The sequence below is a fragment of the Cinclus cinclus genome, chromosome 18 (genome assembly GCF_963662255.1).
Source record: "Cinclus cinclus chromosome 18, bCinCin1.1, whole genome shotgun sequence".
NCBI lineage: Eukaryota > Metazoa > Chordata > Aves > Passeriformes > Cinclidae > Cinclus > Cinclus cinclus.
In genome coordinates, this window is record NC_085063.1 from 12,373,703 (window position 1) to 12,662,060 (window position 288,358).

At 41.3% G+C, this 288,358-nt stretch overlaps 6 protein-coding genes across 8 annotated transcripts; 2 read left to right on the forward strand and 4 right to left on the reverse strand.

Annotated features, from left to right (window-relative positions):
- The first annotated feature begins 42,689 nt into the window (after positions 1-42,689).
- On the forward strand, positions 42,690-59,350 carry APCDD1L (APC down-regulated 1 like). The gene is made up of 5 exons (XM_062504968.1): positions 42,690-42,776; positions 43,303-43,951; positions 54,888-54,999; positions 55,691-56,249; positions 58,586-59,350. Exons 1-5 carry the CDS (start codon positions 42,690-42,692, stop codon positions 59,348-59,350), a joined length of 2,172 nt encoding a protein of 723 aa, XP_062360952.1.
- A 6,608-nt stretch (positions 59,351-65,958) lies between these two features.
- On the reverse strand, positions 65,959-98,794 carry VAPB (VAMP associated protein B and C). The gene is made up of 6 exons (XM_062504816.1): positions 98,649-98,794; positions 82,918-83,070; positions 75,464-75,567; positions 73,236-73,316; positions 71,863-72,039; positions 65,959-69,710 (listed from the first exon to the last, which is right to left on the reverse strand). Exons 1-6 carry the CDS (start codon positions 98,704-98,706, stop codon positions 69,552-69,554), a joined length of 732 nt encoding a protein of 243 aa, XP_062360800.1. The 5' UTR covers positions 98,707-98,794; the 3' UTR covers positions 65,959-69,551.
- Positions 98,795-102,699: 3,905 nt separating this feature from the next.
- On the reverse strand, positions 102,700-121,799 carry RAB22A (RAB22A, member RAS oncogene family). 2 transcript variants are annotated; one of them, XM_062504775.1, is made up of 8 exons: positions 121,693-121,799; positions 119,814-119,893; positions 116,303-116,384; positions 112,317-112,388; positions 112,085-112,191; positions 110,167-110,276; positions 108,706-108,836; positions 102,700-106,985 (listed from the first exon to the last, which is right to left on the reverse strand). In XM_062504775.1, exons 1-7 carry the CDS (start codon positions 121,726-121,728, stop codon positions 108,739-108,741), a joined length of 585 nt encoding a protein of 194 aa, XP_062360759.1. In that variant the 5' UTR covers positions 121,729-121,799; the 3' UTR covers positions 102,700-106,985; positions 108,706-108,738. The 2 variants fall into 2 exon arrangements, with proteins under 2 accessions (XP_062360759.1, XP_062360757.1); XM_062504773.1 differs by having other exon boundaries at positions 102,700-108,836.
- A 384-nt stretch (positions 121,800-122,183) lies between these two features.
- LOC134051549 (serine/threonine-protein phosphatase 4 regulatory subunit 1-like) lies at positions 122,184-146,577 on the forward strand. The gene is made up of 20 exons (XM_062505352.1): positions 122,184-122,211; positions 125,942-125,990; positions 126,659-126,791; positions 127,103-127,209; positions 127,780-127,922; positions 128,452-128,598; positions 130,206-130,313; positions 131,464-131,529; positions 132,110-132,268; positions 132,686-132,879; positions 133,223-133,656; positions 134,346-134,578; positions 135,133-135,225; positions 135,712-135,897; positions 136,175-136,336; positions 136,921-137,021; positions 138,116-138,236; positions 138,701-138,835; positions 139,539-139,680; positions 140,407-146,577. The coding sequence occupies exons 3-20, from the start codon at positions 126,694-126,696 to the stop codon at positions 140,559-140,561; spliced, it is 2,784 nt and encodes a 927-aa protein (XP_062361336.1). The 5' UTR covers positions 122,184-122,211; positions 125,942-125,990; positions 126,659-126,693; the 3' UTR covers positions 140,562-146,577.
- Positions 146,578-155,026: 8,449 nt separating this feature from the next.
- On the reverse strand, positions 155,027-160,032 carry CIMIP1 (ciliary microtubule inner protein 1). 2 transcript variants are annotated; one of them, XM_062505015.1, is made up of 4 exons: positions 158,807-160,032; positions 158,275-158,356; positions 157,447-157,545; positions 155,027-155,629 (listed from the first exon to the last, which is right to left on the reverse strand). In XM_062505015.1, the coding sequence occupies exons 1-4, from the start codon at positions 158,842-158,844 to the stop codon at positions 155,498-155,500; spliced, it is 351 nt and encodes a 116-aa protein (XP_062360999.1). In that variant the 5' UTR covers positions 158,845-160,032; the 3' UTR covers positions 155,027-155,497. The 2 variants fall into 2 exon arrangements, with proteins under 2 accessions (XP_062360999.1, XP_062360998.1); XM_062505014.1 differs by lacking the exon at positions 155,027-155,629 and having other exon boundaries at positions 156,989-157,545.
- Positions 160,033-251,853: 91,821 nt separating this feature from the next.
- On the reverse strand, positions 251,854-252,210 carry LOC134051296 (keratin-associated protein 21-1-like). The gene has a single exon (XM_062504969.1). It carries the CDS (start codon positions 252,208-252,210, stop codon positions 251,854-251,856), a length of 357 nt encoding a protein of 118 aa, XP_062360953.1.
- Between the last annotated feature and the right edge of the window lie 36,148 nt (positions 252,211-288,358).

Here is a 288,358-nt window from a genome sequence, read left to right on the forward strand (position 1 = left end):
GCTTTATTTAGTTTTCTTTTTTCTCAGATGTGGCACTGTTCATCAAAATCTTTGAAAATGTCAAATCAATTTTAGCTGCAAACACATAGATTAATATAAGCCTCACTGTACCTCGCACTCAGCATATTCCTTCCTGAATGATCCATTAGCAGACTCTGCCCTGGGTATCAGTTACTGAGTGTAAATATCTGAAACAAAAGCTGCTTAACAATGTTCAGAATCTCCTCTCAAGAAGGAAGGATAGGAAATGATCAAAGAGAGCAGAAAACTAGAGAGGAAATTGCAATTACACAATCTGAAGTTAAGTGTTTCCTATGGAAAAGAATGTGCTGCCTTTAATCATGAAAGATGAAATTCCCATTAACTGTTCTCTGTCACCCACATTACGGTGCCACAAAGGTCCCATCCAGCACAGCCACCACAGGGGGACACTTCCAGCTGCATTGATCAGGATCCATTGGCACCATCCATGTCCTTCAAGAAAGGATTCTCCAGCTGGACTGAGCCACCAGAGCATCTCCCTGGAGCAGTCAGGCTCACATGGGCAGCTGATTTATATGAGCTGGTTCTACCCTGGCTGAGAGGGTGGCATGGCCACAGCAGCTCTGTGGCACTCTAGGGCCACAGATACAGTGTTGGGCAATGCCATGGACCAGTCAGGATGATTTATGCTCAACCATGTTTGGAGAAACAAATGCATGTATCAGATAAAACCATATTTATCTCTTTTTTCCCCCCCTCTTTTTATTCTAAAGTGCTGGAGGGGTTTTCCAGCAATAGATAAAATCATTTTCACAAAACTGAAATGCAAAATTTGTTCCAGAGCTTGTTAGGTCCTGAAATCTGTAGGTGGGGTTGGGAAAATGGCATTCCCAGCTCTTGGCCAACAACAAAGCTATTAGAGCCTTGATAAATGTTATCCAGTGCTGCTGTTTATGCCATATTCCCAACAGCAAATGCAAGCATCTTCAGGATCCAACAGGCTCCCAAGGATAAGCCCAGCAATTCAACTAAAAATAAATATAATTAACCCATAAAAAGAAAAATGTCTGTAAGATTATCATCCTTGCAGCTGGTTGGAATGTGCTTGGGAAATATTTTTGTAGCTAGTTGCAAATCAAATATGTTTTACATGGAGACAGTGCTGCCAAAATAACACAAAATAGATTTATTAAATAAAAGATGTAAATGGAAAAAAGATAAAATAAAAAAATGGAAGAAACTTTTTCACATGTTTAGACAAGCTGCTCATAAATATTCTTTCCTTCTGTTGGAATCACCAAGCTGGTTTCTGGCCTAAGGTTATGTTTTGTAACCTGTCAGACTGCAACCTGCAAGAGTGGATAGCAAACATCAGATGAGGGATCCAAGGGATTTACTCATTTTTAATGGACAATCCTTCATTCTTATGATGTTTTAATCATTCATGACCTTTATCATAATCTGTCCCCTCCTAAAATTTCCATTGCTGGGAACTTGTTATGATTAACTATCAGATATATTGAATAAACAGTCTAAATCATGTTGTCTTGTCTCTGTTACATGTTGAGGCTTTCCAATCAGGACAGTAATGAGCATCACACAGAGAATATTGTATCACCTCACCTAGTCTCTTAAACAACTGATCTTGGAGAATCAGTAGTAATGGATTTACAGCATTTCTGAAAAGTGAAAATGTTTTCATGAACAGATCATCTAACATTGTCTGAAGAGTGATATATTAATAATTTCATATAACACACACAAATAACTTCAAAAGAAAATGAGTCAGTGCTCAAATTGTGAAGGATAGAGCCTTGTGGCAGAGCCTCTAATCTTCTTAAAGATTCCTTTCTGACTGCCACGAGATGCTGTCTGGACACACTCTCACTGATGTGCCCAGCAGATCAGCTCCTGTCTCTCCAGAACTAATTAATTCTCAAGACTTTCAGCAAAGGGAATGCTGGCTCTGAGCACCTCTTAGGAGCTATCAAACCCCTCACAGATCAGGGCTTGTTAGCAGGACCTGTAATTAGTGCTCCTATTGATGCATTTGTTACACTACCCCCTCAAAAGCTTCCAGTGTTTACCTGCCAGATAAATTTCCCAGTGCCTGGTATATTGAATTCTTCACTTCCTAAGAGTGCAGGGATGTGGGGAAGTGAACACATAAGGCAAGGTTTGATTGCACGAAACTGCCAAAGAAAAAACAAACTATTGTCAAGTTTGCTGGGCAGCTGAATGGGAATCTGAGAGGGAATTAATTAAAAATCATGTCACATACACCTCGTGCAGAGCCACAACTGGCAATTGGCTTTGCTGGAACTAAAAGGCTGAGCCCAAACTTTTTTGGAAAACTCCCTAAGGCCATTTCATTTACAAAAAGACCAAGCTTTTGAGAGCATATAATTATCCTTCATCCCTGCCATCTTATCCTGCATTAAATTTAATTGCTCACAAAACTTGGCAACATTCTCAAAACCATTTAAAGAAATGAAGTGGTTCTGTCATTTTTTAGTACTCTTGATATGAAGCTGTTTCAACTTTCACTCTGTGGAAGTGACAAGAACCTCTGCCTCCTCCCCTTCCCCCAAAATATACATTCTTCCTCAGAGCACTGAGCTCAGACGGAACAGATGGGCTAAAAATAGTTGATTTTGGCCAAGACTATCAAAAGTCATCAGTGATTTTCAATGCCTCTATTTTTAGAGGTGAGTGCTGACCACTTACTGGAAATCACATTCCTTCAAGCTTGCAGAGCTGGGCACCCAAGTCTTGCTCTGTTATTTCCAAAGTAACAGGCCATGAGCATCAGGGCTGTGATGGAATCACCACCCTGTGCCTTGTTCTGTTACCCCAGCCCAGGTGAAGCTCCTCAGTGTTGCTGTGCACAGGGCTGACCCATTGAGCCCCCGATCACCGAGCCCCTGACCCAGCAGTGCTGTTCACTGTGAATGCACCCAATGCCATTGGAATTCACTACCAGTTGGTCTAGTCAAACCTGTCACCTACAAATGAAATTCCTAAAAATATGAACCAAAGGATGTCTCCATGGCACTTCCTATCCTTGTCCAGTCTTTGCTGCTGGCACCTGTACTAGCTCTTCCAATCTTACATGAAAACCTGTTTTGATATTTACCTGCCTAGAATATAAAGGCACTTTTTTAAACAGTTCATGAAAAGGACAAGACATTTAAATATATTTCAAAGATAAAAGATGAACACTCCCTACTTATAAATGCAGAGTGCAAAAATTATGTCAGCACAGTAGGAGATGGGGTGGAAATTCTGAGCTCACTGAGTGAATATCTTTTAACATTGGCCTTTTATCTACAGGTCTCTTTTCAACTGTGAAATGCTGTTAATCCATCATGAAGTCTTGTCATGTGCCTGCTGATGATATGTCTTGTTGTTCTTCAAATGAAAACAAATTAATTTGGGTTTGGGGTGGTAGGGGAAATTCCTGATGATCAAGTAAAAATACACTAAAAGCACATGGGACAATTAAAACCCATAATTAGGTTTGTAAGAGAAGTATTTTCAAACATTCTGAGCACCTACAGCTTCTGTTGTCTGCAGTGTTATGTGCTGAACTCCACTGGACCCAGCACGGCACTGCATTAAATAAATGTCACATTCTATGTACAGTGTGAAAGAGAATTATCTGTGAAGCAAAGGTCAATGAAGTCAGTTTTTCTGCTCTGTTTATTGGCCATAAACATCTCGAGAGAGAATGTGAGCATCTCCAAACACGGGGTTAAAATGTTAATATAGTCCCTTATCACTTTATAAACGATCTGTATCCTGACACGGGAAGTGAGCTTCAGCCCCAGATGAATTATGAATGAGTGACTCCCTAATATAAATAAAAGCAGGAGGATGGGCTCTGTCGAGCAGTCTGAGCACAAGAGCTGGAAATAGGAGCCAGGGATTTATCTCAGCTTTGGAGAGTGAGATGCTTTGGAGTCTGGTCCAAAGCTCTGGTAATTAAGTGGGAGTCATTCCAGCCCTATCAGAGGACTTTATCACTCTTTATTAGGGCTACCACATGTCCACTTTTTTTCTTACATTTGTCTTCTTTTTCTGCCCCCAAGATCTTTTCCACTAGGTCTCTGAAAGGTGCAGCTGACATCCAGGTGTCCCCAAACCTTGAAGTGCATGTGTGTGTGTGTGTGTGTGTGTGTGTGTGTGTGTGTGTGTGGCAGAAGGACCTGTGCTGGGAAGGCTGATGATGGGGGAAAATAAAATGAGGAAGGAAAAAGGCAGCCGGGGGGATTAGTGAGAAAAGAAGATTTCTTTGGCATAGGAGGCTCTGGGATGCAAAGAGGGATATAGGGTGGGGGTCCTGGGGTCACTGCCTTGTCATTTAACCCTTAATTGGGACTTTGAGGGTGGATTCCCACAGACTTGTCCAAGCTGTCATGTCAACTTCTGTGCCCTGTGTGCTGCCAGTGCCTGCCTGGGCTGGGGGAGAGGGTGGCTGTATTTGTGGCCTTGGAAATGTCACAAACTTCCCTGCTTCAATGCCCCTCCTGCATGGCAGGGTGAGTGCCACAGTCACTTTCTAGTCTAGTGAGCTTCAGATCCTGTCTGTGAAGGTTTATGGAGGGAGCCATCCTCAGTTATTAAACTGATCCTTTGGAACAATGGAATAAATGTCTGAAGCCTTAAATTTGAGGAAAAAGTTGTGGGAATAAAATAGATTAATGAAATGATATTTGGAAGTGAAGGTCTTTCTTTTCACAGCAGTGCAGGTGGCTGAGGCAGTGATGGTTCATGTCCAGCCCCTCCTGCTCCTCAGGATGTCTGGCTGGGGTGGAACATGTCCACTGCACAGTGGGAGATGCCCAGGTAAGCCTTAGGTAGCTTCACCTGGTTCTGGATTCACCCCAGCTGGCTCACAGCCACTTCTCCCACTCTGTGCCACCAGATGTGTCTCTCCTCTCCTGCACTTTGAGCCTCAGACAAGACATCCTATGACTTCATCCCTCCTCAAGGATTTCCACAGTGTCCTGGTTGCAGCTGAACTCCAAATGCACACATGTCTGGAGCTGGGGCTATTCTTTCCTCCGAAAAATTTTTCAGACCTCACACCTCTACAGCTAAACAAATGTAATCCAAGCATCAGATCATAAAATTTTGGAAAAAAATTATTTGAACTGCTGGCATGGTTTCTAGTAGTGCACTGGGGGCAGCTCTCCTTTCATGTGTCCCCTGAGGCAAGTAAAGCATTTCACTCCTGGTAACTGAGCTGTAACTGTAGGTCTCAAGCAGCCCATGTTCCACATTACAATGTGAGAAACCTGAGGGCTTTTGCTTTTTGTGCAGGAGATTATCAAAGCACCTTTAAAAGGAGCCAGATTTCCTGCCTCACCTTTCCTCTCCCCTTGCTCCCACATTCACTCCTTGAGAAACAAAAAGGTGTCAAACTTTCTTCCACACGTCCAAACGAGCCACACTGCCCGGGCAAGTGGGGAGCAAAGACTTTGGCCTCTTGAAGGCTCTTTGCTGGCAGCTCACAGGCAGGCAGCAGCTCTCTGGTACAGTCACAGTAATACAGGGATGAAGACAGCTGATAATCACAGGCACACAAGTTTATTTCCCTAACCTGCTTACACTCCATCTCTACCAAATCCAATGTGCTGCAGCAAACAAGTCCCTTCATGTTTTAGGGGAAAGAAAGTGATTTTGAAATTCACTGTTCTGCTTTTTTCCTCTGTAGTCCAGACTCGGCTTTAGAGGAGTAAAAGCCCAGGGAAGTCAGGATAACACATACAGGGCTGATCCTCACTCTTCACCCAGGTATCCCAATTACACGAACAGTTATTAATTAACTGTGGGAAACTGTTTATTAAAAGCAAACTTTTGCCTTGTCCTTGCAAATCACCTTGGGAGTTTCAGATGTGCTAGGACAGGTGGAGAGGGAGTGCTGGTGCCAGGGGGCTGGAGAAGGTGGTGGGTACGAATGTGGGTCACCAAAGGGCCACCACACCACTCAAATGCCAGGGATAAGTGAAACACCAACAATTACCTCTTGTGAAATGGGCGGGGGTCAAGATTTACTTTGTTTTGCAAAGGAATGAAAATGAAAATTCCCTGTGTTGGGGTTCTTTTCCCCCAGAAAAAAAATAAGGTGATTGATTAATTCTGGATGAATGCCTGAGGCACCAGGGTAGAGCATCCATCTCTCATGGTGCAGAAACCAGTGATTTGTCTGCTCCTTCACCAAATGGTTGGTGAAAGACTTTGCACTATTCCAAAAAAAAGACTTGAAAATAACTTTCCACAGTGCAGGTGAGGGGCTTGGACACCACATACTCTCTTAGATGATGAGGGCAGGAGAGACAGAAGGGGGTGTGCTCCTCCTCTGCCTTCTCGCTCAGCAGTTTCACACCTTGTCTGGAGTTAAATTTAGTAGAACAAATACATTTGCACAGAAAACCTTGGTTCTAATTAACTGCCATTTTCCAACAACACAAACCCCAATTCACTGAAAAATTCCTGGTGACACGGCTAGAACTGCCACTGATTTGGGGGTGCTTCTGACACAAGGCAGGATCAGCCTCAGCAGTGGAAGGATAAATAATCAATTTTCACATGCTGGAGGAGAAAAACTGAAATCTTTTGATGTGAAAAAGCACCTGAACAATCAAATGCTGACATTCATAGCTCTGGAAAATTCGACTGAGAGTGGGCACTGAGCTTGAAGGAGCAAAGAGAGGTCACACATATTTTTTTGTGGGAAGACAGTGGCTGCACCTGCCAGCTCATCCTAAGAACTCTGCTGAGGAGGAAGGAAGAAGCTTAAGGATATGCCAGTTCTTTTCTGTGAGGTGGCTCTGTGCCCACTGCAATTATGGAAGGAGGAAAACAGCAGTTTTGTGAATAAAGCTGGCAGCTGCCCAACACAGCCTGAAGAAACAACCGTACCTTGGAGAACCCTTCCTTTTTCTTTCTGGGCTGGGCCAAGCTCTTTAAAGGAGTTTAACACTCATGTAAGCGTCTTCATTTCAAGATGCTCATTACTCATAAAACCTATCCTGGTCCCTCAGCAGTCTCCAGCCTGTGCTGGTTTGAAATGCCTACAACGCTGGTGTGGGAGGTTTGCCTGCTTTAGACACTTCTTAATCTGTAATGAGTGAAAGTTGGTTTCAGCTCAGAAGCATTAGGTTTAAAAATACTTCCAGGGTTTAACAGTAACCATTATAGCTCTGGACAAGTTTATTATCCTATATGGTTGCTGAACAAGCTTAAATCTCAACCACAGCTTCCTCTGGAACTTTTAATCAGGTTTCACATGGGAAAAAGCCATCCTTGGATCAGTTCTGACCACACTCCCTTTTGCTGTGGCTGGATGCAGCAGGACTTTGTTTTCCCAATGAGAGACATCACGCACAGGGCTCCTCAGCTCTGTGGCACATTTTGGTTTAAAAGCACGGGTTCTGAGCCTGCCTGTGTCCTTACAATCCTTCCCAAACCTTTCCTGGACTGAAGAGCTGCGCTCAAATCTCTTTGCAGACATCCTTGGGGTTACAAACTAAGCCCATACACTTTGAGCTCCTCTCCATCATGCATTTCAGCAAGTTATTCTGCAGAGTGATGAGGCCATTTCCCACATCCCACACATCTCCTTACACTGGGGAAGTGAAGGAAAACATTGTAAAGGAGTAATAATCCCCCCTCATGCTGAGGCTGGAGGGAGAAGAGCAGTCCTGCAGTTATTACTGAGTATTGGCAGCCTCCAGGTAACAGCAAAGCCTCCTCCAATGAGTGTATCAATAAATCAAATGCATGAACATTAACACCATGTGGTTCTTCAAAGTGGATCTTTGTTCATATGGTGAGAAGCTGTATTACCAATGTTTTACAAACAGAAGGGACACAAATTCAGTCTTCTGGAGTATGAGCTTTGGCTCATACTGAGCAAAGGCTAACATTACTTTGCTAATCGGTCCTAGTGGTTTTATCTATTGAAAACTGACAGGAAAAAGGGTTCAACAAGGGCAGAGGAGTCATCAAGAAAAGAAATAAGGAGAAATAATGCGGGAACTTAGAAAGAGTCTGCTGGAAACAAAAGTTGCATAAAGGTTAAAGCAGAACTGCACTCAATGAAATGTGAGTTCTTGCAAACCCTTTTATGCAATTATGGCAGAAGGGCTAACATGAAGAACATTATACAAAGAAAATAAATACCACAGAGAAAAAGAAAGGTGAATCCAGGTTAAGGCAATGTAAATAGCTTTCTTATATACACACATCCCCCATGTCCTTCATTCCTTCTGAAGAAAATAATTACATTTTAAAGTCAATAGATATATTTATCCAAGTCACTCCTAGCTCACTTCACAAGGAAGACTTTGGGGTTTTAACTTCTTGGTTGCAGACAAAGTAATTTTTCTTTGCCTTTTTTTCCTTCCTTTTAGAAAAATGTAATACATTTTTTCAGATTAACAAAACAAGAGATTGAAAGATTGCTTTTGGCACTTCCATTCCATGACCCATTTACTGCTTGTATGAGAGAAATAAAGCAGGAGATGGTCCTTGCTGAGACTGCAGCCCCTGAAAAGACCAGGTTTTTTCCCTTTGGAATATCTTTCCCCATGTAATTTTTAAACCAAATTACATCACATTGATGACAGAATTCCTGATGTGGCCAGATGAGGGGAGCAGTTATCTCCTTCACTTTGGAACCCCAGCCCTTACCATCCCCAGCCCTGGCCGACTGTTTTGCAGCTACTGCTGCCAGCAGGACTGTTTTCCCTTTGGTTTCCTCATGAACATTTCCATCCAAAGTATATTTTGCATTTTTATTGGTCGTCCCCAGACGTGTGGCCTTTCATCTCTTGACATTGAATCCATATGCCGATCTCAGCGGGGCGTGCAGGCTGCAGCAGCTTCCCATGCCACACCTTCCACGCATCGCTGCCAACGTTCCAGGTCACATCCCATCCCCAGCCCATGTTTCAAAAGCCTCAGCAGCCTCTCCAGGCTTTATCCTGCACACCATGCATCTGGCCCAGACCCTCCCTTCCACACTCCTGCTTCAACAGCACTGCAATGAGCCTCTCTGTGCTTTCCTTCCAGAAAATACCTCTCATTTACCTGGTGGCCACTCCAATAACACAAAATGTGTATGGCCCCACTGGCACCCACAATAGGAATGTGAACCTACCTGAAGGGGAACCCTGGGGATGTTCAGTCCCGGGGAATGGTTCCAACTCCCACCAAAATCCCCTGAGATTTTGTTAAACTGTGGGGTTTGTGCTCTCCATCAGCTTCTCCACTTGGCAGCTGTGGGAAGGGGATCACAAAAGGCTAGAGGAGATGCCCAAGAGCCCCAACTTTTCCCACAGTGTGAATAAATTCTCCTAGGCTTTTCCATTGGCCCTAAGTCAGTTCTGAGTATCTATTCTGGCCAGGATTTGGGTTAAATAGTCAAAAGAATTGAGGAGTGTTGGAGAGATGGCGGAGGTGCGGGAAGGACTCAGCCTTGACACGGTGCCTCGGATGTACCTGAGGCATGACGGAGTCTGGAAACTCATGGACCTGGCCCTGCATTAACATCTGCTCCTCCTGCCTGCCATTTGCAGCTCCAGCTGATGTTGACAGGAGTCCCATGTGTGTCTGGACAGAAGAGCTGCAGGGCCCAAAGCAGAGCCATGGTGCTCTCACCATTTCACACCTGGCTCTTCCTCACGCACTACAAAGTAAAATTATCCCTCCTGCTTGTTCTGGTTTGATCTTTTTCACAGATCCTGACACAGCAGGAAGCCTCAGAGCTGCCCCCAGAAAGGGTTTCTGCTAGGTTTGGATCGTGAACGAGTTGTCAAAGAAAATTATGCTGTAATCCTGGGAGATCCAATAAAACTGTCCCACAGGTTAGGGCCTTGCCAGTTGGAGGCAGCTCTTAATGCAGATTTCACTCTGCGTGTGTCACATTTGCTAATTTTCCATGAATGATTCCTGATTTTCAACCGACCTTGGTCTTTAGGTTCATAAAACTTTGCTCTGCATTGAAGCCTTTTGGCAATGTGAAGTTTTGTCTGAAATAAAGCAGGAAAGAGACATCCTGAAATATAAATTCAGTCAGGTTTTGCACAGGGAGAAGCATTACTGTCAAATGGTACATTTTGTGCTGCTTCTACTGAATGAGGAGAATTTCCGAAGAGAAGGTGATAGGATTTAAGGAATACAGATTCAGCCTGTACTTCTGAAAGACTTCAGACTGAGTTTGTGAGTGTTTTGGGACTCAACTTTTCCCCTGTAAATACAGTCCCTATTTTTCCTGTTGTATTTCCTGCAGTTTTCAAAGGGACCCAGTGGAATTGCTGTACAAGTCCCATGGAATAATCCATCTGTTCAAGTTTCATTAAATGCCTCACTGATGCCCTTTCCTGGGAGAGTAGATCATTCTCCCTGATCTCCAGTCCAGCCCTATTTACATGAGCTGACAGACTACCTGATGGAGCCATTATTCTCTTCTCACATATAGTCCAAACTATTTCCTCTTGCTGGGCACAGAGCAGTTTTAAATCAAGGCATCGTAGTTCATGGAGGTTAGGAACAGTCTTATAAAATGCCTTATTTCTTCCTTGCTTCTATGTAAATCTATTTTATTGGACAATTGGAAAACATAACACTTTGCTTGTGTGGATAACCCCCTATGTGCTTCCAAATACAATATGCAGGGTTTTTTCAGAATAAGCTTTTCATGAAAGCCTGTTTTTCCCTGCATCCAGGCAGAGCTTTTGGAGAACAACCTGCCCTCCTGCCTGAAATAACACCCAAACCCAACCCTTGGCTGAGAAATCAGCACGAAAAGACATTTCAGGGCCGACATTCAGGTCACATTGAGGTGGTTTCTGTGCGATTTAAGCCTGAAAATACAGGTTGGAGCCTTGCTGGAATCAATGGAAAAACCTCCAAGGGGTTTTAACAGTTCTCTACCACCTGGTCTGCCTGGTAAAAGAAGGTGCCCGAGCAGAAATTAACCCATGAAACCCCTTATGCCCGTTGCTCTGCCAGGCAGCCTCTCATCCCTGCCATCCCTCCCAAATGTGTTCTGGCAGGCAGAGTTTGTTCTGGCTGGGAGTTGGGTTTGCAGAGATTAAAGAGACACTGTGTGGTGGGCAGCGAGCCTCAGCAAGCCAGCAGATAAAGGCAGCATTGGAGGTGGAATGGGCACGGAGTGCACGGGGGTGCTGGGAGAACGGGCCAGCCAGGGACATGGGGGGAGGCTCCACACCCAGAATACACATGGATTAGTGATAAATACTCAACCTCCACACTTTGGAGCAAGAAGTGCTGGCCTGCTGGAAGCCCCTGTCCCTCCTATCGCAGGGCCTGGCTCCCTTTCGGCTCTGGGGTGATACAGTGCAACCCTTATGCTCTGCAGGACTCCTTGTCAGCTGCCCAGCACTGTACAAACATGGCAGAAAAACACCAGCTGAATATTTAAAATCATCAACAGGCTCCTTCAATGCCTCTGCCTGACATTTAGTGCTCTGCATTGAGGAAGAAATAGTTAACTGAAACACCAACTCACTTTTGCAGTCAGGCAATATCTTGCTCTTATTGTCACCATCAAAAAAATGTTTTCCCTTAAACCATGCTACTGCAGCACAGGGCACAAAAAAAGGAGAGGATTTACTGCTGAATGCTAAGTCATACTTCATTTTGCTATTTAAGGAGCTAATACAGGAATGGAATAGAGCACAGGCCCAAATGAAAGTTCATATGTTACTGCCAGCTCTAGAGCAATTTAATTTTCTGACTCAGGCAGCCTAATTGTGAAATTGGCTTAGAGCTCTTTGCGTTGTTTTATTTTTATCTGTTTGCATGTTTAAATGCGTGCTTGAGGTTCATTATGACCCAAAGGTTCATCTCAGTTACATATTGAGGATTTTCTATGTAATTGTATGGGCTATGAGGCTGTTATTTACAGCTGAGAGCAGAGATCCTCTCACTATTGTCTGCAAGATTTGGACTGTAAGTTAAATACTAAATGTACCAAAACACAATAAAACAAAGACATGGGAAGTCTTAGCACAGACACGCTGTGATTCTGTGCCATCTGGCCACCTACCTACCTTGCTTACCCATAGGGTGCAGGGACACAGGGAGAAAGAGATGAGCAAAACACCATAAATGCATTTCTTGAAAGGGCACAGAGCATGGATTTGACTCAGTTTGACTCCAAACCCAGAGATAAAAAAAAAGGTGAAATTCTAAAACATTAATTATAAAGAGAAGGTGACAGCTTTGTTTCGTGTCAGGGTGCTTTTCATAAGGCATTCTGAGGCTGTGTGCGGGTGCTGAGTGTTTTCAAATGTAAATCTCATGGCAGGCTGCAGCCCATGGGGTAGATAAACAAGCTGTATTTTTAAACACAGTGTGAAATGTGGGGGCTGACGTGACCATTATCAGAGCCTCACACATGACTTATGAGGCATCATAAAATACTTTCATATTGCAACAATGAAAGTTGAAGCTGCTCTGTGGTAGGCTTGTTTCATCTGATAGTTCACCCAGCTACCCTCACTGGGGTCTAGGAGGAGGCAGAAATGTTTTCCAAGAGCTAAAGTTCTGAATGCCAAGCTGTTCTCTCATAGATTTTTACAAAGAAAAAAAATAATTCTTGTTGAATGACTGATGAGGAGCTGACTATTAATACAATGCAGGTAACATTTTCAGGGACTTAGGGACATTCCAACCTGCCCATGAATCATCTAAATTAATCACCTGGATCAGGGATGTGATATGAATGTAAAGAACTATCTCACCTGCTTTTATTAAATAGTTCATTAATGTATTTTATCTGAAAATTAGCATTTTTAAGGATTTTTCAGACCATAGCTGATGGACATAACAAATGTAGTCACTTCATCTTTTTACAAATAACCAGTCTCCAGACAACTTGGAGATTGATCCCCTAAAATCTTAATGGCACAAATTTATTTTTTCCTTTGATAGCCTCTTTCATCTTAATTTATTATATTGCATTGACTATGTAAGTGATTATTCTTAGCCTTATTTGCAAAGCCGGGTGTTATTCTACAGAATACCTGCCAGCTGTATAGTTTCTGCATGTCAGTGTTAGACTTTAGCTGTAGAGGTCTCAGGTGCTGCATTTTATTCCTTCCAGTGATGTTGGTTTCCTGCGTGATCTTGAATGAATCATCTGATTTTGCTGTTTCACCGCTGCTGCTGCAGTTAATCTGCAAATGCAGGAGACACAGCTGTCTCTGAATTTTGTGAAAATCCTCCTGTGAAAATGCTAGGCCGGGTCACTCCTACCAGCAGATGTAAATGGTTTCTTTCATCAAGTGGCAAGTGGGAGACAGTCCAGCGGTGCCACAGCCGCGGGGCTGAGCTGCCCTGGCAGCCACAGGAGAAGGAGGGATCGTGTCCCAGCGAATGTCCCAGGGGCACTTCCCACTCCGGCCAGCCCCGGGCAGGCACTGCCGTGCGGGCTTGGCTGGGATCCGAGCGCTGGGAGCTGCAGCAGCGTGTGGCCGGCTCTGGAAGGGCCGCAGGGGCTGCCCTGCCCTCCCGAACAGCGAGTCCAGCTCTGCGGTTTCTGGCACTGCAGGAATGGCTTCAATGGCACGAACCCACGGGAAGAACTGGACCTCGGAGAGTATTGCAGGGAGTCTAATTTGTCTTCCTGTCATGGGCATGAGGTTCAATTACCTTTTCCCCTCTCGTTCTATTTATTGAAGAATATGATGAAAATGTATGTAAGCAGTCAAATATTCAGAATTGTTTCAGCTTGGCAGAATATCCTTCTCTTCTTGTTTTCATGCCGTTTTACTTTGGGGACATGCAGGCGCACTGAATTCATGCCTGTGATGCTTTTGTACTGAGCTGATTCCAGTCAGTCTAATCGCAAAACTGGGCAAAGGAAAAACTGAATTTTCAAACTGATGACACATTTATACCAGAATTGTAACTTTATGATATTAATGTATCATTTAACTTACACGTATACTTTGGAATGTTTATAACTACTGTAAATCACAGGCGAGAGGGGCCAAGAGAGTGCCACACAGCATTCCTAGTGCAACTCGTAAAATAAATACAACAATTGCAGAGCAACATTCCCTGTTTCAAAAGAGAAAACGTAGCTGCTCTGCTGCAGATGGGAAATGTGCTTGGTTAGATCTTCATCAGGAGCAAGCAGAGGCAGAGCTGTGCCCTTTTCTCCATGACCCTGCTGACAGTCAGCAGGGATTTCTAAGGATGAAGTGCCATTGAGCCAGCACCAGCCAAGAGCTGTGTCCCTGCAGGACACCAGGCAGCTGTTGCCGGCACCATTGTTCTCTTCAATATGACCAATCCAGATTTTGGGATGTGATCTTCCTCCCTTTCCTGTATGAAGACTGCCCAAGAGCCATCCCCACATTCAGAGAGTGAAACTCTCTGACCTCCATCCACCTTGTCTTGCAGGGCACCTTGAAAAGAATAAAACCTGCTGTTCTGTGACTAGTAAAATTCTGTGGCTGACTTCTGACCTAGTAACCTTCAGTTTTTCCTTTAAGATTTAGCTATAATTTCATGACTTGACTGGTGGACTGTAAAATGCACATTTAAATGCATTCAACTCAGATAAGGATCTCATCATTTGAACAACCTAACTTCTTTGTTTCAAGTTAATCACTCTCAGATTCTTCTGGATTCATCAGCACAATTACCAATACCTGCTTTTTTTCCCTGAAGTTGGAAACGAAACAGGACACAAAGGCCTTCAGTTCTTAAAAGACAGTAAAAAACATGGCAGATCTTATTGAAAATCCCCCTCAACTTCAAAGATAAATCTACAGAAAACTCAAACACCAGTCTGAATCCAGGACAGCTTTAATGAACTAGTTTCTGAATTAGTTTCTGTAATTTAGGTGAAAGGATTACTTTTCTCCTAGCTTTATTATGCTAAAAACACTGTTGAGTAGCAAGCACAATGTAGTAACATTGCACAGGCAGCAAAATACCAAAATAACACCAAGGACAAGAGACTGTTTTAATGTACTTTCTGGTAAGTTATTTAACATGCTTTTGTTGGCAGTGTGGATGGTTTGGGGCTTTGGATCAGGCCTGCATTACTTAGAACAGGCAGTAGGCAGTGCCTCTCACGTAATGGTTGTTCCCAAATACAGCTGAAAGCCAGTGTAATGGGACACTCAGTTCTGTTTCTCTTCCCTAACACTGACACCACAAGTACCCCGGCATGTCCTTCGGTTTGAAAGGAAAAAACCTCTCCATTTCACTGTGTCTGCAGATGCTGAACTGGAGTCCTCATCTCACCAAGAAGTCCTGACTGCCTCTTCCTGGCAGGAAGAACAGGACCCAGACCTCTCCCCTGGGCTGCACAAGCCAAGTGAGTTATGTGGAGAGCAAAGTTGATGTCAGAAATGGGTTGGCAGAGCCCAGGGCAGGTTTTTGGCACCACTGTCTGCCAAGGGCAGGTGGAGAAGAAGAGCTGTGTGCAGCAGAATCAGCTCCTCTGCCTGTTTGATATTTCTGCACAGTAACTTCATCCTGGAAACATTCTGACAGGTTAACGATCCAAAAAAAAAGTGTTTCCTTTTCTCCCCTATTGGATCAATTATTGTTACAGTCAACAATTAAAAGTTTTATTTTAATGCATTGCCCAGTTTTTAATGGGTTCTGTCCATCATACACAGAAATGACCATTTTTTGAGTCAAATATAACCGTGCCTATGTTCATCCACTTTCTCCATGCAATCCTTGGCCTCTGCATTTCAGAAATGTGACCCTGTGAGGTGTTTATAGAAGGCTAAATATAGGTTTATCTGTTCTAGTCTTTCCATGAAAGATCTTTTTCCTTCAACACATGGAGATTAAACACACGGAGCAATATTAGTTAACACTTAAGTAATGCCATGCTGCAAAAAACACCAGGAAATTCCATTTTGAAGTTGACGTTCCAGCCTGAACTTCTGTTGATTTTATATTTCTTTTCTCCCAGAGGCATGAGCTGAGGATAGGGTGTTGCTGGAAGCTGAGTGACACTGCTGCAGACGGGTGTTTGGAGACACACCTCGCGTTAAGCTCTCTAGGTTCACTCTAAGGGTTCATTAGGGCCATAGTGGGAAGCAAGAGCAAAAATCTCACTGTTCTCAGCAGTCCAGAAACTATTGAAAGCAATATCTGGAAGTCCAGTGTATTCACTCTGAGTTAAATAAAATAAAATGAACCAAACTTGAGGGAATTTGTGTCAGGGCAGCTGTTTGCATGCAACTTCTGCTGGTCTTAACCCTCACACGTTGGGCTTTCCTGTTAGCGTTTACAATAACATCATTGCATCACAGTCCTAGTGTTTAATATTCCCACTTTCAAAATATGAAGTTGCAGCTGACTCCTTGTATCCTCTGGGATAAACTCAGAAAAAGCTTTCCTTAACAGCTGCTATATATTATTATTATTACCTATTACATCATATCTTATTACAGCTCTATTACAAGTTTCCCTTAAAATCTAATCACATTCTGAAATTGTTTACAGCAAAACTAGAAATGGGCTTGAGACAGAAAGTTCACATCCCAGCATGGGCCTGAACTTTCTTGCAGTTCATATTTGTTCAGACACAGCATTTAACTCTCTTACTCCTGAAATATGGGAGCAACTGCAGAGTTTGGATGAGCAGAACCACAGCCATGGATGTATGTTGGGACACCTGAGAGGTGTCTGGAATGGTGGCAGCTGAGACAGGGTTTTGCCTTCTGGTGTTTCAGACTGAAAATCAGAGCGATGAGGAGTGAAATTGTGCTCCCATGTGCAAATAGCAAAATATCCACTGACTTCAGCAGAGTCAGAATTTCACTCCAGCTGAAGAGATGGGTGACAGACAGACAGACAGACAGATATAAATTAATTAGCTCATTTGAACTAAGCTAGGCTTATTTCTCTGCCAGCGAGCTCTAACAGAAGTGTGTCATTGCTCCCATCCCGAGGTCCTCATGGCACATGTCTGGGAGTCCAGCATGACAGAGGACTGAAAGTGCCTTGAGGCTCCCAGGATGTAGAGAAAAGCTGTTCTGCACTCAGTCTCCCAGACAAAAAAGATCCCAAACCCACCTAAACCTGCAGGGACCTGGTCCAGCCCCTCAGGAGCTCCACCATGATGCCCAAACCTCTCTTGTCTCCACCTCCCACCCTCCAGCCTCATGCAGGGCATGGAGCAGTCCCTTGGTAAGGCAGCAATGGTGCTGGTGCAGGGAAACACCTGCAGCTTCTCCTGCAGGAGCAACTCCTGCTGCTGTGGGCAAAGCTTCCCAGGATTGTCCCTCAGAAGAAGTGCAGGCCCATAACAGTGCAATAAAGCCAGGTCACCAGTCTCATCCATGCTCTGACATTTCCATAGGTCTTTGCTTTACAGCTCTGATATTAAGTAGTTTGGCTAACTTTGTAGAAATGTTACTATTTTCTCGACAAAATGTCAAGTAAGTTTTCAGGGGGGAATACTTCATAACTGAAGTATGTTTTCCTAAGGGCAATAAACCACTTAGAAATGTACTTTTTTCCCACCCAGCCTTTGAGCCAAAAGTTTCACATGTTTTTCAAAGAAATAAAGTTATAGGTGTTTTTCTGTAGTAAGGTGAAGTACCACCTGGGTGGCAGTGGTGGAAAGCTGGGCAAACTTTATAAATCTAGAAGGGGGAGATTGTTTTGGCATGACTTAGGGTTACAGCCTGGGTTTCCTACGCATAATTTTAAAAGGAATTGCTCAAAGCATCAGGAAACTATGCCCAGTGTACAATTCCTACCTCTTCAGACTCATGGAAGATTGCCATGGCCAAAGAGGACTTTTTCAGTGGAATGAACAGTGGAGTCAAGCGGCAGATGTTTATTTCTTTATCTGACAAGCCCACACCCCTATACATGCTGGTTTAAGAGTGTAGAGCCAGTGGAAAATAAAGAGTTCGTCAACAGGATTTCATTTGGTTCCTTTTTCAGGTCATGGTGGGTTCCATGAGGCCATGAGGACAGCACTGAACTGGTGGCTGGGACAGTCTAATCTCAGCTCCACAAGAGTGTGGAGGGTTTATAGTTACTGGTAAAGAGCTGAGGGGCCAGAAATGCACTTTGGGTTTGGTCATTTTAATGTCTGGCATCACAGAGCTCAGAACGTGATGAATGTACCGAGAATGTAGATTTTCTGATTCAAAGAATAGAGAAAATGAGCATCAGTTAATCCATGTTCACTTTACATTAGATAGTGAAGGTGAGGAAAGATGAAAGATAAAGAAAGTTTTGCTTAACTCTCTGACAGTGTTCAAGAGCTCTAAGGGTTAAGAAGTGCCTTGCAGGGCTGTCGGGCACCCTGAGTAATTTTTTTTTTAAATCAGGCAACATTAAATCCCTCTCCTGGAAATCAAACAGAAGGAAAAGTAAAGTAAAGCTACAAAGGAGCTCTCATTCTTCTGGCCTGCTCTGCCTGCTGGCTTCCTACATGCTGGGCTGAGGAAACTCTGAATCCTGGGGAAGAAATCCATAGAGAGGAAGCAACAGCCATCACACAGTATAAAAGATGTGGCTGGTTTTAATCAGGGCTGAGTCTTCACAAATAACAAATGGGAAGGAGAGGTTAAAATGGGGCATAAGGCTAAGCCAATAAAGCCTTTTCTGAGACATAATAAGAAGGGTGTATTTCAATATGCCACCAAGGGGAGAGTGGAACAAAGTAATGTGTCCAGGATGTACAAACCCTGTCTGACTCCAGGCTCACACTGCTGCCCAGCTCATGGCCAGCAGCAGGCTCCTAATTTAGGAGTTCTGAGTAACCCCCGTTGGAAGGCGAGTCTTTCTGACTGTGTAACCGGGCCAGACAGACCTTAATTGAATTAGACATCTAAAATTAGACAGTGTGAACATCCACAGTCCCCCATCCCCTCCCCAGCCCCTCAACATGCACATGAATCATTTGCCTGAGAGCGTCCTAGCATTTTTCAAACTTTATTGCGGGAAAAATACCATTTTTGGAACTTCAAATTGGTGAGAAATGTGTGAACAAGAGCAGGGTTTGGTTCTGCCTGCATCCAGGATGCAGAGAGCTTTCCTGTCCAGGTGGGACCCGGGATCTCCTGCTGGATTGGAGTAGGGAAAGGGTTACTGGTACTACTGGTGAACACAGTGAACATTTCCAGTGGGATATGCATCCAGTGCACAGCTTTGAACAGTTCTCCTGCAGCCCACATCTAATACCAGCCCTTAAATTGTCATGCTCCTTTTCCTGAAATTGTGGTAACTCAGCTGGAATCAGGAGAGTGCTGGTGGCAGAAAGCAGTATTTCAGAAGATCTTGGTCTGGTGGCTATGTGAGGGGTTGGCACTAAATTATTTAGTGCTGCAGCACTGAGGCTAAATAACAATTCCATCCTCTGGTATGAGTTGATATGAGGGCCAAGGCAAAAAACAGCTTTCTGTATTTATGGAACAGATATTGGCAATACCTTGGAGCAGAATCTTCCAAGACCACAACAATATTTGCAGTGCTTACTGGATATTTTTCAGCATAAAGCTGTGGTTTGTGTGGGTTGCTCCTTAGTGTCTTTCAAGTAACCAGCCTGCTGCTATGCAAACATTTGGGGTATGCAGTGACCTGTGTGGATGCTGTCTTGATTTATAGTAAACCTTGGGAAGAACTCCTACAGAACCTGAAAGCAATCTTTCAGCAGCTCAAGGAAGCAGAGTTGACTTTTAATTCCCCAGTGTTCAGTAAGAAAGCAGGAAGCCATATATATTCTATCTCATACACATAAATAAATATATATATATGAGATATAGAAGAAAAGGAAAGTTATGAAACCAGAGATACATAAAATGCAAGCTATTCAAATGCACCTATTACTGACTGCTAAATTGCAGGTGAGATCTTTTCTGGGTATTGCGGTATAATATTGGAAATTTATTCCACACTTTGCAACACTGGCTCCTCCATCAACTGATCTCACTAGGAAAAAATTATCTCATAAAATGAATATGACCCCATGGCCCGTGCTAGCCTTTCAAGGACTGAAATCAGTTCCTAGAGATCAAATAGTTTTCATGAACCTGGAATTTTAAGGTCTGTAGAGGGCAAATCTCAAAGTTAATAATCTTAAATCAGGGTCAAAATTAGCACAAAATTTAAAAGGAAGATTTTTAAAAATCCACATTTGCTTGAAAAAATTATCTGAAAGAAGCTGAGTTCCCTAGGTAAGCAGAACTTTTAATGAAGTGGATCACACACAGCATTTCCCTGCAATTAATTACATGCCACACTAAGGCATAAGTGGTTGAACAACAGGAAATTCATAAAGTCAAGCAGAAACTTGGTGATCACGCAACTTTATGTGATCAGTTTAGTAACTTCCATTTGTGTTGGAGCAAATCTACCAAAGATCATATTTTTTCCCAGAGGGGCTGAGAATAGAGGGATCAGTTTCTCATAATGGAATTGCTCTTCGCTGAGGTGATTTGGAATAGGTCTTCCCAAGTATAAATTTTTTATTGAAAAGAAGACATTAAAAAATGCTCAAATACAAACTAGGATCCTTGCAGTAAGGCGGTGCTGCCCATGATTCCCAGGACACCAGAGATCACCCTGGTCTCCTTCTCTCTAGCTTGCCTGGCTTGACTCAGCAACAAATGTGGGATGTAAACAAATATTCATGCAGAAAACTCACCGGTGTAAGATTGTTTCCTTCAAAGAAAATAACTTTTCTGGGTCTGGGTTTCATGATTCTTCACTCCTGGAGCAAACAATATTCAGCAATAAAGGAAGGGAAAACCCAGCGAGTCTGGAATATTATTTTCATTCCTAGGAGTGAAGGATGGTCTTGGCCAGAAGAAAAAAAGACTAAATCTGTCCTGAAGGTGGGAGGAAAGTGTGCAAGTGACACAAACCAGTGCCTCACTGCTCTCTGGCAGCATGTGCATGTGCTGTGGAGAGAGGAACTGCAGACACTCTGAGAGCCCACCCTGCGCACGGTGGCTCCCAGAGCCCTCCAGAACACCTCTGAGCCTGAGCTTCAGTGCAGCTGAACCAAGCCAGGTCCTCAGTCTGAGAAACTGCACTTCATCCATTCCTCTCATTAATCTTTCTCTACATCTCGTGTCTTAAGTAGTTTCTGAGGAGGTTTGAGTTGTTTTCCTTTTCCCAAAGAATACAACTTTGCACAGCATGAAGGAAAACATCCATCCAGCAACACCAGTAATTGCAATAGTGGCTCATACAACTCCAACCCTTCCAGCCCTTCAGCTACACAGAGGGAAGTGATATTTCCCTGGAGGCAGTGGCTCTCCACAGTGTTACAGGTGCTCCTCTTCACCTAGCTGAGAAACCTGCAGCACAGTCACTGAGACACAGGTATTAAATTAAGTCCTTGGTTTTTTGTGAGCTCAGGTGTTCAGCTTACATCTGAGCCCAGGTTCTCTCCATGGAGAGCTGACTGAGGTCTGCACGAGGGAGAGGAAGGAAATGGAAGTGCAGCAGATTGACACTATGATTTGCATACCCATTTATTCACCAAGTCACACTCCCTGCAGCTCTGAGGACTCCCTGCAGAATAGCAGTGGTTCAGATACAGTGTTGTTGAAGAAGGAACACTATTTTCTTTTATCCTTTGGGTATTTGCACTTAAAGGATTTATTGGAAACACCATGGAAAACAGCTAATCTCTACACCCAGAATAAAAAAACCTCACACTGCTTCCCTCAGTGAAACACCGCATTGGTTTTCCATCCAAAATCCTTGACCTCAAGTTCTATTTTCTTAGGCAGGCTTACATTTAATTAAAAGGAAACTATCAGGCATAAAAGTTCCTCTTAGATATGCTGCATCCAGTCCCAGGTTAGGCCTGCTCATGACCTCTCCATGTACAATTTCCTCCAGGATTCCAGCCTATCCCAGAACCCAGTGTGATGCAACAGCACTTTCAGCACAGCAGATAGGGTAATGTTGGCCTGACAAGTGAAATTAATTATTGCATTCCATTAATTTTGAGTCATGAGCCCAGCCCATGGAAGTTGGGAGAATCTTGTGAAAAACAAACTCACTACATTGTGCTCTGATGTTATTCTTGGCTGGAGTTTGAGGCAGCCTGCTGGGGTCCTCCAGAACGGCTGAGCATCCGTAGAGCAGCTGCTGTCTTCAGAGAGAGGGATAGAGGCTCATTCTTCATCTGGGACTACAATAGGGACAGCAAGGGCCTCCCTGGGATCTTTAAACACAGGCATGACTTGGGAGGGTGGTGATGTTGGCTCCTGACACTTTTGAGTGTTGAGCTCCAATTACATATTTACTTGCAATTGCTAAGTGACTGCTTTGAGCATTTCCTGTGCAAAGCTGAGCCCCTGGAGCATGCTCTAGCAATGGCTATAGCAGGGAAGGGACTTTGATACTCCTGAGAACAGTGTGACCTCCATAAAGGCCCTGTGACGACCGCATGAAATCCTCTGCACCGCAGCTTTGGGCTGGAACCCTGCAGTAGCATCCTCCCAGCTGTAAAGAACTGCTCAGTGTGACTCAGAGCAGAAACACTGCCCATCCCAAATGTTGTATGAAAATTCTGAGCGTGAGTCAGCCCAGTCCCCTCTGGGGAATACAATTGCTGTCAGCGAGCGTCAGCTAAGCAAGGCCCTGCTCAGGGATCGCATCCAGGGGTTTCTCCCATGGGAACCTGTGCTGGACACACCTGGGCACGGCGCTGGGCTGGCCCGCGTCAGGCAGTCCGTGACTCATGGCAGTGTCTGCCTTGCCATACTGACTCCATCAAACCTGGGGTGCTGATGGGCAGCTACCAACTGCAGGAGAATGGAATAAAGCAGAACTTACCAGGCTCCTCCATAGGTTGACCTGGTCCCACCATGAAAAGTCAGTTTGAACCCTTCTTCTTCAGTAAGGACAATGGCTAAGGCCTGAGGAGACAAAACTAATGCACAAGACTTTAGCACAGTCACAGCAGGGATGAGACACCACATCCATAGCCTGCAGGACAGGGCAACAGTCCCCATCCCAATCTCAGCTCTTTTTTTCCTGGCAGACTGAACTGTGCTGGGTCTCTGTATTAAATTACTTCTCTCACTTTGGTAAACAAAGTGAACCTTTCGCCTCAGCTGCACAACAGATTGTGCTCAGCAGTGCTCCTGGTCACTTCTGTGTGTGCTGCTGGGCTGAGGAGGCACAAGCCTTGCCCCTCTTAGAGAGCCTGGACTTGCCACCACGGCTTCCCCAAGGCCACCCAGGAGCCTCCACACTCACTTCTTCCCTACCAACGTCAACAGAGTGCTTCCCACCCCACCTCTTTTCCTTATCACCCCTTTCCCATCTCTGTCTGACAGATAATGAAGTGTATAAGTGCTGTCTTGTCTCAGGTATCTGTCTGGGGCATCAAAAGATGTGCCCTGCAGTGAGTGGAGGTGTTGTGACCCAGTTAGGGCAGTGCTGTTTGCATGCACTGCTGCCCCCCACGAGCTGCTGCTCTCAGGCTGCTCCTTTGGTGTGGGAAGAGAAGTGAGGAGGTAAAATAACCTGTGCAGGCAACCTGAAAACCCTTTTTGCTGAGCACAGGAACAAAGTGAGGATGCATCAAGTGGAAGGCAGCGAGTCAGGAGAAAGAGCAGAGTGACAGAGCATCTCCTTGTGCCCCAGAGCAGCCTCTTTGCATGTGTCCCCGCTCTGAGTTTTTGGGATGAGAGGAGGGGATGAGGAGGAGCTCCATCTCCCCAGCACAGCCTGGTCTTGCCAATACTGTGCCTTCAGTCCAGGGTCTCCTCAAGCCAGGAAAAAGGAGGTGCTGACCCAGGATGTGGACGGTTTGGAAGGGATCCTGTTGGCGCTGGTTTTCAATGGAGAAATTTTCAGTTAGTAGCATAATCTTAAGGAGAAATGCTCTCTTCTCAACGGAGCCACACTTTTTTGAGAGCTGAAAGATCTTGAGTTGCACTTCTTCAACTTTGAGCATGAAATTCTCTGCAAAAATATTCCTTGGAAATCACTGGTTTTTGTGACTTTGTCTGCTTTGGAGGAAGAAGGAATAGAAGGGCAACTACCAGAAAAAGAGCTTCCCTTCAGGAGAGCACAGGACGTTCTTTGTGCATTCAGTGTCCCAGGAGTTCTGTCTGTAGAAGACACTGTGTTTTCACGCTGGCTCTGACCCTGCTGCTCAGGAAAGCTGGAGAGCCATGGTGAGGACAATTCAGTGCACCCAGATATCAATGCCACACCAGCAGGATGCACAGCAAAGCACAGTCCATCCTTTGCACACAAACCTTTTGCGGTACCAGGGCAAATGTACCAAAGTCATCCTAACTCCTTGACTTTTCATCTGAGCATCTCAAAGGAAATTTCCCTTGTGGATGAGTAAAATGGCACACATTGGCTCCCACTTCACAGCCAAGAATCTGAAGCTGAATCTGATGAACCCAAGCCACATGGAAGACCAAAGCCTGGCTATTCCCATTCCTGTGCTAACCATGATAGAAAATTCAAAGTTGTAGTAGCTCACTAACAGTAGGGAGCAACTTAGTCCTCCAGGTGTTGAAATATGGGTAATAAATATTAATAGAGCAAGGCTCTGAAAATAGCCAGGGAAAACAAGCAGAAATACTTTGCAGAATCTCACTGATTAAAGTGAAATATCATTTAAAATTGTCAAAAGCAGCAGTTCTGCCTTTACTAATTTTTTTTTGCCACATCCAAATGTTTCAGTTTGGTAAGAAAAAGCAGCTTTGTTTTAACAGTCTTAGTTGGATTACTTCTGATTTATGTTGCACATCAATCTTAGAATAGGTGGCTTATTGGTTTTTTTTTAAGGAAGAATTGCAGTTTTCAATATGATGAAAAAAATGTAATTTTTGACCCAGGACTTTGCAAGCTCCTTCTTTGTCCAGAGAGGAGCCAGGACCACATTGGTAATTACAGCCCCACAGCCGTCCTGGCTGGAGCTGGAGTGGGGTTTTGCAGAATGTGCTGATAGATTTGGGAGACATTTCCCCACATTCTGTGCAAACCGCTGGAGAAAACAAACCCAGGGAACAACTGTGATGGAGTGACTGCCTGTCCTTTGAGGACTCCATATAAATCTCTGCAGCCCAAATAACCACTGACCCAGATGGTGCCCAGCTTTAATTTAGGCCTTGGAAGCCTTCTTGGGGTGTACAGTGGGAAGTCCCTTAATGGTTCCTGCAGCAAAACTCCAGCTCTGTCTTGCCAACCCCCCACTCAGCTGCCCACTGGTGTCAGTAGGAATTTAGAATGCAGAGGGCTTTTAAGGTCAAGCCTTTTATGGATTTTGATCCATCCTGGTCCCAGTTTTCAGGATGGAGGAGTCCAGCACTAATTCAATGTCTGGACTGTGGAACACACAGGTACTAGACACCACTTTACCCCAAAAAGTTCATAGATGGACCCACAGTGATTTGCTACTGACTCTTTTATGGAATATAATCACATTACTCTGTAGTGCAGCTGCAACAGATGGCAATAAAACTTGATGCATGAGGAGGACAAACAATTCTGCAACAGCCCATGAAAAATCAGTTTTTGAGTGACACAGATTTTACTAAAAGAGTTGTTCGTGCTAAATAATACAGAGTTAAATGAATGGTTATAAAGGCTCTGAAATGGATGGTGTGTCCTGTTTAATTTTATAAAGGAAGACAATAATAAACTACATTTTTAAATCTATCACTTCAAGGTGCCAAATGCTATGTTCTATTCATTAGCAGGTAGTTCCTGGGATCACTCACACAGGGACTGGGCATTTGATGCAGTTCTTTGACTGTAACAGACTGTCTCTCAGACTCCTTCCTTATGTATAGCAAGCTTGAAACAGAGCTAATGAGGGCCAGATGGCTGCAGGCTCCTTCTCACACCCATAATATTGATGGCAACATTCTGGAGGGAGTGGATTCTGCCCCAGTCTTTTCCTTATGCCTGACATGATGATAACCACATTGCAGCCTCTGTACTGTTTGGTCCTAACTTGATTCAAATGTTTCCTGGATTTCCAGCAAATGAATGAAGTGCAGCTTAGAAGGAAATATATGCAGGCCTTATTAGAAAAGGTTGTACTCATCACGAATCAGCTAAATACCTCATTTCTGACAGCGGGGAAATCCTTTTATAACTGAGTTTGTTTGGAAAGATTTTGAATAGTTCATTATAAAAATGCATTCATCTCTGCCAGAATATATAGAAGCAGCCAAAGTACAAAATCTGGCCCCACTCAAGTCCATGGGATTTGGCATAAACTGGCAACACTGTTGGGCAGAATACTTTGTTCTGGATTAAAGTAGTACATCTTATGTGCTAATGGAGCCCACTGAAGTGTGCTTGCCAACCTGAGAAGGCCTTGCAGTTAGGTTCTGTCTGACTACACTAATTAAGTAGAATAATTAATGCCCAACTATAATTCTCTGGAATGCTGCAGATATCCCAGATATTTCACGATTGCACAGGATATTGCACAGGATTAGATACTGTCTCTGTTGGTAAATTCCTCGTGGTTAGTAATCTCATCTTTTATATTTCATTTTTAATAAGGAGCTGCCTTCATGCTGAAGCCAGCTCTGTTTAAAGCTGCAAGAAAAAAGTAATTAAATCTGACAGGACTCGCTTTCATGACATATATTGCAGGCTATCTCATGACACACAGATCTGGTCATATTTTTGTTATAAGGAGTTGATTTACTTTCACCAAGTATCTCTTTTAGAATCAGAATTTTCCTGAATTCTGTATTTCTTTTGCTAAACAAGCCCCACTGCCTGTCTGTGGCTCTGTGCTCTGCAGCAGTGCTGGCTGCACACCCTGGCTATGTTGACATGTAATGGTTTGAACATTTGACATTTTTATGTGGCTGGCATTCGTTTTGTTGCTTTGCAACCATCTGGTTCCAGAAGAAACTCATAAACTGATCCTGAATCATGCAACCACCAGACAGCAAACAGATAGAGCTGTAGGACTCTGACAGCACATTTATCACCCTCCTGTGATAGCTGACACAAGCTGCACGGCGCTGTCTTGTCCTCTCTCCGTCACACAGGGAGGCCAGGGCAGCACTTTAAAAGGAGGATTTGGTTCTTCCCAGAAGTGGGAGCTTATATTTCACCTTGCCTATGGCCCATCCTGTGTGCAGGCTCTCTGTGTGCCCCCCAAATCTCTGCATGCACCAGCTTGTGCCACTGGGTCCCTGTGTCCAAAATACAGGAAAAAACCACCCTGAGCTGGAGAGAACCACTCCAAAGCCCAGATTCTGAGCTGAATTTTTCCAAACTTCAGAAATACCAGGGGACACATTCAAGTCAGAGCCTTTCCTGCTTGTGCATGAAAAGAAAATTACAAATGTACAGCTTATACTGATCCTGATGGTGTTGGCACAGCAGAGGACAGGGGACTAGCAGTGAAGTGCTGTCCTTTCCTGGCCCCATCACCCAGGCCAGCAGCAGCAGGGAACAAACAAGCCTGTTCTGACAGAGAGAATTTTGTCCCAAATATTCTTGCCACAAAAGCTATATTCTTTATTGTCAAGTGTTTTTCTCAGTAGATTAACTGATACAGCAATGAAAAGTTTCTAGGAACAAAGTGCATTCTTTAAAATAGAGCAAGGAGAGTGCAGTTGCATTTTTCTAGGCTGTGGTTTATTTAGGAGGACAGCAGCTCCCCTGTTATTTCATTTGATTGTCCTTTCCTTTTTACTTCCAGTTTCTAAATCTCTGACACTGGTCTCATTCCATGAAGCAAAGAGATCACTTTTCTCAATAAATAGGAAAACTGAAAAATGCAGGAAGATTAGGTTATTAAACCCAAAGAACTCTCACTCACACATTATGTAATACCAATTTAACAAGAATTTTGCTCTGTAATCAAATCCACATAACTCATTCTGTAACTGGAACCATCTCTTTCCAAATTAAACAGTGCTTTTTAAAAATAATTGGATAATATGAGAGTACTGAAGCAATTTGGTTCAAGATTTCATTATTGGAATCTGTTTTAATTTTCAGCTTCCAAAGATGTGCACACAGACACGCACTATACACTAATGAAAAAGAATGACTTTTACATCACAAAATACAGCAAATAATAGTAGCAGACACTGGAGGGCACCTGCCTCAAATTCTCACCTACTTAACTATGCCAGAAAGGAAAAGTAAGTACTTATGGTGACTGGAATGGCTTCCTTTTCAATTTCAATTCAAAGAGCTTTTAAAAACATTTTATTAGGTTCACACTGGTTTTCTGAATCTTTAAGATATATGTGTGTATCAGAGATGGAACCAGACAGGGAGTCTGAGTCTGCAGCTGGGAAACCAGGCTGACCAAAGTCAGCCAGGTCAGCACCAATGTTAGTGTTTGCTCTGTTCATAATTATTACCTCACAAAAAAACCCCCAAGTATGGGCCACATAGATGCCATTCCTGTGCTAGGGATCCTTATATGTCTATGGAAAGACAGCAAAGGCAGGGAGGGAGGCACAGGCAAAGCAGGAGCAGAACTTTTTTATCAAGACTAGTCTGAACTTGACAGAGGCAGGGATTCCCAGTGCCCTTTAATGGTATTGGCTCTTCAGGGAGGGCTTAAAATCTTATTCTTGAAAACTGCATCTCCGTAAGTGGTAGATAAACAGAGAGGCTTTGCAAAGAGCCAGAGAGCTGCATCCAAGTCCTTTGCACTATTTTCAACAGGCCACAGGAATGTCTTTGCATTCCTTCAGGGCATCTGCCTCCTTCTCTGGCCAGCAGATTGAACAGGTCTTGTGTTTCTACTCTTTTATGTTCTGTATTAAAGCAGTGCAGGTCACAGCATCACTTACTGATGTTCAGATTGCAAAGGTGTGGAATAGTGAACTATGTAAATGTTCAGTGGATGTTGGACATAGGAATTCTCCCAAGCCCAAATCTTGTCTGATACACCCTATCTCTCCATAAACCTGAGTTCATTGCATCGAGCATCAATACACTTCAATAAACAGATAAAAGAGATCAAAAGGATTTTACAGAAAATATTTTTGCAGGAAAAGAAAGACTACTTCAACTGAAAGAAAGATTACTTCCACCCAATTCAAATTGAATTATTTGAATTTTATTTTAACCTGTTGATTGATTATTCAAATTCTTCTAGGGCACTTTGTTCTGTGCACATACACTGGAAGTGGAGGTTTCCAACAAGCAGGGCCACTTGATAGACTAAGCTATCTTTAGAGAAAAATGGGTTTGCTGTGCTAAGATTAAAAGTCCTGTGTTAGTGTCTGGGATATTGTGCAGAAGGCACTGCTTGTGTTTCCACAGCATGAAGTGCTCTTTAGGCAGAGGATTTCTGCCTGAACTGAGACTGGACTTTACATAACTTTAAGAAAGAAAAGTATTGAGAAACAGAGTGGGCGAGTAAATTAGGACAATATCTGAGTGTCTGCTCCCACATGAGCATAGTTGCTGGTGTCTGTATTGCAGCTATATGCACACTAAAGCACCAGGAGATCTGAGCCTGGCTTTTACCAACACCAAACCAGAGCCTGGATTCCTCTTGCACCACAGATAGGTGCTCCTGTATTTTTACCTTTTTCTTCTTCAGATGATGCTGTACAACTTGACTGTACAACTTTAGTTTTTCCATGTAACAGAACACACAGCTGAACCCTCCTCCACTGCCTCATGGGCCTCAGCTGTTTCCCCAGTTAGGCTGTACTGAATATCCTGACACCAGGTGTATTGTATTTTTTTATTTTCCTGGTCTCTCCATTTATTGAAAAGCACAAAGAAATGCAATGAAATTCCTCCCCACAGAGAAATTTTTCCTCTTTATAAAGTAAACTGAAAGGAAGAAGCTTTGTGAAATGAAGTTCGGGGAACTATTCACATGGCTGCAGCGAGTGACATGACAGGTAAGAGCAAACAGGATAGAGGAGAATTACCTTGGCTTATTTTCCTCTGATTGCTGAAACCCAGTTGCTCACTATGAGGAAACCACAGAAATGGCCATGTTTTAGAGTGCTGTGCGCTGGAAACCTACACAAATGGGGACGCTGTGTAAATTTGCTCTGAGAGTCATTATTGTCACTGCCAATATGTCCTAGAATCCGGGACAGCCCTGGAATGATGGCAGATGATAATTTAAGGCATGACAGCGAGGGACTCAAGAGGGAGCCTGCTTCTGAGAGCTGATGGCAGGAGCAACTTGAAAAAGGCACGGCAGGCTGCAATAACAGCGTGTCTGTCCCGAGGGCAGGCGGCGCAGAAAGAAAGGGAGGATGGCTGCGAGCCGCCTGCCCGGAGCGAGCCCGGCACAGCGATCGGCTCTGGCAGCGATGCCTATTGCCCGGTAACTCGTGGTCGCTGACGGATTTCAGGGATGCTCCCGGGAGCTGCTGAAGGGTTTTCCAGCGGAGCCTGGCACCGGGATCTTCCGGCAGCAGCGCAGCGTGGCTGGCATTTAGGAGCACAAATTGTGCGAGAGGATTCCTTGCTGTTCGCCCCCATGAGATGGCACAAACCCCGAGGTCCTTTTCCAAACAGGATGGAGGATTTCCAAGCTGTTTAAATCTAGTGGCAAACCTCTCTGCCCTGACTCTCCTGCTGCAAATGCCTCTCTGAGGGTATGCAGGCAGCAAAGCACAACCGGAGGGGAACACTGGGGGCGAGGGGAGAAAAATGAAAAGTTTTGTAGGCTGTGGTGCAGGGAGGCTCTGCCAAAACTGCCCGTGCTTGGCTGCCAGCACCTCCTGCAGGACCACTCTCCAAGGTGGGCTCTGGGAGGAGCTGGGAGATGCGGGTGGCACCTGGGGAGAATTTCCAAGCTCAGACAGGGTGGTGTCCGTGTCTGGCGAGACAGGTGAGTGTGGAAGTGCTGGAGCACAATGTGCCCATGGAGCCACACGATCCCCGATGGAGGATGCTGCCCCAGAGGACGGATCCTGTGATACCCGGGCAGCAGAGCAAGGAACAGCCTGCCCCAGTTGCAGCCAGTTCCAATTAAAAGCGGGATACCAGGGGCCAACTGGGACATAACTCTTATGTATGTATTTTATAGATGCCTCATCTCTTACCCTTCATGAAAGAAGCTTTAAAAATATTAATGGATAATTTGTGTCGACCCTTCCAACACAGCTATGTAACTGCTGCGGCTTTGCTATGGCCATGAATCTTTGGTACCAGAAGCATTTTGTTTTGTTATTATCTCTGAGCCACTGTTTTGTCTTATCAGTTTTCCCTCCTGCATTTCTGTTCATTTTCCTATTTTTTTTCCCTGGTTTTATACTGAAGGTGAAAAGCTGGATGTCTGTTTAATCTCCAGTACCAGAATAAAATACCTATCAATGCAAACAAAGGAGAAGTAAGTTCCAGATTTTTTTTCACCATCCTTACAAAAGGCACGACTGCAGTAACTTATACAAAGTTTTTTTGCTGGATTTTTTTGATTTTTTTTGTTTTTGTTTTTCATTTGGACCAGACAACACGAAAGTCATTCTTAGGCAATATTTAGAGAGATATTTTACTCAGGTTCTGAACACTCATGGAATGTTTTTAAAGGAGAAAATGAAAGAAAGTCCACTATTAACAGTCAGTTAGAGAAATTTTCAGATTACTTTCAGTTTCTTACTTATCTTGGCACTCCATTAAAATAATTGCACTTGGTGTAGTACCAGAGAGATTGATTAGACCGAAAACTTGATTGTTAGCCTGTTTAATGTTATATTTACAGCTTTTTGCAGCTTCTGATTCAGAGTGAGGCACTAAGACTTAAAAATGGAAAGTAATGTCTCTGAGGAAACTTCCATTTTAGTAGCTTTAGTTTAGTCACTATAAAGAGGAGCTCTGGTTTAATCTAGTTTTCTTGGGATTAGAAGACTTTTAATTATTGCTTGCAATCAAGCTTTCTAGCCTTGTGTGAAGCAACACATTAAAGCTGGGATTTTGAAAATGCCTAAGGAACAGATTCATCATTAAAATTCAATGACACTGGCAGCTTAGCTCCGTGCCTCCTTTGAACATCTCAGAGTTTCCTTTTAATAAAGTAACATCTGTGAAATTTAGAAAATAATATTAATTTTGACCCCCTCTGGATTTTTAATGGGTCTAACAACCTAATGCAAGGTGATCCTCCCCTCCTGCCATCCAAGCCCCTCCTGCAAGTTTCTGGGAGCAGTTTTTAGTCCCAGCATTTTTTTTTTTATAAGAATGCAATGTTTCTTCAAAGTAGGGAACCTTCAGGGCCATAATCAGTGGATTCTCTAAGCATTTCCTGAGGCAGAGAGCATCAGCTCTGGTCATGGACTAGATGAGGGAGTGGCTGCAGAGCATCCCTGAAGTGCCTGGTCCAGAGCATGGCAGAGGTGGTGTCTGTGCATGTGTGTGTGAGAGTGAGTGAGCCTGGAGGGCCTGACCTGTATTTTCGCTTAAGTCTTAACTGGTAATGACAATTTTTCATTCTAGAAAGTCACCCTGCTACTCTGGCACAGACTCCCAAAAGCAAACCAGCACATTTTGCTGTTGACCTGAGACCAGTCTCTAAGTCTGTGCTCTGCCAGCCCCACCAAATATCCTCAGACAAAGCTCCTGCACTGAAAGTGGCATTTATCTCTAATTCTTTCTCCTTCCTGAGTTTCCACTGTATTCCCATTACAGACAGAAAATTGGCAACTATTCAGATTAAACACCAGAATGAATTTTCTTGGCTCCAAGGAAGACATTTCTGTGTCGAAAGGTAAATTATGTTGCTGTTTTTCCACCTGTTAATGTGCACATTATATAATAGAGACAGTTTTCAATTTATTTTTTCTTATTATGATTGCAATGACAGAAGATTTGACCTTCACAGCTTCTTTTTTTTGCTTCATAGAATAATGCCAATACTTTTGTGAAAAAGTTCAAAAAGTATGATTTGAAACCATAAAGATTTTGCTTGCTGCTTACAGAGATGATTTTAGTGGTAAATCTTACAAAAACTTTAGCCCAAAGTAATGTTTTTAAGTTTAAATCTTTGGCAATGCAAGAGCTCAATCCTAAAATTTAGATGGTTTTGGGTAATGCTGTTGGAAATGCAGATGCATGGGTCTCAATTTGTGTGTGTTTTGGGATGTCTTGATTTCAGGGTAGCCAGGCTGTAACATCTTTTGAAACTCCCAACTTCCTGGGATGGTGTAGTCAGGACATTTGAAGATCAGTCCTAAGACATAATGAAAGGGTGAGTACAAGTGGTGAGAGCCCCAAATCAACAGCCTTGACTTGGAAGTTGAACACAGGCTGAGCTCTAAGCAGTGATGATTTCCCCCAAAGGATTCAAGCTGCACACACAGCAGCAGCAGGGATGTCACACACGAGCCCACTAAAGCAGCTGGGTTTTATATTTTCTGATTGCTGTTGAATATGCAATGGCAATTTCTCTCTACTTTTTGATCTCTCCTTAAACAAAGTCATAGTTCTTCCACAGTCACCTCGGAGACAGGGAGAGAAATATTTTCCCAACAATTACTGCAGTCAGCTTAGGTGGGCATTTGAAAATAACAGACATTTAAAAATATACAATAACAGTAATCTTTAAAAATACTTTACTTTAGAAATATTATTTGGGGAAAAAGTCCTTGCTCCTTTTAGGCAGCAGGAAATGCCTCACAATTATCTTTATTTTCTTACTGTTTGTGGGATGAATTGAAAATCAGTGTTTTAGATAAATTTACCTAGCAGCAATTAACATTTAATTTCCTTTAAAAATATAGAAACAAGATTAAAATGCCCATTGGGGGTGATTTATCCTTGATTAAAGTTTAGAAGTGTCTGAGAAAAGTTGATGCTCAGTGCATTAATCAAGAAATAAGAGAACGAAAACTTATGTTTGATATTCCAGAAGCAAACTTGGAAGTGGCTTGGAAACTGGCTAAGTTTATTTTTATTATCAGGGAAATAAGTGTCTTGCAGGCTCACAGAGGTGACCACAGCCCAGTGAAGCAGAAGAGTAGGTTTTTTCCCTGAACCCAGTGACTTGGCATGCTCACAAAGACGGGCTAATATTTGCACAGCCAGTATTTTCTATTTCCTTAGGTGTTAAAGGACAGAAGGAATTCAAAAGTGATAACCTGTGACAACTGACAATGATCTGTATTAATATATTATTTATTACTATGATTATCTCAGTGGAGAGTGAGTGGATCTATAATTCAGACCTGCCCATCTCTGCAGAAACCCAGAGGTGTGCAACTACTCTGTTTCTCCTTTGTAGGGACTTTGTCCAGCTCCCTGCATGAAGGGCTGGGACCTCTGTGTACACAGCAATTATGGAGTGAACACATAAAAATGGAGAAAGAATCATGATATTTTTAGGGCATTTTGACTCTTTGCAGAATGTCTGAATAATTTGGAATCTGGTCCATAAAAAATAATATTCCAGATTGTTCAAAATGCATATGTGGTTGAATAATCAGTTTATATGTCCAATTATTTGACTTGTGAGTAGATTGGTTAAAACTTGGCATATTTTTTTCCACCATATGGTTGTACTAACTTGCTTGAAAGAAAAAATGATCCAAAATTCACATAAGTAACTATCCCATAGTTTTTCCTGTCTGCCTAATTTTGTCTATTTTCCCCACTAGCAACCAGAGATCCAATAAACTATTGAAGGCTAAAGGCTGATGTAAGTCCTTTTTTAGGGCAGTGATTTCAACAAGAGTGTATGAAGAGCTTTTTTTAAACCAGAGAAGAAGAGCAAACAGCTAGAAAAACAAAAAAATGTAAAGTGCTTATGCAAAAATCTGTCATGGACATCTGGACCACCCTTGTCCAGCTCAGGAAATGTAACACCAGTCATGCTTCTAAGTGAAGAGAATCAATTGCACTTTGTGTTTGCGGAGGATCAAAAGTCCCCTGGCAGCTCTGCTTTCAGGCTGAGCAGTCACTCAGGGCTGGGTGCAGGTCCCTGCCTCCCCTCAGCCCTGCAGCACATTTAGAGCATCACGGGGTGCTTCCAGCAATGCTGGAGCTGTGACTCCTCAGTACCCCCAAAATCAGGCAGCTGTGCTGCTGTGGTGATGCAGAAAAAGGGAGAGGCTGGTCTGAAAGTCTCAGAAGTCACCTCTTTTTGTGAACACTTGACTCTTTGACCCAACTCAAGATCATCATGGTTGCTGTAGCACACATGCAACTCACTGAGATACTGAGGTTTAAGTTTTGTGAATGCAGAATATCTCTGCTTTATCCCTAAGATTTTGGGACACAGGGGTACAGAGCACAGATTTATAACCATCTTATTTTTGGAATACCTAAACTGTTGCTGATGTGATAGACTGTATTGGTTCCAAAGGACTGGTATAACCAAACAGACACAGTTTGATTTAAGATTAGATACTTTTGCAAAAACAAAGCTTTGCAAAATATAAGATGAGGGAAAATTTGCCATATTTATAGTTCAAATACCAAAGAAATCTCTCTTCTCAACACTAATGGGTCTAGACATCTGTTTTTCATGCCTAAAATACAAATGCTGTAGCAGCAAACCAGTTCACAACTGCAGGAATTGAAGCTGTCTAGAAACGAGAATAAAAATGACTGGTCCTCCACAGCAAGCAAAAAGCAGGAGGAAAAAACCTCTTGCAATTAGTAGTGGAAAATAAAATTAGGTTTTCAAAATTACTGCAGCCATATGTGAGATGGAGTCCCTCACCACTGAAACCACAGGCAAAGCACAGTTTGGAGCTCTCTTTATACATGATCCCTAAATAGCTGGGAGCGACTGGGACGTTTTGGGTCCAAGCTATCTCATACAACCACATCAGAAAACACCAGAAAATATTTTCTCCACGTGCTCCCCCTCACCTTCCTAGTCCTCATTCCCACAGCAAAAGGTTGTACATCCAGTCAAAAAGCAGTCCCAATCCATCATCAGGTATTCAAGGTTATATCCATCTTCTCTCAGGTCTTTTCTTTTAATAATGAACTCTGGTCTCTGCTGGCTTAATACTCATGAGAGTCATTGATTCACAGTTTCAAGTGTAACATGGATAACATGAAAAGAATAATCTATAAAAAAATACAGATGGCCAAATTCACTGGCTAACCTGGACAATGTTCCTTTAAGTCTAAAGCCTCTGTTGTGCTAAATACCCAGCTGTTAACAATCTCTTCTAGAGGCTATTGAACGCAGGAAGGACATGTTTTTAGCAATTAGAAAAATAATAGTACACTTACATATGGCAATATTTAGCAGAGTTTGTTTGGTTAATAGGTCAGCAGTTTGGGACAGTTGGTGGATGTTATGGGGCAGCAAGGAGGGTTTGTGCTATAAGATGTCCTGGCAAGAACGCTGAACCCCAGGTACCCATGGGGCACCCTCAGATGAACATGTGCTGTATAATCCAAAGCACTCAAAAGACATTCCTCATTCCACAGCTTCCTTTTATATTAAAAAAAAAAAAACCTTTGAAAACATTTTTGTTAGGTTTGTACAGTGTCAGGGAAAATGCACATATATAAACCAGAAAAAATGCACATGGTGGAATGATGTTTTGGGCATATAAGTGTATTACACATGCAAGGTTTGAACTGAAGCTCATATCCTTAAATACTTTTTAGATAGAGCAAGAATTTAATAAGTGATTAAGTGCTTTCCTCATGCCTGGCAGGAATATGCCATGCAAGGGTCTGGCCTGAGGCGTGAGCAGGTGCATGGCAGCCCTGCTGCCGGAGCAGACGCGTGTCTGCTGCAGCGATTTATGGTGCAAATCTCACAGCAGCTTCAGTTTGGCTGGCAGCCTTTGCAGTTTATCTCTGCTGATATCATTATGTGCCTTGACAACATTTATCTTCCTCAAAGTAAAGAGTAAATTACTGTTTTAACAAGGAGAAAACAAACCTTATTACAAGCAGCCCTGGTCTAGGGACCACAGAAAGACGTGGGTTTTTAGCACGCTCCAAAATCTGTTTTAACAACTGCTTATGGTTGCTATAGCCACTGAACAAATATATGGTTATTTTACCTTTCTTCACTGATGGCCCAAGTTCCCTCTTATTTCCTCTGTCTTTGCAGAATGGCAGAGACCAGGCTTGGAGCTGCTGGAGTCAGACAGGTCTGTGCAGTTTTCTGCCTGCAGTGGTGCAACTGGCATGCTGAAATCTCACCCTGAAAATTGCATTATATAAAAGGATGTGAGTAAAGGGGCCACATCCAATCTAAATAATCCATCTACTGAGCTTGGTGGTGGTTTTCCAATCTTTTTGGATTCATGGACCTCCATGGAGTCTCTGACAATAGACCTGCTTTTCTTGGTTATATATTTTGCAGAACCTTAGAATTAGTTCAGAGTCGGCACAAGGTCCGTGGAAAACATACATAAAATAACATATCTAAGGTATTTATGAGACACTAGCACCTAAATTCATCCTATTGGGTGAGCATTAAAAACCTTGAGGAAACTTTATCACTTGCCCAACAATCAGACTAGATATATGATTATGTTTCCTTGTTGTTTCTAAACCACATGTTGCCCAAAAAAAACTAGTTTCAGTACAGAACGATGTCTGTATCTATAGTAGATTGTCCTGTAGCCAAGGAAAGAGCTAGTGGTGATGTTGCAATTAATCAGAATTAAAGCAGTTTCTTTCCAGATTTGTTATTCTTCTCCCTTCCTGGGTATGGGCAGAAACATAAAAGAATAGGACCTCCCACTAATCTGAAAAAAACTAAACCCTAGAGAGAAGTAAAATGGGATTTTCATAAGGAATCAGGGCTTTGTAGGTGTCAGGTGCTGGCATATGACTGTCCCAGCCCTCATGCCACTAGAAGGGAAAATGGAAATTAATGCTGGACTGCTGGGGTTGTGAAGGAAGCAGCATAACCATGGAATCAGCACCATTTTTTTTGAATACAGGCCAGTTTTTACTTTGGAACAAGAACTTGGACTCACATGAATTGCGTGAGGGCCTGGCCTTGGATAATCAGTGGGTGCTCAGTATCTGGCAGGATCAAGTCCATGGTGAACAAGAATCTTGGCCCAGATTTGAAACACCACTTCTTCTGCTTTCCAACCCCATGGTGTAACCACCAGACCGCAAATGTCTTTCCTACTTTTTGCTGTTAAGAAGGAAGCGTCAGTTTTCAGGCTTGGAGAAATGTGGTGGACTGAGGGCAGGAAGGATCTGTCATTTATAAGAAAACGTGGGCTAGAATTTCAAGATTTATTTAAATTTTAAATTTCCTTAATGCTGATAGAGCCAGGGGGCAGAGGAAGGTTCCTTACCCATGGCTCTCACTGCAGCAGGCACTGAGCTCCCTCCTCTAACTGCCTTTTAATGTCTGCAAACACCAATGACACATTTAATTCCTTCACACTTTGGAAAACAGTGGCACCTTGCACGAAATAGAAATCTGGCTCATTTTTGATTCTTCCTTCTTCCCAAGGCCCCAAAAGGGACCTTGAATTAATGTGTATTCCTGATTAGCATGATGATATAAATCACAGCAAGCTGCTTTCATGTGGAGATGTGAAGCCAGGCTCCAGAGTGCCCTGCAGTGCACACACTCTCAGCAGCGTGTAGTGCAGTGACACCAAACAAAGCTGCTGCTGCTGTCCTGTGCTACACAAATTGTTGCAATTATCACCAAGGATGTGGGAACTTTATCTGTTTCAACTTCTTGGTCTCAGACATTATAAAGTTAATTATAAAATGTGCCAAGGGGAAGGCAAGGAGAAACCTTGTTAACCTTTTCTTTCTGCGGTTTTCCCCTCTCATTGCATTTACATTGGCCTTGAAGAGCTGGGACATTTTGCAGATGGTTTAGGGTCTATAAATTCTTATTTAAATCATCGTGAGCCAAGTATAACAGGTAGCAGCCCAGACTTCTCTAGAAAGGACAAACTCCAGCTAAGCATGTAAATAATACTCCAGTGCTTTTTAATATATAAATATATACACTGAGCCAGGTGCTCTGCAAGGTTTATTCACGTTTTCCTATTGTGGCTCTGTAAAATGCACTGGGTATGCATTGCATGACTCTGCAATATTTTTTTAAAAATACTATTTCTTAGTGAATAGTGCAAAGTAACAGGCTAAAGGAAGGTGCTACTTCCTTCACTGCTCATCTCAGGTGGCTGGTAAAGACAACCAAAACTCTGTCTTTATCCACCAAACCTCAAATGGCCGAGTCCAAACAGTCTGCTGCCAGTCATGGAAAAGTGAGAGGGAATTACCTGCTTGACATCAGGCTGGTGTAAGAAATGATGGGTGATCAAGGAGAACAATGTTATGCTTTCTTTACCAATGGTGAGGAGTGTGGCAATAATCCAGCATGGAAGTATTGCTCGGTGCTGAGTTGAGAGAAACAGGGCACTCATTTCTACTCATTAATGCCCATTCCAACTGAGAAACAGCCTGAGACAGGCCCTGATGGCACCTTTCACATGTTTGAGCAAGGCATATCCTCCATGGTTCCAGTGTCCCTGTGGGGAGGATGCCACTATCTTCTAGATGCTTTGAGTTAATTAATAAAGACTCTGTACATTGTATATCTCATGAAGAATCATCTGCACATAAATGTTTTTAGTTAGGAATGAAAGGAGTAGCATTTTCACCTGATTTTTTTCCCTGAGAAATTAAAGAATATTTTCCAGGTTTGTTTATTTTATACCTTTTTTTAAACTTTTTTTTTCAGTCCCCACCTTCCAACTGTGCATCATGGTCCATCTGTTGGTGAGCATAAGAGTGTTAAATGTATATAGCTCCCTCCAGAGTTTCCCAATGAGATTCAATGAAGTTCCATGAGGGACACCTAGCTCTCCTCCCACAGGTGCCCCAAAAGAGGGATACATTATTCAATTCCATCCATTCTTGGCTGAGACCTGACATAAGCAGCTGTAGATTAGAAGTCATTCAGAAGCATTAAGAAGTATGTTGGCTACGCCTTTAAAGTCTATTCTGAAGCAGAACAACAATTTACAAGTGACCATCCACAGCACCTGAATAAAAACAGAGTCTGAATTTCAAGAAAGATTGACGTTTTGTAGTAGTTGTTCTTGTGCGTAAACCTAAAGGCTATCCTAGAAAGCTGCTAGGGCACACTGATCTGCACGCTCCCATAATATACACCCCTGAAACTGAAATAGAACACAAATGGTTCTGCAGGATATGTATTAGTTGTAAATGCACATACTCAGCACTGCCAGGTCACCCAGTACACCCCTTGGTACTCCCTCTTAGAGACAGCAGCATTTCCATGGCTTATGGAAAGGGCTTTTTGTGGACCCAAGTCTCTTCTCAGAGGATCCCTCCTTTCAGACAACAGTATTTTCAGAGCTGTTGGCTGATCAATCTTTGGTTTCCTGGCCTGCTGCCTTCATGTGTGGTTGCCTATCCTTGCTGTTCTGGCAAGGGGAAGAGAAAATATTTGGCCTTTGGGAACTGGACAACTCAATGCCCTGTATAGCTAACAAGAGTGCATGATCCTGAGTTCAAATATTCTGTACCTGTTTTGCACAGGAATGAATATTACACAAGGTGCCAGGCAAGTGAAGCATAGCTAATGTAAAAACACCTTGGTCTGGTTCCCAGTTACCTTGCAGCTGTGTTAGTATTTACAGCACTGCAAGTAAAGTGCCCCCTGAATCAGAATAGGAACAGCTTTTATACTCTTTGAACGCATAAATCAGGCCACATAGTTCTGCTGGAATTACAGGCTATTTGCACTCATTTGTCTCCCTCCACGTGCTTTGCCCAGCAGGTAGCCTGTAATTATTTGATAATAAAAATTATAGGCATTTTTACGTTGCTGGTCCTCTGCAGGAGCCAAAGATTACCCAGCAATTTTTACACGAGCTGGGAATGCAAGCCTGATGTCCTGGCAGACTTCCAGGTTGGAAGACTCCATTGCCTGTCTAAATCCCCCTGGTATTTCTAACAGGCTGTGGCACTCCTCTCATCCTCCCGGGGCAGTGTGCTCCAACAGCTGCATCACGGAGCTCGGGCAGCACCAGGGTGGAGGGAGGAATTCTTCCCCAAAAAAAAAAGAAGTGCTTATGACTCGGTTACTTTGATAAGGTCGCTTGGGAGCCGCAGGGATGAAAGAGGACAGATGAATGAAATCTATCGCTATGCCCTGTGGGTCTGATATGTGATAAAAGTTTGAGATGGTTTACATATGATTATTAACATTTTCAGACACCTGCGTGAAAACTACTTTGCTTCAGTTTTATTCCTTCTCCCCAGAAAATGCTTTAAAAATACTCCGAAAGAAATGAAGGAGATTAGTGTTAGAGGCTGGAAGTGTCATATGGGAGGTGTGTAGCCAAAATAAAAGTTTGTTAGTGGTAGAAGATTATCTGTTTCATTATTTTTCTCATTTAAGATGGCTATGCCTGAAAAGAGTAAGTGCTGCATTGTAAAGAAAACTTCTCGCAAAATTATTTCTTTCTCTCTGTTATCATTATAAATGACAACATTTTTGCCTATGCATTTGAGAATTTATGTATTTGTAAATATAATAAAACTGCAGTGGTTTGGACATTTACTGAGAATGACTGGTTTGGGGAATTTGAGAAACAAAAAGAGATAAAAACATCAGCTAGAAAAAGGAGTGCCTGCATTACAAATGGACTTTGTTATTTTTTATCTTGGCAAGTATCATTAAACTTTAATTCTTTATGCACCCAGGACAGATAAGTTTGTCTTACTTCACATTAAAGATGTTAATGCATTTTTTTTGACAAAGTCATTAAAGCCATTGCAGTGAGACCTCACCCCAGAACGCTGAAGGTCCTGCTTAGCAAATATGGGACTGTGGAATCAGGCCTCAACTTCACCCCACTGCAATCAGCAGGAATACTGCTGTGAACTTGGAGACGAGCTTCCTTATTTTCCCCTAAAGTTTGCTTTTTTTTGGTGAAGCAGCCAGTTTCACCAGGAAAAGTGAGTGTGCAGGGTCCTGGGGTTCTGCCGGGGGCATACACGTGTTTTGATTTCTTTGCCTCATTTGCAAAACTAGTTTTTCAGTCTGGAAAAATGCATTAAACTTCATCCTTCAGTGCCAGCACCAGAAGTGTTGACCTGGTAGAGCCATGGCAGCTCAGCCTCTTCCCTCACTGCTTCCAAAGGCAGCTGAGCCCTCCGGACACATGTGCTGCTTTATGTGCTTGAAGGGAGTGAACAGGATGGTTCATCAATACTCACCAATACAAAGAAAAGTGTTGTTCTGTCCCAGACACATCTAAGTTCAGATTTGTGCTTTGCTTTGTGCCAAGAGCTGGTTCTGAGTTCTTTATCAGTCGCAGCTCTGTCCCACAGGCCTGGTTTTGGGAATGGAGAGGGAATGGCTGGCAAGCATTCCTGAGGTGGGCATTCTGACTTGTCCTCAAAGGGTCCCACATTTTTAATCTGTTGAGTGTGGAGAGGGTTTTTGCAGGATTTACTCCATTCTTTTGATGGCCCTGGTGATAATGGAGGGTCTGAGGGTGCCAGGGACACAGCAGGCAGGAGGACCAGGCTGTGGGGATGTGGGGACAATCCCCTCATGGCCTGGGGATAGAGGGATGATCCCCTCATGGCATGGGGATGATTCCCTCATGGCATGGGGATAGACGATGATCCCCTCATGGCATGGGGATGATCCCCTCATGGCGCGGGGAAGACAAGATGATCATCTCATGGGTTGGGGATGGAGGAATGATCCCCTCATGGCATGGGCATGACGAGACGATCCTCTCATGGCTCAGGCACAAAGGGACTATCCCCTCATGGCGTCCCACAGCGCAGACCTGGCCCTAGCCCCCAGCAGCCTCCAAGGCCTCGGGGGCCAGGGCAGCCCCACCGCCGCAGGTGGGGTGAGGCGGGGCCGCTCCCTGAGGGAGACCCGGTGCCGACCTCGCTCTGGGGTGCCGGACCCTGGCTGCCCTCCCCCTCCTCCTCCTCCCCCTTCTCCTTCTTCTCCTCCTCCTCCTCCTCCTCCTCCTCCTCCCCCGCGTGTGCGGTGCGCGGCCGCATGTGGGGCGCAGGCGGCGGAGTCTCCACCTCTTCTGGCAGCGGGAACCTGTGGCTGCCAAGCTCCATTAAAGCCATCAGCAGCCGGGGGGACGCGCTCCGCGGCGAAGGCGGGGTGGGCTGCGGTGCTTTATTTTAAAATATATACTTTTCTTTTTTCGCCCCACCTTATCCCTTCGCAAGGCTCGGGCTGAGCAGGACGCCTGCGGGCTGAAGCCGGGGTGCCGCGGCCGCGGGCCCATGGCTGCGCCGCCGGGCGCCGCGCCCCGCTGAGCTCCGCGGGCACCGGCGGCGAGCGCGCCTCTGGCCGGGACACACAGCGGGCACAATGCTCCGGGGCTGGTGGCTCGCAGGGCTGCTCCTAGGTAGGTGACACCGCGGTGCCGTCCCGCGGCGACAGGACGGGAGGGCGAGCGGGTGACGGAGACGGGGTTGTACTCTCATGAGGGTCCCCGTCACCTCCCTCACCCACCGGGCACGGTGAGGGGGCAGGAGGGTGCAAGGAGTGCAGCGGGACTGACTTCATGGGGAGTGCAGAGGTTCAGCGAGGAGTGTGCAAGGAGTGTGCGAGGAGAGCGCAGCGCACTGGGGAGGAGGATGCAGGAAAATGCGAGGGGAGTGCGAAGAGGGTGCAAAGAAGCGGCGAGGAGGGGGCGAGAGGACCAGGACGGCGGGTCTCGGTGGGGCCGGCGTCGGGACGGGGATCCCGGCTGCCCCCGCCCGGGCAGGAGGCACCTGGCGCCCGGAGCAGCCGCTCGCCGCTCCCTGCCCGGGTCACCCTCGGTGCCTTCCCGGCCCGGGCAGGGTGTCCCCTCCGTGCGGCTGCGGGGTGCCGGGAGCTCTGCAGCTCCACCGCCGCTCGCCGGGGCACAGACGGGAGGGGAGCGCCCCGGACGGACCCCGGAGCCCCGGGTTGCTGCCCCCCGAACTGTGGGACCGGGAGAAAAACCGCTGAAGCCTTTTCCGAGTGAGCGCTGTGCAGAGATGCCAGAAGGGCATCTCCGGGTGAGATACAAGGGTGAGATACAGTCACTGGTGCTCCGGTGCTGAGCTGCCCAGGGAGGTTTTCTGGGCCGGGGCTCAGCCTGTGACTCCCACCCGAGGCTCCCGGAGTGGTTGGGGTCGCTGCCCCCTCCTCAGAGGCAGTAGGGCATCCCCCTTGCCACCGCAACTTGCTCCTGTCCCGAGTGTGGCGCATCGAGCAGAGTTTAGCTGCAGGAAGGGCTTAGAGGTGGTTTGCACTGGAGTTGGGAATTCTCCCTGGGAGGATCCAGCACCTGCCCTGGCAAGGGACAACCTCCCAAGTAGCCTCCTGCTCCAGGGACATGACACTGAGCCCCAGCTGTGCAGACAGACTCCCAGAGCAGAGCAAGCTGCATCTCTGTGACTCCCTTTCAGAAAAGAATCTTTCAACCCCACGGTTCTTGGAGCAGTTTCAGAAGAAAAGGTTCTGGCTTAAAGAGACCATATGGAAGAACAAAGACAACTGTGCTGTGAAAAAAAAATACACAATTATTTCTGTTTACAACAAGGAGCAGAGTCTGAGGGAGACTCCTCCATCCTCAGACAGTATTTTCCTAGGAAATGCAGAGGAGACCCTTGGTTGAGATTCCTGAACAGAAGGGACAGGTGAAAGGAAGGGTTAGGAGGATGTCCCTGAGGGCCCCATGCAGTCTGGACACTGAAAGTCCTGGCACTTGGTTCCTACTGCTCTTTCTTTCACTTAGTTCACTCATCTGTTTTGGGCAGCAAATACCACCCTGGCTTGCCTCTCCAGCTCAGGGCTTAGTGATCAAGGCAAAAGAACCGTGTAGTGACAGCTATTGGACATTACTTTTATTAAGTGTAAAGGACCAGACGACAGAAAGAAATCTCTGAGCAGAGCACTTGTGTAGAGTCACTTTCCTGTTCTCCTTACGTGGGATCTTTGTCGTGCAAAATAAAGCTGAGGAATACGAATGCTCTAAGTATATTATTAGCTCGACTTGCTCTGCTCGGGGATCTGTTATACTGCATTATGTAAGTTTACTCACTGAAGTCCAATTAGAATAACTCTTTCTTAAATTATCATGCAGTTTCTCTTAGTCCAGTCTAAGCTAAGATCTTTGCTTCTTGCATCTGATGTCAGTGACAGAATTCCCACTGATTTCAGTAAGAATGGAAACTGAACCTCAAAGTAAATGTTTAAATACCTAAATCAGACCCAGAACTCATTAAAATCAAAGCAAGCTTTGCTCACTGTGAGCAAGACTAGTGTTCTGCATTTTGCATAAAGCTGAACATTAGCATGAGCATGACACCAGTGCATAATTAGTTGAAAAACCACTTTAGTTAGGTAACTGGATCTGACTTTGGAGTCTCCTCCAGAAAAGAATCACTCATTCCTGGAAATGTCCCCAGAGACTTGCTGAGTTTTACCTAAGCTTTCATTAAAGTCTGTACATTCCAATAACACCACACTGATATTTTTCAGGTGTAGCTTCTCCTACATGGTTTTAACATAAAAGATCTACTCTTGCTCTCAGTGTTTAGTTTTAAGTTTGAAAGTGACAGTGTTGAGGTAAGATAAGATCACCAGTTTAATTCAGTTAAGAGATTAGCAAGAGAATCCCATAAGTGATAGAACATTCTGCATTAGAGATGTGTATCTATTTACACAAAAATGTCTGTTTTTACTATTAAACCAACAGCATTGTCTTTAGTTCAAATATTTATTTGGGTAATGTTTACTTAGCTAATTTTTTTTTACCAAGTTGGTGGTTATTATTCTTCATTTCTCAAGCTGGCCAAAAAAAATCAACAGCTAATGTGCTATGCTGGATCGTGTGATATAACTCTATTTGTTCATTCAGTAATTATAGGGTTAGGCACGTTTCAAAGTATATGAATATAGATAAAAACAGGGCTGAGATGTAAAAAAAGCACAGTGAAAAAAATACTGTGTGGTTTCTATATTTTCCCCACAAGCACAAATTGTTGAGTAAGGAGATTTTCAAAAGCCAGAAATTGCTGTGAAGAAAACCAAAGCTAGAATCCAATGCTAAGGGAGGCTGCATCTGGCAGAACAAAGTTTGGAAAGAGGTTTTGCTTTCAGTGGGATCCTGAATTTCCCCACAACAGAGCATATGTCATCTTTAAAGACAATGCTTTCATGGGTGAGATACAATCTGCTAAAATCAACCTCAAAATTAGGAAGCACCTATACAATGCTCTTACACAAGTGCTTTGATTTTCTTACTCATTTGCTGAGGAAGATAAAGGTATGAAAGAAGATAAACTTCCTGATTTTAAGATGCTGTATCTCAGATATAATAATCCCAAGAAACTGACAATGAGAACGTGAGAATTTGAATGTGTAACCCTTCTTTTGTAGGTTAAGAGTGCTGCCAGAAACTGAAAATGATTCGTAGAACAGCTCCTTTTCTTCCCATTTGAAGTTGTGTAAGATCTGAGGGGTTAGTGAGCTGCAGTCTCTGTGGGTTGTTTTTTTTCCTTTAAGGAGTTAAAAGGTCTCGTGGTTTAAAATGCAGAATTAGAAAAGTTCTGTTTCTGTGTCTTAGAAAAGAAGCTCTGATATCTATTTGAAATGCCGGAGCTTCAAGGTGTTAAGTGATAAGAGGGTTGAAATCCACCATTATTTTTGAGTTTAGCAGGGTGATGGTGTGATAATTGTAGTTTTCATGGTAGTGTTTTCTCATTTTCAGTGAATAGTTTATTGAATCATCATGGTTTGAATTCAGCTGAAACTGAATGCTGCAAAGAAGCCCAGGTCCTGTGGCACTGTTAGATATTTGGATTGGTGCAGCCTCTACGTACAGCTGGTGTGAGGGGACATAAATCAACAGAAGTCTCACCACAGAGTGCTTGAAGAGATTTGCTTGAGTTTAGATTTGAAAATAATGCTGTAAACTTCAGTGTATGTCAAGCACTGAAAAAGTTCCCCATGGTTTCTCCTGGGTTAATAAGAAACACTGACAAATGTGTGACATTTTGGCCTTGTCTAACTCCAAGACTGTGGTCTTTGGAAAAAGCTTTCTCCTGGCACTCTGGGATCAATGTATACACCAAGCTCCCCACAGAGACAATTGGATTCACCTTGTTCACACTCTCACTAAATCCACAAGTGCTGGACACGGCAGGTTATGGCTTGGTTCTCCCCTGTTGATACAAAAACACAACTACATGTTATTTTTAAAGCTTTTCAGAGAAAAAAAAAAAGATCGTTTTTCCCAGTTAGGCTGCCTGGAAAAGACAGATGAAAATATAAATGACAGCAAGGTTTTGCTGCAGAAAAGCTCCCAGAGTTTGCTGGTTTTGAGTAGCACAAGTACTGTTATTAAATTATGCAGCATGTAGGTTGAATGTCAGCTTTGATTTTAGCATCTGTCGGCAGAGTTTAGGAGAACTGGAACACATCAAGACTTGGCTAATGTGGACAGGCAAAACAGTAGACTGAAATTTCAGGCTATCTAGAAACCACACCCAGACCCCAAAACACATGTTAGGAGTAACTTTAATTCTGTGCTCCAGCTGAACAAGTAACCTTTTTCTGTGGTCACTTGTGACTCTAAGTTAAACGTGTGTGTATTGCTGGTGTGGGCTCTGGTTCAGTTTCCCTCCTTTCTGCAGAGCTTTTTCCTGAGGATACCTTCTGCTATGACTGCTTTTGAATGCCCTTCTCATCCTTGGCTTCACAGGGGCCAAGTAACCTCAGAATATTAGATCCTATTAGATCCTATTTTTATTATTATAAACAGTATCCTTGCAGCAGCGCCAAGAGTCCTGTTGTGTTAGGTGCTAAATAAAGAGAGAACAAAAGGATTGTTCTTGCCTTAGTGGGTTTATAACCTAATTTCCTGGGCTTAGATTTTCAACAGTGAGTACTTTACATGGCAGGGACCTGCTGGGATTCCCAGCTGTGTCCAGCAGTTTAGTACCTATTGCAGTTGCTTAGGTCTCTACATCCCTAAGTGCCTTTGTGCATCCAGCCCTCATTTCTAGTCCCATGGAGGCTGGGCAGGGATTCTGAAGAGCAGGACAGTGAACAATGTGCTTACACAGGAGAGCAGCTGTCCCCCGTGGGAGCAGGGAACTGGGGCAGCTCCGTGGCAGTGGGAGACTGAAAGGCCACTCAGATTATCCTGCCAACTCCCTGCCAAGAGCGGGTTGTTCCCTGCTGAACTAATGCTTTGCTCAATCCCTCAAATCCTGCCAAGCAAGTGGACTTACATTGCCTACTACATTGTGCCTCGAGAAGTTCACCCTGCCATACAAGCCACATGTTTTTCCTCTCTTCATTCACTCCCAACAGAATCTTTTTATTCACTGCAAGGAATTCCATCCCTTCCTTGGTGTTTGTGCTTTGTGAATATTTATAGTCTGTTATCATATCCATCTTGCTCAGCCAGACTATATGTACTCTGCTCTTTTAATCTTCTTTTGTAACTCAATCCCTCCCACCCCCTCATCATTTTTTGTTGTTCTACTCTCAACTCCCGCCAGTTCCAGTTGCTCCTTTTGCTCTGGGTAAATGCTGTATTTATGTTAATATTATATGGTGGGTGGTCCTCTCTGCACTCTTGGTCCATGTGAATGATTCAGACATTTGAAATGAGGTTGACATTTTATAGCCAAGCCATGGCTGATTACTGGTTCTGCTCTTCAAAGCACTCCAGGAACAAAATATGCTTAGCCATCACTATTAAAAATGGCCACGATAGCCAGTACTGAAGTGTCTGTGCAGGGGTTCAGGGGCATTGCCAAAATGTCCATGGGTGCTCTATACATTCAAAACAGTGTAGCACTAATTTTGCATCCATTTGCTGTCTTTTTTTCTGTTGGGTTTCCAACTCATCTTAATTAAGGAATATAGATGTAGTATTTCCCATTTGGTAAGAATGTGAATTCTGGTTAGAATTTAACTGAGTCATGATAGTACCCCCAGGGAATTGTTCATCTTTGGACTGAATTGTCTTGCTTTTGTTTTGGAAAACAAATGCTTCCTCCCATGTGCTCTCCCCAGCCTTTCACTGTTTAGGCACCCAGGGAGTCAGAGATCTCACTGTGGTCTCACCTATTGCACCCAACTGAAATTCAAACTTTCAGCAGTTCTCAAGTAAAAAAGTTAAAAAAACATCACCTTTCTTTCCTTTGTTTTCTTTTGGGTTTTGGTTATGTATTTACCTGTGCCAAACTTACATGGCGGTACTGATCAGAGTTTAACACAAGTCATGGTGTGTTAATGCTGTGGGTTCTCAGATTCTGGCTCACAGCAGGACCCTGTCCTCAACCCTCTTGCCCTCTCTTCTGTCCCTGGCTGGGCTGCCCAGTGCAGGGCTGGCAGCAGGCTCTCAGCTAAGGGCCAGTGACCCCTGAGCTGACCACAGTTGCTGGGCCAGCTGGGGCTGTTGGGCTGCACGGAATTGCTGCTCTGTTCTCCAGTAAATCTGTTGACACTGACCAGTTTAGCTGTAGAAAAAGCATGGACTGGTCGGAGTCTGTCCAGCATGTGAGGGTGAGAGGGAGGAACATGAAGTGAAATGGCTCCTGTCTCTGTCAGGACAGCAAGGATGTTGTGAGTAGAGCTCTGTTGTGTAACCTAAGAGTGGTGTTTTGGTGAGCATGAACTGCAGGTCAGCTCTTGGGAGGGTGGACTCACATCTGCCTGTTGTGTTTTGGTTTGTCATCACAAGTCCTCTGTGCCAACTCTTACATGTCCTGCTTAGTTTAGCCCTTTTGAGAATATCATGATCTGTAAGGTCCCTTCCAACCCAAACCATTCTGTGATTCCCCCTATCCCATTTCTCCTTCTTTCCTCAAACAGAGTGTTTACTGTCAGTTTATAGGGATGGACATCTTCTGAATAAGGTGCTGATGGCACCTTTCCAGCCTCCTTTCCAGACTGGGATCAAGCCTTTGAATCCCATTTATATTGTTAGTCTTGGTTGTCTTTGGGGTAAACAGCCAGAGAGGCAGTTTTAAGAAGCCATTTTATTTAAATGTAGTTTATACTGAGGAAGATCTTTGAGGTACTTCTCCTTCCTTCCCCTTCCCTACCACAAATCCCATCTATCTTGTCATCTGTCACCGGACATGACATTTAACAAGAAAAATACATGATTCCATGATTCCAAGAGCAAAATGTTTACTTCTCTAGTGCCTTAAAAACCTCCAGGCAACTCATCACAATTCCTTCACTATTTTAATTGTGGATGTGACAGATCAGACAGTGCTCACAGCCTTAGAACAAAGCCAGGCTAAAACCATGGAATGAGATGTCTGAGTTCCTTTACCATTGTGCTAAAAGTATGTGGTGAAAATGTGTTTTGAAAACTTCTCTAAAATCGTAAGCTACTTGGGACTTATGAGTCAGCTGAGTTTCCTCTTAGGATCTGCAGGATTTCATGTATGATTATGCTCAGCTGTGCAGAGGAAACTCAAGGTGATGCTCTGCAATGATGGTTTGTGGGTAATACAGTTACTGTGACAGCCCTGAAGGCATAACTGAGAAACATTTAGTGAATTCAGAGCATTTTATGAATATCATGAACTGAACACCAGACTGGTAAAACAGTAAAGGTGAATATGCCCGTTTCACAGACAAATAAGAGAAGGGATGAATAATAGAAAAGTTTTCCAGAAACCAAACAGTGCTCCAGTGAAAGCACTGGCATCCTCCCTTAACCACTTGACCACATTCTGGCTTTAGTTCAGGGAGGCATTACTAATCAGGAAAAATGCTCATGCACTGGCTTAATTTCAAGCACATGCTTAAATTTCACTGAAACCAATTAGACTTAAGCATGTGCTTAAGTCCTGTCCTGAACTGTGTTCAGTTTGCATATAGGCAAAATGCAAGGTTCTGCTGTGATACAGTTTTCCATCCCCAGTGGGTTATATTTAAATTTTATAACTTTATAATATTATAATATAAAATTTATCTCTTCCCACAGAGCTGTTCTCTTGGGAATGCCTTTTTCTGAGTGAATTAAAGGCACCACAAACTTAATCTCCACACAAATGCAAGAAAAATTGATTTGCTAAATACAGCCATTTTGTTTGCTTTTGTAAGAATGCTTATTCCTTTAGTGGCAATATCCATTCTGTGTGCTCTCAGGAGAGAAAAATGCTAAAGAATCACTGTTTTGCTGTGTTAATGGAGTCTGTGTGGAAAACTGTAATTCACTTACGCAAAATATATTGATACATTTCTTATTATTTCTTTCCAGTCTGAACATTCCTCAGAAAATATCAAAGGTTTTATGTCATCTCTAAATGAAGAAATGTGTAATGCTCCGTGACTTCAGGCCCTGATCTTATCCCTGTGAATGGGTGACTAACTGAAACATTAGAATTATAAATGAGAATGATAAATTCTGGCCATAGGAGGCAATAACGTGTAACAGATTAAACAATCTAGCTCTGGAGAAGAGCTGATCCACAGTAACTAATTTGTTGCAAACTGTAATATATGCATTTCTCCTCCATTTATGAGGAAGCAGATGTCTGACTCAACTTTGCTTTTTTCCAGAGTCAATCTGCTTGGGGGAGCACAAGCAAGATTTGTTTCCAAGGAGGAATATGACAACATTTCTCTCTTGGTTGATGGTTTTTTCCTTTAGAAGTGAGAAGTGGCTCTGCATCTGGAGCACACAGCACTTGTGTAGCACAAGGCTCTCATTTCCAGGCTTGGCCGTTGCCTTGGAATCTTTCACCTTAATTTTCCCAACAATTTACTGTGGGGAGAACTTGAGAATTTCCAGTTCTGCCCTTCTTATCACTTGATGCCATGGATCTGATTTTCCTGGAAGTGGTTTATACAAATGAGGGCTGGAATAATTGGTCAGCAGTTGCTGCTGGTGCTGTTTGCTCAAGGCTTGATCCGATTTGTGCTGATTGTGGTGATGAGCAGTTGTTGGCTCTACCACTCCTGAGTGCTTGTGCAGCCCTCTTGCTCCGAGGCTTTGGGCTGTCTTTGGGATGCAGCACACACCAGAAAACTGGGAAAAGCCTCTGTTTGGTCTGAGTGCTGTGCTGGGGAGCTCACTGGAAACACTTGTGGTTAATCGATACACACGGATGGCAGAGCGAGAGAGGGAAAGAGATCACAGTTAGGCTTTTTTTAGATTTTCCTATGAATGAGGATTTTTGTCTTGAAGATGAAATGTGAATAATTCCTTCCTCCAGCCCGAGAACTCTGAAGAGCAGTTAATTTGTATCTCTCTTAAAACAGAGAAGCTGCTCTGATGCACTTTACCAGGGGCTGAGAAACTGAGTGACATATGAGTGACAGCTGCTTTATGCTGCTCTTGGAATAGAGAAGTGCTCTAACTACAGATTTTAGGTCTGGGACTGAACTTTTCCAGCCTGAAAGGATGTTTGGATCTGGTGGAGCTGGAGTATTTGAGAGAGTAAAAAGCAGCCACAAAATTTGGACACAAGCCAATAGCTTTTGGTTTGAGGATGCATCCAGCTTGGAGTCTTGTGCACAATTAAGTAAGACAAAATCCCTAGGAATTCCTGTCATGTGAAATATTTACATTCTGGAGGATTTTTTTTTTCCCATGAAGTTTGATTCCGATTATAAAAATTCCCTTTTGTATTGAATGTGTCAAAATGCAGTGATTGCATTGCCAAAGTGTCTTTGCTCCCAAACAATGTAGACTATTAGTGTTTCTGCCAAGAGTAGCACGAAGGGTTCAGTGAGATATTGAAGCTTCTGCTGCAATAAACACACGCAGAGCTCAGTTTGTGAGTTGACTGGGTTATATTGTGTATATTTTATAGCTGTATTCTTTATATCTACAGACTGCACTGATACCTCTGGAGTCTTTCTGTGGTTATGGGCAAGTGCAAATCTGACTCTTATGTCCATAATTACCTCTAATACAAATACAGTTATTTTTAGTTTACTGTATTCTCTAGGATAATAACTTTGTGTTTGTTTGAAGTGTGCTTCAGTTGGGACTGCCCTTGTTCTGATGAGTCTCCAGTATTTAAACCTCTTAGGCCAGTCAAGTGAATTTTGGCAAATTATGCACGTGAGTTTAAAAGAAGAGCCCTGGGAGTAGGGAGCACACAGCACCACAGAGCGAAGTCATGGCAGGGCTGGGATGAGGATACAGATCCCCAGCTCCTAATGGCTCTCCTAAATAGGCACCCATGGGGCAGCCTCACACATGCTGCAGCTGCCAAATTAGAGATTTAACTAATAGCAGTGGGTTTTGTCATTCTGTATTTTCCCATTTTCACATGAAGAATCACAGGAACTGCATTTTAGAAAGTGTGAGTGCAAGCAATTGTGAAGGAGTTGGCTGTGCCTGCCCACTCGTCCAGCCTTTAAGGATGGTAAGAACAGTGCAGTTGTGAGTCTGCGCCCAAAAGAGCCCTGAACTCTAACAATATCTCCTTCAGCTGTTTCATGCACTCCAGTGCAGGCCAAGGTACCAGAAAATGCAAGGCTGATTTCCCTGGCCTTTGAGTTCTGCTCTCCTGCTTCACTGGGGACTTTCCTTTTCATGTATTTATTCACTTTATGGTACTTCAAGCTTTGTGTGCTCAAGTCTACACAAATACATTTCAAGTGATCTCTAAAACCTTCACAAATGGCAGCACCTTAGTGAAGTGACTGAACTTGTGCATTGAAGTCTGAAGTTATTGAGTGGGAATCCCTCTCCTTTTAGAGGGGATTTAGTGAGACTCCCTCTCTAGGAGCCTCTGACTTGCACAGCAGGCATTTAATTACCAAATTCCCACTTGGCTTGGTCCAGAGCTTGTATATTGTGGCTCTGTGTCTTCATCTCCTTGACTGAAGCACGGGGTGTGCAAACCCTTCACATCCTCATTCTGTAGGAAGGCGACACATATGTGTTGGATCTTTTGTTCCAGCTGATGGGCAAGCTGGAAAGCAATCTGTGTCCTAACATTGGTATGGAGTGAATAAAAGTTGGCTTTAAAATGTCCAGCACGCTCCTGGGTAAAACGCAAAGTAAACTGGTGCAAACGAACCCCACCTGGGCTCCTAAAGGCCTGGCTGGGCTGAGCTCCACTGGGACCAGGGGCAGTTGTACCAGAGAACCAGGGGGGTTTCAGGAGGAGCTTCACTGAGAGCTCATTCCATGGTGCTATGAAGAGGGAAGTCCCAAGTTTCTTGGAGAAGCAAGCCTGCAGTGAGTGCCACAGAGTGCTTAAGTAAAGAATGAATAATGTACAGGAATATATGTACATGTGTGTGTGTGCATGCAACGGTCTTCAGGATTTAGCTGAGTGTTCACACATTCCCTAAGCCAATAACATCCGTTGTTATGGGAAATGAGGTAAGTGACAGAATTACTGTCCTTACCGCGGGCGACAGGCGAGGCCAGCGTTCCCAGGCTGTAATTCCCCGTTCCAGCCACTGCCTCAACAATAGCACGAGGGGGGGAGAACACGAACAAAGAGCACTTGGTTTTATTTGAAGATTTCATCTAAAAACCAGTTGGATTCAGATGAAACTCAGGTCGGAAAACTTGAGTGAAATAAAACCCCCTGTGTCCTTAGCTAAGAGTGTGCTGCTGAGCGAGCCTGCCTGGGATCTGTTCAAATCTGCGGGGGGCTCGGCTGTCGGGGGGTTCGGCTCCACTCTGCCCCGTGTCCCTCTGACCCCACTCCCCCGTGTCCCACTGACCCCACTGGCCCTTTCCCCCGTGTCCCACTGACCCCACTGACCCTTTCCCCCGTGTCCTACTGACCCCACTGACCCTTTCCCCCGTGTCCCACTGACCCTTTCCCCCGTGTCCCACTGACCCTTTCCCCGTGTCCCACTGACCCCACTGACCCTTTCCCCCGTGTCCTACTGACCCCACTGACCCTTTCCCCCGTGTCCCACTGACCCTTTCCCCCTGTCCCACTGACCCCACTGACCCTTTCCCCCGTGTCCCACTGACCCCACTGACCCTTTCCCCCGTGTCCCGCAGCCTGCGTGGCCGCGGAGCCGCGCTGCCGCCAGCAGCTGCGCCACCTGCAGGACAGCGCCGGGATCGCCGCGCGGCTGCCGCCCCGCCTGGAGGGGCGCTGGGTCTCCACTGGGTAAGGCACCCCCAGACCCCGGGTAAGGCACCCAAAACCCTGGGAAGGCACCCCCAGACCCCAGGAACGTGCCCCTCTCCTCTGACAAAGCACCCCTAAAACCATGGGGAAGACACGCCATATCCTGGGAAGGAATATCCATCTCAATGTGCCCCAGGTCTCTGGGAACGCATCCTTAACACCCTGGAAAAGCCACCTCGTTCTCCTGGGAAGGCACCCTCATCAACTGGGGATGCATCCTCAGAGGACCTCGGAATGGACCCGCAGAGGCCCCAGCCCCTCAGCGCAGCTCCTGCCCACCCCCAGTACAGCAAACTGCCAGGCAGCAAGAAGAGAGTTTCCTTCTCCCCTTCCTCAAGCCCTCATTCCCATTTGGAGGAGGGCTGGGACTCCCAGGGTGTCCCTAGAGCCTCCTGCTTCTTCCTCATCAGGGTGCAGCTCTAACAGGCAGAGCAGCCTGGATCCCCACTACCCCATGCACTCCTCCCTGTGGACGTGCCTGAAGTGTCAGATCCTCTGTCCATTACTTTCAGGTTCCAGTAGCAGATGCCCAGACTGTAAAACCACCCAAGGGTGGCCACCACCCTTGTGTAGGAGGCTTTTGCCTGGGAAGCTGCTCCCACCCCTGCTGACCCTGGGAGGGATTTATTTCTCCCCGTTCTTCTGTGGCTCAGCTCTGCCTCCCCCACAGGTGCGAGGTACGGCCGGGACCCGAGTTCCTGACCCGATCCTACCTCTTCTACACCAACCGGCTCTTCAAGGCTCTCCAGTTCTACTACTGGGACCCGTCCTGCCGTGACCCCTCCTACTCGCTGGTCATCAAGGGCAAGCTCCGGCTGCGCCAGGCCTCCTGGATCACCCGCGGGGCCACCGAGGCCGACTACCACCTGCACAAAGTGGGCATCGTGTTCCACAGCCAGAAGGCCATGCGGGAAGTGGCCTCCTGGATCAACCAGACCTCTGGCGAGGGCTGCGGAGGATTCCTGCCCCCGGGGCGCTCCTGGGCGCCCGGAGCCCTGTACGAGGTGCTGAGCGCCAGGACAGAGCGCGACTGCACCGCGGCGCTGGGCTTCGCCATGCACGAGCTGAGCCTGGTGCGGGTGGAGAGGCACTTCCAGCCCCTGCTGCAGCCGCAGCAGAGCGGGAGCAGGCTGGTGGAGGAGCTGTACCTGGGGGACATCCACACGGACTGGGGGGAGAGGCTGCACTACCGCCCCACCGGCTACCAGCGCCCCATGCAGAGCGCCCTGGTAAGGATGAGGTCTTTGTGCGGCCCCCTCATGGCATCAGGGCTTTGCCAGCAATGTCCCTGACTTGCAGCACTTGGCCCCCTCAGTTGTAAGGGTGAGGTGGTGCGGGGCTGCAGGGGGGGATCCCGGGTGCTCTGGGGTGTGTGGGGTTCACCCTCTGCCTTCCTGAGAGAACAGGACCAGGGTGGGCGAAAGCTCAGCAAAACCAACGTGGGAAACAAGCCTGCACTGACACAGGCCCAGAGTTAACAGCTTTTGTTTGGCTGTGTGTTCCTAGGAGATGCAGTTTCCTTGTTTCCCACACCAAAGTCAGTGAAGGCTTTAGGCTGCACATTGTTAGAGCCGGTCTGCTGTGCCCTTCATCTGCCTGCCCTTCATCTGCTCTGCCCTCTCCTTGCTCTTGGGGGTGAGCTCCAGGCTGAGAGGAACAAGGGGTGTGCTGTTAACTTGTCAGCCCTTGGTGTAACGCCAGTAGCACAGGAACTTGCCCCCAGTACAATAATGTTATTACACAGAAATCAGACTTCCATTTTGACATACATAAAACTGAGCAGCCGACTCAGTTGCCTTTTATTCTATTGTGTTTTCTGCTTTTTAGCAACTTAGTTTATTCCCGGGAAAGCAGCTTTCCATCTGAATCGAAGCTGATCAAATCAGAAATGGTGGAGCAGTGAGATGGGGTGAAAAAAACCTATCTGAACTTTGCCAGATAGAAGGGAAATGAATGAAAAATAAATTATTTTGGGGCAACATTTCCCTACACCTCAAACTACACCAACTGAACTTCAAAAAATCACTGAGCAACACCCCTCTCCCTCTCAAAAGTAACATTCTCAAATTGGTTAAGCTTGTGTTATCTTGGGCCAAGACCATATACATGAGCAAAACCAGATGGTAAACATAAACACTTTTAAAAGTTAATTTAAAACCAAACCCAAAGACACTGAATTCGCTCTCTGAATGCAGCCCTGTAATTAATCAGCCAACAGCTCTCCAATGGACCTGCACATGATGTCACCACTTGGCGATAATTAGAAGCTGCCATACACTAGAAATAACTTCACACGACTGGTTTAAGCAAGTAAGAGTTTTGGCTCCATGTCCACAGTGATAATTTTATTGGGCATAGGATTTTTATTTTTTTTCCTTTTCTTTTTCTTTCCTTTATAAATTTTTTTTAAAATTTATTTTCTGTAAACTGACATCCATTTGCCTGTGCTGGTGAGTTACACAGCTATGTCAGGAATTATTTTCTAACTCTCTTTATGAAAATATCACTGTTTTCCCCTTAAATTTATATCTGTTTTAAAGAAACCCATTCTCCCCAAATTACCTTTCATTATCAAAGAATTTCCTGCCTAAGGAGACCATATATATTTGCCAACTTCTGGGATTATTTAGCCATAATGTGCTGTGTACTGTCAGCACTCATTACTGTGACAGTAGCAGTAAAGCTAGCTGAAAATGACTAAATTACAGTAGACTCCAATCAACTTGCATGTAAATTACCCACCCTACAGTTAACTACTGAGTTATTTAACCTTCTTGCCTATGACAGTTCAGTAAAGATTAGCTCTCGTTCTAGAAAATTACATAATGTTCCAACCCTGCTTATTTAAAAATAAATCAGTTGTGATATATGAAGTACAAGAAAAAAATCCAGTTGCTGGCACTGGGTCAGGGGCAGGGCTGGTTCGTCTCAGAGTTCTGCACGGGCGGGGAAGCGAAGGTCAGGGCCTCCTTCTGCAGAGGCTCCTTTTCTTCTCCCGTTCTGGGTGCCGGGAAAACCCCACACCCCCCTCCTTTCTCTCCCGGCTCATCCCGGTTCTCCCCCGCATCCCTGGAACGGGGCGAGGAGGAGGCAGAACACCTTGGGCTGTCCTGGCGTTGCTGCAGGCGCGGGAGCTCCCCACGGCCGGGCGCCACAGCCTCCTTCATTCCCAAAAAATGCGGCGTTGTTCTGTTCTGGCACCGCCCAGCACCCTCATCCTCACCCAGCTCGCCATGGAAAACGATGAACACCGTGGGTGTCCCGAGGGAGCGCTCCCAGTCCTGGCAGCGGCTGTGCCCTTGCCCTGGGCTCCTCCTCGGGCTGTCCTCATCAGCCCCAGGGCCGCAGGGCACAGCCCGCTGTCCTTCAGATACCAGAATAGCAAAGAGCAGCGCTTTATCTCCCTTAATCTGCTCGGCAGCCTCTGCCAAGCTCCCCGCAGTTCCGCACCCTGCTGTGGACGAGGGGAGTCGCATCTTTTGAAATATTCTGGAAGGGTTGATTTTTTTCCCCCCTTTTTTTGTGCTTCCCAGTTGGCAGAACTGTTATTTTCTGTCTCCTGCAGCACCACGTGCACCCTTGCCCGGCGTGTGGGATTATCTCCAGGGCCGATGAGCATCACCCCCCGATCCTGCCCGCCAGAGCCGCGCTGCCGATGCAGCTCAGCGGCAGCTGGGTCAGCACCCACTGCGAGGTCCGCCCGGCCGTGCTCTTCCTCACCCGGTACTTCACATTCCACGGCGACAACCACACCTGGCAAGGGCATTACTATCACTACTCCGACCCGCTCTGCCGGCAGCCCACGTTCACCATCTACGCCTCCGGGCACTACACTCAGGGCATCCCCTCCTCCAAGGTGCGGGGCGGCACCGAGCTGGCGTTTAAAGTCACCCAGGCTCGGGTGACGCCGATGGACCAGGTGACCGTGGTGATGCTCAACTCCTCGGAACCGGGAAGCTGCGGGCTGGCGGGCTCCTGGAGAGCCGGGGTGGAGCAGGATATAACTCCCACGAACGGATGCTTGGCTTTGGGCATCAAGCTGCCCCACACCGAGTACGAACTGTTCAAAACGGAGCAGGACACGCAGGAGCGCAGCCTCCTCTACATCGGGGAGCGCCCCACGGACGGCTCCAGCCCCGACAGCCCCGACAAGCGACCCACGTCCTACCAGGCCCCTCTGGTCCAGTGTGCTGCAGCCTCAGAGGAATTCTCCAACTACATTAGTCTGAAATACGTGGGAAGAAAGGATGCTAATGGGATTGAAGCACTAAAACCTTTGCCTGTGGCCTTTTTATTGTTTATAGCACTTCTGTTTTTAAGATGGGACTAGTTATCTCTTCAGGTACCATGCAGAATTCAGATAAATCTTGGTGCTAGCGTGATTTTTATAGCCTTCAAATGAACACATCTGGAATCAGTTTTACTCAGATTTGGAAATACTTTTTAAAAACACCCAATAGTGAATGAAGCCAAGGAGATATGCCTGACTCCACGCTGTTTGTCCTGTGGCTTTATTGCCTAATCTCCCCTCTTTGCGTGCAAATTTAATGTAGCGACATGGATGCACTGCACATTGCAACAGATAATTTAGCAACATGAGGGGGGAAGAAAGAGTGACATCAATTAAAATTGCTGCTTTGAGCTTTTGACATTGCTAAAATTTAATCAAGAGCTTGATTCAGATGTAATTCAAACATCCAGAGCGTTGGCTGCTGAGTTTCTTTGAGGTTAAGTTCCCTCCCATCACACTCCTTTTTGCTGTTCATGCAAATTTAATTTTCAGAGTCAGTCAGCAATAAACAGTCAGCAAGTGTTCTTGAGAAGGACACGGTTCACATGCCTCTTGCAGATATTTTTTGTACTTTGCCTGTGTATGTCCCACACAGGGACACACAAACAGTCTTTGCACTTGGAGATGCCCAGAACAGCCCTCACAGAGGGCTCAACTTTTCCACCTGACCCTGGGCATAGATTACAGCAGATGGAAAACACTTCTGTGCACAACACCTCCAAGCCTCAGCATTCCCTGGCTGCAGCACTGCATCCCTGCTGTGTTACCCCAGCTCTCCAGTGCAGTGCTGGCCTGGCTGTGAGACATCAGCAGTGTCCCCACGTCACTGCTGCCATGCCTGGCACAGAAACAGTCACCATGTGCCATGGGAAGGGAAAGATCCCTCACCAGCCTTCTCAGGCCAGGCATTTTCACTGCCTCCTTTTCGGTTACTGGCACAGCAGTTGTTAATCCAGCTCTCCTCCCAAACTGTCACTTCCAGCTTCATTCCTGTACAGATGTTTTATAAATCTGCCTCTGGTGTACAATGAGCTGAAGAGATGTTCAGATCAGACAGCACAGTCAGGTCAAACTGATTCCTACTGACAAGCAGGACAAACAGTGAAATTATATTCCCTGTCTGCTGCAGCTAAGCATCATCTAACTTCCTCAAGAAGCCCCTCTCCAGCAGCTTAATCCTCTCAAAATAAGCCTATATATCTTACCCACAAAAGATATTTTGTTAAAGCAGCTGTGCAATAGCCACCTTCTTAATGCTGTATTTATGAACTTGCAGCTTGTACTTAGATAAATTATGGGGTTTATAACAAAAAAATACTTTGGGGGGGGGGGGATCTGTACATTAATAATTCAAACGAGATGCTTATTAAATGCATTACAGTTGTGACATAAATGTTGTCAGCATGTTCACATGTTCCAGGAATGACCCAGTATTAGTCATGAACATAAACAGTTCTGCTCGAAGGTGATAAACAAAAGGGCCAAGGCTTGGCTGCTTTGCCTTAGGTTCCCTCCCTAATCCTGCAGACTTCAGCAGGCAAATCTTATTTCCAGCCTTGTTGGCTGTGCTTTGTTCCTGCTGCTGCACCAAGATCCATGGGCAACTGGAAGTGATCTCAGAGAAGGTGGGGTCTCCTTGGGGATGTTCCCATTAGGATGCTGTGAATTGGGCTAAGTCCTGGGCAGCTCAGCTGCACTGGCAGAACTTTCCCTTCAGGAACTCCCATCACTGTGTTCACCACAGCCCAGGGGAATAGGGAACAGCTTTGTGCTGCCTTTGGAGCATGGGTGGAAGAGGGACAAGGCAATTGAATCAGATGTGTGTGCAGACACTTTTTTTTTCATTTACATGGCACGGAAATGGATTAAACTTAATGAGTGTCCAGGTCCTGCATGGTGTAACAGCTCTTCCAAGGCCACAGATCCTTTCCAGGTGGGGATGGGATTAACATGATGTGAAACACCATCAAACACTTATGCAATGTTAGCAACAAGCCTTTGGGAAGGCTCTGCCCTGCAGCAGCTCAGGCACCGCTGGCTCCAGCAGCACCAGTGCCCCACTGCTCTGCTGGCTGAACTTCCCTGTGAAACCCCATCAGGAGCCTCTGTGTTCTCTTCTCCCCTCTAAGTACACCTCTGAGAGGAAAAAAACCCACAAAAGAGCTATTTGCATAAATATCATCACTTTTATTGTTCTGTTCACAGTTTTTGAAGACACATTCCTAAATTACACAATTATTCTCTCTTAAGAATTTGTGCCTTTTTCCAATTTGAATTTGCCTGGCTTTCACTGCCAGTTGGTGATTCTTGTGGTTTTTTAAGATCAGAGAGCTGCAGTGTGCAGTATTTTCTGCCTGTGAAGGTACTAGTGCACTGTAATCAAGACAGTCACAATTCTGGTAGAAAAACTCAGACAACTGAGTTTTCTCTCACCCTCTCTAAGGCATTTTCACACTCCACTGGTAATTTTGGAATCCTTTTTTTTTTGCATCCATTCCAATTACTCAGCTTCTCTTGTAGAATGTAAATATCCAAATTGCATCCAAAATTCTCAATCCTCCCAGCTGAGACATACAGAAGGATAATCACTTACAGCTAACAGTAATTAAAAACAAGAACACATTCGTATTCATTAGGCTTTTACCCTGGGACTGCATTGGGAATGTACATGGAGCTGTTATTCATTCTGGTCCTGGCTATGGATATTTTTGTTATGTTTTATCAGTAGTGGTTTTGTATCTGTGTTCCTCAGTGATCTGGAACCACTGAATCTGCCAGGTCCCTGCAGAACCCCTCTTTGGGCATCCCCATTTCATTGTGGTTCTCTCTGAACTGCAGCAGTGTGTGATTGTCAGGGAACACAGAGCTTTGCAGGGCCCTGACAGACCCAGCTCACTCTGAGCTCAAAGAGAACTGAAACCCGAAAGACACAATGAAAGGACTTACACCAAGCTCCATCAGGAACATCCATCTCCTTTTCCATCCCTTTCCAGGGTGTCCCACTGTCCTGACCCACTGACCACCTCCAGCAGCAGCTCAGACACTGCCCCAGCCTCCTCTCCTGCAAACACTGATGAAGGTTTCTGGGCCTACTGAATTAAAAACTGTTAATTTTTAATCCTGAGCATTGCTAAGGAATGACATCACCTCTCCAGTTCTCTTGCATCATCCCTAGCTTTTATCTCCTGCATCTATTTCTTAACAGTTCTCCTATTGCAGATGTCATCCTCATCACCCTCTCCAAGCACTCCAACCCACGTTTTTCTTTTCCTTTGGCTTGTGCTTTCCTGATTTTCTACATTTCCTAACTCCCATTTTGAATGGATTGCTGTCTGCTCCCCTTTTTCTTATTTGTTTTATATTACTTTCCATCTAATTTTTCCCCTCATTTCATCACTGAATTAGGATGGGCAGTTGGCCAAAGTTGTCCCCCTTCTCAATTGCAAAATTATTGGGTTTTTGGCCATTTAATACCTTTCACTTAGAAAACTGTCAATTCTACTTCAGTTTTCCATCTAATTTCCTCCCCACTCCCAGATCTGATATGAAATTTGCTCAGCTATGCCCTTTTGAAGCACCAATTACATTTATTAGCAGCTCACTTGGCTGTTTGCTGAACTCCACTGCAATCAGGATCCCAGCCTCAGTTCTGACATTCATTCATCTTTATCTGGCATAAACAAGACAAACCCAAATAATTTCATCTTTCATGTCTAAAATGCTTCAAAAAACAGGTCTAGGACATAAACCAGGAGCTTTAATCCTAACTACTGGGTTGCTTTCTACTACAAAACAAATAAATATCTTTTTACTGTCCCTGTGAAGAAAACTCAAGCCAGTGTGTGCTGGAAGTTAATGGTAACAGGCACATGTGTCTTAGTAAACTCTTCCACATTCACTTCTCTTAAGAGTACCTTTTTAAAAATATAAATAATTTTAACCATTCCAAAAAGCAAAATTAAAATAATTTCCCAAGTCCCAAACAATTTTCTGGCTTCCTGCACTGAGTCTGAGCCTTCAGTACCTTCTTTAATATCAGAACTCCTCAGACAAGCCACCCTTTCCAATTTTCTGCTCCTTTAGCAGGTGCAGAAATTTAAAGCATGAGCCAAGTCTGCCAGACAAACAAAACAGTCCTGGCTCCGACACACAGTTCAATTAACAGTAACTTATTTTTCCAATTAACCACCTTCATGCCTCCCTGTTTAAAATACCTTAGAATGCATTTATGCATTCTAGATTTCCCAGATAAAATGAAACAAAACAAAAAATTCTGAAGCACTTTTGGATACATTAACAGCATTATGCTACTGCTTTGTTTGAGAAATAATCCACATGGAATAAATACAAAAGCCTGTCCCACACTATAAATAAATCAATCCACCGCACTGGAACAGCAGGAGGAATCTGGAGACAGAAAGATGGGTGACAAGACCTGTTGCTCCGAACTCCACAAAAAGTGAAGAGGAATTAAAAAACAAAGAGGAAGCAGGAGGTGAGAGGCTGTGTGGGATGGGAAATGGCATCCAGGACAGCCAGGGCTCCATGGCAAGGGAGAGCCCTGCCAGGCAGCCCGGGGCAGCCAGGGCTCAAAGGCTGCGACAGGCAGGCAGGGAGGAGCAAGCCTGGAAGGGTGATGGGAACAAAGAGACCCAGATGGAAAACAGGCAGCAGGGAAGAAAAGCCATTTAAAGATGCTCAGCTGAACAAGGGTTCCTTTGCCAAGGAGCAGCGAAGGAACAAGGATGACTTGGCCTGGACCAAAGCGCTGAGGGAGGGAATGGAGTGAGATTTGACAGCTCAGGCAGAACAGAGCAGGAGATTGGGCAGCAGAGCCTTCAGCCCCCACAGAAATGCTCCTTTGGGCTCAGCACTGAGGCAGAGATTCCTGGCTCCAATCACACTTGTGTGTGGCCTCCCAGTGAAATGTGGAAACAGAAATTGCTGCTTCAGCTCCCAGTTCCTCCCCACCACGTCGAGAGCTCAGGTCAAGAATGGGGATTCACAAACAGAGCACAAAGAATTGCCCCTGACATACATGTGGGTTACACCCAACACTACACTGCCACATTGGAAGTTCGACTTATAAAACCTATTTATATGTAACTTAAGAGAAATTAGGGTTCTCCAAGTCCAAGCACACAAAGCTTGGCAGTTGTGGACAATTTCTGAGCAGTATCAGCTCAGTTTTTGATCACTGACACTGCAATGTACTCCCCAAACTCACAGTGCACAAACCTGGTTCTGCCATTTCCTAACTCCCGAGTGCTTGACTTTGTACAGCCTTAATAAAGGTCTTTTAAAAGTAGCTCTCTGTGGGTAATTGTGCATGGGACATTTGCCAAACTAAACATGAGGGAGTTCAGGAGGCTTTTCTAATCTTGTGAGTTTATCCACTAAAGAAAAAGATTTGATTAAAAAAATGAAGTACAGCTGAACTGGGAACAATACTTTACTACGGGCTGTTCTTCATAGGCACTTCGAAATCTTGAAAAAAACCCCACAAAATTAGGAACTTATTAAATCAGAATGAAATGTACCAATGAAGAAACATAAACAGAAATGCCAGATGTATAATGTCAACTTGTAATACACAGCTTCAATTAATTCTTTTTAATTCCTTTGTTTTCTTAACTTCTTGTTTTGCTCTCTGGAAAAAGCCCTTTTCTAATGACAGATCACAGGAGGAAAGATCCAAAGTTCAAGTTTACTCCAAGGAAAAGCAGCCACACAGATCCCACATCCCTTCTGTACTTTTCCCTCTCACAGAGGCATCAGGACAAACTCAGGCCTGGACTGGGAGGCAAAGAGATCTTTGTGGAAGTTTAGGAAAGGTTTCAAAGTTCTACTCTTTAAGTACAAATGTGAAATTAGTTCCTGAACAGGAACTGAAGCCACAGGAAATGGCAGAGGGAATGACAGGCACACAGTCACTCTGCATGTGTGCAGGTGCGTGTGCTCAGTGGGGTATCACATGCAAGATTCCTGGCTGGCTCTCACTTGTGTTATTTTTAAAATAATCTTCATTTATCCCATAAAAACCCAACCCATGAATCAATCAACTTTTATAGTTAAGCAGATTTGAGCAGTGGAAACACAATTACTTTGTTCTGTGAAGTGGATCTTCTCAAAATCCCCAACACGGAAACTGAATTTCACTCAGCACCCGTCACTTCTCAACTTCCTCACTCGAGGACTTGGGCCATGGATTCTCCCCCATTCCCAAACCATGGCACAGTGGCTCTCCAGGCCCTGTGCAGCACCAGTGCAGCTGTGACCCAGCCACAACAAACAGCAGCTTCAGAGTGTTATTTTACAGGGGCTTTAATTTCAAACAGAGGGATTTTTGGTGGGGCGTTTTATTCACTTTTTATGGAAAACAGAACTCAGGATGTGGAATTTCAGGACATCACATAGGGCAAGAGAAATATAGTTTGAAACTTCAGAGCACTACAGTGAAGCCACTATTGTGCCTGAAAATTAAGGACATTCCACTGAAAAGACAGAAGTGCCATTTTCTGAAGAAAAGGGATGAGTTTTCTTCCACTGGGCAATGCAACATCAAGTATGTCAAGACATAAATGATCCATTCCTTGTGCACACCATGATGTAAAATTGCTGACAAGAATTGCAAGTTCACATGTGCAGCAGATACAAACCCTTCATAGTTTATTGATGAACAGAAATTCTAGTGAATTGCAAAGTGAAGTTCCAACTTTATCCCACTAACAGCATTTCAGGAGAAAAAAGTAACACCACCATCGAGCTTTACAATCCTGTATTTTCAGAAAATGACATTATGATACATCAATCCCCCTCAATGTAACAACATGACGTGATCTTGCTCTTCAGCCCCCAGGCTACTCCTCAGTAACCTGAGCTGGTCCTGCCTTGCACATGCAGCTGTTCCAGCTGTGCATTCCCAGCTGACAACTGCCAATGCACAGCAAAAGTTATGATCATTTATGCATGGAGTATTTGCCTTAAGATGCGGAGAACTACATAAAAATAGAAGAAACCATTTTCCATTCATTTCCCAGCTCTAGGCTTCAAGACATTTCAGGTATCTGTTTATCCCAAACTTGCCCAAGGAGTGCACCAAGCAGCCTCTATCAGGTGTTACAAAAATCAACAATAAATGTGCAAGTGGTCATCTTAAAGTAACAGCAAGGACAATAATTAGATTAGTAATAACTTGATTTCTACTACCATGAATCAATCACAGGTTTCTAGTATCTGATGTTGTGTGAGGACCCCAGACAAAAATCTTATTTAGAAACTCTACATTTTGTGCACAACTTCCTAAGATGTACAGTGTCCTTCAGAATAATTCACTTGCTGTGAATACTTCATGAGAACATTTGCTCTTGTATTGTCATGAAAGGAACAACTTACAAAAAGAGCCAGGTGGCTTAAGAACATCCATCCAATCTATATTTGCACCCTATCTACAAACTGGCCTTTTAGGAACCTTGGAAGAAAAAAAATCCTTAAGATTTCTCTACTGCCTATGAAAGAAGGGTTTGGTCAAACAAGAAGTGAGAATTCCCCTGATCTGTCACTTTATTTCAAGCTCAGCGAAGCAAAGCATTACCCAGACAATTCAGGGCTACAGTGTTTAGGCTCTTGTCAAAAATGGTGAGGGAAAAGCTCAGGATTTTGTTAAATTCTAAAATACAACCAGTTAAGAGACTTGTTCAGGACTGATGGTGTGGGTCAGCCCAGCTGCAGGCTACAGATGTTACCAACACTGATCCTCTCCTGGTTTCCTTGATCAGTATTTATTTGAAAGGAATCTGGAAAAGCATGAGAGGGTTTTCTGGGACCTCTTTATGATCCTGGAATGCAAACACCAGGAAAAACTTTGCTCATGAACAATCTACAGCTCCAGGCTGGCACAGACCACCAAGAAGTGACTGCTGAGCACTGGGGGAGGACAGAGTTGCTGCTGGCTTTGCCCTGGGCAAGCAAAGGCAGCTGTGGTAGCTTTACACAGTGTAAAACCTGCCTGGAACACTACTCCAGGTATCTTTACAGGAGACCAGTTTAAATCTTCAATCCTCCCCCTTTATCCTACAAAGACAGTATTTTTTTTAAACCAACCTCTTTTAGGCTGTTTTTAAGCACAACAAAGGTCTCTCAAAAAAACTTATGTTTTCAAAGTGAATCAGAAATTTCTGACAAGAGGACAAGATATTTACAGCCACTTAAAAAAATCTATTTCATATCTCAGTCTCCCTTCAGCAAAGGTTTTCCCAAATACATTCTTCAAAGCCATGAAAATTAATCTTGCAGTATCACTCACCAACCCCGTCTTTCTGAAAAGAATGCTTCATTAGAAAGTTTTCTTCAGCTTCTACTGCCCAGAAGTATCTTCTTCTTGATCAATTCTGCCCAATTTGTCCCATGAATTCCCTGCTTTGTCCTTTCCAGCTCATGTCCCACCTGCCCTGCCCTTTGCAGCCAGGCTGCAGTGGCTCTGTCCCTTCCCTCTGAGCAGACAAGGCACCAGCACATTAAAATGCTAAAAATACATCTCTTCTTTCTATTGAATCTCCTACAAATACTTCCAGACTCGTGTTCATAACCTGAACACATCAGTTACAGGGGGTTTTTCCACCTACTTTTTACTAAGCCTCACATAAAATTTCACTTATTTGCACTTGCAGAGGACGAAGCCTTTGAGACACAAGTGGGACAAACAAAAAAGTCACAGAGTGCAGCAGACAGGCTGCAGCCCCAACAGCTTTCTCACAGAATCCCAGGAATAAGGAAGGAATGACAGAAGTCATTTTTAGAAGACTCAGCTTCATCTTGTAATATGCTTCAAAAAATTTTGTCACTGAATGTTTTTGGGACTACCATTTAAGAATAGATGTGAATTTACCTGCTCAAAAACTCTTTCATTTACTGAATCCATCATGTTTAAACACTCTGAGTTTAAAATCACTTTAGAATAAAGTTACTGTCAAGTGTCTGAACTCCTGAACAACTTTCGTGTGTCAGGCTCACGATGGGGTGGTTTGATTTTAAAATTAGTCTGGAAATAGAAACTCACCCTGAAATACAACTGCAAATTTCCATATGCCACGAACAAAGCTGACAAGAGAACACCGTTTCCTCGCCATCTCTAAAACTGTGAGAACAGGACAAAAGTAACAAAGGAAGCATTAATTTGGGGGCTTTATTTAATTTTTCTTTTCTTTTTTTTTTTTTCTTTTTCCAGATGCTACATAGTCAAACAAGGTTGGTCTTTTTATGGCATAGGACTAGTTTACTACTAAGAATTTTGTTTCTCCCCTAGATAAGATTATTTACATACAAAAACAGTTTCCTGACCACTGTTTCCCCGATGCTCAGATGATCAAAACTCCCAACAATTGTGTAGTGCCCAAAACACCAGGAGGCAAAAGAATCTTGCACCACTACAGCAGCAAAGTTTTAGTTCTCATCACTGGCTTTGAACAGGCGCCTTTTCATACCACAAAGAATTAGTCAATTCCGTGACAATAAGGAAACGTGAGATGAAATACATTAAATAAGTCAAATATGCATTAAACATCTCTGAATAACATTTTAATTCAACTAAATGAACCAACAGCAATGTAGCTTGGTCCCTTGGTGAGAACAAGGCATTGACCTTTATTCTGAATGAGCCCCTTGGTGCTGCTCAGCTCCCTCAGTGCTGCCACAGACAAATCTTTGCAGCTCCTCACTACTCATTTAAGTGCCAAGAAATTGGTAACTTGCACAGAGTTGAAGACACTGACAGAAACTGTAAATTCATGAGCAGAATGGTGGATTAACATATTTTACAGAAGTTATCAACTCCTCCTGCCTAACCCAGCTCCAAACATCCCTAGGGCCAGCTCCAGCAGTGGAGGAAGGGGTTTTTCTAGTTTTCCTTTTTTTTTTCTTTTTTTTTTAAAAAAGAGGTAATCCAGCAACATGTACCAGGGTCTAAGAATGTTTAAAATGACATATACAATATTCCATTGTAGTGTTAAATCAGGATTTTCTCCCCCCTTCATCACTGAAGCATATTCTCTTTCATTCATTCCCTCACCATACATTTTGAACTTTCTAGATTATGTTACATAGTATTTGTGCAGGGGTAATTTAAAGGCAAGACCTGTGAGATGTCATACATTAATTTTTTTTTAAACATTGTTATGAATAAATTTAATCCAATGATATGGCAGAACCATCAAACCAATTTACAATTTCCAGCATGCTGCCTCTACAAGGCTATTTTGCCTATAATTACACCAAAGACAAAGAACAAAACCACCAAAGCAAGTAGTCTGGAGCTGAGCCCTTCGTCCTTGACAGCAGCTGCAGAAGGAGATATTGGGTTGTTTATCTGGGGTACCTTCCTCATCCGCAGTCCATCTTCTTCCTAAAGGAACAGATATTGATTACTTCTACATGCAAAAAAAAATAATCTGTAACTATTCACCCTTCTCGTATTTATTTAGGTGGGTGTTATATAATAGGTGAAAGTGAATTTCCAGCTAAGTTAGAGCTCTGTTTCCTGAATAACCCTGAGAAGGAAGGGTAGTGAGGCAGGAGAGGAAAGCCACACACTCTTGGAAGTTTTGTCCTGCTAAGGGAGTGGGGAAGCACTGGAAACCCTGCAAGAACTCCTGTTCAAAGTCTAGAGACAGCTCCAAAACTCCAGAAAAATGATGGAGGAGATGCCATGAAGGTGCTTTTCTTGCTCTGTAAGCAGGTAAGGTGCTGTTGGGGAAAATGTTTCTCAGTATAACTAAGATGAAGTTGCATGCTTTCCACAAGCCAAGGCAATTACATTCCCCATGTCAGATGTCACAACAGATCTTCCCAGCCCTTGAAGGGAAATCAGTTTCCCCCTTCATATTTATGCTGACATTCTGACATGAACCTAATGGCAATAATTAGAATATTTTCCTGATAGGACTTTGGCTGCTCATCTGATTTAAAGATGAGACAACAGATAAAATAAGGCAACACCAGCAGATATTCTCATTTCAAGTGGGGATGATGCTCCCCTCCCTTCAGCTTTCCCTGAGCCCCTGTGCAGCACAGCTGTGTGTTAGCACACTCCAACCTCACACACACGCTCCCAACACTTCAGGAGAGGGGCAAACAAGTCTTTTGTGACTTAATTTGTGTCCAGCTGAAGCAACAGTGTTAGACTTTTTAATGTGATACAGTATTATAGTGCAAAAGTATAAGGTACCAAAGCAAAAGTCTCCAGTCTATGCTTAAAAAAAAATACTCAAGAAACAAAATTGTAATGAAAGTTACTGCAGCCTTAAAAATTGTCAGATAAGTGAAGTTCAAAGGGCTCAGGGTATGTCAGTGTTTCTCACTTTTGAATTTAAAGGGGCACCTACATGATCTAAAAGCAAACTTATTTTTTTATTAATTAATCAATTAATTAATTAATTAACTCACTGAAAGCTGCAGGCTACCCAATACCTCACTGCTGCTCTAATTCTGAATGGGGACTGTCTTTTGGAAACAATAAAGTATTGCTCACATACAACACACTTTGTATAGAAACAACCAATTTTCATTTTAAGTCTTTTAATTTCCTTCAGACAGTGACTCCAGCCTAACACTGACAGCACCTGGTAGCAGGCAGTGATTTAGCATTGCTTTCTGATGTTTTACAGATGTTTTTAACACTCCACAAGGGAAACAAAGAGCTCACCGATCAAGGATGTTACTGTAAGACATCAGCTCAACTCTAGATAGCTCCTGTAGAATGTTTATTCAAGACTGATTTGCAAAAAAATTAAATAAAATCATATAGAACTTAAGAGTACTGAGTTGCTGGCAAAACAAGAACACAAGGAGAAGTTAGGGTCATGTCTGTTATGTACACATATTATTTCTGTGCAAAACAACTGTTTCCAAGAATTCCTCCATGCATCAGCCAGCCAAGCAGTATCAGAGCTGAGAGAACAGAGCTCCTTTCACTGGGCTGCACACAACATCCACACTTTCCTTGGTGCTGATATCTATGGAAGTAGACACTCACAGCAAATCAAACTACTGTAAAAAGAATTTTTCAGTAGAGTGATAAAGGCTTCTCAATTACTGGATTTCCCAGCTGTATGCTGGATATGACAGGAAGCCCATTTCCCATTCATCTGTCTTAATTTGGCCATTTCAGCAGCACATTACAGGTGCAATTACTGAAACACTCAGTATTTGCACAACACTGCCCTCAAGCTCCCATCGGTTTGGGAGAATGGGGCCAAGTCCAACACTGAATGCTTAATTCAGACTGAGAAATTAGGTGGGAAAAGAAAAAAAGAGGGGGAATTCACTCCTCTGCATTGCTACCCAATCACCTCCTGTGACTGAACGACTTGTGCCTCCTTTCAAAGGAACCATTGATTTCAGCACCTTCTCAGAGTTTACAGAGAAACCTCAATTATCTTTTACTTTATAGACAGTATTAAAATATTGTGCTAAGGTCAGGTTACCAAACCTTTAAGATGGAAGCTTCTTTTTCAGGAAAGGGGTAAATCTGAAAAGAAAACAACAGCAATCTTTACCTTAAACTGTTTATTCTCCTCCCGTAACCTCTGAACTTCTACTTGAAGCCTCTTATAGTCTTCCATTACTTTCTTAACTTCAGTGTCATCCAAAGAAGAACTTATTGATTTAGACATTACAGAGGAATCTGTCTTTGTTGCAGTTGTGGATACAATTTTATTTATTTCTAGGTCATGCTGTTAAAAAAGGATAGAGTGATTTTTTGGTTAGTTATTAACACCACACCACACACCTGATAAATAGGAGGAGAATCAGGTAAAATTGTCTGTGCACACCTGACACATGCCTGTATCAAAAGAAATAAACAACATTTTGCTTTCTGTAAATTTACTGCTAGCCCAGAAAACACCAGATTAGCAGCAATAAGTGAAGACAGCATGACCTGGACTTTTCAGGCCCTGCACACACAGAAATGTCCCCAAACCAGGTCCCACAATCAATGGTCCCCCCTCACAAGCAGCTACTGCAGGAGCCAGGACAGAGCTGCAGCTCCCTCCCCTTCACCCCCACCCCTGGCTGTCCCCTTTTCCTACTTCTGTGTTTCTGTGGGGATGGAGGAATTTGCAATCCAAGCTGGGAAACAAGGTTCAGATCTCCCAACCCTGCTTGCTCTCCTGCCTTTGGATCTTCTCAGTGCTCTGAACTTTAGAAAGGGTCTCTCAAAAAATCCAACCTCTCCCCACCCAAACAATTACATAATCCTAATTACAGACTGTTCAGTGCAAGGTAGAGTAACTGTGCCTTTAGTGCCTGCACACTACAAAGCATTTTTCAGTTTATTCAATGCATTTTTCAGTTTATTCAATCCATAATTAGTTTTATACTGGACAATACATATCTGCATTACAAATTAATATGTTCACTACCCTAATCAGAAGGAATCCTACTATATTATAGCTGATAATTTTAATATAATTCCTAACTGTGTGTATCTTCCTCACCAGTTTTCTATCAATTTACCTGACAAAATCAGAGTTATACTAAGGAACTGTTGGACAGCAAATTTAGATTGCTGATGGTTATATATAACTGCTTCAGTTTAAACTCTGAGCTTCACAACCAGCAATCACCATCTTCAATATTTTTTTAAGTATTCTTTATCCTGTGACCTTTCACTAAATGAAAACAGATTAACTCAAAAATTCCTTTGTGTTACTGTTGCACTTATCAAGTTCAAACTGGCTGCTAGATACACCAAGGATTACCAAGATTTTAAATAGTTTATAGTGTGTTTTTAAAGGGTGATGCCATCCAGGCAGTGAAACGAAGGGTTCTGCTTGTGCTTATATAGCTGTCTGTACAAATGTGCCATTTTACAGACTTTACTGTGGTATTAAGTTAAATCACTCAATATGCATCTGAAAATACTCACAGGCTTATCATTTTCTGCTGGTAGCTCAAACACACACCTAAGTTTTGAATCCATGAGTTCTTCCGGTTTTGCTTCTTTCCACTGGAATAAGGTTAATATTAATTTTATATTAAACATATTAATACAATCAGGCAGATTGGAAATGCAGTGCATTATGTAAACAAATCACAATTTCATTCAAAGAACCCACAGGTGTTTATCACACTAACATTAACCACATACAGGATGAAAAATGAGATCAAAAACATAACTGAGTGGTAATAAACACAGACCAGATACTATGAAGCAAATCATTCTAAATAGTCTGAAGCTTCCACAGGTAATTTATGAGAGAACTGGGAGCTGTGTCAGAGTAATTAGCAGAGACGGGGGGAGTTATGAGCCTGCTTAAAAAAAGAAGGAAAAAAGTACAAGGAAGGGTGAATTCAAGGGAAGGGAAAGATAACAAGCTCCCAAATAAATCACACAGTGAGTTCTTAACTCTCTGCCCAGTGGAGTTCCTACTCAAACTTTTCAACAGGACTGTTCTTCTTCCTCCTTGTTTTCCACATCCTTATTTTTCAGCATCAAAATCTGAACAGTACCAGATGTGCTACATACAGAGGGACAACATCCCCTCACACCTTCTCTCCCCTTCAGCTGGGGAGTCTGCCATAAACAAGATTCCTTGCCACCTTTTTTATAGGGATCAGCAATAATAAATCTTTGCTCAATATCAGCTGTAACCTTGAAGTGAAAAGATTTATTCTCAGTGATAAGAAAGTGTCCACACTTATACCCTGGAGCTCTCACGTGCTCCTCTTCACTTCAACCATCCTCCTGGTAGCTTGGTATCCCTCAGCACATCTCAAGTAGGTGACAAATTATAGCTAAGCCTGTGCAACCTGGAGTAGTATTTAACTCATCCTAAATAGCTGAATCATAGTTCAGCTCTTCTGGGGCTGAAGTCAGTTCTATTTCAAGCTCCCTGGCTCTCTGTGAAGTGTTGAAAGCTTTATAGTACTCCCATAACTGGTCTCACCTGTTCATCCAGAATAGGAAGAGATCTGGAGAGTTGTAACAAAACTGAGAATTGATGAAAGTATTACAGGAAAAGGAATTGTATTGGTCTGGAGAGCTCTGGAAAACTGAAAGGCCCATCTAGGTACTAAAAAAATCATTCTTTGCCAGCAGAGTAACATTTGTCATGGTATAAAGTAACTCGTAAAATTAAAGAGCTTGAAAGAAAAGCAGACTGACTTATCTTTCTAGTGATGCAGACATTTTATTACTATTGCTGTTTCTACCACTGGATCTTATTCTGAGCCCATTAAACAAATACAGTTCCATAAATCAGGTTCAGAAGGGAAGTCATTAACTTGCAAAGTGCCCCAGCTTTAAGAAGCTACTCAGAAGAAGACACATATTGCAAAGACTAATGCGGAGTATTTTTGGGTTGTTTTTTTGTTTTTAAGTAATGGTCACGCCACACACTTTTAGAGTAATGGTCGTTTTCCTTTTCACATTAGGAAATAGCCACCGAGTGTTCTCTCAAGCTAACAAAAGCTAGGCTGCAGAGAGCTTCCTTGTGCCTTCTTCCAGGGGCAAATCTTGCTGTTAAAGGAAAACCAGCAGTTGACATAATGGTTTACTCCTTAGCAGGTTGCCTTACATCTTATTTTTATGTCTTTTGTTCTTCTCTGCTCCAGCATCTACTACATATTTCTACTGCTCTCATCTGTGATCCATAGGACAGAATCTATGAGGGCCTTTCATTTACAAAGCCACAGCAGACATGGATAGGGATAAAGAAAAATACAATACTTGTAAATCATCCTCTTGCATCTTGCAAAAGTAGCTGCTCAGGAGAAGACTCAAGACTGAGAGCAGATGCATAAAATATAAAAGATTCCACAGAACATATTCTGTATATCCTTAGACTATATAGTTCAAGCTGGCCTTTCTAATGAAGACTGTATTACAAAAAACTAGAATTATTTGTTTAATGGCTTGGTATCCCATTACTCACAGCAGCTTCCTAAAGAAGCAACCACAGACAACAACTTTCAGTGCAAGACTCCTGGGGCTCAAATTAACAGAAAATTCCTTGTCATGCACAGATGAAAACCTGGAAAAGCCTTCAAGGACCATTCCAGCATGGTTTGGCAACAGCCCTTAAACAATGCAGTCACAGGACTTAAAATTCTACAATTAGAAAGAAATCCATTTTAGTTCATTTCAATACTTACTACTGCTTCCATATCTGAAGTATCAGCTGGAGCAAACATAGACTGAACCATAAACTTGTGTTTACTTTTCTCATTGGGGTCATAGTCAAAAGGCTGTAGCATCACTGGAAGGAAAAAAACGCAGAACACATTGCATTAACATTGCTCTGGTGCAGAGCCATGCACTGATGACACAGTTACCAGATTTCAGAAAAACAAACACTGAAATGGTTTCAAGTTGCCTGTTGTTATGACCAAAGCAGCAGCTGAGATCAGGAACCTCACTTTAAACCAGAATTTTGAAAGGAGGAAAGAGAAACAGATTTCCTCAGGCTGTCTAGACTTTGGTCTGAGAATTCTGGAAATGCTGATGACTTTACAATATTCTGTACAAAGCTATGGCAAGATAACAATAGTCATTTATAGGAAATGGGATCATTCACATATCTTCTGGGACAGAGGGAAAAATTTTCCAAGACAGCATCTTTTTGTCTTGCTCCATCCTTGGGGCAGAAGTACCAAGCATTCTGATGAGCTGTATGCACAATATTGCTGATGGTGCCCGAGAAAAGCTACAGAGGCAAAGTCAAACATTGTAAACCTTGAGGTTCAAGTCTCAGGATGGAAATTTCCTCTACAAAGTTTAAGAGTCTCATGGTATTTGATTTATCAAGTACAAGTATTTTGCTTCCACAAATAAGTTACTGCAAGTTTGTTACCAATTTATAGCTGGAAGTTTATAGTTAAATGTGAGGCAAACTTTGCCTACGAAAGGTATGCAAAGAATGTATTTCTTTTCATTCAAAAAAATCAAAAGCATTCCAAAATTTACTTATGCAGAAAATGACTGTTTGGGGGCAGAGAGGAAGGAACAGCAGATTTAGGGTATGTGTGTGCTTAAATTTAAGTTTTTAAGCAACAGTGGGAATTTCCATGTCTTTGCTTTAGGGTTAAAGCAACCTGAAGAGGGACAGTTGGGCTTTCCATTTACACAGAACATTCTTTAATCATAGTGGTCACTTGAAAAACCCCACATTTTCAAGTGACACTTGGATATTCAGCTATAGGGACATGAACAAACACGAGCTTGGCTTCACCATGAGAGAACATGTGGAAATAAGCAATGCAGTTTTCACAAACATATTATTAGAGCCTGCAAAAAGCCACCACCCCTCAAATTGAAAGCGAAGCTCGCAAATACTGCTTTTACTGCTAACAGAAAAGAACGGTGTAAGGTTTAAAAATTCACATTTTATGACTTGTCTTACTTCAGTCCCTCAATTCAATCACTAAGAAGAGGAGCAGATCAAGAATTAGGGCAATTTTCTAGTACTGTTGCTGTTAACATTATGTGCCCAAATTCATATGCACTAATTGCAGGGGTTTGTCATATAAAAGCAATATCCAGAGATACCATTTGTTGCAAATGAAGGCAAGTCAAACCAATTTGCCTCCCCTACTGAACAGGGTATGTTATGGCTGTGCCATCTTTACTGGGCACACAATCTGTGGCCATCAACAACCACATGCCTTTTAAAGCCCAAAGAGAAGACAGGCAATAAATTCTCTCAGTTGAGGTACTCTAAAAATTATTATACATTTTAAACTCACCTTGCAGTACTCTGGTATTATTTAAAAGTAAGTGTTTGCAAACTAACTGGCTACTTTAAAACTATTTTCCAAACAGAAGTGACTACACTGTGAGAGCACAACTATTTCAACACTGCCTGACACATCAATGAAAAGCAGCAGCATCGTTTTTTCTCCTCTGTAGTAGACAAATAATTTCAACGTGCAAGATCCAACTGGCGAGTCAGAACTTATTCAGAATTTATGGAACTTCTACAGATTGTAGTTTTTTCAGCTCACTTTGCTGAGTGCAACTATCAGCTCATTTGAAAATCCTTATTTCCCAAGGGACAGTGCTGAATCCATCCTGGAATGCCAAATGATGACTGCTCCAAGCTCCATTCACAGAACCACAAGAGCCAGAGAGGGCTTGACAGCACAGACGTTGTTAGCACTTGTATTTTTAGATCAATACATGAAAGCCACATTGACAGAAATTATTCAGCAAATGTCTTGTAAGCCAGATGGGATGCTCAAAAATACGTACTTTTTTCAAGAAGAAACCAAAACATTTTAATATTTATCCACATACTACTGGGGTTTCTGTGACAGATTAGTTCCATAAAACTGCCCTAATTGCTGGAGAAATTGCTACTGGGAATGTGGCTCCTTTGTTCTGAATGGAAATCACAAACCTTAAAATGCAAAAATTATGTGAGAAATATGTTCCTACAAAATGTCTTATCACATCAGTTGTCCCATCTGGTCAGACGTTTCAGCTTTCATCACTAATCAGAGTTGTAAGAAACAAAATTATTAATACGATCTTCAAGTTTACTGTCAGCAGCATCCATCAGGCAGAGATACAGCTTAACCACTTCCCAAGCTTCTCACCCCACAGCTCAAACACCAGCAGTGTTCCACCACAAGCAAAAACTGCAGAGTCACTGAGAGATCAGTGGACATGGGTTTTCTCACACATTCCTGCAATATCTCCCAGCATTTTACACTCAGCAGAGCTAAGGAGAGGCACTGACCACTCAAAATGCTTCTTTTCCATAGAACAGTTTACTGGCAAAGCTAGTTACAATGACAGCATTAAACTCCTCTGGTTTTCCTAGAGTAAACCAGCCTTCTCAAGGAACAGAGGAAATCTGAAGCAGAGAACACCTTTAACACTTGCTAGGATCTAGCTGTCCTTTCCAAGAGCAGAAGGAACAGAAAAGTCTCCCAGCTCAGATAGTCAGCAACCTTCCTCTAGTTTTCATCTAAATTTATTAATGGCCTGTTGGCTTGGTCCTGGACCAACACTGCCCTTATGCTGAAATACCAGAGAAGGGGAAGAGTAATTTACTTCTGGTGCCCTCCAAGACATCAATCACAGCAACTCTTGGCCTCCTGGTGAACTTAAGCCAGATTTGGTGGGTTCTCTTGAGGCCAGGCTCCCCATTCATCCTCTGCACCTGTTTTGGTTTGAGCTGCTCTAATTACACATGCAGAGAAGTTTACTAGTGCCTTGAACCACAGCATTTGTACCCTCTCACCTTCTCCCTTATCTAGATGTATGATGCTACATCTGCCTTACTCACAGCCACATTATGTCAGCATCTTGCTCACCCCAATCAGGCCCCTTTATTTAACAAGCTTGCAGTTGTGGCCAAGGTGGTTTTTTTCTCCCAATATGTGATCTTGCAGTTTTTTTAATGAAACTCATCACATTTCTCCTACTGTAGCTTTCAAGGACATCTAATTCTGCTGCATATCTTCAACGTCCCAACTTTATAACTCTTTGTTCCAGAATTGCTTGTAAAAGCATTAAACAAGATTAGGACCAAGAATCACTCTCAAACATCACTAGTAGCTCCCTACTATCACATTTCCATCCACATCACTGTTAATTTTTAAGCAGCTCAAATCTATTTTTTTTCCAGCTTTATCAATCATTTTCCCAAATGGCACTGCATGGAATTCTTCATGGTCCAGATGGATCAAAGCTACCACACTTATGTCACACAAAAAAATACCCCAACCAAAAATAGGGGCAAGCCTCAAGATCCTTGTGGAATTCCATCAGCCCAGGCAGAGGTGAGCAAAGGACATTCCCATCTACAGAAATGAGCAGAATCCATTGCATCATCCCACCTTTGTCTCATGTTTACATAAACAACCATAAAATCTCTGTAAATATTTCAATAATACTAGTAAGCGTTGAATCTGTGAAGATCAAGATAGAATTTTCAAGCAGGCAAGAACAACCCAAAAGTTGGTAGTTTCTGCAGAGTCCTGGGAGGTCTGTGGGAACAAGGCACAGGAGTGACACTGCCAAGGAAAGCTTGGGAATGCAGCAGTGAATGGGACACAATCAGTGCCTGAGGGGAATGGGGCAGACCCACTGTGACCGCAGAGCACAGAGCTGCAGCTCCATTCCTGCCTTTTCAAAGTCAGGCAAGCTCAGAAAAGACTAAAAATCCCCCCCGGATATTCGACAGCAACCCAAGGATAACGTCAGCTCCTCCTCACTTTTAGGAGGCATGTTCAGACTGCTCTCTTCAGTGGGACACTGAGCACAGATGGTACCATCTGCAGTTCCTCTCTCCTCCTTATTCATCTACTGCAGAGTCACCAGCATCTGCTGGTATTCCTTCACTTTTCCTTTGTAATCCATTCATGGCTTTTATTTTGGTTTCAAAGCCACAAAATCAGCTATCTTTGCTGGAATCAGACGTGTTTAACAGCAGTGGAATGTGTGCCAATACTCCTTTCCCAAGTATTGCAGCCCCAGTGCAATGGAATCAGATGACAGTGCTCACATACGCTCCCCGACAGTTACATAAACTCAGCTGTTAAAATTACATGCCATTATATAACAGGTGAAAACACGGGCTCCAAACCTGACATCCCAGCAGGCAGCACATGCTGACAGGGCCTCAAATGCTGGTATTTAGCAAAAGCTGTGATATGGCATAAGAAGGCAGCATTTGAGACTCCACTAGATTAAAGTGAGCTTTATTTTTCTAGCGTTTTGTACGTTTTTAAATGAGCCATCGTATTAGTGTGAAATAAAGTGGAACTGCTGCCTCTTAGAGCAAAATATCTTCTCATATACTTCCAGCAAAACAGTACAGACACAGTTTCACAGGAGTATGACAAAAGCATCTGGTTACTACAGAGCAAGAAGGAAGAGGCTGTCCCAAATGCAGCTTCAGGCAATAATAATTCTCTGAGACTAACAAATGCTTAGGCACAAATATTTTGGTGACAAGGTGGAACGCCGATGCAATGCTATCAGTGGCTGTGGTGAAGCCAGTCAGCAATTGTGAAGGGAATAGATTGCATATAGTAAACACAATCCAATTAGCTAAACTGTCCAGAAGTTACTGTATTAACTATATTTTAATAATTTCTCATCAGTAGTATTTTCACTAGGTTTGGAGGAGTTCAAGTCCTATTTATTCAAGTCCTATTTTTATGCCCTGTGGAAGACTTGAATTGAATGATTGAAAAGGTAACTGATTTAGAGGTAAAGAAAAAAATTCTGTTTATTTTTCACTTCATTAACTCCAAAATCAGTCTTTTGTTCTCAAGCAATATTACTCCAAAACAAAGGTTAAACACATCTTCCCCCCTTTCTGTGAATCTGAAAACAATTCTATTTTGCAAGTTAATGGCAGTCCCCTCTTTGATGTCTCTCATCCCCTGGATTCCATCTGCTGATCAAAACCAAAGACACTGCCATCCTCAAAACCAAAATTAGGTCCATGCATGGATTGAAGGAGCTTAATATATTACCTAGAGGGACCATGAAAGTGGTCTACTTGTATTTTAAAATATAATGTTAATGTAAGGACTGTCAATTTAAGATCATTATTTACTACTGCTGTTATACTGGAAATACTAGAACACACATGTGAGCTTGTGACTAAATATACCACAGCCATTTTCCAAACAAACCAAATCATAAATCACTACAAATAAGGTTATCAGAAAAGGGAAATTCTTAAAGCAGGGTAAGCAAGAGCAAAGCACAGCTCAGGGTTAGCACAGCAGTCTCATAAGGGGAATGAATATTTTACCCTTGGACTAAATCCACACTACCTCGTGTGTCACTGGGAAGGGTCAGGCTGGAAAAGCAAGCTGCTGGTAGCGTAACAAGAGATGTTTCCTACAACACTTGCCTGCACTCTATTTGCTCAAGGTGGAGCTAAGGGGCACTTGTGAGCAGAACTTTAAGAAACCATTCAACACGGAGATGAACACAACATTTCAAAAAGCCTGGTAAGAGCCTGCAAAGGAAGCAGGCTTTTAATTTTCAAAGTTCATCTGCAAGATGAAAAACATCCACATCTTTATAGCATGAAGATAATTTGTAGCTAGAAACCATGCTAATTTTCATTATAATTTCATTGATTTCAATGCATTTGATATGCTTGCCTGCAGCTAGTATAGATGACAGACAGCTTTACTTGGGAATTGTCCCGACTTTTAAAAATCTCCATTTCTCTCCAGAGAGCTTTTTCATTTACATATTAGTCATTTCAGAGCTCACTGGGTATGTGCTGGCCCTCTCCTGAAGCAGAAGTGCTTTGCCTGCCCCACCTGGAGCTCCCACATTTCCCTGGTTACCTGCTCACCATGACATTCCCCTGGGATTAACAGCAAGGTAGGCACAATCCTGCAGCCCCTTGCACACTCAATCTGACACCACAGAAATCCCAAAGACAACAGATCAATCAGTGTGCAAATATGGGCATGTGTAAGAAGACTTACAGGATTAGAGTTGCTCAATTTTGTAGTGCAAAGTGGCTTTGGGATCAATTTTTACTTTGTTGAAGCAAGCTGTCTCCAAGGGTGAGGTGTTCAAAAATTTTACATTTTATTAAGTAAGAAACTGAACTCTTGATTTTCACATTTTTTTTTCCAAGTAAAAAGCAGTGGTTTTAGCTTCCCAAATTTTTTATCCCAAGCTAAAAGAGGTTGGTAGGAGCAAACTGAATAACCTATCAATAATATTTCTTATCATGCCAATATTATTTTTTTTAAGAATAGCAAAGCAAATCTGCATGTTTAGAAAAGTAAGTTTCTTAACTAAAGTCTGATCTCATTCATCCAATATGCCACAACTACATCCTTTGATAGAATTCTTTATTAAGAATATGGATCAGAGGAGTAATTGAGAGAATATATTATCAGCAAGTTAATAATATACAGATATTCTGTTTGTGAGAATAGTCAGCTCCTTATGCTTTCAAAGTAAGCCACTCCTTTGCTTTTCCATTACCAAACTTAGGCAAGTCAAGAGCTACTGACTCATTAGAGAAAATGATTAACTTTTCCTATGCAACAGCAAAGATTTAGTCATTTGACATTTTCAACACCAAAGGATACTGAATCTTCAAGACACACAAAACAAGCAGGGTTTGAAAGTAAATGTTTTCATTGTTGGTTAAATCAAAGGCAGTTTGGCATCAGCCCACACCAGTCTAAACCAGTGGCTACAGTCCACCCAGTTTTATTCTTCCTCAATGTGCTCATCCAAGCACTTGTTTGACCCTGTGGTGAGCTGGTTCAGGAAGTTAAGCTGGCAAAAAACTAACTGTACAAAAATAATCCCACAGGGAGGGCAGGGCTGCAGCAGGACTGGTTTGGATACACTGGCTGAGGCTGTTAATGAACCTTACCAATCATTTCTGTATTCTGTCTTTTTCCTCTCCAAAACAAGATGTAACACCAAACCTATTGCTGCGAGACCAGGAGTAAGGGAAGTAAGGACACATGGAATGGCTGCTTCTCCATGAAAACACCACCTCTTGGATTCACCAAAATATTTCAGGCTGCAAGGCATTCCAAGAAATAATTGATTATAAGAAACTATTTTCCATCACCAAAGGACTGCTTGAATAGCTTACCAGAAACATTAATTGATGTTCCTGCATCAATAATTCCACTGTTGGGCCTTACACAGTATCTACGTGGTGCTGTGGTCTTAACTTTGAAGCACACATTTCTGTCCGTGGGGTTGCCGAGCTTCAGGTTGGTAGTGACCACATCTGTGAAAGGACCTGAGGAGGAGAGCAAAAGCAGACTTGAAATCACACAGAAAGCACTTTTTAAGCAGAGGCTAAGCAGGCTCTAAATCTCTGTTCACAAATCTTATAAAGTAATTAGATGTTCAATTTCCATCTGCAGCATGTACAGATAATCGTGCACGCAAAGCTGAGGCTGCCCCAACCCAAGAGCTCATCATTAACAGCAAAACAAAAGGGGGAAATCATTCACACATTGTGCCAACACCACAACATGGCATTCAAAGGATGCCAAATTCCCTGCTGTGTCACAGTTGCTCCATTCTAGTCACTGAAACCCAGGGAGCAGAGGTACCACATGTACCCACCCATGCTGCAGATGGTAAGTAGTGAGTACAGTACAGGTTGCTAACCAGGCAAGGAATGGGAACCAAGGACTACCACAGATCCATCTGCACAAGAAGCTGGACCTCCACAGAACCAGGATTCCACCAGGTATTTAGGAATGCCACACCAAAACAAGCAAGACAAGGTACTTCCAATGTACACCTCCTATCACCTACCAAGTTTGGTTTTTTTTAAATAAACTGTCTTGGCAACTAGAAATTATAAACCAGAAGAAATAAAGTAGCCTACCTCGCCCAGGACAGGAAATAACCATGTGGAAATAGGAAAATTTTTAGACACTGAGAGCACTGGCACAGATTTCCGTATTAGCAAAGCTAAAATCAAGCCATTGTCAAGTTCTGCAAAACCAAGAGCAGGCAAATCCATTTTTCTCAGGCTTACTATCTAATTGAAACTCCCAAATCCCTCAGGCAGAAGAAAGGCTGATTTCCTACAAGACGCTGATAAATCAGACAGGTAGCACCCAACTACAGTGCTTTACAGATAATAAAGAAGTAAAATTAAAAGAAATATAACCACACTTTGATCAACTGTCTTCTCCACAGAAGTGATTAATTTGATGCCTGAATAAAATACCTTCATCTGTCCTCAGTAGTAAAAGCAAATTGGTCAAAAAAACCCCAAACTTCTCCTTGCAGAAATGGCAGCCCTAAAACTGAAGAAGAATGAATGATGATGAAAATAAAAATAGTGGCAGGCAGCATTCCACCACTCTCCTCTCATAGCATGATGCCTTGATGTAATTTAAGGTTGCTTCTTATTCCATGCAAATTTGCCTCCTAAGACAATATTTAATCCAGCTGTAACGGTAGTACAGTCCTGCAACCTCTATCCTTGATCCAATTTGTTTAAAGTAATTAGAAGGGGAAAAGCCTCAAAACAATCACACACATTATAACCCCAACCAGACAACAAGGTAGCACCATTTCTGTCTGCACCCCGAGTAAACTTTTGCAGTGCAACACAGGAGTTAAAAAAAAAAAAATTGAAGCTATAAAATTTTCAGATCCCATGGCAAGGATTTCACTAAACCGGTGCCTGGTGAAACACTGAGATGTGAAAGAGAATGAAACACAGTTTTCTCTGTGTTCTGCATGCAGGAAGAGACTTTAAGCTAATGGAAAATAACCGGCCAGAAGCAGCCATGAGCTGTTAAAGAAGGTAAACAAGCCAAACCATCCAAAAATCCAGCAAACGCTTAGGTGTGTAAGGACAATAGCAGATCTTCAAAACAGCCCTAAGTGGGAGAAATCTAACATTTCAGAAGAAATTATAGGATGCCTATGCAGTAAGGATGTGTCTTCACTAAAAATTACAGCTTGAGCTGTTCCAGCACAGGGGGAGGGTTGGCTGTACAAAGCCCTTCATCTGCAGCTGCATCCTCAGTAGTGCTTTACTGGTCTGCATGCTGGGATAGATTTCCTGGGGGAAATACCATGTTTTTACTTGGCTGATCCATGAATGTGTGCGGGATTTGTGTGCCCCAGCACAGAGCTGCTGTTTGAAATAGTAATACAACAACAATTCTGTGTGAAAATAATTTCCAAATGGAGTTACTTATTGCTAACACAAAACATAACAAAATATTTGGCAGCAAAACCTTTCAGCAGACGGAACTCATTTTTTCTTGTCTGCTTGGTGTTTCCTCTTCTGTTCTGTCCACTAAACCCTAAACAGTTTATTTAGCTACATTTCTCCCAAATTACAGGTTTTACAGCCACCACAACTGTACTAGAAGGTTGACATCAGCTTCCAGCAAACCTGTGTGCAGGAACACTCCTTCTTATGGCACTGCTGTTCAAACTCTGCAGCAAAGCAAAACACAGCAGACAAATGCAGGATTAACGTGTCATTAAGGTGTCCTGAAGTATGTAAAAAAAATAAAACAGACCACAGGTTATTACTCAGGGGTAATTGGGGCATGGCAGTGAAATATCATCCCTTGGCTGGCCTACCTTTTAAGAGCAAGGCCCATGGACTACCAACTTGGGCTGAAACGAAACCTCGGTTGCCTGTTGTTGGATTGCTACAGCCAAGGTTACAGGTTTTTTGGGGAGGTTGGGGTATGTGGGAGAACTTAGGATAGACATAAGCTAATGGAGACACTGGTGATACACCTTTGCTTACCAGCATCAGGATTTCAGCACTGCAGACAAAGCTGGTGTGGGTATTAACAGTCACAGGAGATGCACATCAACCCTGGAGCTTCATTTTCCAATGCAAGGCATTGGACTTGGGGAATCGTACCCAAATACAGTAAGAGAAAACAATTTACACCTCTTTCTGGGAACTTTGTCCTCATTACAAGTGGATAGACTTTATATAAGTTTATGCAACACCTGGGCAATGGCTGAACTCCCAAGGTGGGCTGAGAGCACAGTTAAGCCAGACTGGTGCATATGCATGGCCCTTGGGTCAAAACAACAAGTGAAGACTGATTCTCAAAATCCACAAGCCTTACTTAATCACATTATTTTGTTTTGAATGTTTTTTCGATTGCTCATAATATTTCTAAGTAAGTGGAACTCATACTAGGTCAGGGTCCTTTCCAAATGACAATTTGCTTTTTAAAATCATCCGAACTGTTTTTCTCACGTGTTTTTTGAAGATCATGAGAAAAATGCCACTGGTGTCATCCCAAGGACAAAGTTATGGGAAACAGGGTCTGTACACACACCATCTGACATGGGGTTGTCATGGGAGCAAGCTGTCTAGAAGGAAGAATGTAGTAAATTGAATTTGGTGCTGAAAGTCTGAAATACTCCACAAGGGCTTGGTGACTTTTTCCTGCCAAAATAAAGTCACCTCACGTTAATGCAAAGTGGGCATCTAGTGATACACCAACCAGCAGTATTACTGAAAGGAAAGGAAACATCACCTTCTATACTCATAAAACAACAAATAGTAAGAGATAGCCTGGTTTTCCATAGGACTACTTTACAGCAGGGTTATTTCTGAACTGTGGCTTTTCATCCACACATCTAACCCTTCACATTTGAAGATCACAGTGTTATCTCAGGATTTTCCACAGTTCATTTCCTATTCAAACACCAGTGCTATATCAATCTTTCCTTAGAGAGCCATTCTGCAGCGTATGGCATTGTAATATCCCACACTATTTTAGTGATAAAGTCTGGGAATTAGGTCAAAAGAATATGATGTCAACTCTATTTAAATTTTAAATAACTCTCACTGCAATAGAAATTGCCCATAATTGTTTCAGCAAATCCAGGCTGATAACTTTTTGATGAGCACAGTACTCACTGTGAGGTCCCTGCCACTTGCTCCTCAAAGAAACCACGTTACGTAGCCACATCACTTGTATTACATCTTAATACAACCATCCTCACCTTAACCAAAATTCATGCTTTGGCATGGCAAATAGTCCTCATGTTGTTTGGCACATGAAGGAATTTAGCAGAAGTACCAACAGAGGGGAAAACTTTGATGGCACAGGCTTGGGCAGGAACATTCAAACCCAGCTGGGACAGTCCTCTGCAGATCTGTACCTGCAATTATCATGATGTATTTATAAATAACTACACACATCAGGTGGGCCACAGGATTGCTTAATTCCTGCTCGAGTCCATCTCTGCTGAAAGAGGAGGGGTCTGGCCTCTCATCTCCATCAGCTGCCTGTGGAAGTTGCACTGTGTTCCTCTGCATGGGCCAAGAGCAGAGCCAGGGAGCTGCTGGGGCTGGAAAATTAATCCACTTACCAGGCAGGGAGAGAGGGAGGGGGCAGTGGGGAAGAGAAAAGGAGAATGAGTTTTCAGCCAGAATGTGCAGCACTCAGACCTGGCATCACGGAAACTGCATTGTCCTGCACAGCACTCTGCTAATTTAAGGTCTCACAGCTGCAGATTAAAGCTTGCAAGCACATCTGGGCATACATGCTGCAGTTACACTTGTAGTGTTGGCATAGCTGCTGAAAGTAATTAAGGCACATGCATCATTTTCTCTGTACTTAAATTGAATGCAAATTCTCATCTGCTAAAAGCCAGGCATCTCTAAAAAATGTAGTGAACTTTGCAAAGAAAAGCACTGCAGGAATACTTGATACAACTGGCAACCACTGTTCCACAAGACTAAGAATAAATTCTTCAAGTTGCCCATATTATTTCCAGAGTGTTTTGGATGCACTTTCAGCATCTTCCCCTAAAAAACTTTTGCAACTCCAGCTCACCACAGACATGTATCCAACAGTAGGGTAATAGGAAACAGCCAGAAATACAGGCAGAGCTTCTCATGAGATAACCTCTCTTGTACTTCCTTTGTGGAAAGCAGTGGAATGCAATAATAGGAGGGGAAGGATGTATTTCACCATGGTTTAATTCCACTGATGTGTCAGATGAAAGTTATTAATCACCTGACACGTTAATCAGCCATAGAAAGATAACTGAAGAATCTTTAATAAGGTGGAAAGCAATAGAAGGGAAATCTAAATTGTTTTGTGAGTGTTCTCAAGAGCCCAAATCCTACATGTGACTGCTGATGTCCACATGGAGCGGCAATTAATGCAGTCAAAGAGCCACACTGACTGTGTGGGGAAAGGATGGGGGCTGAATGTGACCCTCATCCCTTCCCCATCCCACACCCTACACTGGCCCCTCTCCCATGACATTAAGTGCCTCCCCCCAGCTCTGCCAGCCCCTCAAACTGGGGATCCCTGGATGCTCCAGAGAGAGGCGCCACCATACCCATCTCTCCAGCCTTTCCACCTGCAACTTTTCTCATCTTCACATCCGAGTGGTTTCTCAGTTCCTTTGCTGGCTCTGACAGCACCAAGTGATTTCATTTTATTTCCATGGGCTCTCCTATTTTATTTTTGTGGATGTCTATCAGCATTAGAGAGACAGGCAAAATAAAACCAGTAGTGATGTGCAAGAGGGTTCAACAACAGGTGAAGATCTTGACTTACTGCACGCTTCTTTTAAAGTCATATATAAAGCTGATGACCTTTGAAGATAAACACTAAAATGAAAAGAGCTGAAATGTCAAGCAAGACATCTTAAGCTATCAGCCAGGTGCCTGAGAATCAAGAACATCCAAGATCCAATCAAACTCTCCCACCACCTTACTCTTCTTTAGACAAATCACTTAAGGGCTTGATCTTCTGCTATTAAGAGCCTTAGGAGTTGACAGCAACTCCAAAACAGAAGCAGGTTTGGACCCTTATAGTTTCCTTCTCTGTCAAGTAAGGAGAATACTTACCTAATTACACAGAATCTTATGAAGATTAGTGTTTTAAAAAAGTACTGTGTGCCAAGGTTTAATCATCATCTGTCTCTGGAGACTTTCATAATTAAGTGAGCATCCTCAACTTTTGAAATCAAAAGTCAAAAAATCAGAAGCAAGAAGAGCCCATGTTGCATAAATATCTGATTTCACAAATAACTCACTGAGAGAACCCAAATCCCCCAAATTTGGTAATTCTTTTTTTAAAAAATCCTTGTGCAAACCACATGCCAACCTTTTGACCTCAGCTCAGATTTTAAAAGGACTTAGCTACAAACCCCCAGCCCTGGGGAACCAGTATCTTTACTTCCAGCACCCACCTCCTCACCCAAAAGAGCCCTTGAAGCAAAGTGACAGGAGGGGAGTGGTCTCTTGCATTTCTGCTGTGCCAAACAGTGGATGCCTGGATGAAAAAATATTACAAAAAATAGAAGCAACATCCGTATCATTCCCTATGCAATAGCTGATGCAGTGGAGCAATTTTTTTAAGAAGTATGCAATCAATAAAGCGACCTAAGAGAGAAAAAAAAAAAAAAGAAGGTGCAGAAACCCAACAAAATTACACGATCCAGATGCAAAAGTTGGAGCAAGGTTGGCAGTAAGTTATTCCATTTACAGGGATTAACCAGTGTCCTTCCCTGGCCTATTCTATCATAAACTATTTTTCTCAGAGCATGCCTCATGCTTAATTGGGAAAAAAGCCCAAACACCAAACAAATATGAGACTGAAGACTATTTTCAGGGTATCTGTTAGTATGTAATTTTTGTCACCTTTTATCCCTCAGAGGATCATTAACAGGCTGACTTCACAGTTTTAAGAACTGAGAGGCCACACATAAGTTTGCCAAGATAAATAGAATATGTCCTTCATATAATTTGGTACCAGTGTCATTTGTTTTTCCCCAGCTGACCGCTTCAGTTTTTTTATACCCAAACATCACCTACAGCAAACTTCAGCAACAAAATCACATAACATGAAATATTTTCTCTGTATCATAAAATGAAACCAGATTTCTGCACACACTTGCATAAACAAGAGACTGAGAGCAGCCTTGGTGAGCTTTCAGAGGTGTGTCTCTGTTTCAGCTGTGCTCTCAGATCCTTTCAAGTGCCAAACAGATTGTATTAGTTACTTTGCTCATTCTGCACACAAATATCACATGAACCAACTCTGTCCAGGTATGAAAACAGCTCAGGAAGCACTGGGACAGCAGCTGCATCTCTTTCAATAACCATGATGTAGCCAGATCCACTTAGAGTAAGACAGCTCCTTTTTGTACACAGCCTGGAGCTCCATCCGTGGGGTATGGAAAGGACATAAACAAAACCCAGGCTCCCAGCAGAAGTGGGACTGCTGCCAACAGAGCAAAGAAGCCTTGATGTGCAAACCTCCCCAACAAAAACACTGCTAAAGACTGAAGTCAGGGTAGAATGTTTCCCTGGAAGAACCATCCTGATTTTAAGCACCAATTCAAGCTACACTTTTTCTTCTAAAGTGATTTTTTTTTTCCTGGTCTAATTTAATCACTAATCTCCATTTCAAATGCACATTAAAATGTTAGGGAAGGAGCAACTTAACTACTCTAATTTTATGCTCACATATACTCCTCAAATAGAGAAATTTGATGTGCAACTTAAATAGCAAATGAGCAAACATTTTAAGTGCAAAACTGTGCATAAGTCAAAAATGCCAGAAGAAATAAACACAATTAGATATTCTGGGGATGCACAAAGAATAGCTGCTTTTCTAATAAGTTAAAAAAAACCAAAACCCAAGCCACATAAATAGGCAGTGGGATACTATTTATGGCTACAAATAAGGAAGGAATCCTGAGTTTAGCAAGATATATTTTAGGGGAGCTACTTGAAAACCAGCCTATTAACTGTACTTTCAGGATCAAAAGAAAAACAAAAACAAAACAAAACAAACCCCAGAAATTTAGCCAGCAGTGACAAAAAAAAAAAATCAGAAAAAAATTGGACAGTTTATATGTGTGGCATGGAAAAAGAAACAAATGCCAAGTTGTGCTCTTCAAACCTAAACTTGTGTCTTTTCCAACCTAAATAATTCCATGATTCTGCGATTATCTGCATCACTATATGACATCACTAAACACAGTGTAAAACCAGCTATACAAAAATAAAGGGGAAAAAAAGGTTATTGACCTCAGATCTTTGCTCCTAGTCTGTTAAAAATATAGAAAAGCCAGAAGACGAGAAATAACAATCCAGAGGAAACGCAAATGTTTTGAGAAAACACAAAATACCTTATTAATTCACATATCACAAGAAGCACTACTAGCAAATATCAACAGACAACATGAAACTGCACAAGGGAGAGGAGGAACTGTTGGGAGAAACAACAGAAGCACCAGCAAGGATGAAGTAACTGGTGTGATGAAAAATGTAGCAGTCTTGGGAAAAATACAAAAGTGAAATTTTTTTCTTAAAAGATTACATAGTCATTTGACATGCCTTCTACAAGCACAACTGATCTGTCTTTTAAATTGCCTGCAAAAACACAAGATTTGGCTCCATAGTGATCCCCACACCTACATGATTTTATAATCTGCATCCTAAATAACTGGATCACCAGGCAAACCTCCCCCTTCTCTATTTTTCCACCCCTCGTGGAAACCAACCAAGAAAACAGGATTAAATTTAGAATGATAAAGTCTTTAATCCATGCACCATGGTATGAGGGACTTCGTTTACAGCTCAGAGAACTAGACACTAAAGTAGTTTAGTAAAGAGATTATTTTCATAAAGTATTTATAATAACGTGGGGTAAGTACTGCAGGCAGCTGCAATACCCAATCTGTACAAATGTGCTTGAGGCCAGCAGAATTATGGTCAAATTGAGCAATTTTCAGAACAGCTCTAATAGGGAAAGAACAGGCTCAGCCCTCAGTCTGGGCTGCTCTGCTGGTGTGAACACACCATCACTTGAACCCATGTGCACCTCTACCCTGCCCTGAATTAAACAGGGCAATGGTGATTTGCTTTGCATACATTTCCAGTGACAGCAACACCATGACAGCTGCTCCAGACCCACAGCACAAATCCCTCTATACAAAAGGTTGCCTAGCAGTCCAAATTTTAAACTCAACAACATCCCAGGCATCTCAGAAAATATCCTCTATGGCTCTACAGGCATCTTGGTCTGCAAAGCACTGAAAGGGTTTATATGTAGAAAACAATACTGGGTCAAATGCCAGAGGAAGAGACTTAGCATGAATCTAACCCCTAGCTTGGACAAACTGGTAGTTAAGTATTCATATATGTATGTAAAATAAGATTCCTTCCTGCCTCTGCTCATCACACAGGAAGACAAAGGAAGTTCAGTGTTTTGGTAGGAACTGTCACACCAGTGCCAGTCTCTCATCCAGAGGGGAGAGGGCTCTAACTGGGAAGAGCTCCTGACCTAATCAGTGAGGATTTACTTGCAGAAAAAACACCCAACAAAACAACAATTGCAGCAGGAAGATGATAATGTTAGAGATCACGTTTCTTACAAATACAAAGATGAAATTTAAGTCTGAAACAACAGCTGTCACCACAAACAGAACTGTTGCAAACACCATCAATAAGGCTTTCAAAGCCAAGCAGCCACACTGACAGGGAAAGTAAAGAGGCTGTTATTGTACCAACTATGAAATGCATTCAGTAGTTATTAGCTGTTCCCAGCAGGCAGCAAACATAAGACCAATATGGTAACAAGATAGTAGAAAATGAGTGTGACTGCAAGATGTGGGCAGAATTAGCAAGGGTCATTTGATTCCTGCACTGCCTCAGCTGGGCAGAAAGCTGTGCTCAGAGGCACTCAGAAACAAGACAAACCCTCCCTTGCCCAGCTTCCTACAAAAATTGCATTATAACATACGTAGAAGTTGCTCATTAGATCCAAAACTCATTTGGTGCAATCAATACCTTCCAGATCTGGCTGCATAGAACAAATTAAGCTGCTTTTAAAATTGGGTATTTGTTCATAGATGTAAGCTGACCTGAGCTCATGAAGTTGGATCATTTGCTAAGGTGATGATGCCTTTTTTCCAGTTGAGTTTCAAAACAGATCTGACAATCTATTTCAAGGTTTGTACTTGAATTTTTACAATCCTAATTCTGAATTAGAGAGCAATTAAACAGACTTCACTCTTGTATTTAATGACGGCTAACCTATTTTAAAAAGAAATAAAGCATTACACAATTACTGGTAAGTTTTCAATTTATAAAACTTGTGCAGTGAGGACAAAGAGGTAATTTATTTTCCAATGAGAAGGCACTATCAGGAACTGCTGTATAAATTTCTACTCCATATTCCTTTCACGGGTGACAGGACACTGCACATGGCATGCAGGGCAGCAGCTGGTAAATACAATTTACTGCTAAGCACTAGTGTGAACCTGCATCCACTCTGACACATTAACTGTGTCTTCATTTTGCCATGATAGCCATGCCCCCAGGACTTGAGAGAGACACCCCTTCCATCTGTATTTTCAATATAATCTGTTATCAGATATATTTTCTGAAGTGATGAATAGAGGTCACATCACAGCAACCAAATCAGACTGGCAGGCTGCCATCCTGATGAGCTTTAAATAACAAACTTGAAAAACTTTTTCATGTATCATTGTAATGGCTCCATAGCTCAAAGTGAGCTGAAAATCCATGGACAAACATGGGATTCCCAAGGAACAGGAAGCTGTGAATGTATGTGGCCCATTCAGTACAGTAAAGGCAAGGAGTTGATCACACTTAAAACACAAATCCCACAACACTAGGAGAAGCAATGGCCAAGTAACAAATTTAATCACTGCATTAGGTCTTTCCCTGAAACAGTAATACTTTGATCCTATTAATGCTCATAACTTCAACTGGAATTCTTAAAAATCTGTGCAGTACAAAATTATTCAAAAGTCCTTAACCCATAAATCACATTGACCAAAGCCTTCATGGAGATTGTGGTATTTTTGGAAATAGTCTTGGGAGACCTAAATACATTAATTAAATTTAACAGAAGATGCAGTTAAAACTTCCTTGACTGCTTAACACATCTCAATTGTTCTTTGGTGCTCCAACCAACCTATTCAGAGTTTCAAATTTCTGTCAGTCCTGCATGTACAATTCCTCTCTCCTCTCCCAGTGGAGCTGTGTGTGTTGTGTCTCTAGTGTATAGGACATCAACAGATTAAGGAAGCTCAAGAGAAGCACACACTTCCACTTATTCCACCTTTCAAAAAAGAGACATGTTGTAAGAAATTCACAATGCATCACTACCCTCTCTTGGCTCCATATTTTTCCCTCCTAACACCTCTCTTTTAAAGTGAGGAGGCTATGCAAAGTGATTAATTAATTATAAAACCAATGGAGCACGTGAAATCAGAATAATTCAGTGAGATGCAGCAGGTCTGTACAACTAAACAAATGTTTAATAGAATAAGTTATTGATTTTAGCTAAGCTGCAAGAAAAGTCAGTGTAACATGAACTGCACCAGAAAAAGACTGATTTTGTTTGATAAGTGGGATATATTTTAGGATAAATTTGTGTAGATTTACGAAGCCTGTCTGTTATTTAAACACTATTTCTTCTTTTTAAGACTATAATTTGATAACTAAATTCAAATATGTAGAGAGATGAAAAGGTTTACTTGTATTTAATGCGGTAACAATGACTTGACTTGGAATCAGGCCAGACAAAGGGAAGCAAGGGCTGGTACATTTTTCAGCAGGAAAGTAGACAGCCATTGGCAGAGCAGCCTTCAAAGAGTAAAGAAATCCTAGTACTGACTGCCATTCTGCTGTGAATACCAGGAGGGCTCTAAGAGTTTAAAGAAAACTCTTTAAAACTCATTCAGCTTAGAAGATGCATATTAATTATCCTAACAGGCAACTCCTCACAATACTGTCACTATTTTGCATTCTTAAACACAGCCTGTGACTAGAAATTCCTATTTATCCAACACAGAAGAGAACGAGTACAAAGACAAATTCCTCCCAATACCTTCAGTGCAGGAGTGATTCAACCATTCCCAGTGGATCAGGACAGGGACAGAGAGGTAAGTGAATAGCCCACACACCCTTAGCCTCTCTTCTGAGACTTGGCAACTGCCGCTTCAGCAAACACTAATCTCACATCCCAAATGTTCCTGGCCCGTTGGAATGAAGAGCCTTAGGCTGCTATCTGGCAGGAATGGGATATTCCTGTCAGACACAGGAGGCTTTGCACACCTCCACTGCAATGAACAGATCTGGCTAGAGTTCACTCAGGCTGACCTGGAGGAGCTCGAAGTGTCTCAGCAGAGAGAGCAGCCACCCAACCACAGAAACGCAGGTCACACAAACTGCACAGAACTGGGGCTACACACTAAATACTGAACATTTCAACGCTGCAGATGCACTGTTGGACTGAGTGCACCCATACAGGCTGAGGCCACACCTTTGGGCTGCAGCTCCGAGGTACCCAGGGCTTGCACCTGAGGCAGTGACAGGTGACAGCTCCAGGTCAGGGATGAATCCGCTCTGTTAGCAGTGGAGAGGATCCGCTGCTCTGCTTCCTTGTTGTGCCCTTAGCAGCAAGCAAAACTACACAGTGACATATTGCATAGGTACAGAATCACATACTGGGGACAGGAAACTGCATTTCCAACTGGCACGACTTGCAGAGTTTAGCAAGGCACTAATCCATGCTTGGCAGTACTGCCAGGAGCCACTTGGGGAGCACGGACAGAGTGCTGAGTCATAAGTCCAGCCTAACCTGGAGCAAACCTCCACAAATTCTACCAAAATGGCCCTCAGTCTCCACCGCCTCCCATCGGTGCCACCCCTCCTGAGCAACACTCTACCAGCACCCCATGTCTGCAAACATGCACCAGCATCTCAAACACTACAAACTCAGGGGAGCTCTAAAATATGCTGTATTTTAACAAAATTTTACTTGTTGACATTAAACAGCCGATCTCTACTCCTGGTGGGCACATATGGTAAAAAGACAGATCAGCCTTGGTGGGCAGCAATCCTGTGAGGTGCAGGAAGCATCCTGCAGCACAATTCCACATTTTTGTTCAGGTTCAAATCTAGGAATTCTTAAAGTCAGAGCCTTGAATAGTGTCATAAATTCTCGGCAGATTAATGTCATCTCTTAGATTGAAAAAAAAAGAAGGGAAACATAAATGTAAATGTCACGTACACCAACGACAACGCTCTTTTTCACCATTTGTTACCAGTAAACTCTGAGCTGTAAATCTTTAGCTGGATAATTTTTTTGCAAGCCTACAACAACCAAGAAGTGGAAGAAGTCACCGGTGAGACAGTGAAGCTCCTATTTCACATGGCATCAAAGACCAGGGCAAGGAAACGGGCACCTTCAGCCACCTAATGGTGTCCAGCCTCCCACGACTCACAGCTGCATTTCAGCACAGCACACGCTGATGCTATTTTGGAGCACGAGTGCTCTGCTGTAGGAGATGCGAGGCGGGAGGAAAGACAACCCCTGCTCATGTTCACATGCTGTGAAAAAAAATTCCAGCATGAAAAACTCCTTTGATATTTTTTTTCAAACAAGATGCAAGCACAGTATTTCGAAACAGAGCACCAAATGAATGTATGAAATTCACTGCAAAACCAAGGGGTTCCAAAAGCTTCTTTAAATGGTCTTCAACCCTTAAGAAGTAAAAGCACAGGCTACAGTTGCAACCCCAAAGTGACTGGGACACATTATAAAATACATCCTCATTCACTATATTATTTCCAACATCCTACCTCCCTCTAAATTTTAAACTGAAGAGCTACACAGAGCCTTCCAACAGCATCAGAGCGGACGGTTTTCTGCTTTTTCTCCCTGTCTGCATTTGGATTAAGCCCTTCACCATTTCCAGTGCTTGGTTTACAGTCCAAGCCCAATCTGTTTCCTACACTAAGCACCATGTCTTCCAGCACACACCAAGAGGACACCTGTACCAATCAGCAGCTCCATGACCTCTACCAGCCTGGATCTACTTGTACGGGGCCAAGGAAGACTCTGGAAATAAATGCAACTATTTACAAAGGTGACAATACCATTTCAGCCCTATCACCAGGCAGTATGTCATCACAAGATCAGAAGGGTAAGAAATGATTAGAGCAGAATTTACTTCATGAATACTTCAACCTGGTGTTTCCTGAATGAAGGACAGCGGTCAGCACTGCTTGCTAGAAAGGACTGTAAGGCAGAAGTATTGCCAAAGTATATGAATGCTGCCTGCAGCATTAAGTCTCTTTGAACATTAATATTTAAGAGTACTTTGAAACTAAGCCATTTAGTAGCTGCAGTTAGTCAAGTAGCATTTTATGTTATAAGGAGTATGCGTTGGTGGCTAAAGATCTGGCAACCAAAAGTGCTATGGTTAGTTGATTTTACTTCAATGGCTACTGGTTATTTAGCCCAGAACCTCACCTGAAAGTAAGACAGTCTGACAAATTATCATTATTTCAAGAAAAAAAAACAGAGTCTGGCAAGGTTTAGATCTACCTGTGATGACGAAAAGAAAGAAAAACAAACCCTGAACCACAATTACATCTCATTAGCAAGTCAGTGCCAATTAAGGCCCCACTTTTTGCCCACCTGGGCTTGGATTTGCTTGTTTGCTGAAAGCAATTTTATCCAGAACAAGAGGTGATTTTCATTTAATCATACTTAACAAGAAGAACGTCTAAACAACACTAGTTTCCTTCTTAAGCATGTTTGATACTGCTGCCATAACAACTTCAGCTTACAACAAAGATATACTCATTCCCCCCAGTGTTTATTAACAGCCTGTTTGATAAAACCCACTTCATATTATTGGTTCAAATATATTTACTAATAAAAAATGGTAAAGACTTCCTCTACATTTAAAAATGTACATGAAAGCTTTTTTTTAAAGGAGCTTTTTTATTTTTGCCAGGGGCCAATAAACAAATCCCTATTTTTTTTTTTTTAAGAAAGCTTATTTGCCAGATAATCAAGCGAAGCTATAAAACACCTCTGACTCTGGTCGCATAAATAAACTTGCTGATTGCTTATCTGTAACCCCAGAATATTGTATTACAGCTGTGCTGTCAGGCTGCAAGACAGGAATTTCAGTGCCAGTGGAAGCCCAAACCCATTCAAGACTTTTGTTTAAAGGATGGATTTTTGCACAGGTAGACTATTTGCGATATATTTAGCCAAATGGCTTGCTAAATAATAACAATATTAATAATAATAATAAAAAACAGGAAAAGCCAGGGAAGTGCTGCCCAGCACCTGGCCAGAGCCCTCGTGTTTTTGGCCAGAGACATGACTGCAACCCCACAGTGCCTGGGACACATTACAGAAGAAACCCTTATTCGTTATCTTATTCCCAACATCCTTCCTCCGTCTAGATTTTACACCGAAGAGCCACGCAGAGCACTTAAACAGCTCCATAGCTAGCGATTTCCTGATTTTGTCTTCTAACTAAGCCCTTTATCCGTTCCTAGGGTTTGTGACACCTGGGTATCCAGTCCTACCTCACGGACACCGCTGTCCTACATTACAGCACCAGATCTTTCGGCCGGGGCCGCGCACACACCCCCGGCCGGGCCCGGTGAACGCTCCCCCGCTCCCGCCGCTGCCCCGCAGGGTTCCCCCCCCCCGTCCCCGGGAAGGTCAGCCGGGCACAGCCCGGTGTTCCCGCTGCCGCCCGGGGAAGGCGGCGGCCGGGACCCCCCCGCACCGGCCCCGCGGGCCGCCCCCACCCGCACCGCGGCTGCGGCAGCGCTGAGGGCGGCCCGGGGGGAGCCCCCGCGGGCTGGGGGCGGCCCCGCGGCGGGGCCCGGCGGGGCGGCGGGCGCGGCGCTGAAGGACATTTTATCTACCGGCGGTGCCCGGCCCCCGGAAAATGGCTGCCGGGGAACGGGGCCCGAGCGCGGCCGCGCCGCCCGCCCAGTGCGGGGAGCGGCGGCGAGGGATGGCGGCGGCCGCCTCGTACCTTTGAATTTGAGCTCGTGCTGCGGTTCGAGGCTGAGGACCTGCTCCGCTTTCGCCATGTTCCTCCTCCTCCTCCTCCTCGGCGGTGGCGGCACCAGGCGGAGAGAGGAAGGGACGGGGAGGGAGGGGAAGGAAGAGGGGAGGGAGGGAGGAAGGGAGGGAGGAGGGCGGGGGGCGCGCCCGGTAGCGGGTTCACTGCTCGCCCGGGTGCTGGTTCACTTTCTCCCGGCTGCTCGTTCTCTCGTCGCTCGGGTGCTGTTTCACCCTCGCCCGGGTGTTTGTTCACACCGGCCGTTCACACCGGCCCGACGGTCCCGGAGCGGGGACAGGCACGGTCGGGCGGCGGCCGGCGGCGCACACGGTGCCGGGCAGGGCGGGCGGGAGGCGGGATGATGCAGCGCGGAGGGCCCGCCGAGAGGCTGCGGCGGCGGCTGACGTGAGCCCGGCCCCGCCGTCAGGGGGGGGAGGCTCCGCGCCGCCGCTCCTCCAGCGCTCCTGTGGCCGGAGGTGCCTCCCCAGGGCGTTACGAGAAGAAAGAGGGCTAATAAATAAGGTTTAATCGTCAGTGGAAAGCGTGGTTTGTAATAAACGCCTCGTTATCCAGAAGCGGCGTGTTAGTTTAGGCCTCTACTCCGTGTGGCCTCGGGGCTGCCGGGGAAGCCCTCGGGCCGCTCGCCGCCCCTGCCCGGCTTCCAGCGCCGCCGTCATCGCCGGCCAGGCTCGGGGAAGGGCAGGGAAGCGCTCCCAGGAAAAGGAGGAACTCCCGGGGCCGCGGGGCTTGGGGCGCAGCGTTACAGCGCCAGAGCAGCCCTGGGAACCGGCGTCGAGCTGCAGAAAATACTCGCTTTTTAATGACTAAAACTAGAACTTCAGGTCACCTCCGATTTTAAGATATCCCCCACCTCCCCTTTCTTAACAGTAACCAGTTTTGGGTTGCTCGTTGGGGTTTTTGTGTTTGTTTTGGGGTGGTTGAGTTTTGGGAATTTTGTTGGTTTTTGTTGTTGTTACATTTTTACTCCATTGGTTTAAAAATTTTTTTTTTTTAATTTACAGCATGGTTTAATATAAAGTGCTGCTTTATTGATAGCCCTAGGCCAGTGTAATTACAGCAACACAAGAGGTTTTGCTCCCCTCTCTCCTCAGATTGTTTTAAATATTTGAAAAGTTCCTAAGAATTTATAAAACAGTGCTATAACCTGTCAGAGGCAGGAGTTTGGGATGCCCCTGTTACCAGCAGAAACATGCTGGTCTTAAAAACTGGCAATTCATGTACATTTAAAAGGATTCACTGGACTTTATACACACTGGACTTTATACATACGTGACTTCAGGAGGAGATGACATTTGCAGAAACAAAAAGTTTCCAAAGAACAGCAACTCAAAGTACGTGGTTATGTTTGGTCCTAGGCAGGGCTGCTGAGCAAAGAGGTGAAAAAAAAAATGTTAAAATGTTGTGAAAGTTCATTTTCTCTCACCTGTATAATCTACATGATGCAGCGCACCTTCCCCTCACACAAATTCTTCGTATCATGTTATTTGACTTAGTAAATGCCAAAAATGCCTAAGGTAGCTAAAAAGATTTAGAATTACAACAAGAGTGTTGTTCTCCTTTCTGGCACTAAGAGCAAAGTCAAATGAGTGATGTGTGTGTTAAAATTAACACCCCTGAGCAGGACAGTGGCATTCACTGCTCTGAGCACATCTGCAGTGTTTATACCACACCTTCAGCTGCTCCTGTCCACCACACTCCCTGTTTTTCTTCTCATGTGCTTTACCACCTCCCATCCTATTTCATCCTTTTTGTTCTCAGCTGTCTTTCATTCCATGCCAAAACATACCAAACCCATACCTGTATTTCATATAAAACTCTTAGTTTTGCATGATACAAGTGAAACCTGCCAACTCCTTCCAGCTGGGACAGTGGGACTGATTTTTTAAAGCTTCAGCACTGCAGGGCAATACACTCAAATACTGCTCTTGTTCCTTAAATCCCTTCTCTTTTGGGGAAAGAAGAGTCACACAAATCATAAAGGAGTGCATTTTCTTTTTCAGAAAGCTAGATTTGGATGGCCTTATTATTTTTGCTCCTTGGGGGTGGGGGTAATTTTTAGCCCAAACTATAGATTATGTCATAACATTTTTGATCTCAAGTCAGGAGAGAACTGAGTTCACACATACTTTGCAGCTTTCTTGGCTGGTACTGTGGGAAGGTTACCTTCTTTTACCTAATCTCTTAAGTTTTATTTTATAAACAGATTCTCTCTGCAAGCCAGGCATTCTTGGACCAGTAATTAGCAGAAAAGACAAGCTTTCTGCATATGGGTAAGTTAATTGCAAACTAACGGGGTTTACGGGGGTTTACAGCATATAGTCATGCATAATAAAAACCCTAAAGTAAACAACTATTAAGTGCAGCTGCCCAGACCTTTCCTAGTTCTACTGTTCCTAAAAGAAGTACAAAGAACCCCCTGAAGCGTTTTATGATCCACCTCTTAAAGGATTTGCCAAGATTTATTACCTTGCCCTAATTAGCAGCTCTGAACTTACCTGTTCCTATTTGAAGGACTCGCCCACATTTTCATCCAGGCTGAAGGTTTTATAAAGCACAGCATTGTTTAGGTTGAAAATTTATGTAGTCTAATGAAAGTAGGTTGCCAGGTTTTTGTTGCATGTAAATAACGTATGTACATTTAATGTTGTGCAGGTCAGATTCACTGAAATCAGTGTGCATGGAGGTCACTTGCTATACCCCTCCCCTGTTCCACAGACAGCCCTTATTGGGAACAATTCAGCCACAAAACCAAAAGGCAACATGTTGCCCATGTGGGTTTTTGAATAACAAGAGAAAATTGGGATGTACAGTACAGGGAAATGCTACACAGCATCTGAAAGCTTTGTACTGAAACTATTTTAAAGAACAAAGTTCATCGGTTGCAAAACTTCTACCTTAGAAGCTATGAAAGACTTGATCCAAGTGAAACATTCTCATTGTGTGTGTGCAAACCAGGTAGTTTGTATTTAGTTCCCAGATTCCCTATGCAAACATATGCAAATGTCTTTTTCTCTCTATTCCACCATATTCCTCGTGTCTACCCTTCTCATGCTCTACCTGATGCACATTCATGCCATCTTAGACAAACCCATCTGACAGTATTCAAAAACTGTTTGTTCACATCTATGAGCATAACTTCAAAATTGCAGGTAACAAGACACTAAAATTATTCCAGGTCTCTGTTGATCAAAAGATGGCATGGCATGGATTTCCTGCATAGGAACTGCAGCCACTTGCTTAGTAAAAATTTGTATCCAACCTTTCCATGTGAAACAGCAGTTCAGACACAGGACTTTTTTGTTTATTTAGCTTTTGAAGGCTGTTATTAACTCAACATGTTAGATGTGCATCCCAGATTGAAGCAACCAAACCGCATCTTTTAAGCATCATGTAAGACAAACAAGTTAACTACAGCCAAATCCCTATTTTTGGGGACTACATAAGCAACAGAGCAGTGGTTTAAAAAAAGCAAGCTACCAACCAGCTGGCTGTATTAACAAACAAGAGAAAATCCCTTCCCAGCACAACAGGCTCCACGACACTATGCAGATATTAAAAGCACTTGACAGTTTTGATTGACAAAAACCTGGCCTAAGCAGTTGAGAACTGTGCATTTCATGCAGTTTAAGGTAAAAGCAATGTATTAAATAACTTGGCCCTTATAGAATTTGTCAGGCCTTGCTCTGCTTGACAGGACTGTGTGGGGCCTGCAGTTTCTCAGACACAGAAAAGAAAGGAAATGTTACACAAAAGCTGCATTCTCACTGCTGTTTCCCCCATCCCTTCTTTGCACAAGATCTTCTGCCTTTGTCTGTGTGTACATAAACCAGGGAAAAGCTCCTGTTTCTTAACAGGACTTCTGGAAAACAGCTATTCAAATCATTTGTACATGTTAGCTATTGCTTATATTTCTCTTCTATGATTATATTATATATATAGAGACTTTTCTGAGATATGTAGAATTTTCAAAGCATTTATAAACAAGCCAGCATATTTATAAACAAAGCTTTTTATTAATAAAATGTTTACACCTTTTTTTTTTTTTTGCACAATACATCAGACTGGTAGTGATTTAGCATGTTATTACACTATAAAAGTTTATTATGAATGCTTAGGCTGAAAAGGCTGTTTAGATTATGTCAAATCAACATTTCATTATTTGCATTCTATGTACTATATGGGAGTGTAACAATTCAAACAAAATGAGAGAACAAAAGCCTGGTTTTCCTCATTAGCATCTACAAACCAACAATACAGACAAACCTGTACACGCTCTCAGGACCAGCCCAAGAGAAGGCTAAAAAAAGTCTCAAAACATTCATAAGCTTGGGAATTCATCACTACAATATTTCATCACTAATAATCTGACTACACTTCATGCAGTGAAGCAATGGTTGGAAATTTGTGCAGTTTACAGTGCTGCAAATGCTCTGTAACTTTGAGCGGCTTAAGTTTGTTTTAGTAAGAGATAATATAGTAACAAGGCACAGACCTTTCAACCCTTGTAACAGGTTAACCCCATCCCAGAATGAAAAAGCAGAATGTTGTTATGAGTGACAAGAATTGCTGATACAAAGGTTAACCTTGATACGTTTTACAGGCAAACATTTACTACACTGCAAGACCTGAACACACAAATGCAGTTTCTCGTTCAGAAAAAAAACCTTTTTGTTCTTCATTGTCCTCACTGTGGTGGGTACAAGTAGGAGGATTGCCAGGAAGTCTCAAGCATCTTAGCTACAGAAATTCAATCCATTCCTGTGCCTAAAATCAATTAATTCACCATCATAGTGTCAGTGTTGGATGCACAATTTCAGAAAAGAAGTACAAGAAACAAAGGTAAAATACAGAAGAGGGGACTAGAGGCTTACAATAACTTGCTCCTCCAGGTGAATGTGCTTTTAGCCTTCATTATGTGGTAAAATACAGTCATGGCACAGGTCTCAGCTGCTGTTAACAGTTTCATAAGACTGTGCTAATGAATTACCATTAATATTTGCTGCTGTGACAAATAATTCTAGAACTTTGTGGCAGAAGAGACACTCACTACCTATCATAGTCTAAATCCCATACGGAAACAAAGAACATATTGCCAAGAAATCATAATGGATTTAATAGGAAATACATACTGTAACACGAGTAAAAGTGAGGCAAGAGTATCAAGGTGTCAGAGTTACAGAATATTCAAGTGCAACAACTGGATGGAGTATCACACCCACAGTGATGAAGAGCATGACAGAAGAGTGATCTGTGTCTTTCAACATTTGAAAAAGCTGGTTTGTTCAATAATACGTGTGTGAAGACATCGACAGAAACAAAACAAACCCTAACCTTTTTAAAAGCTAATCTTTATTAAGATAATTAGCTCCTTAAATAAAATTTATAGTTAGTGTTTAAGAAAAAAATTAGGAACATCAATTTGCAGGTTGATTTAACAGGAACAGCTAAATTGTTTCTTCTAAGACATCTTTATTCTAGACTGAGAAAAGTCATCCGACTGCCTCAATTCTTCATGTAAAATAGGGAGCACCAAGTAACTGCCAGCTATTAGAACTTTTCTAAGTGTTTCTGAATAGCTCTTTACAGCATGGACACTCTGACAACACTCTGTTAAAAATTCAGGGTTAGGTGGGGTAGCAGGAAATGGAAGGGGGGGAAGGAGGAAAAAGCTGACCCTAGGAACATTTTGACATGTCAGAGGCTAAGCCCATCAGTATTCTTGAATTTCAGCATAGTCTTATATCCCTTGAAAGATTTGGTCTCTGTGACACTTCAGGGATAAAGTCTGGTAATGCTTGTTTGCTTTTCCCAAGTCTTGCATTTTTGACTGTAGCTAAACAAGAAATGGTTTGCATTCAGACTTTTGAGACCTCCAGAATATCAGAAGGGATTTTTCAGAAACAAACATTAGTGTGAGAAGTCCTAAACAATTTTAGGGAATTACGTTTTGGCACCTGAATTTTTGTATGATATACAAATATGTATTTTCAAGCATAGTCCTTTTGACAAGCTGGAGCCATACGACCCAAAGGAAAGCTAACACAACTATTTTAGCACTAGAACCTGTATTTCCATCTTACTTTGGCAATTCACACCATCATCATATTTCTGTAAATCTTCCATCACCTACCATCACTAGACTGTGATCTATTACCAGAAATGAGATCTCAACATAAAACACCAATAGTTTTCTATAGGGAATTTTTTGCAGACTTTTAGAGACTTAATTCCAAGTACACAATTCCCCTGCTTTGAGTAACTGACTTGTGATGTACAAACCATCTCAGGTGGCTGTACAATGACTTCCTGCTAGAAAAGTTAAGAAACTTTGTTCTTTTCTCTCAACTGTGAGCCAAAAAGCCCTTTTTAGAGGCTGCAAGTATGCAGGAGAGATATGTGAAGCCTTTATCCAAAATGAGCAGGCAGCGTAGAAGTTGAAGCCAGTGAATTATGCAGGTTCTCCTCATGCTGGAGATGATTTTGCCCTGCTTGTCTGTAGCTATTGCTGCTGAGTGAGGTTCACTCCAGGGTGAGCAGCTCCACTGTTCTGACAGCTTCTGTCCTGTAAATCATCCATTCCTGCGCAGATTGCTGACACAGCACACCACAAATAGCCCTCACCATCCTTAGCACACACTAAAGACTGTTTCACAAGCAAGTAATTCAAACATCACTGCTAAAGTTTCCTTTTCCAACAAATAATGTGTTATACTGGAATTAAACACTAATGTGAAGGAATAATTTAAGCTTAACAGTGTAACAAAAAAATCTTGCTGAGGCCAACTTTTAAACCATTCAAGATTTTCACCGTGAGTTTCTTTTTAATAATTAAAATGAAGTTTAACAACAATGTTGTTCTCCCTCAACCAGGTTAAAGGATTAGACTTCCAAATCAATAAGTAGGTCCTGTCTCCTCTCCTCCTACTCTCTTCCCAAGGAAGTAAATTATCCTTCTTGAGCAGGCTGGTAGCATTAAATGTAAAGCAACATGTCAAAGACTCCAGTCAGCATAAAACATCCTTCTAAACCATTAACGGTGATCCTGCAACACTTAAAGGAAGGGTCTCACTGATGTCAGCAGGGATCTGGACTGCATGATCTGTTGGACCTAAAACAAAGTCTTTACCTTCATGGCAACAGCAAAAGCTGTTAGAATTGTCTCAGAACTTTTCAAAGCACCTATAACAATTTTCAGTAGTATGATTACTAGATGCTACTAAATTTCAGCTTCCAAATTTTACCTACTCGAGTACTTGACATGCCAGTTTTCAGCATGTATATAAAATATCCTACAAAACTACCTACAGCACAGACCGAGAGCATGGCAAGTCACCTAAATGACTGTTTTAGTAGAGGGTCAGTTGAAGACACCTTTCAAAACCTGGAGAGTACATTCAAGTTGCTCCAAAGCTTAACAATGAAATATTTATCAAATAATATTTCTGTTCAATTCTTTAACTTTCATGAGAAAGAACTCGTGGTGTTTAGAAGTTGGAGCAGTCATATTTTTTTCAGCTAAGAATGTCTGGATCAATGATATAATATACACCTTGTTACATTTTTACATACCTCACACTTCGCCCTTTCAAACTTGTTCTGCAGAAATTAATCTGTGCAATGTGCTCTGGGATGACCCTGCTTGAGCAGGGAGGTTGAACCAGATGACCCACTGTGGTCCCTTTCAACCTGAACCATTCTGAGATTCTGTAATTCCCTTTGACAGTATCAAAGTTGAGTCTCTCTGATGAGCTCCACTCATTAGACAGAAAGACATGGTGGAATAAAACTTTAATCCTGATCTTTTTAAACAACTTCTTACCGGGAAAAAAGTTACTAAAAATTTAGCTGGAATGGTTGATAATCAGCACTCCAAAACCAATGTATCTCCAAATAGAGAAGCTGTGTTAGGACAAAATAGAATCAATTCCAGCAAGCCTAGTGCAAGATCAAAGCAGCTGACCTAAACAAATTATTAATACAAAAGAAACCATTTTTCTCCTCCAAAAATGAAACAACAAACATGTGCATCTCATGCAAGGAAGGTTGCATTCCAGCTTTCAGCAGGGCCAGTGATCAATAATCACTCATCTGGACTCAGAAGAATTTACATTAACTGTCTGTCTTTTTAAATAGGCAAAAATTAAGAAGCAGCCTCACTCCAGGGCTGGCAGTTTGGACAATCTGGCTGTTACACATTACCTGCAGTAATTCAGGATCAGAACTGCAGAAAGAGTAGGGTGTATACCCAGGAAGTTGGATTTCTTGGGCTCTCTAGAAGCATGGAGCCTGTAGGATTATGGCAAAGAAGGCAGAATTGGCAATGCAGGCAGGGTAAAGAAAAGACATGATAAAAATGTAGTCAGCAAATATCATTAAACTCACTGACCCATCCAAACACCTCACTGTACCAGTTTGCCTGTTTTGCTCCAGCTCTCCAAGAATTTTCACTAACACAAATGAATCTGAAGTACAAGTCCTTTAATTTCTTACAAATTTCCCTACATTTCCTTCAGAGAAAATACTTGAGATGATAGAAAACCAGATTAAAAAAAAAAAAAAAGAATAAGCCTCATCATGACCTCAGTTTGATACTAAAGCTAACCAGCATTATTTTAGGATATACTCAGGTCTATTTAGCTCTTTTTCTTCAAAAGTATAAAAGTTTCTCAATAGTGCTGGTAGGAAACAAAAAGTAAAAATAAATAAAATAGCACAAACAGATATGGTCAACCTATAGTTTAATTGAAAGCCTACTAAAGCCCATACAGAATAAGCTGAACACTGATTTGCTAAAATCCTTCACAGATGAAAAACCCCAGGAACCAAGAGGTAATGATCTACATTACCATGTCTTAAGGTTACTTCCTATGTGTATTTTTGTGCCCAAAATAGGAAAGACTGGGAGCACCCCAGATGAAAGCATGTTTAACAGACAGGCCTCATGCTGCCCCAACAGAATTTTTATTGGCCCTTTCAAATGCCATTGAAAGAGAGAGAATTTCATCTGCCTCTGGATGAACTCACAGTGACAATACCTAAAATGCAGGGAAAAAACCCTGAGAGAGATTCCCCAAGAGTTTATCCCTAATTGTGGAATGGAAGGAGTGTAGAAGATTGTATTATTTTTTACTGTTTTTACATAATTTATAACACTTTAAACACTGGTCTCATAAATATAATATGAACAGTTTACACATGCCAAGCAATTAAAAGCTTTCCCCAAAAACTTGTAGGTCTTATCAGAACCACTGGCAGCATCTGTTTACAGCATCACTTTTTAGTCAGTAACCACTTAATTTAGTCAGATCTACAAGTAATTTTCTTCAGCCAACACTCTAATATTAAAAAAAAACCAGACTTGTAACAACAAAAAGATGCCCATAAGCATACCAGTTTGCCTTAAAGTGATTACAGTAAGCATGACAAAGAAGATTGTCTGTGGTTTAAGATCTGTTGCTTGTGTCCCCTCCCCCAGTGCAGATCATCCTTAAATAAAAAGTGCAAATGGGATTTGGGGACTGGATGGACTGATTTGCCTACTATTTGTCTTCAGTTCCTTATACATCAACTATCCCATCATACTTTGGATTAGCTACACCAAAATTTAAAATAAGGCTCACTGAAGAAAAGGAAGAAATGACATCTAACTTCCAGACTCCTCCTAACCCAATCTCCCACAAAAGTGCTCATTTCCCTTTTTACAAAAAAACCTCCCAAAACCTTGATTACAAAACTATGAAAACATTTCAGTTCTACCATCCACACAGTCACCTTCTAATCAAGCAAGGCCAAAAAAGTGATGATGGATTCCCTTTGAATGCAAGAGACACTGCACGCTGTGGAGGGCAGCAGGCTGCCCTGACGACTGCAGTCTTTTCTGCGCGTACAGGTGTCAGATGAGCCGGCCCCTTTTTGGGGGACCTCTGGTGTATGAACACCAGCAGATAAAGATCTAAGACTGATAATATAAACCCAACGTGAACTATTAACTTCCAAGACCACCTACTGTATAAACAAGTTTGATTTTCTAAGGGGTCAGTCAACAGCAGCTGCGCTTTGTCACCGATGGCTGTCGTCGAAGTTTGAAGCCCTTCCCACTGGACGCGGGGTTGGTGTCAGTGGATGGAATTCTGCGACCTACAAAGAGGCAGGAAAAAGAAATTTATAGGAAATGTTATACTTAAAACTAATTCTAAGCATTCGGTGTATGCTGTATATACAAAAATGTGCCTTCAATTAGCTGTAGGTCACTAGGGATGACATTCCTGCCCAGCAGGATGGCAGCAACAGTCTGTGTTATGTCTGTGAGAGGGACGGCTGCACAAAAGAACAGCAGAGGTGGTTTGAAGTCAATTTAGCAGCAGTTACACTTCAGACTCATCTAGACCCGGACAGCTGAGCTGGAAAAGCACTTGGAGAATACTTTGCAGGATGCAATACCATCTGGAATAGCTTGAGAACAACCACCTTGACCTGTATATCCACAGATCACCTGCATCGGGCTTAACAAAGGAGTGCTTGTAGAGAGAGCTGCTTTACTCATCTCATCAGTCTTTAAAATGGACTCTTCCTGGTACAGCATTCTCTTCTGAGGAGGATTTATGATTTTTTTTCCCCCCCATAATTTATTCAAGATCAATTTTAGGGAGCAACTATTAAGTCAATAAATCAGGAAGCTAATCTACAGCACATACTTTTCACATCAGCTTCAATATATTCAACTCCTTCTATAAACCTTACTTTTTTTCTTAAGTCTGATGTTTCTGCAGTTAGTCCTCTTTTCACAAACAGGCTGACACCTGTACATTGGTGCTGCTACTTGACACATATACTCCAAATAATATTGCATAGAATTCACTTTGGAATACTGTCTGCTTTTTATTCACACACATAAAAAGTATCATTGTTGTCCTCACCACAAATGGGACAGAAAAGATTTTCAATTTAATATAAAAAACCCCCAAGGTACTACAAACATGCTTGAGGAAAATCTACATGCAGTAGTTGCTATTCCCCATGCAGTTATCTGGCATTTATGAATTCTTGCATTTTTAAAAGTACACTTTTTTAGCACTGAGAGTGAGAACTTAATTCCTTTTCTGAGATGCATAAAGTCTGGATCTTCCTGATGCCATTTCCTTCCTCTTCTACAACCTTGGAAGTACTAATTGGAACATTCAATAACAGACATGGTAAGTTGACACTGACTTCTGACATGAGTACCCTGCCTGCTGTTTATCCAGCAGCATCACAGTAGGCTGAAGACCTCTAGAAGGAATATTTAGAGGTCATCAGGTGACCACAAATTCATGCAGCATATTTTACAGTTTGTAGTCATGTCAGATTGTAACAAATTTAGTATAAAGTCCATAAATTTCCACCCAAAAAGCACAAAAAGTAATACAGAAGTCTAATTTCTACTGAAGATTTTTGCAGAAGAAAGTACATTAACTGTTTAAATACTTACTAATTTCTATAAAGAGTTCATTAATGTTTATTGCATTTTTTGCACTTGTCTCTACAAATATTGCATGAATGGAATCTGCATAGTCTTTAGCATCTTTTTCCATGACTTCTCTGGAAAAAAAAAAGGCAAAGAAAAATTCATGAATGCAAAAGAACCCCATTACTCAAAACCTCAAGGGACAGATCAAGTTTTTAAGTGTCTCTTACAATGAATATTTTACCTGTTTGGCATCACAGTGCTCCCTCATGCTGGAGCTGGTGCTCATTCTTTACTCTGTGCTGTCTCCCTGCCTTGAGGTACGAGCACAGTCATGAACTACCCAAGGCCTTAATCCATCTGACAACATGGCAGTGGTTTTGTCTGGAGTGCTCTAAGCTCAGGTCTGCAATCAATCCTCCTGAGGTGTGTTATTCATCCCACCAGCTTTAAATGTCCTAAGAAGATCCTAAAGCATTATTTCCAATGATCCTGTGCATTTCTTATGACTGTTTACAAAACCAAAGCACCTCCCAACACTGCACAAATAATCAGTGCAGCATTTACTTTTCATGATGATGTAGCTATAAAAAAGGAATATTGTTATACTGAGCACACAGAAGTGTACAAGTTATTCTGCACCTCAAAGTAGGCAAGCTGATGATTTTGTATCTTTTCTTAAACAAAGTGAAGAATTCAAACCCCAGCAGCTGTAGAGAGGTCTGGACTTTATGTTGTATTACTTTACATGCAATTTCTACAACACACTTGCTACTTTCAGTAATGAGGGACTTTAGGATATCAAGAGTATGAACTTTGAGCACTGACTCAAATATTGCCTTTGACTAAAATAGAAGCAATCTTCCTCATTACTTTGCATAGCAATGTTTACACTTACAATGCCAGCTGAACATGTGAGATGTGAATTCTGATCTAAATAATTATACACTCCATTTCCTTCAAAAGACATGCTATTTCTAATGAAAATTATTAGAGCTCACTAGATAACTTCTAGGTATTAACAATTTGTAAAACCATACTTGGAGCCACCTTTGCAGTGGTTCTTTAAACATATAACCAGCTGTCTCCTTTGAGACACCAGCTGTGGTGCCTTTTCCAGTGAAAGCTAAACCCAAGAAGTTTACACACACCTTTCTGAATTTTGGCTTATTTAACCAGGACATCAATAAAAAAGGCCTTCTTTTGTTTTTAGTACATGCCTTCCTGAAAGTTTGGCTGTTCATAAAGTTTCTCAAGAGCTTTTCCCGCTCCCTGCAACTATTTTGGCCACAGCCAATTCCACCCCAATATTTAAGCAGGGAAGGAAGGCACCTGAACAAGCAAGTTAGAAAAACCTACACAATGCCTTCCAACAGGCTTGGTGTTTTTCCTAACAAAATGAGGTGCTACAGACTGACAGGGGCACTTCTTGTAAAGTGAGGTAAACAGCTTCTATTACACTATAGTTTCACAGGCAGTTTAGATTTGTGTAACTTGGCACTGCCACCAGAAAAGCTAATCCTGTCTGCCTGTAAACTGCTCATTCCTAACCCTGCTATCCCCACACTGTTATGCCAGCAAGTGTTCAGGGTGTGAGAAAGAAAATATACTTGGATCAGTTTTCTTTTTTTTTGAAAGGGTTAGTTTTAATCTGGATCCATTTTACAGCCCAATTTACTGCCCAATCACACATGTACTCACATCAGCACAGGGGAGGAAGTGGGTGAGACCATCCAAGGGCAGACTAACCACATCTTCTGACAGCAGAAATAACTCAAACCCCATGTCCTTTGACAGTAGAAACAGCTCAAACCCTTTATGAAACTACAACACTAGAGAAGAACATCTTAAATTTTTCTGTACCCTTCAGCTGCTCTAAAATCTTAAAATATTTAATGCTAGGGCTTAAGGAAAACCCTCAAAACTGACAGCAGTTATTTACCTGACATCATTAAGATCACACTTATTTCCTGCAATAGCTACAACAATGTTGGGAGGTCCATGCTGGCGAAGCTCTTTAACCCAGTTCTTTAACGTTGAGAAAGTTTCCTAATGTGGAGAGAAAAAAAAAAAGAAACAAGAAGGAGGGAATTAAATTAAGAGTCAGAACTGGCCCATGACACAAACAAAAACCCCCAGGAATTGTAATGCTGGGTCAAGAACAAGTTTCTTACCTCTTTTGTGATGTCATACACTATAATGGCTGCTGCTGACCCTCGGTAGTACATCGGGGCTAAAGCACGAAACTGGAAGAAAGACAGCAGACAACATAAACCTCATCTTCCACTGACCTCCAGAACCTCACTACCATTACTATTACTATTGAAAAAAGTGAAAACCAAGATCACAGCAGTGAAAACTTCCCTTTACAGTCACAACTGGTCTGTGCAGTAGAGCACAATCTCCCAGGAAGGCATTGTTCTCCTAAGGCCAGGCAATAAATCGTGTGGGGCTCAGCAGCACCTACTGCAAACAGCAGGGAAGCAAACTTGATCTTATTTTGCCTAGATTAGAACCTCTCTCTATATAAACATGCACGTGCTCAACTTTAAACACCAAACAAGGGCAAAAATGCAGAGAGAAGCAAGGTCAACTTTGACCAAGACTAGCATATATTAATTTTGATCAGAAATGTTCAGAAGCTGCTGTCAACCTCTAACCCCATGGATCAGCCATGAGTCTTAAATGCTAGAAATGTTGATTTCTTTAGAATCTAACTTATGGCTTTAAGGATTTTGCTTCAGTTTTCCCCTCAAATTTAGAACCGCGTTTAAACCAAAAACCTGCAAAAGCCCACAGCTGTGTGCCCTGTTGCAAGCAGAGCTTTAAGGAATATGCTGGATAAAAGGCTGCAGTAGTTTTCTTGCAATTTACAGAATTAAATCTACAGTAGATCTGTTTGCTTCTGAGGGCCTGTACCTTTGTGTAGACAGAACCTTACGAAACCAGTGCCAAAAAAAAGTGATAAAGTACACAATTAAGTTGCATCAAAAATATGAACGAAGTATTCTTAAGAACAGTGGGATGTTCTGCCAACTTTTAAAAAGCCAAGACAATTAATTTAGCAACCAGAACTCTCCATCGAAGTGTAGACAACTGCATGTAACTGGTTCTATGTAAGCATATATGATTTAGAGCTTTTGTGCATCTTATTACTCAGGGTAAAAAAAATGAATTGGATACAGTTTTTCATAAAGGCTTATTCATTTCTAATAAAATACCAATTTCCTTTTGCTTAGTACAGTTCAACTGAGAGCAATATAATAAATCATAAAAATCTTGCTATAAAGCAGAATTCCAGACCATTTACATTTGGCTCTCAAATTCTGTTTTGAAAATAGGATTTTGAATGCAAAGTTCAGAATATAAAAATATTTAATAGTGGGAAAGGGAAACATGGGCAGGCATTCAGGCATTGGGACATAACCCCTCTCTTCCTTCTAAGTACTAAAATATAAAGGGAAATGTATTTGGTAAACCACCACTTGGACTGGTTGCAACCTGGTTTTTTGATTATTTCACTATTTACATTGGAAATAAACCAACTTCACTTGCTGATTTTGTATTACTCTCATTTCCTGTCTGCCAACACTTAGATAGTTTTTTCCACCTCAGAGCAGTCAGATAAAATATATTAACAAAACAGATGTTACCAGAAACATTGGATTTTCCTTTTGCAATTTTTCCAAAGACTTCAGCTTGTCCCCCAGCCTCCAATTTGTGTTTTGATAGAATTATTAATGCAATCATGCATAACGTAATTATGCAGGGAAATCTAAAACTGTTAGGTAAGAAGGCAAAAATCCTGATTACTGTAAGCGACCTCCTATCAACTGAACTCAGTGTAGAAAAAATGAGAGAAGAAATAAGGTGTGTGTATAAATGAGGTGTGTGAATGACTTGGTGCACATTTCCACCTCTGGAACAAGGCTATCCAGCCACCCCAAAACCACTGAGAGTAAGGGGGTGCCCAGTGCAGTGCATGTAAAATGGGAAACAGCAAACACTCCTCCAGAAGGCAGGACTGTGAATTCCATGCATTCCACATCATAGCTCAGCAGAGACATTTCAGTTCCAAGAATGGTGTGGACATTTTTAGTATTCCAGATCTATTCCACAGAGGGAATCCCTTCCACAATTAATGATGAGATATGTTTCATGACCAGAAAACTGTGCTACAGATTTCAGGACCAGGCAGGTGTACAGCCCATTTGTGACAGCAGTAATAGTGCTGTCCTGCTCTGGAGAAAAAAATCTCTGTGGAGATACTGAATCATTTCAAAGTAAACATCCTTGCTCACATTTCACTGATTTCTTTGGTTATATTGGGGTCTCAAATGCTTCTCTCAGACATAGATATGAACTTCACAGGTATCACAGCTCCTGGGTCAGAGTCCTGGTATGACACCTTTCCTTTTTTGACTTCAATAAAGATATCAAGCAACTTGTATGGAAGGAAACTGAGGTATCACTGAGAGTCCAAAAATAGACCAGGAACATGCTGGTCATGTACAGAGATGCTTCCTCAGATTAGATGTGCTGAATCCAAATTACAGGGTCCTCCCATTGCTTGCACAGTTAAAGTGAACAGGTGGAATGCTAAAATGTAATGGATGTTTCCTGCCAAATAGTGGCTGGCACGTTTATAAAGCTTTCCATTTAAGAGTAACAACCTCGAAAAATTCATACTCTACCTCTCAAAATATCACTTTGCAGCAATGACATTCCAGAATGGGCTATGATGTTCACTTAAGAAAAACTATTTACAGCAAATGCTGACTGACTGCTGGGAATGCAAGGGCTCAGGATATTTTTGATAACACAGATAGTATTGGACATATTCCTGGGAAACATCTCTGACAACTTAAGTTTGCTTTATATGGTGCTGTTGGAAGGAAATAAATTGTCATTCAAAATGTACAGCACTAAATCACAATACAAATACACTTGAGTTACTTCCTAGCAATCAAGGCTGTCATCAAGCCAAAAAGCTGGCAACTCAGCTCCAGCAGGAGTCCTAAAGGTCAAGTGCCTGTGGATAGGGATGACTGAGGCTTTACAAGGTGTTTGTTTTGTTTGTTATTATTGGGGAGGGGTTGTTTTGTTTGGTTGGTTTGTTTTTTGTTTGGGCTGTTTCTCAAACCAATCCTGAAAAGCAGTACAGCTGTATTTGCCAATTGTTACCCTAAAGTAATAACCCAACCTTTGTCACAGTTACCTCACATCCTAAATAAACTCATCATAAGTACTTGGCAGCTGCCAGTATTCACTTGCAGTCAAGAAACAGAAAGAATAAGCATTGTTCATACAGTTACTGTAATTTCTACCTCTCTTACTAGTAATCCATAAGCAAGCAAGTTCCCTAGCAAAGTCTTCCTTTTAAATTCCAAATAAAAATCATGCAAACTAATTAGCTGGGATTTCATCTGATTAGTCATTTTCTTCAAAGTTTTTGTTGCCTCCCCTCAGAACTGTGCATGCTGCAGAGATCAAAACTCCAAACTACCGAATTAAAATTTAAATTTCAAAAGAGATTCCTTGACATAGCTTCTAACACCATCAGAGTTGATTAGTAAAACTTTACAAAAGAATAAAAGAGCAGTTATCACCTGTAACATTGCTTGAAACTCAGCTTTAGAAAGCCTAAATCTACATCCTACTCACATTTATAGCTGTAACAGTGAAGCTAACAGAATGTGCTAGCAGCTGTATATTTTTCCAGAATCAAGACCTTACTTGTACTATGAAACATGGCAATTCATCACACTTTGATTCTTTTGTTCCTGCACTGGCTGCAAATATTGCAGTTGAACATTTAAAACTCAGCTAGAAGTGGTACTAGAGACTGATGCTGGCTTCCCCCCACACCAGCCTTGTTTTCTATGGGAAGACCATTCCCTTTCAGTGAATCTAAACACAGACTAAAGTTTCATAAACTCCTCTTAGGTTTTTATTTATAATTGTTGTCATAATTAAAGCGTAAAGGAAAGGAAGATTGCCTATCTACAGCACCCACATCAAATAGGAACCTGCATAGAAACAAGTGTTCTAATACATGTTTGTAAAACCAGATCACTTTGTGACTTTTAGGGACTTGTAGAGCTGAAAAGCAGCCCAAGCTCTGGCCCAAACTTTCTCCACAGACACTGATTTTACTTACCCGCTCCTGTCCAGCTGTATCCCAAATCAGGAATTTATGTAGCTCATTTTGATACTGTACAGTCTTGGTCATAAATGAGGCTCTGAAAAAAAAATACACAGTTCATGCGTTTTGAGAATATAAATACATCCTTAGAGCGTTCATTACCACCATGAGCTTTCAAAAAGGTTCACATTCCAATAAAAGTGCTTTCCCCACACATAAACAAATTGATGAAGCATTTCAGCTATAAAGGCTGAAATTAAAAAAGGATGACATTTCCTTTCAGAGACTGAAACTCAATTACCAAAACACAATATGAATGCAAATGATCGGTTTTAATTATTTATAAGCTTTGGATAAAAAATAAAAATAGGATGTCTGACCAAAAAACCCAGAAAGGTCAGCATTTTAACAACATTCTTCCTCACAGCATCACAGCAATCACTTCAGTGCACACTGGAAACTTCTGAGGGGAAAGAGGTCAAATTCTTCCCTTTGTATCAGCTTTTTCTATCTCTGTACTAACACTCAGAGAAGTGTTAGTAAATCCATATTTGGGAATAAAATAGGAGATGAGTATCAGTATTGGTAGGAGTTAACAAAACAAAGAAATCGATAGAGTAAATTGCTTGTTGTCTGCACCCTGCACAGCTCCCAAATCCTGTTTGGCATTACATATTTTAGTTTGCAGAGGCTTTTGCACTTTGAGAAGACAAAAAAACATCTCTTCTATTCTCCAGGTTCTTCTCCTCTTGCCCAAATTCTAGATGTTTTACAGTTAAATATTGGAAAGTACTTCTGTGGTTTATTTGATCTGCTTTAGCTGGATGAGTGCATTTCCCACAAGAACACAAATTCAGTGACCTTACTCTTTTACAAGGGAGAGAGTCCTTTGCTGTATCTCTCACCTGTAGGCACATTTTTCACTGGAAAAAACAAACACTGAATTCAAATCCTTGCAGAGCTGGAACTATAGGTGACATAACTGTTTTAAGCACGAGACCTGCACTGTGAACTTGAATACCTCTTGTGTGATTAATTCCTGCCACTTGAAAATATTGCAGACTTCCAAACTTGTTATTCTGTCAGTTTTGACAGGATTGTGAAGACACTGGAGCTTCTTACCGTACCCCAAACTTGCTGTACAATCAGACTCAGACAGCAAGAGTCCCTCAGCATCATCAGCTTTGAATACCTGAGCCCAGGACTCTGAACTTCAGTTTATCTTGGGGCTTAAGAACCACTTAATAATGTCCTTGACACTTCTGTAGCAACTGCAGCCTTTGGACTTGCTTCAATGCTATAAGAAGACAATTAGCTAGATCCATTAAAGAAAAGGAAAGGGAGCAGCTACACAATGTTTCAGCTGTTAAGGAATGAGGAGAAGGTTACCTCTTAAACCCAGATCATTTGCCAAATAGTATGTCAATCTCCGAAGTTGTTTTGTCTTTTAAGAAGTCAAATATAAAGTTGCAACCCCTAAAAAGGAAGAGCCTAATTGCAATGCATTTCAACACCTTTAATTAGCTGATCAATTTCTGCAATGAGTAAAGAAAACCAAAGTAATAGGACTATCTCTTGTAAAGCACAGTAGAGACTTTCACTTCCTTTAAGACTACTGCAAATTATGCATCCAAACTGAATTCCCTGGTCAATAAATTTCCTAAACCATAGATTATCATTGAATTTATCTTACTTGGTTCTATAAACCAAGCCATCCCCATGCAGACAATATGAACTGAAAAGTTGTGTTTCTGTAATTCACATCACAGCTAAACCATCCCTAGTGGTACCTAACAAGAGGCTAAATGCTTCTCAAATTCTTATGCCAATTGGTCAACAAAACCCTCCAAACTGGAGTTACCCTCGATGACTTTTAGTAGGAATAATGTCTGTTTTGTTACTAAATTTCCCAGCTGCTTCTCCCAGCCAAGTAAGCACTCTAACTTGTTTGATATTCTTTTTTTGATGCTATAGTGAAAGACAAGATATTCTGCAGTACCTAGAGGTAAAAGCTGGTTAAATGTGCCCTCAGCATCCTGGAGAGAAAAGTTGCAGAATTCTGACAGGGCATCTGCAGCTGCCCATATGAGAAACTGAGCAATGAACACTGACAACAACAAAGTGTGATTGCTCAGCTGATTCTAAGAGGAATGAAAACAGACAGGAAACAAGATCATATCTCATGAACTCAAAGACCCAGGGAATAAAGTTGAAACAGTCTCAGCTTTAGTTTTGCAAGACGCTCTAAGATCTTCTAATCCTGACTTTGTCCTTTCCACCTACTAGTCTCAATTAGAAACTAAAAGCAAGGCATAAAAAAAAAAAGTAAAAATTACTTTAAGTTTTTGGACTGTGTATCTTGTTGGAGCTTCACACAATCCCCGAATTTGGGCAAGTTTTGATTCATTTATATAGCAAATTACCAAAATAATCAGATCTCAGACCAGTGAATGATTTTATGAAGGCTGGTAAAAGATTTTCAGTCTGTCACTTCAACTATAATGATCTCAGTACTGTCAATAAAGCTCTGTTAACAGGGAAATTTAAATAAAAGCACACTTCTACAGAACATCTTACAGCAGTTCAGTGCCAGTTTTTATAATCAAAAAAAGAGGAGGGTGTAAGGGAAAAGAGAGAGACCACAGGGACCCCAATTTTTCAGAAGCACAGGGTGAGACACAGCTGATCTTTATCAACAGGATCTTTTTTGGTTGAAGCTGTAGCAGAGCCTGTGTTACACCTGGGACAGGAAGTTATACTGACACCTCCACACAATCTTGGCATCAAGCAAAGGCTGTCCTCCCATAAACCAAAAATTGCTTCTGATCAAAGCAGCCCAAAAGACACTTGCTAAGAAAAAAAAATAAAAAAAAAAATGAGAGAGACAGCGAAAGAAATAAAAAGATCCAACCATTCCAAGAATTCCTGATGCTTGCCCTTTCTTCTATTAATTCAAAGATTTGAGATCAATAACGTTGCTACTCAGGCTCAAATTTCAAATATCCCCCTTACCTATGAGACTAACTGCAATTACAGTTTCATCAGTTATATTTGTGTGTGCATTGCATACAGATGTGTAACATTTTAACTAATTAATGGTGAGACCTACCTGAATTAATATGTTAACCACCCACAAAAACCTATGAGACTTATAGTACTTGAGTCTTAAGACACATATGAATTAGAGACCGTGGAGTTGCATAAAAATTAGATGTTAAAATTTAAGGATTGTGCATGAGAAAAGCATGCTGTCCCTTCAGTAGAAGCATCTGTAGTGTAATTTATTCACTGTTAGCTTAGATTAACAATACAAAAACGGGTCCAGACCTTACAAATGAAAATGGAAGCTGCAGGAGTGCTGAGAACACTCCTACATGTCCTGAGGTAGCCCACCAAGCTTAATTAAGGCTGCAGTAATGTTTATTACCACATCTAGCTGCCACACATGAAGAACTCCTCAGTGATCTATTCAGGTATTTTCATTTTAACCTTGCACAAATCACATTTACTTCATTTAGTTTCTTACCCTATTGTTGGGTTGATGTTGGGATCAAAGCTATCTTCGACAAATCTCCACACGATACTTGATTTGCCCACACCAGTGTCCTAAAAAAGGAACAGAAACAGCTGAAAGTGGTATTAGTTACCATAAACAGATTATTCTTTTTGTCCTCAAATCCTGCAGTACACTAGCATGATAACACATGCCTGCAGAGAATCTCAGGGAAGTTGTGAAATACTTCAGGTATTATATTAATTTAGTAGAAAATTAAAGGTCTGTGACAAGTTACAGTTTTCTAAACAAAACTGTTAAGATACTTTCTGAAAGACCATAAAAATCTGCATTTACACTTATTATTACTCAAACTTTGGGCTTTTTACAAAGGCAGGCACGCCTTGCAGTGGAACAGCAGTGGGAAAAGACCACTTTTGGTAAAATATACAGCAATTGAGTACAGCTTGCCAGGATGGAGGACCAGTGGAACACATGAAATTATACAAGTGTGACACATGCATTCAACCTCTGACTAATGCTGTCCCACCCTGCTTAATGAAAGACTTGAAATTTCTTGTGACACACCTGAAATGTTACTAATGCAACTCTACAGTGCTAAAAATGGTGAAAGAGGAAACGAAAAACAAAAATTCTGGATTGTATATATTTTTGCACCACTGAATCCATGGTTAAAAAGCAAAAGATGTATAGGAGTTACACTTAGAAGTGAAATAAGCTCTTAGTGGTAAAACACTTCTCAGTAAAAGCTGGGCATTTATAATGGTATTTTAATTAAAACATGTGAAGACAAACCTTTTGCATTACATTTCCTGAGCCATTAAAACTTTAAGGAATAAACCCTTGAGGAATTGCTTCAGTAAAAATGAACTTTTACATCATTCATGCATTTTCTTCAAAACTTCTGAATACTGCAGTAATTTGGGTACACTACATTATGATTGTGTTCATTCTGCCCAGGCTGTTTTCCTCTTGAGAAAAAGCACATTAACATAGCTCTGTATTTTATACAGGTTGCAGTCTCATTAACCAGAGTCAATCTTAAAAAAGAAACACAGATGTGGTTCCTGGTTCAGGGAGTTCAAGGCCAAGTTTTTTTTCCCTTTTCTTCCATGACAAAAGGTTTCTCAGACCAGGTGAACACAAACAATAGTTACCCCAAATACCTTCATAGCACGGAGGGCACACAAACACACAATCTTCCCCAGCGAAGGGCAATGGGGCCATTTAGAAGCAGAAAATAGCTCACAACAAGAGAGGGTTTCGATGCCGGTGGTGACACCTCCACCTGTTCAACGTGGGGCTCTCAGACCAAAGCAAGGCAACACACACCTTCATACCCTTCAATTTTTAAACTGCTGCTTCACCTCGATCCCCGTCTCCTCCTTCCACCACCTGCAAGACTTTTCTACAGCTGTTCTTAACAATATAAGTTCAGGCCCCTCCCTCTCTCCCACCAGCTTGATTTCAGGTGCTTCTATTTATTTCGTGCACTCCAAACCCGAAAGAGCCTGGGAGGAAGAGGGAAGCAGGCATTTGATATTCGTGCTTCCTCTATTATTATTTTTTTTATTATTTAAGGAGAACAGGTTAGCAAAGGAGCGATATTGGCTCCTAGCAGACGTGATCGCCGCGGAGGGGAAGGCGCATCCGACCGGTCCCTCAGAGGGTCGGGCCGAGGGCCGCCCGTGCCCGCGGAGAGCTCCCCACGCTCGGTGCCTCTCCAGGCTCGGACGGAGGCTCTCCGCCATCGCCACAGAACCTCTCCAGCCTCTGGCACAGGCTCTCCGCCATCAACAGAGGTTTTCCCAGAGCTCTGACAAGAGGTTCCCCACCACTACACAGCCTCTCCAGCCGGCCCCTCGTTCCGCTCCCACCGCTCAGCACTTACCCCCAGAAGGCAAACTTTCAGCTCCCTCAGAGCCATGGCCGGGTGGGCAGCGCCTTCAGCGAGCGCCTGAGACGCGGCCCAGCAAGATCATCGCCGTTCCCGCGGCGGCCGCCCCCCGCCCGCCCCGGTTACCCGCACACCGCGCTCCTCCTCAGGCTGCGCGGACGCGCCGCCATCTTGGGCGGCCGCCGGAGTCCCCACCCGTGTCCCCCGCTCGCTGTTGTCCCCCTCGGGCGCTGAGGGGCCGCTCAATCCCCGGCAGCCGCTGCTCCTTCACCCGGTGGCGTTTCGGGACTGACCCGGCGGCAGGAAACACCCGTGGCTCCTCCCTGTGCCCTCCCGCTCCTCCTCCTCTCCCATGTCCATTCCAAGATGGCCGGTAAGTGGGGCCGGCGGGCGGGCGGCTCAGCCGGGGCTGCCGTCGTCCCTCCGAAACCAACCCCCTGGTATCTCTCTTCTGTTTTTTGTTTGTAGGGATCCCTTTGTATTTTGTGGATTTGCAGGATGACTTAGATGATTGTGAGTAACTGTTTTTTATTTTTCCGCTCGCTGTTCAGGCCCGCGCTCCCACCCCGGGGTCCTCCTGTCGCCCTCTTTCCCTCTCCGCATTTTCACCCGGTGAGGGGAGGATTTTGAGGCAGTTCTGGCAGCCGAAGGTTCTAAGGGCGTTGGGACCATCCCCGTTGGCTCCAGTGGCCCTGGGCTCGGTGCAAACAGTAGCTCCAGCACCGTCCGAGCCTGTGAAAAGCTCACGGCGGGACGCGGGGATCACCCCGCTCCTGTTGTCGGTGGGAATGAGGATAATTTATAATTAGCCCAGGGATTGCTCAGATACGGTGAGACTTTCCGAAGCTGTAGCGGCTGTAAGGACGCGTGTTCCGCTGCTCCTGCATCCCGGGGATGTGCTGAGAGTACACCTCGGGATGGAGGGAAGATCGCCGTGTGTGCTGTGGCTGGATCGCACAAACCGGCGGGTTTGGGTTGAGAACCGCACCCGGAGCAGGGAACAGCTCCACCACACGCCGGTGTGGTCCAGGGCTGTGTTCCAGAAGAGCTGGGCACCTGTCAGAGCCAGCCTGATAAGCGCTGTGACTTCAGGGCATAAAGATTTAACTAGGCACAAACTTCTGCTGCATTAGAAAGCAGCTCTCTCTTTGCGGCAGCTTCATTGAAGCGTTGGATGCTATGCTGATTTTTCTATCAAAAAAGAACAATGATAGTTGTATCCGTTTCTTGTGAGAAATTTATTTGTTTCTCACAAGGCCTTTATTGTTTGATACAGCTTGGAAATATGGAATAGGTGGACCCATCCCACCCACCTTCCCAGCTGAGCATGAGAAAGCTGATTCAGGAGAAAGGTGGTCTTGAGGAACACCAGGGGAAATGTTGGAATACAACTGGGATTTAAAGTGGAAGATGTGCAGGGACGTTGCCTCTGTGGGAGGAGCTGGTTCTGTGGAATTCTGTTAGTTGTTTCTCTCGGTCTTTGATGTTTCTGCTTTTCCCTAGTAGATAGTAGGGTGTAAAGTGTGAGAAGCAGAAATAAATGTAAACTACATAGTAGTTTTCTTACGGGGTTTGGCCTTGGACCATTTCTGGAAGTGTTTGTTCTCCATTAGTGTTCACTCCTTTGCTGTTCTGTTTAGACTATAAGATTTGTCTGCTAAGTTGATTAAGAAGCTTGATGCTTGTAAGGCAAAACTCAAATAAATAAAAAGGTCCAGATAAAGACATTTATCTTACAGTTATCATAAAGTTTTATCATAAAGTTTTGCCATAAGTGGAAATTCATAAAAGAAGTTATCACTTTCAGGATAAGCATGTAAATAAATGTACCTTTAAGTGCTTTATTAATATCTAATTCTGTGATTTAAAAATATTTTTGATAATGTTAATTTGACAATACCTTTAGAATTATGGAATCAAAAGCTCTCTGTTGTAGCAGAGTTCAGGTGTCCTTCAGGCATCCCATGACTGAGATAATGTTGTGCTAATCCAGAGACTAGGCTAGCAAAGAATTCGGGAAGTGTTTTAGGAAAGCCACAGTGAAACTAACTACTGGGGCTGGATTCTCACTTCTTAAGTAAATGGGAGAAGTAGTGTCATGCACACTGAAGATCAGTTGTGTTGAAACAGGGAGTCTAGGGGCTTATTCTGAATGTGGGAAAAAGTTACAGTAAAATCTAGCCAAATACACGTGCAGCTTAAAACTTGTTTTTCATAAGGTAATGGATCATCTGGAAGAAATAATTAGCTGATTTATGCTCTTTGTGCAATTAATAAGAAAGTATTTAAAGAACTTGTTTTTCCTTCTACAAACACTGGGAGGGAAAATTACCTTCTTGAGCTGATTAAAGTGTTTTATGGGTGCTGGTATTTATTGGTTTGTGCTGTGAAATGTGAATATTGAAGCTGGGTGATGACATTGAATTGCTCCACTAGGTCCTGTGACCCTGAGTTTCTCACACCTGTGAGCAGCTTTTGAGCCCAGTGAACTCCAGTTCAGCTGTGAATGCTGTCACATTTATTTCTGTTTATAGGTGAACAGATTTCAAGCTCACTGGTTTGATCTAGTTAGAGGGAAAAATAATATTAAATGTACCTGTGAAAGAACACGAGATAAGAAATACTAGTTCACTATTTGGGATTTACTTTATAGTACTTGCTATTTTGAAACTTGTGAGTACCCCCGGTGCCCTGTTTTATGGAAAAAGAAAACTAAAATTCTTGAGGGAAGGCAAAATGGATTCTGCTGTGGATTATTCCTTACTTATGTGTAGTGAGAGTGTGTGGAAAAAATTTCAGGTATTTAACTCTCAATCCTGAGCATAAGTAGTGGTGCTCTGTTTTCTCTCTGCTCTTGGAAGCACTGGTGTGTGCTTAAGTACTTTAAATGAATAACGGAGCTACTCCATGCAGTAAAATTAAACATGTACATCATGTTTACAAAATTAGTCCCAGGTGTGGTATTGTAGTCAAAATTAAAACTTGGATTTATTTAGTATATTGATTCTAATCAGTCTTTCTTTGTGACTAACCTCAAAAAATCAGCTACTGAGTGTCTGTGTGGAATTTCAAATATATATACGATAGTTACATAGGCATAAGGATGGCCAGAGTTTGGGTAGGGGGAGTTTGTTGTGACCTCAGAAGGGAAGTCTGCAGTCCTTCAGACACTGTGTCACTTCCCCTGAGCTGTCAGGGATACAGGAAGTTTCTTCTGAAGCAGCAAATCCGGATGTTCCCTCTTCAGGTGCTTTGACTGAGGGGAAGTCCTGGAGCAGATTGAACCCAGACAGACCTGGGCTCTGTGAATTATACATTTACAGTTGTGCAGATAAATGTTTTGAACATGACAGACCCTTCTGTAAGGAGCAGCCATGAGAAATAATAATGACCAGTGGAGGGGAAATGACAGTGTCAGTGCAACATGTCATCATTCTAAAAAGCTGGGAATAATTAGCATCTGTTTCCTATTGTGTTGCTGTGGGTTCACTTGTAGTATCTGTGTGCACATTTGAAATGTAAACGTTTAATCTAATCCCGCAGTTCTATTTTGTTTGAAATGTATTGAAGTTGTTGAGTGCTTTGTCTGCAAGAACAGCAGAATTTGGAGCTTCTGTAGTAGTTTAACTCACCTGGGTTCCTTGGAGACCTTAAACCAATCTGCTTTTTTCCCCCTGAAGAGCCAGGTATAGCATTTTTCTCCAAGTATGTTCAGATTATTTCCTCTTTGACTGAGCTGGATTTCTGAGAGTGATTTGACTTGTGCTGAATAATTAAAAAGCGGAGTTTTATATAGGAAATGTTGGAAAAAAGCTGAGGCTTGGAACAGAGTGCTTTTTTAACATATAAAGTGATTTATAATGGGTATTAATGGAGTTCAGACCAAAGTAGCTTGTTGTCTTCTGTGGTTGTCACTGTCAGCACATGTGCTGGTTCCTGAGATATTCATGCCTGTGAGAAGCTGTGTTGGCAGAAATTGCATTTAAGTGTGATCCCAGTTGCTCCATTTGTGTGAAAGAAATGTGCCTGGCTCTAGGAGTGCTTGGGACAGTTGTAAACCCAGAGCACCAATATTAACTACTCCAGTGCAACTCCTTCTGTGGAGTTCCTATATCCAGTGCTTAAACAAGAATGTTTATGTGAAAGATTTGTGTTGCAGGCACATTATTTCACTTGGTTGTAGGGGTGAGGAATTAAAATAAGTTTGGCAACAAAGTTCTCCCATTCCCTTTCTTTTCCACAGTCACGCCTCCTGCCTGTGGTCAGTAATGGTGACTGTTAGACTTCGTAAGGTAAATTGTAACAGTTGATGTGGTAATATTTGGGTAAAAAATCTGAAGCTGTGAATTCAGGAAAGATTCAGAGAGGAGTGGGTTCACACAGAAAAGCTTGATAGGGATAGTAGGGAGCTCCCAGCATGTTCAAAAGTACTGAAGTTGAAGTTTTTCCCAAAGTTACCTGTTAGATTTAGGCACATGGGACCCAGTAACTGCAGTGAGAAAAAAGTACCTTGGGAACATCGAAACAGACATAAAAATTTGCTGGTTTAAAGCAATACAGTTTTAAATTTGCTATGATGGTTAAAATTACAATTTCTTTTAATGGGACTTACTGCCCTTTTGAATATGTGGGGCTGTTTGTTGATGTGCAATTGTGACAGCAGAGCCCTCTGAACTCAGCGCATGTGGATCCTCCACTGAAAGGGCAAAGTAAAGTGTGTTTAGAGCCAAGGATTTTGACAGTTAAGTTTTAAAGCTTAAATTTACAAGTCTATATGCTAGTGTTGTACTCAACTTCATTAGATACAATTTAAGATGATTTTATAAGCTGTTTCCAGTGATGTGCAATTACTTTTCTTTTAAGGAGATAGTTAATGTTTTTTTGTATTTTACAGTGTAACATCTCTTGGTGACTCCTGGATTTTTATTTTTTTTTTGGGTTACTTTTCATGTCTTTCAAGTTGGCTTTGAAGACTATGGACCAGACTGTGATAGCATGAGGATAACAGCGTTCTTGGATATTCCTGGACAGGATAACTTAACTCCACTGGCTCGGCTAGAGAAATATGCCTTCAGTGATAATGTCTTTAACAGGTAAGGGCACAGCAGGCACTCTTAGCGGTACTTGAGTCTGAGTGCACTGTGGATATTTCATTACTCTCCCAAACACGTGCCTGATATTTTTTCTATTTGAATAACTTTTAAAATACTTTCAGGAAAAGAGATGTTCATTCTTGGTTATCGAAATAAGGCCTCTCAATTCAGTCTTTGTTTTGTTAGTATATAGAGTTCAGAGAAGAACTTGTTCTATTTTGTGGTGCCATTTACATTTGATAAATTCACCTTGCATCCCATCTAAGTGTCAGTGGCTGGATATTAAGGCAGTTATTGTGTTCACTCCACAGGCAAATTATTGCCAGGGGTCTTCTGGATGTCTTTCGAGATTTCAGTAACAATGAAGAAGACTTTCTGACTGTAATGGAAATAGTGGTCAGGCTCTCTGAAGATGCAGGTTTGAGTTTGCTTCTGTTTGGATTTTAATTTGTGCAAGTTATTTTATGTAAATTGCAACATAAGAAGCACTGAATTCCAATTTTGAGAAGGCAATGAATGAATTAAGAAAGTTGAATCATCTAGCAGGAAGATGTATCAATGAAAACAGATTCATTTTTTATCTCTGTTTTTGAAATATTTTATATGGTAAATGTCAAGTGAAGAGCCTATTCTTAGTATAGGGCCTGAAGCAACACTTTTTGAGAAATTTATTAAATTTGGGTTTTTTTAATATCTGGTGCAAGTGGCACAGATCAGTTGTGTGTTGTAATAGTTCTTGTGCATACATTCATGGTGACTGGATTTTCCAGCTGGTGATCTCATTTTATGGGATTGATTTGAGAACTGATCCTGAGTCTCTGAACTGTGATGATGTGTGTAAGGATATTCTGTTTTATTCAGCTTTCCTTTAAGAACAAGCAATTTCAGTGATGCAATTTCTATGTTTTGATTGTTTTAATTTTCCTCTGTTGTGAGGTACCTGGTCTTTATTTCATATTTACTAATGTAATTTGACTTTTATTTCCAGAGCCAACTGTTCGCACAGAGCTGATGGAACAGGTACCTCCTATTGCCATTTTTTTACAAGAAAGTCGACCAAAATTCCCAACAGCATTTTTTGAATACCTTATGCCCATAGTAGTGAGGTACCTCACAGATCTTAACAATCAGGTAAGAAAAACAGACAGCAGGAGTTGAATCCTTGGAAAATTCTGTGTGGCTCAGTGAATTTAAGGCATGATGAGAAGAGGAAATTCCACATGGGTTCATTGGTTGATATCTGGATTTTATGTAGTACTCTGTGTTTATTGGTTTCAGCACATTGCTCTAGGGAGGTCTGATTTTTTTGTTGTTTTTGTTTTTACCACTTCCCTTAGCAGATAATGGAAGACCTCAGGAGTTGCCTCATGGCACATGGACAGAATGTCACAGGAATCATGACTTGCAAATACTGTCTTCTACTTATCTTTTGTCTTATTTTCAGAATGTGATGAAATGTTATCTAATGATTATATTAAGCTTCAGTATTTATTGCTAATTCCTTATGATAACAAAACCTAAGACTTTTTTTTTTTTCTGGGTTTGATTTTTTTTCTTTAGCTTGTACCTGTGTGTCCACTCAAAGGATAGAGGGTTTTGTGGTTAGATCTGTAAATGTTGTTTTTATAGTGGCAGACTGGTTTTGTGTGTTTGTTTATAGGTCAGAAAGGCAGGCCAGGAAGCACTGCTGATACTGCTGGAACAAGACCTGGTGGCTCAGAGTGACATTGAAAATAAGGTGTGTCCAATTCTGCTGGACCTCTCTGCTCCTGACAGTGATGATGAGTACAAGGTGGAAGCTGTCAATGTAAGTTAACATTAATTTATAGTGGTGATTAAGGTCCGTGAATAGTGCTGACATTAAATAAAGTAAGCAATCAAAGTTCTTGTGTTTATTAATATAATTTGATTTTTACTTTAACAAAAGAAGTCTTTAATTTTTATTCTGAATTTTTGAAAACATCAGATTTAAAAAGAGACCATCTTTATACTCCAGTATGCTAAATTATGTCCAAATAGTAGCTGAACAGCTTTAAAAAACAATTGGTCCTTGGCAGCCTTTTTAAGAAATTCTTGTTAGGAGTGTTACATTCCCCAGAGTGTTCTTTACCAGGTTGCACAGTAATGCAGAAATATGACCTGATCTCAGTTCTGAAGTGTTTTGAAAAAAACATTGCCTGGTGACTTTCAAGAAATCAGTTGACTCCACAGAAAAGTGCTGGTGTGTAATTACATTTCAGCATGGATATCTGACACTTGACCTGTAAAATATTTTACCAGCTAGATATTCCTCTTCCTTGTTTGGGAGTTGGGAATTGCTTAGGCAGTTTTCCAGGATGACATCTGAGCACCAGATGCCTTTTAGGAGTTTGAAAATTTTTAGGAAAGTCCTTGAATGGTCTCTTCCTTAGTTCTTATTTAGCATTCTATTACAAAGGCGAGCATTCATTCCTAGAAAGGAATAAAGCTTATTTTTTGTGAAGGTAGAAAACTTGAATATTTTTTGAAAAATCAAAACGGAAAGATGAGGACTGTAATCTGATGATGTTTGTGTAAGCATTAAACCCCTGGTGCACAAGAGCCCCTTGCTTTTTCTTCTTGCAAATAGAAGAATTACAGCAACTTCTCCCAGAAAGTGGGAGCTGAAAGGAAACACACAACCCAAAGCACGTGATTTTCACAGCAGAAACATGGCTTGTGTTGGTAGTGGAAATTGATGGTTCCTCAGACAAAGCTTAATTAATGAGCATGTTACTAACTTCCTTTAATTGCACACTCTTAAGTCCTAAAATTCCTGGGAATCTTTCCTGTAAACTCTGCGTTGACTCACATAAACAACTCGATTTTCTTGCACTTGCTTTTTTTTTTTTTTTTTTGGTCTCCTGTGGTATAGCAAACTTCTATTTTATTGTGGTATCTGAGCCTACAGAGCTGGGGCTGTGCAAGTTTTTAAGCATCTGAACTGTTAAAGCCCAATGTCTTACTTGCATGCTGAAGTTTGGGATATTTCTGATATGCTTAGAGTATGATTTTTGTAAGGTCCTTAGTGCAATGGAACTTTTGTCTTCACCATACAAAATGCCAGTGTTTGCCACATTGCAAACACCTTGAAAACAAATCTCTTAATAAAAGTCTATTTAACCAGATAAAGACAAGGAGTTAAATGCAGGTAATGCTATGTTCTGGTATAAAGTAAAGCTGTGTTTGTGCTTTACATAAAATAGGTGTATGGAAATTCAAATAATATGTAGCTTTAATTGATTTGTAGTTGTATTTTTATTTGAGTTGTATTTTGTATTTGATTTGATTTATTTGTATTTGCTCTCTGAGGTAATTTTTGGGATGAATATTTGGTTGTACTTAGAAGCTTTGTAATTTTCTTCTCCTTACACTTACTCTTTTCCTGATTTTCAGATAATCTGTAAAATGGCTTCTATGTTGAGCAGAACAACAGTTGAGCACATGCTGCTTCCTCGTTTCTGTGAGCTGTGCAGCGATGGGAAATTGTTTCAAGTCCGAAAGGTTGGTCTGTGTCCAACCCTAAACCACCAAAAAAATGAATTTGTACATTGCTGTTCAAATGCCTTCCTGCATAATTGAGCCATAACTTTAGCTGATGAACTTTCAAAGCATCTGCAAGAGAAGTTCTGATTAATTGACATGGTTCTAGTTTCTGTGGTTCAGTAAAGAAACAGATAATAGACTTTGGCCACTGGGTTGGGTCCAGCAGTTAAACTGGTCTTAATAGTTCTGCACAGCCTTTTTTTTTTTTCTTTTTTTTTTTTTTTTTTTTTTTTTTTTTTTTTTTAGCTGCTGTGCTGGTTATAGAAAGGAAGCAACTTCTATAGTTTCTAGCATCTTATTGCAAAATTCAGAAGTAATAGACATTTGAGACATCCTTTCTTTAAAAAATAATCTATTATTGAAAGGAGAAATCCCCAAAGTGTAAGACTTGCTTTAATTCATGTTTGAGTACAAAAAGAAACTTCTAGCATAAGAAGTATTAAAATATTTGAGTAGACCTAAGGGTCACACTGAGCTTCAGCTTGGTCTGCAACATAAGCTGCACTTGCTGGAATTTGAGCTGCTTTTATTGCCTTCTAAATAAGCACAGACAGTGACTTAAAATGTGTATTAACACAGCTCTATCTTAAATGATTTCAGATTTTGCCAGCATCTTTTCCCAGCATGAGGGGATGTTCCATTTGCCTTAATTAGAGCTTCTGTAATGGTCTGTAAATGGCACGAACTTGAGACCTTGATTAAACTTTGCTTCAGCAAAGCACTTAAGCCACCTTGAGCCAGGGTAGTGCTGTCAGTACACCCAAGTCCTGACCCTGGTATCATGTTCTGGCCTGACAGCTGCTACTCAAGGTGATTTAAACTTTCATGTAGGCTTATTGTCCTTTCTGGTGGTTACTGGAGCTGAGGATGCCCCTCATGCAGAAACCTTTATTACTATTGATCCCAGAGCATGTGGTGTATGGGCACTTGCTCCAATGAGCCTTTATTTGCATGAGTTAATATTACATGATGCAGTTACGGGTCTGAAATTGGAAGAGTCAAAACATGTGCAGTTGTTTGATGGGATAAATAATGCATCGTGGAGTTGATAATCAAACTAATGCCCTTGAAAGAGACACAATGTTATTAATGACTTCTTATTTCTTAGATTTGTGCAGCTAATTTTGGTGACATTTGTAATGCAGTTGGGCAAGAAGCCACTGAAAGACTGTTGGTATGTAAAAAACAAATCAGTTTGTAAGACTTGTAATTCTCAGTTCAGAAAGTTTAATGATGAGTTCTTTTATTGTCTTCTCTATAAATTAATCAGTGTGCATGCATTTTTTAAAATTGTTTTGGGTAAGGCCTTGGTGGCAATTACACAGCAAAACTGGGACTTAAGAGTAATACAAAGTTCTTGCTTTGCAAAACATGTTTGAAGATGTAACTGACAGCAGATAAATATATTAATTTATATATGCACACCTTAGAATTACCACTTTTATTTTTTCCCTGAACTAGATGATAATTAATTATGATTTCAAGGAAAATAGGTCATTAATAATTCTTTCTATTCTTTCTTATTGCAAATAGTTGTACACACATTCCTAATGGAGTAAGAGACAGATTTATTTTTTTTTTTTACAATTTCTTTGACTAGTGTATGCTTTTAACCTGTCCCTATTTCTTCTGTTCTTTACTTGTTTTATTCTCTCTTGAGTTGTCATTGTCTCCAGTTTTCAAACAGATACTTTGATATTGCTGCAATCTTTGTTTAGTCTTTAATTACTTCTGGTTTGGCTTATTTTTGGCAGATTCCCAAGTTCTTTGAGCTGTGTTCTGATAGTGTATGGGGAATGAGGAAGGCTTGTGCTGAATGCTTTATGGCAGTGTCTTACACTACATCCCCAGAAGTTCGCAGGAGCAAACTGTCCCCACTGTTCATCAGCCTGATCAGTGACACCTGCAGATGGGTGAGTAACTCACTCTGGAATCCATGCATCCTCCCAGGCAGATCTAAACAAATCATGGGCGAGTGTGGTAGTGCTCTGAAGTGCATTTGCAGAGATCAGAGATTAATGTGCTAAAAGCAAGTCTCCTCTAATGAAATAATCTTATGTTTCCTCTCTCAAAAGTTTATAAAGTGTAAATACTCTTCTGAGAAAAGATTGCTTGTGTTAAATAGATGAGTTGAAGTAAACAGATGTCCTTCAGATTTATAACTTCCAAAAGATTTCTGTACAGTGATTAGGTGTATCACCCTTTGCTTGAGTGGCACTTACTTGGTATTAAATTAAGCTGTTATATTAAGAATCAATTGCACCAAATTTGGGTTTTTGAACACTGTGAGAGTTGCATGAAGCCTGACTGTTGCTCTTATACCACCACAGGTGCGTCAGGCTGCATTTCAGTCTCTTGGACCTTTTATTTCTACCTTTGCAAACCCTTCAAGTGCTGGTCTTTACATTCGAGAAGATGGGACACTGAGTATCCGACCATCAGCACAAGATGTGAATTCCAATTCCTGCCCACCAAGCAACAATATCACTGCGATGTCTTCCAGTGCAAATGCTGCCTTGTCCAGGTAAATCCTGGGAAAGGTGTGGTGTACTGGAAGGGGTTAAAAGGAAGGCAGTTGTTTTTGTTGCTTGTCAAGGCTAAAAATTTCCATTTGAGAATACAGTTCCAGAAAAAGTCTGAAGAGTGAAATCACGCGTTTTGGTGTAACCACATTATTGAAAAATTCACTTTAGCTTCACACGGTGGGGGGGGCAAAAGGAAAACTGATGAAGTAAAGCATAGTGGTAACACAAATTCTTTCTTTAGAGAAAAGCTTCTGTTGCTACTGGTGTCTTTTATCAAGTATTTCACTGAAAACCTCTTGTTACAGAGTACTTAAAGTTTATTTTCAATAACTTTGTTTCTAGCTCAGAACAGCCAATGGAAATCAAACCAGAATCACCGACTGAGGAGACTTCAGCAGAACTTCAAACAAAGCTCTCTGAGGACCTAAATAAAAATCCACGGCAAGAAAGTTCAGATTGTTGTGCCAGCCCTGGAGAAGATGTGTGTCGCTTGTGTCAGAGTGACAAAACTGCTGCCGGTGCCACTGAAGCCACGAAGCAGAGCAGCTTTCCGGGGCTGAGCTCGGGGCTGCCGTCTGCTGAGGATGTGTTTAACACATTCCTGTACTGGCGCCCTCCTCTGCCCGACATAAGTCAGGACCTAGAGCTGCTGCAGTTCAAGGCTGAGAAGCACAACGATGCCTGCTCTGTGCCATGTAATAACTGTGTTGCTAGCAGTGAAATAAAAAGGGTTCTGGAAAGCTTACAGGAGCACATGGATGATCCAGATGTTCAGGGTGAGACTGTGACAGTAAAACTGTGTTTTCTCTGAGCAGGTTTTCTGGCCTTTATAAAACACTTGACTGCAGTTTAATTGGCTTGGCATTCTTAGGGTGATGAACCTACCTTGAGTAGTATTTTCTAGTAGAAGGTTGTGCAACAGCTTTTTTCATAAGACCTGGGTTATTTCTAAAGCTGCTGGGGAAACATTCTTGGCTTCTTTTTGCATGAAAGATAAATTGGTCTAATTACAAAAGGGAAAACAGCTTGTTAAAGACAGTTTTAACAGGTTTTGAATATTGTACATACTGTGGGTTTAGTGACAGTACTACCTGTTGCAAGCTGAATTCACCTAATATTGGCTGACTGGGAGTGGCCCTAGTTTCAAGTTCTGTCTCCTTAACCACCTGAAACAGGCCCTTTGTTGAAAGCATTGGAGGGATATTGGCCTGATGGTGGGATCTGTTTCTCATGGACCAAGTCCCTCTTGTCATCCATAGTCAGCTGAATTTCTTGTTTCACTGAGTCTCTTGAGTGCTCTGCAGTAAAAGGCCTTTTCTTTCCAAGAGCAAATATTTGATAATACAGTATTTTTGTGCAGCTCATACTAGGCTACTTTTTATCTTTTCAGATGAGTTAGTTACAAGCTTAATGCCTTTAAATGCAGAAAGGAGACTAAACAACCATCATCTTTTGTTTTATACAGCTCAGGTCCAAGTGTTGTCTGCTGCTCTCAGAGCTGCTCAGTTTGATTCAGTTGGTGACTGTGAGACCAAAAAAATGGAAGAAAGTGGTGACAATCTTCAGAACAAAATGATTTTGGATGAAAGAGCCGTTTCAGATGCTGCCTGCAACCAGGTGCAAGGGGATACTCTTTCATCCCCTGCCTCCCAAGATGACATCAGTGACCAGTCAAGCACCAGCGTGCTGAAAAGCGTGGTAAGTACACGTTGTGCTCCATGTCTGAGCTGTGTGGGGCTGTGTAGTCCCTGGCATAACTGACCCACTTTTGATCCAAAGCCTTTGAACATTACTAGACCACAGCTATCATATTCTACTTGCTCCAATCAAAGAAAGAAAAGCCATTAAGGGTTATTATTTCTGTTTGCGTCCGAATGACCCAGGAGTTAGTTTTGCAGTAGTCTTGTACATTTTTTTCTGGTGAAATTCTGTTGAATATAATTTGTTGATTTCAAGAGTAAAAACTATTTAAAAGTAACCATCCAAAATGTGCATGGATGTTTGGTTTGTGATGTTAGATTGCTTACTTTAGAAGTAAATCTTAACTACTGCTGCTCTTATTGCTGCTACAGTCTCTTTGCCTCAGTGTGTAACTGTTGTCTTTTTGTATTTGCATCAACACACTGAACAAGGCTCTGCCTGTGCAGAGCTGTTCTGAATCTGAGCTCTGTTGTTCTACACTGTGTTGCTTTGAAATAGCCCCAACAGCACCAAGTCTCCCATATTTCACTACCTGGTACTTCCTTTTACAGGACTCAGAGGAACAACACAGAGGAACCAGTGTATTTTTGAGGAAAGAGCAAGAAAATAATCCACCACTTGAAGATGACAAGCCAAAATTGCAGGTGATTAAAATGGCATCTAATGGATGTAGCAAAGTAGTGGATACAGTTCCTCTTACCCTTAGTTCAGTGATCCCTTCTGCAATGGATCAGTTGCGAAATATGAAGGAATGCTCCAGAATTCAAGGAGAATCCTGTTTTAAATGAGAAAATTAGAAACGTTGGCTTTTTTATTGTGCCTTAGAGGCAACCCATGCAACTAAGGTAGGCACTGACTGTCCTGTTCTGTCACTGATTTACTGTTTGGCATCAGCAAAGAAGGAATTTTCAGCTTGGTTGATGCAAGGTGTTGATAAAGCCACAATGATTGTTCATTGCTGCTCTCTCTTAATGAGAGGACAGGTTACATTTGAGTCATGTACCCTTAGTGAGGGTAACACACACAAGGGGATGTCTTCTCTCTTGTGTTTTGGTCGTGGCTAATCAGTAGGATTGTAGCACAGCAGCTGTATTTTCTTTCTGCTCTTAAATTGAGGTGTCTGTTTGCAGGACATCATCCCTCAGCCTTTACTGGACCAGTACCTGTCCATGACTGACCCTGCTCGGGCCCAGACTGTTGACACTGAGATTGCCAAGCACTGTGCTTACAGCCTGCCTGGGGTGGCCCTGACTCTGGGCAGGCAGAACTGGCACTGCCTCAAGGACACCTATGAGACACTGGCTTCAGATGTACAGGTAAGAGTTTTTTTTACAAAAAAAATCAGAATTTTGAGAAGGAGGCTTTTTCTTCACTTTGTACTGTGGTTTATAAGATCACATAATTTCACAAAGAGGAATAAATGTGCACTAGAAATATAAAATTCCAGATTTAAATCAGACTTCATAAACGTGATTAACACTTTCTACTAGCCCTGACTGACCTGCTGTCTCAATCCTCACACAGGGGTAGTTCAGAAGTTTGTTTATTTTAGTCATGGTGCCTCATGTAGTTCCCTTGCTGGCCTGTTTGCAGTGGAAGGTGCGGCGCACTCTGGCCTTCTCCATCCACGAGCTGGCTGTGATCCTGGGGGATCAATTAACAGCTGCTGATCTGGTGCCAATTTTCAATGGGTTCTTGAAAGACCTGGATGAAGTGCGTATTGGTGTCCTCAAACATCTCTATGACTTTCTGAAGGTAGGAAAATATAATCAACTTCTCAACATAATTTTTTTTCTGGCTCCATTATATGACGAGTTTTTGAATGAGCTGTGCATGTCTCTGTGTCTAATCAATGTTTAGTATTTTTTGCAATGCTACCATTTTGTGTGTGTGCCTCTATTTCTTCTTTTAATGTGCCTCACTTCTCCTTTCTCTCATATCCCAACAAAATACCAAGCTGAAAACCGTTTGTAGATGTGGCTGTAAATGCTGTTGGACGTTGTAAACTGGCAAAGTTAGCCCAGTAGCAGCAGTTTGTGTTTGGGGCTGGGAGAGAAGAGAGCAGATCCTGGTGGGCTGCTCTGGAATACACACAGATCCTCATCTTTTGACTACTCATTCTCATGCCCAGGGTGTTGCTAAAAGGATGACTTCTTGTACTTTGGATGTCACTTGTGTGTCCAGGTACTCAGCTGATTGTGCACAGTTTTTAGGAAGCACCTTGTCATTAGTCACTTGCTTTCAAGTAGGAAAATGCACGTAGGTGTGAGTAGTGACACACCAGACAACTGCAAGTTTGAAGTTTTATCAGTTTTATACCAGTAATGTTTTTCCTTTAGCTACTTCATGCAGAGAAAAGGCGAGAGTATCTTTACCAGCTGCAAGAATTTGTGGTGACTGATAACAGCAGGAACTGGAGGTTTCGTTACGAGCTGGCAGAGTATGTAATTTTGTTAACTTCTGATTTTTAACATGTATTACTAACTTGGAAATAAGTAATTACATTCAGAAGTTGGCGCATCATCTTGATTAGAAGCTAAAAGTTTACAACCATTCTTTAGGAAGGAAAAAGCCACTGGCTGTTAGGGTTATTTGGGGGGAGTCAAGGGTGTTTGGGGTTTTTGGGTTTTTTGTTTTTCACCAGTTGTGTTATAATGTGTGACTAAAACTTACATGCCTGTGATTTTACTAAAATGGAGATCTGATTCACTTGCAGCTGATGAAACATGGCAATCTGATAGCTACTATTCAGTGAGAATTTATTAGTTCAAAACTCCTCTGCAAAAATTAGTGAAACATGTAAGAAGTAATTTTTTAATGTGTAGGAAAGAAAAACCAGCTCTTAGAAAAAAAAGTTTATTCTTTTCATACTTCTACGAGACTGGGTATATAAAAAAGGTAGATTAACATCCCACAGTTCTTTTTCTACAAGCCCTGTTGCTATTTGAAGCACCATTGTGGCCATAATTTGCAGATAAAGTCTGACTTTGTGCTTGTCGTGTTGCTGTGTTTGGGCTGTTGAGGACTTGCTCTCCCTTTGTAGTTTGGCACAACAAACTCAGAGTGGTACAGAAGTTATACAGCAGCTCCCTGAGCCCTGGTGGGGAGCTGCCACTGGCTGGGTTCTGTGTTCCTGCTTGTTCTGTGGCTGGAGTGAAGTCTGTGTGATGTTTGACATGCAAATTATTTTCTGAAATGTAGATTTCTATGCCAAGGTAAATACTCAATTTTTGCTTTGTGAGAATGCACAGGGTATTGATTTGAAGCTGGAAAAAGCTTCTCATGCTTCTGTTTGTAGCTTTTGCTTATTCTTTTGGATGATGTTGATACACTGGTACATGTAGTTTGAATCACAGTTTCTGTTGGCCTCCCTGTTGGATTAAAGCCTCTAACAAGTGAAGAGAAGAACAAAGTGCTCAAGGGCTGTGTAGTAACCCTGGTGCTTTGCTGCTCCTTCCCCACCTGTAAGAGCTGGTGAATGGCAGCAGGCTGGTGCTGCACTTGGTACAGTTAATGATTTCCTTTGTGTTCCAGGCAGCTGATCCTGATCCTGGAGCTCTACAATGCCAATGATGTCTATGACTACTTAAGGCACATTGCACTAACTCTGTGCTCCGATAAAGTTTCAGAAGTTCGGTGGATCTCCTTCAAACTGGTAGGGGATTTAGTTCACTTCCTGGCAGGAGAGCAGGAAAATGGTCCTGGAAAAAGGGTTCCTGAAATCACTGTTTTTTCAGACAAGTAGGGTGAATAGGGATGTTTTGATAAACACAGGAATCAATATGGAAAAAAGTGAAATGGAAAGTTTATAAGGTACTTTGAGTTGTCAGACTGCCCCAGATACTGAAATTTTTCTGTGGTTACATGTGAATGATAAATCCTTTGAAGTGAATGAAGCCAGTCTGTGTAACTTGGAAAACCCTCTTCTAGTTCTGGGGGGAAAAAACCATAACAAAACACAGAACAACCACTGCTGATCTTTCCTCAAAGTTGATTTCATTTGTTATGAAGCCTACAAGCACAGCTGACTACATTGAATACAGTGTCTGTTGTAGAATTCGAATGAAACTATCTTCCTTCTTTTTGTTCCCCTCCTTTTCCCATTCCTTTGGCTCACAGGTTGTAGCAATACTACAGAAGTTCTATGCAAACAGTGCCAATGCCCTGGGATTAAATTTCATCAATGAGCTCGTAGTGCGGTTTCGCCACTGCTCCAAGTGGGTTGGGAGACAAGCCTTTGCCTTCATTTGTCAGGTTGGAATGTTCTCTTTGCTTCTATGTGTATATTAAATCTGAGGCTTTGCAGCAATGTGGGCAAAACTGAAATTTGGACTCATAATTTTTTTTGGTCTTTTTTTGGTTTGGTTAGAGTCAGTGTGGTCTCAGTGCTGGCATCTGGGTGTCCCACCCCAGGCTGTAACCCTGTCTGGGTCTGTGCTTCCAGCTGCCACAGCTGATCCTTGGACTATCTGGTATCCCAGTGGCAAAGCCAAGAATTAAGACCCAAACAGAGGTACATTTGTTTAATCCTTTGCAGTGCTAGGCTAAGGGATCACAAGAGCTCTTTTCACCACCAATGGGTGCTGGATACCAGGAGCTATTTCCCTCTTTATTGCCTCCACTTATTCCCTCCAAACCAAAAATGCTTACATGGGTAGCAGTGAGGAGCAAGACTGCTTTAAAAAGGAAAAGACTGCTTTTAAAGACTGCTTGAAAAGGGAAAAGTGTCATGACAGGCAAGATAGCAGCATTTCCTAAAATGTTCTTGAAAGAAATTCATCTGTTCTTCCTAGCCCATCTTTGGCTGAAATTCAAAATGGTGAGACACAGGGTGGAGTGTTCTTCTTCACAGTTTTTTTAACAGGCCAAAATAAGGACAAGGTGGAATGAAAGGAATGGCAAATAATGCATTTTTAACATAAATCTTACTTTTTCTTTTGTGTGTTTTGTCTCGTAGGCTGTAGTAGAAGAGGAGTGCATGCCCGTGGATCAGTTTGTTGAACACTTACTCCCCAGCCTTCTAAGCCTTGCATCGGATCCTGTGCCAAACGTCAGGGTCCTGCTCGCCAAGGCTCTGAGGCAGACACTGCTGGAGAAAGGTGTGCTCCTTCGTTTCCTTGGAAGGATGCTCTCCTCGGCAACGCTGGCTCTCCTCGGCCAGCACAGCTCTTGCAACTCAGTCGGTGCAAGGCTGCGAAACAGAATCACGCACCGTAACTAGGATTTAAATCCTGACTTGAGAGTACTCGAGTGGCTTTGCAGCCTGGGCACGAGCGATGCTCGTCCCTGGAGGGCTGGAGCTGCCTCGGCCGGCGCTGCAGGTGCCGAGCGGCCCCACACGGGGGCAGTGCGGCCCCGCGAACCGCGCCCGGGCAGCGCTGCCTTCGGCATCGGCGTTCCTCCTCTGCCAGCCCGCTCTGCGGGAATCTGGCGCGTCTCAAATGTAATTCGTCTGCTGCCCTCTGATTATTCAGAGGAAGAAGCACAGAATTCTCCTCTTTTTTTTTAATCAAGTATGGAGAAGGGTTTGGAATGCATTGGACAGTAGCAGCTTCCTGAGCTTCCTGTTGCTCATTGACACATTTCTATTTAGGCAAGAAGAGTTTATCTTAGAAGTATTTAAGTACCTAATAAGATGAATCAGAAGCAGCATGTTTCTCTTTCTGTCAACTTCCTTAGTTTCCTGTAGTTTCTGTAAGGAGACTATAAGGTGGATAAGCTGCCCCAGATGACTTTGGCATTCTCTGTATTTCTGCACTATTTACGCCCTAAGGTTTATTCCTTTGCATTTGATTGAAATTGTCTTTTTTCTCCCCTTATTCCAGCTTATTTTAAAAGTGTTGGGAATCCTCATCTAGAAGCTGCAGAAGAGACCATTCTAGCCCTGCAGTCTGACAGAGATCAAGATGTGTCTTTCTTTGCCACCATAAAACTGAAACAGGGTAACATGGACAATATCACCATTGAAAAACAAAACTAAGGGCTTCCTCTGCAGTGAAGGCTGAACAGCAGGATGGTTTTTCACCTTGTTTCTGTTAGTGTGAGTAATGAGGACAGATAAGGTGGGTTTTGTTACCTCTTTGAAGAGGAAGGGGGGTGTTGAGAAATGTTGCAGTTTTCATTTCGTGACCTCGTTTCATCTACAGAAGTGTTTGATTCCTGTGTGTAATTCCTTCCCTTTGGTTTTCCCTTTGTCAGTGGAGGTGATAACTCTGACCTCACCTCCACTTCAGCATTGTCTGTAAAGTCTTACACCACACTCAGTGTTTCAGCATAATTGGAATTTATATTTCATTTTTTAAACAAAATATTTCCATTAGTAGAAGTTTGCTATAAGCTTAAAAATGTTGCTAAATCTTAAAACCTGATTATAGCAGACTTTCCTGAAGCTATTCTTTCCTCACTTTTATTATCTTTGTACTGTTCCACCTATTGCATTTATTTGGGAAAAAAAGGTGTATATATGTGAATAGATTTGAATTGTAACAAAAAAAATATGAAGAACTTAATTCCGCATCAGTGAAAAAAGCTCAAAAATAATTTCATTTTTAAAGTAGTTACATTACTAGGAACTAGAATTAAGCTTGGGTCATTTTTATGTGTGATATTTTTCAAAGCACAGAGAGCTCAAGATTCTTTGTATGTTGTGAGGTTTCTATTAACTTTTTCCTTCTGAGCTATACCCTTACAGTGTTAACAGGTCATAATAGCAACCTTTCTGACTGCCCTTACAGGTGTTCACAGGTCAGTTTTTGTTGCTGCTGCCTCTCCCAGGAGCAGGCAGACTGGAGATTTCCTAAGTGGAAAATTCCTTGTTCTGCCCCAGCAAAGGTCACTTCGGTTGAGAGATTCAGTTCTGTGAGAGGAGCTGGAGCTGTACAAGCATATTACAGAGAGGTACAGGCTTGAGTCTGTTTTACATGCACACTTCATTGAACAAATACCCTTTAACCTGCCCAGTGGTTAAACCCAAACAGCTTTTCCTAAGAAACAAAGGACCTCTAAATTCTGCAAAACCCCACTGCAGAAGTGTTCCAGGGAAAGGTGGTGCCACAGTTTGCTCTGCAGCCTCAGTGGGTTGTATGGCAAAATCTGGGGCAAACACCAAGTAAGACATATAAGGTGAAGTGGGATGTCTCCTGTCTGTTGGAACAGGGGCTTGGAAGAAAGAGCAGAATTGTGTTAGTCAAGCTAAGTAGCTTCAGAAAAATTATAAAGCTTATCCTTGTGCTGCACCTTGTCTTCTGTTGGATCCCAAATATTCAATAATGTGGGTCGTGGAAAAAGTATTTTTTAAAATTGTGGATTGAAGCTTTATCCTGCTCAAAAACTAATGCTTAAATACTAAAGAAATGGTTTCATGTGATAAGTTACTTTCTTTCTGAGTATAGAGTCCCTTCTCCTAAGCAGAACTGTGTAAATACTTGCCCTTATTTCATGTTCCATAATAAGTAGTTCACATGGGGGAAGGTTTTCACAGAAGTACCTGTTTTGGTTTTGTTTGAATGTGGCTTGTCTGCAATACAGTGAGTAGGTTCCTCAGCTGGGTTCTGCATTTTGGGAGGGCTCACTTTTATATAAGTTAACTAGTCATGTATTATAATATGTACAGTATTTGTAACAAATTGTTTTCTTGTAAGATCACAAAATGCTCTTTGGAAGTTGCAGCCAGAAATATACCACTGCTGTTGCAGCAAACAGCGTAAACTCTGCAACATTCTACATTTAATTTTTATAGGTTTTTTTTTTTTATAATTTAAAACAAATGCTTCTTCAGTACAGACTTTTTATGACTGCAATTTCTTAACAAAAAGACTCCTCAAGTTAATTTTTTTCTAGTTCCAATATCTTTTTCTAATGCTGGCATTATACTGATATTTTCTAACAGTTCACATTTTCTAAGGCCTCTCTGACAAGGTTTCACTTCTGTTTTTTATTATCAGTTGATTAAATTTCTCAGCACTGAACAGATTTTAAGTGTGTGTATATGTAAGTATGTTTGAAATAGACTGTATATAAATTAAATACCTTGAACATTAACCCAACCCAGGTTGCTGTTTGTCAGATCACCTTCAATAGTTACCTTGACTTGCAATAATCCACTGGAAAACACAAGCTTCCATAGGTTTTAGCATGTTTGGTTAGTGTTCAGTAGGAGTTTTTAACTAGGATGTGTGTAAAGGGTAAGTCAAAAGCTCACTAAAAGGCTGAACCAAGTTCTTGGCTTTTTTTAACAATATTTTGGTACCTCTCTGGCTCCCAAATTCAGGTGGGTTTTGAGCTTGGTGATTTCAGTCGAGTGTTTAAAACCTCCTGTTACAACTCCACAGTTGCATGTCCTAATAGGGCCAGCATAGTTCTGGGGTGGGTTTTTTTGTAGACAATGTGCAGGTCTGTTACCCAGATTTACCCTCTGCAAGTTTTTCTTTTTGGTTTAAACTAGAAATGATTTCAGCATGACTAAAGGCTGCACTTTACGTCTTGTCCTAGACAAATGTATGCAATGAGTGTGTTCACGTGCAGTTCTCTGGGTTGTTTAAATTATGCAAAAATATCTATTTAAAAAGCCAGGTGGAGCAAAGTTAGGGTAGTACATCCACTTTCACAGCAGCAGTAAGAATATCACTTTTCAGCATTTCTAGCTAAGGAACGTGAGAATAACAGTAGTTGGTGCAATATTGCTGGGATGCTGTGGGGAATGATCCAGCACTTGTAATCCAAAGGATGCTGGTCATGTTGCTTAGGTTTGAGCCTCACTGGTGGCCCTGGTGGGATGAGCACATGGCAGCTGTGTCAGTACATGGTGGTGTTTAGAGCCCAGTTAAGTGGGGACACTCTGGAAGTGTCATTCATTTGTCAGAATAAAGAATCTATGTAACTTTGTATTTATCTCAATAAATCCTGTGACTGTTTTATAAATGAACTTGCAGTAACTGATTTTTGTCATGGGTGAGTTGTGAGTGCATTTCTTGATTAATGAAACCTGTCCCTGGTGTAAACACTGTCTGTCAGACCAGGGCTGAATGTGGAATTCTCCAAGCTGTGTAGTTAAAAGAATCAATTGCTGGACCTTCCCTTAGCTGTGGGGATATGGAACTTAAAGGGAAGCTTCCTTCCAGGCTCAGGCAGCACCTGAGCAGAGTTTTGTGTTCATGGCAGCTTCACACCATGGTTGGTCTTGTGTTACTGTGAACTCCAGTCTGCTGCCCATCTCCCTGTGGAAGCTGAGTGCTGGAACTTGGGAGCAGAGACCTGTCCTTGCTTTGGCATTGCACAAACAACTTTTTAGCTCGGGGAATTTTTAATGAGAAAGAAAGAGAAGCTGTTGTTACACCTGTTCCATATTTATCAATAGACACCAGAGGCTCCGAACACTGTGGCAATTGTTACATTCCCTTCTTAAAGTGAACCAAATGAACAGAAATTGTTAAATGCCAGAGTACAATACAGCTTATAAAGCCCAACAGACATCAGGAAACTGGTACTGATTGGGCTCTTATGTGTTTTCCTCTTGCTTAGGAAAGAGAATTGTAGTCAGCTTGCAATCTCCCTGACATTGTTCCTGATGGAAGCAGACAAAAAGTACCAATGAAACAGAAGGGCTGCAATTTAGTTAATTTATGCAAAACACAATCAGCATTCAAAGTGGGAGTTAGCAAGCAGAAATGTATTGATGGAAAAGCCAAAATACTCTGTGCATAAATTGTGAAATATTAAAACAGGATTTCAAATAGACTCCTGGAATTCATATAACTGTAGGCCAGAGAAGATTCAGGAGGGGATTTTGTCATGTTGAATTCATGAGGAGGGGCAGAGGGGCTGTGATTTAGTCCCAGGCACTCAGGCCATGCCTCCACATCTTGCAAACCAGCTCTACTGTGGCACAAGAGCTTGGAGCAGTAAGGAAAAATAGAAACAGCTTTTTCAGAAGAGTGATTAGCAGGGAGAGGGTGATTGCTTATGAGGGATGGCTGCTAAGGATCCATGGTAGGGACAGGACAGAGAGGGAAAAGCAGCAAGGAGGTGGCAAAGGACTGAGAGAAATGGAACTGCAGATGAGCTGGGGCCACAATTCCAAAGGTAGCCTGTCTGCAGCAGAACCCAGGTCACACATTTTTCTCTGCCTTCATTTTCTGAATTTGCAGTGTTGTTGGGTTGTAACCACCAACTGTGTTCAAAGGCAAGCAGAAGCCAGCAGTGAGCTGTGCCTGAGGATCTGCTGACCAGTAAGGTTTAGGAAGGGTGGTGGTTTACAGATGGGAGCCAAAAGTTATTAATTTCTTACTCTTCTTCCAGCAGCCTGTTTAGGTTGGTTTGATGCCTAAGCCAGGCTGCAATTGAGGTTTGTGCTTTGGTTTCCCTTTAAGTTCCAGTTCCCTATACACTGTTCTGTTTGCAGCATTTGCTGGACATGGATGTCTGGTGTGGGCTGCTGGTGTTTTTTTGGAATTCCTGTGTGTACAGGAGCTAATAAAGGAGCTGTCAGCTCAGAAAACCCATAAATATGGTTCTAGAGGCTTGGGACAAGAAATGCAGAGATCCCTTGGCCAAGTCTCTTCTGTGGAATTTCTGATGCTATTTCAATTCATTTGGTTTCCAGTAGCTGAACAACCACTGGGGTCAAGCAGAAGTCAAGGTATAAAAATTCATGGCTGTGAGCCCCCTTACCTATGAGCTGCCATATGTTAGAGGAATCATCTAGACCATAGCAGTTGTCTTCTGTCCCCTGATGAGTGTTTGTATGCATAATTCAAACGTGTGCATGTGTTTGAATTCCAGCTTTTATTGATTGAATTGGGCTCTGATAATAAACAGTATAAATAAATCAGAAGGGAGTTAAAGCATTGATGTGCTAGGGGGGGTTGGAATTAAAATGAGTGCAGTGACCTCAAGCAGAATGTAATCTCAAAAGTGCCTGAAATATGCTGATGACATAAAATAAGGCTGAGGAAGTTGGAGAGGCAGAGGAACAAAACAAAATGACTTGGATTTATCAGGATTACAGGCAGGTAAGTGGTTTATGCAGTTTATTGTAGGGAAGCGTGAGGTAATGAGGCCAGGGACCAAAAGTAATCAGAGTGCAGAGTGAGAGTGGTGTGGAATGTGGATCAGAGCTTGTGGAAGGGCAGGTGCAGCACTTGTCATTGGTGTCAGACATGCAGGAATCCTCTCATGCTGCCTTGGCAAAGCACAACCCTTCAGAGGCCATGTCTGGTGGTTGTACAAGAAGAGAGGAGAATCCAGCTTTGGATGTTACAGCAAACATGATCTGTTACTGAGCTGCCTAACAGTCCATCACACAGATTTCAGACTAGAAAAATTTAAAGATGCATTGTCTTGGACTGATGAGCACCCTGACAGCCACAGGAAAGCAAAGAGAAGTTGGTGAATCCTTCCAGCTGGCTAATGGAGAGGTAGATTCTGTGGTTTTGAAAGTACTTGTTTTCTTCTGGTTATCTTTCCTTCTTTTTATTCTTAATGTCTAATTTAATTTTTTAAATGTTTCATTTATCCCCTAAATTGTAAGCGTTTGATTTTTCTCAGTTGTGGCCAAGCAGCTTTTGAAACCAAATCAAAGGCAGAAACAATAAAAGGAGATCTGTGTTGAATTCTTTTGTTGTCCTTGCAGCTTTTATTGTTCTTGATATAATCCATTAATTGTCCCTGTTTAAAAGGGCTTTCTCTAGCTTGACCTATATCTCTAATTGTGATTTTTATACTTATCTAACTTCTTCAGTGAAAAATATTTGAAAACTTAGTTTTCCTGTTTTACTTCTTAGTGCCCCAGTTTCACATATATCCTGAAAGATTTCCAATAGTTAATAATATACAGTATCTTAATGCCTATCATTAAGGGCATATCAATAACACAGAGACTTCTCTTTTCCTTTGAGCCCTCCATGCTTCATCCCATGAAATCCTTTATTGTCTGGAAGCCACAGCTGAGTAAGACATTGAGGAGCTACAGGGAAAACTGAACTGGGAAGGACAGAAGCTAAGGCAAGTCACAAATAATAACCTAATCTCCTACCCTAATCCTTGTGTCATATCAGAATTAAATCAGGAGTGGTGAAAGAATCCTTGGGGAAGTAAGAGATGCACTTGAAATGTTTTTTTCTTTTTGGATTATCTTCAGGGTTTTGTGGCCTCTGATTGACATGATGTCCCTGTCTGGGACACTGGGAATGTGCTGGATGCCCTTTGAGATGAGCTCTCCCCCTGCCCAGATGGGGATCTTGCTGTGGTTTTTGATGTTGTCACAGTAATAAGGACAGAAGGATGACTTCCATGTTCTGGTCTCCATTGGTTCTCCACAGCAAAGGATCAGTGTTGGCTGCAATCTGCAGCCTCAGAGTTGTGTTGTCAGCTTGTGCTGTTGTCACACACTTGGCTAATACCCTGCAGTAATTTTATTTCTTATTCACATGCACACTTAATGTCCTTAGTCATTAGACTGAAAAATGTTAACCTTGTCATAGTTAGTGACTGGAAGCAGAAAAGTCCATTTAATTCTCAGGGGAATGCATTCTAATTTTCTGCTTGTCAGAAAGTGGCATTTTACATATTTTTCTCTTTTTTTCTCCCCACCAGTTTAGTGCTAAATTTAAATGTGTGTGTCATAGGAATAGACCTTTAGTCTGTGCTAAACACCCCAAAAGCCTTGGCAGGGTCCACTGTATGAGTCTTGACCAAGAGCTGCTGCTGAAGCTCATTTCAGGCACTGCAGAGAACAGGGGGGGTGAGAATGAAAAGTTAAAACATAAGAGGTCAGCTCAGATGGCACATTAACATTGCATGTCAGGATGCATTTTTGTCCCCCAGCAAATATGGATAGGTGAAAAGCAGCTCATCTGGAGTAAAATGTCCAATGAAGAAATAAATTATGTTAATCAAGCAGACTAGTACTAATATTTGTCAATAAGATGTGACATCTTCTCATTAATGTCACAAACTACTGTGAGCCTCTAAAAACCATACTGGTGGGAAGGGAAGTTGTCTGCACATACTGAGTTCCCTGCTCTATGAAAGAGAAGAGCTTGTCTTTAAAAATAGATGGCATTTATGGCAAAGAGAAATAATCCTCCCACAGATTACAGCTGTTCACTGCATTGTTGTGCTGGTGGTCTTATCTCATCAGTGGATGTTTTATATGGTTCTTTTTATTTTCTCTTTTGGATACAATTCCATAAGGCTGTTCTGAGGAGGACATTGTGTACTGGGAGCTGGATGTATTTTGAGAAAGAGATACCACTACAACGAACTCCAAGTTTAAATTGCAAAGATGGATGAAATAAAAATGAGGGATGGTTATTTTGCTTTTTACAGATAGGAGCTGAAGCAGGGGCGGTGACTGTTGTGGCCAAAGTCACCCTGGGAGTCCGTGGAATTGCATCCTGATCTTTGAAGTGCAGTTCCAGTATTTTACCATATATTGTCTTCTTGTTCCCTTGCTGCTGAATGTGGATTTGATATGCACATGTGTAATGAGCCAAGCATGTTCTGCATATGTTTATCCAAACTGTGACCTCAGGGACAGGAGGGGAGCAGTCCCTGGTCTGGTTAGGAGGTCTTCCATGGCTGGGCTCACCCAAGGACTGCAAAGCATTGTTGGCATTTACTTCATGAAATAAAGTCCTCCTGCTGTCTGTTTGCTGTTTTAGCATCTGTGGGTTCTGGAGAGGCCTGGCAGGGCAGTGGGAGATGCTGCATGGCTGATTCTGTGACCCCTTGTACTGCCTGAGCACCAGATGTTGCTTAATGATTAGTGTGCAACAAATTAATAAATCGATACCACAGACAAAAAACATCCATTACAGGGGCCTCCCAAAATCTCTCCTGTGAAGGAGAAGTGAGACTGAGACCTGCAGGTATAACATTATTCACTAGACACAAATTTCTCTGGACTCTGTGCTATCCTGACACCTTGCAGAAGGAATGTACACTTGAGATTAATTCTATTCCATAGGTGGTTCAATATGTGCTAGAAAAAAAAAACCCTGACATTTTTGGCCTGGTTTTGTTGTATACAGATGTTCTTGCAGGGAAGGGTGAGTGGTCAGCACAGTCAAAGTGAGCTCAGGAGGAACAAGTCCCACGTGCTGCCTTCCTGTAAGGCCCTGGTGTCCTGCCCTGAAGGGTTTTATCCACAGGGACTCATTTCAGTGAGTCATAGACTTTGAAGTCTAAAGATAAGATCTCGTTGCCCAAGCTCCCTCTGTAGCTTTGTGGAGAACAAGGATGCTGTGGTGTATCATTTAAAGTCTGAATTTGGACTGCAGTTCTGAATCATGACCAGAGTTTAAAAGTCATGCATGTAGTACATCACACACTGCTCACCCTGAGCCTCTCTCAGCCAAAAATCAGGCAACAAATTGAGTTACTGCCTTGTCATCATTAGGCTGTCAGAAGCATAAAAACTTCTGTGCATCTGGCCTTGTTTTTCAGAAATAAAAAGCATTTAAAGTTGGTGTGATACATTATGGAATGCAGCTAATTAATGCCCGTGTAACAACCAAAGGGAGAATTCAGACAGAATTGAGATGTGGTTTCTGAACCTGTATAACTACCTACAAATCCAGAATGGGACAGGGAAGTAAATGAATCCTGGTTTGGCCTGATTTTTAACATTCTTCTTACATAGGAAGTGTGTGTGTACTTCTGTGCTATGCTTGGGGCATAATTTATGTACTGCAATAAATAATAAGTATATATATGCATAATTAGAAGGGACAATAAAGAAAAGCAGTTGATGAAATTGAATTATGCATAATAAAGCTGTAATTTTTCAGGGAAAGCTGTAGTCATCAGGAGAGAAAGTGAAGCTTGTTTGTTTTGTTAGTGTTGTGAGGGACCTGAGCTGGGACTACAGTCTTGTAAGACTTTGTATTTTTATGTTTTATTCTATTACCCCACAGGGTATGGGCAAGACCAGGTGAGGAAACCAACATTTTGGAACCTGAGGTGTAGGATAAACTCTGCAATCTGCCCTTATGGGGACTGTTTAGGAAGCTTATAAGATAATGCTGTGTATTTATCTGCCTTTCCACAGTAACAATGTCTAAATCATCATTACAGAGCCCGTCTTCAAAAGAGAAAGATTTGGCTCACTAGGTTTGAAGAGCCATTCCCATGTTTGGATGCTTTTACACATCCATGACCGACCTGTATGTGCTTCATTCAGCTTCATAGCAAGTCCAGCAACACTGCCAAATGCACAAATGAAATGGATGTAAAATACATTCCAAATAATTGCAGTGTTTATGTAATTTGGTGTCTTCTGTGTTCCAGAAACCCTCAACAGCTGGTTAACCCCAGCAGGATTAGTGAGCTGAGAGGGGCACATGGAGTACCAGGGTCTGGCTGCCCAACAGAACCAGCTGGGTCCTACCTGTCACTGCTGACAGGTAAGGAAGAATTAGCAGTGACTGCAACAGTGCAAATGAAAGGAAAATGGAAAGCAGATTTAGGCAATTCTTTCATGAGTCCTTTAAATGTAGAATTCTGCATCTCTGTATGCAGGGCATTTTAACTGAGATTTGTTGAGTCTGAAGAAGGTGGTTCCCACTCAAGTTAAACAGCTCTGGCCCAAGGTGAAGGAGTAAGGCTCGAGCTGTCCATTGCTCGTGGCTATCCCAGTAAAATACTGATTTGCACAGCACTCCTACTTTGAGCAAACAGAAGGGCAAACAAACAGTAAAAAACCTGGTTTGGTCAAATCTACGGCAAGAGCTTTTCTTAGTGGACACAGCTTCTGGGAGAACACAAGCATCAGCAGTGCTCTTTGGGAACCAGGTTATTGTCCAGTTTGCACTGCACTGTGTTCCCTTTACCTGGCACCTGGCTCAAGATTCCCAAAAATTGTAGGTTGAAGTGACTTTTCCTACTCTAAATATTCAGGGCCCATTTCCTTCTCTGACCCAGCAGCACCACTGGCCCTGTGCAGAAGCATCACAGCCAGCCTGACTTACCAGGCCTTGGGCTTAAGCAGCAGGGGCTGTTTTGCTGCCACAGAGAACTCCCAACTTTGCCTGTGACTACAGCCACGGAGGAAATGAGGTGGGGGAGAAGATCTCCATGTCCCAGTGAACCCATAAACCCTGGAGACTATAAACACATGGGATTTGTTCATTAACCAGTGTAGTGCCAAGACTGAAGCTGCAGTGCAGGGGCTGGGAGCAGAGAAATCACACAGCTTACCCTGAAACAAAAGACATCACCGTGCTCTGGCAACAGGACCACAATGGCTGTTTATTTTTTCCAGACAGGGACTGGAGCTCACTGAGGGATTTTTTTTGGGGCTCTTGCTTTGTTTTTGTTTTGCTGCAGCTTTCAAGGATGAGAATGTTGTGTCTGACGCGTGTCAGCGAGCAGAGGAGATTCACGAGCAGAGTTGGGCTCGTCTTGCTCCCCGGTGAGGAATAAAAGCATTGCCCGTCTCTCACTTCGGGAGGAGAAGGAGGGGCTGCGGGAAGTGAGAAGGCATTGTCAGGTTCGGGTCAGGCTGGAGCATCACGGATTAGCCGGGTGTCACTCGGCAGCCTGGAGGCATCGCTGGGAAAGCCGGAGACAGAAATGTGCGTGCAGGGGTGGGAGCGAGGGCTGCTCTCTCTCACATTTATGATCTTTTGGGAAAGCAGTCAGGAAAATGGACTGAATAAAGAGCCTTTTATCAAGGAAACAGAGAAAATGGCCACTTCTACAGCCCTCTATTGGAACTCTAAATGATGCTGTTATTAGAGCTGTTAAAAACTTTGGTTATCAAGAGTTGTGTCCCCATTTAATCCCAGTCTGGTACCTGCAAATCTGATCGTGCACCTAGGGAAGCTGCTGTCAGTGGAGACACCAAACTGAAAGCATGGTGCTGGTGGAGAGTGAAGATTCTTCATTCTGTTTATTTCTTCATAGCTGCATCTGTTTTTATGCTTTGAAATCCGCAAGTTTATTTCAATATTTAGTGAATTTTTAGTTTATTTCACTTCTTTAGTGAAGCAGATAAAGCAGTGAGGGAGAAAATATGAGGTAAGGGGCTAAATTCAATCACTTGAGCCACACACACAACCTCTGACCACAGGGTGTAAAGGTGTAATCTCCATTCATAAAAGCACATTGTATAGACCCATCACTACCCATCACAAATTTGAGCCAGATCTCATATGTTAACTGCCGAGTACAGCTCCCCTAAAACAGGACACATGATGTTAACAAAATTGGGATGTTTTAAAATTACTTCTCAATACCATTAGTCTTTTTCATGTATGACTGAGGAACGATATTTTGTTCACTTCCAACCCAATCAGTTTCACAGCACAACAGTATCAGTTTCCAGTACAGTTAAATTTATTCCAGTATGGCCCAGTGAAATGGTGTGACATGCTTTCAGCTAAATGACAATTTGACAGAATGTGAAAACCACAGGAGCCAGGAAGAAGGTAACAGTCTGTGAGTGGGCCTTATCTGTCTTGTTACAAGGGGAACAAAACACAACACAGTGAGGAACCTAAAGCAAGGAGGGCCTGGCTTGGGCTACACAGGGAAGCAGAGGTTTCTGGTCTGGTTGCCAGTGACTCTTTTAGATCAATGTTTGTCATTTTGCTACTTTGTACAGAGTGGAAGGAACCAAAAAGAATCCTTCACTAAAGGAGGAAATTATGTGTGTGAATGGGGAGCCTTATGGCTCTGAAAATTATAATAATAAAATTTACATCCTCTGTCTTGTAAGGAAGCAATCTCAGAACTAAAGTTACTGACAGAGCAGCCCATAGGATGCACTGGAAACAGGAGTTTGATGCTCAGCCTTAGGACTGCAGTGAGTGTCACTGGGATGTCACAGCACGTCACTGCAGAGATGTCTCATGCAGAGCACTGAGATTTATTCTCCAAGTACTTGTCTGTGCACAGGCTGTGCCTGCTTTTCGCCTTGGTTCTTTCCAAATGTACAGCAACTCTTGTATGGTGATTACAACCTCAGCAGTGCTACTTACTCAGAATCACCAGCAACTATGATCTAATAAAAAAATCTTTATTCTCTGTAAAATAGCAGTCTTTTGACTCTGAGCTTCTGGTAAAGTATTTTATATTAATGAAATTATAAATAGCAAGTGCCAGTTCTGTGCCAGTTCTAACAGCACAGAAAAGAACACACTGTGAAGCAAAACACCAGGTTTTTGTCCCCCAGTTTTGTTTGTTAAGTGACTGCTTGTGAAAAAGACAGTTTTGATTTCATTGTTCTTCAACTTAAATACAGCTGCCATTTAAGCCTTTGCTGTTATTTCATCACACACCCAGGAGAGGACATGCAGGGCCCATCCTTGGTGGCAGATGTGGGGCTGACCTGCTTCCACCTCTGGTTCTTGTGACTGGGTAACATTTCTGTGTGTGCAGATCTGAAAGACCATCCACAGCTCTTCTGTAAAATGGGTCTATTTGCAAAGTTTACCTGAAAACAACATTAAAGGCCAGATGGCTTCAGCTTCCTGTTAAATTTTTTTGTCAACCAAGGAGTTGCTTTGCAGCTTCCTGTGCTCACCAGAAGCTTCAAAAAAGACAAATGGAATTTTAGTTGGAGCATCTAAATACACTTACATCTTGTTCTCATATTTTGGTTCTGGTCTGACTTGCACAGAAACACAGGTCTAACACTTTTATTCAGAATTGAAGTACTTTAGACTTCTGTTGCACTTTTGAAGTTATTTAATTTTGTTTTGAAGCATTTTCTGATGTGTGCAGAGTTTACTAACACTGTCCTGACCTTGGAGATGTGTGATATTTTACAGTGTGCAGTGGCATTTATGTACCCAACCTGGCTCAAATAAATAGGTTAATTTCCACAAATTAAAGGCCAGGTTTCAAACATAACAAAGTGATACAATAATTCTGTAACAACCTTTAGGATTCACAACTGCGGCAGATGAGTGGGCAGGCCTTTGTCAGCTGCAAATCCACAACTTCTACACAATTTTTTTCATGTAGAACGTTAGAAGTGTTGGGAAAAAAATAGTCAGGTTTTTAGTTTCACATAACACCAAAACGCTGAATACATGGGATGGATTTATGGTAAATAAATGACTTAAAATATTAGATTATATTCTTCGCACATCCCAAATTAGTCTCTATCAAAGTATCTCCTGAAGTAAAGGTACCTTAAATGACAGAATGTACAATACAAAACCCTTACTGTTAGGACAGAGTTAATATTCAGACATTGGAATAAGATCAGGAACGTCCAACTGTAGATGCTGGACAAAGAATTTATTTTGGTTTTCAAAGTCAAACCATGGCTCATCTGGACTTGGATTTCACTTCATACAAACATCCACTGGGTATTTGGTTCCAGCTTTGAATCTTTAATATAACTCTTTAAAAGTCCGTGAAGTTCCCCTTTTATTTGGCCTGAATTGTTGTAATTTAATTGCCACTAAATGACATATTAATAATTATTATACCTGTTTATATAAATCAGACAAGACTAAGATCTTATGACCTTAAAATAAACTGAAGAACCACATACCCCATGATTAAAATAAGCAAGACATACAAACCTGGCAATGACAAGAAAGCACACTGATTTTTAATATTGTTCTTACAATTATCTTGGTTGTCCAAAGAACAGTGTACACAGGTTATGGTTAGTAGCTAAACTGCAATTTAACTTCAATTTCCAGAGTCTGATTCCAAGTTATTCTTTATTCTGGTTTTTAAGTAAAGTGTCTGAAGTTACTTCTGCTATGTGTTCTCTTTCTTGGGTAATCTTTCCAAAGGATATGACTCACTTCTCCATTATTTGTAAAGAATATGGGAAAAAGTAAAATATTATTATTTTGTGGGCATTTGGAAATGGATGTGTAAAAAAAACAAAAAGGTGGGATGTTGATGACTGTGAGTCATTTCTTGGGAAGAAGGGAAGAACAAACACTGGCTGCTGCCTTACTGCTGTGAAAGCCAAGGACTTAGTGCTGACTCAAGCAGCAGATATTGATGGCTGCAGAACACAAAGGAGATCTTGCAGCAGGGTTAAAGAGGAAAACCTTTCCCCTTCAAGTGATAAGGAGTTAGAGGGAACTGCCTGTGCTGATTTCTTGGAGGCTCTTCTTTGCTTAAACAACCTTCTGGTTGGAGCACCTTGGGCAGTTAGAATTCTATCGTGCAAACAGTTGCTGCAGATCAATGAGTCCTTTTGAGTTTCCAGAAATCCTGGCAAACCTTCAGGTGCATAATGAAGTGCAGGACAGAACTCCAGGGCACTGAGGGAGCTACCCCAGTAACTCCCAGTGCAATCACCTGCTGGCTCTGAGCATCTCTCCCTGCTAGGTGCAAATATTGGTAAACACAAAACTGAAGTGATATACTTTGTAACCATTTACATACTGATCAGCTAATGGAAAAACCCTGTTTTCATACTAAAACTGATTTTTCAAAGTGACTTTGTGTCACTGTGGTCTTTGTGTACTTTATTTCCTTACTGGGAACTACTCACTTATGTGTGTAACTACACAAAATACCTGCAAAGCACACCCAACACAAAGCCCAGTGTATTTCATGAGTATTTTATGAGTAGAGGTCCTCATGGAGAAACAACAATAAAAATTTGCACTGTCATTCCAACTTCCAATTAATGTTTTTAAATTATAGTCCTATTAGTGCTAATAAAAATAGAATGTGCTCTGTGATCTTCATCTGAGTTTATTGTTATTTCTAAGTTAAAAGCAGAAGCTCTGAAGCAGAGTTAGCAGCTTTGATACCATAGATTCAATTAAGTAAAATGAAAATGTTCACACTTTACCAAAATGTTTATGGATTTTTACATAAACAGCAGAAATGATCAACAGTCCAACAGTCCACTACTGGATATCTCCTTAGGAATGCAGATGGATCTCTGTGCTTCTTTATTTCCTAATGTCACTCAGAGGGCTCACACGGTCACTTCATACTACAGACAGCTCCTTTGGAGCTTTGGATTTGAAAATTGTGTTCAAGTGCCAGTGCTGGAACACCTGATCTCCAGCCAATAAATCCCTGGGTAGTTTTAGGTACTGGAGGAGATGGAAGCACCTAAAATCAAAGTAACATGTAAAACTGAATGATTAAAAGGTTTTTGGTTGAAGTTTCTGTCATGCAACACTGTCTTTTGTGCTGTAGTGTTCTAAACCAAACAATCAAGTCATTGTTTAGTAGTGTATGTTGGAATTTTTTTTAAAGTTTGTTTCAATACTAAGGGCTTTAATTGCTTAACATTATCAGATTTTTTTTTTATTATTATTATGTATGGAAAAAGCTCAAGCCGAAGATAATCATCATCATCTTTAATTAACTTCTGCAAACAGGAGAAATAGTGTTTTCTCCTTGCAGTTATATATTTGGTAGCAATGCAGCTATGGAATAATAATTTTAAATCCAAATACCAAAGATATTACTGACCAAACTGGCTTTTACATCAAGAACTACTTATTCATTCTACTTTCCTTCTACTTTAAAAGATGGGTGAGCAGCAAGTTAATCTGCAACTAATCTAGCTAAAAAGGAAACAAAACAAAACCCAACAGACTCTGTTCAGTGACTGCTGTGCTTACTTTGGCTGAATCATGTCAATTGGGCACGTTCTATCATTTCAGCATCTGGGGACTTAGCAGAGAAATACACAGCAAGAGAACAATGTTTCAGTTCTCTTGCCAGAGTTGCTTCACTTTGTTCTTTAGCCAAGATTAGAAAATGTTTATGATATTTAGGTGGAGCAGTTCCTCAGAAAAGATAATTTTTATGGCCAAAAGTGCCACCCACTGAGCAAGATAATGAAGGAACTCATGTCCCACTTTTGGTCTGGGGGAGGGGACTATGCAGAAGCTTTTATTAGTCTAACCTAGAGAGAACAGATTTGACTGTTATCACAAGGTAAATGTGTAGAAAGACAGTTCTGAAAAAGATGTATGAAACTTCACTCTGAATATGTAAAGGGTGACCTAAATCACAGCTAACCCTCCTCTTCCTCCCAGTTCTGAGGTGAAATGGAAATTCTGCTCCAGTGTGCACCAGGCTCTGCACACTTGTGGAGCAGCTAAGTGCAGGATTTGTTAATGTATCAACACCCTCACAGGGCTGAGACTTGACTGAAACTGAAGCTGGACTGAGATTGGTTTGGGACAAAACAGAACAACAAGTAGCAAGAATGGCAGAAATTATGCCATTTCATTTCTTTACCACTCTAAGCCCTAGCTCTTGATTTTTAATTTAATCCCAGTAAAAGGTTTTACTACTTCCTTACGTTATCTCTCCACCCTTGGAATCCTTTGAAAGAAAGCTAGCTCAACAGGTAAGAATTTCCAACCTCCTTTATTTCCCTAATCTTCTCTAAGTGGACTGACCTTCCCTTTCCTTAGCATATTCTGCTTCCCCTTTTGTGAGTACATTCCTCTCCCAGTGTCACTGCTTCAGTTGCCTGTGGAGTCACACTATCCACTGTGATCCTGACACACCATATTTGTAAATTAAACCATAAATCACATTCTACTCTCCAGCTGTTTGACAGCTTTAAGACTCTGAATGTACATATAAATCGTATAAAACAAAATAATTATTACTTGGCTTATTAGAACTAGCTCCTTATTAATTTGTGGTACTCAAGAGGACAGTGGTATTGTCTCTGCCAAAGAGCAGATTCTTATATAAAGGTAGAAAAATTACAGCCATATCCAAGGGGCAATGCCTTGTCTTAAACAAATGCTTTTAAAGCATTGTTTGGCTTGCAAATGCAGTTTACTTTGACCTTTATTTAAGACCCCCCCCCCCCCCATAAGACAAGTGGTTTTCAGAGCTTGTGTGGTTTTTGAAGACAGATGTTGCTGTATGGCAATTCTAAAATCTAATTTTCTAACCTTAATGTATTTTTCTACAGGTGTCACAGGTCGAATCTGCAGGTGATCTGGAAGCTGAAGCTTGGGCTTTGCGTCTTCTTTCTTTTCATCTCCAATCAACTAAAATCAAAACATATTTAAAAATAAACTCTTTATCTTTTGAAATATACTGTAATATGTGATATCCACATCATTCCCCTCATTGCTGCATATGAACTTCCTGTTCTTTCCACCTGAAGCAGGATTACTTAGTGCTTTGGAAATTACTGGATTTTTTTTTGTTTGTTTCAGAAGACATACAAACTAGATTTATAACTGTGCAGGGGCTGCATTAAACCTGTTCTTCAGCAATGAAATACTGTGATTCCAAATGTAATATCATATGCTACTGTACTGTAATATCTAAACATCACTGAGAAGACACATCACTCCAAATATTTTCATTTGTTGTTGATTCCCCCACTAACAATTTCATTAGCTGGAACCTTTTCCCCTAGATTTTTAAAATACCATACGGAGAGACAAAGGGGAAATATTTTCCTGTCAGTACTAGTGCATTGAAAACTAGTACTTGTTAGCACTAGGAGTCATCCTTCTCAAGACAAATATATCAGGATATGCACAGCATATAAATTACCATGAGATGTGTTTTATTCAGAAGAAAACTGAATATCTGAACCATTTCAAAGGCAGTGCAGTTGCTACCTTGGATGCCAGAGTAGTGAAGCATACTCAGTACATTTCTAGTCTTCTGTGCTCTCATCATTTTGTGTCCAGATAAATTTGTGCACAAGTAGATTTCATGTGTTGCTTTTATTAGAAACCATATTATATGCCATTCAATTTTACCTCCTCAGGAGATGTTTTCAAAAATCCCCATTTCTCAGCCCATCTTTTAGCAGCATCTTCTTCCTTTTCAACATGTTTTTTCCTGAAACCAACAGACAAATATTTAAGATCACTTTGAAAACTTTCATTTAAAAAAAAACCCAACATGCCTACCCAACTATTGATGTCACAAAGCACAGCACTTTGGCAGGAATCTAAACTTCCATCTCAAAAAAGCGAGTTTATGTGCATATTATCATTGTCTGACTCAGAGTGAGTGGGAAAAGAATAAAAACCTTTCCAGAGGTTTGAAACAGCGCATGCGAACACGCTGCTAAGCACCAATAGCCTACCAAATATATTTTCATTTACTGTGTGGACTGACGAGACGCCCCGGCCCCACACCCAGCGGGGAAGGAGGGCTTCATTGGAGCCAAGCCCCGACTTTTCGACCAAAGGCGCGCTCTTTAAACGCGCACCACAACTGCTGGAGCGCGGAGCTGCGAGGCGGCAGCAGAGCAGCGGTGACTGAGGGCCGGGGGCTGTTTGTTACCAGTAGTTGTCCTGCGCTATGAAGTTGCCGGGCTCCATGGCGCCGCAGCCGGGCCGCCTCAGCCCCGCTGGAACCCGGGGTCCGCCGCGGCCGCTCGGGCGTTGCGGGGCAACGGCGGCGGGAAGGGCGGGAGCTCATGAGGGGGGCACAAGATGGCGAGAACGCGTTTAAATGTTGGCAAGTGCGCACACACTCCCTGAGGGAAGGATCTTCTTCTCTCGTCCTTTGGAAGCTCGCCGGTGGTACCACAGACAAGTCTCAAGGAAGAAAAGCAAAAGAAATCCCGCCGTGTGCTTTCCTGAGGCCCCTCAGGCAGGCACAAGATGGCGGCGGGGGGAACTCGTGTGGGCGGGCCCAAGGTGATGGGAGGGGCAGGTAATAATTAATGAGTGTAATAAAATGTTGGGAAGTGGTCAGACCTTCCTGAGGTGCTCTCGTGTTTTAGGAGCTGTCCTGTAGCACCACAGCTGTGTCTCGGGAAAAAAAAAGCGAAAATTCCTCACTCCCTGCTTTCTTGAAGCCCCTCATGAGGCCTGGGGAAGTACTTGGTAATTTTTTTACGTTTGCATTACGATGGTGGAAAGTTGTTGTTTTTTTTTTTTTTTTTTTTTTTTTTTTTTTTTTTTTTTTTAAGCTGCTGTAGTGTTCTGGGTTCCTCTTGTTGCACGCCGAATTTTTTATTTTGATAATTTCATTGGGAAACAACGCCACTCCTGTGATGCAGTGCCTGATGTCTTCTGATAAATGTCCTTTATGAGCTACGTGCCTGTGACAGAAGTTCTGAGGAAGACCTCAGCATACTTTATGGCTTCTATGTGAGAACCCTGAATAAATTTATGGGTTGTTAAGGGTTTATTGTGTTCCAATATATTGATATTTTTGGCCCTACATGAATTTCTTGGTAATTTTATTTTCTTGTAGTTGCCGGATAAAATATTTCAAAAATGAGTGGAGCTAGCTGGCTCTTTGCCCTCATGGGTTTAAATGGTTCCCGATCTCTTTTGTGTTGTAGGGAAAGTGACTTTTGTAAACACCCTGGAAATAGTTAATGGGACTCTCACACCACTGGGCACTTATTATCCTTCTTAGAAAATAAATGCAGAAAGGTTCTGGCTTCAGCTGAGTGGTTTGTAGGCAGTGTGTTTGAATGTTTAATTATTAGACTTTAAAAAAAAAAAGTCCAAAGGCCTTAAATATTTGAATACGAGAAGACTATATACATTTATTAGTCATTTTAGAAGTACTAAGAACCTCTGTTTGAGTAAGAGGAGAATAAAAATGCCTTCTATAGTTCTAGAATAGCAATTAATACTGCTCTTCTGGGTCCCTGAAAATCATTAAAGTATCAACAAATGGAATATTTCACTTACATGCCATTTCTTGATTCTCTAATTGATAATTAGGCTCACAATTAAATCATCTGGGTCTCCTATCACACCCATAAATGCTTACTCATTGTCCTACTTAATTAACTCCTGCTGCTTTGTCACATTTATCTCAGGAGTCTTCTTATTGCTTTGATGCTTTCCATGAAAAAAGATAATTTGTTAATGAAACAATCAAATCCGTAGTTTACTGTCAGGGCTTAAACTGCACCAGCATTTGTCAAGAGAGATGAAAGTTCTTATACCAACACTGTGGAAATAGAACTTTATTGTGCTTGAGTCTTTTGCACTTATTTCTCAGATGAGGGAGTGTAGTAAATGAGTAGTTAAAGTCGTAAGTATTATTAGACTCTTATGAGTACAGGGCAGTATTCAAATTGCACTATGAGTAGAAAGTGAAATAGGATTTTAATGAGATGATGATACTGAATGACAGGAACACAGGTCTGTGGAGATTCCAGAGTCTTCTGCAGAAAGTCTGGATATTGTAGCTGCATACAACAGCCTTTGTCATCATGTGACCAATGCTGAAGTAGATCCTACATCATTCAGTGTGTCATCTTTAAATAGACGCCAGTTTCAATACTTGGTGCTTTAAAGTTGGGTAAATTCTATCTTGATGTAGCCATAAATACTGAAATTCCAATTCTTCCTGTTGTCTTCTGCTTAGGACTGATCCTGTTATTCGGCTGTTCAGCAGTGCTGCTGTTGAGCAAGAACTCACAACTGCTCTTCAAGAATTTACAACTCGTCCATAACTTGAGAGTTGCAGATTAGCATCAGGATTTTGAGAAACCTTTCACCCGTGTCAGGTATTGCTCTACCCCTGGGGACACAGTTTGGCGTTTTTACAGCCCCTGTACTCCCTTTTCTCAGTCAAAAGAAGTGCTTGAGGTGCTATGTTCTGATGTAGTCTGGGTACTGAATGATAGGGATTAAAACTAACCGAGGGGGAAATGAGGTGCTTTAACCCAAATACAGTGTTCTGTGTAGGTGTACGAATGCTTCCACCAGCACATGATGGGGCAATGCACGAGGACTTGGAGGAGGGCAGTGCTGGCTGCTAGGTCCAGGTTTTTCCAGTGTTTTAGGGTGGTGTGTTGACACAAACACAGGTGTTATTGCTCTGTGAAATAAGTCAGGGAAACAAACAGGCTTTAACAGGCTCTGCAGAAAGTCAGCTCGCTGTTTTAATCGCTTTCACAGAACAGCTCCACGAGCAGTTGTGCTTCTGCATGGAGGCAGCAGACAGAATGGAGACAGGAAAAGGTGATGTGAGCTGAAATGAGCAACCCAGGGTAGGTGGATATCTTAAACCTCTACTGCTGCAGAAAACTGCATACTGCGATTTTGGCTTTGTTAATGTTTCCATTCTTGAAAATCTGAGTTAAGTTTTGGTTTTCTGGAAATCTCACGTGTCAACCCTGATACAAGAATGTTAAGGTTTTGTACATTGCTTGTTTATGGAGAAAAGTATCCAGATGAGTACACAAAAGCTTTCTGTGTCACAGTCTGAAATTACTTGAAGAAAACAAGCCTGTTCTCTTGAGTTCTCTGTAAGGATTTCTGAGTGCTGTTTATGAGCATCTCTGCTCCCATGGAATGTGCTGAGATTTGAGTCTATGTGATACTCAGATTCAAGTGCTAAAGAATTGTTGCTAAATCTACCTTTGTATTGTGTATCTGTTTTCTGAACACTTATGATGCAAACTAGCAATGGTCTGGTATAACAGAAATTGGTTTTCTTGTGAAGATGGTGGCTACACAGAAGAATTCTTCCTTTGTGAGAGTAGCTCTAGCACAGGGTCCTGCTGGAGAGATGTTTGTAAATGCTGTTTTCTGAGTGGAAATTCAGGGCAGTGTCACACATGTGCTGTGAGCAGCACACATTCTCAATTTGGGCAATTACCCCAGAGCTCTGTTGCTAAACCAGTATGTGACCAGTAAGTCCCAAACTTTCCTGTGGTGCTATGGCTTTTGCTGGATGTCTGGTAGCTCTGTAGAGGCATCTGGCAATGTTCTGACTGGGCTGTTTGGCTGGAGGAGTGCAACAAATGCCCTCCACTGATGGCAGATAACAGCAGGGAGGGAGGGGGAATGAAGGTGTCCATAAGGAAACCTGCAGTGGGGTGCACCAGCACCTCACACCCAAAAGTGCCATCTTCACATCTAAACTTTGAAGAGCAGCTTCATTATTTTCTTTCAGCTGCACTAATCTGGTGTCTTCCCCTCCACATCAGCCATGTCAGAACATCTGAAAGTGAAGCTCTCTGCTGAGATGTTTATATATGCATTTATATATCCATGTGTATCTGTGCTTAGACTTTTGCATTGAAAATGTTTACCAGAAAATATTAGTACTGGCAGTTTTGTGTTTGCTGCTCCACAGTTTGCAATGTGAGGTATGGAAGTCTAAAAGAGTATTTTAGCATAACTTCATTGTCTTTTTGCAATGTTTTTACATAATATTTCAGATGTAGGAAACCTGAGACTGCCTTGTTATCATCACTGTGATTTAAATAATGAAGTCCCATTGACACAGACTGGTTTCATTTTAAAAAGCCCTGCTAAAGTCTATCACATCAAGAACATGTTAATTGGAGTTCCTGAATTTCCATTTATGAACGTAATCCAACAGCCTGGTTAGAATCATTATATGTTGTGGCAAAATTTAGAACTCTCATCTTATTGTGGCTGTAATTATCCAGTGGCTTTTGAAACAGTGAGGGCATGTTTGTTTTCCCAGTGATAATATGTTCCTTTTTTACCCATAAAATGGCACTTACAGCTAGAGCTTTATGCAGACTTCTGTGCTTGAAAGATTCAATAATTCCTGGGATTTTATTTGGTTTTGAGCAGATTCTTTCCTTTTTATTCAAACTAAAGATTTGCATGAGAGACTGACTGCATTACAGTAAACCTGATGGATGCACTTTATTTCTGTTGTACTTGGTGGAAGAAGTATATATGCCCTCCAGATAAAATTGTTTATTCTATGGACATGGAGACCTTTGTCACTTTCAAACTGGAGAAAGTGTTTGCATTAAAATCCCCGAGTCCCAGGCATTGTCTCAGAGCACAGCTCCCCAGTTCTGGTTGCCCAATGCTGCCCTGGTGCAGTTTCAAAGAATACAGCCACCACTTGTAGCCACTGGAAAAATTTCTTGTGAATTCCAATGTGCAACACTTAACAGAACTGTTTTGCTGGTATGAGCACTACCTATGCACCATATGAATTAAAGATGAAGGAGAAAGACACAATTTTAAATTCTATTGCATTGTATAAACTGAAATCAAACTCTTAATCGTCTTTGAAAGTATTTTTTTTGTTTCAATACAGCTCATGTTTCAAATCAGAAAGCATCTCCTTTTTTCCTTTTGCTTGAAAAGCAGGGGGTCTGGGACATTTTAATAGCTTTCATAGCCTACTCTGCAAATATATTATTGCTGCACAATAATTTCTTTGCATGAGAATTGCTTAAATGATTCAAAAAGGATTGAAAAATATATTTCAAGTTTTAATTTTATGCACAGAACATTAATGAGCAGTGCCCCTTAGAGACTTGCTGTCAGTTTAACATATTCACAATAATCTCAACACAGATGTTATTCCATCGAAATCCTTTTAGAAAGAAGAAACCAGTAATTTTTCCTTAGAGAATGTCAGAAAATATGTTATTGTTGAAAATTGCATTTTGATCCCAGAGTGCTATGTAAAAAAATCATTGCTAGGAAGAGTAAGTAGCACATTGTTTCTGAGGTAAAATGCATGTGAAACTTCCTTGAGCCTCCTGTAAATTTTAAAACAAGTGAATGTTCTGTTAGTCTCATGCAATTTTACTTCCCTTGAGGGTGATTGCAGGCAGTGATGGGATATCAGCATCTAATTGTATTCTAATTTAGGAGAGTATTTGTTATAAGATCAGATTTCTCTATTTGTAGCCATCACATGATGAAGTTATTGTCTCTTTTGGATACATTTCCTCTGCATTATCTGAGCATATAAATTAAAATACTTGCTAGAGAGAAAGTACATACTTGGAATGACAGTTTTTGTTGGAAAATGTTCTAAGTGCCCTTTCTCTTTTGTGTTCTGTGATATGCCTGTGTTTTCTTTTTTCTCTTTGGTGCACTCATGTATTCTGCTTGCTTGGTCTTGCCTGAGAACAGCTCTGAAACAATGCTGGTACTATAAAAAATGATAAGACTGTAAATATTATGTTGCTCAATATTGGAGGTAAAATTTTCTGTTCCACTTAACCTTAACTAAAGTTGATCTCCAGAGGAGAAGCTCTAGCCAGTTCCCTGGATAGACCCCAGCCATATGGGAATGGTGCGTAGGTAATGTGAAAGAGGACATTTGGGAAAGTGTTGGATGACTCAAAGCAATGGATCTGCAATTTTCCCAGGTTTTAAGAACACCTCTAGGACTGCATAAGTAAAAGAATCATAGTTGGGAGTGGAATAAAGTGCACCATCAGTTCTGTGCAGACAGAGCTGATTGGAATAAGTCCCATCAGGTTTTTCAGAAGTTGTTTGGAAGAGGAGGAAGGTGAAACATGAAGGTACAGTTCACTCATGACCAAAATCAGGAGAATTGACACTTCCAGTCAAAGAAATGTTTCAACCTTTTCTTGGGAAGGAAGCAGCTCCTCCAGCCACTTAGTGTGTACTTTGACAGAAGGGAAGGTTGCAGTTATGTAACACACAAAGTGGGATCTCGGTTTCAAGTCTATTTTATGAGCCCTGATGCACAGAATGGCAGGGATGGTGACTCGGTGCAACTTCAGGATACTGCAATGGAATATCCTTTATATCCTTTATGCAAACGTATTTATTTTGCAAAAGTAGATTTCTTGATCTTCAATAGCTTTTAATTTCTCGACTCTGCCATTAAGAAAAAAATCTGTTTAGATGATGATAGAAAAGAGCTGCAAAACTGTAAGCAAACACAAACAAAAAGGGACAAAATTTCCAAACATTTGCTTTAGGTAGGATATGTTTTACTTGAAGTAACAAGCCCGGAGAATGAAATTCCATTCTGTTGTAGAATACAAAGAGAAAGAAATGCATTTAGCAGCGATGTGTTGTTTTAATAGCAGCTATGGGAGATCTTCGGATTTAAATTATTCACACTGTCATACTTGTGTCTAGGTTCATCCTATTTTATACTTAGTTGCACTCAACATGCTCAGTTTTTAGATGTATGCACTACAGGTAATGTTGCCATAGTGAAAATGGTTGCACAGTGCTGTAGTAGAAAAAAACCCAATACATCTATTTTCCCAATAACAGTAGTATTGATATTGGGAAAATACAGCATGTTTGTATTCAATTTAGGTTAGGATCTTTTTCTTTATCCTGAAGGTAGAAAATATTGTTTTCATTATAGATTTGGAAAAAAAGGTTTATTGTTATTAATTTCTTCATTCAAGGTTTGGTAGCTTTCTTTGATCAAATTTGCTGCTCCTTATGTAAACTGCACCTTTAAAATTAACCTGAACAGGTTAATTGCTGTAAGGAAAATCAGTGTTTAAATAGGTGGTATAACATGATACATGGAATAAAAAGGTAAATGATTAAGCACTTTAATGTATCTATAGCCCTTGGTTTAATAGTGCTTTGACTAACCTGAATTATGACATATAATTTGACACGTACACATCCCAATTCAATCAAAACCTCTTTCAGTAGCATCTTAAATAGTACCCACTCATGCAGACTTTCACATTAAAGTAATTATAGGGGGGGAGAGTTGTAAGAACAGAAAGAAAGTTTACTCTTCCTCTTTATAGTGAAAACAAATGTGTTTTTCTCCAGAATCTGCCAAGCCTGTGTTTTAATGATTTAACAGATGGAGTTGGCACATGTGAACCTGGAAGATGCATCTGTCTGATTTTTCCAGTCTGAGGATTTTTTAACTGCATTAATGGCACAGACAATGGTAAAATATCACCTCCCCAGGCTGCTTTGCTCTCCTAACACATAATGTCTTTTAAGGAAAAAAAAAGTGATAGGAGACTGGGGTGAGCAAAAGGCCAGAGAAATGGGGATTTGAAAAGTTTAATATTTTCTGTCTTCACTGCATTAAGCTTTTAAGCCCTTCACTTTGAATTTTGCCTGGATATGGTGTGGAAACAGAAATTTTACCCAGGCAACATTATGTGTGATCTCAGGGTTCTGTTAATTAATGGCTTTAAATAAACACCATTTAAATAAGGAGACCAATAGCCACCAGTGCTTTGTCCTTTGTAATTGAAATTGGGTGTTGCTTCTTTTCCAATTTGGTAATTTTATCTTTTTGGGGGTTAGTTCTTGTAAAGGTTCTGCTCGTGTGTAACTTCAGACTAGCAATCTCATTTAGTCATTTCTACTGTTCATTCAAGCAGGCAGTGGAGATGCTTAACTGTTTGGAATGAGGGGTTTAATTTGAATTTCTTTTGGACTGGAATCCTGAGCAGTCACCTGGATTTTCTGCTGAAACCAATGGAATACCTTTCTGTGCTAAAATCCTGGAGTCTCTTGGTTATTTGCCCTGAACTCTGGGATGGCACTGTGGAAGCAGGACCAGACGACCCCGTGTGGTCCTTTCCAGCCTGACCCATGCTGTGAGTCTGAAATGCCTCAGCAGTTCACAGGACTGAACTAAATTCCAGGCTCTTGATACTTCTGCAGGTGTCTCTGTAAGAAAGTGCCCCTTCTGAGCACAGTCTTGTCCAAGGGCCAGGCCAGGACTCATGGGAGCTGCCCAGCTGCTTCCACTAACACTAGGGCAAAGTGCTCTTGCTTGTGGAGGGGTCCCTCATTCTGTTTGTCAACAAAAATTTGACATAAAATGAAGTAATCTTCTCTGGGCTGTGAACTGTCCAGGCCTTCCTCGAACAGCACCTTGCTTTGTGGTTCACTTCAATTTTACTTTACTACTGCTGAGTAAAAAGATTTCTAGAGGAACATATTTCATTGTTAATGAAATTAACACAGCTTTTCTGACATTGAAAAAAAAAATTAAAATGACAGTGAAAAAGGCAGAAAAACTTCTGCAAATGCTCCGGAGTTTTTGTTTTATTTTTTGCTGAAGGAGTAGGTTTAGTGGTAGAGCTGCACATCAGAAGTGACTGCAGTGATGTGCTTCACTTATATGTGTATCTCTTTAATTCCATACACAGCACACTAGGATTTACTCATTAGTCTAATGAGGGACGGTACCTCTGTCTATGAAATTTGCCTGGCCAATGTTACTAGATGATGAGTTTTGAGAAAAATCTGTTCAAAGTCCAGGCAGATGCCCCACCTGCACTTCCTGGTAAAATAGGGAAGGAGGTGTAGCTTGTGGTTCTACAGCTATGTTGTCTTCTTTAATCTCCTTCCATCTCTGTAGTACTGCAGTGTTGATGTCATGGACCTCTTTGAGATTCTTCAATAATTGAAGCACGTTAAATAAACTTATTAATTGAGGCTTCTCCATTTCCTGGCATTTCATATAGCTTACGTTGCCTTTTTTATGTGTGTCTAATAATGAGAGGCTTGCTCTGGTCTATCAACCCTCCGAGGATTCGCAGCCCTTTGGGGGTGCCTCTCTCATCTGATGACAGTTTAGGCTGCCAGCTTCACATGAATCCATAGCTTCAGGTCGTAGTTAGGTGGGCTCAACACCACTTTTACTGTCTGTCATGTAAGTACATAAATAGGAGAGTTTCATAATGCCCTCACAAAGTTCTAGAAAAAGACCTGAGCCAGTGCAGAATCAGACACGTTTATTGCAATAGTCTTATCCCTGATTCATGTTAGGTAGAGACAGATAAATCTCTTCATTTTTAGTGAATCAGAGAGGAGAGCTAAGAAACTCCTGCATTCAGAAGCACTCAAATCCCAGAACAGAGGTGCCAATTTTCTGCAAACCTGGGATACTGAAAATATCACTGCATTAACCATAGCAGATACTGCTGTTTGTTTTCTATTTTAACAAATGGCTGTAATGATTTTCATCCTCATTTTAAGGTTTGATTAATTGGTTCATTGTGTTCTTTCTTCAGAAGGAAATGTGTTACTGATATCCCTTGGTATGAATGACATATGGGTTCTAGCTGAAATGATAGAACGTCCTTTCATTTAGCAAAACAAAAATATGCTTGGCACTCTCTTCTTTGCTACTCTTCCAGCCAAATTTAATTCGTGAGAGTGATGTGGCTTCTTTGTCATTGGCTGTGGTGACAGAACTTCATCTGGGTGAGATTCTTCATGCTTGTGAGGTGAGGTCCTTAGGGTGGCAGCAATAATGAGAGAGGTGGTGTTTTCTGTGTTCTCTTCTGCCACAGTGTTTAATGTTGCAGCTCAAATTAGCCAATAAATAGAAAAGGATGGAAATACCTGAAAACATGAAAATGCCATACTTTGTGTGAGTTACTTCCTTCCTTTCAAATTTTCTGGAAGCTATTTTTCTTTCTAAAATTCTGCATTTCATTTTATGATAATCTTATAAAACACTGTAAGGTGAAGGCTGTGTTAAGGGAAATTGCCTTGAAATGCAGCAATTGAAATTACTTGTGTTCTCCAGGATTCGAGCCAGTTAAGAAACTGGATGATTCCAGAGCTTTTCTATGTGCTTTGCTGTATATGAGAATACATCCACTATGAGCCTTCATTTCAACCCCAAATCTTCTCTCAACATGTTGAACCCTGTTATGATTGAATATGGTGCTCTTTGTATTTTGAAACTGTTTCTTCCTTGTGTGCTTGTCACAGCACAGTTAATTATGGGTGATTATTTTAGGAATCTTTGGAATGTCATGTACATTTTACCTCTCCAACAAATTCCAAATTGCAAGACTATTTCCAGATCAGGAATTTTTATTAGCATTTAATTCCTTATTTTATTTTGGATGCTGATAAACAGGGTACTTTATTCATTCAACTGTAGCTTTCTACTGTGTAACTGAGATGAATTCTATCTTTCAGAGAATTTCTCCATTATTGAAGGGTGTTCTTATGTAAAACTATTAAACACATCATGAAAGCTGAGTATAGATCGTATAAATCTAGTGTCTGTTCTAATAAAGATGAAATTAAAAACTGCTTAGAACACAGGTGCTGTCTTCTAACCCTGAATTGTCTGGTTTGGAATTTATAGGTGTGTCAAGGAGAGGCTGCTTTGCCAATTTTAAGAAACTTTTGGGATATCACAATTTTGTATCAGTGTTTGTGCCCATATGTCGGTGGTGGTTGTTGTTAGGAAACTGTTTGTACTCAAGCATGTAACAAAAATCTAGGGTTGTTTTTTTTTTCCCCCCCCCCCCCCCCCAGTAATCTGTTGATTAATTTTTTCCAAGGAATAGAACAATTTGTGTGGAAAAGATTAGTCGGTATGTGAATGTAACTACCAGCTTCCATGATCTTATAAGCCTCATGTTTTTTCACAAACTAATTAGAATGAGGGCTTGGCCAAGTGAAATTTAAAGTAAGTTTATGCTCCACATATAGTCTACAGTGACAGGATTTTTAAAAAAATAGTTACATCAGCTTTAATGTAATCTGTGATTCAACAATTGAAATATAAAAAGTAGTAAAATTCTTAAAAGAGGAAAGATCAAGGAAAAAAAGTGTTCTAGATGAACTTACTTTCTGTCTCCAGTTGCAAATTCATGATAGAATTAGGCTTCATGTAGTGTCCAAAACTGCAGTTCTCTGGGAAGGACATGTTCATAGAGGAGAGTGCTCTGTTTGCCATCTGAGTTTACCTGGAAATAATGACCAATTTGTGTTTTGAGTGGAAGAGTTGTCTTGCACCTAGATTTTGGATTTGGATCCCATGGATCAACCTCAGGGAACCTGAGATCTCCTTGGAGCTTAGAATAATTGCTGTGTTATTCTAGTTAAATTACTTAAGGTTTCATTTCTGTTCTAGAGAGAGGTTGTAGCAATATTTCCTTACTTCTGTCATTTACCCGATACCTTCTTAGGTATTCAGGACAGGAACTCTGTTGATCTCTGTTTTATGAAATCTAAGACATGAGGAGTTGTGAGGGAACAGAGGGGACATTTGGTTGTTGCTGTATAATAGTAATAATCAATAACAAATAAATCATGCCTTCAATTTCCTAGCCCTCATAATGGCAGGAGTTCACTGTTCCATCAGCCAGGTAAGCTCAGCAGCTTACTCTGGTTCAAAGATTATTTTTAGCTTTGTTTCCCAATTTGGCAGAGTGAACCAGGTGATTTGGAAAACACTTGTGATTTTTCTGTGATAAGAGATGAGGTTTTCTTTTAAATAGCATGGTAGTTATAGTAGAAAACTATTGTTGGGAATAACTTTGACAATTAACACCAATGCAAGATAAACTTTAGTTTTGCATCAGTGTTTGTAAAAAATAAATCAAAACACAGGTACTGTGACTGGAAGTGCTCTAGGGCAGCTTAGACAAGGTGCCAAGTGGAAGAGTGTCAGACTGATGCAACCCTGAGTAATTTCATTAATATTTATCTTTCACTGTGATCATGTAGCAAAAGAGAGTCAGCCAATAGAAGCTTTTAGTGCTAAAATGTAACTGATGTGAGAGAAATGAACAACTCTTCCATCATGACGCTGCTGGTCATCTCTGTGGTGGTAAACGCTGAGAGAAGACAAACACCCTGCAGCACAAAGTGTGACTGAATGCCTTTAAGGACTAGAAAGTGCTAAATGACCTTTCATCACTTAAATCACTTGACTGGGTAGGAAATCTTTTAATGAAGGTCATAGGACTGGAAAAAAAATACCATAGATGACCATGGAAATGGCATGTTCTGCTCCTTCTGATTTAGGTTTTTTCCAAAATTTCTATCTGTAGCCAGTATCTTGTTCCTTGGAAGCAAATACTTCAGCACAGTAATAGTAACAGAATCTTAATGTTCTGTGTGGTTATCAGATGGTGAAGAGTGGTGGTTTTTTAAAGCAGTGGTTGGTGTAAAAAAAATCAGAATTTAAAAACTTTGTGTCAGTTTTTTTTGTAATTTTGTTTGAATGTCTTTAATCCTGTTCCCACTGTGTAAAATAAATCACTGGCATAATTACTGGTGTTCCTAAAGGCTGGTTGTGGCCTTTAGAAACTGGGCCAGAGAAAATAAAGTCATTTTGACTGTACACTGCTTTTTAAAAATGTAGTCTTTGTTGTATTTTCTTGTGCAGTAGTCAGGAACTGCAGTCCAGTTACATCTAGACCCTACATGCTAGTTGGTTATCCCTAAAATGACAATAAGAAACCTCTTGGGTGACTTTTTGTGGGCATGAATTAAGTGATTGTTTGAAACAGGGAAAAACATGGTGGGGGGGGGAGGGGAAGCCAAGCAGCTCAGTTAAGAAATTAAGCTTTTGTAAGAAGCTGGGATGAAGCAATATAATAAATTTCAGGCTGATGACCTTTCAAAGAGAGCCTGGGAAGGACAGCAGAGATTAGAGGTTTGGCTTCATATCCACGTAAACTTGCTTGGTGTAATCTTATAGGGAGCAAGTGATTGCTTGCAAGGATATTGTGGACTGAAGGAAGAATATGATATATTGAAATTTTGTTAGTATTTTTAATTTGGAAGATTATCTAGACTCAAAGAAGCTTGTCTTCTCATCCATAACTGTAGCAGTTGGAAGAAAGTGTATTCGGCTGAAACGTGGTTATTTTTCAGTTCTGTTTTTTTTTTTTAATAGAAGAGCAAGGAGTTGTCTACTGCTATCAAGAAGATTATAAGAGCAAGATATAGATTAAGTGTTCAATATTCAAGAGTAACAGATCTGAGGCAAGAGGACATTGAGTTTTCAGAGATGGGTGAGCTCTTTTCTTGTGAAACTGGAAGTACTGGAGGTTGTGGTGCTGAGTGCACGTTGATTGCACAGCCTTCCAACTCTGCTTCCCCTGGGCACACTGGCATGGGACCATGCTGGCAATTCCTGTAATTGTCTCCAGTTCTGTGCACTCTCCTTTTGTCTGCTGTTTTGTGCTATTCCAGGGACTCTGTTTACATTTGCACTGGCTCATTACACAAGACTACCTTTAATATACATTAAGACTCCTTATACTATAATTTGAGAGGTGCTTTGTTGTTTGTTTCTTAATTGGTGCATTGAGAGCTGTCTGCAGAGACATCAATATTAAACATCAGAAGAGAGCTTTTGAAGAAGAGCATGCATCTGATGAGCCATGTGAGAGTGTAGCAGGGGAAGAGATCTGTGCTGGCTTTAATAAATGAAAACAGCCCTCCTTGTTTGAACAGAGACAAATGAAACATTTGTATCCTTGGAGATTTGGATGCTGGCAGAGAAGTTTTGTTTGTCAGTCCTTTGACTTCAGACACTGTCTCATAATTTTCTCTCAGAATATGTACCAAAGAAAAAGGAAGGCAATATTTGGTTTTTATTTCTTTATACGTTCAGCAGGAAGACAGTGATTTGTATTCAGACACATCACGTTGTTACATTACACAGTGTAATCCCATGAAGTGTGATAGGTCTTGAAAGATGAAAAAGTCTCTGCGGGACAGTCACTCTCGGGGAATTCACTTATCAGTTTGTATCATGGCTTGCCAAGTCAAATCAGAGCTGCAGAAATCCCAACATCTGTGGTGCATGCTCTTACTTTTTAAAAATCCAATATAAACATAAGCAGTAGGAGTCCTGTTCCTGAGCTGAAATGTATGAGCTTTGTCATAGTGTCATTAATATTTTGTGTTTCTCAGCACATGCTGACTGTTGCTCTGTGACGTTTGGGATTTGGGCTTTGCAGGGACTGGGACCAGTGTTGCCTTCAGTTTCTGTGTTATGTAAATTCATTCATTTTGGATCACTTCCCCTCTTTCCGCCCCCCGCCCCCCCCCCCCGGAAATTTTACTATTGTTTGTAGCTTCTAGTGGACACAGGCTCAGAGTAAAGTGCAAGTGGAGAAGTGAAGTTTATCTGATTCTGCATGAAAGGCTGGCGTGTATGAATTTTAGACTCAGCACAAAACCATAAGGCCTTGAAATTTGCTTAAGTCACATTCCTGCACAAAGCTCTGCAGAATTTAGTGAAGTCTTTTTACTCAGAATTTGTCATGTAATTTGGAGGTTTAATTACACTCATGAAACTTCTGAGGTTATTATAATCACTATATTTCCTTAGCTGCAGGTGAGGCAAGGGAGGGCTGCAGAAAGAGTTGTGGTAAGTTTCTTTTTAAACAGGTTGAGATCTCCTATGTTTTTCTCATGACAGCTTGTCTGCCAGGTTACATTCCTGAGCTTCAAATACCACTGCAAGCTAGACATTTCTTGAAGCCTGACCCATTTATTCCATTCCTACTCATCACATTTTGGTGTGGAGGCTCACATGTAACTTTTCTTCACAGGAAAAAGTTGGAGGAAAACACATTTTACATTAATTTTCACTGAGGGGGGGCAGAAAAGCTGCTCTGCAAAGTGGAAATTTTCTGATGAAGCACAATTTGTTCAAATCTCAGGGTGCTGCAAATAATAAGCATGAGAAGAATAGAAAACAGTAAGAACAAACTTCTCACTTTTATGAAATCTGTTTTGTGGTGATGGAGTGAAGCAAATTCAAATCAAGTCCTAAAACCGTATTGAGTAAAAGAAATAAGTGTTGCTTTATTGAAACATTTTAATAAAACCTGAGCATCCTAAGCATCATGACTTCTACATACATGGAAGACCTTAGAGAATCTCACTGTTTTAAGATTTTCAGATTCAGAAAGAGTTTAAATGAAATTTAGCCTGGAGTAGAATACCCTGCAGAATGTGTCTGTGTGCACTTGAATGAGCGTGTACCTGCAGTGAGGACTCCCCTTAGCCAGCTCTCTCCACATGGGTGAATTTTACCTGGGCTGTCTCATCCCAGAAGGCAGCAACAGCTGGTGGTGTTATGTCAGAAAATGGAAAGTAACTTCAGAGACTCAAAGTTACTCTCCAGCTTCAAAGCCAGATATGTAAGACAAGTGAGGGAATGGCAGATTGCGACAAATCAGTCTTTGATTAATCTCTCCTGGGCTGTTCAAACAAATTTGCAATTTTTGCTAAATACAAGCTTGGTGTGCTTCATTGATGAGAACAGCATGTATCTTATTTTTATGCCCAGATCTCTCTGCAAGCTAATGCCACCTGGCATCAGAGTTGTCTTCAAGCTTTTCTTCAGTTCATTCAAGACTTGCAGCTGCTGGTGCTTTTTGAGTGCCCCCTCCTCAACTGAGTTTGTGAACTTTTCTCAGGAACTGCAGAAAGCAATGCTCCCAGAAGAAATAGGATGGCATTTCATGTGTAAAGAGCCCTCAGTTGGCTCTTGGAAGGAGCTGAACTTAGAGGTTTCTCTTTGACTCCTCACATCTTGTTCTCTAGCTTCAAAACCAGCAGTGGTGAGAGATTGGTTTTTAAATGCCCCTCAGACTTCCCAGGGAGAAGCTGATGTAGTTCTGGAAAGAACTGTGCTTTGTTCCTGTGAACCTTTTTCCCATGTGGCTGCTTCCTTAGCTGGGCTGGGCTGCTGGGTTCAGCAGGGCCACGTTTTTCCTTTATCCTGTGGAACAGCTGTGCTGCTGGAATAAGCTGCTGCTGGGGTTTTAACACTGTGCCCTTCCGCATCTCACCTCAAGGCTGGACAAATAAAATGGCATTAGTAATGTTATCTAATGCAACTAACAGTTCCATGCCAAGTGGAATATCTCCTGAATTATCAGTTTGTGCAGCTGTGGTGCAGCTATTATGAAAGATCCCTAAGGATTTTCTGTAGGCAATGTTGACAAGGATGGCTCTTAAATTTTACATTCAGGCATAGTCCAACTGCCACTAAGAAATAAAGGTCAGTATAGAAACTGGAGTGAAATGTGAAGGCTGAATTAAGAAGGGAAAGGTCCACAGGCAAGTACCAACACTATTCTGACCATCTGATGAAGACAGACATTAGCATGTCTACATGCACACATTTGTTTTTCTGATCTCTGCAGTGTTTTTAAGTGGATCTTCAGTTCTCCTAGGAAACCATCATTAGGCTAATTGAAATGCTACCTTTAAAAGCAACAAATGTCATGATACATCTTAAAGGCTTTCAAAGACTCAAATGACATTCATGCTAGGAAGTAAGGTACAGTCTATATAAACATTTCAAGCACTGTGAGATAAGCTGTAAATGTTTCCTAAGCCAGTAGACTTTCCTTGTATTTTAAACTGAGTTTTTAAATGATTTTACAATGTTTCCCAGCAAGGTGAGGGTAGAAGTAGGACTCGGTCCCAGAGAAATTATTTTTTTCCTAGGGAATATTTAGCAATGGGAGTTCTTTGCTTCTCTTTAGAGAGCAAATGGCTCACAGAATAGCTACTATCACTATTAGTGTCTTGTCAATTGAGGTAATGTTCATCTTCTCATTAAATAACATATATCTAGAAGTCTGTTATATCTTTATGGAACTCCTCTTGTTGAATGCTTTACTCATTCATACCAGGCAGCCAAATTCTCTAGTACATATGTGTGATTTAGGGTAAAAGATGCATATGTTAGAAAGAGATTTGGCCAACAGTCAGGGAACTTTACTGAAAAGGCTGATTCTTTTTCCCTATCAATAACTGAAAAGTAGTTCTAATAGCCTGTTTTAACTTCGCTGTCATGGTGGGATTTGGGGAAGAACTTGGGGTTTGTAGGTAATTGATGACTGTCCTTCTGATCAGTGTTAGAGGGGATTAAAGTAAAACCTTTTTTCTCATAGTAACTTCTTTCTTATCATGGGATGGGAATGGTACTGTCCTTCCTTCACAAGACCAGCGAAAGTCCATTTGGCTTCTTCTGAGGATAAAATGTGGGCCCACTTTGTAAAATAATACATTTGTTCTTAGAAAGTCGTGTCTTTTGCTTAGTGACTTGAAGAGAGACACACATTTTAATCAAATTTGGTCCATTTTTTCCTACAGATGGTGCTATTTTCCCATGAAAAATCTGAAAAGTTTGAAGAATCAAATTGCTTCAATGCCAATTCATTTTTAGCCCAAAGGAAAAAGCCAGAATGTTGCAAGGACTGTTAGACTATGAAGCTGTGTTGCTCTGGTAGTGGATGGAAAGCAAATGGAAGCTCCCCAGTTCCAAAGCTGTCCCTCTCTATTTTGTCCAACCAGCCTCTCAATCTGAGCTCTGAAGTGCTGGAATAGGTTTATACAGTGCTGGGAAATATTTCTGTGAAACTAAGTTTAGTTATGAAGTGCTCATGCATGCAGACAAGTGGAAAATAATGGCTTCCAGAACTTTCTGGGTTTTTGTATTTCTGAATCTATTTTATCCCTCATTCTTTGTCATGACCCACTCTTTTACTGCTTTTGAAATATCCCATGGTCAAAACAGGGGAGGTGAGTGTTCATTCCCCAAACCAGGAACTAAACAAGTCTGATTGCTTTTAAGTTTTTAAGTTTTAAATGCAGTAGACAGACGCTGGACACTGACAGGCATCCTGTGCTTCTCAGTCCTTCCCACTCTCCTGGTACAACTTCACAGGACTTGGGTGGTTGTCAGCCTGATAATCTGTTCTGAATGATGCATTCTCATTCTACCTTTTTCTTTTCCTGCTGACGGACCACTGATTCCATGTGCTCCTCTTTGAAAAACATCTGCAGCTGTTTCTACCACCTAACAGAGCATGACTGATTCAGCTAATTTCATGAGATGTGGCTGCTGTGTTAGGCAGGTACAAAATTATCTGTGAGGACACTCCTTGTAATAAAAGCTTGTTGCCCCACTTGTGCCACTCAGTACTTTTTCATTTCTGGCTTGTCTTGATTATAAGTGGAGTTTGCATTCTCCTGGACTGCCACTCTTACAGAGAACTGTTGTGTGGGTGAGGGAAGAATTTGATACCTGTATTAACAAGTCCTCCCAAAAGTTTTAACATTTAAAGTCAAAGTAGATTCTAAAAAGGCAGCAGCAGCCCATATTGTGTTTGCTGTCACTTTCTGAAAATCCCATTCCTGGTGTGTGCTGTGAACAGGTCTTGTTGCTGCTGATTCAGGCTCAGTCTGAATCCAAAATTTGTCAGGAGAAATTTCCGAGACAGAACTTGAAATGTCAACAAGGCAGTGCTAATATTGGGAAGATCTGCCCTTCTCTGGAATCACACAGTGGGAGAGCAGAAAGCAAATCTCATTTCTCCTCGTTTCAGACCAGTGAGGGTTTTGTTTTGTGTTTTTGTTGGTTTTTTTTTTTTTTTTTTTTTAACTCAGTGTGTGTCACGGGCTGGCGAAGGCTGAATGTGTCCCTCTGTGGAGACAGTCGCTGCTGGAAACAGGCTGTCACCAGCAGAGTGTGTGACCAAAACAATACAGTTTTCCTTCTTTCCCATTTCTCTCCTTTCAGAACAACTCCTAGATGTTCTGTATACTGGCAGGCAGGAGGAAAAGACAGATGGTGTGACAGTGGGAGAACAGTCTATTTTAGCACTAATAAAAATGGGTCTGGAGATTCATATATGGCAGAAAAATTATAAACTGGGCATAGCAGGGATAAAGCAAGATAAGCAGTGACCTTTCAGTATTAGAGCTGCACAGGGATGGTTTTTTCTTTTACACTTGAAATTTAGAGTTAGCTTCTCCTGCTGCGAGATCTCTATTAAAGTGGTGCTAGTCCTGGTGTACAGTTTAACTCCCATTTCAAATATTATGGAGCAAAATATAGTTTGGTTACAGAAAACGAAATATTCTCCTGTTCAAAAATTTTTTCCCACCTGCATCTGTCCTAAAACCGCTTGTTCTGCGTATTTTCTGTGTGTATCAAAAAAAAGGAATAAAAATGGATGTTGCCTCCATTATGTGAACTTTGAGTTCCTGATAGTTTGCCTGTCGTGGCTGGTGCAGCTCTGAGGTGTCAACAGTAGCTGTGAAGGAGGGTGTCCATTGCAATTCCTGAGGGAATTCTCCCTGTGTAGCAACCTGCTGGATTTGAGATTTTTTTTTTCCCCCTTTAGCATTAGGGCGCGTTTCACCGTGAGGGGATGAGGAAGACTCTTGTGTGGGCTCCTGTGGAAGGAAAATAATGAGATTTCTTGTTCAGTCAGTCATGAAGTCTCACCTCTTCCTTTGTGTTGAGGTTCCTGTAGCCCTGGGGATTTTATATCAGTCTGCAGCATAGGTAGCTGTAACTGCTGGAGGGGATAAAGGTTGTCAAAATGAAATTATGCTTCCTCTTGAGAGACCTTTTACAGGTCAGTATAGCTAGGCCTGTCTTAGCTGTTTTCTTTGAAGGAATTCACTTTAAACTTTGCTGAAATTAGCACATCTGCTGGGAGGGAAGGGGATACAAAGGCAAGAGGAGATGAATTGCAAAGAAGTTACCACTTCTCTTGCCTGATGCCAACAGAGTATCTATCTTCTCATTGGTACAAAAGGAAAATATTTCCTCTATTTTTAAATATAGGCACAGCTAATTCCCTGTAGCTATCACTTGGCATCTCACAGATTTGACATCTGCAAACTGATTTAATTAATATTTGGGCTACCTTTCACAAGTGTATAGCACTTCCAACATACAGAAGTGCCAAGCCTTTAGTTGATAAAATGTTTCCAGAGTTTCTAAAGATAAAATTGTCTAACTAAGTCACCTTTTCCATTTGCTTCTGATTTAGTTCTCAAAATAACACCTACAAAAGTCTTAAAAAACTGAAAAAAAGCCCACTATCGTTTTTCTCATCTGTGTCATTACTTGAAAAGAAATGTCTGACTTTCATGGACAGCCCCATCAGGGTCAGCAGAATCTGAGATGCCGACAGAATCAGTGGGTATTGCTGGGAGGATGATCTCTGCCTGCAGGGATCCTGCAGCCAACATTTGCTGCACTTTGAGAAGTTTGGTGCAGGGCTCTATTAACTGAGTTGTAAGAGCAGCTGTGTGTTCTATACTACTGCTCCCAAACTGCCCTCGAGGACAGAAGAGGGGGATGAAAGGAACAGTGTGGAAGGAAGGAAGGAAGTAACAGAAGCCCAATTCAACTCCCATGGAAGTCTGCAGGAATTTTTCCGACAACTTCATGGGAACTGAATTAAGTTGTTGGTGAGAAGCCATGTTCACAAAACTCCAGACCTCATCTTCTATTCTACATCTGCACCGGATCTGTTGAATTTATTAGGAATAAAAATCTAGCTTACAACATGTGGAAAATAGAGGGGGTGAAGGTTATGAGAAAACCCCAGCTTATTGATGTGGGAGTGGAGACCTCTTGCAAAATGGACTGTTTCAAATGTACTGAAAATGTATCCCCCCAGCACCCAAAGCCTTCCTGCATTCATGGTCCCTGACTTCATCAGTTTCACAGCATTACTTTTCAATCAGCAAACATCATAAACACAGGAAGGCAGATTTATGGCTGTTTATTAGCCAGCATCATTACTGTATTTACTGTAGTGTGAAAAAGGAAATCGGTGAAAAGTGCTATAAATCTCAGTGGCTGCAACCCAGATGCATTTATTTACTTACTGGATACTTCCCTATTAGCTTAGCAGATGCCTGCTAGTTTACACATATATTTTGAGCATATCAGCAGAATGCTCTAGAGGGATGGGTGTTAAAATCCTGCTGGGGTCTGCTGTGGGCACTGCTAGGAAGGAGCTACTGCAATGTGTTCAGTTTAAGCAGCTAAAATAGTTATTGAAGAAACACCAAGGTGTTAACCAATCACTGTGTATTTAAAAGGAGTATATTTATACATTTGAAAGTATATAAATATACCATCTTGCAATAACAACAGATAAACATCTGGCTATTAAAATAATAGGAGTAAAAACAAAACTCCTGACTTGTTAATATGAAACATTCTCTGTTCAATGAGGAAACACAATCCTCAAATCTTATCTGAAGTCCTGGAGCTGTAATATCCCACTTGTGCTGTGTAGGGGGCTGGTATCAGATGGGGAATTCTGTTTCCTGCAGGCCAGACCCAAGGTTGTATTGTACCATTGGAGATATAATTGTAATTTATTCCAAGACAGTAAATTGTCTGCCCCTGGATGACTTATTTCCATCTGCACTAAAAAAAAAGTTATTTTGGACTAGCTGTTTTCTAAAGTTCAAATATGCACACATACTTCCTTACAGAACATTTCTGCATTGTTCTCAGTAAACATGACTTCTTTAAAGTAAAGAACACAACTTCAGCAAATGTTGCATTGTCTAGACCTGTTCTTTACACCTTCATTATCTAGAAAAATCTGATTAATGAGTGGAATTCATTAAATTGAATGTGTTTAGGTCCCACGTGTCTGTAAGACTTTCCAATAAAAGCACAGCTTATTTTATTCCATTCCGATTTGTGGTCAGATGCAAAAGCTGGATCTAGACATGTTGTTGAAATCCAAACATTTTTCCTAAAAGGAAATCATTAATCCATTCAAACAAATTGAAATATCTTCACCGATGTTCAGTGAGCCATGAATTAAGTTCACCCCAAAACCTAAAGGGTTTTGATTTTTACTGTTTTTTCTACTTTCTATTGGCTCTTATTGTTAATGCTGTTTTTAAAATGAACAGTAAAATGCAAAGAGTATAAATTATAGATGAACAGTTTCAATGAGGCTGTTGATTGCAATGACTGAAATCTAATTAAGCAGTTTAAGATCTAAGTGATATTATTATTAAAGAATTGTGTTAACAGAGCATTTGATCAGCCTCATAATTTGTTTTATGTGAATTAGACTTAGGAGATAATGTGATTCCAAGTGACAAAAAGCTCAGTTCTGTTTCTTTCCTCTTTTTTAGAGAAAACTGATATGCTATATTTAAATTGAAATAAATTGACAGAGAGGTCTCAGGGAAACAAAAGCACTATTTTGGCATCTTAACTTTAACTGACTTCATATAAATACTAATACTGACTACAGGGTTTGAGATGGCATTTTATGAAGTACTTATAAAACAGGAACGGAAATGTCTGCAGACGAATATATGCAAATACATGTATATTTTTACACAGATATGGTAATTTGTTATGATGACGAGCTTATTAGCAGTACCCAGCAAAACAGTTGTGCCATGCTACCTTTTTGACTGTGAAGTCTGTAAACATCCGGTCTTTTATTTAAAATAACTCAGTGCATTTTCTTAATCAATGGGAATCTATTGGAAAGATGTTTATTATTTAATTGACCAGTACAGTTCATATAAATGTATGAACACATTGTATTGCTTCCTGTGTGATGCAGCTAAGTAGCAATCATGGGGACAGCGTGCTAGATAAATATATCCCTTATTTTTGGAAATCAGGTCTGTGCTTGGCGACTCTGGGAGTCACCCTTGGTCTGGTTGTAATTAACATTTGTGCTTTTTTCACTCTCTGAATTCCATCAGTCCCATCTCCTGTCAGGTCCCAGCAGAGCATCTCCTACAGAGTCAAGAGACAATTCAGCACATCTGAGCTAATCACATATTGCACTTTTTGTTGCTTGTACACGGATGTTGTCTAGCAGAGATGTCCCAAATTTCACTGTAAACGTATTTCTGTGAGCATCCTTTCCACTCCTCAGTGCCTGCTCCCCTTGCCTTGGATGCTGAAGTGCTCCTTTAAAGTTTAACCCTGTTTGTGTCCACAGAATGTGAGTCTTGTCCCACCTGCCGTAGAAAGCTCAGAGCATCTTGGTCAGCCCACGAAGAGAATAAGCAATTGGAGGAACTGAAAAAGACAAGACAGGAATCATTTTAGATAAAACTGGACATAAAGAATTAGCAAAATACTATATTTTTGTGTTGGATTCCTTTGATTTTTGGATGCCTGTAGCTCTAAGTTTGTTCCTTGGTTACCGTGAAAGGAAACCAGGCAGGATTTCAGTCTTAAAATTTCAGTGTCATATAACTGTGGGTTTGTTTGAAACCAACTGTTATATTTCAGTGCACAGCCTGACAAGTACCCTGGGGAAATGGGCACAATTCCAGGGAGACAATCCTGTTTCCAGGATAAATGTGTTGTTCTGTGGTTGCTGCTGCCTTGACCCTATTTTGGATGAAAGGACCATGTCACAGCATTGCCATTTCCCTGTTCACCCCTCACTTCCTCCTTCCCATAGACACACCAGGGATTGTCAGATCAGCTCCTGGAATACTCTCGATAAAAACAGCTCCATTTTTGCTGCTACCTGTGCCCTCCCAGTTTTTTGGACATCCAGTCATTTTGATTTAATTGAAATATTTTTTTCAATGAGTTACTTGTAATAGATACTCTCTAGCACATACTTCTTTTCTAACCTTCTAGCCAAACAGGGTAGGGGATGAGGGAGCATATCATGGAGAATTATATGGACTTGAACAGAGCAGGACTGAGGGTGACAAATGCTGCAGAGGAAAGAGAAAGTCATGAAACAAAAGGAAACAAAACAAGTGTGTCTGGATGATTCACTCTTTGCTGGGCTATTGCTTTGTGTGTGTCAGGACTCACAGCAATAACCAAACCTTTATTCCTGACTCTGCCCCCTGAAATTTGTTGTGTCTTTTCTCATATGGTTCATTCTGTATCATTCCTTGAAGACAATCTCTAATGAGCCAAAATGTGCAGCATTGTTTTGAACCCATTCTTAGTTTTGTTTTCATGTCTGGAAGGATGGAAAATTAATTTTGCTCTTGGTCTGGTTCAAAATCTTCCTCCCACACTGTGGAGCCTGGATGTGGTGTTGGAAGATAGTATGTTCTGGCTGCAAGCATCAAAGTGAGATCCAAAGGGCAGGCAGCTTTAAATATTTAACTACTAATAATCTGGTTCATAAAACTGGCTGGGTGTTTATGGATGACAACATTGATACTTTATGCTATTGATCTAACAGATGCAGTTAATCCTGTATTTTTAGGATATAAAAATATGCAAAAGTCATTCTTGATAGATAAAAAGAAAAAACTCAGCCAAGTGCTTTTAAATGTTGATGTGTCAGCAGCCTTGCTATCTGTCATTAGCATTTTCTTTATATCTTAAATTTAATCAATACTTTTCTGAGGTTATGATCAAGTGGCATAAAACATGTTACAAATTCTGTTTGCATGTGATAGATTTTGTTTTCTATCATGGCTCTGATCTAATAGAGGATCCAGCAACATTAGTGACTACTGACAGACTATAACCTAAATAAAAGGGGAATGGACACTTCTGGTGTTTCAAGTTTTAAGCATTAAACTAAACATGCTTTTAAAGAGATTTAATTTTCTTTAGTCCCAACTGAATTCTTCCCAGAAATCAAGCAACCACTGAGGTTCCAACGCAACCTTTTCACTAGGAATCACAAGAATCCTGTAGGAATTTTCAGGCTTATTGTTCCCAAAACACCTTGAGATTCTTAAGCTCAGGTACAATGGAAGAAGAATTGTTTAGTTAGTGTGTGAAGTGACATGTTGATAGATAGGTACCTCCTGAATGGTGGTTTCAAATATTAAATGATGATTATCCAGAGCTCCGAGGCTCTGATTCTTTGAAAGGGCTTTCAATTTTGTGGGAGTAGAATGACAGGGGCTGATTGTCTCTGATTAATACTGAGCTATTAATCTGCACATTCTTTGTTCTTGTCAAATTGTATAAATTAAGTTCTGGGGAAGAAAGGACCATCCTTAAATCTGAGGGCAATAGAGAGCCTGGCCAAGAGGAACTTGCCCTACATGCTCCCTGTCTTTCCCTCCTTGAGCATCTCCCAGTTTCATGGACACAACCCACCACTCTAACACTCTGTGGGAGAAATGTTGTGAATGCATTGTGTATGGAATTTTAGGGAGAAATCCATGTCAGAAAAGACACAGGGTGTAATTAGGCAAGGTAAGCAATGTTTAAGAAGGAGCCAGAATTGCCTTTGTCTGTTGCTTATACAAACAGCATATGATGCACCCACTCATTAAAAAGGGAAGAATAATGAAATGTTTGTACTTGCAGAGTCCTAGGAAAATACTGTACCTCTTTCTGTACCTTCTACTTAAGGTGATGTTACCTTGCAGATCATGGGGAGAGTAGTAATTTGTACAAGAGAAAGAACAAGCCCCAGGACAACTGTAGTACAGCTTGAACTTTCAACTTTTGTTTTTGTAGAAGTATCAGCCAGCTGCACAATCCCTTTCTATTTTTCTCCCCTCTAAAGGTCAGATACCACTTCTTCATTATGCTCTCTGTCTTTTATGCAAGCAGCTTCCGCTTGAAAATTTTCATGTGTCACTCATACATCTGAAGGTTGAAACATCTCTCTGAGGCATCCATCACTCACTCGCAGCTGACACCTGGTCACAAAGGTGACCTATTTCATATTAACAATCCATTTCCTTCCATTGTCACCACCACTATAAGGTCTGCCTTTTCCCTTTCCTTGTCAGAAGTGTAGACTTAGGGATTAGATTGAAGATTCTTTGAAGGTAAAAGGATAATTTTTTTGATTCTTTGCATCACTGTACTTTGTCAATTTTATTTTAATGCTGAGGAAAAATCCCCAACAAACATTGCTTTCTGACAGAGTACACTAGAACACTGTCATACTGAAGGATCACACTTTGCATGCAAGCTTGGTAAAATTGTTTCCACAGTGCAGAGTGTCATATGAATCTCATAAATTAAAAAGTATCATAGCATGTTATTAGAGTTTCTTGTGGAATTTCAGTGCCTTGTGTCCTTCATATTACCTGGAATATGGTGCTGAATTGTGTAAAAATTAATTTAAAAATGAATTTTAAGATGAGAGGTCTCTTGCATGTTACAGAAGTCTGTGTTATGAAAAAGAAAACAGTATGCATAACCTACCATGTTTCTGACATCTCTTTGAATTGTTGAGCAAAACAGTCTGTGCTCACATTTTAGGAGACACAATAATTCTCCAAAAGTTGCAGTCTATCTTTGGAGAACCCACAGGTTTGTCACTGAATTTCATTATCAATCAAGGCATTTTTGTGTGGAAAAAGGTGCCTTGAAGAGAACTGTATGAAAGAAGAGGAGGATAATCTTCATGATAAAGATGCTGCTTCTGTTACAAAGTTCTCAGCTCTTGATCAGATTTAGCTGCACTGTGGATTGGATTAGAATTTATTTTTAATTTGGAGTTTTAAATTCCTTTTTTCTCCTCTACTTCCCACTATCATTTCTTCTCAAAGTCGTAAAGAATAATATTTGCTACTTATTCATTATGTAAGTGATGCAGAAAATCAGCTCATCATAATGTTTGCCTAGTTTTGAACTAGCTAGTTTGCTTCTGCTTTATTCAAAATAGATAAACATGCACAAGGTAATTTGGATTCATCTTTGTCATGGTAAAATCTGTACAGATTTCATGTGGTTATCTGGGTTGTGATCAGTCTAGTCACTGGCATAATAGATACGATATTTTTTTCCAAAGAGAAGTGGAAACTGAGAAAATCCTGTTGCTAAAAGAGGAAAAAATCATAGAGAGAAATTCCAGGCTTTGGGAAATACAGTTCCCATTGTTCACCTCTCCTGGTGTACCACTGATCCAGTGTTACATCATTACTCATCTGTGCACTGCCTTCGGGATTTGTTCCACCACGTTCCACTGGGCTTCTCAGGGCTAATGAACCATTCACACTGACTTACCACACCACAAATCAGGCCTAAGCACATATATATATATATATATATATATATTTTTTTTTTTTTTTTTTTTTTTTTTACATGCTTGGCAGTCTTTTTGCTGGAAAATCGGAATTAGGAACTTGTGAAGTAACCTTCAGTATTGTGAAGTATAAAAATTCCCATTACTCCATGGCTCTGACAGTACTGAGGCACTGCCATGTTGGTCCTGAAGGATTGTGTTCTGTTCATGATTCCTTTTAGCTCTGACCTTGAGGAGATCTTGTGGACCACTTTAAATTTCATGAATTAATCTTAAAATTACAAAACAATGATGATTATGGCAAAGGACAACACATTTGAGAGACAAAACAAAAAAAGAGAAGGCTGACAGTGCTGGAAGCAGCAAAGCAACCACAGAAGGGTTTTATCAGGAATCAGAATGTGAATTCTAGCAGTTTCCCTGTCTGAATGCTACCCCTGTCTGAAACAAGAACTATCAGCTGTCTGAACACAAAATTCTGATGAGTCTGAGCTCTTGCCTAAGAGATGCTTCATGTTTTCATGGGACAGTTTGGAGAAATAAACACAGCTCCGGCCTTCTGGGGAGAGATATTCTTTGTGGTGTAAGCCAACAGCATTCCACAGGGAATGGGAGAGCAGGTTAACTGGACATAGGGATGAAAACAAAAATTCATCTAATGGTAAATATGACATGTCTTTGCCATTGCTGGTTCAGGTATACTAGAATATTTTACATTCACTGTGATCTACAGTCCTTTCTTCTAAAGCTGAATCTTCTGTTAATGTTTCTGAAAACTAAACTTACTGATCAATACGTTTTGCATTTCAGTGTTTTTCCAGCTATGAGAGCTGTATAACTACTATGATTGGCTGAAGTTTTGGTTTTTTTTAAAGGCAGATTAAATAATGATGATTCTTTTAACATATTCATTGAAGAATTAGCACAACTCTGACAAAAAGTTATCCTTTTTTTGTTAGAGATCAGTCTTATATGTTTTCTACTGATGCTTTTAGGCAACCACTGTTTACTTCTGCTTAGGCTGATTTGGTTATTAAGAAACCAAAGGGAGCAAGGCATAGTTTCTCACTTGTTCTCCTGTTTGATGTTCCTTGGACTGTGTCTCCCTGCATTGCAGGGGAACCGAGCCTCTGACAGATTCTTTTATGTTCTGATTCTGGAGCATTATTGGAGATCATTTTATTATCTTAGGCTCTGCACATCACTTTGAAGACAGTAAATGTTAAGATGGTGTGCAATCATCTGTCATATCTATCAGGTAGGCAATGGATTCACTCTACAAAGCCTATTAAAATTCTGTAGCAGTCTTTGAGAACCTTATCTGAGTGCCTGTGTGACATGAAGGCACCTTCAGACTCAAACTGGCTCATACCTTGAAATGCTTCACCTTACTCCAGCTGACTCCCCCTGAGGTCAGAAGCAGGTGAGCACTCAGTATGTGCCTCAGTTTTCTCACTGTTGTTTCTAGGTGCATCAGTACCAAGTTTAAACACAGCAAACATCACAGTCTGAAAGTTTATAGAGCTACTAATGCAGACACTAGCAAAATCTGTGGATCTTTAAGGAGCTGCTTTCAGTGTGTGTTCAAATACAAACAGATACCTACCATATTTTTGATGTGGAGAAACTTGGCTCTCCACATTAGAAGATTTTTGCTCTTCTAATTGTTCTATTCACAATAATTATTTATACTTGCATAATTGTAACTGGGTTTCCATATTCTAGCAGTGTTAGTAATGAAATGTGATTTGTACTATTCTGTATCATCCCAGAATAAAACTGGGATATCTGACTGACCAAATAATGTGTGATAAATATTATTGCATAAACTTGCTTGTACTTACAGTTTGGGGCGTTCAGCTTCTGTGAAGAGCTAACATCGGATTCTCCAGCGTGAGTTTCACATTTAACTAAACATCTATCTCAGTCCTTCATTATTAGGATTCAAACAAACAATTTATGTAATTTTATTCGTTATCCTTTTGTCCTTCATTGTGTCTTATTCTTTCTTTTACCTTCAGGAAAATCTCTGAAGTGTACAGATTGAGAATTTGCTGTCTTAGCTGTCTTTGCCTTTCCTGGTGCTTTGTGCTCTGAATTGGGTGACACACAATTTTGCAGTGATGCAATTGTCCTTTTTGGTGAGAACTGTTCCCCCTCAACTTGCTTCCTCTGCATCTTCAATGTGAACACTATGAAAGACACACTAAACATAAAGTAGGATTCCTTTATTTAGCTAGAATTTCAGGCTAGAACATTCATAGTACTTTTCCAGAAATCTGGAAAACTACTGCTTCAAGTTCCCTAATTCTGAAGAATTTAAGCAGAAACTCAATCTTTAAACCTCAGATATGACTCAGCCATTGTGTAATTGTTTTCTGTGGTAGTAGAGAAACTGATGTTAAATGTTGCCCAACTTTAGTTACTGGACAAGTACTGCTGGTGATTAAAGATAAAAACTTCTCTTGTAGCAGCTAGAAGTTTGAAGTTTATTATAATTTGAGGGGACAGCATATCAGATAAAACTAACAATTAATTATAATGCTAAGACAGGAAGTGTACCATTATATTGTCATGGCTAGGGCCATCTAGTCCAATCCATACCTCTGGCAGAGGACAGTCCCACATGAAAAAGTTGCAAGGAAACCCTACAGCAGACAATCCTATAATTATTATTCCAAAAGGGGTCATCTGTCCTAACCTCAGGCATGTGGAGGCCACCTTACACCCTCACACAGGGAATTTTTATCTGTGATTTTTTCCTCTGTAGATTTACATACAAGCTTTTCAACTTGATCTTGCTCCGTCGGTTTTTCTAAGGTATTGAAGAGGTGTGAACACCGTATGTGATCTGCAGAGAGTGTCAGTGGGAAATGAGAAATGGTAAAAACTACTGAAAACAGCAGCATGTGTTTGAAGCTTGACTCCTGTCTTACTTGCTTATTGCAAAGAGCAGACTGAAGAACCAGATGATATGTGTCAGAGAAACTAAGACCCTCATCACTTTACAAGAAGAAATATTGCTGATTTCCCTCAAAGAGTTTAAGAAGCTATTGCAAAATATGTCCAACACTGGCTGCTCCTCTAAAAGTCTGGGCACTATCCAGGAGCAGACTCAGCAGTGTCAGCATGGTAAGAGACAGGCTTATCTCCAGGAAGTTTAGAAATGAGGAATCCTAGAAATCTCATGAGGTAAGCCAATCTCTGAGAAACTAAGATACACTAGCAAAAAATGAAGATGATCAGACAAGTTGTACAACCTTTTAGTCAGTTAGTAAATTCCAGTTATTAATTTCCAGACTTTTGGAGAATCACATAAACCTTTGCCTTTTGCTATAAGTGTGACCACTGTCATGTCTGTAAGACAAGAGGAAAGAGCAGATACTCCATGAGGGCAAAGAGGCATAAACACAAGAAAGTCTCTAAACCATGGCAGTGATCATGAGGGCTTTTACTGCCACAGATCATCAACTGTCTTAGAACTGCTAGACTCAGCTCACTTTCCAATTCTTCCTTGCAGTTGGTGGGAATTTGGACAGCTGAGGATCTAGACAGGGACTGGGGCAGAAAAGCTGTGCAGCCTTTTAGCATTGTGGGCTTGTTTTGCAGTCCAGCACTGCCTAGTGATCATAGCCTGCAGCGCTGAGGGATGTGAGTGTCCATGTAACATCAAACACACGCTTGTGTGGCCTTTGGGTGGAAAGCATTCAACCCTCCTTTATTAGCTGTGTCTTTAAAAAGGTACCTTTTGAGGCATCTTTGAGTAAAGGATAATTTCATTCTCTCACTCACCTTCACAAACTCGCTTTAATCGATGCCTCAGAAACAGGGAAAGCTCCCTACCTTCTTGCTTATAGACAGGGACAGTTTTCTTGAGGGATCAGATGTCTAGAAGCTTTCACAACGTGCATGAAACAACTTATGACAGGATAGCAAGCTGCCCTGTGCCATCACGGCAGCTGGCAGTGAGTCATTGCTTCTGGCCCTGTAATGCAGACCTTGCGTGTCTGGGAAATAATGCCCAGCCAAGTGTGATTGCAGCCTATTATTAAGGCTTTATTTGTGAAATTGGTATAGCTGAGGTCAAACATCTTTCTCTCTATTTTCACATAGTGCTTTTAGACAGCTTTCAATAATGATTCCATTATACCCCTGCTATGAAGACATTTTATCTCTTATACAAATTGCTGGTTAATTACTGAGTTGTTTTTCACATCTGATTTGGCTTTTGAGTAAGACAGTATGACATGGAGCCAGAGGCAACACTGACTACAGAAAAAATGGTGTTTCAGCTTTAAACTTGAAGTGAGTACAAGAATTTCTGAAACAGAAGAATGCAGCCCTAGAGTTACTGTAGGTAGTGAAATGCATTGTCTAGAAAGTGAGGTTCTTTAGAAACAATGGTTTACCTGCAGGTCTCCAGTGATGTGTTGTGTGGACTTCCTTGAAATGTTTTAGATCCACTTTGTGTGACAAGGAGATAGAAAATTATTTTACTTGTAATGTCAACCAGTTCAGAATTGTTCTTTGATTTATGGGCCTTATAATATCTTGATGTAATGAATGGGAAACCTCAAAGCTAGGAGATGATGCTGAATAGGGGAGGATGAGGTGGTGTCTTTACTTTCAGAGTGGTTTCCTGAGGTCAAGGACAGAGACCTGGGTATGAGGAAATTTTAAAGTATCCTGGGATTACTGTCAGAGATAACTTATCTGTGCTGACTTTCTCCAGATGTTCTTATTTCTGTTGACTATAAAGGAATCTGCACAGTGGGTGCTGACGTTTAGATGGGACTAGTTAAGAGAAATTCCCTTATTCCCTGTCAAAAGACCACAGTACCTTGTGTTAGCTGCATTTCAGTCACAGAGAAAATCCAATAAGCCAGTAAAAATATTAATGTGAGTGAAATCTCTAGGATTAAGTCCTGAATTTCTGTTGAGTCTGAATTCTTACTCTTACAAAAATGTTGGAATGTTTTTTTCCTTAAAGGAGCTGGACAGTTGTAGCAAGGTACTGGCAAACATTTAAGAAGAGCATGCTATGATAGTAACCTTTCACAGAAATGCAACTTCCAGCACTTACCAACATCACCTGCCAGAGGAAACTTGGCAAGTTTTCTAATTTGGTCAGTGAATATTAATTTGAGATATTCCTAGCTCAGCAGAAGGCACTCTTGGTCAGCTGTGCATTCTGGAAGGGAAATATTCAAATAAATAAAATAAACTCAGCATTTTGTATTTACAACAAAAAGAAAGGGACTCAGAAGGTCTCTTACAGTGCTGGTAATTCTCAGATTCACTTTTTCACATCTCATTGCTTAAGTAATAGTTTTTGTAGAAGTACCAAGATGACTTTTATATCACTGAAACTCTTGTCTTTATCTGTTTTATACTCTGATGAATTATGAAGGAATCAAGTTTTCAGGATTTGCCAGGGGAAGCTGGCACTGGTATCAATTCATGTAGCCTTGTGATATCTATAAAGAAAGTTTTGCTGTTTTGTTGTGGAATTTAATGAGGGAGGCAATCTAAATTCTTACCTCTGCATTAACAAGCAAACAAACAACCCAAAGAAACTAACCAACCAAAAAAAACCACAACTAAACAACAACAAAATTAAATCCAAGCGTCTGAATTATACCTCTTATGCAGAGAGGGATGATCTGCCATAACCAGTGACCTTATGATGTCCTAAAACCCTTTGCCAATTGCAATTAAATAAAATAAACCTCAAACAGAGGAAAAAAATCTCCTAAAGCCTAAGCCCCAGAACACATTTTTTCAGGGAAAGGTATGTACTTCCATACTAAATGTCTCAGCCACCACCACTCTCAAGGATTTTTTAAGTTTTCAATGTCTTTGCACCCACCCCAAGAATTATCTTGCACTAATGTTACAATATGTAAGTTGTTGTTCCAAAAATCCTGGGCCCAACTCCAGATTCATCATGTGAACTTGAAAAAGCCAACATGCTTTGGAGTTACAAAAATAATACTGGATTATTTATTTATATAGCACCCATAAATTTACAGGTTGCTTTACACTCCAGAAATAAATTCTAGTCCCTGGAAGGGTAGTGCCACAATGAATTCTGGCTGCTTGGTTTCAATAAAAAAAGAAGAAAAACTCTAATTAATTCTCAGAATTAAAAAAGAAATTCTAAAAAATCTCATTACCAATCTCTGATATCCTCTGTATTTTAAGTATTTCTCCAGTGAATTAATTTAATTGGTAGCCTGAATAAAAGGCAGAGAAGAATTGCCCCAATACCTCCTAAAAAAAGCCTTAAACTCACACCCTGGAAGCAGAGAACTGAACCATCTGTTGCTGGGTTGTTGAATCCGTGTCGAACTCGGCAGCATGCGAGAGTGACGTACAGTGCAGCGTACGGAACAGGGCATTTATTTTTGGTGACATCTGGATGCTTTTTATCTGCTACAAAACAAGGATTTTGGGGACAACAGACTCTTAATCATATGCACTTCTCTCTACAAAACCACCGTGGTGTTTGATCCTCTGGTTACATATTTCTCTTCAAAAGCCCCACTCTGATGAGGGAGAAAGTTCTAAAAGGATGTGGAAATCTTAACTTCCTTTATTCTTATTTCTCTTGCTAATTTTCTTTATGAGTTTGATAAGGTAGCCAACTCCACCCATCTTTTCCTTGGCTGACTAATTCACTTTGGGCTCAGCAACTTGTCCCTGATATCCATGATCAATGTTCCTGCTGCCTGGCATGGAACATGTTTACACTTTATGGTGAGAGCTCAAATATAAGAAAAAAGTCAATAAAAGAAGCCGAGTTGGATGAAATTTGGAGACTTGCTACTGCAGCATACCATGGTCATATTTAATCTTCTTACAGTTGACACCTGCTAAAAATTTACTGTTCCAGAGGGATTGGTGGTAGTTCTGTGCTGACTTTATTGGTGTGACAATGACAAATTTCCAGGGATTTCATTGGAGAGAACTGTAATAAGAGTTTCTCTTAGCTTTAAAATTGTACTTTGAGGTAGCTGAGGGTTGTGTGCTTTTGTTCTTTCTTTTCACAGTGGCATAATTACTGGTCATAGTCCATGTGAGAAATCAATGCAAGCACCTGCAGGCAAAGGAAGTGCTTTCCATACTCTGTATGGGAGATCTCAGAATAGCTCCTTTACTGTTATTCAGCTACTTCACTTACTTTTCTGCAAATTCAAACCTAAGAGACATCTGGTTCTTACTTTAAATTCTCCATGGGAAACACAATAGCAATAATTTCACTGAAGGAGGCTGTCTAGCAGTTAGTAATGATGGGACTATTTTGGGTTTACTTAACTGTACAGTGGGTGCTTTTCTTCTGCAGGTAGTCATGTCTCAGATTTTGGTGCACATTTCTTATCCTGTCCAGACTTGTTTTAAGTCTTGATTAAAGAATTAAACTAAAAAGTTTTTTTTATACTTTAGTCAGGTTGTTTATGGACTTCAGTTAAGGACAATAAAGGTATATGTGAATTGATTATTTTTCATTCATAATCATGAGGACCTGATTCTAGTTGTGGTCTCGTGATTCTGCTGAAACGAGAAAGGAATTATCTTTGAGAAGGAGTGAATTGAAACCAGTTCTTCAGTCTCAGTCTGATATATTTATGCTGGAAATACAGTTCCCTCCCATTAGACTCTGGTTTTGCCTGAATGAAAAAATGAGTCAGGAACCTTGGGAATTGGTCCAGTGGAATGACTGTGACTGACATTTGATGGTCAGCCTGACCTTTACTAGTTCTTCATGTTATTGCCATTAAATGGTTGCTCACAAGGCTCTGAAGAGGGCCAGTCTCAAACCCCCTCCACTCTGAATCATTCTTTATTCTCTTCCTGGAAATCTTCCTTATTGGCTTTGTTGATATCTGGTGTTTTGTTCGTGTATGAAAATAATGATGATAAAAATCATATGAAACAGGGTTAAAACATTGTGTCAGACAAATTAGGTTCTGAATGGTTAGTAGGAAGAATTAGTACTTCTTTGTGGTTCTGTCCTGGGCTATTAAATACTGAGAGAATGATGAACTTTGCATGGCTGGTCTGTGTTGTCTTATTCTGCATTCTCGGGACAGCAGAAATAATAATGAAGAAATTATTCAAATTTCAAGACCTGTTTTAAATGGGCATTGGCGTGAAAAATGACTCCTGTTGTTCTTGTGGTTACTATTTGTATTTAGGAATTCACTAACTTAGATTGCATGTAGTTTTAGGAGTGGCAAGGTGTTAGATTTAAAATCCACTGGACTTTACATAGAGATGGCACTTTGATCAAACTGGTCAGGAATATAAATCCTGGAAGTACATCACTACATTAAGACAGGTTTGGTTTAGGAGCTACGTACTATTATAGTATATACGAACTATTATAATATATATTCTGCTATAGAAGATGTGGGCACCCTAAGGTCCGTTAATTACAAAGAAATAAGAAGAAAAAGATAGCAAGGAGGATTTCCTATGCAGAAGATGTAGGCTTATTGTCACAGCAGACATGCCAGGTCTGGCTTGTCCTTCTTGGTCACTTGTTTGATGTGCTCCTGAGCAATGGAGGAATGTGTGAACACTGAACATCATCTACCTACCTACTCTCTATTCAGTGGGAGGCCTCATATTGGCACTATTTTGTATTGAGCTTGTTAGAGCTAATGGTAATTCTTCCAGCAATGTGTAAAAATAAATGAAATTATATTTCAGTATGGAGCCGACATCTCTGGATGCCAAAACAGTTATTGTTTTGTGTGAGGAATCAGAGTGTGCCAAAAATTCTTTCTCTTCTCTTTTCTTCTCTGTTATTAAAGCTTGTTGAAAGCTAAAAAAAGGTAGAATGTCATGTCAAGAAGAATCATTGTTCATCTTTGATTTAAAAACTTCAACAGATCAGTGTCACGTTGCAAAAGGAAAACCTATCTCTTCATCAAAATGATACCTGTTGGGAAGAACACTTTGCAGAGGAGCCCTTCTAAATACGTGGAACTCAATGTTGCTCCTCAGAGCTGTCCAGCATAGTTTGCACTTTGCATCCACTCATCCAAAGAAACCCACAGGCAGAACGAAATGCTGGGATACCCAGTGGTAGGTACTGTGCAGGAAGCAGCTCTGTCTCCCAACATTTACAACCTTAAAAACAAGGAGAAAAACAGGCTGGGAAGACGGAACTGTGTGTTTCACCACCAAAACCAGCCCTTGTGAGTTGTGAAGTCAGGCCAAGTACAATGAAGGTAGAAAAGGGGGAGGGCTGAGTCTTACCCCTGCTGTGGTGCAGGGATGGGGTTCCAGTGCCTTGCCCATTGAGCTCCAATGGATTTATTTGTGCTGCTGCCTTCCCAAAGTGCCCTTTGCACTCAGGGACTTCCCAGTCTGGCCCTGGGGGTGTTGCCATGAGGTCTGTGCCTGACTCTTCAGGAGGGACAAGAGGATGGAGGCTCTCCAGCCAACAAGGAAAGGACCCCAATAAAAGTACCTCAGAACAGCTGCGTTCTCAACAGTGTTTAAGGTGTAAATATAAAGAAAGAATTTAATAGAGAGTAAAGGGAGGTATATTAGAGTTTTTTAAGGATTTCCTTTAGTACATGAGCACTGTTCTGAGCAAATTATTCTGAGCGTTGCTACTCCCAGTTCTTCCTGCATTTCTTTTCTCCAACTCCTACTCTTTATTTTGCTAGAAAAGTAGAAGTTAACTGCTAGGCCATTGTGTTCTTCAAAAAGAGTCAATTCTGCCATATCCAACAGAGTTCAGTTTGAGTTTAGCTTCTGACTAAGATGAAGTACAATTAAAATGGAGAAAGTGGCACAGTGCTTAGTACTGTGTCTGCTAATTGCTGCTGTACTTTCATTTCTTGTGACAGCTCCCCATGATGCATTATCACTCTGGTGGGTTCCCCCCACCTTTAGCAGCTTTTTCTTAGATTAATTTCTAAGTGTTGCTGCACATTGGTGTGCTGAGCACTTGGAACAATTTGCAACTATTAAGTCTGGTCCTGAGTTTGCTACTATTAAAGTTCATATTTGATCTTCTGCCTCTTGTAATCACAGGAGGAGATGTAGCTTTGTTGCTGCTTTCATGTTCCCCATATCCCACTCTCCTGTCTCTCCTCATGCCCTTCAAACAGATTGTTCCAGCCTGAGTGAATTGCAGAGTATGAGGTAGGAGGGGTGCCATGGAGGTAAAACACAGGGAGAAAAGACCAAGAAAGCAAAGCTAAATACTTATTACTTCCATTGTGATTGACATGTTGCATTTCTTGCTTGCTCCTCTCAGAAAATTTTGCAACCCTGAAGTTGTCCCCAGACTTCTAGTACTTAAAATCAGTGTTGGAATTCCGAAATGTAAATCCAAAATTAAAACATGCCAAAGTTTGTAATATTCAAACATGTGAGGACAGTGTGATCTGATTTTATATCTTTATTATGATCTTTGTTATTTCATTAGTATTAGAGCAAGGAGTGCTTATAGGTGTGCTGTGCTCTTATGGAATAAAAGCAGTTCTTGCCTTTGGGATTTGATTAACCTTCAGAAATAAAAGAGATAAAATAGGTAAAATGGGGAGATTGGAGATTCTGAAGATGATCATGACTAATTCTTTAGATCAGGTAGGAAATCTGAAACTAGATATTTTGAATCTCATTCTGGTTTCTCAGTCACTTTTTTCTCTCCTATTTACATCTCAGATTTTGTGTCAACCTTCTCTACTTCTGCTCTTTTCTGAGCTAAAGAATCAAATAATCAGATCACAGTCTTGAAAATCCTCCTTGAAATGTATGGCCAAACTTGCCATTAGTTCCAGGAATTAACTCTGCTTGCTTTTTTTTTTTTTTTTTTTTTTTTTTTTTTTTTTTTTTTTTTTACGGGAAGAACAGTATTCTCAGGATTTGGTTAGGAGAAAAATGTTACCGAATGAAGCCATGAGCTGCAAGATCCCCTCAAAGATCCCCTCATCCCATGGGCAGGACCAGCTGTAGAACCAAAGAGTCTACCTCTCATTTTAGGAGGAAGTACCAGACCAAATTTTGGGGTGTCTGCTGATTTTTGTGCTTAAAATTTTATTCTCCATTAATGATTCATTTGGTAAAGCTGCCTGCCCACAGATGTGCCTGAATCAAACAGTTATTCCTACACAGATCACAAATTGAAAATGGGAGAAGCAGGCATTCTGTCAATGGTTAAATGACTAATTTGACAGTAGGCCATTCTTCCAAGAGTAAATGCTCCCAGAGAAATGAGTGGGCTCAAAGGGAGGCTGAGGCCATACACAGTGCCAAGAGCTACACATGGTTCTCACATAAATATGTCCTTAATAGTTACTCTTAATACTTCATTGATTGATAGCTCATAAACTTCCGACACTAAAAGTGCAGAGATAAGGAAACAAAAGGAGTTTTTAGAAATGAAATGAAAGCCAGAGATGTTTTCCAATTGTACAGATCTGTATTTCTCTTTCTTTGTAGTACAAATTCTTGAGCTTTCCAGATTAGTGAATAAAAATCTTTTGTCCTTGTCCAGTAAATATTTTGATAATACATAGAAAGAGCAGGCATGGAACGCTAATGCAGCTCCATATTCACATGTCCCTCTGATGATAACAGAAGATGGGCTGGGCTAACACAAACACATGGTGTTAGGAGTTCCAGTGACATGATCCTCTTCCAAAAGGAAATTCAAGACAGTCACATTCCATCTATTTTAATACATATCTGAGATATCAGTCATACACTGCTTGTAGGCAAGGATTAGAATGCAAAAGATGTGAGTAGCTGTGCTCCCCCTACTGTATCTGAACCATGGAAATATGGGATTTCCAGGGCCAAAATTCAGATAAAGAACTTGTGTTCCATTTAGGAGCCCACATAAATATCCAGATTTTTAGAAGAGTACATGTCAGTAAACACTGGCTTTATCAGCTAACATGAAGAAGGAATCCTCACCTATTTTTTGAACCCTGTGTCTCTTTATTATGCCTTCTCATATTTGCTAGTTTAGGATTGTAGGATCTCTTTTGGCTCACCAAACATCATTCAGCAGAATCACAGTGTTTGTGCCTGTTTTGCACTCACAAACTCCTATCTGCTCTCAGAAATTCATATCCAGAAGATTTCCTCTCTCTCATGCTTCTTCCTATATGCTGTTTCTATCCATTCTGGTGGGAGTATCCCTTTGTTTTTGCTGATGTCAATGAATGTACAGGTAACGTCACTGAATTTATCAAAGTATTTCACATGAAGTTAAAACAAAGGGCAGGGACAGCAATAGCTGATGGGTATAAGATGGATATAAGCTCCAAATTCTTCATGTTATGGTGCAGGCTGTTGGGTTTTAATTTTTTTTTCCAGGGTCCTTATTTTCAGATCTTAATTTTCCTTTCATGAAAGCACAAGGCTTGGCTCTTAATTCCACATGTCTTTATAGGCCCACACCCTGAACACAAAATAGTGTTGAAGATCACTCCCTTGTCTTATCCTGCCAAGCACAAACTTTAAAGAGATTTGGGATATGGATGTTCTTTTGTCCTGCTCAGCAGACCCCTGACTGGGATAATATCCTTAGGGTTATGAAGTATTATTGAAAGGAAGCACAAGAACACTGTGCTCTAGTTCTGCATGTGGCTTTAATTATAGATTCTCCTGAATCCTTTTCATACCTGCTCTTAATTTTTTTCCTTGAATTTTCTTCCACTCTGTAATGATTCTCTTCAAATGTCTTTGAAAAATGCTATATAGGAACTAACTAAACAAAATTAGGGAACCCTGATATTACCTTTCATCTTCTTGTTTCTAGTTCAGTCTGACAAACTGTGCAGAATAGCTTGAAGAACTGGGGCCTCTTCCTCATGAATGCACCTATAAATTAAAAGCAAAGGAGTTTGAGCTGCTTTTCATTATCTTACATCCAATGGCTGAATTTACACACCAAACAAAACAGTATCATCATCTTACAAAATGATGTTTGGGGAAAACATGTCTTTCAGAATTTTTTTTTTCTTTAGTGCTCAGTAATAGCAGCACTTCATTTCTTTTAGATAAATATTTATACAAGCATGCACTGTAAACCAAGAAAGCCTAGGGTTTGAGGCCCTTCAGCAAAGAATCTCTCATTTTCTATGATGATTTTTTTTTTTCCTGAGCTGTTTTATAAGTATTAACCACTGAGGGAGTTAAGAACCTAAAAAGAAAATATTTTTGAATACTGGAAGGAGATCAGTTTCCTTTCCCTAGACATGATGTTACTCAGTGCAAACTACAGCCTTAAGTAAAAACAAAGTGTGCATTGAGAAATTCACTGCAGAACAGCTGCACTTCTGAAATGTAGGCAGGGAAAGTTTCACCCTTGGACTCCCTTCAGTTGTCTCAGAAGTTTCTGGTGCCCTGGTGCTAAAAGGATATTAGAAAAATTCTGCTTAAAAATCAGCTGCCAGAAAAGTCTTACTTTTAGGGAAACACACCCTCCCCACATCCCCTTAAATTTTTAAGTACTCTTTAAAAATCAAGGAATGGATCTGAAGATGAGGTGGGAACTCTGCTGTGCTAAAACTGGTCTGTGTCAGGAAGAAATCGCTGTGTCTGATTTGGTTTTATATCTTTTTAATGATGGCACTCCATTAAAAGAGACCAATTCATTGTTCATGACACTGATTACTGCTATATTCCAATCTACGTTTTCCCAGACAACCTATGTGCCTTCAGTACCTGCTTTTACAGGCATTTATTATTATGGGTGCAGGGGCCAGCTCTTTCAGGACAAAGAGGGGTAGTTTCAAAAGAGTCAGAAGAAGTTATTCCTCCAGCTGAAACTGGAGTGGATTGCACATCAAACTGGTATTTTCAGTGTCAGTTTTGGACAAGATGACTTACTCAGAATGATGTAGGAAACTGAGGCTAGAAACTAAGGAGTAATTTATTTGGCTTAAATGCTGTTGTACTAGCATTTATCAATCCCCCTAAGTCTCCAACATTAGTTTCTCACCTGGCTACTTCTACAATATTGAGAAGCTAATTCTTAGTCTTGTTTCTGGAACTAAGCTTGTTTGCAGAGGCATAATGTCTTGCTAGATAAAGCAAATTCAAAAGTGTTCCTATCCCCAACCAATTCAGATGTAGTACAAGAAAAATAAAATGAAGTTCTAAAAACTTATTTTGCACTCATTAATGGAATTTACATTTGATATAAAGTCATTGCACCGTCCTGTGGTAGAGTGAGAGAAATGAGTACCTGCAAAATGGCCTAAAACATCCACTGTAAAGCTGTTAAACTAAGGGAATTGTGTAAAAATGGCTTGTTGTACTTGGCTGGCTTTATATGTACTTTTTTCAGTTTTGATTCGAGTTGTGGTTTTAACTCAGTTTAGAACTGGGCCAGAACCACAACCATGAATCCAAATACCCCCAAATCCTGGCCGAGATCTGAGTGTTTCATGTTGAGTTCATTTCTGATTCAAAAGAACCCCCAAATTCTGGGCAAAATTCTATCAAAACCACTAAACTCCCCTGGCTGGAGTGCCAAGCCACAGTTCAGCCCAGGTTTGTTTGAAAATGACTGAAAGCTGGTCACAGATTCTGTTGAATGTGATCCAAAATTGAATCATAGTATTTAGAAACTTCAGCAAACTGAGGCAGAACTCAGTGGTTGCAATAAAACCAAAATTGAGAGAGTATTGTGAGGTCTCAATTTCTTTTTGTGGACATTTCTTGCAGTTCAGCAAACTCATCCTGAGAACTGCAGTGGTTCAGGGGAACTGGTAGTTCAGGGAACTTGTGTGCTTGGGAGTGATTCTTAAAGAGCTGAAAGCAATGATGGAAATGTATCAGTTTCCTCTCTCATGCTTTTTCCATTTTTAGTGGAGTTGCTCTTGTTCTGTTCTGCCTTCTGCACAATTAAAATAAAAGCCTTTGAAGTGTCTGAATTTGCATATTTTATTTTTTTCCAGAGACTTTGTCACAGCCTCTTATGGAAGTGATAGCATTAAATTGGAGCAGCACAATGAATTCCAGGAAGCGAGTAATCTTCATTAAGCTTGTTTATTTGCAGGAGCTCCATTAAATTAAGAATGCTTATCAGGCTATGTCTTCACTGATGAAACCAGTTCTGCTGTTTGCCTTGAGGGATTGGTTCCTTACCTGACACTTCAGGGTCCTGGATTTTAATCACATCCTTGGCAAACTCCGTGGATCATTAGGTCAAAACTGACATTTAACCTATAGTACAAGTTCAGTCTTTAAAGTAACTTTTACACATTCTCCATTTTAAAGATTAAGAAATTGAGTTACAATGCAATGACTTAAAAGAGGTGAAGGGAAATTTGGTTTTAAGACATTTCTGTTGTGGTAAAGGAAGGTGTAGTTTTGGACCGATCCAGTTTGAGGTGTGAGTGCTGTCACAGTCTCTTAAAATCCGAAGCAAGAGAGATTAATCAATTCTGAATTAAACAAATGGCAGACCTCCAGTCTAATACCTTGAAAAGAAACTCATAAAACATGAAATAAAATTCAACTTCCCTGTTTGTGTACTTAATGATGACTGTAAGTCAGTGGTGAGATTCTTCTCCAAATTATTTAGGTAGAAATTGACACTTTTTTTGAAATGCCAATGAAAATAATTTTGTTGCGTTTAAATTCTTCTTCACTGCAACATAAATATTTGGAGATATTCACCCTTCTGAAAGGGTAATTGTTGTGGTAAGTTGGATACATTATCAGCCACAGATAGGAGGCCTCCAAAAAAAGGGCTCCCCATAAAGACATTTGTGTTCTCACTTAATTAACCCAATGGCATTTGGTTCCAGCAAAGCCATTCTGCTACATAATGACAAGAAAAATGTGATATTAGTGAAGATCTGGGAAGAGATGAATACACATCTGCTTGTATTTGCTTTCCTGGCATGATCCATCAGGTTGCTCTTTAGGACTAAAATTAAAAATGTAGAGAATTTAAGATTTTAATGAAAAAAAACCCCAAACAACAAACCCTCATCTCTTCTAATTGAAAATGTAGAGAGACATAATGGAGAGAAGCTGAACTTGTAAATGCTTTGGGTTTGTATTTCTATTGCAGGAGCTATGTGTGTGCTCTTGTGTGTATATATCAATGATAAATATATATCTGCTTTTGCAGTGACAGACTATTTTAAGGTGGCTCAAACAGTTATTGGTACTAAACTGCTTGATAATGAATGTCTGGGAAACTGTGATGACAGATCAAAGGATCAGCATTTTAGGTTTCCATTCCTGGTGTATCTAGTTTAGAGTGACTGTAAATAAAGTTCTAGTCAAGTTCCAAATGAGCAAGGCAGGGTCTTAGAGGGTAGGGTAGCATTATCTTGGGAATCCTGCTGAAACATCCTTCTGGAGGGGGCTGATCTGTGAGAATTGTGGAGAGATTTGTAAGTCTTGATTTTTAGTGAAGATTGCCTAAAGCAATATTAATTGAATATGCATCTTTCTGATAAACATACTGTACTTCTGAAACTGTTGTCATCAACATGACAACAAATGAGTGTGGAAAAATAAAATCCTGGAGCAAAAGGCAGATTTGCTGATGAGAAACTCCACTGGGGAAGTCTGGAACTTGCCATCCCATTTGTAAACAACTGCACCCATGTGGCTGTGTCAGACGGGCTCTGTTTGTGTGCAGGGGTGGTTGGGCTCTGCCTTTGTGTCACAGTGAAAGAGGGAAGAGAATGAAAAGTGATGGCAACAAAACGAATATGCAAAAAAGGAGGAATCTGATCCGGGGACAGGAGCACGTGGGTTGGGGTTTAATGTAATGGATTAGTCTCTTACAGTTTATTTTCTCTCTAGGATGTTTTTTCCCAGTTGCTTTTCTCATGTGTGGTCTTCACTCAGCAGAGCTTGTGTCATCCTTTTCATTTGGTTATAAAGAAGGTTTCTGGCTATGTGTACCTTTGCTAAAAGGATCTTGAATGATGTTTCTTTGGGGTTTCTGAGCTACGTGAAATTTAGAGCTGAGAAGAATGTCCTTACAAAGGTTTAGGTTCCGTTTAAATTTGCAGGGGCTTGGTTGCCCTGGTCTTCTGTGTAATCCAGAAAATCCATAATAATTTGGAAAGAAGGATAGAGGAATCCAAGCCTTTACATTGCACTCAAATGAGAGCTGTACTTACTAACACCATAACTAGAGTGAATTTGAAAGATCTACTTCTCCCTGTTCCTTCTGCCTTTGTACAGATGTGTATGCTGTAAAAGTTATTTATAGGATTCATTTAAATTCCACATTTTCCCCAGTACATTTTCCACCTTTTTTTTTCACAGTACTTACTTGTAAAATCAATAGTCTCAAACAGCTTTACTTTTTAAACTCCCCCTACTTTCCTTTAAAGCTTAGAGGTTCTATGTGTTTCCATGGAGCCACTTCTAAGCAGATAGAAACAAACTCAGGCACAAAAGTTCATTTTTAAGGAAAGCTAGTGCTGATTTATACTATGAAGAGCCTAATCATGCTTGACTTCTGCAGGTGCAGAGTTTAAAATGAAATTGTCAATATTCAAAACACTTGGTGCATGTTTCTGTTGCAGATAGATGGCTCTACACCACAACTGGGTAAAATATCCTGGAGAAAGGACTTCATCTACACAGATTTGGTTTTGATACCTCTCTCCTTTTATAAGGTGTCTCACAGCACCCAAATATCAGGAGTATTGTTACTTTGGCCTATAAGGAAAAAGTACCTAAAGCTGGAAAAACGAGGCAACATCAGAGCATTCATTACAATTGCATGAATTTTAATTAAGAATAAATGTTATTTGGAGGTTTCTGTGCAGAGAGGTTTATTCTAAATACAGTGGCCAAGATCCTTACGTGCTGCTCCTCTGGTGAACTACAGAGCTGACTGAGTTTGCACTTACTAAGTTTTGGCCTCTTCTGATCAGCAATTCCCACATAATAACAAAACAATAACGAAGCTGAATTTGACTGATAATAGAATCAAGATTTCTCTCGATTTCAGATTTACCAAAACAGTGGCTTGACAGTTGCCTCAGTTCACTACAATACAATACAATACAATAGATACAATAGATAGATATAGATAATAGATGCAATAAAATACAGAGCTATATTCACAGTTGTTTCCTCAGTGTGGGTTTGATTTCAACAGTTCTGAAGTTCAGAGCTTGTCAAGCTCCTTTGTGATTGACTTAATCTTTCACAGAAGGATCTCATGGATTTAGAGCTGAGATCTTGACTTTGTCTTCAAAATCTTTTTTATCTCTCAGAGATTCCTTTACTAATGCCCCGACCAAGAAAAGAAAGCAAATAGTGGATTTTTTACAACTGTTTATAGGATAACACAGGGAAAACTTCAAAGCACAGAGAAATGATTATGCTTGGTCTTTTTTTTTTCTTTTTTATCCTCTTTTTTTCTTCCCCCCATTTCCAATTGTATTTATATTTGCCTCTGATTCTCATGTTACTTTCTTGTTCAAGCTGCCAAAAGTCTTCATCTGTGGTGCTGGAGATTAGATGGCAAATTTCTGGCAAACATCACAGAGCTTTGTTTTCAATGAAGAATCAAATCTAGCCTCTGATTAAGAGGAGAATCGCTTTACTTGCACTATCATTTATGCTCTTAGTTCTTGGATTTGTTGTCATTTGCACATGGAAACACAACATTTGCATATGCAAACAGTGTGTTTGAGTCTTGTACTTTGAAAACAGTACACAAGGTACAATACCCACGGTGGTCTAAAGAACAGACACAGAATCAAAATGGTAGCTGGTGAAGAGATGAATGACAAGATAATTATGGGAAATGTGCAAATACTCTGACAAAATCAAGAACATTATTTTAAATATCTGTTCTCAGTGGGGTTGGTCATAAAATCCTCATCTGCTGTTCCATGGGACCCAGTCCATCCCTCACGTAGTTTTATCTGGGAGGGGACAGAACTGACACTGAACTGATGGCCTGGCTGAGCATCGAAGTATTGTACAAAAGCCCTGCTGATTGTACTGATTCAAAGAATTAATTATTTTACATTTGCTAAAATCAAAGCAAGTTATGACATTAATGAGAATAGGAAAGCAGAGAATAGTAGACCAATGGATATCAGCACTGATGTTGGCTACCCCACTTCACAGGAACTGCTCTCTTAGCAGTGTACACAGACTGTGCATAGAATGTCTTTGTGAAGGAGGCTTTGATCTGTTGAATGAGCCTGACCTGTTTGCTGTGTTTTAGGCAGACAGTGGAAGCACAAGATGTATCAGAGACAGATGATAGGTAATGGACTCTCCGGACAGAAAAACTAGGGAGAACACAGATATGCTTAAATGACCAAAATTAAAATCTGAGCTCCACGTGTCTTTCCGTTAAGTATTGCAGGTCTGGATCTTTTTACCTCTTAGAGGGTTAGAACAAACTCCTCTGCTTGCTTCCCTTCTTCCCTGCCCTGATGAGTTGGAGAGGAAGACTGTTCCAGAGAGCAGAATTGTGGAGAGAAATTCATGTGGAACACAGTACCAGGCTCTGAGAGGATCTTGAGTAAGCTGATCTCTGGGCAGTTCAGCTTGAATTTACATGGGCAGATGATGGTAGGAAAGGAGGGGATAGTTTTAAACTAAAATAGGGGAGATTTAGATTAAATGTTAGGATAAAATTCTTTGCTCAGAGTGCGATGAGACATTGGCACAGATTGCCCAGAGAAGCTGTGGCTGTCCCATCCCTGGAAGTGTCCAAGGCCAGGATGGATGGAGCTTGGAGCAAGCTGGGATAGTGGAAGGTGTCCCTGCCCATGGCAGGGGGTGGGATGAAGTGACTTTAAGGTCCTTTGCAACCCAAACCATCCCATGATTCTGTGAATTATTCTACAAGGAACAGGCCAGGTATGGCTCAGAGTGATAAGGGACCACAGTCACATCTTCATGGTCATGTTAAAGTCCTCTTTGCAGCTTCAGCCTCTACTCAATAAATGCCCCCGAGCAGATCTCCTACAGCTGTCGGAGTACATCCCTGTGGTTCTCTCAGTCTCAGTGAGCCTGGCAAAGTCTTCAGCCTGCCTTTTCTGTGTGTACCACACCACAGGCCACAAACCCCTTCCCAACAGCCTGCACCACACTGAAGATCAATAGCGAAACAGCAAAAGCCACAAACTCTGATGTGCCTCAGCAAGGGAGTGAGGAGATGAAGGGCATTGCCCATGTGAATGAGATCGACATGAAAGAGCCTCGTCATTGCTCTGCTTTCATGGATGAAAGGAACAATTGAGCAGAAGAATGAGAAGGCGGTGCCAAGAGGAAGAGAAAATATGGAGGAGGGAAGCAGGGTTTCTCTGGTTAAACCGTTCCAGTCACGTTCTTGGCACACAAGCAGAAATGCACAGCTGCTTTACATCTGCTGAGAGCACTGCAACTGAACAGGCACCCACATAAGTATTCTCAGTCTGTTCAGATGAGGTTTTTGTTTGCTCTGCTATGGATACAATACTTTTTGTAATTAGTAAGATGGAAAACTATTTTCTAATGCCTCTGCAATAACTGATTTGGCTTGTAAATGTTTTCTCTCGAAGGTCAGGTCTGTAGGGACTTACAAAAGGCTAATTTTGTCACTAGTGTGTCAGACCTGGTGCCCACCCTGAGAGACACAATAACCACTGAATTACACAATTTCAATGTTGCATGCTTGTATCAATGAAAAACTCTGACACTTTTCTCTCATGTAGCATCTTGATTATATTTCATGTAGTAAATCTCCCCAAATATTTTAGGGCTTTGTGCCTAAAGTGAGGCCCACATCCCTGGATATCACTGTAATACAAAGATAACAATAACATGACAATTTTTCTTTACCTAATTTATAGTCTTTGGAGCATATTTTGAGTATGGCTCTGAAGTCTGCTAAAACTCTCAGCTGACATGAGGGAAGTTCATATAAATGCAACATGAAGAAATCTCAAATCCTAGCTCAGCATCTCTGTTTGATCCTCTCCACTACCCAGCAACAGCCAGGAGGTAACAGGAACTAATAAACATATAAATTGGTGTGACTGAATTAAATTAACCCATTCACTGACACTACTGCTAGACAGATCATGTATATCAAATTCCAGCTCATTCTTTGTGTGCAAATGAAGCTTCAGCTAGTATTGATGAGTATTTTGCCTGCATGAGTTATAAGACTGAAGACTTTAAAGATGAGGAGAATATCAAATCAAAGAGAGACTGTGTTATACAAGTTAAAGGCTGACATAGACCTGAGGAGTTTGAATCTGGGATTCTAAACTCACTGCTATCAGCAAGAACAGCTTTGGGTCTTTTATCCTTGGCAGCTTCTATTATTCAGTAAGGTTTTTTTAGCTTCATATTAGCTGATAATACACCTATGTGGGTGACAGGAACTGCAGCTGTGCTAATTATGTGCATTCTTCAGCCTAGCTCCACACTGGGACTGTCTTTGGATGTCCCATGGCTGTCTGCAGCTCACACAAGCACTGGCGATGCCTGAGTCTTTCAGACAAGCATATGAAAGAAATTGGCATTTCTCAATGGCCTTATGAATATTTAAAGGTGAAAGACCATCTTGTTAAAGTTACCTGGAATAGCAGACTGGTGTTTACTTCCATGTTTTGGGGCTCTTTGTGTGTGTCTAGGTGCAGTAAATGTGCGGGTAGAGCTGTAAAGCAGGGAGTTCTGATCTGTGGAGCAGCTTTCTGTGTTTGTTGTAGCTAGCTTTAGCTGCATCTCAGCCATATGCCTTGCGCAGCATGTTGAGCAAACACCTTTTTTTGTAATTCTTATATCTCAGGGGAAGCACTGACAGGGCCATGGCAAACTGCTCATTCAACTAAGTGTCAGTGAAGAGGCTGCTGAGGATCAGGCTTTTGGAAAAGATTCAATGCCACTGTCTAGACAGAGGCAAGAAACAAGGGCTCCCTTTCCCCCATCCCCTTGAAGCCTCATCACAGAGCTATGCAGGCCTGCTAATTAAACAGGAGTTTTGCACTTCACCCTTAGGAGTTTCTATCTTTAAAAAAAGTAGGTCATTTGATTGACATGTATTCTTCAGCATCCTAATCTCCAGTGAGGAAATGATGAAAAATGAGCTGTGCTGAATGCAGACAAAACTGAGGCTACACAGAAAATGAGTGTTGGATTACATAAAAGGCTGAATAAGCCACCAACCCACATTAGGAGAAACAGAAATAAGGAGGAATAGTGCAGAAAGCCATACTTTTGCTGTGGTTCACAGAGGCTGCTGTTATTTGCTGGATAACTTCCACTCAGTGTGATGGAACACCAGATTTCAAGTGGTAGGTGTGTTTCAGTGCTGGTCTGTGACACTGGCTCCAGGCAAGAAATGAAGAAAACAAGGCCAGTACTGGGACATAGCAAAGTCTTGGTTGGGAAATGGAGCTCGGAATTGGAAGTGGTGTCTTACTAAGAGCTGGATCCAGACACAGGGTGTCCAGTCATCCTGAGAAACTGAAGCAGGATGGTCAAAGGAATTGGGTAATACCCATGAGCTGATTGTAGTTACTCATTTAGAGACAGACCTGGTAGAATTGCACACTAATACACCACTGGTTTAGAGAGTGCTGATGGAGGCCTATTTGTATCCTGACTGCTCAGACACGCCCTAAGTTATCCCAGGGAAGGACTAGGAGAGGGTGACTAATAAGCACTGTCTTCTTCAGAGATGTTCTTATTAGAATGAGATACCCAGATGGGATTCTCGATCACTTCCACTGAGACATTCTATGGCTATGAGCAGAGAGTGTGGAAAAAGGAACAAAATGGTTTGGCCGGGGACTAATTTGCATACAAAATTTCTGCTTGTGAGCTCTCAGTGCTTGCACACCAATGTGTGTTGTGCACATATCTGTGCAGTCCATAAAGTCCTGGGCTGAAGAGCAGCATTAGTTCTTCCTTTTACTTTTGGGAGCCATGTTCCAGCAATCAGTCTGATCAGGTCTGTCACTGTGCAGTGCCCAGCATGTTCTGAAGTTCCTGTTGCTTTCGGATGCCTCCATTTGTGAATGCTCATTTTCCCACAGCACATCCAGGCCTGGTTTTTGGAAAATGGAAGCTGAGCATTTGTGAGAAGAAGGGACCTTCGAGTCACCCCAGACTGTATACTCAGATATAAACTGTGACTCACTTAAAAATGTAATTTAGTATTTTTATAGGAGATTTTTTTTTCTAATCTAACAATATTTGTATTATTAAATTTATACCAAATGTGTATTTGGAAGTATTTCTCACTGATTAGTAATAGAGACATCTTGGGTGTCACTGTAAATTCATGAGCGTCTGTTTTTCATTGTAGTGAGAAAGCTGTGAGAAAGCATCCAAGGGAGACTATTCACCAGTAAGAATTAAACCTCTGTGGTGAGGTGGAATACAGGGTTCTCTGAACGTTTCCTTTTGAGTGACTCCATACCTGGAGGTTTAATATCTAATAGACCTTTTCATTCTCTTAATGACTAAACACAAATTTACTTGCTAGGTAGATTTTGTTCTGGAAATGTGTTTCTAAGGTTGGTTTCTAAGGTGATATAATAAGGTGCTGCAATAGCTTGTGGCCTGTTTGGGACTATTTGTAAAACTACTGAAGAGGGTTGAAAAAAGGAGACGGGACAGTACAGAAAAGCCTCTTTCCTCTACATATTCTGCTGCTTCTTCACCTTTCCTTGGATAATTTTGTCTTCATCTGCGTATTTAGTGTATATTCATAATATTATGAGGAAGAGTTATAAAATTATTTGTATTAGTAAATGAGCTGTGTGTCTTTTGGGAACACATAAGTCCTAGGTTTCAGCTGTACCCTGGCTTCAAACAAACCTAAAGCCTGCGGGTGTCCATGAGCACTGGTTCTCCGTGACCTTCCTTTACTCTTCTTAGACCTTGTCTAATATTTCTCCTCTCCCAGAAAAGTGCTTCCCTGGAAGGTTTAGTCAGATGATGTTTGAGATCCTTGAGGAAAGGTCGTCACTGCAAGGAGCTGAGCTCTGGTGACATGACCGCAAAATTAAAATTAAAGGCAAAAAGGTATAACTATGGCACAGCTAAAAATAGAGGCTGAAATTCCTCTTCATTCTCAAGCCATATAAGGATCTGTGCATAGCTGTGTCAGGCAGGGTCCTCATGCAGAAAGAGATGAAGTTTTGGCTGATTTACCATGGGAAGCATCATGTTCATATGTTTCCTTTGTAAAGCTAAATCATAATTCTGAAGTTGTCAGAAGGCTGCTCTTTAAATTAGAGTAATTTATTGCTGTATGTGCCCAAGAACAGCTACAAATGTAAACACAGGCATTCCCTTGGCTATATCAACTGCACTGTTCCAGATCATTTCCAAGTGGAAAAGAAGCCTAACAAAGAATGAAGCAAAATTTCTCTGCCAGTCACAATCAGAAGATTAATCCTTCTTTTCTAGTGCCTATAAACAGTAGACCAGAGTCTGGTCTTTGTCTGGAATTTCCTGACACTGCTGGCAGTGCCAGGCATGGATGTCATGCAGGGAAAATACATTGGCTTTGTGCAGAAATCTCTTTGCTTTTAAACATCTCATCTACCTGCATGTTCACACATGTTCCTGCAGTACAGGGATATTTAGAGGCTGTTTCACACTCCAAAATTAGTACTTATGGAAAATTATATGTGCAGTATCTTGATACTCACAGTGCCTTTGTGGCAGCACATTCCTAAAGCATTACCTGTGCCATACATTGATGAGGTGGTTTGGATTTTCATATGACAGAATGGTGAGTGAACTTGACCTGGCAATCTTGTAGGACTCAGAGGTAGCAAGCCCTGCAAATTAAAAATAGCACTGCAAGGTTCCCTAGAGTGATTCTAGAATTCCCATCTGGTGATACAGGATTCCCTGCTTTTTGGCACTGTTGTAAAGAAAAGGTGCCCCAAGATGCTGAGGAAGAGAAGGAGAAGGTCAAATAAAAGCTCCTCCTGCTGTTGGTAAAGAAGGATCCTAGAATTTGATTCGTGAATGTGCAGGTTTTGTTTTACACCCATTTTGTGGCTGATTTGTATTTGGAATGAAGTCTAAACCACAGTCACATAATCTCTTTTTGCAGCCCAATTTGTTCTCAAACACAAAACAAACAAATAAACAAGACCCCCCCCAAACAAAACAAACTGCATTTCTAGTTTATGTATCCTATTCCCCTGCAATTCAAATGAGTCCTCATCCCAGCACAGGCTGTCGTCCATGTGATCCATGGCTTTTCATGCACCACTCACATTTCTGTCTGTCTTCTGTGTCATCTCTTTTCATTGCTGCTTTAGATTAGCCCCAATGCAGATCATTTATGGTTGTCACATGTTATAAATCAGCCTTAATTGTTCATCCTGCCTTTCATCATCTCTTCACATGTCCCACACCATTGATTCTTTTGAGGCACCCAGCTTGCCTTGACTGCTACTTGGCCTTATACATCCATATGACTCCATTTGGTTTTCAAAGATCTCTATGATTTTAACACAAAACCCCCAGAACTATTTTGGATGGGTTGTTTACTGTAGTTCCTATATGTATCTATATATTAGAATTCAATATCCAAGAGTGAAGGGCAGCTGGTAGATCTGGACCAGGTTGGTCTGGAGCCCTGTATTGGTGGATTATTGACATAATTTCTGTGTATGTCCCTTCTCTGGTTTGTGCAGTGATGATGCCTAGTCCCTTGGGGAATTTTGCTTTCTCTCTTTTTCTCTCTCTTTCTCTCTTTTCCTCTTTATTCCTCTCTTTTTCTCTCTTTTTCTCTCTCTTTCTCTCTTCTCCTCTCTTCTCCTCTCTCCTAATTTGGCGCCTTAATTTGAAACTGCTTTGTGCTGTGTATTTTGTTCCAAGACTGGGAATGATTCCCAAAGCTGTGTTTTCATGCACACTTCTGCATCTCCATTGGAATCAATGGGAAAATGTTACAGAGAATGATGGCAAAATTCCTTTACATAATTCTTTATTCTGAGTTACGTCTCTTTCCCTCTAACTTTTCTATCTTCTGTGTATATATCCTTTGCAGTTCTTTGGTCCTTCAATCTGTCTACATTTTTTTTACCATTCAGAAACATTTGCAACAAGACAGGAAGGAATGGTAAAAATCACAGCTGAATCAAAGTGGGGTCTGGATGCCAGTGGAATCTGAGCACCAGATTTTCCAGCATACCCAGCTGAAAATACAGCACAGGGAGAGGAATGTTAAAATAAACTTGTTCAGCTAAATCTGGAAATTTGGACTTCTACCTGCAGCCTCTAAACCTCTCTTCCACTGTAATCTCCATTTGCCATACAAAGAAATACTTTAAATGAAAGCAAGGGAGAAGGTAAATTTTCCAAGGCAATCTTGTCTGTCTCTCCTTTGAGGATGCCAAACTGATGACAAGAATGTTATTATCTGTATATGTATATTTAAAGTTGATTTAATTAATGAAACCCATAGAGTCTAACCCATAATCTTATTAATAATTCAGATGCACAGAAACAAGAAGCTGTTTTACATTTGAAGGATACAGAAATGAAAGGATTGCTTTCAAATTTATTTTTAAGTTGTTAAAATATTTGTGTGCCCATAATACCCATTTAATTTTGTAGTTTGGTGCATAAGGAATGCTGGGACAAAATGAAAAGTAAATGTAGTAAAGATAGGGTTTCTTGTTGGTGTTTTTGCCTTCTCTGAGTCTCCTGGGAGATGCCTGTACGTTGGCTGTAGATATTTCACCTTCTCTAATAGTGCTTTCGTATTTACCGACCCTGGTTTTCTCAGGAAGCTGGGAAACTTGGCCTTTTTGAAATATTTGTGAATAACCAGTGATGTGAAGGAGACTATAGGGCTTTAAATATTTCATTAATTTGTTTGTCAAGGAAATCTGGAAAGCATCTGTCTCTTCTGTTTGTTCTTCTGTTGCTTTGCTTTTAATTATCCCCACCTCTTTTTAATGGAACATAAACTACCCTTTCACAACTTTATTTGATAGACCAATCCATAGACAAGTGCCGTGACATGCACAGACCCCTGGACTGGCCCTTCCAGATGTCTTCTGTGCAAACATTTCCAAACTAAATACTGATTAAAAACAGTTTGAGGAACAACCACAAACAGTTTCAGTGAACATGCACGTTAAATACCATTGTGGAGGTCAAAACAAGACTTGTTTAATTTTTGTGTGTCTCTTCTGTTCCATGGAAGGGGAAGGATCAGTGGAAGGTCTCACCACAGTGAGGCTTGTCCTCACGTCAGCTGCTCTCCCTTGCCTGGTGTGGTCACTGCTGGCTGTGCTTTTATAGCTGCAGGTCGTACCTGGGGCTCTGTACTTCCACAGCAAAACAAGGAAACAATTGGGTATTTTTTCCATGACTGAGAGAAAATGGATAAGATGAAATTGCAGCTAGGCAGATGGGAAAATGTGGATCAGAAGCGAGGCTCACTGGCACTGCAGAAGTCTTCCAGCATGCTGGAAATTTCTGTGTCAGCTGAGTGGAAGAACAAGTTAGAGATAAGGGACGCATGCAGACGTCTGTACCGAGGGACACACGCGATTTCAGAGCAAGTAATGATGCAAATTGTTCTCAGAACAAAGCAAAGACTGATCTGTGTCTTGTCCTGGTTAGAGACAGGAATTTGTTCAGCAGCTCCTTCCATAATGTCTTTTTGCACAAGCTATTTCCTTCGGTTCTTTCCAAGGAGCAAGGTTTGTCTAAATCGTTAAAATTTGCAAAATGCCTTTTTTTTTTTCAGTCTCTGCACGCTTGCATGTATCATTGCAAGTCCAGGAAAAAATGAATGCACCTGCTTTCAGGAGCTGATGCAGAGATATGGGATTATTGGTGACATCTGTTGTTCTTTGAACAGAAGAATGAGCACAGTTGTGTTTTAGCACTGACAAGCCTGGCTGCAGAGAGCTGCAGACTAATCTTTGCAACAGCTCAAGCTGGGAAGGGGAGTTGGGACAGTGTTGACTAATGTAGTAGGTGCTGTATTTCAGATAATAATGAGCGATAATTTCTTCATTTTCCCTTTCTCAGAAACCACTGAGATTGCATAATTTTTCCATATAATGCCAAATGCTGTCCCAAAGGTGTCTTACCATGGGCACAGGAGCACTCAGGTGTTTTTCCTACAATACTAAACCCAGTCTTCTGGAGACCTTCATGGCCAGAATGAAGAAAAAAAATACTGCAAAAGTGATCAGAACTCAAGTCAAAGTGAAAAGTTGAAAGGTGTAATGTGGAAAGTAGACAAAAAGGGAAAAAGGTGTAGATTTTTGTAGATTCCTGATTTCTCTGGAGCTAAGATGCTTGCACATCTTTCTTCTGAATAACACCTAGAACACACATGATCAGAACATGATTTCACTGCATTTTTCTCTATTACAAATCTTTATTTTGGGAAAGAGTTACTTTCACCTAAGAGTTTCTGAAACTGGGCTGGAATTTTGGAATAAGATAGCTTTGCATCATTGTCTGTCCCAGGAAACATTGTGCATGTTCAGAGTTAAAATCATTTCCATTTGGCTTGTTCCCACAATGCAAATACCCACCTGTGCATTACTGGGAAGAACTTTTTCTGAATCATCTCTTCTTATGGGTCTAATATTGATTTAATTGTGGGTTTTGGCACTACTTAAAAGCCTGAATTGTTTCTAATAGATAAAATATGTTGTGTCCTTTATTTGTGTCAGCACTCCCTGGGGAATCTCACTATTCAGAATGTTTTCTTAGAGGCATATACATACACAAACCCTTGCAGACGTCAATTCAAGCACTGCACCCAGGGAATAATGACTAACAGACTTCAGACAATGAAGAATCCAATTTAAAATCCAAAACTGGATTATAAAACCCTTTCTTGTTCTTTGTAGATTTCTGTAACAAATGAACTCTCTTTGCTATTTGTAAATACCTAATTATATTCATATTTATGTGGGTTAGTCCCCAAGACCACAAGCAAAGCAGATTGGAAAGAAAGTTGCAGAACTCACATCTCTAATTCTTGTCTGAATTTTGAAATGGTGATGCTTTTATAGCATGAAGACAGACACTTTATGAATCGTATCTCAGCTAATTCCAATCACTTAATTGAGAACTACTTGAAGTCACTAGAAATTTTCTCCTTTTAGGCTAACTGGTTTGGACTGGGGCATTTTCCAGAATTATTTCAAAGCATGATTCTGACTATTGGTTCCTGGTGTGCTATGGCTGTTCTGTTTTTCAATTTGCTCCATGTAGGTTTACAGGAAAGGAAAAGAGCAGTGTATTTCTGTTGTTCTATTTTCTTGGTCATTGTGAACCTGTAAATCCACTTCTCACCAAAAGCAATATATAATTTTGATTAGGTTTTTGGGGTTAATATGTTTCTATTTCTGTCATGTGTCACTTCACCATGTATCAAATACGAACAATAGCTAGTTTAGATCACTTAAAAATTATTACCTCAGCTTGATCATGGATATTTCTTCATATTAAAAGCTTAAACCCTTCAGCTCAGATTCTTGTTAGATTGTTAGCTCAGAAATTCTCACAACTGGACCTTCCTGTTGGGTACTGCCCCACAAAACAGGCTTTTGCAGGAAAGGATGAGCTCAGTAACTTCATGGGATGTTCCAAACTCTGTGTGAGTCTTTGTGCAACATGGAGCAAATTTACTGCCTTTGATCCAGCATCAACCTTCTACTTTTACTTAGGTACATTAAAATTTTTGCCTTTTATTCTATTATAAAATGAACTTTTAGAGGCATGGAGATATTTCATAATCTTGTAACTTTTTCTTTTCTTGAAAGATGTTACTGTTTTGCAGCCTGCAAATAAAACAATCAGAAAGTAACAGTTCTGCCATAAACTCCTAGCTGAACTATAGTTTTATGTTAAAGACATGCAAACAATACAGATATTAATATTAAAATACACTTCAGCATGATTATCAGCATAGCCATATAATGGTTAGGCTCTCACAGGTTTAACTTATTACACTCCAGCTTTCTGTTGATAATACAGACTCCCTTCTCTTCCTTTGACTTTACTGCAGTACCTACCACTCCTTTTTGATTTATAGCAGCATTGGAGGTGTCTTGCTCCTGTCCCAGTACCTCTTCACCTCATCACACTCTCATCAGCTGCCCTGGCTAACGTGTGTCATGAATTTAGGGAAAGAATCCAGTGCAGGCATATGGAAGTTTTCAGGCCCTGGTGTGGCAGCTTGCAGCTCAGCTGAGATCTGAGAGGTTCACATGCAGTTCCGAGTGCCTGACTCTGCTGGAGCAGGATCTCTGCAGTGTGGGACATGACCTGTCCCTCCCACCCCCTGTGGAATGGAAAACCAGCTGAGGGGTTTATTTACTGCAGCTGCCCATGAAAGCTGGTTTAAAATCAACATCCAGAGAACAAACCATGGGGTTCCGAAGCAGGACAGAATTTAACATAGAGGAAAGTATTGCTCTTGGACTGGGAAAACAACCATTCTGTTTAGCAAAAGATTCTGAGGTCTTGAAGTGTATTTATTTTCCAATAGGAAATGACAGCAAGGCCTTTTAAAATTCTCTGAGACAGGTCGATGGATACATGTCCCAGAGCAGGGAGCAGGCTCTGTGTTTTACCAGGGACAGGACAATGGGAGATTTAGTCCCTTGAAGTGTTATTTCAGCTTTGGGAATGCAACTTCTTCAGTTAACTCCATATCTGACACAAAGCAACATTTTTGTTCAAGCTGTCATATTTCTTCAAAATCTTCTAGTTCTTGTAAAAGGTTTCATGGGAAACCAGCTCTGCCTTGTATTCAGTGACCCAGAGAGGTTGCTGTATATACACACCTTGTCAAACAAATATGGCAGTGCAGATGGCTTGGGACATGAAGGAGACAAACAGAAATGGTGAGAAATAGAAATCCCCAAGTCCCTCAGCCCTGGATCAGGATTTGTGAAAACAGCATCTTTGGTTTATAGGATGTTTCTCCATCATTCCTCTAAGGAGTCTTGGACCTCTGAGTGAATTTATGGCCTTATTTTTTTTCCCGATATTATTTCTGTTCAACTGTTTTTTCCTCTGTAGAGGTGTGTTACTGGATTCTGCTGGAGCTGAATTTCCAGTTGGAACAATCCTGCTCAGCTGTGTTCTTCTACGTTCCCTTTCATTACCTTTTTTTCCCCCTTCTTCTTTTTGGATTCCTCCTGTCCCTTTTAACTCATCTAGTTCATTTTCAAGGCATCCTGTTTATTTTTCCAGCTATTTGTTTTTAATGTGTTGTCTGACCTTTTCTGTCTGCTCTTTTGGGGATGTATACAAAGCTCTTCCTTTATTTGCATTTGCTTTTCCTTCTGCCTTCCACAGTACCTAATGTTCATCAGTGGAACCTAAGAACAGGAAATGGGAATAGATATCCACAAGCCCACAGAAGCTGATATAGCAAGCTAAGTTCATTTTCATTGTGCAGATGTGGAATGCTTTGAATCACCAAGATGTGTATAAATGCAGGGGGTTTTGTTCTATCCCAGGAACTCCATGACACAGTTCTGGGCAAAGACTGCAGCTCTGGGGAAGTTGTTTGAAAGCAGTATCCACCCTTTTGGTTTCCTTGGACATGACATGGCAGCCATCACCAAGGGTGGAAGCAAAGCAGGATAAGGTAATACCTCATTTGGGAGAAAGGCCTGCAGGGCCTTCTTGTGAATGGAAGTAAGATCATGGTGCTACTTCAGCAATGTACTTGTAGAGTAAGCCAGGGAACTTCTCCTCTTGGGAGTGTTTTTCCATGGTTGTGGAGATTTCCTCTTTGGCCAGTTTCCTTTTGACATGCTCCCTTTTAAGAGAAAGCTGCTGAGAATGTGACAATGCCTCTGCCTAATTGTGGTTTGGCAGTGATGTTCATCTGAGGTGGCTGCTTCCAGAAAAATCACTATCCAGACTTGGCAAAAGCTGGCAGACATCATTGTCAGAGTGAAACACAGAGCACAAAGGCAGATTTATCACAAAAATCAATACCACAAGCTCTTGGGCTGCCACTGTTTACTCATCATGGCTGCAAGAGCCACACTATCTCCAGAATTACTGTCATAGAGCTGTCCTGGCACCTGACATTATCCTAAGGGAGAAATTTTTACAGGCTACAATTCACAATAGGTCTTGCTGCTTGCAGGATCCACTAGCTTCATTTGGTGAAGATGCGAGGCACTTTTGTCTCCTAAAAGGAACAAAGAGTTGAGCTGTCAGCAGCTTTACCCTGGACTGGCCCATCTAGAAAATGAGTTGTTAATGAGAAGAGCTGTATATTGGCAGACAGACATGGTCACAGGCCTTGACTTATCTTAAGGGGAGGTGTTCTTTGGTATCCTGATTTGCTTCTCACATCTCTGATTTCTCCAGTACAGCTACTGCTGTATATGTATGTTTGTGTGCCCTCTTGTGATGTGGAAAAATCTCTCCTTAGCCACTGAAACAGATCTGCTGCTCTGGGAGTGCTGATCTTATACCAGGCCCAAAGAAACCAAAGGGGAAAATGCTGTTTTCCAAAAAAGCTTGTTGTAGCTCTAGTCTGTTCCCAATAGTCTTTCAGTTTTTGCCCTTTGTTCATTTTCTGCTCTCTTTGATGATGCACTATTCAGTGATGGAACACAACCCTGTCCCTCAAACTTTGGGCAAATCTAGAGCAGGGCTTGATGCTAAAATCTAAATCATGGGCACATGAAAATGGCTTGAAACTACATCAGGAAAGTTCAGGTTGGACATTAGGAAAAGGTTCTTCACTTGAGCAGGTGCTTGCTTGCTCTCTGGTTTAGCTGTAGGTGGTTCTGTGAGGGAGTTGAACACGGTGATCTTTATGAGTCCCTTCCTACTTGAGACACTCTGCATTCTATATTTACGTGCTGGTATAACCATGGCACCAAGGGGGAGAGCAGGGAGTGATGTTCAAGAGCAGATTGACAGCATTTGCCATGTATGTGACAATTCTTAAGGCAGAAAACTCAGGAGACTCATCTGTGTTGATTCTGGCCCAAATCCATGCACCAAAACATTTCTGTGAAGGGAGCACACCCTTTTTAAAACATGCATGTTATGAGCAGTGTTTGCTTTGAAAAGGCAGAGCGCAGTGGGAGGCAGCCTGTCCTGGTGGCTCGTGTTGTGTCAAGGTCTGGTGGCAGGGAGGTCTAGGACACTCTCCCAGTTCAAGAGAGCAGATTGTGCCATTTAACAGGAGTTCACAATCTTGCAATCCTCTCCCCCAGCCCTCCCTCTCATTTCTGCTATTCCTCTAGAGGGAATAAAGCACAGCCAGGTGAGGTGTTCGTCTCAGCAAGAGGAAGCCTCAGTGACTGTGGCCTTGTTCTTTCCATATTGTTTCTTCTGCTGATTTGCTTTGATTGTGGAAAGTCTACAGGAAAGGACTAGTGAGAGTAGCTCATTTTTGTTATTTCAGCTGGGGGAAGAAAATACCTAAGAAAATGATTTGGAAAGCGAAGTTCCGTAAATTCACATAGTGATCCTTTTAAGTATGTGAAATATTTTTACTAGAATGGTTTTGTTTGCATTCCCAACTTCAGCTGTTTCAATATGGAAGAGCACTTTAGAACCTACATCAATTGGGACTGAGATTTCAAGTATCACCTTCCTGATTTCCTGCTCCTGGCCATTCTTTTTTGCTTTTATGTGATTTCAGTTGCAGGTAGTTGCATCAAGACTGCTGACTTTTGACTTCTGATCTAATATTTTTTTAAAAACTTTAATGTCCTGAGTGATGACCATTCACCTTCAGGTTTAAGGATCAAACCCACTGTAGCTGGAAATGACTATGGTATTTATATAGCACTTAAAACTCAGATAATACTGTAACACTTTTCCCATAGCTTATATTAATATTTTTCAACTCTGAAACTGAAGCATTTGTGTTTTTTCTGGCATATGTCTTTTAATGAAGTCTTATTGTTTTGGGGGAAATCACTTTTTTTTAATAGGAAAGCATCATTTGGTTCAACATGCCTTTTTTCCCCACAGAATGACTGTGTTACTGGAAGGTCTGAGAGGAGCCATGACCTTTCCATCCCCAACACTGGCACTTCCATAAGGAGGCCAGGAAGAAATGTTCTTGGGGGGCTGTCTGTTCATCTCCTCTACTTCAGCCACTCTTCTGGAGTGGTTGCAGTGCAGGAAGCACAACTACTAAGAGGAATCTCTGTCCTTGACAAATCTCCTTAAGGGGCTTTTTAAGACTGGAAAAAAAAAAAAATCCCACAGTGGCACCTGGATACAAATCTATATGATTTATTACCATGGTGATGAGTTTGCTGTAGTTGCTGACTGGATTTATAATTACTGACAAATTGTTTGCCTGTGTATGCTCCTTCTTTTCTCTTATTTTCCAGTGCTGACCACTGATATAAATAAGAGGATGTTGCCATTAATATGGTCCTGGTTTTCCTTCCTGGGCAAACATGCGTCCCTAGTGAACACTTCACATCACTGAAATTTCAGACATTCCTAAGGAAATGTGTGGCATGTCTGAGAAATGGGTACAACTGATTGGGAGACATCTCCATACCAAACTCTTAATTTTTGATTCAATTTTGCCTGGTTTCTTCTCCAAATTTCTCCCTTTGCATAGAGTAACACAAGCTGTTCTTCAAAGTGGAGAGAGAACTAAATGAAACCATGTTCTGAGAGTTTTCCTGCCTGCACCCCAGATCTTGTGCTGATTCTTTACAGAATGGAATGTATTTGGTTCTGTTGGAAAAGACCTTTCAGATCACTGAGTAACCATAAGTGCCAGGTTCACCACTAAACCATTTTTCTACCACATCTACACATTTTATGCCACATCTGCAGAACTTTTAAATGCCTCCAGTGAAGGTCACCTGTCCCAGCTGGGGCCTCCTCAGTTAGCCAGGACTGCTGACAAATGACTGTGAGTGGCTCTGTGAACATTCCTGCCAGCTTCCACACTTCCCTTGGGTGGATGGATCCCATCCAGCCCCATAGATCTGTGTGTGTTTAAGTGATGTAGAAGTTTCCTGACCAGCTGAGAATGGGAAGGTGCAACATGAAGGAAACAGGGAGGAATTCCTCCACCTGAGTATCTGATCAATGCTTATTGCTGGGTTTCTCAAAAACATAGGGAAGAAATACCAGCTTCTAAGGATGAGCTGATGATCTCACATAGCAGAAATAAAATTCAACACAAGAAGTCTTGCCATGCACTGCTTTTTCCTCTTGAAAAGATCGAGGTTGTTGGCAGAATGTTTTAAAGTACTTGACAGGATTAATATTCTACACTAGTTGAAGGAGCTTGACAAATCACAGCTCATGCCTGTGTGAGGGGCTGTGTGGGGCTTTTGCTGGCTGAGGTTAAACCATGGCTTCATCCAAAGCATTTTTTGACAGAATATACTTTTATATAAAGGAACTGTAGCAGAAATGTCAGTGATGGCTCATGAGAGATGGCAACGTGGAGAATTGTAAGAGCCTGGCTACTAAAACAAGTAACAGACAACTTAGTGCCATGACAATCAATTTGACTCTGAGTGAGTGGTGTCATCTTCTAATGGGAATTTAATCATATACCTTCTCAAAATAATGGGCATCCAGAGATGATTATGGAAGAGATGAGAAAGAAAAAGCATTTTGGAGAAATTTCCTCACAGAGAGAATGATTCATTTCGGACTGTGCTGTTAAAAGGCATCTATGGAAACTGCAGCTGTGGATGTATTAAATAGGAGTCAGGCAGGTGCTTACTGGAAAAAATGTTATGGATGGAAACAAGCACCAGGAGGAGTGGGAGGAATCTGCAGAACCAGCTTCCGTTTTTTGGTTGCAGCAGAATAAGTGTGTTCTTCTGCATTTGCAATGCAGATACACAACAGTTCTCAGCCTGAGCAGATGCTTGGTGGCCGTGGATTTTCATGAGCACTTGTCCAAGGGGCCAGTCTCACCTTCTGCTGACATTTTTAAAAAGGAAGCAGCATTTTAAATGCCAGGATGAGGGGAACAGTTTCAGGATGGAAAAGCTTGAGTAATGGTGGTGTAATAGTAAGCAAAATTTGGCATACACTGGTTTCCTCCAAGAGGACAATTTTTTCCATTAGTACTCCTAGCATGGAAGAATATCTCTGATTTGTGACAGTCTATCAAAAGTTTAGCCCTGCAGAGAAAGAGAGCTGGAGATGTTTGTTAGATGTTGGGAAGGAATGCAGGAAACAGAAGAGTTGATGGTTTTGAGTATTTTAGGAAGAGGAGCTGAGAGGGTTCAGAAAATTGCAGCCTGTTACTGGTGCTGTTGTGACTTCAAAAGGAGATCTGATGTTCTGCAGTGATGTTCTACTGGGACATGAGTCTGTAGGGAAATTGAAGGGGAAGCTTCGAAGAATGCTCCTTACCCAAACCTGCTTTGTTGTCCTTTGCTCTCACACTTCCTTTTGCTTCTCTGTCCTGGCCCTTTAGATTCACGTTTCATGTAACTGCAGATGTTGCCACTGGTTTCTGTGAAATCACTCCTATTTATGGCAGAATTTGCAGAGAAGGAAAAGTTCTGATTATGAGGAGAGGCAACATAAAAGTGTAAACCATGGAGGCTGTCTCTGCTTTCTTTCCTGCTTCTCAGGTGTGAGTCCATTGATTCAGGGATTGGTCTGGATGCCTCTGGGTCATAATTTGAGAATAGTTTCCAGTTTATTTCAGTGCAGTTCCATTACACCCCAGTTCCTCTGCGCTGTCCCACTGCCCTGCCTGAACAACACCAGCACAAAGATAGCTCCAAAATACAGCTGTAATAACAAAAGCCTCAAGGTTATTTCAGAAAAGCAGGAACCAGACCCTCAGCTGGTTCAAATCAGCACAGATCACTGCTCTGGAGAGACACCAATTTTACACTGAATGAAGATTTTTCCTAAGATTTCTTTTTGCAAATGGCACAGGGAGAAAGCTGCTGGAGAGGTCTGAGGAGAAAAACATCCTATTTTTCTTTTGGGAGAGTTTAAGAATTGCTGATTCAGATGCCAACCATCAGTTCATTATCTCCTAAATCCTGAGGATACAATTTGCTAGGTAAAAAACCCACATCTGTTCTTCAGCTCAGTTCCACCTCTTTGAAAACATGCCCAAACTACCTTCCTAAATGTTTCCATAAAATTAGGCTTGGTTACATATGTTTCATTGTGTGTTGCATGTTTCCATGGCACACTGATTTGCCAGATAAAGCAATCTGCAGTGTATTTAGTCTGTCTTAAAGCCTTTTAAATCTGTCTCCTCTAAGCTTGAAATTCTCTCATTCAGGCATCCAGCACTGTTGAAACCCCTGTGCCAATAATTCTTAATGACGTGTGTGTCTAGTCAAAGTAATTCTCCTCATTCAATTTGCAATTTTCCAAGTCAATCCTTTCAACATTGTGACTGTAGCCATTTATTTTGCATTCTGAGACGTGCAGCTCTTAAACAAAATGATCCTGACTTTATAGGCAGAAAGGTGTCTTATAATGAAGGGCAACCAAACTCAAAAGTTTGTTTTGGAAACCAGGGATAGTTGATATTTGCTTGCTTGCTCTCCTGGTCTTAAAGCTGACTCCAATCTATGTACACAAAGTCTTCCCTTACTATTTGACAAAGAAAAAAGCAGAGCCATTTCTCATTTGGCAGCATATTTCCTCCCTGCTGTTTTTCAAAGACCCTGTTGGACTGAGCCTTGGATCTTCTGCTATTTCCCATGCTTAGGATCTGATATCTGCAATGACCAACAGAAACTCTACTGTTCAAACCTGGACTCCTGGTTTATAGAATCAGCATATTTAGGGTGTCCTGCTGGAAACAAAGAGGCCTTGTAGTGCTTAATGGCCAACCTCAACCATCCAAGAGATCTTGGTGATGGCTCAGGAGGGAAATTTTGCAGCCACTGTAAAGAGGATGGCAACAACTTGGGTATTTGGATGACTAGGTGGAAATGGGGTTCTCATCAGAGCAAACCAGAATGGGCACACATGTGGTCTTTATCTTCAGGAACCATTATGCCTTACATTCTCATATTATCCTGAAAACAAGAAGCTTTTGATCCCTGCATGAGGAAGATTTATGTAAGCTCAAGAGGTTTTACTTTGGTCACTGTGAAAAAAAGAATTTATAAGCCTCCTTCATTTCATTCATTTATTTTTCCTGTTCTTCAATACCCATTGAAGGAACAGATCCATTTAAGGATGTTTATTTTAAGTTGGTACTCTGGATTGAAAAGCTTTTCCATCTGTTTCTGCCCTGCATTTGATATAACATTTTGCAGATGGCAGCATTTATCAGAATCCCACTGCAGACTACTTACTGGCTTTGTGCCTTCAGAAACGGGCTGTACTCATCACCACTATAACTTCACTGAAATGGGTGGAATGACACCGTGGGTAAATCTGAGCCAGCATCACAACTGCTTCCTGAAGCATCATCATGTGCTCTGGGCTCTATGGCTCTGTCTTGGTTGACTTGTTTAATGCAAATATATTGGATTATATGTAATTTTCATGATTACTGAAGATTACTGGTTTGCTTTAAGAATCCTGTTTAGGGAACAACTTTTAAGCATGCCATCTCAAATTGCAGCCACACATTTGGATATCCAAACTATTTAAGCAGGCAAAAATAGGGAGGACACCTGTTGTCTTGATTGAATCCCAGGAATGATCAATTTGGCCATTCCGTGAAGTATCACACCTCTGCCATGTTGCTACTCCCCACTCCTGCATTTCTGAAGTCAACATTCTCCCAAATTTTGTGTTATGTAAGTTCCTTGGGGTGCTGATCCTAAATGCCTTGGTGATTTCCATGGAACTGCTTATGGAGCCTGGGCCTAAGAGTCACAGCTCCACATTCAGGTTTCAGGATTAGTTCCCTTTGGAATTTAATTTTTGGACTGTTTTTCATTTCACTGACAGATCATTTTATCTCTAATAATTTACCTACAGAAAGGTGCAGAGTGGACAGCTGGAATTGACGTAGTTCATGAGGCCAAATATCAGGCTCAGTTAAGGAAGGAACATTTCCGTGCTTTTTGAGCTTTCTGGGAAAAAAATATTTGGGGACCAAGCCTTTTAATACCTACCTTCAGCCAAAATGCCACTTGCTTTGCAAAGTGTGGAGAAAATTGGTTGAGAATCCACATTAGTTAAGGGAGGTGGGAAGGAAAATGAAATTTGACTTTTTAAAGTAATTTTCCACCCTGCCCTCTTTTATGGCAGCAGTGGTCAGGAGTGAAGGAGAATTCCCTGTTAGAAGTGTTTGCCACAGCAGAGCTCTGAGCATGGTTCAGTGCTGCTGTGGAAATCCCAGTCCCTCTCACACTGAAGATTTACGTGAAATGACAAAATGAAGATTTAACTGTCACTTTTCCATGGTCCTGCTTTTTCTCTCCCTTCCTTCATTTTTATTATGCTTTGACAATATTTGGGAAAGCACCTTTTTCTTCCATTGTGATTTACTAAGGCCCTAGATGCCTCACTGATACAAGTCCCCTCACTATTTCAGTGAACACTATCAATAATTAGTCTGGCCTGCATGTCCTGAATAGCCTTTGTGTGAATTAGAGGAGAGCCTCTATGGTTCCAGCTGTGACCCACTGTAGTGAAACGAGAATTTCTTTCAAATGGTGCCTGTCCAGGAACTAATGCTCTTTTCTCAGAAATGTGGGCTAGGGAAGAACGAGACCCTGAGTGATGTCAGTGTCACAGCAGTGCCTGAGAGCCTTCTCAGTGGTTAAACACATCCGAGGCATCAAGATGGAAAAATACTTCAGAGATTTTGTAAGCTGGAGGAATAGTTCCAACTATTTAGTGGAGTTAATGCTGAGCTGTTCTGACTCACAGCACTAAAAAGCTGCTTCAGTCTCTCTGCTGAATCAATTAGCTCAGCCAGCACCTTTCCCATCAAAGTAACACCTTCCCTTCTTGCTCAGTTTTAAGACCTGATTCAATAACTTCAATAACAGAAATACCCAAAGATGTGTTCCCTTCTGTAGCCAAGGCTGTTTGCATGTTTCACCATGCCCTACTTCCACACCTACGTGTTTAAATTCCCTTCAAACCAGAATTTGGAGCCTGTGCTAGAAATCCAAGTCCTTGCAATCAAATCAACTCTGTTAATATTTGTAGTCCTCCAGAGGAAATGTAGTGCAGGGGTGTTTGGTCAGGATAACTTTCAGGATCATACAGATGCTGCTGTGGAGGGCATCACATTGTTTAACACAGCCAGGGGAGCTGATCTGGTGACTAGAAGGAGTGCACAACCCTGCAGTCTCAAAACTGCAACAGCAGAGCTGGACCAAGCACACTGTGGTCTGAACACAGAGCTCAGGACATGCGTGACCTCTTGCTCTGGTAGCAGCATTGTGCCTGCAGCCTTCACAACCACACTGGTTCCTAGCTTGGTCACCACAGTTGTCTGTAGGTCTTTTGGCTATGTCCTTGATTCCAACAGAATTTTCTATGTGTGGGTAGCAATTTTTTGGCATTGTGATCCTTGCATCTAGTTATTTTTATTTTTTTTTAATGATTAATTAGTCAATTATGTGAAATTAGCTTTTGCAATTAGAGCACAATTTAGAAAAAAACATTGAGTAGATAATGCTCATTTGTCATTGAATTACTTGTAACTCAGGGCTGTTGTAAATGTGAGGTGTTTCTAGTACTGTCTTTACTGCTGGATGAAAAAAACACTGATTAAAAATCCACCCTAATACAGTGCTTGGAGTGGCTCAGTCTTGTCCTTCAGTACTTACAAGGAAATGGATTTAGATTTGTAATTTATGTAGGACGTACAGCATTTGGGCTTTGGGAGGTTGATGCAGCTCTGAGTTGAACTTTTGTTATGTGGAGTTGAAAGGGCAATGGATGTAACTGGGTGTTATTTAAACTGTCACATTAAATGGAATCTAAAATATGGTACCTTAAAAGTTGCTTCTATGGTGGAAAGGGAAGGACGATTCAGTTATTGCTTGTGTAATTGGTTATCCATCAGATTGCTGCAAACTGCATGTGTGTACTTTTCAAAGTGCTTTGGTGTAGACAGACACAGACCTTTGCTCCTGAGGAATTCAATGATTTGCCCCATGGGGATTGCTGGGCTTGCCGGAGTTCACTTAATGACACTGATGGGTCAATTCTCTGCCAGAGCCAACAACTCATCTTCATCATCTTCTCAACTTCACATCCACTAATGATCAGTCCCCATAATGAAGGCATTTTTCACCCTGCCAGGAGTCACAAGGAGAAAAATTGATTGACAGAGTTATCTGGATTGTAGTAATTAAATCAGGGCAGACAAATCCCTGCTCTCATTATATTTCAGACATGTCTGAACCATGAAAAACAGAGCTGAAGCTGATTTGCTTCCTGCAGTTCAAAATGTGGCATTAAATGCTGCATATGATATATAGGGTTACAATACATGAGTGTGAACAAATTAGAAAAGACACAAGTGGTCTAAATATGGGTGTTGGTTTTAAACATCTTTAGTGAAATGTGTATATCAAGTGTCTGAAAAAAAGCCATTAGCATGTTTCAGGAAATGAACCTGAAAGGATGCTATGCTTCCAAGTGTATCCAGGCTCATTCATGCACTGGAACAGCATTTGTGTGTTCCAGCCAGGTAACAGGGATGGCAGGTAGAGACAGAGATGCTGCACAGTGAGAAACAGTGTGTGGAATGGGCAGGGAACAGGATCAGTGATTGCCCAGTGGAACACAACTGTCTGCGCTCTGAGCTCTCCTGGGTAGAGGAGAATGCAGATTTCCACTGTAGAAGCCAGAAAGGGATTTCAAATATATTGGAATTCTTTTGTTGGTGAATTGCTTGTCGTGCAAGCACTTGCCTTGAAGGAGGATTTGTGTGCAGATGTTCTTTGGGTAATGCTGCAATCTGGATTCAAACTTGTCCCTTGATTATTTTTAAAGAATTTTTCTTCCCTCAGTTTGTTAAGCTGAGCCATTTTTCAGATACTGTAAAAGAAGATGCTGCATGAACTTGAATTAACATTACCGGCAAATTAAGCTGATTTGATCTAGTTAATATTGGGAGAGAGGCAGATTAGGGTTTAAAGCAGGAAAACCATGTAGGGAAATCTGGATTCAGTGGGACAGCTGCTCTCATAATATAAATTGGTGCAAGTTCACTGAGCTCAATTGAAAGCACCGAGCTGCATTTATGGGGTGTTTGGCCCATATCTTATGTATTTTGAAACAAACCATAATAATTCAAAAATGCAGAGGACAGCTTGTCCTGGTTTTGGCCTAGCATTCAGACAACACTGCCTTAACCAGAAAATCCTATCAGAAGGAGTGAAGACTTTGGGGATACAATGCCCATTCCCTTCACGTGGCTGCTTTTGTGGCTCCTTCCATGGGTGCTTTCAGTTTAAGGTCATGAATGGTACAAATCCTCATCTGGAATCATATACCAAAGCATGGGAATGATTTGCCTCTAGTTCTGCATTGATTTGTGTCTGTAGAAGTGCTCAGGATGTTCTGGATCTCAGCAGATGCTGTCAGCATTAAGAAAAGGTTTTAAATTTATTCCTTTGTAATGTAATGTTTTTCAAGACTTCAGTCACTCCTGACTTCCACATTTGATTACACAGGCTGTGTATTACAGGATGTTATGTAGGACAGTCAGATTTAAAACCAGTCATGCTTTGGGATAAGATTCCACTTCTCTTACACTATTTTGCCTGTGAACTTGGATCCAAATTGTCAGAAGTGATTTTCTAAACCTTTCCAAGCAGAATGTTAAGTTATAGGGCACTGGGCTAGGAACCAGGACATAGGTTTAACTCTTGGTCATTGAAATTGAGGAAGATCCAATGACTACAGAAGACCAGGAGAAGAACAATTAAATTCTCATCCACTGCCCTCCAGTGTGACTGAGAAAATGACTTCTAAACTCCCTTAGCAATTTTTTTTCCCCACAGAGAATGATGAACTGTCAAGAAAAAAGCCTCATGTTCAAACAGTGCTTTCATAGTATTTCATGTATATGGAGAAAAACATATCCACAAGAACAGTGTGAAGGTGGGAAGTAGCATCAGAACCTTGATTTAATCCTGATTCTGATACTGGCACTTGTGAGAACCTGCAGCATTTCAAAGAACTTGTCTGTTTGAATGCTTTTGTAGAAGACAGATATAAACATTTATTATCTGCCTGACAGTGTAGGTGTTGGGTGAGTCTGAGATTGAGCATGACCTGCCTGAGTACCCAAGGCTTTGGTTAGTGGGGTTCTTTCTTCTTATGCTCCCTGTCAAAATATTCCAACTTCATTTCAAACTGAGCCTAGGGTAAATATCTGGAAAAGCTAATGCTACTGTGGAAGCTCTAATTTCCATCTTGAACAGGCTGAGCATCTTAGGAATGACAGCTGGCATGTCATGACAGTTTCTGTTGATGAGTCCGTCTTCCAAGAGCCTCATTAGAGTTTTCACTCACATCCAAAAGGATTCTGGGAAAGAATTGTTCTGACATGAGTCTAAGAGATGTGCACATTGCAATACTAAATTGACTTTGACCTGTCAGTGTCTGTACAGGGCAAATTACCTGCTCTTGGCATGTTACTTGACATGCTTCGTTACTGTACAAGGATTGCTGATAAAAGCTCTCTGGTTTTTGTATCCAAAGGGGTTTAAGATTATCCTTTTTAGAGATAAGCTCTCGTGTACACTTGTAAGTTGCCAGTGTTTAGGCCAAACTTCATATTGGGGTCAGAAGGTTTGTTCATGTGGAAGTCACTGAGTGAACATCTGGGGCCAAACACAGGAGCTGGTCAGTGATAACCATGGGCACTGTAAGTCAGGGCATGGAGGGTGCATGTGGAGCTGGGCTGAACTGTGGAGACATTTTATTGGACTGATCTTTAAAGGGATAATAACCTGATGATAAAGAAAATGAGGGAGGAAAATGGAATAGTTGGTCATTTGGCTGTGACCCCAAATACAGTTTCTAATCACACTCACCTGCAGATATCAAGATGTGCACCAGAGGTGTTGGTCCACTTAGAGCTGCCAAGCCTTTGAAAGCCCAACCTCTTTATTTCTAAATCACTAGAACAGGTAAGGGCTTGCTTAGTTTCAAAATCAAACCTAACCTTCTCCCTGTCCAATAAAGCTCATGAGGAGCCGCTTGTCCTTTTGAAGCTTTTTCCTTCTGAAGAATTGATGTGAGCCTGTATCATCCTTAAAGGCCACATTTTTATCCAGTGATGAAACAAAATTCATAACATGACTTTCACAGTCAATTATCAAAATAGGACAAGAAATCTTGTTCTAAAAATTAAAGATACATAATTTTCAAAATACTTCTATTGCACTCAAATTCTTACAAATCCTGTGCTGAGCAAAACTGTTGCAATTTGTTTAAGGATGGGGTAATGCTCATCATACTCTAAAGAGAAAGATGAAAACTACCGCAGTGAATTCACTGATTTGGAGACTGCTGATGGAAATCAATTAGCTAAGTGTTTTTCCTCTGAATACATTTTATTTCTGATTTTGTGCTGATGTTCCAGGTGTACACACACTTGTGAGCTGGAATAACTTGGTCTTCAAATGGCTGAGCAGACAAGCTGAGGTGATCTGTCAGTGTGCCTCTGGAAAAAAGGACAAAGGGCAATTTGTTATATATGGGATTTGTTATCATTAAGATATTTAATTCTAAGAACATGTCTGCAAAGCAGTGAAGTTTAAAAGGAAAAGAAATTGTGAGTGTGTCTGTTGTTTCAAGGACCTACAATTTACTTATGAAACATGACAAGTAGAAAGTGGGCTTAAGAAATGTTCCTTTTTCCAAGCAGGCCCTTGGAGGGTTGGGACCTGCTGCCTCCTGTTTGGTTTCCATTCAGCCGAGGTGCTCGGGGTGCTTGACCTTCTCCACTCAGTAGAACCTGATTCATTCTTTTTCCTCACTGATTTCCCTGCTTCTCCTCTGCCCAGTTCAAAAGGTCACCTACAGCTACTCCCTTTGTCACAACAACTGAAGAGTAATAAAATCATGGGCTGCAGTAAAGTCGAAAGATTTCTGTTGTAAACGTTGGCACTGACTTGCCTTGTGAAGCAGTGCTGGGAGGGAGGGAGGGATAGGTACAGGAGGTGTGGAGTACACAAAGGGAGTGTGGATGAGACTTCCAAGCACCTTCCGTAAATCCTATATATTTTTCCTAACATAATGCAACAAAACGGGTCAGGAAAAACAAAACTTCCACAATCTTAGTATGGAAAGAGAGCAAATGGAATCTGGATGTCTCCAGGTCCACCCCCAGAGCAGCTCCTGCTGCTCTGTTCTGCCCCAGACCAACACAGCCTGTCCTGCTTTGTTGTTGCAACATAAAGAGGAGGAGTAAGGGTACCATGCTGGGAGATGAGAGGCAGCATGTGGCTGCCTCACAGCCTTCTACATTTCAGAGAGGGATCTCTCATTTGATGAAGATCCTTTTTTCTGTTTAGTCATAAACAGATGAATCCCATAATAGCCTCTGTTTCCTCTACTACAGGAGGTCTGTATGATTAATAAGATCTCCCTGTAGTGAATGCCAAGGCAAACAGATGAATGCAAGGCGCATCTGCTGTAGATTAAACATTTGGAAAAAACATTTTATAAATATTTTTTTCCACAACAACATATCCATATGGCAGTTAACTAGGGTATATATTTAAAACCTTGCATGTACAGTATATCACCATGCATATGTATTTAATATACTTATTAAATAAGTACTTATGTTGTCACTCAACAGATAGCTTTTTGATATGACTTTTAATCTCTTCGAGATGTCAAATCAGACTGTTTGAAAGGACCACATGTGCCCTATCAAGCAAAACATGAGAAGACACTGTTTCTGAGTGGGTGGGTTAGTGGGAAGCAAATCTTTTATTTCATTAATTCTCAGAAACAAGATGTGCAAGATAATTACCTGGTTAGGATGAGGTAAGTGTAAAATAACATAACCTGAATATGGCTAGAGAGATAAAGTTGTCCTGGGTACTATGAAAACACATCCTGAGGAAATTGGGAGGTTAAACTAATTGGAAGTTTCTTAGCTGAAAATCTTAATTTAAGTTTAGCTTTACTAACTTAAAAACACTGGCATTATATCTCATTATAATTAATATTTTGTGCTTTCTTATCTAACCAGAATGGGTTAAAGGACTTAACAGAAATAAGATTTTTTTCTCCAATTCTTCTTATATAATGGGGGGCTCCTTTTTTTATTTCTGTAGCTTTGTGCATGCCTTAGAGATCTGGACTATAATTCTGGATTGATAAAGAATGAAGTCTGACAATTTATCCCAAACTAAAACCAAATTCAACAAGTAAACATTATCCAGAGCAGCTATTGACACTCTCACATAAGTTGATCTGGTTTTTTTAGTATGTTGTTCTTGTAAGACTTAGCAATATTATTCTGGGCTGATTTTCTCGTAGACTGGGATTTTTTGGTTTACTTCTCATGAAACCAAAGATCCCGATATGTAATTCAGAGAACCTAATTCCTGAAACGTTTTCTGCGACTTTTCTTAACTGGCCTTCCAGTCCAGCAGCCAGAAAGAGGAAAAATCAGCATTTTAAGATTCCTTATGTGCTTGCTTGTTGTGTTGTCAAGGATCAAGACCCGGTTTGCGTGTGTGCCTGGAAACTGGGGCACTTCTCTGAGGAAAGGGCTCTCTGAACCTGACGTGAGCTCTGGGAATGGCCAGTGCTTGTCAATTCCTGTCTGTCTGGGCTCAGAGAATGTGGATTTCCAGACCTTACAGCACGATACTTGCAAGCAGACGTGACGTTTCCCCACATCCTTTCTCACAGATTGCAGAACAGAGGAAAATAATTGCCTGGCTTTGTTTTTATCACACACCATTAGGTGCTTTGCCGACTCAAACAAGAAAGACAAAAAGTGCCTCATGTTCAAGAAACTTTTCTTATTTATGTTCATTACAGCTTCAGACTTTGCTGCCTAAATGGTTTGTTTTTGGATGTTCTTGCCACAGTTTTTCTCATTTCTCTGAGTGTCCTGAGGGCAGGTGGGAACATGGAGGTGGGAAGTTCCCTCATTTTTGAAACAGTGGCTTGATGACTCATGTCTCATTCTGCTTGAGAGGCTCATTTCTTGATGTCCTTGCTTTCCTCTTGAACTGAGAAATGCTGTTTCACTGTTGATTGAAAAAATGTATTATTTTTTTTTTAAACATGCTTGTGGAATCTTGGAAAAATCACTGAACAAAATTTTTGCAAACTTGGTAGAAACAGTTGGAAACTGGTGGATTTGATCTGGAAAATCTTAAGAATAGTCCTTTTTGCATCAGGGCTGAAAAAAACCCAGAGAATGTGAAGCTTTTCTGAACACATCTCATTTTCAGAATCATCTCTCTTCAGAGCCCTGATGGGAGCCCTCAGTAGCTGTTTGTGATGTTCACAGCAGGTTTTTTTCCTACATATGTCAGAACCATACCTTAAATTAGTTTTTAAGTAGATTTGGTTAAATGACTTTTAAGAGAGCCACTCTTACTGTGCTTTAGCAAAGGATTATTTTAGACTGGCTTTGATTTGTTCCCAATGAATTGCATTTGAATTGATATCATCTAAGTTTTTATTGATTTAATGGCATCTCATAGCTCCTTCGTCCTGGTTTAACAGAACTGATTCATTTAAGTCCTCCTGAATTCTGGATTCCAGGAATGGGTAACTGAGCTTTTGCAGCACTGCTGTGAGGCCTGCAGCACCTGGAGGGCTCTGTGCAGGAGAATTCACCTGGCTGCCCAAAACATGCCAGAGACAGCAAATAATGCAAATACCTCCAGCTCTGGCTGAGTGTTCTGGGTATGAACCTTCCCTGCACGTGGGCAGAGAATTCATCCAAGCAGGGAGTTGGGATAATTTCCCAGATGCTCCCACAGCATCCTGTAATAATGTGGCAAGATCATTGTGTGGGGAGAAGGTGCCCAGACAGTCCCTGTGCAGCATCGATAGCATCCGTCAAGGATGTGCTGTGCTTAAAAGGCAGAGATGAGTCTGCAGGGCTGCTCTGTGTGGGATCCAGGGGGATTAGGACTCCTTGCTTTCCTCTGCCAGCCTCCCACAGTCTGACATGATTGCAGGAGAACACAGGGTGCTCAGGATGCCAAAGGAGTGTTTCTCTGAGGAATAAAATAAAATAAATCACTTGGTTTATTTTTTTTTACTGAAGAATAGCTTCTTTACGTGGAAAAGGGAGAGTGAGATGGGTTGGCTGGCTGAATCTTTATTTAAAATTTTATTTAAACCTGAATCTTAATCCGTTATTTTCGGTAGGTTTATCTCGGAGGTGAAATGGAGTTGGGAAGTTGGTTCTCCAGCAATGTCTTCTGAGGTGTGGATTTCCTGGGCACGGAGGCATTGCATTATCTCTCCTACTGACACAAACCTGTCTGAGATGTGGCTGCTTAATTGTGCAGCACCCTCTTCTCTCCCAAACTGGATTAAGACTGGTTTTGCCTTTTGCTATGAGCTCTCTAGATCATCACAGGAATGCCTGGAGGTTGTGGACAGACTTCAGTCCTCCCCTGTCTTTGCCAAAAAGCCAAACCACATTTACCAGCAAAGATTATAGAAAAAAAACACTTTTAACAAGAAACTTCCAACCATGAAAATCTATTTTCTAGGAAAATTCTTTCTGTTTCTCTATAAAAATGCTTGTCCTTGGAAATACAAACCCTCTTCATTAAAGACAGTAGTTGGAGGAATCTAATCTGTTCCGCTTGTAGGACTTCTTGTAAAAATAAAATTATTTTTTATTGACAAAAATGAAGAGAAAAAAACCACACCATGTGTTCCCATGATAAACAACTGCCCTCCTGTTCATCTAGAGTTCAAACAACAGTCAGGGTACAGTTTGGCTTCCTATGGCTAAGGACTTTTAGCTTCTCTGTTTGGCCAAGGATCCATTGTAAACACTTTGTTCTAAGGTGAGAAGTGTATTCAGTGAATAAAAAACCAGTTTGGGGCTGGGAAAGGGGATGACAAACTTTTATCTGAAAATGTCACTTTAACTCATTCTATAAGATACCCATGGTTCCCAGGCAGTATGTTTTTGTGATTTAGCTACATTTCCTGCCAGATTATTCAGCTAGATACAGGTTTCTTGCTCTTGCAGTGTGGAAACCTGAATAATAATTTGAGCTGCAGAAAGCCCTGGTGAATCGCTGGCCTACTTTCCTGTCCCAGGGGAAGGTGCACTTCTCTAATCCAGGAGCCATTGCTTTGGCAGATGGCTCTATTTACTCAATGAGCAGGTCAGGACAAGAGGAAAAATGGAACATAATAATCCAACAGTATTCAATTAAAGGTAGTTCTGTGCAACTTTACCTAAGTCACTGCCGCTGAAGCCTCTAGGGAGTGTGTTCATTTTTCAGCCTTGTTTCCTAAGGAAATGAGGCTGTCTGCCTTTCTGTCTGTCAGCATCTGTCCTCTCCGATTAATTTATTCATCTGTTTGCCATTATCAAGGAAAAATGACCAAAGAGAAGAATTTTCAAACACACAGAATTCCAACAAAGTTAACAGAACTTGGCAACCCTGACAGGAGGAGACCCTGAGGGTCTCTATGGAGGGGAAGGAGATGGAACTGTATCCAACCATTCCCAGGCTGGAGAACAGGTCAGACCTGTTTGCCTCAACAAGCACATTCTGTCCCACCAGTCTGAACCAGGATGGTCCTACTGGTCCATCCAAACATCTGGGAAATGTGGGAGCAGCCTGGGGAAACTGTCAAGGACAAGATGTTAGAGACATAACAGAGTAAGGTAAGACAGAAAAGCTCTTAGAAGAAAAAGATTCAAAAAACCAACCAAGAAAAAACATTATGGGTTCCCAAAACATTGAACATTGTGTGTATTAGATTTCATCTCTGTTTTGACTGAAGCCCCAAAACTGGTTTTGGAACCAGATGTATGCATCAGTATTATTATGGCTTTTTTATTGCTGGGCAAGAAAATATCATTTGCTTCAGCTTTCCTGGAACTGAAAGAACAGTGAGAGATGGCATAGCAGGTTCAAGTTCCAGCTGATTATTGTATTAATTAGAATTGAGCTGAAAGAAATATAGGCAAGCCCTAGAGGAAGCAGGGTGAGAAGGTTTGGCTCTTTCCTTTGTATGCTGTCCATCCCCCCAGCAGATTAGATATTTGGATCTCTTTCCAGACATTTTTCATTTTGTTGGTAAATAGGCATGCACTTGTTCTGGGATTTCAGTCCCCAACTGTTCACTTTATCCAAGGGAGAAAGGCAGAAACATAAGTGAAGCTCAAACAATAAAACCTCAGAATGGGTCAGGCCAGTTATTATTACATGATTTCAGGCTTTGAAAGGTCATTTATGTTTTCCAAGTTGGATTTATTTTTTACACTTATTTGTAATATTACCTCGCTGTGTTTCATAATGTCAGGGAAAATGTCTGGTTTTAGGCCTAAAATGTCAAAGCAGCATTTTCAAAATCACTCAGCACTGAGCCAAATGTTTTTCTGCTGGAGTCAGTAGTAACAGTCCCATTTGCCTTAGGAAGATCTGGATAGTGCTGAATGTTATGGAAATCCACATTTGTTACCATTTTTTTCAGGCTGCACTCCTGCACATTCCTCTTCATTCTCCCCTTCCATGGGCCTGTTTGTATGTGGATTGATTCCTGGTAGGAAAGATAAAAGCACAACAGTTAAGAGTCCTGGATTCATTTCCAATCCTTCCTAATGACTCCAGGTTTAATCATGGAACTGCTTAATGCCTTGGTTTACATTTAAGTAATGCATCAAATCCCCACCTCAGAGGGCGTCACAGTTCCCCAACACCTGGGAATGAAAAAACTGCTGCTTCAGCAAGTGCCAAGTGTATATTATGGGATAAACTGTTCCTATAGTGTTGAGAGATGTAATGTAGATGAAGCTGATGCAATGTAGACATATGTCTCCATCTGTGCCTCCATGTTAGGGAGTTATTCTGGATGCACTGACTGCAACAACCAGAATTTCCCTAGCAAGGAAAACCAGGGTTTAAAAATTTAATAAGAATCTCATGTTGATAAAACCTTCCCACTGGCTTTTTTGTGATGAAAACAAAAAAGGGTGCACAGAATAAATTAATTTGCTGTTCCAATAACTATAATGCTCACTCAAAGTGAGGTGGTTTTTTGAAGCTTGTCTACCAGGCAGCACACAGTGAAACATCTCTGCTGCAGGAGGAGGTAGGACATGCCCAGTGCTATATTCCTAAGCATAGCTTTGCTTTGCCTACTCCAGAGATATCTTATGTCTTCAGTTGTGAGTATTGCCAGATAAAAAACCTCTTAGCACTCAGATTTTCTAATCCTCCAGGCAAGATAAAAAAATCCAACATCCCCCTATCGTTGTCCTCCCTCTCCTGTACCTTGCATTTCTATCACATCAGCTTAGAATTACCTGATAAGAGGGGAGTGCAATAAATTTGTGCTTCTATATGGCAAGTATATTCCTTTTGACTTGTACTCAATACCTGGGTTTATGAATATTATCATTCTTCCTGATAGCCTGAGTTACTGCAGAGAGCTTCTGTGGTAGAACAGGATGAGCTGTGTGAGGGGAGTTTCTCCTGGTGAGTGTTTGGTAGGAGAGAACCATCAGGAGCATTGTTCTTCACCCTGGATGGATGTGTGGTACTGGCTGAGGCAGCTCAGACACGTCATGGGCTCCCAGAGAACCTGATTAATTAGAACTCCTTCCAGAAGAATATTTCTTCGTCCTGTTACAGTTGTATAAATTCTTCTTTGAATTGAACAGAGAAAGGGTTTGGCCCAGGATGATGAAGAAGCAGGAATAAATAAATTCTGGTCCCAAAGCACTGACTTTAATGATGGTGGTTGTTCAGAATATCTCAGATTGAGGTATCACATAGCTATAGCCTACAAAGAATTAATACTGATCCCATTAAAGCTTCTGTAAGTGTTCCAGTTCAAACTGAGAGAGCTGAACCTTGTGTGGCAGCAAGTATTGGTAGGACACAGTTCTTGAGCAATGTAGAAATAGAGCTCAGAAATGCTAACTTCATGATTTGGTTTTGCTCTCAGATGGTCGTAATTCCACTGCTTTAGGGATTGCAAAGATCTTAGAAAAATGTAGGTTGCTCTGTTGTCCTTCACAGCCTCTTGACATCCTGCTGCTCTTGGGCAGTGGGAAGCTGAGCTTTATTTAAACAATATAAATAATATTGCTGGAAAGAGCCAAACTACTTTTGCTTTTTAAAATCATATAGAACATGGTAAAATCCAATGAAATGAAAATGAAAAATATGCTTTAATTTCAGTCTGCACAATCAGATGCAGTAGTCTGTGTGCAAATGGATTAACATGCCAAAAATATAACTTGAGGCAAGAAGTGTAACTTCCCTCAGTAAATTAACATCAATAATTATAAGCTGTAAACAGTTGCAGATATAATTAAGATTCTAGGCCCAAGGGTTGCAAATGCCTTGCTGCAACTGATATCATCAGTGATCTTGATGTTCAAGTCCCCTCCAGAGACAGCAAAGTTAAGTTTCCTATGTGGAAATAACGTATTGACATTTTAGGAGCATTTCAAAGTTCCTCTACCCGCCCCCATTTTAAAAACAAACCAGGCTCTTTGTCAAAAATGGTTTTTTTGCTTTTCCCTGTGCTATTCCATGATTGCACCTGCTCTCCTTGCAGCTGATGTGCTGGAACTTCATGTCGAAACATCATTTTTAAAAGGGTTAAATTAAGCAAGTTGTTACAGTCCTCTGCAGACAGATAACTGTCCTCAAAGAGTGGAGGGGAAATCTTTGTTAGATCTGTAAAAGGGGGAATAAGGAGGAGACAGAGGAGGAGGAGGAGGAGGAAAGGAATCCACTGTGTGAAAGGGAAAAAGCAGAGCAGGTGATTGTGTTTAAAATATCCCTTCAGAGCTTCAAATCAATGGGAAGAAGAAAGAAGGAGAAATTAGAGTAATGGTTTCAAGTGAAACTATTTGAGCATTTTTCAGGATGTGAAGATTATTGGTACCTTTAAATGGAATATTCAGAACTTGGCAGAAAAATACTTTAAAGAAAGCAATTGGTTGCTCATCATTATGTGGAAACAAGCCCCAAACTGTTGGTTAACAGAGCTTGTGCTTCAGCAGAGAATTGTTTCTCATTTTGAGCTGAGGGCTGGACTATGATAGTGCATTTTGTGGGTATAATTTGCCTTCAGAGTTACAATTTTCAGTGAATTATTTGTATCACTAGAACTCCTTTTGTGTAAACCCTTACACCAGTTACAAAGTGCATTATGTTGTACAGAATTTTCCCTTTCTCCAGGAACCCCTGTTCGTGGCATTTGTGCGCTCACAGGACAGTGATGCACAGGCCAGGCTGTTAGGTGGGGGTAAGAATCAGAAATTACTCCTATTCCAGGTCCAGAACGGCCCTTGTTTCTGCACATAAACCATGTATGAGCCATTAATTAATAGTCTGACATTATTTTCATGTGATGGGAGCTGCCCTGTTTGTTCCACTGTGTGGGGAAACCCTCAGATGGCACTTAAACCAAATTCAATTTAGCTTCACTTAAAGGACATCTGGCAGTGCAGTAAAAGGTGGCCTAAGTGTCCATGGGAGAAAAGACCAGGAACATGATTTTATCCTTAAGGTCAGGGAAAATAAGTCTGTGCAGTTCTGGAATCTGTGAATGGGGCCTGGGTGATGTTCAGGTCATACATCAATGACTTAAATGTTGGCAGCCTTTCAGTGCTTGTAGGATCTGCCTCTCAGGTGTCTTTGATATGATCCCATCAAGCTGTAAACTTGGTGTAAATGTGCTTTTACTGACACACTATAGCACAAAATGGCCCAGTCTGATCATTCACAGAAATTTATAAATTCTCAAAGAAAACAGCCTTTGAAGAGTGTTGAAAGTTGTCGTGTCAAGCAAAATAGAAGCAAAGCCAAAATAACTGAAGCTTAGGAGAGTTTCTTGTCTGTTTGTAGTGATCCTCGTGGTTTGTGGGAAGGCCACATATTAGGAAGTTATTGCTGGTAACAGGCACATGCAAAGAGGAGATTGGAAAAAATGGTGCAACAAGTTTTTCTTGATCCTCCTGAAATATCTTTGTTTCCATTAAAAAATACAGAAATGCTCATTTCACTACTAAGAAACCGCTTGGCCAGGAAATTAGTAGAGGATGAATTTTACTGCAGGGGTTGATTTTTCAGAAAAAAACAAAGCAACATCAACCCAAGGCTGGCCTGGGAGACCCTGAATGCTCAGGAAGAGCAGAGGTAGGAGCTGCTCAGCTCTTCCCCCAGCTCCATTCTTCTGTTGTCATCCTCATTTTGCCATCTCACACTCTTTATTGCTGCTCTGCCCGTGCCACCCTCCAGCCCTGCCAGGAAGTCACACAAGGTGGAGGCAGCTGAAGTGTTACTCAAACCTGCAGCACCTCTATAAATCTCTTAGTAAAGCACCAGGGTAGTTTTGCCACTGTAATGACTTTTTATTTTATTACCCAGCATGCAGTACATGAAGCTGCTATTCCACAATGTATAAACCTAGTGATGGAGAAAACTCTATTTTCCCCACTGCTCTGCCATCAGTGCCTTTCTGAGACCAGAAATGCTTCCACTGCCTAAATTCTGAATGACTAGAAAATAGGTTAAAAGTGCCACTTTGTACTGTAGCACTTTACAAAAGTGTGTTTTGTTTGACAGGACTTAATAAAAAAATCTTTTAATCTCTGTCACTGTGGGTAGGTGGGAAGGCCAAAAAGTCTAAATGTTTTAAAGGAAAATTTTAATTAGTATGCAAATTTGACTTTCTGCATTAAAATGTCATTTACTAAGTAAATGTTGTTGCATTGGAAGTTCAGATATTTGATCATTTTCTGTCAAGGTGCCTTTGCGAATTTCCTGAATGTAATAACAGCATTTTAAAAACAAAATGAAATTCTCCTTTTGTTGCAGTGCACTGGGTCTGCTCCACCAAAGGCTGTGTGACTGGAATAGCTTAAATCAGCCACCAGCATTATAGTGCTGGTTCTCCTTCCCCCAGTTTGAAATTTTTGTTGTCCTCTTGGTGCCTGCAGAGCTTTCCTGAAACATGGGAGATACACCCCTACATGCCATAAATTTAAATCATTGAAGCATAGCAACAAAATGATTACAAAAACTATTGTCATTAGAATCGAAGGAAGTGGTTGCTGAATTATTGTCAGCCATCACTGAAGGCCGCAGCAGTGATCAGCATTTACAGGGTTAGGAAAAGCCTTACATTTTGAGAGAACTGATTTCATTGTCTCAATAAAATACACATTCCTTTCTCCTGAAGAAGGACAAGATTAATGGTTGAAGGCCCAGCCTTGCTTTTAACATAGAAAAAGAAATGTTCTTATATAAAAGTGGTGGGAAAATAATTTTGAGAGAAAAAAAATGGGGAGGGGAAAATTTAATAAAAGCAGGAAATTCCAAGTTTAGTTGTTTTCCTTCAGTGTCTGTGAGGTCAGTGGTTGCTTCTTGCCACCCTGAATGAATGTGGTGTCTCAAACTGCACCTTATATGGAGCTCTTGAGGGATCAGAAACATGGCACATGGGAGCCATATGTTCAGCACTTGCCATCATTTATTGAGAGCCGAGTTCAGGGCTAAAAACTGATTTAAACATCCATATTTAGAGCTCCTAAGTACAAAATAAGGCAGAAATTCTCACGAAAGTTGAAGACAGAAGAGAAAAAGCTGTGACCCAACACAGAAGTGGTTTTAAAAAAGAAGAAGAAAAGGCTGGGGGAATTTGGTTTCTTTGAGTGCCAAGAACCTGCCCTGGGAATGCAGATCCCTGGCTAAGGGTTGCAGTGGGAAGGTCTGACAAGGCTGGGGGATGTCTGATGGAGGCTTGAAGGTTTATTGTGAACGATGTGCTCACTCTGGATCCATCAAAGGTCAGAGGAGAAGGAACCTCTCCACTGTGAGGAGAGAGGGATTGCTCTTTCTGCCCTCACCTCGTCCTACAAAGGTGCAGATTTGCCTGTGATATCCACACACATGGTGGAGAACACAAGTGACACAGCCTTTGGCCGAGCTTTCAGGTTTTGTGGATGTGTCAGTATAATTTCATTAACTAGGTGTCGCACATGGACATAAAACACGCAGTTGGGAGCTCCTGATCTTGAGTCTTGCTATAAATCTAGAAATTGCACATAACCCAAGGCAACTGTGCTGAGTGTTCTCTGTGTACCTCACAGACTTGTGCTCATTTGCTCATGCCTTTACTTGTGTTGTGACCTTGGCTGGAAGTGTTTTCGTGTCAGGAAGAGTCACTGACCTGACCTTGGCTCTGCCATCCCTGGCAGGGTTGGGATGTGTTGGCAGGAAAACATTCCCTGTTAAAGGCTGTGCCTCACCTTTGAACAGCCACTAGACATTGGTTCCTGCCACTGTTAATTGGCCCTTTTCATGCACATGAATTTTGTGTTATGAAAGAACTTACAGTGGATTTTTCTTTTGCATAATAGATATTTTGCTGTTTAAAAAAGAAAAAATAATAAAACCCCCCAGCAAAAACCCAAACTCCATTGCATATGAATGTTTTCACTGTGTTAGCAATTTTTGTATCTCACTGGCAACGTTCTAAAGCACTGAAGATTGAGACTGCTCAGTTCCCTAGAGATCCTTGTAATTACAACAAAGACTGCTGGAGCATGAAAAAAGTCATTTGGCAAAATGGTCCTCTTGGCTTCCTCTGTCTCATCCTCCCCTCTCTCTGACTTCCAAGTCCTCTTTGCTCAGTTTACTAGACAAACACATTGTTTGCTGTTCACCAGGGCAGATGTTTGTTTAATTCAGCACCTTCTGCTTTCCCCAGCCGGAGGAAAGTCACACTGTTCACTCTTTTATTTTCTGTTTACAACACCTCTCCCCTGCCAGCCAAGGTGCAGAAAAGAAGGACCATGGTGCAGCTCACGATGAGTGATTCCATGTTCCTGCATTTCTAGCTTAACCACCGTCTCCTGTATTCTTTAAATAGCACATGACAAAACACAGAAAACACCCCACTGGATTGTCTTACTGTGCAAGAAGGTAATATCCAGCCACTGAATATTTAATGTAAAGAACAAACCCTCTTCTTTTTGAAAAATCATGAAATCTCAAGTTGAACTGACTCATGCTCTGCTCCAGCTGAGTCCTACTGGATAAACCTTGCTCTGGAAAAATGTTACTGCTTGAGAGAATGTTTGTCTTGTAGTCTGGACTGTGATGCAGAGTTAGGCTGCAGAAAGTCTACATAAAACCTGTGTAAACCTTTAGTGCTGATTTGAGGGCCTAAGAAGGCATGTAACTCACTAGATGCTTTGGTGTTGAGGCTTGTCCATGTTCCAAATAAAGCCTTGCCACTGAAATCTGTGTTCCAAGAGTCCCAGCAAGAATTTGGATTTACTCCTGCCCCTTCATTCCTGCCTTCCATTTATTCCTGTGTGTGACTGACACAGTGCTTTCTCCTTCCTTGCAAATTTACTCACAATTTTTTTGGCTTTGTGCCTATCTCCTCCACTTCTTGCCTTACTCATGCATCTGATTTCTCTAAAGATCTGTGGCTTTCTCTGTGTTCCCTCGACAAAGGATGGCTTCACATTCCAAGCACCAGGTCAGAGAACTCTAAATGAATCCAGCATAACAGAAGGATGAAGATATTCTTCCTCTATTTGAACAAAAAATATGGTGCCATTTTTCCTGATCAGCTTGTGTATTTTCAACAAGTCCAAAGACTGCCAGATTTATATATATCTATCAATGCAGAGCTGGGCTTTTATCTACATGCTGTATGTTTCTGTAAACAAAGAAGTGCTGTAATTGTCATCAGAACCGTTTGTTGCATTTTGAATGCTTATAAATAAGGAATAGACAGTGCAGGTTATTCATTACAGGCTGGAAAAGCTGTATATTGGCTTGTTACCCCTTGGCAGAAGCCAGCCAGAAACTGGAGGTTTTGCAGTACTTGGTCCTGAGTGAGTGGTGTAGGGCAGAGTGTCTGTGATTACATCCCACAGCCCTGCAGGTTTTCCTGACAGTGCTGCTGTATTTATTCCTACTGTGCTGGAAACTAACAGACCTACTGGAAACTTTAGCAAACCTTGCTGTGAGTTTCACATTTCTCTTTTTTACTGCAAATCTCTTTGCTTTTCTAGGATGCAGTCTCAGATAAGCCAACAGAAGAAGGAACCTGGTGAGCATATTATTTTTTTGTCTCAAGAAATCACTTTGGATTTAGCTCTCTTTCTGATCCATTGGAAAAGTTCTTACCTGCATGATCAAACATTTTCTTTACAACAAATATTCCTAATTCACAGAATTCTCTTATTGCTTTCATGTGACATCTTTTGCACAACTGGAATAAACTTTCTCTAAAAAAAAAAAAAAAAGCCAAAATTACCCAGTGAAACAGATTCCACAGTTTTTATAGTACTGAAAGCTTTTGGGGACGAAAAAGTGGTGCCAGTGTGACTTGGAACTTAATTTGGCTCAGCCTTCTCCAGAAGAATGAATCACAGCCTTGTATATGGCAATAATATAATTCCCTTGATTCCTTCTCTGTCTCACACTTATCACATCCTACTTATTTCTTGATTTTATGACTGCCATAGACTGGACAGACAAAGATTTTCATATTATAGCACTCTAAATCTTCCTTTCTTTGAAAGAATAAATTGCATAGCTGATTAATTTAATGAACCCTTTCTAGTTTAGATCATTGCCCCAGGAAAGCAGCACTTTTAGTTTTCTGTCTCATTCTTCTAAAAGACCAGAATATCTCTGATTCTGTGTTTTCTCTCTGTCTTCATATTGGTAATTTTAGTGCTGTCAGCAGACACAAACATCTTCATTTGATGTTCTTATTTAACCCATTCAGAATTCCTGATAATAGATGAAGTTATCTTGGGATTTGTGGTATTACTTTTTGAAATCTGTGAGAATTCGTGGAATGCAAAACTTTTGATTTTACCTGGGCTGGAAAGGTAAAAGACATCTGTTGGAAATGATCCAAGGCACAATGACGTCAGTGGGAATCTTCCCGCAGACTTCAAGGGCCTGTAAAGCACCAGCACAGATGCTGTGGCTAATGAAGAAGAAAGTTGGGAGATGCCCATTCTGGCCATAAAGACTTTGTGGTGCAGCTAATTTCAGTTTCTTAGACAACACTTGTGTGTTGAAATACTTAATTCCCTAAAGCATCATTTTTCTCTTCAACTCATGACTCTTTCCAATAAAGTGTAATGCAAAATGCCACCTGCCAAATTCTTCCTTGTTTATGTGTTCAAAACAGATTAGTGAACAAAATTCTCCTCATTGGGCTGAGAAGGTAACTCCATGTCAACCTATTGAAGGATTCCTGGGGAAAAGACCCCAAACATTTTATGAGGGACAAGGGCCTGGGGATTTCAGCTCAGCTGCATGAATTTCAGTGAAGGCAGGATGGAGCCCTTATTATTTCCTGTCCACTGCATTTCTCCCATTTTGTCATGGCAGCTGTGTAGATGGAAACTCCCAAGATTTCTACAGCTAAGTCATCCTTCACCAATAAAGCCATACTGACTCACATAATAGATTAGGCTGTCACACTAAACCTGACAAACAACATTTAATATGTCTCAAATTGCATCTGGCCAGATATCCCTGTAAATGACTGTCCCTACCACGCAGATGTTTCCCATCCCTTTGGAACAGCTCTGATAGTCAGGCCAGGCACGAAGCTCTCTTGCTCTTACCCGTTCTCTTTCACCTTTAGCTTGCAAAAATAGAGCTTTTGCACAATGCAGGGCTGTTATCAGCAGTTCTATATCTGGTTTTGTCTTCTAACTATTATTTCAACTTACTCCAGCAGTGGGCTGGTTTGTTGTTTTTTTTCCAGACAAGCTCTCCCCAGTCTGCCTCCTTCCCAGACTGTTTATGTTTGAAAGACTTCTATATTTGCTGGTACTAGTCTTCACATCCTCACTTATTCCCATCAGCCTCTCTTGTTCTTTTTCCCATTGGGTTGAGTTTCAGTTGTATCATCTCCAATTGTTCTTTAACTTTTTTCCAGCTCTGTGCAGTCAGCTTTCTGGTGCACCATAGCACTCCAAATGGAAATTTCTCTGGGCAGTTCACATTTCCTTAAATCTCCGTAAGGTGAAATCTCTTGGCACTCTTGCATTGAGTAATATTTCAGATGCCAGGATAACCCTGTCCCAGCTGTGCAGAGTCTGTGTGAGGGGAGTGATCAATGAGATGGATGCAGCACAGACAGGCTTCCTTGGTTATTCATCAGTGTATCTGATTGACCCTTGTGACAAATAAACCCTTGTGCAAATGCAGGTGTTTTCCTACCTGGCAGGAATCCCAGAGGGCTGCTGACCAAGCTGCTGTAGGATTTGGTGGTGGCCAAAACTTCTCAGCACAGAAGCACCTTTGATTACCAAGTGGAGACCTTTAGGTGCTTGCTGGAGGCCAGCTGCTGGAAAAAATGTTATCCAGCCCATTAACTCATGTTTTACACAATTCACTTGCTCCAGTAGGTCCTAGGGATCATTTTTATTAATCCTTAGGTATTAAGACTAAATCAGCACAGATTTTGGTGATTCTACCCCCAAAGAAGTCAGTGGCAAAAATCCAGCTGAAGTCAGGTGGGTGCAGGAAGAGCATTGACATGAGCCAAGATATTCACAATCAGAACTTGAGCTCTGGCCTTCCAGAGCCTGATGTTTGGAAGGAGAGTGCAGTCACAATGTGAGCAGATGCTTTGTCCTTCTTAGCCTCCCATTTCCTCCCTTTTGCTGCTACGTGCCAGAGATTCACAGAGATCTCTTTCAAAGGCAGGGCTTTGTTTCTTCATCCACTTTCCGGTGTTGTGCTCTGCTTGTTTCTTTCAATTTGTCCTAAAAAAAGAGAAAAGTAAAACTAGTTCTGTGAGACTACAGGGAGGAAAAATAATTCTCTGGAGTTTCTTCAGCATCTTGGCTAGAAACACAGCAAGCACTGTCATTATGGTTAGCAACAAAGGACATGGCATTGCTTCCAGCAAAATCACCACTTACTTCAGTGTGGGTGAGATTAGGCCAGGAAAAACCCCAACTGAGTTTAATAGAGAAGAAACTGACTTTGGCTGAAACAATAAGCTGTGCTCCAGACCTGCAGTGAGAGCCTTAGATCCAAGTCTCAAGGAGGTACTGCCTTTCCTCTGGTACCTTCCCCCAGGGGTTCTGCTCATTATTCCACCAAGTCTAACAATCCCTCTCACTCTAGCAAGGTCCTTTGTCCATCCTCATTCAGATCCCCCCCTTAGCTGAAATGGTGGAGTGCAGGTCGCTCAGATAAGCACAAACTGTAATTAGGTCGTATTCTGAGTAAATAATGTGTGGGTGGGAAAAGGAAGGAAGGGTGAGGGAGAGAGAGCAAATGGAAGAAAGAGGCAGGGGTTTGGCTGGGTTACAGAATTGCAGCAGGGCACTTGTAAGTCTCAAGCTAAACTGGGAGATGTTTGCATAAAAAAGAGCTTTAATAGGTGCTATAAATTGGCATTTTTGGCATTTGGTAGACAGGTGTTTATCATTTCATTAACTGTTAGAGCTGAAACTGTGTAGTACCCATTGTGTTAGAAGCCTCAGTTCCAAGGGCCAGGAGGTTTGTGCTGTGGTGGGGTGTAAGGGCAGCCTAGAGCCTGTGCTCCTCCCACTGTGGCCTCAGGAATCCCAATTCCAATAGGGAACACCTTCCCTTCACAGGAATAAAGAGCAGCCACACGTCGTGTACGGTGCCTTCAGCAACTGCAGCCCAAACAAGAACTGTGTTCTCATCACAGCCCCCGGGCATGCTGATCCCAGCGTGGGAGAGGCAGTGAGGACCTTGGTGTGTTCCACGTCCCCCCTTGCCAGCACCCCTGCCCCAGTCAGCAGCAGACCCACATTTTCCTGGTTATCCTTTTACAGCTGAATTATTTGCTGCTTAGCTGATGAGTTTAGCAACACCAGGGAAAAGGTTTCCTTCACATGGGAAAAAGAGGCTTTTCTTGCAAGGTCAAAAACTGAAACCCTTATAAATTGTTTTGGCTGAAAAATTGCCAAGGAACACAAGATAATTCACTTTTTTGGACCATGTTTGTTTACTTTGTGATGAAATAACAAAAATGTTTTATGAAAGCAGACTCTTTCTTAGAAAATCAATGTTCTCATTTAACAAAGACTTAATGGAAAAAATGCAGGTTGCTCTAGGGATTTGTTTGGGAGCTTGTCCTTCACAGAAGTGGTGAAGACCAGTCCTTGATTAGAGAGAAAGAGTGCCACATCCCATTCTGTGCAGGGTGAGCCTGTCTGCAGCCCTGTTTTTGTGGCTCAAAGAAAATCCTGGTGTGTCTAAAGACTTCAGAGGAGGACCCAAAGAAAAGACTGCCTCAAGATGAGGTTATGTTTCAATCTCCGTGTGTTTCTTGTCAGTAGAACAGCTTTTGTTCTGCTTAAATTCCATATATGAGATTTTGATTTCCATTGGAAATTTACAGGTTACCAAGGCTATTGAATTGTACATTATCAGCTGTGGGCCCCAGATCCAGTCTGAAGATATTAATGTCTAGTTTCCGCTTGCTGAATTGGCTGCACATGTCAGCTTCCTGTGCTCTGCTTTCCAAGCTCGGTGCTTGCTGAAATTTTGCTTCTCTTGAAATGCTTTTGTTGGTGTAATGAATGGAAAAAGTTTACCATTGTGCACTGTATGTAAATCTTCACTGTTCTTTCTGAAGGGATAGGCAGTTTTCCTTACAGGAGACATTTCTTTTCAGTAGGATTCTGTTCCAGGAGTGTTACGTAACGTTCACAGAATTTGAGGAGAGAACACTCCCAGAAAAGATGTTGCAGATGTACCTATATAGACATTTATGTGCACAATGTATGCATCTGTTCCTGTATCTGCACAGCCCAAGGGAGGTCACAGAACCCTCACCTGCCCCATTCCTGAAACTCCTTCCAAGAGTCAAAACAAAAAATCCAGAATAAAGCAGCTGGATGTTGTCACCTTGTGTCCTGCTGGCCTGACAGTGGCACCTCTGTCCCAGGCAGTGTGGGAGCTGCCCTCAGGTCATGCCATGGGGGATATTTCTCTGGAAGAGAGTGATGTCAGCAAGTTGAACCCCTTGGTTCATTCCTGTGTAGTGATGTCTTTTTGACATCAGACACGACTGGGCCAGCCTTGGGCAATAGAAGCTGAGACTCTGGAGACTCAGGTTTCCTGTTCCAGCCAGGTACACAAGTGCTCCGTGTTTGCCATGGAAGAATATATCTTGGAGGTTTTTAATAGATCAGTGGTTTTGAGAGACTCAAATCTTATTTTGAATTATGATCTAATCAAAATGTTTGAGAGGGTATAAATTTACTTCTTTACCATTGGAGGATGTTTCCTCCTACCCACAGTGTTTTCACTTAAAATGTGTGGAAATTTTTATGTGACTGGAAAATAGATAACAGAGATTACTGAGGATGCAGGAGCCATGGAAGGGTTAAGAAGCCCAAAACCTTCTTGAAGAATCTAGTGTGTTCTTTTGAGAGGGAGAGGGAATCAAGAATAAAATTTAATTTATTTTGCACAGGCAAACTCAAGACAATAGAATTCCCTCTGTTTTCATCTGCAAAACCAATAGACAGGCTAAAAAAGGAATAGAGGTGAAAGGTTATGGAACTCATATTTTTCTACCGTCTGTGACTGTATTCGGGATTTCTTGTTATCTGCAGATATTGCTTTCAGCACAGTGACCTTTGAATAAATAGCATTGTGGTGTCCTAAAAGAAGAGAAATAAAAAGCACAGACAAATTTGAAAACCCTGGGAGGTCTGCAACTTCTTTTCCAGCTAAACTGGATACTCAGAGTAAACTTCAAATATTAAAATAGAAATCCATTAAGATCTAGAGAAGACCCACAAGAGAGTCCCTGCTTTAACTACTAATCTGCTTCTGCTTAATTCCATATGGGAAGAGTAGTTTAATTGGTGACCTTCTTGTGTGATTTTAAGAGTAAAAAATAAACTTACAGCGTATTTAGCAAATAGAGCCATGGCAGAGGGGGGAGGGAGGAAACAGAAAAACTTTTCAGAGTCTGTATAGTTGTTGGAAAGTTTTTACCCAACTTTTTCTTCTGCAAACATAAATATAGCCAACATTTTACTGCTGAAACTAACAATTTAAGCAACTTCTCATGAAAGCTTGAAGAACTGCCTTTCCCATTTATGGCACAGAGCTTGTGGTTCATATTCTTCAAATCCATCAGTCAAAATAAGGGGTAATATCTATGCATCTGCACATCCCATTATATCCTAACCTCTGGATGTAGAAATAGCATCTGAGCAGTGAAAAGCTGCTAAAGCCATTGATGAAAGCCTGTTACGGCTTGTTATGAACTCTACCTGCCTGCCTTGCTCTAGTTCTTCATTCTTTCCACATGAGCAGCTTTCGGAAGGATCACTGAGTGCGGATCCCCACGACAGTAAACTGCATTGTTTCCTGTTCCAGGCACACTTTCACATTACTCACAAACTTTCCAACTGCCAGACAAACTTTGTTATAGACCTTCTACTTCCCTTGGAATATGGCATTTGAGGCTCTGTTCAGGGCTGCTCTACATAATATGCTGTGACTAGATGCAAAACTATTTCCTTATAACATGAACTAAGCAAACACGAATTTAAGACAAATTATGCTGAACCTTGGCCTCAAGCCAGTCTTTTTGTATTATCTCATGGGAAGTTCTGATCTGAAAGTAATACTGGCAATAGGGAGAACTTCTCCTGAGATGGAAATTTGCTTTCTGTCAAGCCACAGTGGTATCAAAACCACCTGGCAAACAGGCAGGGAGCATCTCTTTTGGAGCTAGGTCTGACAGCAGAGCCCATGACCTCAGCACAGACTGTGAGTGGTTTATGCAGGGTGCAGAGAGGCTTGGGAGGGAGAGCAAACATTTTTCAGTTCATGTATCATTGCTCACGGCTCACTGCTGGGATTCTACCGAGTCAGCCAGAGCTAAAGTATTGTGGAAAATTAAATTTCCTGGGTTACTGTTTTTGGCAGTTCTAATCACATTGGACAGTTGGACACTGGAACCAACACCAAAGCTCCTCACATTAATAAGAAAAAGACATATGCTTAGTAGTGTGCTCTGGTAACTAAGGGGGGAAAAAGAAGACTTTATCCTTCCAAAACTGAAGCAGATGCTGAATATTTTTGACATCCAAAACAGTCTTTGCATCTGTGTGTAAAGTAACATGAGTCTATGCAATCAGAAAATGCATCACCTGCAGATTTCCAAGGATCCTACCTCATGTGTTTCTTTGCCATAGCTGCTCTTTCCAACAGCCTAATCAAGTGGAGTTGAACAGCAACCAAAGAAGAGAAGTAATTAGGGGGCTGGGAACTGAAAGAAAATCAGACAGGAAAAATTAATTATTCTCTAACCTTCAGTGTTCAGGAATGACAGGCCTCTGTGTTTCAGTGATCAGCTTCAAGCTAGAGAACTACAACTGCTCCATCCCTCCTGCAGCAGTGTTCAGACTGTGTGTCAGAGTCAGAGCTAAATAATGCACAGCCCAGGCTGATGGCTTGTAGAAAAGGCAAAGCTGAATTCAAAATTGGTATAAAATAGTTTTAAACTACCTCTGGTTGATGGCTGCGGGTCAGAGCAGGATTTACCTGTGTGACTGAAGTGTCTTGTCCATGAGGAAACATGTATTGCCCTGTTCCCTGTGGTATCCAACCCACACTACCAGCCTGCTCTGCCCTGCTGGCTCTAGAAGGGGAGGATGCTCCTGGTGCTCAAGCAGTGCTGTGTGGGGGTGTAGGGGTGGTGCAGGTGTGCACGTCACTGCTGTGCTGAGGAAATCCCCAAAGCAGATGTAAACTCTGGGACTGAGAATTTCTCTTTTCAAGCAAGTGGTAAAAATACGAATGCTTACTTTAAGTGACCAGCTCTTATCACCACACTTCGTTTATCGCCGTAGACTGAAGGTGCCCTTGAAGCAGCCCCTTATCCCGGGCTGTCCCATATCCCAGGCTCTCCCATGTCACAGGCTGTCCCATATCCCATGTCCCGGGCTGTCCCATGTCCCATGACCCAGGCTGTGCCATATCCCATGTCCCGGACTGTCCCATGTCACAGGCTGTCCCATATCTCATGTCCCGGGCTGTCCCATATCCCATGTCCCAGGCTGTCCCATATCCCATGTCCCGGACTGTCCCATGTCCCAGGCTGTCCCATATCTCATGTCCCAGGCTGTCCCATATCCCATGTCCCAGACTGTCCCATATCTCATGTCCCGGGCTGTCCCATGTCCCATGACCCAGGCTGTCCCATATCTCATGTCCCGGGCTGTCCCATGTCCCATGACCCAGGCTGTGCCATATCCCATGTCCCGGACTGTCCCATATCCCATGTCCCAGACTGTCCCATATCTCATGTCCCGGGCTGTCCCATATCCCATGTCCCAGGCTGTCCCATGTCCCATGACCCAGGCTGTGCCATATCCCATGTCCCGGACTGTCCCATGTCACAGGCTGTCCCATATCTCATGTCCCGGGCTGTCCCATATCTCATGTCCCAGGCTGTCCCATATCCCATGTCCCAGGCTGTCCCATATCCCATGTCCCGGACTGTCCCATGTCCCGGGCTGTCCCATATCCCATGTCCCAGGCTGTCCCATATCCCATGTCCCGGACTGTCCCATGTCACAGGCTGTCCCATATCTCATGTCCCAGGCTGTCCCATATCCCATGTCCCGGACTGTCCCATGTCCCGGGCTGTCCCATATCCCATGTCCCAGGCTGTCCCATATGCCATGTCTGTCCCGGGCTGTCCCGTGTCGCAGCTCCGTGCAGGGAGCGGAGCTGTCGGGAGGCGGCAGCGCTCCCCTGCCCACGGCTCGGGCAGCGCTGCGGAGCTCCCGGCCCGGGATCAGGTGCCCCGCGCAGCTGGAACCACCCCCGGGCATTCCTCATCGGGACTGCGCCCACTGAACTTGCTCCAGTGTTATTTGCAACACTCGAGGGCCCTCAGCGCTTTGTAAGATGGCAAGTGAGGATCTCCGTGTGACATTTCTGCGCAGTGACTCATCCTTGGACTGGTTTCAAATCAATCAATCCTTTACAGAATGAGCCCCCCACTTCAAGCTGAAGACACGTTCATCCTGTTACTCGGGAGCACCCATGAGCTGTACAGGCTTCTCAACAGAATTAAAAATCCCAGGTTCTGATGGATCAAAGTGGTGGAGGGAATGGGAGCAGTTGCCTCATGAGAGACTGCTGTGGTGATGCCCATAGTTCTCTCAGAGGAAGTACTGGGATAATTTAGATCTGAGCTGAGATGAGCAGTCATTTCAGGTTTCCTACTTAAAATATTAATAACCATAGTAATTATAATGATAATAAGCCAAATAAAATCCTTCTGTTGGAAGCTGCTGACATGGAGGCTGAATTTTCCATTATAGCAAGTTGGAAAATTTGCAGATATTTGCTTTGAAGCTCCATGTTTGAGAGTCTCCTCCCATAAAACTGGCTAAAGAAATATAATTTCTTCCATGCCCAGAATAGTGCAGGGGTCGCCAGATACTACTCTGTGGAGAAATAGAAAATGTCACCGTTGTTGACTGAGCAATGGATGTTGAGCAGGAGCTGGTAGTAAATGGAAAGGAGATTTGAAAAAAAATATTAAATAAAAAACCATAACAGACTTTATAAACTGTCATTGAGAGAGAGCAAAGCAGTGCTTCCTGTACAGAATGTTACCTAGATTAATATTTCAAAATTGTTTTCTAAAACCTTTTCTCTTTTAAATTTTTTTTCCAAATAATTGCAACAGTAATTCCAAAGAAAACCTCTTCAAACACAGAATCATTTCTGTTGTCATAGAATTTTTTGAATGCCAAATACCTGCTGAGCTAATCTTTAGAAGAACAAGAAAAGTTTGTTCTTTGTATATGTAGATTGTTTCAGGGTATTGTTTGATTTTGCTTTTGATAGGGGTCATGTTTCTGGGCTTAACTGGATAGTTTGTTTGTTCCTATTCATTAAAAGGGACCCTGCAGCTATTTGGGAGGGAGTATGGTATTACATTATTATTGCTCCAAAAAGTATGGACAAAAATGTATTGTAAAAATTCCAAGGTTTCTGGTAGGAGTTCTCTCAGTAATAAATAGTCTCAGTCTGTTGGAGTGTGGTTAATAAGCTAACATTGTGTTGTGCTAATTAGACAGATCCTTAAGGTACAGAGTTAAAGCATGCGGCTAATTCTGGGTATAAGCTTTTGATAAAACAGTTTTGTGCAATGGTTAAGGGGAGCAGCAACTTTCAGGGTCAGCTTTGCCTTTGGTCACCTTGTCCCAGCCGCTGTCACAGCACTGCACATAACAGAGCTCATGATGCTGCAGGGATCTGTGTCCCTGCTGCAGGAGCAAGTACATGGATGCTGCTAAGAGTTATTCATACCTTGGGGCAGGAGACAGAGCCCTTGGATGAGATCAGCACTGCAGACACCAACACTTCTTGTAAGATGTTCACTTATCTTGTTCTGGTTTGCATCAGGGGTGTAGGATACCTTGCAGCACTGTGCTTGATGGGCTTCACTTCTATAAAAAAGAGAATAAGTGCAATAACCTGTTCTCTCTCTTCCTTAAGCTCTGTGGTTTTCCTGCAGTGTGACATTAACTGAAGTAACTCCACTTGCACAGGAAAAGCACTGGGCAGACTCTTCCAGGATAAGGTGCTTGTGCTCTTGATTCATTGTGTCCTCCCACAGCAGAGTCCAGGGATTTCTTTTCCCTGGGAAAAACAGTGATTGTCAAGGAATTATTCCAAGAAAGTCAGTTAATGATGGGGTTGCTAACCCGTAGCAAATTCTTCTTGCTCACCTTCTGGTCAAAGCCTCATGTTTTGCAATGTTTCACTTGCTCTGAGTCCTCAGTTGGCCCTGCAGAGCCTGTGGGGCGTTGCCAGACCTGTCACTGGCCACGGTGCTTTTCCAGTGGTCAGCTTTAATCCTTCACTCCCCTGCTCAGAGGAGAGGGCAACCTGCAGACTCTCTTTACCAGGCTTTGTCTATCTTTACTCTCTGTAACTATTTAGTCATTCATAGGATTATTCCATACTGCTAATGACGTGTTTCCCTTGCACAGACTAACTTTTACATGAAAAAAACCAAAGAGATTTCGGTTTTGCTGTATTCCCGGGCAATGACAACAAAATAGTATCTGACCTCCTACAAAGTGCTCAGGAAACAGGGGGGTGCCTGAGATTATTCAGTGCTGGGATCTGCATTCCACTGGGAAGACAAAAACAACTGCCCAGGACCTCTGATCAGAATATTCGTGTTTCTAATTGGAAATTATTTTTTTTTCCCCCACTGTGACCAGAGTCACTAGGAAGAAAGTAATTCTTTTTAGGTACTTGTATTGTTATTTTGCAGCCCACCCTGTCTGATGGTACTGAATGTAAATACAGCAGACACAGAGTGTTTCACCACCACCCTCATCACCTGGATTGCTGTAGCCAGGGATAACAATATCCTGCCAGCATAATGCCAGGGAGAAGTGATGAAGCAAGCCCAGCATAACTGGGTCAAATAAATCCTTTCTGCTGAGTAATGTCTGTGCTTCAGGTCAATAAATCTTGGCTTTCATGTCATTTGGAATTTTTAATTAAAACCCTGTGTCTTCCAAGTGTTCATTAATATCTTCCCTTCATAGTTCTGACCCACATGACTCATTCCCCACCCTTGTGCACTCTAACTGTGAGCCCTGCTCAGATGTAACACCTTTCTCCTGGTGTTCTGGCAGCCTGAAGCCAAGGACAATCCAACCTCAAAGGTGGAATAGCATTTGTGGCACTTTCTCAAATAACACTGGAAAAAGGGTCATATGTTCAAAACTGTGAAGTCACTTCTAATTCTTTAATTTTTGAGGGGTTTATTCAAATTCTGAAGTCTCGAGGGCTTGGTATTTTTTCTGGTTTGAATTTTGCTTCTCCCCTCTCACTGATTTTTTTCCCCTGAACATAAAGGAAGAGTGAGTGTAAGGTATTTTGTAGTTCCTTTCTCTTTTCAGTGCCACTCTAACCACTGTCATTTCATAAACTCTGCAGTTAGAGAGCAAACAAGGGAAAAATGAAGTTGAGATAATTTAAAGCAAACCCAAAACTTTTCAAAAGCAAAGAAAAAAGCAATCTCTATTTTTACTATTTATTGCCAGCAGAATCCTGTCTTCTCTTCCTTTTACCTCACTACAGATTAAAGCCTCAGCCCTGCAGTCTGACACCATTTAGTGCCTTCCATTGCTTAGATAAGATTTTAATACTGGATATATAGTTAGCATATTAAGAATTATCATAACCAACCATTATCATAACTCTTGTTTCATTAGTGAGCAATGCTCAACATTCCATTAGAAAGCCATTGACAGCACCACATTTCTAACTTCAAGGGACCATACTTATAATTCCAAGGATTATATTTCCCTTTGAGAGTGTCTATTAGCAAATTGCACCCAGGCTATCAGTCTGACAGTGGTAAAATTCACTCAGTTTTCCGCTGAGTCTGGATATTTTGACAAATATCTTCCACTTAAACTAGTGAAAAGACAGCTCTTTACTGCCCATGACCAACTCTAAAAATCAGCATCTACTCACAGACTATGAAGGCAATTAACCACTGACACAACCTCTCTCTCAGAGCTGTTGCTGCAAGACCAGATGCTCTCCTGAAAGCACAGCTTAAGTAGAAATGCTGCAGAAAGCCCTTGGTGAAATGCCATGGCTTGTGCAATGCACTCAGACTCCCTGATTGTGCCACTTCTGTCCTTCAACATCAGCCAGAGGAGGCCTCCTGAGCTCCCTTCAGGATCTGAGCAGATGTGAGGAATAACAAACTAGCAGAAGATGGAATAAAACAACTTCTGCTACACAGAACAGACTTCAAACTAGAAGGCTAGTTATAATAAGCAAATTTATATATATTTTTATATATGTATTAAAAAATGTGTGATATCTGTTGTGACATCCAAATATCTTATTTTTATCCAGTCCTAGATGTCAATAGGACTTGGGCTGTGCCAAACACTGTGAGCTCAGAAGCTGCAGATTATTTTTTAGTCTGTTACATGTTGAAATACTAAACTTTGGAATAATTTCCCTTATTGCTGGCAAACCCCCCTTCATTTTGTCTACAGCTACAACATGGGAGTTGGTACCTTTGTCAATTCACAAATTTCCAAGATACCCAAATTCTCCCATTTACCTTGCTCTGCAATTCACGTCATGCTGTTCTCTGCATGGGATGCAAAGATTTTGATCCATGCCACATGCTGCACATCTTCCCAATGAAGCAAAACCCCTCCCGTGCTGGCTGGTACCCTGCTGACATCCCATTTCTGCTAATTAGGACCCTGAGTAGTTAGTACAAAATATAAATGTGGCAGGATTCCAAGCCGCAAAAAGAAGGGAAAGTGAGGAAAAAAATAGTTGGACAGCTAAGGGAATATGTAAATGTATTTAAAATAGATGATTCTAACTGCAGTGAACAGAAGATTTTTTTTTTTAATTCCTACTGGATGGCTTTAATCAAAAATGATAGTTCATACATCTGCTCTTTGAAGATAAGCCTGCAGTTACACAAAACACTTAAAGAAAGAAGCTGTGGTGTGCTGATGAGACCTCAAAAATTCTAACCCATGACTAGGAAGATTATAGTCTGGTTACTTCAGCAAGTTGCTAATTCTGAAATATTGGACTCAGTTACTTACCCTGTCTGAGGCATGAAAGGGATGCCTGTAGACTGTGCTGAAGCAATTAAGACATTTTAGAAATCATTAGTGAACTTTCTTGATTGAACAGGCATTTCCCCTCCAGCCTCTCCCTGACTCTTCTACAATTGTTTGACCTAGAAAAGCAGCTCTCCATCATCCTGGCATTTATTTTATAGCACAAGATAAAGATTACAAATTAAAGCAAGCCTACTTCTGGGAATGTGGGGCTCCCTTGGAAAAACAAGCTCAAGCTTCAGATGGAATCAAGGACTCCACCTTCATAAACATTATAAAATTGAATGGATTTGATTTGATTGCAGGAAAAATGAATCTGATTTGATCTCAGGAAAAGAATTTTCAGAACAGAAGTGGGCAGAATGTTAAGTCAAAGAGAAAGAATATTAACATGCCTCGTGCTGCCTGTGAGTAAGCACAATATCGGCTCACAATAGACAGTAGAATTAGTAATTAGTGTTAATTGTATTGTTGTATTGTTTAATCAAGCCAAAGAAACTTGAAAGTCTTCAATACTGAGAAGTTTTCACAAATAGGAGTCTGTTAGTATCATGGCCTGCAAAACTCCCCCTTTCTCCTGACCTTTTATGAGTGGGGATTTTCCCATCACTGTGGTCAGGTACAGGGTTAGACCTGTTGTTCTTTTTCCCTGCAAATATTCATTGGAATTGTGAGATTATATAAAGCATTTCCCTAAATTATACAACATTTTCTTTCACTTATTAGTCCTATGACTCCACAACTGTTCTAGCTTCTCAGAGTATCATCACTGCTTACTTACTGGAATATGTGTTCCATGGTACCATCCTTCCAGCTGGTACAAAGAGCATCATATTAGTTTGACCCAGCTGACCTGAGCTGTGCCCTGAATCTGCCTCCATTCAGCCATATCACAGTAGCCAATAAATATGTAGATGCTGGCACTAGAGCAGACTTGGTGCTGCTGTAAATGATCATTTAACTTCTGTTTATTGTAGATTTTCTGTGTATTTTTAAATATCGCCCTGCACTGATGCAAAAGGAGCTGATTGTTTGGTTTTGCAGGACGGTTTTGCTGCTGGTTTAGTACCCATGGGCAGTGGAAGCTCCTCATAAATGATACTCATTCCCCCTGACAACCCCATTTCAAGTCAGAAGCAAAACTATGTCAGTTGTAAACTAAAAAGAAAAAAATTAAAAATAAAAATCTGCTGTCAAGGGGAGTTGAACAGGCAAATCTCTTTGCTACATGTAAAATTAATCTTTGCATTTCTGCTGCTAGCTTGTTTTCTTATTTATGTCACACAGGGATTCTTAAATGACCTAATCTTGAATCTGGTGAATTATAGGCTGGAAGACCAAGGTGTTTATTATGCTCTGACAGAGAATGGAATGATTCAGTGTTTGTGGGGTTTCTCTTCTCCCCTGCTTTGGGGTCTGTTTGCCTCTGGTACCACCTCATTGATCATTCCTGGAATTTACCTTTCTGTAAATACTTGGAAAGGACTTTTTAATTTGTTTTTTCTTAACAACAGTATTTTTACACTGATAAGGGCAAACCCAAAACAAAGCCATGCAGGTACTTGTTTGCTCATATGAAATGTAATCCCGGGCCCAAGATTAATCTCAGATTTAGTGCTGCATCTCTACTAAAACCAAGGAGTTCAGTCTATCCCCAAATTCTGCATATGATTCCATGCTTTTGGCTTCAGTAGGCCTGCAGGGAAGGCATTTGCTAAACAGCTTAACTCAATAGAAATGTACTTAAGCATGTCCTTAATTCGTTTGCTTAAATGGAGCCAGGGCGCTTGAAGCTAATAGAAATCATTTTAATAATTTAAACTCCACTTTTAAGTTTAATACATTGCACTCATATTTAAAATTGATCTACTCAGGAATAAAAGTATTTGAGTTCAAAAATGGAAGACTAGAAAATTGTAACAGCCTGTTCAGGGAAGTGGTGGAGTCGCCATCCCAGGAGGGATTTAAAAGCCGTGTGGTTGTGGCACTTGGGGACATGGGACAGTGGTGGCTGGAATGGTTGCATTCAGTCATCTGAAGTGTCTTTTCCACCCTAAAAAATACAACAAGTCTATGCTATTAGTGCTGAGACAGCCCCAGCTCTGATGTTTTCAGGCTCACTTTTCTTCTTTGTGCAGACTCTGATCAGTCTTAACTCATTCTTGTTTTTAACTCCTTTGAAGCGATTTCTTACACTGGTACTAATGCAATTAAACTCAGTATAGCAGAAAAGGAGTATTTCCTATGAGAGAAAGACTGATGACGAAGAAAAAGATGTTTCATACTTTTTATTTAAACACTTGCTTTTGTGCTTCTTTTTCAAGTAAAGGATTTCTTTGCCGAAGCTGCCACTAAAAGACACTGTGCTGTCAGTGATTTTCCAGTTGCTTGGCCTCAGTTTGTTGTACAGAGTTTTACCAGCTGGTGTTTCCTGAAATCTACATCATCAGGTCACCAGTTCATTAATTAAAATTGCACATGTAGCCATTTGTAATTTTTCTGATAGAGACTCTTGGCCTTGCTCGTGCTCAGGGCCTTCTACGTGACACAGAGTGGGAAGGAGGCTGTCAGAATATGGCTCTGTCTCCATGGATTTCGGAACATTTTACAAATACAGGAGCTAGTCATGCTTTCTTTTTTTTTTTCTCCTGCACCAAATTTCAATACAAGTTTCGTGCCTTCAGTGAAGCTATAATATATATGTGTATTTGTGGTAAAAATACAGTTTTCCCTTTTTAAATTAAATTCCCTGTTGTGGAAAAGAAAAACATTTGCCACTCTCATTTCCCTATTTGGTTTTAAATTAAAACCCAGTGGACAGGTTTTCTCAAAAAAAACCCAAAAACAACCCAAAAACAACCCCCCCCCAAAAAACACAAACAAAAACAATGGGGAAAAGCAATTTTCCATCCAAAGATGGATCTTTTGTGATGTGTTCTGCTGGGTAATAGCATACATTTTACAAGTGACAGAGACAAGTAGAATTTACTACTTTAAAATATGAATGCTGAAGTTTTAGAAAGTGGATTTAGCAGAGCTAAAAACTTGTGCCTACAGAGTTTTATCTGGATTTACATAGTTCTCCACTGTTGTATATTATAGAATTCCATGTCATGGTCATCAGAGTTTTTTATCCAGTGCAAATCTGTCTGTAGCCAACTCTGTTCTTTGTTCAAGCTTTCCATCCACAATATTGAGGCAATTGCTCATATTCCAATTCCAAGTTCATTAGAATATCAACTATGAGGTTCATGGCCACTGCATGTACTTGGATATTTACTAATAATTTAAGCATTTCAATTAGCAAATCTTGCTCTTTGTACCCTTGCTGGGCCCTGCTGATGTGTCCTGAGGGTTTCCAAATGCTGCATTCCCAGCTCTTCCTTGGGAGGCTGGATTCTGTCTCAAGAGATGGCTGCTGCACACTGCAGCACAGTAAATTAATTTTGGTTTGCTTAATTTAGATGCTCCATTCTAGTGAGATTCAAGGTAGAATCCTTGTGAGATGCTTTGTACCCTGAACATCTGCCAAAAGCAATGGATACTGGAGTTCATTAGTGGTTCTCAGAAGGATTTAGTAACTTTGAGGATTTCTGTATAACATGATTTCTGTAGAGGAGAAACGTCTGTAAGAATGATCTGTTTCCTAAAGAACTCTGAGTTCCTTTTCCAAGACTCATTTTTGCCCTCCAATGCAGAGATTCCAGAGCTGCTACAATCCAAGCTGTTGTCCAAGGGTGTTTATCCTTCACACAACTCTCCCATGTGTGTGTTCTCACCTCAGTGTCTGAAATTTAATTTAATTTAAAGGGCAAGTGGGAACATATGTTGATGTGGTGTAGGAATGGCAAAACAATTCTTTCCTGAGCTGGCTGGTAGCTTCTCTAATTCCACAATTACAGCAAGGCAATGTATAAATCACTCCCCATAGCAAAGGAGATTGGAAGGCTGGGAAATTTATAACAAAACAAGGACCTTCTAATCAGATGTAGCCCAGAACTGTCAGAAAATAATCTCTGGCCCAAACTTTAGTTTCCAGTGCATCAAAGCCCTTTCTTGTAAGGGCAGTAGATCTTCATTTCTCTTGAGTCAAAGCAGTGAGGAACTCTCATAGATTTAATTTGCCCCATTATGTTTTTCAACTGCTCCTCAAGGGAAAGATTTGGGATGATACACATCCAAACCCCTACAAGGTTTTGCATCAGTTTTATCTAAACAAATAAGCAGTCCACATGTGTTATAAAAAACAACCCAATTACACTGGGTTGCTCTGCTGCTGATTGTTCCATACCCTGTCTTTTGTGAGCTGAGATCTTCCCTCTCCATGGATATCTGCTCTGCTATGCCATTCCAAAAGCTGCTGTTAAGCTTTGTGCATACTCCAGTATTCATTACCATGGATTTCTAATTACACTGGCATGAGCTCTGGCAGATATGTCCATATAATAATCAATAACTGTCTTTGCCACCCACCTACCACATGCATATACACTTAATATTAGAATCACCCACGGAATTAATGACTCTCTATGAGGCAGAAAAAAAAAAGAAAGCGTAACTATCTCCTGTAAAATAATCTCTTTCTTGGCATACACTGACATTGATTCACCCCAAGAGGAATATTCCTGCTGCAACTTCTATAAAGCACAGAAATTGTTCAGTAATTGCAGGGGCTGAAAATTAACATCAGGTGTCTGTAGTTTAAAACAGGATGCCATGGAAGAGGAGTGGACATTTGGGTACCTGTGCCCAACCACCATTACATAAAGGAAATGTGTAGGGATTACTTTAAAGCAGTCCTATTTTTGAGAGTTAGTATGGTGGGTGGTATGGAAGCAACAACTCCAGGCAGCCCACAGTATCTTTCTTTCATGCACTTCTTTTCTGAAGGGAATATTTGTGTTTGCAGAGTCCAAAGAACTGGCAACCGAGAGAAACCAAATTTTCTGTTGACTCGTGGGCTTTCTTTTTCAGTGCTGACTGGACCTTTCTGAGGCACCAAACCTCAGAGCACACTTGTCTGCTGTGTCCTGGAGGTGACATTGAGGTGTCTCCATGGTAAACAGTCTCCATCCCTGCTCTGTCAAAAGAATTGCCATTTTAATAGCAGGTTTGTCCAAAATGAAATGTGATGTGGTCTTCTGTCTCATATGTAGAAACCACATAATATATTTAACTGAGGATTCTGGTCTGGCAAACTTTCCGGTAGATAGTTACTGATTCTTTTGTAAACCTTTAGGACACTGATTTCTTTAGGAAAAAAAAGTCATCTAAATCTGGATGAGGCTATTTCTCCTGCTTCAGAAAAATACGAGATGGGAGAGGGGAGATGACTGCAGTTTCTCACTTGTACAAGGCTTTGGAATGTTTAAATGTCTCTGTGCACTGTCCCATAGGCAGCCTTACTGGTACTGAACATCTTTTTTAAATCTTCACTTTACACAGATTAGAATTCTGTATTTGTGGATATAAAAGTCAGAGATCCTTCAAAGTACAATCTTTATTCAGGAAAAATTTTAGAAACACATAGGGCATCCCCAATCTTTTTATAAAGCTGTAATAAATTCTTACTTCTCTCTGGACAATACTTCGACCCACTTCAAAAAATTCTTTAAATACTCCACATCAGTCACCCGGGCCTGGAAACTTGGCAGCACCCTAAGCATTAGTGATCTAAGTCTACTGCATCTAATTAAAGATGATCCCTTTCCATATTGGTGTCCCTGCTCTGGACATCTTGTTCTAGTTGCATTATCAGTTTTCAGTGTCTAGTTAGGACCAAAATCTGATTAGATTTCCCCTCAAAATCTGTTGGTTTTAACCTACTCATAGAAAGGAAATCAGGCACTTTGTTAATTAATACTGCATTATAAACCAAGGAATATTTTACTGGGCTTAATTTAGGCATCAGACAAGTTAAAATGCAGAGCTCTTTCAGCATGCAAGAAACACTGAAGTGTGTTCTATGGTGCAGCAAGCACTGGAATTAATGTTGTGCTGCTTCTCATTCTCCAGAAAGTTTAAAGTATCCAGGCAGATTAAACTGAGAAGGGAGCTGAGGAAATGCTAATTGTCCCATGTTTCTCTGGAACCCTCATTTATTTTTTTTTTTACAATTCTGAGCAAATTGTCATTAGGAATTTCTGCTGATGGGTGCACAGAAGATTTAGAGATGCTTTGTAGGAATCAAAAAGAATTCCAAAATCAATTGATTTGAGCAACAGATGAACCCACTATCTGTACCTGCCCAGTGATCTAATAAAGGTTCCTCGTCAGCAGAATTGAAAAAGTCTAATTACTGGGATGATCTTTACTTGTTTTTAAAACCTAGACCAAGGAGTTTTTGTTTTATGGAGAGCTGTGGCTGACATAATCCTGAAGTTTGCATTCAGATCAGAACTTTTGTTCTGAGAGGAGATTCCCTTCACTGGAGCTGGACCAGCCTTTGGTTTGGGTTTTGGAAATGAGCAGAGCATACGATGTTTATTTGTGAATGATGAGGCCACTGGCAGATGTAATCCTCATCTGTGCCACCCTCCCTCAGTCTCATGGACCCTCAGAAGCTCAAGGTCACCCAAAGTGTGTGGCAAGGTCAAGAACCAATCCAGTCTGACTCTGCTTTTAAGAGCTTTCCCTCAGTGCAGCCACAAGCAGCCTCCACTGGTGACAACAACTGTGGCCGTTTGTCGTCCTCGAGCCATCACTCCCTAGGGTGGGCTCTTAAACTTCTGCAGCACTCACAAAATCTCAATGGGTTCTGCCAAATGAATTAAGAGCCCTTACAGCTTCCATGCTGTGTACCGTGGATTTTGAAAAACTTGTGTCAGTAGAGCAGTAAATCTCCCGGAAGCCAGGGGAGGCAGTGAGGAAAAGAGCACGGATGGGGAGCAGTGCTGTCACGTTTGCCCAAGTGAAAACTGTAAGAAACCATTTTGGTGGGCAATTGTATAAATCAGTGATAAATAATTGAATGAACATGAACGATTTGGGAATCTTTTCCCACTGCTAAAGCCCCAAAGCAAGTCCAATAGAGTTTTTTCCTTGTGCTTCTGAAGCTGTGTTACTCTAATGATTGTTAAAATTTATATGATTTTCTGCTTTAGTTCCCCACTGGGGTAAAAAAGGGCTGGACCTATCACATTCCTGAACACTGAGTATTCCCTGTGGGAGATATTAATGTTGATGAGTCTTTTTTCTTTCATTGCCTTTCTTAAACAAGCAGGCTGAAGGATGGCACCTCTTACATTTTGTAGTGTGACAACAGATGTGTTTCTCCTGAAATGTGCAACTCAGAATTTTTTTCCAGAGCCTGGCTTAAAGATGTCATTGCACAAGCCTTTTCATTAAAAACCTGATTTTTCAAGGCTCTGTAATCTTTCTTATAAAAGCTGGATCAAGACTGGAACTGAGCATCTGGAAGGTCAATTTAGTGGTGGATATTTCCTTATTTTTCTTGGGTTTTTTTTTTGTTTTGTTTTTTTTTTTTTTTGTTTGTTTGTTTTTGGTTTGGTTTTGGGGTTTTTTAGTTTATTTTTTTGGTGTTTTGTTTTGTTTCTATGAATGAAAAACAGCTAAAAATGTTGAAAGTGAGAAAAGAAAGAATGAGCAAAGGTGTCTTCCATTTTTTAGGTATCTGGGTCAATTTGGGTTGAGCCAGATTTGTTTTCTTCTAGGTCCACCTGCTGACATGTTAGTGGGGTTTAGATGTAGCCTGTAGGATCCTGTCAATAGGGTTCAATCAATTTACTTTCTGTGGGCAGGGAAAACTGTGATTTCTGCAAGAGTTTTTTCCCTTATAGAAAATTATAAATCATAGTTAAAGTTCAACTTAAAGGGATGCTAAATCTAATGCAGATTATTATAATCATATAATCAAACTGATTCCAGCACAGGTTTGCCTGGCACTGGAGCAAGCTCTGTTTACCAAAGTCAATTCTTAGCAAGTTCCATTTACCTGACTCGTGTTCAATCAATAAACCTTCCTCTTGTCAAAATGTGCATCATGTCAAGGTCTTGCTCGATGCATCTTCAGCCCAAGAATCAGAATTGTTATCCCAGCCCAGCAAAATGGTCGTTTTATCTTCCCCTAGTCAAGAATTGACATTTTTCTTTTCCTCAGATGTTAAAACCAAGAAGCTTATCAGCTTCTATGCAGACCTGTAGTGAAGCTTTTGTGCCAGGGGAGAGTTTTGAATCGTGTCCAGCACCCTTGACAAATGCTGAATTGCTGCAAAGCACCTTCCAGCTGGAAGATAACTTCATTATCTGGTGTTATTTGCCTCTTGCTGCCTACAAGTCCTGTGTCAAACCTTCAGGGCTGACCTATCCACATAGTGCTGCTAGACTGGGCTAAACGACCTCATCTATCACTTCTCTCCCTCTGACTTGTTATATACACCTACATTCATCAGGGAACCTCAGCTAATCATCCCCATCAGGATGGGAGTGGGAGCTGGACATGGGAATTCTTACTCAGAGTTACATTCCTCTGGAACTCGCTGCTCCTGGAACTCTACCTGACCTTTAGCTCCAAAAATGTTTCAGGATAAGTTATTGCTCCAGCCCCACTTCCCCTCCTTCCTGCATAGCAGAAAGTGAAATAAACAGTTAGAGGAAACCTGTGTTCATTTGGCTTTGTATCCGTTGCAGCAAAAGAAGTTAGGAGAATTCTGTTTTGCATTCTACAGTGATTAAGCTGGATAAAATTTTAGCTTGTGTTTTGCACTCTCTGGAGATCTTTGGGTCTGCAATTTCTATTACTCCAGATCTGCCTGCCTGCCCCCCTGCTTGTTGAATATTATCTACTTTTTCTGCCATCTCTTCCTACTTAGTACGCTGAATGAGAGCACTAATTAGACTCTGGTGCCAATTTACTGATGCACCATCTTCTGCTCACCCCCTGAGAGAGGGATTAGCTAAGCACGACAGCTCTTCGTCTGAGTTACTGGCATATGATATTTGTTGTAATTCTGTCATGACTGATATCTGCAGAACATGCAGTTATAGCCTTCTTTCCATACTGAAATCTACAGAGGATTCTTTCATTTCCCTTGAAGGACAATCATACCCTGTGCAGCTCTCTTCGCAGTTTTGTGGCTACAGGAAGTTTCTAGACCCCTTTTTTTTTTTTTTTTAATGGTGGGTGGGAGAGAAACATTGACTTTTAAGGCCCAGTATAGTTTTTCTTCCTCTACAGAACCACGTTGTCTTTCCAGCCATGGCTATAGAGAAATTTGTTATGGTGAGATAAGCTGCACATGCAGTTCACTGTAACTAAATTTAAAGTAATGAGGTAAGGGAGTATATTTACAGTTTTAACAGGAGCCCACCACAGAATACAGAGTAACATGGGAACCTGAGTGGATTGTGAATAACCCATTTTATCTATCTGCATAATGTTTATCGGCAGCACATAGAGAATGAGTTTGGAAGGCGTGAAAGCTGTTCTGATATAAAACAATGCAAAAGCAGGGCTGAATTTCAAATATTGTGAAACTCTGTGCGTGATCTGATAAGGGCAAGATCAGAATGCTGCAAAATGGAGCACACAGTCAGTTCTTGTACTGCAATAACCCTGAGGACCCCAGCCAAAGACACGGATGTTGTAATTCTGACCATACTGGCCAATGCCAAAAAGAGCATCTCAGGCCCAGCAGGATCTGCTACAAGACATGGCAGTGATAAAAGAGGTGTGAGCAGACTGGCTATCGCAGAGGTCTTGGCAATGACAAGTGATTCTCAAGGCCAACTGCAGTTCACTGATTTCCATTAGGAGTAGCTCGTTTCATGCTAAATCGGCCTGTGGGTATTTTGTTCTTGGTTTATATTTAGCTCTGCATAGACCAGACCAAGGCAGACAAACCTGCCTTGTTTATCATTATGGAGCTCCAGTGGAAAGGTTTTAAAAACCTCTTTTCCTCTGCTGCCTTCTGAAGTTCACTTATATAAAACAAATCCTCTGATCTTAGTGACTTCATGTTGGTGTAATTCGAGCCCTGAGAGAAGTGCAGTTCACCCATTTAGTGTTTTGTAGAAAGACACCAAAGTAAATCCACCTTCCTGGTTTAGGGATTTTGTTCTGAAGCTGCTTTTAGATATTCATTCTCATACAAGCATTCAGCAAACTGGTGTACCCAGGTAAGGGGACAGACAAACAGGGAAATAAAGGATGTACTGGTAATAAATAAATTTTCCCTCCAAGATTGGAAACACATGGATTAGTTTGATTTAATCCTGAGCAAAGTCAATTAAACAAAACACATGCACACACAAAACAAAACAAAAAAACTAAACAAAAAAAAAAAAAAGAAAAAAAAGAAAAGAAATCTGAGGGTAGGAACAGCAGGGATTAATACATTTTCCTAGCAGTTGAAGAGAATCATAATAGAACCAGAGGTTTCTAGGATCTTGCTGTGGAATTTTTGTCTTTGAATCTGCAGCACTGGAAGGTTTGTGTTCCCCACACAGTGATAAATTCTCGTTTACAAACTGGACTGAGAAGGAGGAAAGAGGGAACTGAGTGGAATCAATTACAAACCATATCAGACATTTAAGTTTAAACACAAGACCTTGCAAAGGCTTGCATGAAATCTTACTAGCAATATAAACAGGACCGGTGCCAAACTAAGCACCAGAAGTATTCAATAATAAAATACAGCTGTCTCCATTGGCACCTACCCATGAAAGTTTGTCATTTTTACTGTTAGAAATGCTGACAAAGAGAAACCTAAAAAATGAAAACATTTTTTTTCAGAAGAGGGAGGTTTTCATGAACTGCAACCTAAATATTCATTTAACACTGGAACATTCCATAAAAATAATTTATAACATAATTTCTTCTTAGAAACGCATTTTGACAGAGTTCCTTTCAAAGACTTTGGTCGAGCTTGGCAATGGTGGTAGCTTTGCTTTCAAATCCATAACTCTTAATTATTAAAAGACTCTCTATACACTTCTCTTGGATTCTAGGGAGGCACATCAAAGCAGGGGCCCCTCTTTGCTTTGGCTTGGTGCACATGGTGTCAGCTGAGGAGGAAACGAGCCCAGCCCAGCCCCGTGGGCAGCCCAGGCCTGAGCTCTGGGAACCTGAGACACAACCTCAGTCCCAGGAAACTTGCCCAGGTCAGAAGTGCTTCTGGGAGGGAGGCTGTGCCCAACTGGACCCTACGTGGAGGCTGCTGCAACACCTCTGACCCACTCCAACTGTGTTGGCAAAGTTTTCCCTCTTCCAGTAGGACACCATCCATTTATCCTGTAAGGTCTTCCACAAACCTTCTCCCCCACCTGCAGTTCTGATGTCTCTGAGCAGTCAGAAGGAAATTCAGTGGTCCCACCTCAGAATTCTCTAGTCTCCCCTATGACTAAAATCCTGTGTTTTTAAGGCATAATGATAATAATAACAATGATTTTTCTGAACTTGTAGTGACAATGAAGGGATGTATTTGCTTGCTCTTCAGATGACCTACTCGGAACTGTACCTGCATTATTTTTTTTCGTACCAAGACTGAGGTCTTTAAACCAAGAGACTATTAAGTGTGTAGAATTCCAGACTAATGCATAGGAAAAAAAACAGTAAAACTCTCATCTTGTTAAAATTACAGTTACTGTACTGTTCTGCTTAAAATACTGCAGTCATAAAATTCAGATTGAAAATTATATGAGCAGTCTCAAAGCAACTGCCATCAACAGTTCTCCTTGTCAGTCCTGTACAGTTTAAGTACTGATTAAACTCTACAAAGATGGTCAAAAATGACATTTCAACATTGTAGAGCTGGCTGGGCTCTGGGAGTGCTTTGAGCTGGCAGGTTATGCACAGGCCAGCAATTATTAATGTTTTACTGAATGACATTGAAAGTAATGAGAAGACACTGTAACTCTAAAGGAGTAATTTCTTTCAAGGCTAAGAGTGACTGTTATCGTTTTTTAAAATTCTATATTTATTCCAGCTTAGTTCTTAACTGTGATCCATGCCATGTAATAATAATGGAACTGCTCAGACAGCAATTTACCAATGTGCTTGAGGCCCTGTCAAACCAGTGGAGTGATGCCATAATCAAATTCATAATGTCTTATCTTCTTCAGATAAAGTAATCATCAAAGGAGTACTGGCATGAACAGAGAGAAAATCCAGGGCTCAGACATGCTCTAATGTACTGAGCTGTGACACAAATTGGGCTGTCCCTGTTTTGCCTTTCTTCTCTCTCCGTGTTTCCCATTGGTCTGCCAAGGAAATGCTTCTGGCTTTGTTTTGTTCCATCTTCTGAGACAAAGGATGTTTAGAAAGGAAAAAAGAATGGAAAGGGTTACAATTTCAGAGTGAAATGTCATGTTGTATTCCTCCCCCTCCTTTTTCCTTTTTTCACAGTTATTGGCTGGCATTTTAGAGAGCAAATCCACAGACTTGAGATTTTCAGGTAAATCAATATGTTTTAAAAAATGGAGTTAAGTGCATTATCTGTCCATTACTCCATTATGGTTTACCCTCAATCATGGAAGTGAGACCAAGGCTCCCAAAAGGCAAATCACATTTGTAGTTAACCTAAACCAGCTTTCCCATATCAGGGAACTATTTAAGGTCTCTTTTCTCCTTGGTAATTAATTAAGCACGTGCCTTTCACTAAGCATATTAGTAATACCACTGGAGTCAATGGAATGGTGAAACACAGCTGCTTATGTCTATAATATCCATAAAGAAAATAAGAAAGAAAGTCACTGATCAAGGGCAACAAGAATTAAAATTCAAATCTTTTCAGTTGGGCAGTAAAGCACACAGGGAAGAAAAAGATCTGATTTTTTGTTTTAGAGGCATCTGGTTTGAAAGGTAGTGAAATAATTAAAATGTTTTTTGTCTTCGTGGTTTGTTTTCTTTTTCAAATTTGTTTTCCTGACATTTGACCCAGGCCAACTTGAACATCCTTTTGTGCACTTGCTTGCAGTTGTTTCTGGTTTAAATATTTACTCAGGTCTTGATGCTGTGCTCACTTGAATGCTCCACTGATGTACATGAGGCCCAGGCTCTGGCACAGCCTCTTACATCTTCTGGGGCACTGCAAGGCAATTAAATCTCAGTTCTCCAGGGAGTTGAGGAAGCCCAGCTCCCAGGGACTGCAGGGAGAGGGGCACTGGGTGTAGTTTCAGGGCTGCGTCCTTGTCAGTATGCTAATTTTGCATAATTAGGAAATATCTGTTTTCCACTAATGTACAGAAATAATTAAACCATACACTATTTACATTCCCAAGCACTTCTCCACCTGTAACAAGGTAAGTATATATAAACAAAATATTTTCAGCCTTCCTTTCAAACACTGTTTGATTTTGTGTAGTCACTCATATTTTGTTTCCTAAAATGAATAATCCTCCTTCAAAAGTTGCAAAAAAGTTGGATAATTAAAGGGCCCAAGTGTAAATTTTAAAAAATGTTATCTTCAATCTATATTAAGATGTGTAAAGCCCACAATTGTACTATTCTGATGGGGGGAAAACACACAAAAAATCAGTATGAAAATGTACTGCTACACTACAGAATACTAATCACTCCTACACAGAGAGAGCCTTCATTTTATCTGCTTTTGCAGAAGGTTTTTATAAAGTCAGATTTTAGAATAACTAAAATCCAGTACAACTGAAGGAGACAAAGCTTTGCACTAGAACAAAGAAATGTTTTCTCAAAAAATAACAATGACAATCTGGTTTGTGCTTTTATAGCTGTGCATATTGTAGATGATGGATAGATGGTTACACAAGGAGAATATATAGTGAGCTGGTTATGTTCCCCATTAAAAAAAATCCCAGGCAACTAAGCTTCAATGCAAATTCATGTGATGTGTCTGCTGGCAGATTTGGCTGATTGTGGATATTAGGCTCAGTCCTGCTCAAAATAGTGCCAAACATAATTTATAATTCACCAAAGACAGAATGATCCCTCCTGGATTCTGGCTGGAAAAGTTTGAGAAGGAGCTTCTCCCTTTCTTGTGACCTTGCACATACCAAGACTTGCAGGTCCAGTTCCCTCACCACAACTGGACTGAAATGGACTTGTGCATTCCAAAGAAATAGTCCCTGAAACCTGGATAATCCATTTGGCTTGAATTGAGTATGAATCCTTCAGCAGAGAATCCTTCCAGGACAAGGATTTTTTTGGAGCACTTTTGTCATTTTGTCCTGTATGATTTTACAGGACACAAGTTCTGGTCCACCCCTCAAATTCCTTGGCACTACTGAGTGCCAGAGGTACTTGAGCTCTGATCGTTGGAGAACGTGCTCTTGTTTCCTGCAGAGGGCAATTCGCCTCTGCCTGAGTTTATGAGAGAAGTATTACAATGATAGGAAGAATGAGAGGTTTAAAAAAAAATAGTTCATAAACTTAAAAAAAACCCAAACCTGTTTTGAATTATTTTGATGAGTTTAATCCTTTGCCCCTGTATCACATCAATGCTTTAATTCAAGGTTTTCCTTATCAATAGTTCCTTTGGTATTGTGGAAGATAAAACCATCAAAAGGCTTTAGAGGGATTTTTTGACTTCTTGCTGTTGCTGTTGTTCATGTTGATGATAGAATTTGGGCTTCAGATAAATAAATCTTGATTACGATGGTGGATTGAGTGCTTCACAGGAGGAGCTGTGGCCAACCTGTCTCCATCTGAGCCAGCTCATGTCTGCAGCAGGATAACCACATTTTAACTGTATTGTACTTTGTGGAAGCAGTGTCCTGCTCCACTGCCAGCTCCTGCCTTTCACCACTCCATCACTCACTGGGTTCTCTTCTTCGCTGCATCCTGAGGGTGTATTTTTGTAGTAGAGTTCACTGCAGCTTTTCCTTCCTTTTGCTTTAGCCAGTAACACCCATCATATGGAAATAAATAACTTATCTTCATAGAATTGTGAAATGCTGTGTTCATACATCTTAAGTAATGACTTCACATATTCCATGGTACCAGCTGCTAAGTTCATAGGACAGAATCCTTAGTTTCTTGGGAAGTCCAAGCACACTCTGTCAAGCCAATGACCCTGAGGTGGAAGAGTCCATGTTACTAATTCCCATGTGTTAAGTGGAGATCCTGCTTCCTATGCACAAGCTGAAGTCTTCCAACTGTGATGCTTAAGGAACTTTAACGATTACACCAGAGAAGTATGGTGGAACAATGACTGACCTACAAATACATGTCCAAGTAGAAAGGATTATTTTCCTTGGACATGTTACTAAAAACATGGTCCACAGAGCACTGAGAGAAAGAAAGAGATTCGTGCTTGGCTTTGGAAAGTTCTGTCTCAGCACAGTGAGACACAGCCGACCTCAGTGTGTCGTGTTTACAAGCAGAATTTAAACAACCAGGATAAATCATTGTCAGTGATAGCAACAGGAAGTTAATCCAACAACCTTGAGAACATCATTGCAATCTCTTTCACACATTTTCTCTTTCCAATGTCTAAGTGAAATCTTATTTCTGTGCCGAAGTCTTTGGGGCTACAGAAAGCAAAACTATCAAAGACACCTACATATCTTTGCCTTGAGCAACAAATAAAAAGCAGACACAACAGAAGAGAAAGCAGATGGCCTTGCAAGTGCCCTGCAGAAGATCCTCCAGGTCACACTTGGTAGGTGGTGAAGAGAATCTATTCTGCAATGCCTCTTGTAGACATTGTCTCCCTTGTGCTTGCCTTAACAGATGCCGTGTGATCCCTTTTGAGTCTGATTCCCAATTTGAAAACTGCTTCATTTATGAAACGTGAATGCTCAGTGTAAGACATCAACAAGCAGAAGTTCTCCATCTGATCTAGATTCCTTTTCTTGTCAATGAAGAGAAATTGAATGCTCTGACCTATTTTAGATGCCTGCCATCAAACAGAGTTGCATCACCCAAGGTTCTTACCACTGATATTAAAGGAAGTTGTGATGACTCGCTCAGACAAGGATTTCAACACTGTCAGTGTCTCAGACTAGGTGAGACAAGTCCTGCCCACAGCTATGTGGGTATTATGTGCCTTAATGAATCACAACCACAGAGAATTCTCCAGTATTTTTAGAGATGGTAGAAATCCGATGGGTTTGGTTTCCTGGCAATACTTGCATGGGAAATGAAAGAAATGAAATTCTGTGGTATTTTGAAATTGTTTATTCAAATTTTCACTGGCATTTTTTTTAAGCTTTCATTTCTTTGGAGAGTGTAATTTTGATGTTCTACTTTGAGCTTTTTTGAAAAGTGTATTTTAAACCAATATTTCAAACTTTAGAAAGAAAAACTGACCTCAAAACAGAACAGGGGACTGTTTCCTATAGAGATTTGTAATGATCCTTTTTGAACTCTGAAGTTTTATTCAAGATGAAACAGTCATTAAAAATTAATGTGTCATTCCTGTTGAATTCTTCCTCTTCACAGAAAAGAGGCTGGACATGAAAAATGTTCCCATTTTGAGTATCTTGTTTCTGGATGGGATGCTGTGTGGGAGAAAGGTGCCAGTAATCAGTGCCTGGAACAGATGTTCCTTACAGATGTTGATCCTGACTAATGTTTGTGTTATCCATAGAACTGGTTCTGTTACACTGCATAGGCTCTTAACCCCTTGAGTCAGAGTATGCCACAAGTTAATTATAGAATATGTCAGTGTTAATGCAACTCTTGGATTTGGATTTTTGATTTTTATCTTTTCTTCCTGGGGTTCAGAACTACCAATAAAATCAGACGGAGGCTTAGGTAGGTTTCTGACACTCTGTGTCCCAAAACTTCATTTGTACTCAGGCCCAAGGGGTTGTTACTTCTTTCTCTGCTGCAAATATCTACCAGAGGAGGCACTGAGCCAAATATTTATAACCAATTTTTATTTAACTGGCATTCTTTGGAAAAACAAAAGTTAACTCTGTTGAGATTGCCCACTAATTAAAATGAATATCAGTTAGTTACAATCAATCAAGTTGCAGTTTGAAAATGCTCCCACTGCTCTACTGCTCCAGCAGAGCCCAAATCGTGAGCCACTCGTGTTGCTTCATGTGGCCAGGATGCACCCAAACAATTTCATCCAACTCCTGAAGAATTTTACAGCTGTCATGTCTCTTCTTCTCCTTCAGTTAATAGCCAGCCAAAGGGACATAAAACTCCTAGTCCAACATTAAACATGTAGAACGCCTTCCTTGTAGGTCTGGACAAGTGGGACAACTTGTAAATTAAAGCAAGACTACACCAGCTGGCTGATGGCCAGAATTGGTCTCTGGGGAGGACTTTGGGAGTGGTAACTAACCATAAGTACCCACAGCCTGGTGGTGTTTAATGGAATGTTGGCAGACATGCTGTACAGTACTAATAAATTAGTAATGAGAATTAATTAATAATAGTTTGCATTCATGTGGCACATTCCTTCCTGCAATTTACTTCTCATCTGGCTAAACAGGGACATGAGGAACAGTTTATCTTGTGGTGATCTACCTTTGTTTAAACTGCTTTTGCATCTTCCATCTCACCCTCTCTACATTCTGTCAAGGTTTCCTCCTGCGCCTGAATTGTGGCTCTCTCATGGGCTCCTCTGTGTTCTCTGCCAGTGTGCACAGCCTTGTGGAGGTGCCATACTGACTGCAGAGCTCGAGGGGAGGCCTCTCCAATAATCACTAGATCTGAGGGATTGCCTCCCATGTCCCAGGATTTATTCCACTTTTCAAAAACTCATGTTATGTTGGTGGTTCTTGCTCAGCTGGTGCCCTCTGGGAATACCTGGATGCTTGTTTGGTCCCCACTGAGTCTTCTACCTGTGTTTGTGCCCACCTGTAGAGTTCCACCTCTCTTTATTGAATGTTTGTTCATTCCACTTCACCAGTCTGTCAAAAGCCTTTTGCATTCTCTTGTCTTTGCAGCATTTTTTGGTGCGTTCTCATCGCCAAAATCAATGAGGAAAACATTGACTTAGCGCCAGATGAACAATTGCACCACACTTATTGTTCCACTGATCATCACTACCTACAGAAGATTTTATGACCAGTTATAAATTAATTTTATAGATCTCGACTATGTTTTCCTCATTAATTTTTGAGATAGTATATGAAATATTGAAGTTATTAATATAAATAAATATGGAATAGGCACCTTTTTCCTTATCTGCAGCAGAGCTGATCCATCAATGAGAGATAGGCCAATTCTAAAGTAAGAAGTTGGAATTCAGAGAAGGGAGGAAAATAGTTGCAGCTCCTTCTTTGATGCTGACAAATCCCTGGATGATGTTAACTTCCACCTTCATCTTTTTTTTTCATTCAGATGCTTATAAAAGCATCGTTGGTAGTTTATTGTGCTATTTGTCTGATGATTCAAGATTTTTGACCTCCTATTTTCTGGCTTTCCTTACCCTCCCAACCCCATTTAAAGACTAAATGTTGGGATTGACCTTTTCCAAACATTTGTACTTGATCTACTCTCCACAGAGAGTAGATCAATGTGTCCATGATCCCCACGAAGAGCTCTCAGATTGCTTTTGCCAGCTCATAACACACCCTAATATAAAATAAATCAGACACAATGCATAGGAAATATTTGACTGATCTTGAACTTGCTGGAGCTGCAGAATCTCAGCATTCAGTGCATTGTCCCAGCTCATCTCCTAATTGATCTAATCCATCTCCACATCTCCAGGTCATAATTTTGTTTGGCTGATGTTCTTTCAGGAAAAATATTTAGGAACCTTTCCTGAGTTTTAATAAAGCTTCATAAATAAAAAAATCATGGCTGTTCCCCAGCCAAGACCATGTCCCAGATACGTGTGTGAATTGAACCCTCTGCTGGTGAATGATCTTTAGCAAAAAATTTAGCCCATTGCAAATACAAAATAAATTTGCCCAAACATTCACTAAAGAAGCTGAAATTACCTGATCTATCTCATGCTAAAAGGTGCACCTGGATCTCTAAAATAATTACAATGCACAATGATTTATTAAGATGCAAGTACCCATTTGTGAACCTGACCATAAAATTTATGAAAATCAAAGGAATCTAATAAAAATCAACACAATGTTTATAAACTCAGGAAAAACTTCTCTTTCTTTTATGAATAAAAAACTAGAGAAAAACTGTTGTGAATTCAAACAAAAGTGATCTTTTCTGAGAACTAAAGTTCTACCTGGTCAATGGGAAATATTTTATTTGACCTGAACTGAAATTTTGAGCCTTTTAGTTTGTCTTAAAGGAGGTTCATTTTTAAAACATTACCTGAACTTTTACATTAAAATGCCAATTTGAAAAAAAAATTGTTCAGTTGGGAGAATATCAAAATGAAAACTTTTTGGCATTTCTGAAACAAACATTTTAGATAAAAAATGACAACATGAAATGTTTTGACATTTTGAAAAATGTCCCCTTTTTTTCAATCTGAAACTTCACCAAATTTAAATTGAATTTACTGTTTGTCTAGCAAATGAGAATTGCTTGCGTTGGTAGTTTTCCCTGGATAAGCAGCTAATCTTCCTGCCAGGTTAGCAATGAAACATCAGCCAAGGAACTGTACAAGCAGGTTGTAAAGCAGTTCTTGACTTATTGCAGCTCAGATTTGGACTATTTAGTGATTATCTATCTGTCTGTCTATCTATCTATCTATCTATCTTCACTTTTGATCACAATGTCCAGCTTTCAACTTAGCATTTCTGTGCTGTACAGAGAAATAAGGGAGAGAGAAATTATTACTGTTAAGCAAGTGAGAAATTTCCCATTGCGTTAAAATTCTATTTTTATTTAAAAACCTGTCTAGTGGAAGATATATGAAAGTTCATTACAGAACAAATAGTTTATCCATTAAACAGAAGCAAGTCCATAATCCTGAATGAGTTTTTAGAGTTTACTACAGCTAAATTCTTAAATTAAACCACCCCCTTCCAACATTCCAAAATAAGATCAGACTCTGCACTGAAGCAGGGCCATGGAGTAGTTGGTGCTTGCACTGCATTTTTGGGAGGGGTTTAGCTGAGCACAGCCTGGGTTCTGCTCCAAGATCCTTCTGCTGCCTCTCCTGAGTGCAGGGCTGGAAGGAATTGGTGGCTTCCCATGGGAGCACTGTAAGAGTTTGAGAGGGGAAGAAGAGGAGTTCTGGTGCCATTGGGTGGAAGACTCTGGAGAGGCACTAAAGCAAGTGGAGAGCACTGAGCAGCTCTCATTTCTGTTCTCTCTGGTGTGATTTAACTTAGAGAAGCCTTTCAGTGTTCAGGAAGAGTCAGGGTAGGCTTAATATTGGCACTTCCATTTCAAAATGGAGATGGTTTTACATCTCTTAATTCTGGCTTCTTGCCCTCCTTGGAATTAAGTATCTGTGGGCTCCTTCTTTGATTTTTAGGGGATTTCTTAATCCTCCTGGCTCTAGTTTAAATAGTGCAGGGCTTTCATGTTTCTTATTAGCTAATGTGAGGAAATTGAATAATGTGAGGTTATTAAAAATTACCCAGAATTTAGATGAATGGGAAAAAAGTGTGCCCACTGCAGTAACTCCTGCCCATCACCTGGGCTGTGTGGATCCCTGCCAGCCAGGGTTCAGCCCACTGTGCTGCCATGTGTAAATTACCTCCCTAAATGCAGCAAGCGAACAGAGCTGCTCCATGCTGAGTCCTAAATTGACACCAAAAGGGAAACTTCCATCCAGATTGGAAATATAAGGAAATTGAGCAGACTTACCAGTAGCACAAAAAGTTCTGAAACCACAACGGTTATTAAATAAAGCAATTTTTTTTTCTGCAGACGTTAAGTCAGTGTTTAAAAATACAAACATCTAGATAATTAGAGGAACTTCAAATCTGTCTTCATAGTGTTTCAGCAGGATGACATTGTCAGCTATTCTATTTTGTATTGATTTCCACAAAGCTCAGTTATTCCCAGCCTTCCATTTCAAATGCAGCACCTTGTTTTCCTGTATCTTGAAGCAAAGAAATTAGATAAAAACTATTGATTAGCAAGGCACAGAGGGGAGTGATGTCTGTAACCTTCCTTTGTCTTGCAGCTCTGCAGCTGAGGCAGCAGTAATAGGATTCTGTGCGAGTGCGACTGTGATGAGGTCACACTGCTGAGAAGGGAATGAAAACACTGCAGTCAGCGAGATCTCTTGCTTCTCTGATAGTTTTTGATATTGTTTGTCAAATTGCGATTTGAAGGTTATTTCTCTGGAGGCTAAAGTTGCCTTGCTTCTCTTACGCACTTGGCTGGGCTTTTAAAAATCATGCATTCATATAAACAGCTCCTTCTCACCCAAAGTTTCTGGCTCTTATTTGGAGCCAAAATAGGGAGCAAGAAGAGTTTCTCCTGAAATTTTCCATCATTGTGAGATTAGAGCAGTTATTTGTTAAGATAAGTTGGATTTGTTTGGCCTCTCTGCCTCTTCTTCCTCCCATCTTTTTCATGATGGTGCCACAGTCATCTTCAGTTCAAAACAGGTTCAATAAACACTTTCAAGGCACATGAGCCGTGAAGGTTTATGCTGATTTAGTACATAATGGTGTAGCATTTATTGGTATCATTACTCAAGAAAGAGATGAGGAAATTCCTCATTTCATTTGCTTTGGGGAAAAGGCGTTTTGTGACCTGTCTTGGGCAACTGCAGAACTGAACAGAAAGTTCAGAATAATGAATAATGCTTTCTTGTTCTGAGTGGGCTTTACCACTGTTATTCTTATATTTCTTCATAGCACTGAAACAGCTCATAGAGGTGACAAAGAGAAAACTGAGGGTCATAGAATCAGAGAATGGTTTGGATTGGAAGGGACTTTAAGGATCCTCTGTTCTAACAGAACCTGCCCTGGGGTTCAGGGATCTATTTCCTGGGAGAGGTGTCAGTGTCAAATACAGGATAAACACAGATTACCTGGCCCTCAGGACTCTACTTTTGGTGCATAAGGCAGCTGCATTCCTCTCTTCCCACAGAGGAAGAAACCACATGGGGCATGCAATGTCTTCCACTAATCAGGCCTTAGGGGGTTTTCCTCCCTTTGGAAAGCTCCCTTGCCCTAGTTCTCCTCCCGTAACAAGACACTGGCAGATTGGTATGGAGATAGCTGGCTAAGAAAACTCTCCAAATAAACTTCTGGAATTGCATGGTGGTAACAGGATGCCTTCAGCAGGCAGCTGCCTTGTCTGTCTGTGTAAAAACAAGTATGTCAGGTCAAGCTGCATATTTTGAGGTTTGATGTCCCACCCTCTCAAATAAGTGATGTGGGAAGGAGTCTGCTGGGAAAACTCCTTCCCCAGGCTTATTACTGTGGGGGTTTTTGTGGGAAGCACTGAGACTTTCCCATCCCCTCCTTTCCCCCATGTGATGCTCTGTGATCATAACACATGAAACTATCTCAGGCTTCCAAGAACTCCTCCAGTGCTGAACAAGCACACTCTGGTTGTATTTCTTTAGTCTTTGTTCTATCCTCTGTGATCCTGAGGACATCGTTTTTTGCCCCCTTTGTTTCTTCATCCATGTGAAGAAGGTGATATTTCCTTTCTTGAGGGTGGTTGTGAAAGGGGTTTTTTTAATCCCTTACCAGATGTTGGGTGCTGTGGGGGAGCAAAGCATCTTGCTGTAACTGATTTATTTATAAGGGAAAGCTGATGCTACTTTAGAGATCCTTTTTTTCACCCTCTCTCTCCAAGTAATCTGCTGGAAAAGGTGTTCTCATTTGCTGTTGTTTTTCTACCATTTGTATCTTCCTCATCCCATTTATGTCTGTGTTTAGGGTCCTGATGAAGCAGCCCCACAGGTTAAAATAAGAGCTGTGGGAATATTACCTCCAGACTGCCCACTGAATGGCTCACTGAGGGCTGGACAGCTGGAATCATCCAGCGTCTGATGAGCTACCTGCCAGCTGAATGGATGGAATTGCATCCTGTTGGTCCAGGACTGCAGTACTTATTGTCTCTTTAGCATTCAGCATCAGCTCTATGCTCCCAGAGAAGCAGTAAGAGTGGAGACTCAAAAAGATGTTAGAGGAAAGCAGTGAGTGGGGGAAAAGGCTTGAAATTGCATTATTCTTTAGAAAAGGGGCAATTGCAGTGAACGAAACTCAAACAGCACATTCTTCAAGTCTCTAGAGGGGCAGAACTTGGCTGAGAGTTCTTTTTTTCATCCTGCATTGTTTCAATGGATAAGTATTTTCTCTTAATTCCCACTTATCTTTTCGTTTGACAGATTTTTTTTTTTCCCCCACCCTCACCCAAAATGTATTGCTGAGTGTGGCATACCCAAAAGGACATGTGACTGTGGTGAGAACAGCCTCTGGTGCTGGAAAGAAATGAAACCCCAGTCCAGCACAGTGAGAAGGGTCACAGTGGTACATGAGCAGGCATCCCAACAATATCCAGAGAGAATCTGGCAAAACAATCAAAATCATCTTTACCCACAGGACTTCAGCAAATTTTGTATTTAATCCTTAAATATTCTTGGCCACTATTTGACATATTTTCATGCTTGGTCATTTGTCTCTTAGCAAGATCTAAAGGACTCAGCCAGGTGCAAAGATAATTGTTTCCTTATTTTAGGCAGCATCTGCTCAGCCATCTGGGAGGCTCATCTGTAAAAGGTGACAGGCTCAGGTAGCAGCCTGCAAGTCCCCACCTCTGGAGCTCTGGTGGCTTCCAGCCCTGCTCAGACAAAGCCTGTGTGACCCAGAGTGAAGAGCACTGGGCAAAGGGAGTGCAGCTCTGCTGAGAAGAGTGAGCCAGGCACCTCAGGAGAATACAAGGAGCAGGAGAAACATGTTTATCACAGAGATAAATACTGCAGTCTCAATTTTCTATAGTTTTGCTCCGACCCCAAATTACCCTTCCTGTTAAATGCTTCTGTTTCCCCATATATTATATTAATCTGTTTTATTTTAAAGGGCTGTTTATCAGCAGCCTGGGTGAGTCTTGATTGCCAATTCTCTGCATTCAATGCTGCTGAAGGACCATGACTACCACAGTTTTAATGGTTCTGTGATCTGTAACTCCACACATCTGGTATTGGTGACAGTTTATCTCCTACCCCAACAGATGATTTGTAGGAAACTTCTCTGAAATACAGGGGGTGGTAAGAATCTGGCATGGGACAAGAAGGGTGAACACAATCTCTGGTGTTCTCTGCACAGCCCTCCTGCCCCCCGTTCATGAGCAATAGGAATATTGTAAATAATGAGAAATAATAATGTCTTTCTGGCAGATACCAAGAGGGATTTGTGTGGGGTGCAGACAGAGGACTCAGGTTGGGTTGTTGGGTGCTACTTGTTCTTTGTAGCTCTGTTGCTAAACAGACATTTTCATCTCTAAGTACTTGCTTGCTTTCCTTTGTTAGCCCAAAATGCCAAAATTAGATGCATCTAATATAGAAAGGAAGTCAGTTTTGTTTAATTTATCTCAGATTTATTTTGTGACATTTCCTGGATACATTTACGCATCACATTATTAAACAGGAGTTTATTTTCTGGAGGCTAGAACTTCAGCTTTTGCCTATGTTTCAGTAAGACAGGAATTTAAATACTGTCAACATGCTGAGAAATTAGAAAGTCTTTCAGGTGTGTTTTGCAGGAGAAAGTTCAGAGCTTCGCTATCTCTCCTAATAGTTGCCCTAGGGCTTTTTCAAATGTATAATCTGATTTTTCCACTCATTTGAAATGTAAAAAAAGAATTTTCAGAGAAGAGAGAGAAATCCATCTGAAAATAATATTTGTTTTTGCCAATTTGCTTCTTTAATTATGATGATAAATTTCCACTATTTGGCAACAGCACAAAGCAATAGGCTCTTGCATGTCTTTGTTCCTTCAGGAGGAATGGACAAAGTGGGTCTTGTTCAGAAAGCAAATCCCTATTTAGTCACATAATTCTTGTCGCTCACCCTAGCAAATGATGAGAAACCCCTTTTTTTGCCTCTCCTGTCAGAAGGATGTTTGGCTGTGACTCAGAAATAAACCTTTTTTTTTTTTTTCTTGAGAACAACTTCAACTGACTCAGGACAGAACTCAAGTGAGGAAGTTGTACAATGTTTTAATCTGCCTTTATGTCTCAGAAATGCTCAGCTACAATGAGGAACATGCTTATATACACATTAACTGCCTCAGTAAAGGTGGTTCAGAGGTGGTGATAGGCCAGTGGAGCAGCTGACTGAAATTTGGGATTGTTCCCAACAGGGAGAACCTAAAGGAGGCTCAAAGCTCCAAATGCCTCAGAAGTGGTTTTTTTGGATGACTCCAATACCAGTTTTGCACCTTGAATCCATCTCCTGAGCAATGGATCATTTAAAAACTGTTTCTGGGGTCTAGATTTAATAAAAACATTTAATTAAAATATTCAGATATTTTCCTGGAGTCTAGGTTTAGAAAATGAATTAATTTAAATCTCTCTTTTGTAGCAGCATACACAACCTTGTTGCTACATCTTCCTTTTCACTGCAAATGAAATATGTATACTTATAAATATATTTAAACTATATACTCTGCATTATGTTTTGTGGCAGGTACTTTATGATTTGGAGAGAAGAGAAAAATATTACAACATAATATATAAATATTCTCTATAGATTCTGCTAGCTGAACATTTATATTCATGGAACTATGGTCTGATAGGGGAGAAACCTGGAGTTTTCTGTCTGCTTAATTTCTTAATTTCCTTTGCACTGACTCGTGCCCTGTGTGTGCCAATATACCATCAGTGAAAAGTTTTGGGATGATGTTTTCATCAGGCAAAGGAGAAACCCTGAAGACAGTAAACACCCAATATGTAAAATGTTTTACAGTCCTTAGAATTCTGCAGACTAGTTCAAAATAACTGCAAAGCCCATTTTGTATTCAGAATATCTGAATGGGCCTTGGTTCTGGATAAGGAAGAGGGAGCAGAACTGGATGAACTGGGTGTATGAAATTCTTTATTCAAAAGCTTTATCCCTTTTCTGCTTTTGTATTTCCCACGACTGGATTTTCTTAATTTTTCCTCTACTGGATTGTTTGGCATATTCTTCATGCAAATGTACTGAAATCACTGGTCTGGTTGGGAGCTCTTCACATTCAGTTTATGGCATTTAGTTTTCAATTTTAGCCATATGGGCCTTTTGGTTTGGTTTCTGCCTCTTTTATTACTCTGTGCCTGCTTAATTGTAGCTTTTATGAAGAAATGGAGAAAGAGTCATAAAGACAATAAGACAAATCATTCCCAAAGCAAATATAATGAGGAGAAGAGTTGGAGAAATATTTACATGATTTGAATTTTCTGTCAGTGTTCCTAAAAATAGAACAAAGAATTAAATAAAATAGTTGGATGATTTGCTAGTGAAAGGAATAAAAAAAAATTGCAAACATGAGAACAAATGTTCATTTTTATTCTGAGAAGTAGTTCTTGGCAGTATTTCGGAAGCTCTAATAGACAAGACGAAATGTAGATTTTTATCCCACTTGAGCATAAATCAGAGCACTAGACTAAACAATATCTATTGTACAATGCACTGAATTCTTCTATTTTGTACAAATGTTCAATTAAATCTGTAAACTTAGTCTGTAAACTGTAAAGAGGCTTGGTCACCTTATCATCAGCCAGTTCCTCTGAAGGTCACTGCCACAGTCCTGCAGCAAAAATACATTCTGCATGGGGAAGCCTTCCAGTAGCTTTCCAAAATAACAGCAATTCCCTAATTACAGCATGGCCATGTTCGAGGTTACATTAATGGCCACCAGTGATGATAAATAGGAAGGCAATTGCATGAATGAAATCATAATTAGGGGAGCATGAGGTAGGTGTTATGTTAAACATCCAATGGAAAAAAAATTAACAGCGCTGCACAGGTGGGCTGAAATGATACATGTAAAACTTAACCTGCAACAATTCCACTTTCAGGAGACAAGAATAACTCTTACATCATTTGTTAACCAGTTCTGGGTTTTATTCACCAACCAGGGAAGCACAGGCTGGGTATGACACTCTCCAGATCTCCTCTCTGCTCTCCTCGAGGTGCTCTGTGCCTGTCCCAGCCTGGCTGGGTTTGATACCAGAACACTGAGTTTCTCTTCCCTAAAGACAGGCACCGGAGCTGCTCTCCTAGGAGCTCACCAGCTACTGGGAAAGGAGAAATTCAGCTGGAGCAGCAGGACAGTGGAGGTGCTCTGAGCCCAGTGCAAGCAAATGATAACTCAGATTTCCACTCAGAGCATCTCTGGGAAGGGTTTGATATGCTGTGTGTGTCACAGACGTGTGAAAGATTTGCTGCTGTTGAATTAGCAGAAACCCAGCAACATTTATACTGTTTAGGTTGCAAAGGTTTCCATCAGCACTAAATAGGTGATTTTTCATCGTTGCAGTAAGTGCAGTGCTAAGGTGGTATCTTATGTCTGCTATTGATTTCCCTGATGCTGCCTTCAAAATTGGTGGTTATGGCTGCATCTTCCTTCTTCTGTAAATGTCAGGGTCTCCAGGTGATCTCTGGAGCTCAAGTGTTTGTTTCTGTCTTTGCATGTTCTTGTGTTTCTGGTCTGAAATTACAGTGCTGCTGAATTTCCAGAAATTGGGTACATAGGTGTATCTTTAGGACTGCAGAACAACTGATCTTTCCTTGAGTGGGTCAAAGAGATGGCATTCAAGTCAGGGGTTTTAAATAGGAGGAGAAAAGGGGAAGAAACTGTTGCTGCCAAAACACCTTAGGATCCCCTGCTTTAAAGAATTTCATTCAGTTGCCCACATTATTCCAACTGTGATATAAAAATACACTGTCTTCCAGACTGGCACTCAATGTATTTTTCACACACAAAATACTCTCCTGAGACAGTCCACCCATCTCCCTGGAATGTGCCACTCTCAGTGAAGAAGGTACAAACCCTTCAGCTGCCTTTTGCAGAGCTCAGTGGCCTTCATGGGAAGACTGTTGCCTGACAGTGAGAGATGTGCCTGAGATATTTCTGGTACCAACCGTGGCTGTTTCTGGAGAAAGAGCGTTTTTCAGTATCACTCGTTTGGGAGACTGCACCACGAGATGCAGGAAGGGAAGGGAGGAAGGGAGGCAGAGTCATCAGTGATGGCTTTGGCTTCCTCCATTCTTGTGGCACCTCCCATCAGTGACCTGGTCAGCAGTGACTCATCCCAGGGCAGGTCCAGGTGCCCTGTGACAGATGCCTGCTGCCTCTTATCTCAAATAGCTTTGAAAATCTCCTTTGGCAAGAAGCCCAAGTGTGAAGGAACGATTCTGTTTTAGACCAAACTTGTAAAGAATCTGGAAAGGTAACAGGCTCTGCTGGCTGTTATTTCTGTCCCCTTCTCTGCTGTCTGCTCTCCAGATTAGTTTTTTAATCTGAATGTCTGGCTGCTTCTCATCTTGCTGATGCAAAATCTCTCAATGCCCAGCAGGAGAAAGGTTCTCATTGCTTTCAATAATCTTTGGATCTTGCCATTAGCTTCACTTAAGCTTTGGGTCTGGTTCTGCACAGATCAAAGGATTTATAGTCTCTACTCCAAGTTCTTATCCAGTTTTTCTGAGTTCATTTAACTCTGTAGATACGAAAGGTCTCAGTTCTTCAGTTGAGTATGAGCTCTATCTGCTGCTACCAATAACACAGATATTTAGTATAGGAAGGAAGGAAAAAAGGACATTGTATTATAATGTTTTACTTGTGAAACAAGAGGAAATGTCTTCAACCTGTGATACATCTAGGTTGCTTAAGCTATGAATGAGGCATTGTTAGATGAATATTAAATATACATGTGTATATTAAATATTTAACTTGATCTTTGTTCAGTTTTCCTTTCTTGTAATTCCTTTTCAGTGTTCATAGAAAACAAACCTGATTTTTATACTGCTTGCCAGTAATGACCTCAAATTTTCTGTTTATGTTAATAATATCAATTACCTGCACACATGAGTCGCGTTGAACTTTGTTACTGCATTGGAGGAGCACTTTTTGGAATTTGTCCACAACACCTTTGCCATGAAAATGCTCCCGATTGCTTGAAATAGTCTGTGAGTGCATGTACTCTTCCATGCATACATAGCTCTGGAAGATTTTCTTTCCTAACTTTTTTTTCAGTATAAAGCTGAACCATGCAACTGCTCAGTAACTTAAGCAGACATGATAAAAGAACTCCAGAAAAATGCTGTTATCAAAGAGAGAAATGAAGGCAACCTGAAATGTCATTTCACAAGAGTCCCTGGAATCCCCAGGTTTGCTGCAGACCACAAGTACATTTTAAACCTTAGCTTAGAGTATACCCACAGTATGTCCCCTACAGCTGTGAACTGCTACTCTTTGTTTAGGACTGGGCAAGGCTCCAGTGGCTCTGTTCTTACAAGGAATGCATTTTCCAGTGTTTTGAGTTAATGACTATTATTCAAGCTGAAGTCAGTTCCTTTCTCACACTATTTTAGGCTGTGTGTGGTAAACTTTTCTGCCACTGTTCTCCTCAAAAAATTCTGGTATTTTCTTACTAAAACCAATACAAATTATATCAATCTCTTTACTTTATGAAATAGATGTTGTTTATCTTCATAATGAATCAATCCTGAAATGAAGCAGGTTGGTATTTCTGGTGGCCTACTGGCCCTCCTTTTTATTGCTGCTGCTTCACATGATAGTGTTGGGAAGTTCCTGTTATATTTGGTGATGTACAAATAGAGAACAAAAGGCCCCTGACCTGATGGGTGGAAGTTTAGGTATTTCTATTGATTGAATAAATATTGGACATTTGTCTTTTCTCACCAGAAAGTGATACATTAGGGCAACTGTTTTTTGGAGAGATAAACAGTGAATTCTGAGGATGGAAAGGAATTTGGCATGAAGGGAGGCTTACTGTAATGGGGGAAACCAGAGTGTGACACTCTAAGGTTCTTCCTCTCCTTCTCCTTTACTTTTATTTCAACCTGATATTTTATTTTATTAATCAGACTTTGATCAGGACTTCCACATGTGTGTGTTTTCCAGCAGTTACTCTGTCCTTGTGCCCCTGAGGTGGTTCCACATCCTTGCTCTCAGGGGAAGGAGTGGATGCTGGGAGGCTGCAGCCTTTGTGTGCAGGACTCTCAGACCATCCTGCATTATCCAAACCTGTCTCCTGCAGTGAGAAACCCTTCAGCAAAGTGTTTGCCTGGGATACTGGGCCACATCTACCCCTGCATCAATACCTGCACTGATCTCTCAGGCATTTTAGTCCTTATTTACCATTTGGAGTGTGTTGAGATTTCCATTTAAATTAAAATTAATTAAATGGGACATTATATTTTTTGAAACTGTATAGGGAAAATTATTTTTATTTCCATTTTAAAGTGAGAAAACTGCTTAGAATTTTTATTTTTATAACTTTCTTTGCACATGCTTTTCTTTGCTAAGCTTAGTTACACAGTAATGTAATTGTATTTTGAAAATCTAAAGCCTTTTAGGAATACAGTTAAGAAAACATACCAAGGGAAAACAAGATGTTACTCTCGTCTGAAGGAAGAACAAAACTAGTTATGAAATAATTTCAATTAAAAAAACAACTTTGACCAGTTTTACTCTTCGTTCAGTGACACAGCTCTGATAAAATGTATCTAATTAACACCCAGCAGATAACAATTATCTTATATAATTATGATGAGCTTGTTTGTTTTTACTTGACAGCTTAGGCAATGTTTTATGATGTTTATTTGACCTTGCAGCTAATCTGCACCCTGCTCCCGTGTGGTGCCTTGCATTTCCATCCTCAGCGCTTGGCCCTCGTTACTGTCACTGTCACTGCCACTGTTACTGCCACTGTCACTGCCACTGTCACTGCCACTGCCACTGCCACTGATGGTGTCCTGTCCCTGTGACTGCGCAGTGCCGCTGCGATCCCGCAATCGCTGCCCCTCTGCCGCCTGTCCGGCCGTGTCTGTGTGTCCGTGTGGGAACGGCCACAAACGCTCCCTGCTCCTCCCCAGGACCTGCTGTGCTCCCTGGTAGGGACCACAGCACTGGGAGTACC

Bases quoted from the DNA above. Each gene is read 5' to 3' on its own strand.
- APCDD1L (XM_062504968.1), top strand. From the start codon at position 42,690: ATGGCGTCCCACAGCGCAGACCTGGCCCTAGCCCCCAGCAGCCTCCAA. The intron at 42,777-43,302 runs GTGAGGCGGGGC...GCTCCTAGGTAG, and splicing joins GCCCCACCGCCGCAGGTGGG to GTGACACCGCGGTGCCGTCC. The intron at 56,250-58,585 runs GTAAGGATGAGG...TGTCTCCTGCAG, and splicing joins GCCCCATGCAGAGCGCCCTG to CACCACGTGCACCCTTGCCC.
- VAPB (XM_062504816.1), bottom strand. From the start codon at position 98,706: ATGGCGAAAGCGGAGCAGGTCCTCAGCCTCGAACCGCAGCACGAGCTC. The intron at 73,317-75,463 runs GTAAGTATTGAA...ACCTTATTCCAG, and splicing joins CTTCAGATATGGAAGCAGTA to TGGAAAGAAGCAAAACCGGA. The intron at 69,711-71,862 runs GTAAAGATTGCT...CTGTTCCTTTAG, and splicing joins AGGAGAATAAACAGTTTAAG to GAAGAAGATGGACTGCGGAT.
- RAB22A (XM_062504775.1), bottom strand. From the start codon at position 121,728: ATGGCTCTGAGGGAGCTGAAAGTTTGCCTTCTGGGG. The intron at 112,389-116,302 runs GTAAGTAAAATC...TCTTTCTTCCAG, and splicing joins ATACAGCTGGACAGGAGCGG to TTTCGTGCTTTAGCCCCGAT. The intron at 110,277-112,084 runs GTAAATAACTGC...TTTTTTTTCCAG, and splicing joins TGTGATCTTAATGATGTCAG to AGAAGTCATGGAAAAAGATG.
- LOC134051549 (XM_062505352.1), top strand. From the start codon at position 126,694: ATGAGGATAACAGCGTTCTTGGATATTCCTGGACAGGATAACTTAACT. The intron at 134,579-135,132 runs GTAAGTACACGT...TTCCTTTTACAG, and splicing joins CCAGCGTGCTGAAAAGCGTG to GACTCAGAGGAACAACACAG. The intron at 136,337-136,920 runs GTAGGAAAATAT...TTTTTCCTTTAG, and splicing joins ATCTCTATGACTTTCTGAAG to CTACTTCATGCAGAGAAAAG.
- CIMIP1 (XM_062505014.1), bottom strand. From the start codon at position 158,844: ATGGAGCCCGGCAACTTCATAGCGCAGGACAACTACTG. The intron at 158,357-158,806 runs GTAACAAACAGC...TGTTGGTTTCAG, and splicing joins ATAGCGCAGGACAACTACTG to GAAAAAACATGTTGAAAAGG. The intron at 157,546-158,274 runs GTAAAATTGAAT...TTTTGATTTTAG, and splicing joins TGAAAACATCTCCTGAGGAG to TTGATTGGAGATGAAAAGAA.
- LOC134051296 (XM_062504969.1), bottom strand. From the start codon at position 252,210: ATGGGATATGGCACAGCCTGGGTCATGGGACATGGGACAGCCTGGGAC.